This window comes from Metopolophium dirhodum, chromosome 1, assembly GCF_019925205.1.
Source record: "Metopolophium dirhodum isolate CAU chromosome 1, ASM1992520v1, whole genome shotgun sequence".
In the NCBI taxonomy this organism is placed as follows: domain Eukaryota; kingdom Metazoa; phylum Arthropoda; class Insecta; order Hemiptera; family Aphididae; genus Metopolophium; species Metopolophium dirhodum.
Genome location: NC_083560.1, coordinates 116,330,741 through 116,597,423, shown reverse-complemented (window position 1 = coordinate 116,597,423; position 266,683 = coordinate 116,330,741). Strand labels below are relative to the sequence as shown.

General features: G+C 32.8%; 9 protein-coding genes across 19 annotated transcripts; 6 read left to right on the top strand and 3 right to left on the bottom strand.

The window, feature by feature from the left end:
* Positions 1-6,113: 6,113 nt before the first annotated feature.
* Positions 6,114-16,718, bottom strand: LOC132933073 (dynamin-1-like protein). Its single transcript, XM_060999432.1, has 12 exons — positions 16,242-16,718; positions 11,464-11,608; positions 11,164-11,372; positions 10,884-11,094; positions 10,720-10,820; positions 10,503-10,649; positions 7,895-8,058; positions 7,468-7,834; positions 7,230-7,406; positions 6,838-7,063; positions 6,534-6,745; positions 6,114-6,467 (listed from the first exon to the last, which is right to left on the bottom strand). Exons 1-12 carry the CDS (start codon positions 16,341-16,343, stop codon positions 6,411-6,413), a joined length of 2,118 nt encoding a protein of 705 aa, XP_060855415.1. The 5' UTR covers positions 16,344-16,718; the 3' UTR covers positions 6,114-6,410.
* A 6,808-nt stretch (positions 16,719-23,526) lies between these two features.
* On the top strand, positions 23,527-32,133 carry LOC132933159 (mucolipin-3-like). Of its 3 annotated transcripts, none has more exons than XM_060999554.1 (13): positions 23,527-24,087; positions 25,878-26,071; positions 26,141-26,332; positions 27,909-28,059; positions 28,138-28,331; positions 28,717-28,813; positions 28,887-29,005; positions 29,075-29,224; positions 29,447-29,554; positions 29,635-29,757; positions 30,386-30,592; positions 31,173-31,330; positions 31,515-32,133. In XM_060999554.1, exons 1-13 carry the CDS (start codon positions 23,991-23,993, stop codon positions 31,579-31,581), a joined length of 1,857 nt encoding a protein of 618 aa, XP_060855537.1. In that variant the 5' UTR covers positions 23,527-23,990; the 3' UTR covers positions 31,582-32,133. The 3 variants fall into 3 exon arrangements, with proteins under 3 accessions (XP_060855537.1, XP_060855593.1, XP_060855484.1); XM_060999610.1 differs by having other exon boundaries at positions 26,124-26,332; XM_060999501.1 differs by having other exon boundaries at positions 25,832-26,071.
* Positions 32,134-45,085: 12,952 nt separating this feature from the next.
* LOC132936755 (trehalase-like) lies at positions 45,086-176,319 on the bottom strand. 9 transcript variants are annotated; one of them, XM_061003515.1, is made up of 8 exons: positions 176,304-176,319; positions 136,017-136,209; positions 74,839-74,952; positions 67,677-68,459; positions 67,258-67,391; positions 63,754-64,307; positions 63,087-63,361; positions 45,086-50,438 (listed from the first exon to the last, which is right to left on the bottom strand). In XM_061003515.1, exons 2-8 carry the CDS (start codon positions 136,052-136,054, stop codon positions 50,333-50,335), a joined length of 2,004 nt encoding a protein of 667 aa, XP_060859498.1. In that variant the 5' UTR covers positions 136,055-136,209; positions 176,304-176,319; the 3' UTR covers positions 45,086-50,332. The 9 variants fall into 9 exon arrangements, with proteins under 9 accessions (XP_060859498.1, XP_060859497.1, XP_060859502.1 ...); XM_061003514.1 differs by lacking the exon at positions 176,304-176,319 and adding an exon at positions 172,843-173,188; XM_061003519.1 differs by lacking the exons at positions 136,017-136,209; positions 176,304-176,319 and adding exons at positions 74,402-74,552; positions 85,307-85,570.
* LOC132952836 (general transcription factor II-I repeat domain-containing protein 2-like) lies at positions 163,948-164,709 on the top strand. The gene has a single exon (XM_061025299.1). The coding sequence runs from the start codon at positions 163,948-163,950 to the stop codon at positions 164,707-164,709; it is 762 nt and encodes a 253-aa protein (XP_060881282.1).
* Positions 176,320-194,586: 18,267 nt separating the features above from the next.
* On the bottom strand, positions 194,587-207,605 carry LOC132935673 (MOB kinase activator-like 2). Its single transcript, XM_061002283.1, has 5 exons — positions 206,969-207,605; positions 199,848-200,008; positions 199,685-199,781; positions 197,571-197,695; positions 194,587-197,483 (listed from the first exon to the last, which is right to left on the bottom strand). The coding sequence occupies exons 1-5, from the start codon at positions 206,971-206,973 to the stop codon at positions 197,083-197,085; spliced, it is 789 nt and encodes a 262-aa protein (XP_060858266.1). The 5' UTR covers positions 206,974-207,605; the 3' UTR covers positions 194,587-197,082.
* A 12,993-nt stretch (positions 207,606-220,598) lies between these two features.
* On the top strand, positions 220,599-221,363 carry LOC132952823 (uncharacterized). Its single transcript, XM_061025278.1, has one exon. The coding sequence runs from the start codon at positions 220,599-220,601 to the stop codon at positions 221,361-221,363; it is 765 nt and encodes a 254-aa protein (XP_060881261.1).
* A 14,975-nt stretch (positions 221,364-236,338) lies between these two features.
* On the top strand, positions 236,339-237,100 carry LOC132952801 (uncharacterized). Its single transcript, XM_061025241.1, has one exon. The coding sequence runs from the start codon at positions 236,339-236,341 to the stop codon at positions 237,098-237,100; it is 762 nt and encodes a 253-aa protein (XP_060881224.1).
* A 4,527-nt stretch (positions 237,101-241,627) lies between these two features.
* Positions 241,628-242,131, top strand: LOC132952785 (uncharacterized). Its single transcript, XM_061025216.1, has one exon. The coding sequence runs from the start codon at positions 241,628-241,630 to the stop codon at positions 242,129-242,131; it is 504 nt and encodes a 167-aa protein (XP_060881199.1).
* Positions 242,132-244,750: 2,619 nt separating this feature from the next.
* On the top strand, positions 244,751-245,461 carry LOC132952769 (uncharacterized). Its single transcript, XM_061025192.1, has one exon. The coding sequence runs from the start codon at positions 244,751-244,753 to the stop codon at positions 245,459-245,461; it is 711 nt and encodes a 236-aa protein (XP_060881175.1).
* The last annotated feature ends 21,222 nt before the right edge of the window (positions 245,462-266,683 follow it).

The window sequence follows — 266,683 nt, the reverse complement described above, 5'->3', positions numbered from 1 at the left end:
ACACATGGTTATTAAAGAAAATATATAATTTTGCATCTTTTCTTACTCGTAGTTATTATTTTAACACATAATATCTATCGCAACATTCGTATTTAATGTCAGTAAACGAAACTACCTCAAGAATGTTCATAACAATAGTTCAAAATGCATACAATTTTCTACATAACATGCCACTATACTATACAAAATTCTGTGTCACATGTCTGCATATTTGTGATAAATTAAACAATTTAAATTGTATTTATGATTAAAAAATCTCTGGACTTTTTAAGAAATTCCTATTTTTTTACAACCTTAATTTTAGAAAGATTTATTATATACCACCATTACTACTAATACCACAGTGTTCGGCATAGTTTGTACCTTACTACTTTGGGATTGTCCAATGAACAGATTTTCATTTTCTTTGTTGTCGACGGTTTTTTTTTTTAATGTAGATCTATTGAGGTATTGTTTGTATTATGTAAGGTCAGTGCAAGTTTTGTGTGCATATACATAAAACGTGTTGCCTAAACTTCTATTATTCGTTATGTTGAAGAATTTTTTTTTTTAACAATTTCAACAACCATTTTTTTTTTTATTCCAATTGCAATAAAGTTGTTGGGGCTTGGTAATTATCATTCTTTACCATATTGATACAACTATATTCAAAGCCCCGTTTTATAAACTAGTATATATAAAAACGAGTTGGTATTATATTTATTTTATGACTCTTTATTAGTTTTATTTTACATTTTAATGTTAAATGTCTACTTACTGTTTGTATACGATAATAATAAATTTGCACTTGTGTACTAACAAATTACTTGTCCGTATCAATTTTTTTTACTGTATAACTGAAGCACATTACAAAATTTAATACTTATACCAAGTTGCATGAACAATCACTAAACATTTAACGAATCAATAGTTAGCTAATGGTCCCTTAAACATGATTGGTCCATTACATTTTATTGAACTATTAAATTAATAAATTCTTCATGCAACCTGGTATTGTTCTATTTATTTTTTAAATACCTACTAGTTAAATAAACCTAATAACTAATAATACATCACGGTTAGTCCTTATTTATTTAAACTATTTTGTAATACGAATAAATCTTTCTAGTCCTCTTTTTTTTATCTACATTATTATAATATAAATAATGTACCTAATAAACTTATAACTATTTTTTTCCTTTTTTTTTTTCGTAACTGAAACTCCGTACGAAACCTTAACTTTTTTAAACTACTTTAAGTTTCTAGTCAATAAATTTGTTAGTACAATTTTTAATGTCGTTTCTTATGTTTGATAATATTGTACAAGCAAAGCTCAACGGCCGATATTTATTATTTTTTTGGTACTTAGTTTTGTATAATTCTAATGTGAAGTAGACTGATAGAATTTTTTTTAGTAAAGCTTGAATTATATTAAATTAAATAAATGGAAATATATTTTAAAAATACTTAGTGTTTTTTTTTTCACCTTATTTGTTATTCCGTTGGTTTGACAAGTGTACAAAAGTCTTGGATAAATGGGAAATGGTAAGTTCCTATGTAGCTATACATAGGTAGTAGCTGGGAAAAGTGCAAGAAATATATAAATTACTCTTAGTTTCTGAGCGGATTCTGATGAATGTACTGATTTTACAATGATGTGTGTTTTTTTATATTTTTATTTTTGTGTTTGTCACTACCGTTAAGGGCAGTAAAACGGCTTCTTCTTTTTTTTAACAGTATCTTGTTGATGAGAAAGTGAATCTAGTTGGTGGCATTTGGGAGGTCAACATTTAAAATTTCCATTAGTTTTCAAAAATGCCACGGAAACAACATAAAAATTAAGGAAAACGGTAATTTTTCCGGTATATACATGCAATTTTCAACGGTAGCTTATATTAGCATTTTCTATACATGATAACATTTTCAAAATATTTTGATTTGTTTTGAACTGTTTACGGATATTTTAAGTTCAATTCTATTTTGTCTTTTACAATTTTAATAAATATCCAACCAACTCCTGTACGACAGGTGCACGCAACAGCTTGGAGGGTCGCAAGAAGTTTTTTGAATTATATAGATTCTAGGGAAATTATTCATTGTATATTATATTATTATATTCATTATAATTTATAAATTAATAAAGTAATACATTATAATAATAATAATACCTACTCAAATTTTGTTTTTAGAATTAATTTTTAATCTTGTAAATAAACCATGTGGGTCGCGATAGATTTTCGGGGATAAAATTGGGTTACCGTCCTAAAAAGTTGAGAGCCCCTGCTTTAAAGAATTCACATCATGTTTATTTTATTATTACTTAGTTAATTAAGTTAAGTCTTAATTCTTAAGTAAACAACTGTTAATTCTAAAAAACTAAAAAAAAAAATGTACTGCCTGACCAATATAGCGGGAGGCACAAGTCCTATCGGTGAGCTTACACAACAATAATGATACTAAACTAGGTATTATTAGAGTTTATAGTTCACAAAAATATATAAGTATAAATGTAAAATGCTTTAAAAATAATAATTTTAGATTTGTAGCCCATACAATTAGAACATAGAAACAAAATATGTCCATAAATGATAGTATACAAATTGTTGAATCAGAGATAGAAAACTCGTATGTGGATAAATAGGGAGCAGACACCCTTCAAAAACTTTGTAATTATCGCTTTCAGATATGCATTTTCAGAAATGAGATGACGCGCTTCAAATATCCTCCAATTACATCAGTTGTTATGAAACGATAAATTGTTTAATAGTGTTAAAAATATTCTGAGACCTAATAGGTGACATTTAATATTATCAATATTTTAATGCAACACGTCAACACATCATTTGAGTAAAAAATAACCCAAAATTAAAGTTTTACGGTCGTAATTTTTATTTTTTTGTATTCATATTGATAGTTATAACTTTATATTTATTATTTAATGTATTTTCCATACATTTATTTTACTTTACTAAAATTGAAATTTTTTCCCATATATTTTGATGTTTTAGCACATATTTTATTAACTATACTCCCATATTTATCTATATATTTTGTATTTATATTAGATATAAATCCGTTCCTTATTCATGACTAATTTAGGTAAAAATCATATAACTATTGTAAAAAAGTACGTTAAGACCTCTAAATCACTAACATTTATATTGAACAATATAAAAAAAAATGTATACAATTGATTAACTTGCAGACCTTACTGCTGTGCGAATGTGAAATATCAATTATTATTTATTATATTTATAAGTACCATAAATAAACTAACAATTGTTTTAAATGTTGGATTTTTGATTAATAAGTAGGGCTCGGATTTTGTAGCAAATGCTTCTTTTGAGAGAAGTGAGATAGAAAGATAATTCTTTTATATAAATACGTTTAGAATCATTCTGATTTTAATGAAGTAAACTTTTTTTTGCTTTGTTTTGCTTTTTTCCATAAAATCTGCTTTTTATTGCTTTTCCCCTATTTGGTTATTTTTTCTTGATTTTTATATATTTTTCTTGAAAACTTAGCTTATTTCTATGTATATTATACATCTTGGACTATATTAGTATTACCAGAAATTATAAAACCAGTGAAAAAACCAATAATAAATATATGACTGATAAAATAACTGTCGTTATTGTGCCGAAATAGTTTTATCTACAATTATCTATAGTTGTATTTACGACTCAAGAAAAGAGAAAATTATCTGAATTATACCTACGTATTTTTATAGCACGTGCTAATACTTTAGTTGGCCGGTAAATATCAATCGACAATCAGTGAGGTATAAACGTATAGTGTTCTAAATAATTTCTTTAATCGTCAAAATGCCAAAAGTTAAAAATTTAAATTTAAAATTAAAAAAAAATAGGTATTGTGTTAGAAGCAAAACAAAAGTTAGAGGAAGCTAATGGCAAAGTAGCGAAATTGATTTTAGAAAAGTGTAATCGTGTTTTTTCAAAAAATAATGGATGGGCAGAACTTCAAAAAGTCAATAGTATTCATAATGGCACTGCACTAAACGTAAATGTGGAACAGTATGATTCAAATGATTTAGTATTTATATGAAATATGCACCGATTACATAGGTTGACGTGGAAAGGTCTTTTTCTATGTATAAAAATATATTAGCACCCAATAGAATAAGTTTCAATGAAAGTAACTTGACTAAATATATGGTTGTGAATTCCTTTTTTAATATTTAATTTTATGTGTAATTGAAATTTGCTTTTTTAGAATTAAATTAATAAATGCTTTTTTAAGGATTTATTTTGCTACAAAATCCGAGCCCTATTAATAAGTATTAATATAATATTATAGATAAATAATATAAATAAACAATTAAATTGTGTTAAAACATTTTTTTTTTACTGTGTTAGTACTTTTGGTTAAAAACCAATATAATAATATAAATGCAGTGAAGAAATCACCAAAAATTAAGCATAGATAAAAAAATACCAGGTTTCTTATAGTTTGTATATTTATAATTTCATTGATCTTTTGTCTTTGCACATGAAATAGGTAAGGATAATTTGTATCCATTATACAAAGTAATAACTTATGCATGTTAAGACTTATTTAAACGAATTGTCCTCCAAACAATTTTTGTTATTTTGTTATAATCAAAAAATATTATTTGTAGAAACTTAAAAAATTACACTACATATTACTTAAATTATCATTTTCTATGCACAATGACATTTTAAAAATATTTAAACCAATTAGGTACAAGTCATTGAAATTATAGTTGTTTAATTTTTATTTTGCTCAGTCAAAAAGCATAAAAATGTATTACAAGACCCCCACATATGTTTTTGCAGTAATATAAAAATATTAAAAATACAAAGGCACAATTTATATATGTTGATCCCACAGATGTTGTATAATTCAGCTACAAATAACTAATTTTAACTATAGGTGAATAAAAAGTTTCATAAAAATATTAGTTGAAGTTAAGCAACACTCGAACAGTCAAATATGTTATTTTATCCTACGAATTATAATTTTGTTTACCCAATGTTGATTAATATAAAAATTTCACCAGTGATATTATTAATTATAGGTTAGTTATTTTTAATTTATATAGAGGAAGTGTGTAGGGTTGTTCTGTTTTAAAATATTCTAGGAGTTGATGAAAATTATAGAAAACAGAGAAGTCTGATTTTGTATTTTAGTTTTGGACAACCAATTTAAGAGAATAAAGTGATATTTTATACAAAAATATTTTTGTACGTAATAAATAAATAATCAAGTTTTTCTACCTTTTCTTAGGCTTGCTAGTTTACAAAATAAATACAGCCGCATGATGTTTATTTTTACTATGGCCAGAGTAAAATGTTTATTTTATATACTTATATAATATGAAGTATATTATAGACTAACATTATTGTACTTACTATATAGCTTAAACAATTTAAAGAGTACATAAAAAGTATAACATTCATATATTACCTCATGTACAACAACCCCCAATTGTTTCAATGTTCCAGACATGTTGTTTTCACCATGACATTCTTCAATCTTTATCTTTTATGTTAAGATTAAATATCAGATTTGAAACCTCTCAATAATTTAAATTATACAACACAAAAAGTGTCATTGTAAGCTTAAGCAGAGGTTAATGGTCTAATAAAAAAATGTAACTAACTTGATAATTTAGATCAAAGTAACAAACAGACTTCCTACATACAGCTTGTCACATTTATTATAATAATCGCAAACATCAATCATTATTTTTGAATAACAGGTAGTTCGTATAACTATTATAAAAAAAAGTGTGTGAAGTTCTCTTAATCACTAACATTAAAGAACAGTTAAACTTGAACGATCTAAAAAAAAATTATACAATTGATTAACTAACAAACCACACTAATGTGTGAAATATCAAATAGTATTATATTACCTTATGTGAACAAATAATTGTTTTAAACATAAGTTTTTTTGTTTCATAATTATTAATATAGTATTATAGATGAAATATAAATTAAATAAGTGTTAAAAACTCTTTTTTATACTGTATTTGTAGGATAAAAACCATGTATAATGTTATAAATGCAATCTGTGTTGAAATCACCAACAAATAAAATAAAGCTGATAAAATTTTTATGGATAAAAAAAATCTTAGTTTCTAATAATAATAATAATTTCATCCCTAATGGGTTTTTATTGATCGTTCGTCATTGTATGCATGAAAAGAATGAGGATAATTTTTCCTTCATTTTACAAAGTAATAACTAACTTATGTACGTTAAGACATCATGGGAGTGATTGAAATAAACACTAATTGTACCCCATAGTATGTACTAGGTTATTTTGGTCCGTACATTACATTTAATAATAATAATAGTATAATAATAATGGCGGATTCGTAACAATGTACTGATTGAGGATTTAATTAAAAACTAAGTACTACACATCAAATCTTCTTTACATTTTTACCAGACATGCACTTCACGGATCTCACTAATGATGTTGTTAGCATTCTGTAAGGCCTGTTGAGAAAGAGAAAAATGTTCAAAACCAATTTTTACATGATGGTGGCATATATATTATAATACCTTAAGCATATCAATAGCTTCTTTTCTGCGATTGGATATATGTTCAGATTCATTAAGTAATTCTTCTACTTGTTCGGATTTGTATAAATGTGTGACTAGTTCTGATTGCAAGTAGTTCTTTACAAAATTTACTAAAAAGTGCATTATGGCCTTTGGAACGCTATCTTGAATAGATTTCCTCACAATGTAGAAATACGATTTGATCAATCTTTCTGTAAACCATCAAACAATGACAGATCAAAGTTAATAAGCATTTGACAAGTTAACAATGTTATAACAATCTTATGTGGAAACAAATATGTACCAATTACGTCACAATCACGCAGTTCTTTCTCAGATAGGTTCCTGTTGGATGGACTCTGCAAATCCATGCTGCTAAAACTGCTGGCTATAGTCGAAGGCATACATTCATTTTGCATTTGATGCACAGGAGTCGTTGCTGGAGACGATTCTACGGAATTCATTTCACTATTCATGTCCGCTTGATGCTGCTTTGGCGTTTTCTTTAATGATCCCGTACTGGCGACACTCTTAAAAACATTAAAATATATTACCAACAAATTCCTACTGTATAGGTAGGCCATTCCCACCACTACAACTTTACAACATGATATACATTTCTGCTGATGATTTAGTACACCAATAGTAATTTATCAACAATTAAAGTAAAGTTGGGAACTACACTCGCACACTTACATCTCTATCACATCCAGTCGTAGAGTTGTTCACATTGTATTTTCTCAACATGCGTTGCCTTGAATATTCATCTTCTTCAGCGCTTTTCATCATTAATGATACGAGTTCTGCGTCCCTATGAAAATCTGGATGTTTGGTGTTTATGTACGCCAGTTCAATGGCTACCAAGTTTTCAACCTTTTTGTATCAAAAAAATAAATATAAATTCCGTTATTCATCATACATACTCAAAATTTACCATTGCATTTGTTGTAGGTAAACGTCTACGCAATAACTGTGTCACAACATCTACAATGCTTTCATGGAGTTTAGGAAATCTGATCATTTCCTGCTGTGATTCAATGCCGCAGTGTTGGATCATACGTTGCATTTCTTCATGTACAAGTTCTACACACCGCAATGAGGGTTCTTCTAGTCGGCGTATTTGTCTTTTAACTAACAACTCGAAAGATACTTCTGGAACAAACAATGCTGGTCTAGGCCCCGTGGCATTTCTTATGGCGGTCAACACATCCATTTTGGATAAACCTGTCAGAGGATGAATAGAATCCAAAACCTTGCCAAATGTCTCGTGAAATATGTAACATATTCGGGCACCACCACATCTATAATTAAATAAAATAGTTATTTATGTAAAACCAAGATAAATCAATATTTTTAGTTACAGTTCGGTTGTTTCAATATTCTTTGAAGTACCATCAATTGTTGAACAATATGCCGCAGCAAATTTTGTAATGATTTGCAACAATGTTTGGCTCTTATCTGATACATCGTCACCAAATGAATACAATAGTGATTGGAATTGTGAAACCATAACGTTTACTCTTGTCTAAAATCATACAATTCACAAATCTTAAACTTATTCAAATTATTAATATATAGCAATACTATATAACATCAAGTGAAAACCATACAACTCAACGATTTAATTTTTTTTCATAAAGTACAATGGGCATTAAGGTTTTTGCAATTAATAAAGCTATATTAAGGGTAGATATTTTTTCCTATTCATAAATATAAACCCTTTAATGCAGATAAGGTACTAATAATCAAAAAATGAATTATAATATTTATTTAGGTAAATTTTTTTTTAAATTTATGAGGACATGATTCTGTATTTTTTTTTTATAATTAAAACATTTCTACTATTAGTAATTAAATAGTATACCTAATATATGAATTAAAATGAAAAAAAATCTTTTAATAATACCTATTCTTAAATATAATTATTTTATACTTATGGGCATTGGAGTCAGTGCATTTTTAGTATAAAAATATGCCTTACAGGAAAAACTCTCATACCCTGTAGAATAGAAGGATTTAGTTAATTTTATTTTTTATTTATAAGAAGATAACATTTCGCAGGTTAGATCTAAGCCCGATTTTAAAAATTATAATTACAGAAGCAAAAATATGAATTTAATAATGCACAATATTGGTTCTTTTTTTAACGTATTTTTCTACCACTATTTAAAGTAAAATGAAAATTTGCCCTTTATTCAGGCCTGAAAAGTGTGCTTTTAAATAAAAAAAATTTACGAAATCCAACTATTCTACAGGGCATGAGAGTTTTTCCTGTGAAATCAATTTTGTTTATATAATACACCACCAGGGACGGCGAACCTTTCTGTTCCCATGTGTCAAATAAAAATGTTGGTTGGATTTTATTTTCCCTGTGTGTTAGCTAATTTGATGACCTTTTTTTTAAACTTAAAAATTCCTTCATCCATACCTTAAACGATAAAAACGACAAGTTGAGTGTGTCACTAAAATAGCATGTGCGTGTCATAGATTAGCCATATCTGTAATACACCGTATCAACATCCCCACCCCCCCCCCCCCCTAATAAGGTATTGATCTGTAGATTAGTGGAAAAATATTACAATTAAGGTAGTAACTAAAATATAAAATGTAATTTTCAAACTTGATAGAATTTCAGAAAATTGAAAAAAACCGGCACAGACACCCTTAAGTCAATTTTTAGGCAATTAATTAAGTAGTTTTTAGGCTCATTATTTTTGTATAAGGCAACCCACAATTCTAAGTTAAGAGGACACTACACCCATATGTTTTGTTTCTGCCTTACAAACATAGAAACATAGAAAATGTGTGTTTGGTAGAATTAATTTTAATATTAGAGGGAATTGATCTATTATCAAGCTTAAAGGTAAGAACATTAAGGCCCCTGCAAATGTGTCATTTTTAAGGAGTTGTGTTTAGGAAATTATTTCGTTTCTGCGATTACTGATTGTCTTTGAGTGTGTAGTAAATGATCATTAGTGAGTGTAAACTCCCTTACCATCGCCCGCGACCTGTATCAATTTACAATTCATTGTTATTTATTATCTGGTTTATGGTTGCACGCACGCACATGCACAAGTCATTTTAAGTCATTAGATCAAAATATTCAAAACCAATTTATGAACATGAAATACCCGTCGCACTGACAAAAATTAAGGTACTTCTAGTGGTTCAATTTAAAAATGTAAAGATGTTTGTGTTGGTAAACAAGTTTATTTTGCATAGGTCGGAGCACTTTTTCAATTTTAGCAAATTCTTGACGAGAATAAATATTTTACATTTTATAAATTTATAAATTTTTAATATTGAATATATTCAAAAATATCTAAAATATAAAAAATATGCTCCGATTGATGCAAAGTAAACTTGTTAACCAATAAAAACATCTTTAAATTTTTTAAATCTAACCACTAGATGTACTTTAATTTTTGTCAGTTGCTAAGGTCGTTTTGATGAAAAATATATAGGGTTTGCAGGGGCCTTAACTGAGTTTTCTTGTTGGTTTTTTACGATATTTATCATACTTATAACTTGCTTGGCAATTAAAAAATATTATAAAACCAACAAGAGAACACAGATAATGTTCTAACCTTTAAGTTTGATAATAGGTTAATTTTCTCTAATATTTAAGATAACAACACAAAAATGGTTCCGCTAAACTCAAATTTGATATATTTTGAATTTGTAAGACGGAGGGTGTGACGTCATCTTAAAAATGAGAGTTTATAATTTATTATGTTATAAATTGATGACTTTCTTTCTGTCTGCCGTATAGTCTTAATATTTAAATTAATATAATAGATTGTATGATAATAATTTACATTTAAAGTATAACAATACCTAAATACTTTCATACACTTTTACAAGTAACTAACAAATAAATAACTAGCATAATTTCTTAACAGTCGATGACTATTGGTTAATAAGTGAAAAATTTTATAAAAGTAGTTGTAGGCTTTTCTTGATAATTACTTTTAGGTTTGGCAAACAATCTCGAATGTGATGCATTAAAAGTCTGTTAAGTGTCTTTGTTAAATATGGAGTTCCATTTCGGTTTGCCAATGAAGGGTATTTCCTTTGCAAGTAAGTAGATTCATCTTTTAGAGCATTAGCAATTGACTGCAAAAAATGTAAGGTAATAAACATGCTAATATTGTATTAATATTATAAGTTCTTCTTTCATACATACCTTATTGTCATTTATATCTTGCTGTGATCGATTAACAACACCAATTATTCCTAGTTTAACAGGAATCACTCGACCACATAAAATATCAACTGCATCAGTACCTGCAAAAAAAAGTAAGTTATAAAAAATTACAAAAAAATTGATTTAAGAAAATTAAATATTACCTGCATCCATTAGATCAAGTTTAGTGATTACAGCTAGAGTTCTCTTTCCTTCAGAATCTACTTCTTTAGCCAACTTTAAACTTTCACTATTTGTCATATCTGTATTAGCGGTACTTACTGCCAAAATAATTGAGTTTGGATTTTGAATATACTTGACAACTAAATTTTTCACTTGAGATTCAATATCATCGGGTTGGTCACCCACAGGAACCTAAAATTTTTTAATTTTATAAACACATTCAATTTCAAATATTTAATGCTAAATCATGAGTGTCCCTACTTTAGTTATTCCAGGCAGGTCCACAAGTGATAAATTCAATACATGTATGGAATATATTTTCAAGCTAATAGGGTCGGGGCATATTCCTTTATTGCTGCCAGCAACTTTGTTGGTCTCATATTGAATTTCATCACGTATTTCATTAAAATCTTTGAAAACTTTATTTTTACAATGCAGGAATTCACCCCATTCCTCCAAATTAACTGTACCTATAATATTATGTAATAAGAAGATTAAGATTATTTTATTACATCAATAATATAATGTACAATAATAATATGTAAAAATTAATACTATTACCATTTTCTGAACTTCTATGTTCTTTATCAGTGAAAGGACAATTGACAAGCTGAAGAATTAAAGGACATCTAGTAACAATTCCTATACCTCTGGGTAAAAATGATCTACCGACAATACTTTCTATTACTGAGCTTTTACCAGAACTCTGTAAAAAAAAATAATGTGTTTGTGATTTTGTTTCATTAAACCCCAAACAAACATAATACTATCTATTATTTAAAATGAAGAACCAAAAACTACATACAGTTTTATATTTTATTTGCAGTTAATTCTGTATTTTAAATTAAGAAAAAACTGCCACATTCTTAAGAAATAGATTACAATTTGTCAAAATAAATTCTAGATTTTAGTAATAATTAATGGTTGTAATATTATTATTTTTTTTTTTGTTTTTCAGTTTTGTTAGAATATTTTGTAATACACAACTAAAACCTTTTGAACATGTATAACTTAAACGAAGGAATGAATTTTAACTTTTTGTTGGTTTTATTATAATTAAAAAGTAGAAAAAGTAACAACATGCCAAGCCATTTTAATGTTATACAATTATTTTTATTATTTCTATTATTCAGTGGTATGTCTACAAATATATAACGGTAGGTCAGAGACATTTAAAGAAGGCCAACCTTACTGTTTTGAGGCCATAATTATTTGTTAAAATAGTTATATTTACTTTTCAAAATATAAGCCTCTGTTCCTGGACTTTTAGTCATAACTTTAAATGTTTTAAATAATATAATAAATATACATGTATGATACGTTGGTTGTGAAAAATAAGTTATCATCACTTTTAATAGCTAATTATAACTCTCTACAACTTTTTAATAGCAACTATTTTAAAGTCCTCCATAATAAACTAGGTAATTTTGAAAGTAATTACTGAAATATGAAAACATTAATGGCTAGTACCTAGCACATTTATTATATACAAAAAATAACAATTATATGAATATATTTTATTCTAAACAGTATATTTTGTATAAACACAAATTTCAATAATATTGCTATAAATTATAATCCATACCTTCTAAAATAATATTTTCTATTTTCAGTGTATTTTTTTTTATGGTGGTTGAATGAATCCCATTGTTTTAAGTTTTAATTTTAGTGTAGGCAAGTAGGTTACAGTTAGGTAACAAATTGATAGTACTGATAAACAACAAAGTAAAAAGTGATAATATATTACAGTCCAATTACACTTTACAGAGAGTAAACCGGTATGTTATTACTAACGCTTAGAGTTTGATGCATGAGCATCTTTTTTTCTAGACTGCTTGAAACGATGCTTTCCAAGATACAAATGTGTTTCAAGTATTTTACTTTCATTATTAACTTTATTTGAGGCATTTTTCAAAGTTTTTGACATAATAATAATAATAATAATGTTTAGTTTATTGTTATTTCAAAAATTACAATTTAAAAACATAATATATATAATGTGAAAAAATTTGTCTCCAAAAGCCGTAGCTTGTGGGGAGACAAGAGTTCATGCTTCTTAAGTTTATGAATTATCCTTAACAATACTATTTACTGATTTAAATACATTCAAGCATAAAAAACAAAAAATAAAGATAAAGATAAATAATAACATAGTGATATAAAGTAGTGTATTAAAAGACAAATTGTTAAAGTGTTAATATAAAAGTAACTAAAACTAATTTTATTAGTTTCTATTCAAATTGTGATATTGATACTTTATAGATAACATACTTTTTATAAAGGGTAAAATTATCAAAACTGTTAATATTGATACAAAGATAATTACAATAATATAAACTAATATAATATGGGTTTCTTTTACCGAATTCACTATTACATTTGAACATTTGAAAAGTATTGTTTATAATTTGGCGAGTATCATAATTGTGTTTAAAATTAAACTCTTTATGATTATATAAGTAAAAATTGCATAAAACTTCTTTAATATATAGTTGCTTAAGGTTGAGTAAGTTATAAGTTTTATATATAATATCAGTATTTGTGCGAAAGGGTAATTTAAAGGAAATTCTAAGTAGCGAATTTATTGTCGATGTAAGTTTTTTAAGATGTGTAATATAAGCTCCTCCCCAAGCTGAAATCCCATAACTAAAAATAGATTGAGCAAGTGCACAAAAAACCATTCGCATGGTAACTGGCAATAAGATATTCTTTAGAGACTTGAATTTATAGAAAAGACTTCTAATTTTTTTTACAGTAATACCAATATGAGTATCCCATTTTAAGTACTTATCAAGAGTTACACCTAGGTATTTAATTGAGTCAACAGATTTAATATTAGTACAATTACAACTAAAGTTATCATTATTTGGAGATTTCACTTTAAAACAATTTAAAAGGTGTATTTTTATACCGTCTAACATTTGAGAGCTTTTTTTTGAAATCGCGAAAGAAATGCAACAAGTTTTTTCATAGTTTATTTCAAGAGAATTTAAACTAAACCATTTATTAACATCGGACATAATTTGTGTCGCTTTAGAAACTAGAGCGTCTTTATTTTTATCATTGATTAATATAGTGGTATCATCAGCAAAACACGTAATCAATCCATCACAATTTAAATCTAGAAGATCATTAATATAAACAATGAATAGTAGAGGTACCAGCACGGTTCCTTGTGGAACTCCGTAATTTAAAATGTTATAGTTGCTAAATGTATTATTTATTTTAACCCTTTGGTTACGATTTGTTAAAAAGCTTTTGATGAGATTGTTTGCAACACCACGAATTCCATAATTTTCTAGTTTTTTTAATAATAAATTATGATCTACATTTAAGTGCATTTTTAAACATTTTTAGGGCATTATTTATTATTTTATGTAATTTCTAACCTATTTTCATTAATATTATGAAAAAAATAAAAATATAATATGTACCTAAATACATAAATTGTAATAAAACCAGGATTTTAAAACATTATTTATAATGTTTTAATCGAAAACCTGAAGATTACCTGATGTTATATACTTCAAAATAAAAATGATTTATATTACATGGAACTATGTTTATATTTCAATGTAAATTTTTTTATTCATAGGTAATGTGAAAAATGTGAAAAATGTCTTAAAAAATTAAAATATGCATTAAAAAACGTCAAAAATGCCATAAAAAACCTAAATAAAACTTTCAAATTGCAACACTTATTAGAAAGGTATTAATTAATAATTGATAGTGATATTGAATATTTCAAATTTATTAAGAGTCAAGGCATTAATTATTCAAATCTCTTTTAAATTAGAATCTATTAAACAAATTTTCTATCTTATTCAATTTGAATCTAAGCCATTTTTACTTATAAGTAGGACTGGAAATGTTTTGACCTTAACAAAAAAGAAAAAATACCATAAAATTGCTTTTATGCCCAAATATATCAATATTACCTAATTTTTTTATTAGAACTTGAACCATAAAATGTTTTTCTTAAATTTCAAAAAAAAATTGGAGGATTGCACAATTTCAAATCTTTTATGTAGACTTTTAATCAGAAAAAAAGATTTATTTTCATTTAATTTTCAATAATTTTCTGGTAATCTTAAGAGGATGTTAGATGTCAGCACATTATTTGTTTTCTCTCTCTCTGACCCACGCACAACATAGCAAATTTTACATTCAATCATAATGATTTCTAAAATTAGAGTGAAATTACATTTTATAAAATGTAAAGGTAAGAGGGCATCTTAAAGGCGTTTTATTATATTTTTATTTTAAAGTGAGTTAAGAGTATTTTAAAATTGTAAATTATTAATTAAATTATGATACTTTTTTTAGAATTACATACAATATCATATTAGGTATATAAATAGATTATCAAAAGACAATAATATAATTACTGTGTGGATTACACTATGTTTTTAAATCGGTAATTTTCATTTTGGGTTCAAAATTTGGTTTTGAAGGTAAATGCTCACTAATTCAATTGACCACAAAATCTCCTACTGGACCACACCACTACTATTAGTACTATTTTCTACCTTACTGAAATCAGTTAACTATTAAATACAGAACTTTATTACAGTATTACTAGTAGGATCTGATTTTATTTACAAACAAATACATATTGATTGATCTTTATTCTTTGGTATACCTATGTTTTAGGAAAATGTTGAAATGTTTATATAAATCTCGATATAAATAGTAGTCCATAATAATAAAAAAAAAAACTAAACTTGAATAAGATGGTAGGTACTCTTAATTGTTTGAATAATTTTAATACCCAATGTTTTTATTTAGTTGTATATGTACCTATCATAATTTAATTTTAGTTATAACAATTTTGATACATAACGATAAAATTATGAATGTAATATTTTTGTTCGAAGTGTTTAAGAATAAAATAGTAGTAGATAATGAAAAATGTAATTTAATCAAAATATCTAATAAATACCTAATTGGGTATGTAAAAGAAATATAAGTACCTATGTTTCCATTTTTCTATCACACAATGACTTAGAAATGATTTATAAATAATTTCCTTAATAGGAAATGCATTAAATCAAAGTTGTTTTCTGTAGATCAGGATAGTTAAAAAGATACATTGTAATTATTGACTGTGGTAAAGAATACAATTACATCCAAGTGACATTTTTTTCACACAGAATTATAATGTAAGAATTATAATTAAGTTATACATTAATAAAATTGAACTCGTGACATATAAAATATTGGATAATATGGGGAAAAGTAATATACCTCAGTAATATGAATTCATAAAATTATTAACTCTAACAATTAACAGATTTGGTGGAATGGCATAGTCTTACCATGAAAGAAAATTAACATACCTGTGATCCGACCACTACAATTTGAGGAAGCTGTATGGCATCGTAACCGACAGTGTTGAACACGTCCTGTAATCGGTTGATGACAGGAATCAATGCCTCCATTGTAAGAGCCGGTGGTCCACAAACGGACAGGCAGACACGTCTGCACTACACAGGCTAGTTCTTTCAGGCTCGTAGTAACTTTCCACCGACGCGTACTGTTCGTTGGCGGTGGCAGGAGGGCGGGCGACGATTATTTTTTTATTTTATTCTAAAGCGGCGTCTACAAATATTTGATCGGGCGTAGATATAGAATTCGAATATCAGTGGTGGTTGTTGGCAAATGCACTGAAATTCAAACGGCTACGTGACCAGTGACAATATCGAAATAATACCCAACAGACACAATCGGTGGTGGATGGGGATGCGCGCAATGGAAATATTATAATGGCAAATGGCAGTCGGCAATGTTCTCAGTATGTCGGGAATCGGGAGCGGTGATAACGATAACGATTTTCTGCCGCGACCCGACGACCAGCTGCAAAAGGCGCGTTGGTCGGACCGTGGTAACAGACGCCACTTCTGGTGGTACCGTAAAAACGGCTGTGGAGGTTCTGATTACCGAAAAAGTATACACTGACAATTACCGCTAAAATGCAAAATTTCAAATGTTTAAATTATTTAAGGAAATTTATAATAATATGTCCATGGTATGAAGTCGAGTGACCAAATTTTGAACAGTAATACATTAATAATAAGCGGAGAGTTAATTTAATTTTTTAACTGTTGATAAGTACCAAATGTTTGCAGGTAATTTTAAAATCATTACCCGGTCACCACAAATCATAATTTACTCAACATTGTTATAACTATAGGGCTCAGCCGTACACGATTTATTGAATTTCATATAAAATTTTAACTGAAGCTATGAATGAATAATTTTACAGAGATGTGTTTTTTCTGTCTGTCATCACTTTTTGGGCAGTAAAATTAAACAATACACTCAAAATAATTAGTTACATGCGATTGCACACACTGTAATTTAAGTATATTAATATGTATATTATAAAGGAAACAAAAATACTGAAATGACACATTACAATCTCGGGTGAGGCAGTTCATATTATAGGTATAGTATTATTATGAATAAGGTAGTCGGTATACGCAACATGTTGATACTGAATATACTGTATGTTAGCGGTGTATCATTATATTTATTATTATTATTGTTATTATTATTATTATTATTATTATTATTATTATTATTATTATTATTATTAATATTATTATCCATGTGGTATTAAAATTTGTTTATAAATTTAACTTATACGTGTATGGATGATTGAAATTACTATTAATCTATTCCATTCAACGAATATGCTTTAATTTAAAAAATTGATATTAATAAGGTGGTTTTTAGTAGAAAATTGGATCTAGTTGATACTTAAGTGGGAAGTCATAATCAAAAGATTCTTAATAATTTTTAAAATAACCAGGAAAAAAAATAAGAAAAAACGGAAATGTTGAAAAAATTGATTTTGGTTTTTTGATGTGAGTAACTTAAAAACGAATAACCGTATAGCTACATCACTATAATTATTACCAAATGTTTATATTAGAATTTTTATATATAATAAAATTGCAAAATATTTTCATTCTTATTTAACTACCTATGCATAGACATTTGACTTATTCAATTTTAAACTCTGGGTGGAGCGAGCGATAAATGTATTGATTAACAATGATGAGTGCTATTTAAAATTGTTTTTTGTCTGCATGAAATATCATCCTTTTCGGGACATTAAAAATGCTTAGTACCTAAAAGGTTCCTAATAAGTTGTTATTATAGATATTTAAAAATATTTAATCTATAAATATATATGCACGATTTTTTTTCATAAGCATTTTTATATAACACTTTTCAAAATCACGAACATTTGCAAATTATTTTGTTGTTGAAAATGTAAAAATGTTTAATTTTTAGAGCTAGTTCAAGAAAATGTAATACAAGTTTCTTCATACTCATTCTAACTCATAAGTCATAAGTAGTTCATATTGGTACCAAAAAATCTATGAAACATATGATCGAACATTTTTTTATGGAGAATATTTCAAGCTCAAATTCAGACAAAATAAAATATATCAAACAAGGATTTTAATATTTTAGATTCTGAGCGGAGTGAGGAAGCTAGTGGTTTTACAATGGTGTTTTTTTTTCTATCGTGTATACAAAATTTCTACCAGAAGGAGTGCTTTTATTTCAACATAATATAGTACCTTATCATTTAGAAAATTGGATCAATATGGTACTTTAAAGAGGTCATTTTTCGATTTTCTCAATAGTTATTTAATGCCACGGGAAAAACTACTGACAAATTACGAAAAACCGCTTAAAATGGGATTTTAATTTCTAACGCTTTGTCTATCACCGTAGCAACGAATAAAAAATTATAATATAATATTAATTTAACTTAAAGGCTATTATAAATAATAAAAATTTAAAAAATCCAGACTGATAAACCGTCTCCGCTCAGAATCGTTTTTTTTATACAATGATATTATATCATTGAATTTAAGTTTAATACAATTCATTATAAATTGACTCACTTGTAACCTTCTGTACAGCAAAGCGACATCCACTTACCTGCTTTTTTTTTTTGTTTATAAATGGTTGCTTTTGGTCTTAATGATAATAATAATTATTATTATTAAATATGAATGCAATAAGCCTGTGTACATAATACATCAAGTTCAAACTTCACGATCTTTGTGGACCAATTTTTCGCATTTTTGATACTTAAGTATCTAAATTTAGAGTTAAATTATACACTTACGTACGCATTACGCGGGGTCCACGATCTTTATTGTCTGCCTGATAATATTATACTGCTTGCATAATTATTATTTACAAGCAAATCTCACGGATAACGCTGTTGGGGATGGATATAAATTAAAATACAAAATAATTAACAATTTAAAAAGACATTACTTCCACAGCGTGTTACACACAAAAGGAGTTGAACAATCACAAAAACCTAGCATTGCCGTGTCAGCCATAGTATATGATATAATTAATATATAGGTATACTATTATAATAATTTAATTTAATTAATATTAACAATATAATAAATGCAATGTTTTCGGCAAAAATTAATTTAACCTACCGCATTTGGTATTATAAAACCATATTCTGTCCCCATATTTTGTTGGTACAAAATCATCCGCCTAATATTAGGTATTTTTGACGATAATTTTTTAAGACATCTATAATATTTTAGAATACCTTAGTAGAAGTGGTTCAACATGATCTACTCCATCCAACTACACTTCAAATACCTATACAGTTATACCTAAATAAGTTCATGTTTTTGTTAATTTTTAAGGACATTATTATGGTTAAAATACATTTTTTGCTATTTTTAGTTTTCTAGATTTAAGGGCATTTCAACTTCGGCTAAACCTACTTTAAACTCATATAAATTATAAGCTACTCATCCAAAATTTGATTTTAATAAATCAATATAGGTATTACAAAACTATACCTACTGCTTTAGATCACTAATTTAAAACTGTGTGTTCTCTTTCAGAAAAATTAAAAACTTGAAAAACAAAAGGAATAAAAATATCAGTTTTTAATTTTCTACGGCTTAAAAATATGTAAAAAAAAATATGGCTATAGCCAATGACGAGTGTTGGGTAGTAACGTAACTGTAACGGCGTTACTTAGCTTGTAACGCATTAAGTAATTTCATTAGAATTATTTCTACGTAACGAAAATGTAATGGAAATTACTTTTGATTTCTATAGAATAACACGTTACAGTTTCGAATTATTAAGTACCACCTACCTATTGCGAATTTAAAAAATAAATATGTATAATGCGGGTATTATTATGTTTAACAATCTAATATGACGTATATGTATATACATATTTAAATAGTTTTCAATGGTTTTGACATTTGACATGCCCAATTGGCAATTGCACCGTAAATCACAAGAACAGTTAATGCAATTTATTATTTAATTTGATTCCTCTAAATAGGTAGGTACCTAGTTAGGTTCGAACGTTTTCTATACAGGTTTTATAAAGAATTTAGTGTTGTAAAAAAACTGTTCAATTTGAAAATACTTATTAGTTATTACTAATGTAACAACATTATGTGTTTGATAATTAAATAAAATCGAAATATTTACAATGCAACGTTATAAATCTTAGGTAGCCATTTGGCATTTATAAGAAACAGTTTATTTATATAATTTTTTAAGTCTTATTGTGTTTTATATGTAATATGTATTATGATTTTAATTTCACATACCTATAAGGTTTATGTTGGGAGTTTGTGACATAAATACAATTTATAATATACTTAACTATATCAGATACGAGCTTAGCTCAGTTGGTATACGTATTAGCTCATAATATTATTATTGTTATTATTGTGTTATAATTGATTTACGCTGAAATAAAGAAATAAATAAATAAATAAATATAATGATAAATTACTATTGATAAGTAGGTACAAATGTACAATTAATTAGTACTATTTTTTAATAGTCATAAACTCATAAGTAATTATTATTGTTATGTAAATATGTTATATGAACTGTACATCTTTTTCAAATTATACCTTTTTACTATAGGTATTTGTATTTCTAGTTACCTACATTATTGCCTGAAGGATGAAAATTGCCAAGAAATAAAAAAAATTTTTTTTTTTTTGTAACGAGAAAGTAATGAGTTACCTCCTTTTTTTATTTGAAAAGTAAAGTTATTTCACTATAATTTTATTTGAGTAAGGAGTAAGGAGTATCTTCATTACTTTTCTAAAAGTAACTTACTTAACACTGCCAACGACCAATTAAGATTGTTCGCTTCAAGTTCAACCAAAGAAATAGTTATGTAAATAGGTCTACTATGAGTTACCTACTGTTTATTAAGCAATTAATAATTCCTTAAATATTATTATGTACCTACATCAATATAGTATGCTGTCAGTATTGAATATTGATATTAGAGAGAAATGTGAATTAAGTATACTATAGTATACTATCTAACGTTTAGCCTTTAGGTAAGAACATTATTAGAGTTCCTCGTTGGGTTTTTATGATATTTTAATTTATAAGTGACTTATGAGCATTTTTAAATATTAAAATTGTATATAGGTACCATAGGCGTGCGCACGGGGGCAGCAGAGGCAGCATATGCTGCCCTGGACTTCCTTTGAGGCTACTGGGGCCAGAAAATATTAAATAATGGGCCTCGGTAAAATTATATTTCCACAAATGATTTTTTTTTTTTTGGTCAAGTATAGATATGAATATTTTATGATTACAGAATTTATCAGTATAAAACTAATGAACCTGTCTACTATATAAAGAAACAGCCATGATTTTTAATTGTAAATATTATTATCATTTATGGTCAACAAATCTAAAAGTAAACTGGGTTTTTAACGTTATTGTAATATCGTCTTGTGCATCGTACACTAATATGCCATGACGATGCTGGGCAGCCACAACATTAGTGATAGACGATATTAAATAATCTTGTAATCTTGTGAATTAGGATATTAAAATAGAAAATTATAACACAGAATTTGACCTATTGAATAAATATTTCCATATCTCTAAAGTCTAAAGAATCATTAATTTCTGAGATAACCCTTTTGAAACAATTAGAAGATACTCATACTCCTAAAGGTACTTGCTCTGGTTCTGTTTATAAGTGGCTTGACTGGTTAAAAAAATGTGATTGATCAAATATTTTTAATAATTTTTTTCTATGTTTAAAAATGTTTTTGGTATTATCCCTGTCACGAGTTGTGGTTGTGAGAGAAGTTTTTCTAAACTTACCATTGTTAAAAGCAAACTTAGATCTACCATGACACAAGATAGACTAAATGCATTATTGTTTCTATTTGTCGAACAAGAATTAACTTCTTCTGTAAATATTGAGTGTAATTGATGAATTTAAAAATGTAATACCTGTAGAGCGTAGATTAGTATTATAAGTTTGTAAAAAAAGTTTATGAATGTTAATAAGAGGGTTTTATTGTTTTATTTACTACCAATTGTTATTACTTTAATTATTATTATTTTTAAAATATATACTTTATATTATTATTAATGTTTGTTTATTTTATCATATTTTAAATAATAATTATTAACTATAGGATTGTGGAAAAGTACACCTTAAGTGGCTTAGTACCTTACTGTACAACTGTTTATCCAAATAAACAAATAATCAATACAACTTTAATTTTGATACCCAATAGCAAAAAAAGTAAAACTATGGGCTGGGCTTAATGGTAAATTTGAAGAATGGGCCGAATTAATCTCTTGCTGCCCCTGAAACTGGAAACTGCGCACGCCTATGATTAGGTACTCATAAAACTTTAATTTATTATAGACATCGGCGATCTGTAAGTAATGAATAATAGTATATCAGATATCTCGACAGTGGCATATCTATGGGTGGGTGATATGGGGGTAATATCCCCCCCTCTGGAGACAAAATTTTGTTCACAATACAACATATATAATGTATAGGTATTTAATAATATGAAAACAATATGCGTATACTGAATGTTTAGTAAAACTTCAACTATAAACAATAAACAATAGAATTAATATTACCGTAAATAAATTTTTATTTTAAAAACATTTATCACTTATTTATTATGGTGAGTATCCAATAAAATTAAAAATTAAGTTCTAAAAGTTAATGTTGTACATTTTAATAGCACAATTGATGTATAACAAATAGTAGGTAATTACTATCGTATATAATAGCAGTATAAATTATATCATAAAATATTCTAGTTTATAGTAACAAAGGATAGGTACCTAACTATACTCAGAATCGTTTTTTGTATGCAATGATTTATCATTGAATTAAAATTGAACACATACATTACAATGACTTTCACTACGGTGTATACTCCCTTTTTTTAAATAGAATTGTCATTATGTCAAAGTTCCAAAATCAATCAATTCTAAGCGAACAATGAAAGTTATTTAAACAAAACCGACATCGTCTGATCGTCATATAATAATAATAACAGTAATGTTTAGTCTCTAGTGTTTACAATGATTATGTAATACCTCCATGCACTTACTCGCCGGCAGTCGGCTGTCAGCATAATTAAAATAATTATTACGATGATTATTGTAGGCAATGATGTTTATATTATAGTGCGCACCGCCAATATCGGTAATGTCATGTTGTTTTTTTTCTTCAATTTGATAACACGTTATCTCGCGTATTTCTGTAGTTATAGCATTATTTTTAATTTAACCTGTTAGATAACCCATTGTTCGATAATCGTAAATCGATATTCATGAACGCAGGCGTTGATCTTCTTCTCATCATTCTGTAACGATAATATTATAATTATTATATTTTTATCTTAGTCAAAACGTAGTAGTAAATCGACTGACGGATTAATATGTTAGAGAATCGCCCTGTACAACAATAACAATAAATAATAATCACAAACAATCTTTGGGCGATCAAGCCATTTTTTATCGCGATTCTTGTCATCTAACATTAATCGTTATTGACGACATTACACTGTGCATTTTCGTATTCGTTTTCGTTCAGACGGATCACACTCATAAGTGCACTACGAACAGGTTGATTGAGGGCCGCGCCTTATAGGTACTCGACGGCGACGATGTAATTACGTTCCAATTTTTTTGCAATTAACGCGACCAACAGTATTCTTCGGTGTTTGCTCCTACGATCGTTTTGACGGCAATCAAACACTATGAACGGTGCGCAGGATAATGCTAGATATGATGGACTCACTGACCAGTCCAATCTGTCAAGCGGACCTAACAATGTGGATCTATACAACGATTCCGGTATTGTTTTGAATTTTTATTGTGCATCCACGAAGAATGGTCTTTAGTATATTGTTTTCGTTTTATACTTAGTTAATGCCCACAGTTTGTCACTAGCCAGTTTTTATCCAAAATTGGTACATTGGTATATCTTTAATATCAGTGAATGGCATTGTGTAGTTAATGTGCTTATTTGTAAATTTCTTGAAGTCTTATAACTTATTCTGATATATTGATATTGATGCATTAATACAAATTATAAAAATGCATAGGTGAATAATTAATTATTTTTGACATAAGAAAAAAAACTAAGGATAAACTTGATATATTGATGTGTTTGTTAATTTAATATACATACATGCAGTATCCAATACAGACAGGCATCACACAAATATAGGTATTAGGTATAGCTGAAAAAATACAAATAATCAAAAATAGACTTGTTCAATTTATCTTGTTTATTAATATTGAGTTGTTCTTTAAACATATTATCTATATTTTTAGTATTTTCCTAAAAATGTAATAAGGTTGAGGGTGCCCTCAAAAAAAAGTTTAATTGCCCCCAACATGCAGGTCTGCAGCTCCCCCTAATAATGTCACAACTGCACAAAAATAGTTTTTATGTTATGTAGTTACCTAAAACCTACATTAAAGCATTTTGTAAGTAAAGAATTAACCTAAATATGTATCCGAGTAATAATCTAAAAATTAAAATTTGCAGAACAAAACATTAAAGATTATTTTTAAAAATAAAAAAACATAAATTCAGATTATTATGAAAGTAATATAATATTTGGATTGGGTTATTTCGATGGCCAAACAGCCGGGCGGTTGTCCGCAACAGAACGGTGTCGGTGTGTATTATAGTGGTGCAGTAGTGCACACAATCGCTGTGCACATTTGTACAGTGTAAAAATTAAAACAAGTAGAAACACGCAACTTGCGTTATAATGGAATTGATGTACATATTCGTTTCTGTGCACATAACCTATTGTTTTCAGCGAATTATTTGCGACGTAGCCGCGCTGTTGCTCGTCGGCATAGACATTATAATTTATTTTTACTCTCTTTCGTTTATTATATTCCGATTATCAGCTGATAAATAATGTTAGTCGATCATTGTAAGACATTCAAAGCAACAATCATGTTTCTGTTTATACATTTTAACAAAATAAAAGCCTCGATAAAAGCTAATTGGTGAATAACTAAAATTTGTAAATAATTATTTGATACAATTTATAATATAATATAATATTGGTTATATTTTTTTGGATGTGCACTACTTCATTAAAAACCCACTAGCCGCCACTGAATGCACTATTTACTGCACGTTTTAGTGGGCCCTGAAATTTTCAATTTTTCGTACTACACACTATACTTTAATTAAACATTTATAGCCAGAGCTGTACACAGATCATGAAGACCCTTCTACAAAATTAATAAGTAGTAATAATAGAAAAAAAACATTATATACTACACACTTTCAAATTCTGTAGTATACACTACTCTTTTTGTACTACACAAAGTGTGTCGTTGTATAACACAATTTTAGGGCCTGCTTTAAATGGTTTAATATTTTATCTTACAAAAAATAGGTACTTATCTAGTAATATCTATTGGGTTTAATTTACAATTTTTCAATTAATATGTGCCCTAAAAAGTGACAAAGTATATTTTATGACAAAAATAAAATAATATATCTTAAATATTTTTATTTCAATTTTTATTTGCTTAAGTTAGTGTGCATGTAAAAAATTGTCTGTAGGCTGTGGTTTTGAGATTCCTGGTTTACAATATTTGTCATTATCTAGAAGAAGATTTGTTATTGGACAATGAAGAAGAATACATTCATCCTTATTCAGATGAATATGTACTTTTGGAGAGGAAGATGCGTAATAGATTATCTTTTTTCTTTATGAATCCAATTGAAAAATGGAAAACAAGAAGGAGGTTTCCATACAAATTTGTAATCCAAATCATCAAAATAATATTGGTTACACTTCAAGTAATAGATGAGATAATAAATATTTTATTACTTTTGTAATAATTTAATATAGTTTTTTTTTTTTTTAAGCTTTCGTTATTTGCTCATACTCGTTACAGTCATGTAAACTATACATGGGGAAATAGAATTACATTTTCACATTTGTTTATTAAAGGATGGGATCCAGCTCGAGAAATAGTCTCTTATCCACCTGCACTGGGACCACTAGCTATTTATAATATTGAATCATTTTATTCAACAATTAACTATGCCGTGGTTGGTGTAAGTATAGAATTTACTTATTGTAAGTATTGTTTGCAAAATATTCTTACTCATCTACTTTTTTTGAAACAACAAATAAAATATAATATAGTTTTGTGTATCACTAAGACAATGATTATTTTGCTGACATTTTTAGAATTTTTTTTTTTACTAAAAATTTAAGTATATAGGTTTAATTGTTATTAAATAAGTAAATATTAATAATGTTAAAAAATATTTTGTTAAAACTGTGTAGCATCCAGAGATCATAAAAAATATGATGATCAGTATTTCATTATTGTAGACATATGCGGTACCTAATAACAAATTAATAATTATAATTCATAATATTTTATGTTATTAGTTCATAGTTACAACTTATTATTCGTTTTAGATTCTGAGCGGAGCGAAAGAATGTATTGATTTTACAATGATGAGTTTTATTTTTTTACTATAATTTTTCAAAAATTTGATTTTAATTTTTTGTTGTAAATTTAAAATTAATAACTAAAGACGTTTGAAATAGTCACAAAATATTTATATTGACATTTTCCATAAATACATGTTTAAAATTCTTTTTGAGCTAGTATTTGAGCTAGCCTTTAAATTTTTTTTTTTCAATTATTCTTGATAAAAACTTTTTCACTTAATACAAAAGCTTGAAAATTTAGTAAAAGATTATGTAAGTTAAAAAATATTAAAAATACATAGTCACAATTTTTTTACTATGTATTTAAAGATCAAATTTTGACATAATTCATCAAAATTTCGAAAATTTTCAAACTATTTTCAGTTAAAATTTTATAAAAAATTATTGTTTTATAGCTAACATTAGAAATATTGATAGAAGACAATAAAATAAAATAAGAACATAAAATAATGTTCCTACCTCAAAAAAAAACTAAGTAAAAATAATTTTTTGTGAGCGTTTGAATTTTTTAAAAATTTTACGATATTGGATTTTCATCAGTAAATTAACAAAGGACCATTTTCCATGTAGAGTAATATTTTCAAACAATTTTGAACTATTTATAGCTACAAGAAGTTTTATAAATTATAAAAAAAATGTTTAAACAACTTCTCCGCTCAGATTCGTTTTTCATGTACAATAAATAATAATTTATCATTGAATCCAAATATAACACATGCATTACAACCACATGCTCGATAACTACTGTACTAGAGCAATACTCACTTTTAGTAATAATTAATCTCACATTTTTTAACAGTTTTGAATGATTTTATTTTTATTATTTTGTAATTTTAGTTGACCAATGACCATGCTATAAAATATTATTATAATTTGAACAACAATCAAATTAATTTTTGATAACATTTGTTGTTTTTAAATATCTATCATTATATATTATTTTGAATTATTGACGGTAGTCTAAGTTTTTGAATTTCTGATTGTAGCTGCAGAATATTTCATTTTGTTTTTATCGTACATTTAATTTATCTTTATAATATATATTCTATTTTGTAGTATTTGAATGAATGAATACATTTTTATGAATATATTAGTATTATTTAACAATTATTGTAATGAAATAATGAAAGTTTGTATTTTATTGTAAACGCCTATATATTTATATAGTATGCCAACATCAGTAACGCAATTGGATCATACTCATATCTAAGCGAAGATAGTAAAGTTGTGCATCCAATATTTTGTACTGTTCATTATAAAGAAGGAAGTGTGTTTGGTTTCAACGAAAGTTATACCTTTGATGGAGAAATAATACAAGGTAATAGAAATACGTGCTATTATAAATTCCAAGATTTGGTTATTGTATAAATAAATTTAATTTATTTTTAATCTTTAGAATGCCTGAATGTCACTATAACAGATGATATAAAAACTAAAGGATTTTCAATCAAAGATTATCTAATTCAACAAAATAAGACAATCTATTTTTCATCTTTATTAAAAGCTAAATTAAAATTTGCATTAAAAACTGTTAACTTCAGAGTTGCTGGAAAGTATTCACCTCCTGATTGTTACAAATTCGAAATTCAAGTAAATATAATTTTGTGTAAATTTTTAAGAACGATATAATTTAACATTAATTAATGAATAGATAAGTTCATCCTTTAAAATCTTTCAAAATATGACATTTAAAATAAAGAATTTGTAAGAAATTTTGGGTAATTTTTATTTAAGGCTGTATTATTAAAAACAAATTATTTATAATTGATATTACAAAATATATATATTTTCTGACTTATAAAAAAAATAAAGATATTTTTGATCGGTAAAAATGTATATACTTTTCATGATTAATAAAAATATATTATGTTACAATAATATATTGTAATAAATTATTTATTTATATTAGATTTATCATATTATTATTTTAGATAAACAATCTATATCATTCTACATTTAATGGATTTCATTACAGATAACATTAAACAATGAAGATATGGATGGTCAAGTGTTGGTAGACTTGGATGTAAATCCTTTTAGGCTAAATTGTAAAGGGAACGTTGAATACATCAGTAAGTTAAAAAAATAGTTTTTATGGTATGTCAGACTGGTATTATTAATATTATTAATTTTCTTTTATTTAAGTCGATAACAAAGTCGAGTCATTTTTGAGAAGTGTATTAAATTATTTTGTTATCATAGTGTGTACTATTTCAATGATACTATGTACAAGAGCTATATTGAGAGCACAACTACTGAAATATGTAAGCATATAATTTTGTCTAGTATCAATGTCATTTGTAACTTTGTAAAATTTATTTTTTCAACCACAGGAGACAGTAAGGTATTTTGAAGACATGCTAAAGTCGACATTGAGTTATAGAGCACGGTGGGAGTTTTGGAATTTGTGGTATATAATGATAATCATCAATGACATACTGATTATATGTGGTTCAGGAATAAAGGAACGAATAGAAAAAAAGGTAATGTCATAAAATAGCGTACACGTGGTGTTGTGTGTTCAAATCCCTTGTGTTTTTTATCTATATTAAAATGTGAAAATGTTTTTATAAAACATACATTTATATGTATCCTTAAATTTCCTCCCTCCCACATTGACAATTTTCTTAAACACCACTGAATTATTATAATAATATAAAATATCAATAGTTATTAGGTATTGTTAAATAACTATGTGTTTGTAGCAATTTATTGGCGACCAATGGAATTTATGTAGTGTACTACTTGGAACTGGAAATTTGCTGGTCTGGTTTGGAGTTCTTAGATATCTAACATTCTTTAAAACTTACAATGTAAGTTTAAGTTATGCTTTATTGATTATAATTCATACTAAATTATATTATAGAGATATATTTAAATTGTTCATTTTCAGGGTGTAATATTAACATTAAGGCAAGCTTTTCCAAACACTTCTAGGTTCATTTTATGTGCAATTCTATTGTATGCTGGCTTCACATTTTGTGGTTGGTTGGTATTAGGACCTTATCATATGAAAGTAAGTGTTGATTTCAAATTCATAGGCTACATGTTATTAATTATTTTCTCAAATCTTCATAACTATTTAAGAAACTAATTTAATTTAAACATGCCTATTGTATCATTATCCATTATTTATTTCTTTATTTTTTATACTATAAATTATTATAACTACATAAAAAATTATTTTTATACATCAAACTTTTAAAATTATACTCGTAGGTATTACTATAATGGTTATATATTAAAATTTTAAAATCTTGAACTGTGAATATCTAAAATATAAAAACTAGTTGACAACTAGTTATGTTAAAAAAAATATTAAATATCTTGTCTTAAAATTGTAAAATTAATTTTTTTCAAATATTTAAAGTTGATAATTACTAAATATTAGTACATATTACAAAACACTATAATGCATTTATTTTGTATTAATAATGACAGATTTAATATTATGCGAACATAGGAGTTTTCTTAATTTATGAATGAATAAAAGGAATGTTTTAAAGTTTTTACTACTAAACAAATATAAATTTTTAACTCCAAGAATGGAAAGTAAAGTATTAAATAACCCTATTTTTAATCAAAGTTGAATAGTTACCTTTTTTAAAAACATTTTTTAATTTGTCATGTATTTGTATGCTTAGTTCCGGTCGTTGGCAAGTACATCTGAATGCTTATTCTCTTTAATCAACGGAGATGATATGTATGCCACATTTACAATCATGGCTACAAAATCCTCATTGCTGTGGTGGTTTAGTCGTTTGTACTTATATTGCTTTATAAGTCTGTTTATTTATGTGGTTATCAATCTCTTTCTATCGGTAATCATTGACTCCTATGAAACAATTAAGGTAAATTCTATTTAATTTAAAATTTTTAGTATTATATTATGTAGTTTAAAATTGTTGTATGCCTTTTTAGGTTTTGTTAAATTGTATTAAGTGTTTTCCCAAGTATAACAGTCTAATTTATTTAGTTTCATTTATATTTGTTTTTTTACTTTTAACGTTGCACTTATAAACAAGTGGAATGCATACCACTAGAGCAGTGATAACCAAATGATAGCTTGTAAACTGCATAAAGCTGTGGAAAAATGTGATGTGTTAAAAGGATAACAAATTGATTTTTTAAATTTTTTTTTTAAATTTAATTTTATTTTTTGATCTAATGTTTACCTATCTTCTTTGGTTAAATATGATTATTGAATTTTGATGGTTTCCGAACTTCCTGAATTCCTGATATGCGTCTTTGTAGTAAAAATTAGAATTATTGATAATATTAAAAATTATATACTTTCAAGTAATATGTGAATATTTTAAAATTAGATTGCTGACATTTTTATTAGCCTTCATAAATATCTTTAAAAAATAATGTATATTATACTTGATTGGTTATTTTATAATATTGTTTACAAAATGTGTTTGTTTTTAGAACCAACCACCTGATAATAAACCCACAACTGACCTGGAACAGTTTATGGTTGAAGGTACATTTCCTACATCATCATTTGATATAACAGAAGAGACTGATGATTGGGCACAAGTATCATTTGCCCAAACAATTAGGAAAATATTTTGTAGTTTTTGTATGTAAGTTCAAGTTTAATATAATTATATCTGAATTAATGGATAACAAAAACGAATTAAGATAATCGAATTTAATATATTAAACAATAATTGACATACGAGTGACGTTATTTTAATTTGACAATGAGAATAATGATGTACATTTTTCATGGTGACATATTTTTTATTTAACAAGTTTTATTTTCAGCGATTTCAAAAATTTACGCCAAACATGTTTGTTTATTAATCAAAGAAGCCGACATTTAATTATTTGATATGAAGATGGCTATCTATTTAATTTTATATTTTCGTTACCAATATTTATTATTATCTAAACTCTATATTTTATACACATATTATAGATGTTTATTATACTACATATATATTATAGACTGATTCACTGTGTATCCTTTCCTAACTGCACTTCACTAATTGAACTATAATTATTAAATTAATTTAGTCACATAAGATAGTGATCTGGTAGGGATATAAGATAAACTACTATCATAGGTACATTATGTTTAATACTTAATTTCACTCAATTTTTGTTAAAAATGTTTATGATTAAACACGTTTTTGTTTTTGTTTTGTTTGGTAAATAATGTGAGAGGACAGACATAATAATTAATATTACTTTCATGGCGTTCCTAAAAGTCAATTATTGTTAACCCATATTTAATTATGCATGCCGTTTTAATCTATCATATGAACTATGTTATAATGTTCAACTATTGTTTAGTAATGCATGTCATAATTTTTTTTTTTTAATTATGAATTACATTATATTATACATCTTTGATTTAAAATAAACATGAATTATTGTAACATTGTATTTTGTTTGTTGCCAGCTTTGGATTTTAAATATAATATGTCAATGTTGCATGAAATAATGTGTTCAAAATATAATTTTATTTTTGTATTAAATGTATTGTTTTAAATAGTTAATTATGATTATACATTTTTACCAATTACTCATAAATGTTTGTATTTTAAAATATGATTGAATTTACAAAATTGTTGGCTGTTTTTGAGTTATAGATACTTTATTATATGTTAATTTTAAAGCGAGTTATGAGTATTTTAAAATTGTAAATTGTTTGTACATCTTTAAATACTCATAACTCGATTTAAAATTAAAACATAATAAAACGCTTATATCATTGTCTCAATAATAATCTTACCTTTAAATTGTATAAGAGGTCAATTCGCCCTAATTTTTAAACTAACGAAGATAAACATGTTCTACTGAGCGTAAAATTTGGTATGTTACGCACTTGTAAGACGGAGACAACAAATGTCACTGTAACGTCCCCTTAAGTAAGTGCACATTTCTAGAGTAAAAGTCACAGTTACACTTAGCCCTTCTGCAGTATTATTGGAAAGAAAGTATTTTGGCTTTATTTTGTTATTAATAACACCCTGTTCCCATTCATTCAACCACTCCAGAGTATTTTGTAAAATCTGCAAAATAACATCAAAATAGTTAAATGCTATTAAATAAAAATATTTTAAGCTTTTTAGCTGATGCGAATCAGCACCAAACACCAATCAAAATAAATAATTTACTAAGATTGTATAAACTGTTGGTACTCAAGCAAGCAAACTACATATAGTTAAATTACCTATGGTTGTATAGAATATAGATCATGATTAAAATGCAACTCATTAATTGTTAAATAAATATAAGAACTTATTAAACTTATTTAATAATCAAACAATTAGATATTACCATAATAAACTCAAATAATTTTAAGAAAAAAATCCTTTATCAGAGGAAAATATGCTCTGAAACATTGGAATATGTAACATAGAATTATTAAATTTATATTAATTTTGCTTACACATTTTGTATGATATAAGGTAGAGCCATCAGTGAGGCTTAAAATTAAAATTAAATAGTTAAATGGACATCTAGAGTTTACTAACTTTTTAAATATTTAATAGTTACTTAAAAATTTAAAAATCAATGAAAATTTACACGAATGTCACTGGGATAAGTTGTTTTTGCTTATTTAAGATTATTTTATGGGTTATTTAATATTTAGATTATTTAGCATATTATAAGTGATTTATTTTAATTTTAAAATTATTAATATTAATTTAATTTAATAAAAATGTTCACGGTAAACATATTCACCAATTATTATCATTTTGATAGTAATTCTACTACTGGTCAGTTTACTTTAATGTTTGGAATTAAAAATCTATTTAAGTATTACTATGAATAAATTAAATTAAATTTCTAATATTAAACATAGACTGGCCAGAGAGATTAAACTATTGTCATTTTTAAGTATTTCAATGTAAATGCTAAATATTAAAATACATCAACAAAACAACAAAACTCTATTATTATAGAGCCTATTTCTGATATTCTTAAAAATATTTGGTGTATCAGAGAACACAAATATTTTACGGTTTTCATCTGTTGGGTGCTCAAACCAATTTTAACTTTATTAAATTTTCTACATGTTCCAATTTCCCTCCAAAATTATTGATTTGGTGCTGCTCCGTCATATACAATTCCATTAATAAACGCACCTATAGCCTTTTCAAGTACTGTGTTGGTTTATATTACTAACTGAGCTAGTACTACACCTTTAGCCAGTCCCTTTGATGCAAAAACACCAATTAGTTGGACATAATTATCTTCCAAGGGTGTGTATATAAATACTAATTCATGATTTGATTTTAAACAAACATAACTTTCAAAATCAACATATTATGAGCTTATAAAAAACTTTTCAGTATTAAATATTATAAAAAAACATTACCTATATTTAACAATACCATCAAAACTCACAACACATAAATAATTACAAATAACTTATGAGTTAGGTAAATTAATTCTTATTAATTACAAAAAATGGAATCAATATTGTCAATGACATACAATATACATAATATAGAAGTATAATAAATAACACTATAAAAATAGATATAAGAATTAAAATTATTTTATTTTTTTAAACTTTTTCAAAGAACTTTTGTTACTTTTAACTAACTTAAATATAGATAGTTATATTTTTTCTATGTTATTTAATAAATTATGTCTTATGAGTTACTTTATTTTATTGTCACGTTAAGTTAATTTTATTCCTAAACCACAGATCAAAATATATTACATTTTGTAAAAATGAATTTTAAAAAAAAAGTAATAATAATCCAAAATATTAAATATTATATTAATTACGTAATAAATAATAATTTGTAATAATAGTTATTATATCGAATATTCACAGAAATTAACAGAACATTAATCATATTACACCAATACTATTTTTACTAGTATTTATAACCAATGGTAATTTATTAAGTTATGCGTATCATATTATCAAAGTATATATATTTAATTTAGTATTTTTGTATTTTGTAATATATTATAACTATTGAAAATAGGTACTGTATTTAGTGTAAGTCCAAATATAAGATATTAGATTTTAAATTATTTTATATTTACCGAAAGTCGTCCTGTTGTCGTAATATCGTATGATGTATTACCTTGAAGACTTGAACGTTTAAACTGTTTAAAGGTTCAAAGTGAAATAATTATTTAGCTAATAGCTTGTAGGAACAAGGACTAAAATAAAATCAAAAACAATCAATTTGTAGATATTTGCCGGGACTACTTACGACCAGATAAAACATGTCGCATTGTTGCGTGCTGTGTGGAATAAATCACTTTTTTGAATTGTATTATTCTATGGATAAGTACTGCCTACGGGCTACGGTGAACGTATTATTCTATTATTCTATTCTCAATAATTATTTGTCAAACGAAATGATATACGTCATAAATAAATAACAAAATTAAACATAATAAATAATCAATAAATACAATTTTATAATAATTTCAAACGTCGATATTTTTACAAAAAATGGCTGTCGCCCAGTAATTAAATATATCATCTACTAGGCGACAAAAAGTTTTCTCTGACAGAAACGCCCAGTATATTAGTTAAAATATCCACTGTCTGTTACTGGTTTGACGAGAGTTAAACTGAATTAGTAGCATCTTTGTTTGCTTCATGTTTGACTCATATTATCGAAAAAACTTTAAAGAAAAGCTTAACACCATTTATTATTTACTCTGATGGTTATACAACACTGAACTGGGATTGTGTTATATCAAAATATGCTTTATTACATCTTAGCATAAAACATGACATAAATATAGCAAAAACATTTATAGAGAAGGGTGAAACTCAAATAGAGTGTGACAGTGTCACATTGAAAGGAAACTTAAGAAAACTGATTACTATTTACCAAGTTGGCTATCTCAGCTAACCATAGAAGCCAGAATTTACCCGTTTTTATACATCTCAAAAATTGTTATTTAGTTTTTTTTTTTTTGTTGATTAGAGCAATAAACAGCTATGAGTCAATAAGGCCAGGAAGAGTAGCTTCTGACCTAGTTGTTAGAGATTTAAGAATTATACAAGAGGTGTTATTTTATATAAAATTAACTACAATAATACTTTAAAAAAGTTGCCAAGAAGACCAAATAAAATTGATCATGAACATATTTTTAAGTTTCCCCAAACTTTATCAATCCTCCGAAATGCGGGTTTAGTTTAGACAAATGGAGTGATTTTCAGAGCTTAAAATCCACAATGCTTTATGATTATCGTAGGCTATAGTTTTTATGATTCATTCAGAATTGCCTCATATCTATTAGTGTTAGTGAAACCAAACGTGTTATTATTTTCATTTTTTTTAATTTATATGTTATTTGTTAGACTGTTTAAACATGTTATTATTTTTATTTACTAGTTGATTTATAATTAAATTTTATTATGTTTTATAGATACTAATTAAATAATGTTTTAATGCATTTTTTTTCAAATTAATATTTTATTTGTAATTATATAAAAGACTGTTGAAATATGTTATTATTTGTACATACAATATAGAAATATTTTATAATTTGCTATAGGTAGGTATTTTGATTAACAATTATTATGTTAAATTATTATGTTTATTCGTTGTAATGTATTGTTAATTTATATACCTAATAAGAAAATTAATTGTCATGGAACCTATCAATTTTAAAATATATTTTATTTTATTTGTTCTATAAGAAAACTATTACCATTGAGTATATATTGACAATATTATTATACTTAATGCTATTACCTATGTATTTTAAATACTCAACATTTTAAAAACCTTACAAAGAAATTTAATAAGACAGCCCATCTCAATAGTATTGTTTTATAACTAGGTACCTACATTGTATATTTTACACTAAATATAACATTTATGTTTTTAAAATACATTATTAGAACAAAATAATATTTTATACATTGATCAATTATACCAGTACTCATTTTACTGGGATTAAATCATTTAAATTAAGTTTTTTGATCATTTTAAAAAACTATGAAACCTGAGATACACACTGTTGCAGTATAATCGAAGATATCCATCGACCTACTAATTGATGATTGAATGGGTTCAAGGCAGTGGCAGCTCGTGATTTGGACGACGGGACGCACCCCCTATTAAAATTAATTAAATGAAGAAAATTAATTGCATAATATTCTTAATTTTACATTTTTCAAAAATATTGCAAATTTTTAAATAGTAAAATAGCTATAAATTACCTACTTTACATTTGTCTATTAGATTAATTGTCGTGTGCAAACATTTAATTTGTTTCTCAGTTATTTCTCTCAGATACCAGGAGCATATGGGTACGCCATACGCATGCACACACGAGCAGTGTTTGGACGACTGGCAGCGTCGTCCGAACAATATTCGTATTAAGCCGGATTCCCACGACTGGTGTACTTGTCAAATCTGCCAATAATTGTACATTTGACCAGTGGACGATTAGGGTGTTCACACAACTGGTGTACTTGACAAGTAGGCCAATACTTGAGCACTTGTACAAGTAGCCAAGTACACTGTTCCCACAGCTGGCTGTTATAGCAAATATTGGTGGCGGTGGCCACATTTTAATAATAGTTTAATATTTTATTTTTTATAATATTTTTACTTTTTTGTTTTTGTAAATTTTAAGTTAGAAATTTGTAGTCATGATCGTTGTGTGGTAAAGACTTACCTACTAAATAGTTAATTATTTAAATTTTAATTTAATCAATAATTTACCATGATAAGTAGTGCTCGAGTTGGGAGAGTCGGGGTACGTAGGGGGATGGAATATCCCAACTAATTTTTCAGAAATTTTAACTTACTCCTACTATTATTTTTAAGGGAAACGTAGGGGGCTTCAGGACACTTCATTATGCATTTTTATCAAAATGCGCAAGATACAATCAGAATTTTTCTTATGGAATATCGAATATGGATTATTTCATGACTACGGAATACGGATCTATAAATTAGTTAATATTAACTAATTATTAGTAAACTATTATCTATTAATCAATTTACTTTTATTATCCTTTTGAGTTTTTTATTATTTATACTATAATATAGTATATAGAGTGATATTACATATTTCTTATATTAACTTGTATTTTTTTTTTTTTTTAAATGATAATTTATAAATATTTTTTATATGATTTCAAAAGGGTATTACGGGTGTGTGGGGGCAATGGGGCATAGCCTCCGTGGCTCAATAACGTTTAACAAGTGATGGGGTCTTTCTTTTTTGAAAAGTAAACAGTCCTCCTACTTTAATTTTGCCAAGTCAAGCACTCGTGATAAGTGACAACGACAAAACACTAGTTTGTTCTTCGCATTTATTGTTATGTGTGGTAAATATTAAAAAAATGTCAGATGTCCAAAGAAGAGAAGGTTGTGGATGACGACAATACATCAAATTCGTATCAAGTAACTTCGTTGTGTTTTATATCTATTTATATCTATATAGCTACCTAAATATGTAATAGAACATTAAATAGCCAAATAGGTATTTATGTATTCCTTACTCAAAAAAAGTTGTACTATCCAGGTATATTATGAGTTAAAATGTTTACAGTTTTCATTCACCTATATTCTACATAGATACTATTAATTAATTAACTTATACTTATATTTTGTTTTTAATTATTTACAACATATGTCCATCTCCATTTAATACTTAAACATTATAACAGTATTATAGCAACCTTACAAATATAAACTATTGTGCATAGATGATTTACTCTTATTCGTGCATGTGAGTAGGTACTACGCGATCTACGGATCCACAATAATACATTGTACCTACAGTGTAGCTACTAAGTATTCAAGTTAAATAGGTACTTATATTATTAGTAATATGTAACTACATCCAAATTTGAACTTAAAATATCAATCAAAAAACTGTTTATATATTTTTTAGTTTTTTTAGTTACAGAATGAACTATATATACGTGGAGCCTATTGTTTAAAATTTCAATCCTTAAAGTTATAAAAATAAATTCAACTTTTGAAATTTAAATGCTTATAAACATTTTTTTTATGCATTTTTAACTCAAAATAATTGGTATATTTATTTGATTTTTACGAATTTTTACAAAATTCGAACTTCAGACGCTTATAAAAAATGACTGTAGGTATTTACGCTTTTTTTAAATTCTTAACTTACGAGAAACCTTGCATTACATTTTTAAGTTTTTTGACAGTGCAAACATTTTTTTATTGACATTATTTAAAAAAACTAATAATAAACAATAATTGAATATGCATAGGCATAATATGGAAATATTTCAACATGAGTCATTAATTTTGAAAGGTTTTTATGGATAATAATCTATGAAAATTTTATGTATCTACGGTTATTTTTTATAGAGTTACTCCAAAATCCAAAATCGATTTAAACTGATTTTGCGTAAAAATTCCCGTTTTTCCTTTTTTTTCCGGTGCTTTTGGAAACTAGATAGGTACTTGGAGTTATAAATGTTGACCTCACGAATGCACCAACTAGATTCAAGTTGAAAATAGAAGCATTATTTCGATCACTTATCATGTACACAGACTAGAAATATATTTTTTAAAAATCACCCACACATCATTATAAAATCATTACATTCATCGATTTGCTCAGAATCTAAAAATATATGGTCATATAAGACTTTCTCTTCAAAAATTCACCAAATGGGTTATTTGATATCAAATATAAGGGAGGACAGATTATTCCTAGTTGGTACGCAGGTGGTTAGCTAGGTACCTATATTATGATACCAAAATAATGTTATTATTTTTTATTCATTTAATTTGTATATTACCTATCATATATTATTTGCATATGATACATTGTACCCATTCATAATAAAACGTAAATAAGTATACGTAGGTCATATAAAATATGTAGTACCTACGTAAAATTCCAACAAAAAACGCTAATCGATCTCAAACATGTGCATTGTGCATAATATAAACATTGTCAGCTATACAAACAAAAAAAAATTCTAAAAATTGTCAATACATTAATGTACAATAAAAAAAAATATTATATTATAAAATTTGAATTATTTATACCTACTATAACTTTGGCGCCTCTGTAACAAAGTTATCATGCTACAGTTTTCACTGGTCTAAACGAACCAGTCGTGGGATCAGTAGTACAAGTATATTGGCTGTTCCTTTGACTTGTGTCACATTTACCGACAATCATCGGGAACGGCACCAGTGACAAATAATTGTACAAGTATGCCGATCCGACGGCATGGCAAGTAACCACCAGTACCAAATATTGGCCAAGTACACCAGTCGTGGGAATGCGGCTTAAGAAATTCGGCCAAACACAACACATACGTGTAAAAACCCTACCGTTACAAACCCCATTACCTACAATCATAAAAACCCCACAATCAGCTAATGGCTATAATCACCGGGCTTAAAGATCAATTAAAAAAAAAAGGTGGATAAGTGGATGTCGCTCTGCTGTACGGTAGGTTACAAGTGGGTCACTGTAATGGATGGTGTTAAATTTGAATTCAATGATATAATATCATTGTATAAAAAAAACGATTCTGAGCGAAAACGGTCAGTCAGCCTATGATTTTACCAAGTATATTTGATGATATTATTGTGAATAAAGTAATTTATATATAACCTATTTACGTGGAGCCTTGTTTTAAATTTTCAATCCTTAGCCATAAAAGTTAAAAATTTATAAATTTCTAACTACAAAATAATTAATAAATTATAAATTTGATAAATGTTGTCAAAATTTGAACTTTAAATGCTTATAAAAAAAAATTGTGCCTATGTATTTTTAATATTTTTCAACTGCTATTAGAATTTAGAACGATATATCAGGAGCCTTATATTAAATTTTCACGCTTTTTTACCCAACAAATAAAAATTTATTGATATTTATAGAAAAAAAAACTAAAAAAATTGAAAACTGACAATGTCCGTAAACAGCTCAAAAAGAGTTAAAATATTTTCAACATTTTATGGTGTATAGAAAATGCTAATATAAACATTCAGTGAAATTTTCAAGTATCTACAGTCATTCGTTTTTTAATTACAATAAAATAAGAAAATTGTTACATGAGAAATCGAGTAAATATCAAATGTTGTAAAAATATAAATTTCAGACGCTCATAAAAATTTAATTTAAGTTTCTTCTAGACATTTTTTTTTTGATAAAGGTAGACAAACTTATGAGTAATCTTATATTACATTTTCAAATCTTAGATTTAAAAAGAAAAATTTTTATGAATTCTCATCAAAATAATTTGCTATTTTTCGTGATTTTTCCGTATTTTGTCAAAATTTGAACTTTAAATGCTTATAATTAAAAACTGTGACTAAGGATTTTTAATTTTTTTCATCTGCCTTTGAAACAATAACCTAGGAGCCTTCTATTAAATTTTCAAGCTTTTTTACTCAACAGATAAAATTTTATTGATATTTATAGAAAAAAAAACTAAAAAAATTGAAAACTGACAATGGCCGTAAACAGCTCAAAAAGAGTCAAAATATTTTGTAAATTTTATGGTGTATAGAAAATGCTAATATAAACATTCAGTCAAAATTTCATGTCTCCACGGTCATTTGTTTTAGAGTTACACCAAAAACCAAAATCGATTTTCTCGAAAACAGATTTTGCGTAAAAATTCCCGTTTTTCCTTAATTTTTCTTTTGTTTTTCACGTCGCTTGTGAAAATTACTGAGAAATTTTTACTTTTGACCCCCCAAAGTACCAACTACATTCACTTTCCTATCAGAAAAGTTACTATTGAAGAAAATCCAAGCACTTTTACTGTCCTAAAAGGAAATGACAGACACAAAAATAAAAAAAAAAATAAAAAAATAAAAAAAATAAAAAAAAAACACACATCATTGTAGAATCAATACATTCATCGCTTCGCTCAGAATCTAAAAAAAACCTATCATCTAATAATTAATAAATATTACCATTGATTAAAAATTATTCATTCAATGATATTACGTAATAACAGTCTATAATATTATAACGCAAAACGTTGTAAATTGTAATGATACAAGTATACAACGTCTACAACAGAAACGTCAGAAACTGAATAATGATATTAATTATCAATAAGTAATAAGTACTAATAACAATAACTGTAATCAAAAAATCAACTTCCGTGGACAGTAAAATCTATAAATAATTGGGTATTCGGGTTGTCGTCGATCAGATGGACCGGCGGGTTGCGGGTAATGACGACGAATTTTGACGATACAAGTCGATGTGGGTCGTTAATATGAATACCTTATAAGAATATTTTTATTTGAAATTTATATTATTTATATTTAAATATCATTAAAAACCTCGATATCAGCACTCGGCAGTCAGCAGTACAGCACAATTTGGTTAATTTTACAATTCAATTACTAAGTACTTAACTAGGAATAATTCATAAAATATTTTATTTTACAATAGTTATGAATTATAAAATAAAATGGAAATGGATGGATCAGACTGTAGTAAAAAACAAAAAGGAGGAGCTGAAAAAATTCGAGACAAAAATAAAAAAATACTACTTTTAGAAGCCTTTGCTTCTAAAAGCATTAAATAATTTTTCAAGTCTCAGAATAGCGAAGTGAGTTTTAGCTGAACTTTGTCATTACAATAATAATATATTAATAATTAAAAATATTAAACTGTTACTGTACAAAGTACAATAATCTACAATTTATTTTATTGATGGAGAATGAGAGAAACAACATATTTTGCAAAATACTTAATTCAATAGGTACCTATTTTATTTTTTTAATATGAAAATACATTAAATTATTTTAGTGTGATATTCAACTGATACCTACTTCTAAAAATTATAGATAATATTTATCTATAAGTATAAATTATGATTTATCAATTTAATAACAAGGCTGGGAAAATTAATTTTTTTTTTTAACTCAGTTTTTAACTTAACTTAAACTTTTTAACTCATTAATACCCATCCTAGTATAATAATTATAGTTTTATTTTTAGAGTAATGATATTATTAATTAGGATGAAACTACTACAGATGTTGAAGTTGGAACATCTACTTTAGATGAAGTAGTCTTGTAATTTATTGTTTTTCTTATAAAAGTACTATTAAATTATTATATTTAACTATTCATATTTTTCTTATATAAGTAAATAATATTATTATAATTTATAATCATAGTAACATAATTGATATATCTTATACTATTACAAATACTAAAACTGAATGTATAATATTTTTTTTAAATTGTAATTAAATAGGTGACTGATAGTTGCATTAATAACGTTAGTTTGGAGAATGAAACTTTTGGTATTGGAAGTAAAAATAATGCAAATATTGGCTTGAATGTAATTGAATCTATTGATCATCAAAAAAGTGTTAAAAATGAAGTTGTACCTAGTAAGTTTTTTTATTAATTTTGGAAACAATTTTAGTTAACATACAAAGGCACAAAGACAAAAATAATAATAATTAAAATTCTGTGGCTCGGGTCTAAAATGGTCAATCTCACTTTTTGCAATTTTCGACAATAAAGGATTTATAATATTTTCAATTAAAAATATTTGTTAAAATATTATATTACAATTTAATAATTTGAGCATTTGGCTCATTATTACTTATTAGATACCTATAACCTATGTGTCTTTGTGTCTATTGCAGTTTGTAAATTATCAAACTGATCACTGTGTAATTTTTTTAATTTTGGCCCTCTAGATATATTCAAAAAACCTAAAATTACACAACTTAATCAATTTTTTAAATATCATCCTCAAAAACCAAAATTAAATGAAGAAACTCCATTTAATTTTCAAAAAGCTTTCTTTAGAAGTAATGGATCTGAATGAAAATGGTTAACCTACAATAAAAATCCAAAACAATTATTCTGCTATCTGTGTCTTGCATTTTCTTCAGAAAGTAATAATTTTACTAAAGGTTTAGATGTATGGAGTCATACTTTTATTCGAACTGATGAACATGATAAAAGCACAGTACATAAAAATTGTGTATCAGCTTTTTTTTCTCTCCATTCAAATAAATATGATATTGGTTCACTTCTTTTCTGTGAAACTAAGAAAGAGATAAAAAAAAAAATGCGAAATTGTTACAAGAGTAATTGAAGCTGTTAAACTTATAGGAAAACGTGGACTGAGTTATAGGGGAAATCAATTTGAAGCAGCATACACATTAGCTAATCCATTTTTTGACCACGGAAATTTTTTAGAAATCATATTGTTTTTAGCAAAATATGATTTTCAAATGAAAGATCACTTGGAAACCGCAATAAAGAAGAGCTGTAAAGCCCACGAAAGTGGTAGTAAAGGAAGAGGATCTTCAGTATGGTACACTTGCCAGTCGCCCCCAATCTCCCAACAAATAGTGGGCCGGTAAAAAAGTATTTTCCCGGGCTGATCCGAAATTCCAATCCGTCCCTGGATGCATGGCATGATCTATTTTGTCATGGTAAGATGTATATGTTCGTATATTTAAATAATTTGTTATACCTATGGCTACCGCTATTATAGTCGCACCACAACCACCAGCACCCACGAGCCGCCACTGGTTCAAGGTATATTCATATTCAAAAATACATTTTGAAATATACCAGTTTAATTTATTTTGAAATGTATAACAAGTAATAACTAATAAGTAAAGTGACAGTTTCGTAATATTTTCATATTTTCATACTTTTATAAACATTGTAAATGTGGTTCAATTTCTGTTTTGTAATTCTGGATGTGGTATTACTATTTTTAGTTCCAAATGAATTTTGGATCTCCCACTTTATATTTATTTGTATGTAGGGCACTATAGGGCATAATATACCTAATGGTATTCATGTAACTGTAAAAGTATTACCAAAGTATACTTTTTAAAAGTATTCAAGTAGGTACAGATAGAGAGCCTTTATATATTATCTTGGCTATCTAGGTATAGATACAGATATTTTTTATTTTATTTTTTAAAGTAACTAAAATATGTATTGGTACTCGGTAAAAAATGTATTCTAGTAAAAATACAAATACTTTAAAAAAACTATTTATACATAGGTACTTTTAAATACTTTCAAAATTGTTATAAATATTAACAGAACCTATTTTCATGTTATAACAGACATTTATAAGACTATACCTATAGTTACCTAGTTACCATATTCTGGCCTTTACTTTATAGGACAAAATATATTGGACTAAAATAGCATAGGACTAACATTTTTGCACTAAATATTATCACTTATCAGGACCTTATGAATTGGACAAAAATTCTGCAACAGTTACATTTGGATGTACCTAATTGTTCCAAAAAATAAAGAATTATACAACAAACCGAAGAATGAAAATATTAATGAGTTGGTAAATTGGTATCTAGCTAATAAACTAATAACTACAACAACTATAATGAGAACAATGAAATATTAAATTTTTTAAACTTTATTTTTATAAACAGCCACTAGACTTACGGTGAGGTACACCGGCTTATAATAATAGTAATTATAATACTATATATAAATCGTAATAATAATAATAAGTAATAACACTGTTGGCCTACCCGTCACGGCGTTTGTCAACACAATTAATATTATATATTTTAGGAATACATTAAATTTTTTCTAAAGACTCGGCCGGCCGATTACATATCGAGAGGGTAGACAACACATTACATCATTGCACTCGAGAACCTTACAAAAATCAACAAAACAAATTAACAATATATGTGCATAATATAATTATATAGCACACGTTTCTGTATCTATACAAACACGCAATTGACATTATACATTTATACACAATAAAGTACTGCCGATACGGTCATCGGGTCATCACGTTATAGGTAACGATTCACAAAATCACGTGTTAAAAATATAATATTATATTATTACAATTTACAAGAAACAGCGCGGTTCCTAATATTATATACCCTATATACAGGTATATATGCGGTCCTAATTATCTATCAGTCGTAATATACCTATCGTAAGAATTTAAGGAAAAGAGAAAAAATTCGCAAACGTCACAGCTATAATAATAATATATTATAATCATAACCATTATAGTATTAACTATAGGTATGTACATGCAATGTAAAAAGATTGTCTTACGAAAAAAAGTTATACAGCTACAACAGTAATACACAATATTTTATGTATCAAAATAATTTGTAAAGCGCATTATTACAAACAAAAAATATACCATATAAATGTATATATATATATATGTTTTATAGTTTATATTGTGTACGATATATTTCTGAGAGAATATAAGATTAGAGTAAAAATAATAACTTCGAAATGTCCTACCGTGGTCGAGCACGTGATATAGGTATATTATTATAGTTAAATTCTGTTTATTATAATAGGTAATAATATATAAACATGTTTTTTGTGCCTACGCGATAATTGCAGTTATTACAGTCACGTACTCACGCGACTATTATTATATTTTAGATAGTAAACATTCGCTATATATGCGTCCGAGTATATTATGATTTTTGTGTAGATATACATAGTTTCATACAATTTTCAAACATTAAAATACTGTTGAATAGCCTAACAATGGCGGATGTGGGCTTTAAAGTTATAATGTAGACTAATGTTAACTTTCGAACTTTAGCTGCTTTTATAGTATTTAAGAGTGGGGATTAAAATAGTCCCCCTTGTCAACACTTATTTATTCTATTACAGGGGGGGGGGGGGTCAAACAAGGGCTCCATTTGGGGGTGGTAAGGTGTACATTTCAGCACAGTTTTTATTTGCCTGTCTTACATTTTACAAACGACTATAGGCGTTTCAAGTCTTGGGCAACAAACATTTTTACCGGCCTATTTTTTTAGTACAATTAATAACCTATATATGACCTGAAGGACAGCGGAAATTAATTTAATATCATAGTGTCCCTACCCACTGGATCGTTATGATGGGACATGGGAAACCATAGATATTTTTAATTTCCAATCAATTATATTAGATATACGCCATATAAGTCTTTAATAAATGTTAATAATAATAATATTATAGTGTGGTCTATGTTAAAGATAGAGCTATATAAACATAGAGAAACATAGAAAATATTAGTAATTGAATTAGCTTCGTAATTCAATACACTTTATGGATAACTATAACTTATTTTCTATTGAGTATTATACGGTGGCCTAGCTTGGACAGTTGGGCCTGTTCGGCCCTTACAAATCTTATCAAACCGTTTTGGGGCAGCTAGAGCACACGAATATTTCCAACCTTCCAGATAATATATTGTTTTTGTTTTGTTAGCATAATAAAATTAACAATAATAATGATTGACTACCGCCAGGAGAAATGGAGAATACTCGATTACCGCTATAACATATATTGTTTAAAATGCTTGAATATGAAATGTAAATTTATCTCTATTCATTACTAATTCTAATTGATAAAAAAGCAGACGTATTAGTTAGAAAATTGATCAGTTTTGACATTAGAAGCGCATTTCAATAATATTTTTTATTAAAAACGTATTAATTGGTTATAATTATTGATTTTATATTTTCAAAGATTGAATCGTGCATTTTTATTAAACTATTTGAAAAATATATATATTTAAAAAAATAAAAACTGTATAACAGTAAACTTTACAAATACATTTTAGTTGCCAAAGTAAAATATACGTAAATATTTTTATACTTATATTACGCTTATCGAAATTATTTTGATCATTAACTTTCTCAATATAATTATTACTATATTTACTATTAGGAATGATTATAATATATATATTATATACCTATTCTAGGATTGACGGTATTTCAAATTTTGATTCCGGTATTTGGTATTTGTTTACTACCGGTATTTACGGTATTACCGGTTATGCGGTATTTTCGGTAATTATCGAAAATACCGTAGGTACGATTCGTGCTTCGGTAATTATCAAAAATACCATAACATCGGTAAGTTTATAAGTGTTTCCAAGTTTCCAACCTAGGATAGGGCTATTAAATATTATATTGTGTCATTACGATTATATAAAAGCAATGATTAATAAATGTAGGTATACGGTATTTTTGGCAACAACGGTAATTATCGATTCGCGGTATACCGTGGTATTCTAAAATACCGAAAATACTGGATATCGGTATTTTTTAGAAACCAGTAATTACCGGTAAATACCGAAAATACCACCAGCCCTAACCTATTCCTACTCGAGATAAAATAAGCATATTGTATACGAATATAATTTATTGAACTACATTATTATTATTATTTTTATTATTGTATTAAGAATACCCAAAAGAAAATGAATTATAATAACCTAGATAATTTTTGCTTTAGTTGGTAAGATAATTGCCTAATCACGACTTATGGATGATCGGTTTGCAGCTAAATCCGAAACGGTTATTATTATTACGGTAACACGGTATACATTTCCCGGTATACCTATAGTATAATATATTATAACTATTTAATAGAGACATACCAATATTGAAAACGACGATATTTCGTCTGCGGTGATAGTAGTTAATGGTAATAAAATTAATCAAGTTACCAAGGCTGGGCATTAACGAGATAAAAAGTTAATTTTATTTTAACTTTTTAACTTAACTAGTTACTTTTGGCTTTTCATTAACTTAACTGTTAACTTACTAAATTTATTTTTAATTAACATAAAATTAACGAATTAATTTTTCATTTTAAGAAGTAAGTTAAGTTCATTTATTTTGTTTTTAATTTTATTATATTTCATAATTTTAGTCTATTTCGTTTTCATGTCAAAAAATATTTACCGTGAGTTGTTTAAAAAGTTAAAAATGTATATCATTCGAATCTAACTTCTATAAAAATACTGTATAAAGTATAAACACTATAGTAGTATAGTCTATAATTTAATTTTGGGTTGGAAAAAATTAAGTACGCTAGCGTTGTATAAACAAATTAACTTTTTTTCAAATTAATAAAAAGTTAACGAAAAGCGTGTATTAACTTTTAACTTAACTGAGTTAACCTATAGTTAAATTAACTTTTAACTTTTTGTTATTGGTGCATATTAACTTAACTTAACTGAGTTAATTATTAAAAAATAATTAAAAATCATTAACTTGCTCAGCCTTGCATTTTACGACACAGCATCATCGTTATTGTTACTCGATTTACCTAATATTTTCACAATTAAAGTGTTCGCGGAAACCTCTTATTAATTGTATAAGAAAAATAGAGTGTTCAAATAAAAAATAATATATTTATGTCCAACTAACTTGGATATCTAATGGGGGTTGTTTCCTTACAATGCACTATTTTAAGTTATGTACATAATAAATATATTTATTTATTTAAATGTATTACACCAACGATCAGATCTATAAATAGGCTACATCACATACCTACCTATATTTCCAACATTAAATCACGTGTAGGCATTTGAATATGATTAATTTTTTTCGTGTTATAAACTATAACAATAAAACATTATTGTTGATCGGTCGTATAATACCTACGTAGATCTATATTCTACAAAAGAAATCTTCAAACGACATTAAACTCGATAGTTTTTATAAATAATAGGAAAACGCACGTTTGCGTGGAAAATGTTTAGTAAATAAAACCGAAATACCTATGACCTATCTAATATTATTACAGCGCAGGTTGTCCGACAGAATGTTCACTGTCGTCGCTTTCGGTTTGAGTCAACGACGAACAGTCGGAAAAATCCAAAATTTTACTCACGTCATTACCGAACAAATCAGTATATTATATACAAGGCAATAGTTATATTCGTGAGATACTCACATCGCAAGTCTGGAAATTTTTTAAACGTTTTTAAATAAATCACAAATCGCACGTTTGAAATACAAGCGCAATCAAAAAAATATATACCTAACCTCGTGGGCTTAAATATTCACCTATCTGATGCATATTATACGAATATTATGTACAATCGTATATTATAATATTAGCGATTATGTTATATTGGAGGTATAACAGAACGCGAAACGGACACGTGGCATTGTGGCAATCGTATTCAGGTGAATTCTGTCGAATAATGTTCGACATCGGTCCGAGTCTAAGTGGTGCGCGTTGCGTTTTGAAAATATAAAAAAAAAATCGACGATAAACATATTTCGTACATTCAGACCACGAGAATACTTTCAAACTATATTATATTATACACGAACGTCGTCATATCTACATTTATAATATGACTCGTGTCGTGTCCGTCGACCTTAATATATATTTTGTATGTTCTAACACAACGTTATCGTTAATAATAGTCCTACTACTTCACTACTACTAATAATAAATTAATAATGATAATATTAATACTAATAATAATAATAATATAACAACATCAAAAATACGTCGACCGGACGCCAAATACTACGGCGTACTGTAATTAACATAGGTACGTGGTTGTATTATAATAATACAATAATATCATCGCAACCTGCATCCTGGAGCCTGCCACAAGTGGTCTGTGATATTTGGATCATTTTGTATACAGGGTGTATTTGGGGGATGGGTAGCGGCGAAGTGGGTACGTGGCGTACGGGGTTGACGGAGGACGGGGACGATAATATCATATTATATAATATTATATTATTATGGAGGCGGGCAGGCGCCTGACGACTCCGTCGAGGAGTGGCTGCAGTGAATAGACGAAGAACGGACGACGGACGGTGTGGTAGGTCGTCAGCGTTTTTAGTCGCTCGTCAGGTCTTTGAGCTCCGTGTAGCCGCCGCACATTTTCTTGCACAGGGCTCGGTCGGACGCGTAAAGCTGGTACCGCTTCTTGTACACGGCGAACCTGAAAGATATAGACAAAAATACAAATTACCCATCGAGTATAATATTACACTCGTAATACATGTATTATAAGATTATTATTATTATTATTATTATTTTATGCATATTATGTGTATCACCGCACAGATTTTTCGATTATTTGCTTAGGTTTTATCGACGAGTGAATTTGATTGTGGCACATTATTCTCTTTGTATCATAAATCATTGAATAAAGAGTGGTTTTAACATTAATTTATTATGAATATTTTAGTTTATCGAAGAGTAGACCACCATAATATATTATAAATTATAATGTCACGATGTACCACTAGCTATTTTACTCCACTCCTATTTTCGTCGATATTTTTATAGCATATGTATATTAAATACTACGAACAAAAAATTCAAATTCTCAAAAAGATAAAACCTTCGCAGACAATTATTGCTGTCCGTGAAGTCGAACGATAGTCACCATAAAATGGTCAGGGATATATTATATATAACGATATGGCTCGGGTTTGTCTGGTTATCAATAAGTCGCAGTTGGTATTCTATGTATGCGAGGACGTGTATAATATTATTTTTGATAAAAAAAAAAACCCCCCACTGATACCACACTGATACCCCTGTAAAATATCACTAACGATTTGGGATTTTAACTATAGAGTCTCCCGAATTTTCCGATGATAACTAACAAACTAAGATTTAAAAATGATTATAGTAACATAAATTTTGGCTGCAAATAACAGTGAACAAAACACTTGGGAGTTTAAACGGCTACTATACACGTGGATAAGTAATAACAAGTATGACGAATGCTTTTTTATTTTGAAACTAATACTATCACAGCGTGAAATGCGCGACAGATAGAGATGAACGTATAAGTCCGTCAAGCCCCCTCCTTTTTTAGTTGTGTGGGATCGAAACCCGCTGGCATTGATGTTAAAAATGTTAGCCCCCCTGAAATTTTAATGGATTTCCACCTACTATATAGAACGGTGTATATAGTATATATATGTGGTGTAAAGTGATAATCGAATCGACTTGAGTGAATGCCACAAGAAAGTTCGAACTTTTTGTCTCTCCGGTTATTTTGAAAATAAAAACGTTCGTGAACAGATGGATAGTATTATATAAAGGTTTCTAGAGTGAAGATTTTATTCTCTGAGAATTACTCGAAAAAAAATCCTTTCAATGATCGCGTTATGTATGCTTCTCTCTACATAACAATATATTATATTATAATCGTTCAAGTCGTTTGGGACCAAAAAATCAACTAAAGCGAGAATGCGTGAAATGCACAGATATAACAAATCTTGGAGTGGCTATCATCTTTTATACGTAAGTATACTAATTAGTGCTGCCGGGTAGGACTTATTACCCTAGCCCCGTACGTACAACGATGTGTTTTTATACAGTTTCGCCACTATTATTGGAGTGAACCCATAATGTTTTGTTTTCGACAGGTCATGCGTCCTTGCGGGGTCAGTGGGTCGGTGGCGCTGTACTTAAAGCTGCAAGACGTAATCTTCGCCCAGAAAGTTGTTTATAGGGCTGTTATTGGTGTCGAGTAGTTTCTCTATATAACGTTGTTAGACCCCTCCCCCCACAGGCCACAGAAAAATCGCAGTAATATTTTATTTTAGGCAGTCTAACATGTGGACTGTACAAAACGCTCTGATTTAATCATAGACGACAATCGGCCCTACATAATGACGTCAACATAATAATTTAACGTCCACAACAATATAATTTGTGTAAACAATTTATCTAGAGAGCCAATTACTATATAAGAGAGTATTATATATACTATAGCAGCCATAAATCGTCCAAATTATTCCCGTGTTTTTTAAATTAAAAAAGCATAGACAAGTTATATACAGTATATACCAACCAATTTATAAAATATTAAACAAATATGCCTACTGAATCTCAACAACTTAGATATTTATATAATAGGATAATGAATATGGGTATCCTAATGGGTATACTAACTATGGGTAGGTAGGTAGGTAGGTAGGTACCTATATTATTTTTGTTCATAACACATAATATTAACTATAACTCAAAATATTAATACTGGTATTATATTATTATACAAAAAAAAACATGTAAATAATAAATAATAACAAATAAATTAATTTCCATAGTTAGGTACGATAATATATTATAATACATATAATATATTGTAATAATATAATATATTGTTCTATGATATTACCTACCTATATGTTTATTTAAATTAAATTATCGAGTAAAAACAATTGAACATAAGTAAATATAAAAATTTGGATGATCAATTATAACAGCCAACCAATAAAAAATGTTCACTGAGTTTACGACTCTCTTATACCTATATATTAAGGCTCTCTAAATTTGAATGAAACTTAGATCTGTTGGACGAAAAAAATAATTTATCGTTGTTCGCTATGAATCAGATTGTTAGTTATCTAAAATATCGTCGATCAATAACCACCAGAATGTTTTCATGGCTATACGAATTTAATCCCGATTTATTAAAAAGCATAATTATCTTTGTTAATCGATCGTTCGTCATAAACTAGCCCAAACAACTAATAATATATTATTATAGTATACACCGAAACCCCGTATCAGTATAGGGCTCCTCCACTATAATTGGGACTTGGGAGTCGTAATGCAGCGGAGTGTTTTATATTTTTGCTAATTCGTCATTCGGCATTGTGAAAAATTCTGCGGCGCCACCGATGATAACACAATTTTAATACCGTAATAATAATAATAATAATAAAAATACATAGACAACCCTCATGAAAATATTAAAAACTATTAAATAATATTATTTAGTAATAGGTTTATATCATAAATGAATTATTATTTTATTACCTGTAGATGATGTCGATAATGTATGTGTGCGTGTGTGAACAGCGAATGATTTAAGCCTGAATTACGCGAAACAACAACGGCGCTTGCCCACCAACAACTAAGCATGCACAAAACTAGGTAGGTATATATTATAATTATTAATAGGAGGTATAGGTATATTGTTATTGTTGTATACAATGTATTAGACTAAACTCAGTAGGTACACACGGCTGAATGAGTTTACACTCTGTAACTAGTAGGCATAATATTATGTTCTTGGGGTCGAAGCGCTAAATAATATTATAATATTATGAGTTCAAATTACTTCTACTTAGGTAAACGCAACACGATGATTGATTATTAATGCAAAACCCATGGTGAAAAACGTATATTATGATGTTAATCACTCTTCTTCCGATGTCCACATTCGTAGGTATAGTAAATATAACTGCGGGGCTGTGAATTTGAATGCTTTGTTTTTTGTCGGTACTTTGTAGAAGGAATTGAGTTCAATAAAATATGTTATACGAAAGTATACGAAATTATATTTTTCACACCACAGAATTAACAAAAAACTAAGACTTTTTTAAAAAAGTTGTTATTTGTATTGTACTTTTAAATTAATATTTTTATTTTAATTAAATTACTTTATGATTAAAACAAATACATTTTTTATGTTCTATTGCTGTTTTTGCATATTTTGGGTTTTTTGGAGCTTACCTATGAGGCCAATTTTCATTGTTTTAAAGTAGATACCTGGTACATGCTTATATTTAACATTTTTTTAGTGCATTCAATTCACAGCCCTGTACCTATATAACACAAGTCACAACATTCGGTAATATTTGTGCACATGAATAAATTCAACGCAACAATATTAATATAGAATTTATATGTAGGTACACACAAACGTAGGTATACATACCTATACGTTTATACCTATGTATAAACATGATAATATGTAATATTTTGAATTTGGATATGAGTTAGATGAAAAAAAAAATAAATGTACAAATAGGTAATAATACTATACGTATTTGTACAATGTACATACATATATTATTATATGATACAATACAAGTTATTTGGTAAACGTCACTGTGAGACTACAAACAAACGTCCGACAACGCGTACGAGGGATTCTCACAAAACAATATTATAATATTATATATCGCTACAGGCGACAACCCTTTCGTACAACGATTGCCGGACCAAACTACGCTATAAATTATGTATATGCATTGGTATTAATATAGGTAATGTAATATATTATAAACTATTATGTTATGGGTGAAAATGAAAAAAAAACACAACAAACTTTACTAGAAAAAAAAAATTGTTAACGGTAATATAATAATAAAAAAAAAAATGCGATGAGACGTACGGTTGGTTCGGTAGCCGGTTATTAGCTGTTAGTTTTTATAGTATATTACAATTGTAATAATAATACACTACACACACAGTATGCGTAATATTATGTATATGGATTTACCTAATGGTAAATGACGTACACGAATCATTATACGTAAATATCATTTGGATTTTTATATCACAATAATAATATGAATATAACGACCGCAATATACTGCGCGTGCGCAATACACATAATTAATATGTAATATATGAACGGGTAGGTAGCCGAACCAACGTGATCGCATCGCGTTTTGTACAACATTGTTAAATAAATAAGTATATCCATACTCTAATATATTATAACTATTAAATTAAATTATTTTATCATAATGGATACTGATAGTAGCGAAATAATAATAGTAATAATAATAAAAATAATAATAGTAATAATAATTATCATACAAGTATCGTAGAGAAACAAGAGGGGAAAAAAACAATCAAAAGCCAACTCTTACAAATACTAATCAAAACGTTATAAAATACAGGCTTTTGACAAAAATATAATAATATTAATAATAATAACTAACAGATTAGATTAGATAGGTACACTTTTAAAAGACGATTAATGAACATGTTTAGCATACAATTATTAAAAACAAAACTAAATATGTATGTAAGCCTATAACAGTGCAAATAAAACAATATATGTATATATGGATAATATATATTATATAATACATATATACATACAATTTTGATGCATATAATATTATTATTAAATTTAAAAGTAAAAATGGTAACAAAGCAAGCAGGTACAAATCGGTGCGCAAAATGTTTACTATTTCTTTTTTCTCTTTTTATAAATAAAAATTCTTATAACATATATACATATGATAGAATTAATTATTGAATAATTGCACATGATATAAAACTCCCGCTAATCGGTTTACGTTGCGATCGTATAATATTATTATATCGAATCGGCAAGATAAGTCATATTATGGTCAGATGCATTAAACAATATTTATGTCATGGTGACTTAAAAACGGTATTATTTTGTTTTTGAACTACGGACTAGACATACATATATTATATTGTGTGTGTGTGTTTTAAAAAATAATAATACTTGTAATGAAATAAACAAATGAACTGTGACGAAGAACATTTTGAACTAAATGTATTCAGTTTTAGTACTATAGATAAAAATATTTACTATAGCAAAATGTATGAACTTTCAACGTCAACTACATGAACGATTAAAAGAAATAATTGCATTATGATAACTAGAATTTAGCGAAAGGAGAGGGTTTTTTTATGGTCAAGCTGCTTTCTACAATCATGGATCGTTCTTGTTGCACGTGTATACAGGTGTGTGTGTGTGTGTGTGTGTGTGTGTGTGTGTGTGTGTGTGTGTGTGTGCGTGTGTGTACATAAAATGACTGCCTCTAAGGGGGGCATTATGAAATCGGTATGCGTGTTACAAAAAAAAATTTAACTTTTTTTCCTTCTTATAAAAAGTCCGAAATTTTAGATTATTTTTCCCTTTCCGCACAGCTGCACTCGAATTTTTAACAATTTCTTTCTCTCCCTCTCTCTATTTCGTACTGGTGAGCGGTGGTACTAGTATGTCTTACCGTACTCACATTATGTATACAGGTTTATTGGGTGATTGTTTAAATATTATACACTTAACTGAGTAATCGTGTCTGTACTGTTTTAATGTTCTTATAAATGATTGGCGATTGACTAGATTCGATTGCAGCGCGAAAGTGAAAAATAATCCATGAACTATATACACAATGCATATTATGTCTGTATATATTTTGTGTGAAATATATATATATATGTATGTTAACAACAGAGTTAAAATGTTAATGACGATATATTGGTTAATATTACTGTGTTAAAATTACTAGGATTCTACTATATAGGAACTACTTGGAAGCGGTATAATTATTTCGAAAAAAAACCTTATTTGCACTAGAACTGTTATGTTAAAAACAAAACAAAATAATTATATAACAATAAAAATAACTTGAGCCAACTATTTCGATATAGTCTTACACAGCACCGTTTTTTTTTAAACAAATATTTTATTGTTCACGCGGAAATCAAGAAACAGATATACCTTTATTATAATTTATATAATAAATTATCGAATGTGTGTAAAATTTTACGATGGCATTAACTTATGCTTATTACGAGTTTATACTTAATTATCACATTCGAAATAATTATAAATTTATCATTAAAAAAATATATATACATATATATATTATTATTATTGTCATGAAATAATTATGTAGTCTATTGTGACATTCATTGTGTAATGAATATGGTTTTATAATATGCGAAGTATGATATTTTTACATATAAACGAAGAACCTTATTTTATTTTAAACGTAATTAACATTACCATTCAATTTATGAAAATTTTACATTAATTTACGCCAAGTATATAATATAAAATAAATAAATAAATAATAAAATATGCCTAGTTATACATGCAATTATTATTACCAACTAAAGAATAAAAATTTAAAAAAAATATAGGTAGGTATAATATGCGATACCACATAATATTGATATTTAGTTAAATGTGTTTTTCTAAATGGGCGATCAGAACGAATTGACGATAGAAGTATACCTAAATATTTAATATATTATTTAAAGATGTATATCTTTAGAGGCAAATGTCATGGACACATTGGAAAAAAAAAATAATTTAAAAAAAATGATAAATTAAAGAAAAAAGAGAATGAAACACATAGACCGACTATACGAGGCATGTATACACATTTTATTACTCGTTAAACTGAATTAGGCGCGCAATTTGTTTTTTGTTTAAATCTCACTAAAACGTGTTAATCTATAATTTATAAAACCTTAAAGTATTACATCACTTTGCTTTATTTTTCAATTAAAATATCAAGCAAATATTATACTGTGCAAACAACTCTATAATCGATTTGGTTGAATTCACAGAAATACGATTGCTCGAAGGAACTTAAACTCCATTAATTAATAATAGTTAATATTTAATATATTATTATTATTATAATAAAAACACTAGTAAGTTCAGATTAAAACTTCAGATCTACTTTTGGATCTACTATCCATTCAAAGTTGGTCTTTCTGTATTTCTCGGTAATGTTTTTTTAGATGTAAATTATTTTCCTTTTTTTTGACCATATAAAACTTGCATGTGCCAATAAATTAAAGCATAACACTAACTCACATGTACAAAAAAAAAAAAAACAAAACAATAAAAACAATAATTAGGCTAATGTGATAGCACAAATAAAGAAACTAATGATCAACTAAGTAAACCTCTTTGTTAAATACGTCTGACCTGATAATTAAGAGATCCTTCCGATTTTTCATAAGGGAATGTTCTTATAATTTAACTACATAATTTAACTTGTAAACATCTGAAACAAAGAAAATACACAAAATATCAATTAGTTAGTTTAGTTTACAAAATGTCTGTAATAAATAAATAATAGTGCCTGAAAATTTGGCACAAATATTTTTTTCTTCTTCCGTATTACACAGTACCCACATATAAATACCTATTTATTCGCATTTCAAAAAAAAATACTTAATTTTAAAATTTATAATTTATTGTAAGTTTGAATTGTTTGTTTATTTATTCAAATATATTAATCACCTAATTGATATGAAAGTCCTAAAACTACTCGGGGTGCTACTCAACATAGTATATTATGGGTAATTATTGGGTATTTGTATAACCTATCTTCTATCGAATTTTTAAAAAATTATATTTTCACTGGGCTGCGTAAAATATGCTTGCACCCCCGATAATAAATATATAGTTGGGACTTGGAACATTGCATGACATATCATAATCGGTTCTGTATGCCATATATATAAAATATATATTCGTTTACGAATTAAAAATATTTCATAATATTTTAATATCACCGATGCAGCTATTATACAAATTTAATGAGTAATAATGGAGGTCTAGTGTTATAATATTCTACCGCAGAAATATCTACCATTATCATCAAACAACGATGTCGTAGTCAAATTAAATTGCATACATAATAATATAATAATATGTTTATCGGTCATACGCGAGCATGTCATACCGTGTTGTTCGTTATCGTTTTATTCATTATGAAATTACTTTTTCCCTTTCCACGTTTTAAACGGCGGCGGCGTGTGAAACAGTAAGTGCCTATGTATACCTATTAAAATTATAAAATATAAATTCAATTGCACAATGTGAAAAGTTCGATCCGGATATATTGTAATTTGTAAGCAAACCATATAGGTACAGTATTCTAGATATTTTTATATTTTTATATTATATACAGGGTGTCTTGTGTATGCCATCATGCATACTTGTTTGTATAGGTAAAATATATTATTATTTTTATACACTTATATACAGTCTACCTGCTATAAATGCTCTAAAACTTACCCAACTATGTTTAAATACTATTTTTATAACAAATTATAGATTTTTGCTGTTGCAATAACATATTTGCAGTAATCGTTCAATTGTATCAAGTGCTGAAAAAGCGAGTTGATAACGGGTCGATAGCGAGTCGATAGTGAGTGGTTACTCTAAGATAAATAATCATAAACAATAATATAAATTTATTTATTTCTAATAGTAGGTACTAGGTAGTACATAAAAACCTGTTACAGACCGATTTCAATACAATATAAATGTCACAAAACTTTTGAGTTAAACATACATTTTTATATTTTTTAAATAGAAAATTTTATGGACCGGTATCGAAGCTTTGAGTTATTCTCATGTAACTGTATAATATCTCTAATATTGATCGTAAGAAAATGTCATAGAAAAATGTAATTTACGTATTAACATATGTAATTTATAAGGCAGAATTTAATGTCTTTCGACGAGTGATTACATTAATACAATGTACGATATGGACAGATGAACGGTTACGTATTTAGACAATTAACATTACCGATTAGAGTTAACACGTCTACACGCCTACACATGCCTAGAGCTATACTATTGATAGGCTTTTTTTAGTGCCGAAATATAAGTTTTTTAAATGAGATAACTTTGCTTTATTTTGTCTTATATGGTATGTAAGAAATAATTAATTTTGCCATAATATTGAATATGATAAAAAACAGATGTACATCGTGCGGGTAATAAGAAACGAAAAACATACGAATTTTCTTATAATATGGTTCAAAATTTAAATTATAACTTTCCATGTACAAGTCTCGAGTGAATTATTTTATTTGTTTGTTTTAAATGTGTAGAAGGCGATTCACTAAGTATGCTCACCCCCTTTTTCATTTTTAATAATGTAGTTCTTCAAAATATGATTTTTGGAGTTTTTAAATATTCTTAAACACCATATTTTCAAATTCTTGAGATTTATTGTTCCTATTTCGTACTTAAGAAGTGTCCCGTGGAGATCCAAACTTCTGTTTTTTAAATAAGGATCCCCTCCTTTTCTACTATAAATTATTTAGCTGATAATTTGGAAATATGGTCTTTGATTATATTTAAAAATTCCAAAATTCCAAATTTGAACAAATTCGTTATTAAATTAAAAAATGGGGGGAGTATGGTTGGTGAATCACCCTGTATATACATATATTAGGTATTTGTGATTAATGTTTGTAGAAAGAATTTAATTTTAGTAAAATAGCATTAATTGTATCTAATGCTATAATATTAATATATTTTTATTTAAAGCACTAGGTAGAAAACATATCTATTCATGATCAATGAATGTTTTTTAAAAATTATATATTCTGAAAATAAACGTGTTTTATCATTATTTCTGACTGTCATTGTATTTATATATGGACATTGGGTATGCACCTATTGAATTGATAAAAAACAATTTTTTTAAGAGGTGAAATATATTTTCAAGGGCTATTATTCGGCGTAATTCTGCCCTGTATACGAAAATATCAATTATCAAGATTATTTAAAATAATAATATACAGCCATATAGGTGCTATTTAGATACTTATTGTTTGTATTTTGTCACGGAAACATCACAAAATTACGAAATCGAGCTACATTGGCAACGCTTACTATAGTAGGTACCCGAATAGCGGCTGCAGCGGAAAAACGTACTTCGACAATAATATTATAGTTTTATACCATTGCACGTGCTCATTTCGATAATGCACTATCTTACTGATGTATATTACGGACACGTTTTAATCACAGTATATATGCAAAAAAATATTTTTAGGTACATTAAGTACCTACTGCGTACAGGTGTAGCTATACTAGCTAATATCTAAAATATTGTCAGTTTATTATTATTATTTATTATGAATTATGATTGTTTAAACGTCGTACGAACTGTAGTAGAAACTGATTTTATATTAGGACAAATTCAATAGAACGCTATACCCGTAAGTGTTGTCGCTTGAATATGTCTTACAAACGTGCAACATATCAAGTTTACGTTGAACAGAGCTAGTTAGCCTTTAATATTTGAGCAATTGACGTATTATCGAACTCAAAAATAATAATATCAGAGCTTACGGTATGTGAAGGCCGGACAAATCGCGAATCGAAACGTTAATGAAGGCCCTGTGTTGCCACCCTTTATTACCATCTTATATATATTTATTACCTACTAGGTATAGCAAAATATGAAATAATACCTAACCTGTGGCTTGGTCAAAAAGAATATGGTTGGGAGATTCAATTTTAAACTAAACTAAATTTTTTAAATAAATTATATAAATTATGGGTTTTTGGGCGAAAAATCACAAGTATTATTCTTTGAAGTTATGATCCGTTTTATTTTCAAAACTTTTATTTATATTTTGTAAGTGTCCAAACTGTATTCAAAATATTGGTTTTAAAATCACCCATCTGATGTCAGTAGTTCAATCTGTGTGAAAAATGTGAACAATTCTTTATATATGCTAGTTTTGAAAATTAATGCCTCCTATAATAACTGGTGTGTAATGTGTATAACATAATACGAGTGAACAGTTAGTATTACAACAGCTGCCGATAGCGATAAGACATTGTTTCGTTTGTCGCAAAACGGGCAAGCGATCGTCATCGAAGAATAACTATGTAGAAAAAGAAAAACCATAGTGATCGTGCAGCACACAACCGCTTCTATAATCATTATTATAACATATAGTTGCGATGTCTATGTAATTATTGTATATTATAATATTATGCTGATGAAATAATATCCCGTAAAACGCATTAAATTGTATCGATGACATTTGACACACAAAGTATATCTAGCGAATACATTTATACTTATTATTATATAATACCTAATAATATAAATTATAAACCATTAATTTTAATTATTTTGCTAGCTGGCCCACGCATGTATAGTATATTTATCGTACGAAAACTGCCTACAAGTTTCACGAGAATTGAAGACTTTACACACTACTGAGCTACTTATAAAATATACTATAATCAAAATATTATAATCTCTTTGAAATAGCCCCTTTTGATTTTTTAAGCAAAGGCATAAATTCAACTGCCTATCCTCACATTAATGAATAGCTCGTCGTGAGACATTTTGTTTCTATTATTGATCCGTTTTAAGGTTTTGAGTTACAGCCAATTGTCAATAGTTTTATAAACAAATTATTAGAAATGTTTCTAAAAAAAATTTTTAATGTTATAGGCAATTAAAATGTCAATATGTATAATATTTAATAATATAATTAGTATATATAATATATGTACTATTAAACAATGTTTCATTATTAATGTTGAATTGTTAAAAGTTCGTTTTTTTACTTCTGTAATAGCTTGACCAGATGGGTAAAACAAAACCTGAGTCCTAGGGATCTATTCTCGACAAAAGAAGAAACCATTATCCCCTAGTGACGAGGTTGACAATTGCCGACCAACGTCAGCAGAATTATTTTATATACTGCTACCAGCATGATCAACAGAACGTCACATCTGCATGTGATTGGTGTTGTCTACTTTCCTCCGTCCCACATCATACAACATAGAAAATGTGCATTCAGCAAAAGCAATTTTGTGTTGTCAGCTTTAAATACTAGAGTAAATTAACACCTATTAACAAACTCAAAGGTAAAAATATAATCTGTGTTTGTACGTAAGTTTTATATTTTAATTTTTAAACGAGTTATGAGCATTTTACACTTGTAAATTTTGTTCTGCTGAACACTAAAATTTGTTGTACATTAGTAAGATGGAGATAAGTACAACACTAGCGGAAGTAACGTCCTCTTAAGCTATTTTTACAATGCATGTAGTTCAATGTAGTTCACATTACAATATTTTAACTGCAGAGCGATGGTGTAATTTTTTATGAAACAATTTTTACATTCTGAATGTAGCAAAATATTAGTTTGATGCTTTTTGTTATAACGATGATATGTTTTTCAAGCGTTTCTTCAACTTACACTTTTCAGTTAATTATATAAATAGACAGAAATAGGTTCCAAACACTAGAAACGACACTCACCTCACCCTATGCATCCGGCCGATATCGTGGCCAGTATCGCAAGCGTAGCAGTCATGACTTGCGTCGCCGAAGACACGGTCTTGGTGTTGTAGTCAGTGCTGCTTCTGCTGGAGTCTATGTTGGCGCTAGTCTGCGGCGCCTCAACGAACTTATCCTCGGCCGTGACCCTGGATCCGTACTTCTGCAGGAACTCCAAGATTATTCCGTTGGTCCAGCCGAAACCTAGCTGCACCTCGTATTCACCTCCACTGCCATGACCTCCGGGTACGGTCGCATCGTACTGTCAAAACAAGTGACGTATGAGTATACCGACAATCGACGAAAATATAATTCATTGAGAGGGCATAAACGAGTTTGCAGACGTAGTGGTGTGTATCAAAATACAAATTACTGTATCCGCATCTAACATGAGACCCATCCGACACCTATACCATTCACGATCGACTTGCAGACTAATCGATGTGTTTGTACAGAGTACAGACATATTTATAGCTACTTTAAAGATTTGTTTTAAATAATTATACCCACGAGGGTTACGATTGATGTGAATGATAATCAAAAAGGTTTTAATAAAATATAAATAATTACCTAATTAATAATATGTACACTGCACAGTGTCCCCTCAACCCGATAAATTGTTTTATTCCGCTCAAACCACTAAACCGGACTTACTTTTTCATACATGGCGTTGGTCTCGTTGTACGCTTTGTAGTTGGACCTCATCCATCGTTCAGCTATCTCGAACGCCAAGTCCTGGGCCCAGTTATCGCCCGAGCTGTCGAGTGACATGACCATTATGTACTGGAGCGGGGGCCACGCGTTCGGGTAGTCCCACTGTTCACCGGAGTGCTCCAGGGTGGTTGGTATGCCACCCAGGTTGTTCATTATTTGTGTCTTTTCCAAGTACTTAAGTGTTCGGGACACAAAGTCATCGGTCTTCTTCGGGTCATAACAGCCGGTCCATAGCGGTGATATATTGGTTGGGTAAAAGTAATCACGCTTGATTTCGTTCAGCATGTCATAGTCTAGCCACGCGCCTACTTCCTCGTGCCACAGGACCGCCGTCACTGCTTCTATCCATTTGTTGGCGATGTTTTCGTACTTCAGTGCCTTGTCGGACACATTCAGCTCCCGGTAGAAATCACTCAATATCTTAGCATTCCAATACACCAGAGCGTTCAAGTCCACCGGTATGATGAATCGTGTTTTCAGGTTGGTCAGGTTTCCTGCAATCATACGCAACGACATATTAGTTATCGTATGCAACGTAATTGCGCGCACTATGGCCTACGACAATATTATCCATTTATCCCATAAAGTGTAGCTTTTACTCACTCCCTAATCCACAGATGTTATTTCGGTATATAAGTCTATCCAATTTACGTATTTTTCACTATTACGTTTAAACATTTCTTTTTTTTAATTTGCTAAGTAGATCAAAATAATAGGCAATAAAATGCAATCATTTTCTAATCGATTTAAGGATTATAAAAATCATAAATTATCTCGACCAGACCTGGAGTAATTATATTTTATTCATTGAAACGTCGTACTATCAAACGCGAGGTCAACCTACAATTAAGTGTTTGATAGATAAAAATAAAATAAAAACAATCATGTCTCACATTAATTGTCGTTGACGTGTTTCTAGTAAAAAACGAATAAAATAATACGTGTATTAAGGGTATTGAAAATCAGTGGATCTATGCCAAAAGTATAATAATCAACGTGATGATACATTTTAGGTATGTAGTATAATGTATGTATGGTGACGTATTATCGTTATGAAAGTTTTTTAATCTCATTCACGAAACATTAATACATATTATTTTGTGGCATAGAACACGCGCAGTAATGGTTTAGAAACATTAACTTTATACTTTATAGACCCGACTCTAATTCGTATAAAAACGTCAGACCGATTTTAATAGTAGGTATATTAAACTATGTTGAAATCGCGTATAAGAAGAGAAAAATAATAGACATCGTTTGAAGTAAACTGGTAATAATTGTAAAAATGACCTATAACATTCTGACATTATAGACTTAAATGTCTAAGTAATTACGGCGGTTCTTAATTTTATTGAAATATTAATAACTCAAATGTAGTTCGCTGGACTAAACAATACATTCAACTTTTTTTGTAACTTAAAACAGTTTTAAAATAGTACAATATTTCTATAGTAGCAACACAAATAAATTAGATGTAATAAACTTACATACCTACCTACGTTAACAAAAATAATGCAACCGCCAACCGTGAACCTAGTCCTGATTTAATTGTTGACTAACAATACAAGCTTTAATTGAACATGTATACAGAGAAGCATATTTTCAAGGTCATGACAATTTACAAAATTTATTTGCTTTACTTTTTTTATGATGCGCACATTTAAAAAAATTATTTTCTATTAATTTTTACCCAAACTTAATTTGTCATCTAAACGAATTTACATAATTCACTCCCATTTTTTGGGTACTTCAATTAATCTTTTATAAATACAAATAGGTACCCACTACCTACCTATATGTATTTTATGATATACTAATAACTTATAAGTAATATATTTTATTTATTAATACTATGGCTCTGTGATATTTTAATATTTTTTGAAATAATATAAACTAAATTCTTGACGAACATTTGTATTTATATTTCCTTCACATAATACGCTTTGACAAAGTATGAAAAAGCATTTACACATCAAACGTTAAATGGTATATTATCTTTCTCGTGAAGACTGAAGAGTAAATATTTTGTTTCAAAATTCATAATATTCCAAGGTTTTTTTTATAATAGTGTAGGTATATATATAATTTATACCAGATGCGATAATACATATTTTATATAAAATATTTAAAGCGTTTTGACTATTTTTGAAGATATTATACCTAATATACCTAATAATATATAATGTCATGTGACATAAACTTACAATATATAAAAATAGTATACCAAAAATATTATCAAAAATTGGTTTAAGATTTCTATTTACAATACTCAACACTATATTTTTCCAATCGTTTTAATATTTACCTAATCAATTAGTTTAAATAGTTATGTATATATTTTCTATAAAATATTGAAATTATAAATTTAACGTATAAATATTTTAATTTATAATATTTGGTTTGCAAATATTTTGATTGGAATTGTAATATTTTAGTAAAATCAACTATATTTAAAATCATATTCAAACTTAAATATTTTTATGTCAACTGGCTTGGTTCAAATTCAGTATGTGGTAATAATTAAGTACTTAATATGTTTAAGGAGCTACGGAGGCTCAAATCGAATTTGTAATTCTATGAAAGAAATAACGAAAGAATATTATGATTTTTTAAGTGTTTAACACATTTTATGTTTATTCAGAAGTTATTCATTTAAATTATTTTATGTACGCAAAATATATTTGTTCAGAGTAATAAATTATTAGCGATTTTAGGAATGTTCGGAAGTTTTGTTTGTTAAGTGTTATTATGACCATATCAGGTAAGTCAAAACAAAACAAAACAAAACAAAACTGGGATTTTTCAAATTTAAACCACTATTTAATAATATAGCATTTATTTTTCAAACAATAGATTCTATGCTACAGGTATAATGTATTGTTATTTACTACATTTCCGGCACACGAGTGGTATCTACACGTTGCATAGGTTCTATAGGGCAAAATATGAACAAAAATTTCCTATAGAAACCTATATATTATATTATCATGGAAAAAATTGAAAACTATACTACATTTAATAGTAATAAATTAATAAAAGTAAAAGTCCCTAGATATGAATCTTAATGGAGACCACAGGTCATGGTTGACCAAGTCATGACTTTATAAAAAAAATTTACTTTGAAAAAAAATTAATGATGATAAATAAATAATCAGAAAAGAAAAACCATATACATAATAACCTTGAGCTATACAAGAAAAAATATCCGGTAGTGCTAAGTACAGATAGAGTCAGTACTCTGAGCCCAAAACTATTGTTTTAAAATAAATGTATGACTAGGCGCTTTTAATTCATTGTCTTCAATATAAATTTCGTTGTTACTATTACAGTAACAGAGGTATTTTTTTTTACCTATATTTAAGCAAACACGGAAAGCACATTATACACGATTTTAAGCGTTGTTGGAATTATAAATAATAAATAAAACACTAGCCAGTTATTTACCTTTATTTGTTCCATTTAGTATAAACCATCTACTGGAAAAATCCCACCCAGATTCCGCAGCGGCCTTTAGCTCAGAATAGTAGTTTTCTTTATCGTTATCGGTCTTCAGTGTTTGTGCGCTCATGATATCTTCCCTGTAAAAATACAAAATAATATTAAAACACAAATATTTTAAATGTAGGTACTAATAACTGCAAGAAAATATTTGTAATTTTTAGGCAAATAGATAATATAACAATGCACATTACACATAAAGCCACAGAAAAAACGAAATAAATTTGAAATTATAACAAATCAGGAATTATTAATTCCTCCTTGCTAGTTTTCAATTAGAAATAATCTGTAACCTCAGTAACCATAATTTCAAAAACATATATCTAATTTGTAATAACTTTTATGAAATTAAAAATTAAATTTACCTGTATGATTCGGGTCTAGGTCCTGTTGACGAATCCTTATATCTGGCCAATGTGTATACTTTTCCATCCTTTTCTATATCCACTGTATGATTTAACATCCAATAGCTGAATTCTTTTTCTAGTATATCGACATTTTCTTTTAGGAAAGTCGTGTCATTGGTAGCCTCGATATAACTTTTCATCATTGGTACCAGCATGGGGGGTTGAGACCGCATGGCGTAATAAACTCTTCCCCCGTTTGGAATATGACCATAGGTGTTAATAATCGACAAAAAGTTGCTAAGCATTCCTTTTACTGTAGTATACATCTCAGATAGTAGCAGACCTCTAATTATCCAGTAAGAATCCCAATAGTAAAATTCACGGAATCGACCACCGGGTACAATTACCGGATACGGAACATAGATAATTGAATAATGGTCAGGATGTAAACGTACGTCATCTTTGATTTTTTTTCCGAGAAGTTTCCATAATAAGTGTAAGCCTCTAGCCCATTCTTGGAAATTTGGGTCTTTAATATCACCAATAAATTTGGGCTCTGGCTTCCAATCGGAGGGATCCCAAATTTCGAATTCGCTGCCTTCCTTCTCGAATGTTTCGTTCAGGAAAACTTCAAGTTCTAATTTTGATGGCCTTTGTCCCGTTTTTTTCATCATTTCCAAGAATATGGTCATGGTCTCATTAGGTGAAAATTTCATTTTCATGTCAACAAACGTTTTCGAATCTGGGAATATGCTAGACATTTGAATCGCATGCAGCAATGGTCCATAACAGTAAATATTACTAAAATAAAAACATTAATTGTACACAAAATTAAATTCAAATTATTTTAATAAACCTATTATTCATTGTATATTAATAATATTCACTCTAACTAAATTTAAATGATCCTTTTTAAACTATTAACTACTTTTATTTCTTATAAAACATGTGTGATTTTTGAAGTTAATCCTTCTTAAAGTTTGATTTTAAAGGTAGGTACCAATCATAAACTATAAATACAAGGACATGTGTCATTGAAAGTATCGTCACACTTTTCAATTTAGTAGATGATTTCGACAACTGAGAAATGCGTGAAAATGTATAATACGTCCTTGTATAAAAGTAAGGAGAATTATTAAGATATCTAACGATGTTAATTAGATAATTAACGTGAAACCGCGTAAAATAAAGTACACTTTATCAAAAATATACTGCATTTGATGAACAAAAATGGTTAAAATACTATATACTTTGAAAGTTTAAGTAAAATGTACAATGTACATATAGTTCAAAATTCTACATCATTAAACTTAAGTATTTCAGTAAAATATTCTGTATTATAATTTAGAATACAATAAGGGATAATAATTAAAAACTAAAAGTTATGGGTAAAAATTTGTTTGTATCTACATGACTCGTTTATAGTAGTAAGTAGTTATTTTGATTATGCCTACAAAATCACATCCAATTTGTCAATAAAAATAAAGCCAATGTGTACTATAAAATCAATACATCATTCGGTAGAGTAAGTATTTGTGGCAAAAAATTCCAATAGTTTATGTAATTAAAATATAAACGATAAGAGAAATAAAGTTTTAGGCTAATTTCTATGTAAAAAAAGCTCGACATTTTATTATTATTGTACCTACCATGTAATGAAAATCAATGTTTAATTAGACGTAAATGGAAATATTTCATTACACAATATTTAAATGGATATCCATAGATAAATCATATAATCCAGTTTTAAACAATAATTTACTAGGTAATACAGATTAGCTTTGATGAAATAAAAGAAATTGCATGCAAAATAAAATATATTTACAAACTTGATCTAATTTCTTAAGTGATTTATTTTTTTAAATATTTATAATTAAAATGCATATACATAAAAACAACATAATAAAGTCGGATCAGACAACGCCTTGCCCAAAAAGCTATATTATCAGATAAATCCATTCAATTTCAAGCAAAACATCTGTGCCTACTACCTTGAGAAAAGCAATTCTTGAATCGTATTAAATGGACGCAATAATGCACTAACAGTTTCATACCCAAAGATTTAATGACTTATATCATTAAGAAAAAATAGAAGGGTAGGTAGGTAGTAATATAAAAAAAAATAGGTAACTAAGGCCAAAATAAAAGTAAGTACAATAAAGTACCGCTGAGAATAAATTAGCAAGAATTATTTAACTAAATACAAATTAAATGATGCTATTTTTATTAAAATTAAAGATGGCTAAGCTAACAGTTGAAAAAGTTATAATCATTTTCATGTGCATAATATAATAAAATAATAAATTCGAACATCGTAATGATTAATCTAAGTAGGGAAAAACGATTGTTGACTATAAAGGTAAGAATAAACTACTCCATTATTTCCATTCTGAAAATAATATTTCCGTTGGATATCTAGGCATAACTAAAAAAAATGTATTCATATCAAAATTCGTAACAAACTTTTCGTTTCTTAATTATCGTACTTTTGCTCACAATACTAAATGAGTAATATACAAATTATTTCCTTTTTTTCAGATGAATAAAAAAACTAAAATCAATTAGACAATGTGGATTTATGTGACATTATTCTATTGTCTTGGATATAATTACGTGTTTTCAATAACCACTAAAATATAACCCATTATTTATTTTTCTACGTACATCTCCTAGCCATGGGTCTGGAGTGACCTTGACACATCACTACTGATTTTCATGTAAATGGTCGATCGCGGTATATTTAACATTTTGATATCAACTGTCAATTATTATAAGAAGTTCGTCTTGGAAATTGTATGACCTTAATTTGGGTAACGATAACTGTACTACGTATATGTATAATACAAATGACAATTTACACTTCAAATTAGCACCTATACATTATGTACTTCTCATCTTGTACCGCTCGCTCGGCTGAATATACTTTAGTGACACTCTGGTGATGTTATATACACTCTGTTAATAAAGTAATAATAATAATAATAAGAAAAAACTAACAACAGCAAATTGGCACTAGGTGTGCTATTGCATAATGATATGGTTCGTCTGCTACGCGGGTTATGAGTATAGGATGTACGTAAGGTCACGTCACGCTCGCGATGGGGATGGTAATGACGTAATAATAATATTATATACTATTGAAATATAAACGACTGTGAGTGTGCACGCGTATCCAATAAAGCAATTTGTGCAGTTTAAGCATTGTAACGATTTTATAATTTACCACATAGCAACTTTGTACATTGTATACCTACGTACGTCGTACATATTATGTTATATAGCCATATAGGTAGGTACCTACTATATTATAATAGTAAGCACTCGCGATACGTATACTCCTTAGTATACGGTGGTAGCTCTATCTACGAAATGGATTATATAATTGCAATATTTGCATGTATTGTAACGGTTCGGAAACGTTTTAAAACGATTTTTCTATTTCTCATTATATTTCCACTAGTGCGTAAACACGATAACAGAAGAACAGGTAAATAAAAACGGATTTGATTGACATTGACACCGATTAGAACACTGTTGCCCATCGACGACGACAGCGGCGGCTAGCAGCCATATGTAACTCTGGTCTCTCTTTCTTTCTCTATCACACACACACACACACACACACACACACACACACACACACAGAGTAATTGACGGGTTGCCAATATACAGCTTACACAGCTATTTCGTTAGACACTACCTATGTCGCGCGCGCCACAAGACGAAACACATACAGACACAGGTACGAATAATAAATAACAGTACATACGAATATAATGTGTACACACGCAATTATTATTATGTTTTTTTTTTCATGACCTACATCCTAGGTCCGTGAAACGAAAATAACGTAAAATAACAAACGCCAGAGATTTAAAAAAAAATATATATATATATATATATATATTATGTATTATTATATTCTGGAAGAACGCATCGCAAAGCCAATGACAATTATTGTTATTATAACATAGGCATGTAGGTAATAACAATAATAATATGTAACGTGTACGGTGTACCTATGTAAATATACTAGGTATGTCGAACGATAACCGTGTGCAGATTTTAAAACGATTCGCTGGCACGCGCAGGTAAATAATGCATATAATATAGCCATAGGTAATGTAGTAGAATTTGTATTATACGATTAATAGTACCTAATAATAATAATAAGCCAGTCATAAACGTAACTTATTATGATCGCTGGAACTAATAGACCGAACACTAATCAATGGAACCGATTTCGAATAATTTGACCTACACAATTCACTTTCAAATAGTACTACGCTGTGCGACTATTCACCGGCATTAAATTGAATTTAGAGAATGATAGAGAGAGAGAAAAGGTAAAAATTATTATTATCCATAAAGCCATATCATTGTATTGATAAATACCACACGTATGGATGACTGGCGTAATAATAAATATTTTTGTTTTAGCTTACGCACCAGTATTCTGATATATTATGCTTTCATATTTTGTCGCACGTCCAAGACCCCGAAATTCGAGAATTCTTACATAGAAACTAAGCTCTGAAGAAAACGGTCGTTTTTTATTACTTTTTTTTTTGGTCAAAGTTTTCGATGATGGTCTTATTATTGCTATTTGCTGATAATAAGCAAATTCACATTATTGTCATCATCAAATAAGGACCACAAATGTACCGGATCGTATGGTTTTTTTTCAACGTAGCGGGGCGCGGGAAGTTTGAATGACATAAGATTGAAAGAAAAATCTACCGACACTAGGGTAAATCTTTGTAATCTTGCCAAAATATTTGTGAACACGAGTATAGGAAAAAAAAAGCAAAACGGTATAAATAGATGGGACCTGAAATCACGCCACAAAAACCGAACAATCTCGTAAAAGAAATAAGTAATTTTGTCACGAAATTCTTCATTAGGACTTTCAAAAGTTTAGTTTACTTGTTACGATTAATATTCGATGAATCGATATGACATTTAACTCAACGGGTATACCTACTACTTACCTAGTGGAATCAAACTTATAAAAATCCACCAAACTATGCACAAACTTCGACCCCATTTAAGTTATTTAACCACTTTTTTAATAAATAATTTCCATCAAGTACTATTAGCATCAGTTTACGAGATAACTAAAACACGATTAGATTTTTTTCTGATATTATGCACAGCAATTAAATAACTAAGATACCTAATACCTATAATATAATATATATATATTTTTTTCATTAATCATTTATTGAGACTTTATCTGGTAAGACTTGGGTAGAAATAATTCAATTTATGTTATGTAAGCTGTTGAGATAATAATAATACATTATATGAATAGAATTAATAATGTAAAAATAGCGCACATTGTAATTAAAAAAATTAAAACGTGGTACACACAATAATGGCAAAAATAGAAACTACGAAACAAAACACGGAGTAATAATAATTACTCTACATTTTACAGACATGAGATTAATTTTAGAGAATATATTGTCAAGCTTTGTACATTATGTGGTGACGTCAGGAGTAAAACGAGTTCTACGTACGTGATTTGACAACAAGGAAAGCAGATTAAGTACGAATTCATCTTAAACTAGGTATATTATAGGTACCACCAAAAAGTATCGGAAATTCTTTGAAGAAAAAAAAATTTTAATTATCTTCTCAAAACCGTGCATAAATATATAAAAAAAACGACCACATTGTATATAATTCTCTGAGAACGTGTTTGTAATACGTTTATGTATAATTTTCGAGTTTAAATTTCAATGGTTAGTACACTAAAAACAAGTGACGGCCAAGATAAATATCATACACAAACCTTGAATTAATATTTTAATTCAATGCGGGAGCTGGTTCGTATTAAACAAGTTATAATGTATAGGCAGAGATCGCCTAGAAAGGAGAAGTAAAAAAAAAAACAACTTAAAGTTACCAGACAGGGCGTCCCGGGATGTCCCGGAGGGGGTAAACAGGCCAACTCGTTGGTTATATACACAATTTATTCGGCGAGATTGGCTGGAATTTTTTTCGACCACTATTGCTAATTTAATATTAATTTTATCCCTATCAAAAAAAAAAAGAAAGAAATTATGCAACATGGCGTTTACCTGTTATATAGGTATAATAATATAATCTTAAAATAAAAATAAGCAATGAAACACCAGATATCAAATAAGTACGGAGAAAATGTATGATATGCAAATCATAGCATATAATATACCTATAGCATTATGTAGGATATAAATTGAGATTGACGAATTGGAAATTGTTAAATATTTTTATAATTCGTGTTAAATTTAGGAATTTTAGTTATGACTGTTATTTGCGACTATTATACCCATGTCCTATAGTATATTATTTTATTTTTATGCGTCTTGTGACCGTAAAAAACTCGTATGGATATTTATGAATCTAGAAAGATTAAATTTAAGAATTTGGAACGTTTAACTACAAAATTATTTTATAAATCTAGCATGGTTATGAAATAAAGTACAGCGAGAGTATAGGAGCACAAACGAGGTATGGAATTTTAAATAACTCGCGCAAGGAAGGCCAATCAACATTATTATCCTCCAAATTTATATACGGCGAGTTTTTTTTTACAGAATATTAAAATTAAGCTAAGAGATAATTTTGGTGTCATAATTTTTAAGTTTAATATGTTAGCAATTTACAGTATACAATAATCAAAGCAATAAATCATCTGTGCCAAATGGATGCAGTTAATGAAAGATAATAAAAATGCAATTTGAGACCTATCTTACCTGTCACATGTGGGAGACGAAGAAACATGTTGATCCGCATCAGAACTCCAACATCCACACAAGGAACTGATCAGTAGGATTAAAGTTATCATAACAGAATTTGTAAGTACGCCCGCACGTTGAGGCATTTTATTAGTTGTTTTCTCAATAACTTTACGAAGCGAAATAAAAAATAAAATAAAAACGATAAAAACGTAAACTATGTGTGATTGCAATAATAATGATACTTAAAAACAGTATTTAAATAAAAAATAACACTATCACAGATCAAGCTTATTTTCCCAGCAAAACGACGACTTTTAATTTTTATAAATTATTATTACTTATCATTATTTATTTATAATAAATTAAAATATAAATTTTTGGCCTCGATAAGTTATAGTTAGATTCTTGAAACCAACGGGGATGAAAATGTGTGTGTTTTGTCGAGAGCTTACTTCCTTGTAACAATCTTTGACGCTGCAGCTGATTTGCCACCTATCGTTCCAGTAGTGTTGACTAGTGTCTTCAGTTTGCTAACGCGCCGGTGGCTCAGTGGCTGTATTCGAGTCCTGGAAACAGAGCGGAGAGTTTTATATTGGACGTGTGTATTAAAACAAAATAAAATCATAAATAATATATTATATATACGAGTAAAAAAAAATTATTATATAAAAGTAATATAAACAGTACTATTATATATAATTGGGATATCTTCTCTGCGGTATGGTATTTTTTCGTCCGATCGTGACTTGATATATAGGTAGTGCAGGTACACGACGAATTTAATCTATGTATACGATGAACTCATACGTGGTATAAAAATATATGTGTCTATTTATAAATATACACATAAACGCGCGTATGTATTTCAAAAAACAAAAAAAAAATTACTATAAAATTAAATACAATGAAACGACAATATTATTAAAAATGCTCGATACTCGTGCGTCCGTCTGCTGCGGTCGTCCGCGGCCACCGAAACGGGTTGAGAAACAACGTACGCACACGACACCACACTTCGGAAACACGCACAGAAATCACACACAAACGGAGAGTAAAAAAAATAAATAACAATAATTTATATTATTATTATTATTCAATTTTCTGACACCCGCGCGCACAGGGACACGATCTCGGCGGCGTCGTCGTTGTCGTCGTCGCAGTAATGTGATGTAGCGTAGTGGCTAGTCGTCGTTGTCGTCGTCGTCGTCGTCAACCACTCGACGACACTCTCGCAAAAAATATTTTCGGTGTGTGAATGATTTTATTGAATTTTTTTTTTATAATTCGTATTTCTCGTCTGCGTGTGTGGACCTGTGCTTTTTTTTCGGTTGGCGCAGACACTCCACAGAATCGGCACTGACAGCCGAGTCCACCGCCACCGCCGTCGCCGCCGCCGCCGCGCCGTTCTGCCTTGGTTCACTAAATATCCCTACCACCGCCGCCAACGTCGCGAATTATTATTGCCATTGCATAAATTAGAGGGAGATTGTAATCGCGCGCGCACACACGCAAAAACGCACGGTCGCGCACGCAACACACTCGACACTCACTCACTCGCACGCACGCGGTATACTCTGCTGCAATGTGCGATTATTATTGAATTATAAATTATTGTTTATTATATTTTATTACGGTCAGTGTAGTAATATTAATATAATATATTGTTTTGTCAAAAATTAAGACTTACCGGCGATATGCAGATAATATTAATATCATCGTCGTCGACTAGAAAATAAGAGACGCGCGTTAAACTAGGTACATTCGTACATACATATTATAATATCACAGATTATATAATATACCTAGGTAGGTATAATATTATGACTTATAACACACACACACACACACACACACACACACACACACACGCACAATCGGACCCGAAACGCCACAGACCACGATGATTTCTTCAGCGCTGCAGCCGGACGACTATTACAAAGTCGAGTGGACGGTATCATATGTGCGGAAAATGTCAAAATTATAAGACGGCTATAATAATATGAGTTAATAACCATATTATCTCGATTTCCAAGACCCTAGATAACCTTTATTTAGTCAATTTACTAATTATTCATTTATCTGTACATTTGATATTTTATTGCCAGCGACAGACTCTATATAATAACTATTACAATTATTTACTTAAAACCGATCGCCATTTGTTGTTTTTTTTATGATTATATAATAGAATACATAACAGAATATAATAATTTGGATTCTACGTAAATCTCATTTCCGGAAAAATTTGTGAATTTGAAGACGTTCAAATTGTCTAGTTGTTGTGATTATTATAAATTATAATGCGGTAGAATTTTTATTCTGTATAAAAATTCATCGCTACAAAATAGTTTCTCGACCTCATAACAAATGTGAGAGGGTTTCTCGCGACTCTTCAAAACGTCTGTGCAGTATTATAGTTATATCATTAACAATATATATTACGCGATTTCACGCTATTAAATGGAAATTCCAACAGAAACCTAATGGATAAGTATTATAGTTAATGGTAATCGTTCGATTTATTAGAAACAGTAAAACCAGGAGTTCGTGATTTCACGAAAATGTATACCATTCAATATCCATTAATTCGACCTATTTTATTTGAGTAAATCGTAATATTCTTTTATACAAATAATTATAATTTGCGATATAAGGGACATAAACACTTTTACTTTGGTAAATGAAAAATAATTTAATTTTAAAAACTTAAAATATGTAGGAAGGTACTTCGATGTTTTTACATTTTTTTTTATAAATCTAATCTGCAGCTTGCTGATATATTTATTTAAGTTATCCACCATGGTGTCTGTACATACAAAAACATTTGAGACGATGGATAGAGTCTGAAGATACTAGAAAATACTTCTATTGCAGCATAGACACATGATGAAATTCGGTCACGTCTACCCAATACCCATATATGTATATATGTATCATCCATATTTATGATTAAATCTAATGAATTTCACATTATCAAAACCAATAGCCAACATAGGTAACACTTAGAATAATCGAGTTTAATAATATTTATTTAGGTAGTACTTATAATAAATTCCACTAAGTACAATATAATCACAACCAATACAAATTAAAAAAAACTGTTTTGTTTTATACATACAATAATTAATAATTCCACCTAAAATATATATTTTCTAAGTAACAATTTATCAATTGAGTGTATTGTAAAATATGACATAGCCATGAGTTTCTTACACGCCGTGCATACTTGAAACATATTTTGAGGTTTTTCGAATATGGCCTACAAAGTAATTGCTTTGAATTAACCTCAGATAAATTAAAAATCAATGGTCCAAGGACCAAATCTACGAACTTTAAACTGCATTTTCTCTAATTAATTAAACATTTTTTTTATTTGGAGAAACACCTACAATGTATGTATTCAACAACTATGCTTATTATAATAATTAATTACGCGTCTTACTATTATTTTATATCGTGTAAAATACAATTAATCAGTTCATTATTGACGCTAAGACAAACTTCGTAGGTATACTTCTTATAATAGATGACGGGTGTTTTAGAATAATTATTTGGAAAATGTTTACATATATAAATTATGTAACTGAAAACCATTAAATAGAAAATCTACGAAAGAAATAAATGAAGATAATACATAATTTGATGTATATAATAATGAATAACTAATAATCTTCATATTACATCTGAAACATCTTGTTAGTTTCTTAAGATAAGACTTCCAATTATTTAAGCATCAATATCACTGCAGGAAGTACATACTTATATAGGTACATATAATTAATATTTTTTATTAGGACAGCGGCTTGAAATAAGAGCCACCAGTGTTATGTTTTGGTAAAGTTTAGTTTATAAGCATTGTATACTTTCTCAGAAGATATTCTATATTTCTAGTCTTGGGACCCTTGATTTTGTGAAATCGTAACGGTCACCGATGGCCGAGATGGAGTGGACGAGTTATACATTAAGTCACATGCACAATATTATTAAATTTAAATAACTATATAAATACAAGTATATTATACATACATATATATTTGAACACTATACCAACATTGAATTATTTTCCATTAAAAATTAAAAATATGAATTTTGAGTGTTCATTACTAAAATTTTGTTTTTGTTATTATTTTTATTTAGTAATATATTATTAATGGATAAAAATTTTAAGAATTTTTCAAGTTTCATCACTTCATTAATTTTTAACCGAGCTGTCGTGTGACCTATAATGTTATGAAAGTTTTTTAGTATTCTGCTATACAGTAAAAATGTATAAATAATAATAAAATAAAATAAAATATTGAGACATAAGATATGTAGGTATTGTTTAATAATTTTCAATATATTATGTTCTACTTTTTTTTCGTTTAGAACCAACAACGATAGGAGAGCTGTTTTCATAGTGCTTCTTAAAAATATAGGTATATTATACCTATATGTGTATTGTGTATAATTAATAATCATATTATAATAGGTAACATTTTTTTTTCTAATAACTACAATTTACTAAAAATGTCTGTAATAAGTACGATGTTACTATAGATACTTATTTTTATTAATATATTGTGTGAGTAATTTATTTGTTGTATTTTTTGGAAAAAATGTTTAAATTAAAATAAGTTAGTTAGAATAATAATATTTATTTGTTGGTAATTAAGGTTAGATTTTGGTCCCTAATATTTGAATTATATTTTGAGCTATTTAATAAATAAATGTTATAATAAAAATAATAAAAATAATGTAAAAAATGCGCAATGATTCAATCACACTGTAATATTCGAATTTGTAAAATAAGCATACGTATAATTTCAAAACACGAGATTAAAAAAACATGAGTATTTAACCAACTAGACCTTGATATTTTTGCAGTCTTAGAGGCCTAAAGGAAATATTACCAAGGCTAATAGAAAATAATAAAAGCAATTTCGTTTACCGTAGAGTAATATACATACAAATAATTTTAAACCCGAAAGCATAAATTAAGAGTGACGTCACTTTAGGTATAACTCATAAAAACCAGGTTAGATTCTTATAGGTACCTATATTAGTAAACATACATTATTTATAACAATATATCTTGTGTAAGTTAATTTTAAAATATACATGTTAACTCGGTAAACTAAAATTAAATTTGATTCATCAACATAATCATACCGAGACAAAATTTACCTCAAAAACAGTTAATACTTTTTTACAGTACAATTTAGTGCCTATTTGTAGAAGGGAAACTATTGATTACGATTTTACAGTAACCTAGCACATAAATAATATGTAATAATATACTACCTAAGCAATAAAAGTTATAATTTTATATTACCCAAAGAAATATTTTTTTTTAAAAGATGATTTATTATTGAGGATGATCATAATAAAACCATATAATAAAACTTGAATGGCAAGACTTACTAAAAACGATTTAATTATTTAATTATTAAAAATAATTGAAAAAAAACCATCTATAGAAAATAACCTGATAAATTCAATGTCACAAAATGTGAACTTATTATTTACTTATTTATTTTTTGTAATTTTAGTTGAAAACGAATCGTGATTTAATAATGAAATAATTAAGTCTTTATAAAAACTGAGTAAATAAATTATTATTACACCACCGTTTCAGTCAGTTCAGATAAGAAAAATAAAATTTAATACATTTTATTGGTATTTTTGATTATTTAAAGATTAAGTTGATTTCAATGCACGTAGTTCATATATGATTAAAATATAGAAATAGAATAAATTTGTTTTTATTCTAAAATTCAATCACACTTTTCTATGTCATACAAGCAAATACAATACTTACCTATTTCGTATTGTTAGAAACTACACATTATAAAAATTGACAATTAATATAGTAAATTACTGCATTGAATACACAATATTTAAAAAGGCCAATAAATATTAAATAGTTGAATTTAATATCGATATACTAAGAAATTGTATTTATTAGAGATAGATAATATTATATTACACATTGTACACAAATATTTAAAGAACATAAGTTTAAAATAAATTTCACTTTAGTGTTGTACATGAAATACATTAGCAACTAATTAGGTTGTAAGATTTATATTGTTTCCATTTATTTTAGTATTTATTTAAAACAAATCAAGATTTGCATTATAATTGTATATACATTAAACATATTATGTAAAGCTATTAAAAAACAGGTATGTTATAACCTGTTGGATGTTTGTACTTATGAATATAAAAAAATACTTAAAAGCATATTGAGTTGATATAAATTACGTATAAATGCATTGGGATTTATTTTTTACGATTAATTTACCAGTTATTATTTAATTTATAACAATAATCTTAATTTATAATAACTAAAAATAAACCAATATCGTCAAATACTCAATAAGTATAATTTAACGTTAATAATTGTTTATTCGTAATATGTCTTTACTAATTGTACATAAATTACAAAGGAATGTTATTTTATTATTCTTATTCGATTAATGCTATCATAAAGTATGTGAAGAATAATGGAGATATAATATACTCTGTGCGAAAACATGGGGGAGAAAGCCTGGTGTAGAAAGTAAGGATTAGAATAGCTTCCAACTTCATTAGAGTGATATGAGTTGAAATAAAGAATATATTTAGATGCGCAATTCGTACAATCAATAAATGGTTAATTTATCTCTAAAAAGATTGTAATTAAAGTTTAAAAGGCATTTTTTATAAATATTTTTAATTAAATGTATTATTTTAAAAATGGCTATTGTTATATTATTAGCTTGTGATAATTGTTAAAAGAAATAATCAAGTTATTGAAAGTGAAAACTAATCAATATTTTGTGGTTTTCCTAAGATTTAGGAAGATTTATACAAACAATGTATAGGGCTACCTACTCCCATAAAATGTATAGCATTGATGTACAGATTAGTCTTAAATGGAGTTCTTAAACCTGTATGCAGTGGTTCAACCAGGAAGCTATTTATTTTTCTAACACAATGGAAACTGTAAAAAAAATTGAATATGTAATATCGAGAAAATTCTATATGCCTATGCATCATATATGCCATAAAAAAATGTATTCTCCTAACGCCAGAAGGTGAATGGAAAATGAAAATCGATAATCGAAGATGAGGCGAGAATCAATCATTCACGCGTTCGTATTTTAATAAGACGAGTATAACAATTTTTTATTCCATTCATATTTTTGATGCATTTAATGTATCTACATACGTTTGAAATATATACGTAAAAATTATTTTAACAACGAAAGAATTATACATGTTCATAGTGTACACTAATATACAGTATATAGTAAAATAGTAAGAACAAAGTGAACATAGGTATCAGGTAGGTATTGTACATTGTCAGAGTCCATTGAACGATAAAAACCAATAGAAGATAATCAGGCTAAAAGATGTGGTGAGGTCAACGAGAAGCAATTGGCACGGATCGTTATAAAATACTTGACTGATGACCCTGAAGGACGGTGTTCACTTGTCTTTCGTTTAACTTCCTAAATAATGGAAATCTAAACGCCAATACATTTAGAAAAGCAAATAACTTATAATACCACTAACAGAATAACAGCAGTTGTAACAGTTAACAATATTTAGGACTTACGAAAACATATACGTAACATGGATAATTGTAATTCGTTAAATGAATTTCATATTCTACTTAACATTTGGTTAAAATAATTTTAAATTTCTCTCAGACATATAAACTAGTTGAATAATACCTATGCCAATTTTATTTTTTAAAAAAAACAAGTGTTTTCAAAAACAAGACAATATGGTGCCAAAGTTATAATACTTCCGATCTTATTTAAAGTATTTTAAATCTAAATGAATCCTAACTTACGTCATTTTAGCGTCAGCCTGTAACTATATATATACTATATACTATAAATACCTATTTATGTATACAGTTCTAAGAATTATTGTTTTCAACAAAAAGTAATAATATTTCATGATACAAAAATTTAAAAAATATTATATAATAACAATCAGTGGCGCCCAACCCTATTACTAGGTGTAGCGGTCGCTACACATTAAAAATAAGGGGTGGGTAGGTATAATAACATAAAATAATTAACTTGAAATATGTTCATTATTAATCACAGATTATATTGGTTGATACCTTAATATTTACTAATATTGTCAATTAAAATATGATAATATGTAAAAATAATAAAATTTTGAGTTTGTAAGGGGGTGGGTGGGTGGGTAAAATTATTTCTTGCTACACCTGAAAAATATATCTTGGGCGCCACTGATAACAATCATTATTATAAACAGTCATGTCACATAAAGTTTCATTTTCGCTGCTATTATCCATGTTCCTAAGGCATGGAAAAAACAATTCAACTGGAAAATGAAATTATAATTATAGTGTTCTATATTTTAGCATTTAGCGGCTATTTCGAATTTCGGGAACATTTCACGTGCAGTGTTATCTTGTTGACAAACTTGGTTATTTAGTCATGAATCGTGATAAAAATAATACAAATGTTATTTAAATTACAGTTTAAGATAATAATATAATAAATATAAATGTTTTCTTTTATATCTGTAAGTATATAAGTATATATTTGATATACACCATATACATATACCATATATTGTGTTGGTACTTACTTAAAATACAAATACATTGTACATTTGTGCATACTTTTTAATTTTTATACGACAAAATCTCATAAGTTATAAGTGATAAAACATAATTAACCATGATTGTATCATTTTTATAATTATATAAATCGATGCATAATTATATCATTATAATCACGTCATCGACTTAAATAATAACCGACAGTCATGATATTGATATATATACAATCTACATACTATAAACATATAGGTAATATACAGAATGTATTATTACTTGTATTATATGGTTTAGAAGTGGTTTTTTTATAACTTTAATGGGATGGGGAAAATAGTAGGTACTGTGGCAAAAAAAATGTTTTTCCTTCCTCTTGAAAAGAGTTTTTATATTTTATTATTAGTATATTTTAAGACTTTCATAATATTTACCGTTTATAATTTTCATAAATGTTTATTTTTTCATAAAATAATATTTATATATTATTAAAGGCAAGATTAAAGGAATTTATTATCCAAATTACAATGTGGGTTAGCGATCACTTCCTCAAAACTATCACATGGGAGGCCAGATTTATTATTATTCGTTGTGTTTTTAAACATTTGAACATTTGAGTCAAATTGTAATGCCTGATCTTCTTTAAATACAAATATTTAATTAAAAACTTGAATTTAAATTTATTTTGAAAAAAACATGCTCACAAATATTTAAAAATTTTAATTAATACAAAAATTAAAATTATAAAAAATACTAAACTCAGATTTAAAAAAAAGTTTCTGATACGGATAGGCTTTAATAATCTAAGACCGCGTGGATAGGTGTGACACTATATTGTATATTATCGTACATTCGTTTATACGTACCTATATTGAGTCATATCATATAGTGGAACTTCCGTTAACTGCCACCTATATTATATTATAATATATTATATAAAAATTACTGTTATGTTAGATTTTAACAGTAATTATTTGTTGACATTACATTTTGGATAATTTAAGATTTAACAACTGCATGCATTTAATACTTATAAAACGTTTTTAACTTAAATATTTAAATTAAAATATTTTCTACTAGTATAGGTAGGTTAATTTGAAATTGTACCTACACCTATAATAATATTATCGATTAATTAAACTTGCAAAAATATTTAAATTTATAAATGATAATGTATTATATTATAATTATAATGTATACCTGATGAATTATACCTGATATATAACATAATAATATATCACGGAAAATTTGATAGAAAATTAAAAAAAAAATTTAAACAGTTTTCTTAATTTAAAGAATTTTAAACCTGAAAATAATAATCAAAAATGTAGGTAGGTACCTATCAGAATCTTATCAGAATATAATAAATAAAATAATTATTTTTCGTTATTGAAATAGTAACTTATATAGTATACACGATGGAAATAGATTATATTATTTTTATTCTATCTAGCTATATTTAAATTTAACATGATTAGAAATTAATAATTATAAACTATTTTTAAACATTTTAGTTATAAGAGATTTAATTAAACATCTAATTGGGCTTATCAATTAGCTCTGAGAAATTATCAGATTCAATCGATTCACTGAGGCGTCGATCGTTATTTAAGAAAACAAATACCGCAGGTATAAAACACACGATTGATCGTATGTAGGCATATTATATCAGTCTCATAGTAAATTTAAATTTAAAAATACAGACGGTAGTAGGAAAAAACCGTTTCTTAATTGGACAACTATTTTTGTACATGTAGGAATGAAAATAATAATTTATAGCCTTTTAAATGATAAAATAACTCACCATTCCTTCACAAACATAACTAGGTATTACGATTCGGTACGTTAAATATTCTTTCGGTTACTAGGTACTATTTTTCCTGTTAACGCGTAGAACTTTTAAGCGTTCAAATTATCTGAGGCATTAGAGCAATCGTAAATTCACAACTGTTAATAAATCGACCAAATTACTAGACTATTACTAGACATCACTTTCAAGGGCAAACCGTTTTTTTATTTTCGTCTTATCAGGTATCGCAACGATTCCGTTATCTTTGTCGCCCGGCACACACGGGACCCGCTAGACGCACAGCTGCTGCTGCAGACTACGAGTGGAGGAGAAAACGAATATTATTATTATTATTATTACCTATTTAAAATTCTATTTGGATTATTCTCGAATTTATTGACGAAACAGACGCATCCGAATATGTAACGTTTAAACTTTAAAGCATAATAATAATAGCGTTTGAAAATAATATATTTTACTTATATTATATTAGGTGTGTAGTTGCGTACTTTTGTACAATTAAATAAGAATTAAGATTATAATATTATTTATTATTAGTTATTACTAGGTACATATTGCAGACAATTTTCAGCAGCGGTTTCTTGAAGCCATTGGCGGATGACACCGAGGAGATCGAATGTGTTTGGCGGTGGTTTAACAAGACGAATTGGCCAGTAATCGGAGCGAGAGAAACGTGAAAAACTAAAATAAAAACCGAAACGTGAAGACGGGACTGCAAAAATTACGTTCGTGACGGCAATCGATGTTACTGTGCTGCTCAGTCGTATTATTTTCTTTGGCTACGGTCGCCGCGACTGCTGCCACCGCCGTCGTCGTCGTCGCTGCAATGCCGACTAAAGACGACGAATGGAAGGGGGGTTGGCGCATTAATATAATAATAATTTTAATGCTGATGATGATAATAATAATAGTCGTATGATGAATGATGATTGAACCATAGCTCTCATCATGAATGATCGAAGATATTAGACGAGAGTACAAACGTACAATACATATTATAATATTATACTATGATATAATTTAGTCGAGCATAACGTTATTTAATTTAATCGCGGGTTCATCGTCGTGCTATTTTAACGATTTGACACGGGCGTGGGATGACGATTTCCGTCTTAATTTAAGCAATTATTGTTTGCTGATGTAAGCCTGTCTGGTCGCCCGACTATATGATGGTCCTACCTATAAATATATGTATAGGTATAAAATATATTATAAATACACACGATTTCTCAACAACGCATACCGCACTAAATATCGTGGTAGGTAAGTGCGCGGTATCTCGTGAAAGAGCGACTACGAGAGATCAATTTTCCAACACTCCGTTTACGGTTTACGTCGTGCCAAATCGTTGCATTCTATCCCTAATAAGTTTTGACAGGCGTAATTAATTTCCATGCTGTATAGTTGTTATTTATACGAAACGTATAATATTGTTATTAAAGTAATGCGTGTTATAATCGAAGCATTAAAAATTAGAAACTTATAAATATAATTGTTATTTTTTCTTTTTTGCATCGATTGTGTTATTTAGACAATAATGTTTCAGCTTTTTCAAAGACAAACAGTATAAATGATGCTTTGGTAACCTATACCTAATGTTTAAATTATGTCATTGAAACTGACAAGTGACAAATAATCAGTCAGGATACTGGATAATGAGAAGATAAACCCGATTTCTTTGTCAATTGTGAAGGGACTTGTTGTAAAACTACGAATAAAATACATATTAATCTTCGATAACACATATTTAAATGTACGTACAAGTGTACAACGATGGTTTGTGTAAATTAAACAAACGCTGAGATTATTAAAACTATCTATAGCTATTGTACTAAGTACTAACCTATACTTAGGTACAGTGGCGCAACTACACCTTATGGTGCTCTAGTGACAAATATTTACTTATGGTGCCCTACAATAAATCATTTTCGTTATATAATTATATTTTATACTATGGATTAAAAAAAATATACAAATTATATCAAAAGTGGGTAGGTTCTTTAATTCATAAAAAAAAAATTGATACATGTTAACAAAACTTAACTTTTCTAACCTTTAAGTTGGAAAAATTGTCTATTATTTTACTTATATTTAATTTTTCAGTTTTATTTTTTTCGATATTCAAAATAGCAATGTATAGCCGGTCTTGTCTTATTGAATTTCTTAGGTAATTTTTAATAAGTTTCAGTTTGAAAAACGATCTTTCCGCTGATGCAACTGTTACAGGTAAATGGTAATGTGAGATAAATTAAGGTTGCAATTAAAATATCACTATACGATGTACTATAGTCATTTTTTTAAATGTATAATGTTAATTGTTCAATACTTTTGACTTAAGAAATATTAATTAATCCTCTTATTGACAGTAACTGCCTGGTTAAATCTGAGCTTATGTCATTTTTGCATAATTGAGTAAAACCATATGAAGCTTTTATTAAGTCATCTTCAGATAAACCAACTAATGTAGTTGGTTGTAAAAATCAAAGTTTTCAGTTAATTCTTTTAATCCTTGAAATCTATTGGAAAGTTGAAAAATAACTGTATCAATTACTGGTAAGAAAACTCGAACTTAAAAGTTCTCTTCCGTAACATTAATCTTCTATCGTCGTCAACTTCTTCAAAATTTTTAGTTGCAAGTCTTGGCAAGCGTTGTGTAAATTAGTATTTTTACGTTGAAAAGACTGTAATACTCCATTTAATGGTCTTAATATTTTTTCCCATAAGCATAACAACAAAACGAATTCAATTATTTCTAATTTTCTTTTAGAGCATTTGCAATATTTTTTTCTTCTTTTTTCTGACTTGTTAAGGAAATATTGTTTAAAGATTTCAAAACAAAAATAAATCTTACTTTTAAGACATAAATGGACACGTGTCACGTGACATAATTTTTTAAAGACTTTGTTTAATTTGATTTACACCTACTTCAATTTTTGTTCTAATTTTAGATGTTATAGGTACTCATTTTCCGTCTATTAACGTCTTCGTAACATACGACAAAATGTACAAACGACAATATTACGTAATGAAACCACAGTATTGTCAACCTCAAGCATTACCAACTGCGGCACTGCTAAACCAATCTTACGACTATACCTATAGCTAAACGAATGTTTCACGGAATAAGCAATGTAAACAAATTTTGGAATTTTTACAAGAAATACCTTCATACGGGCTCCATTAATCTTTATTACCTTAATTCAAATCTTGATATTTTAATATTTTATGTATGGAATTGATGTTATAATAAAAGAAATACCGACAACACAAACGAATCAAATGGTACCCCACTACCCCCTAAAATATCAGGTACTCAGGTGTAAGTATCACCCAACACTCCCGCTTGTTGCACCACTGCTTAGGTACATAAACTGTATCTGGTAAGTACCTACAAAGTACAAAGTTGGTATAGTATCATTGATGTTATAATATAATATATTATAAAATCAATGGTAGTATCTATGAACCTATGATGGCAATCAATTGATGCATTTGCTATTCAAAAAGCTAGAAAAAAAACTTTTACTTAAACAATACTTAATTTTATTTGTAAATATGTATTAAAAAAAAAATTATGTTTTTAATATTTTTATTCTCATTAATTATCATATATTATCATTTATTATTATTATTATTATCATATTTAAATAAAAAGGTTTAAATTTGTTTTATTGTATACCTACTTTTATAATTTTAAAGAATTGTTTTTATTGATTGGCCCCTGGGCCCCTGAAGGTGTTAATTTGGGCTTGATAAAAGTATATATTTTGGATTCGAAGCTTCAGCGTTTAAATAAATGAATTGTATTATGATCGTAATAATTTTCGTCCACGTCCGCGCGATGATAATATAATATATACAAATTACAGGATACGTGTAGTAATCAAATTATGTGACACGTCTACCGCGTCGTATAACATTAAAGCAGCGAGATAATCCATGATAATTGTTTTCAGTAATTAATCATTATTAACAATAACACAGCCAAAACGAGTAGGAATTTTTAAAAAAAACATGTTAATCTAATTAAGAATAATTATATTATATATTAATTATTTATTTTACTTCAATCTTATATTTTTATCTTATTTTACGGGTGACGATACTGAGGCTTGAATTTCGTTGTTAAAGAATAATTCAGTGGCACCAAAGTATATATTTACTAATGACAATTAATTGTCATAGGTATAAATCTAGACTAAATCAAAACAATTTGCATTAGTAGGTACTCAGTAGTATACTAGTATTTCAATATTTTATATATAGGTGTCTAATTTCATAGGTAAAATTTTGGACTCTGACGCCACTGGTACATTATATTATAAGAGTAAAAATATCCATAGCAAACAGGTGGTGTTTGCTATGGATATTTATCTTTTTATTCGCTAGCCTCTCAATGTTTTTACCCAAAAACATAACTACACATTTGTATACAATAAAATCTATCATATTAATAGTCAATGTATACATATAAGTATATAACATATATAATATATCATTATATACGTATAAATGTATATAGTTAAAGGTAGTAATATATAAAAGAACAAGTGTTGATGTTCCAGTTATCCTGCAGTGAAGCAATTGATAATTTTTCCAATTTTTTTCTCTGTTATTCTTGTTATTATCTTCAAGTCAATATTTTTTCTATTTTTGGAGAAAGCAGAAGAGTGGCGATGAACGTTCCACTTTTCCTGCAGTGAGGCAATATATAAATATTTTTGAGATTTTTTTATCAGAACTCAAAATACGCTTAGTCACGTCACTTTTTTTAAAATGTTGTTTCCAAATTCTGGACTTAATTTTTGTGTTAAAGTAGTTTTAGTTGATAGATCAATACACAGAGATATTATCTCCATAAATAAAACAGAAACCCGAGGGTGCTCCTCTGACGATTTTTTGAACTAGCGTAAGGGACTACCAATGAAAATATGATATAAAACAAAATACGCACCATATAGGTATAATGTAGGTACTCAGAGTAATTAATTAGAGCACTGTGGAACCTGGCCGTTTAATGTCCATACGTTAGAAAATAAAACTCATCAATGAGAGAGAATTACAATTTAATTTATAAATATAGTAAGGTTAAATTAAAGTTGAACTAAATAGTAGGTATCTATTATATGGCTGGCTGTATAACTAGTAAAAATATGTGAATAAATATATCACTCAAGCTAAGCCGGGAAACTCATCTAGTATATTATATTATAATATTTACATTATATGGACAAAAACCTTTGTTTTGTATAAAATTACAAATATGAAATACATAGTAGGTATAATGATATTAATTTGTTTCATTTTTTTCTTGCTGCTATACCCGCATGCGTTGTTTTCGTCTTACAAATGCAAAACATGGCAAAAACTGTGATGTGTGGGAAAGAACCGAGAAGGCTACAATCATAACTAAAAAACGATATTTTCACCAAATAAAAAGGAGAACTTTGGCTGTGTAACGTTGTTTTTATTTTTTTGATATCATTTATGTGAAAAAAGTTTTTCAAGTTTGAAAAACAAAAACAATAATGGTTTTTGAAACAGTAAGAACTTTTTTCATATAAGTGATATCAAAAAAATAAAAACAACGTTACACAGCCAAAGTTTTCCTTTTTATGTGACGACAATCTCGTTTTTCAGTTATGACTGTAGCCTTCTCGGTTCTTTCCCACGCAAAACAGTTTTTTCTATGTTGTACATTTGTAAGACGGAGACAACACATGCGGGTATAGCGTCATCTTGAGATTATAAGTTTTTCTTTTTTAGTAAAGGCGTCAATATGAAGGTAATTAGCCTGAAGGTTATTTACTTAGATTTTACTGTGGGGAAGGGTATGATTTGGAACACGTGTATATGTGGCGAGGATTTGTCACTAAAACCCCGGGTGGTCACCCATCCGGGAGCTAGCGGCACCGGCCAATGATTGACGTCGGAATACGTTAGTAACTGAGGCCAACCACCGTGCCACACCAGGCCACATTATAAAATGTATTTTAAATATAATACATTATGTATCGTTTGCCGACAGCAATTATTGAATGAGAAGCCCTTAAATAAGTACATATATCTACTGTTGACAAGAAGAACAAATAGCAAATTGAACATTATTTTTTTTACATATAATAGTAAAGTGGGGCGTATTTTATGGTTTAATATGGTTTCCTAAATCCTAATCTTAAATGTATAGCTCTAGCATTTGCCGCCGAGACGTCGGATGGCTGAAAAAGTCCTTGGTAGCTCAAATCCCTTTGATAATATTGCCTTCCACTAGAGTACTAGACCACAAGCTGTCGACCTTCAGAAAGGTAAGAAATAATAATATATTTTTGTTAGCATGTGCAGTGTGCCAGTGTGTTTAATTAGTTTTTGGATTTACAACTTCAGACCTTTCCGAATATCTAGAAAAAGGTGATTACGTACTACATAGTTTCTCTATCTAATTAGATCTTTAACCAATAATAAAGTGATTTTTACGTGAATACAACCTTAATATGTATATTATTTTTTTTTATTAATTAATCCGCGGCAACTTAGGCAATTGGGTGGTTTTTAAACTGTGGGGGAGGGAACAGTAGGTGTAAACACGTGTGTGTAGTTTTGGCAGATTTTCAAGTGCAGGGCACCCGTAGGTATCTGTCATGCCCGGGTGGAGGATGGCGGCACTGGTTCTCCGGACACCGTGATTTGCCCGAAGAAAAATGCAGCCCGTGAACCGAGGTTTGAACTAGTGCCGGTGTGCGTCACAACCGACGCCTTAGTCCGCTCAGCCACTCCGTCTCCCAGTATGTATATATATATATATAAATATATTACATTATGAACGTAATAATATATGTTGTTGTCTAATAATATTTTTCATAGTTAGACTGTATAGTAGGGGAACACAATAATTGGCTGTACCTATTGTCAGTTGATTATAAGTCATCATAACTTAAACTTGAATCTAATACTTTTGAAGATGATATGATAATAAATATTTACTTGACCTTTTAAATGTGTGTAAGCTTTGTACCTATGTAAATATGTAATAGATTTTGAATAACATACCATTCAATATGACACCTAATAGGTAACCTGTGCAGTACCTATGTATTTAAAACAAAGTTTTTGATACAATTCCTAAAAACAGTTCGCCCTTTTTTTTACCAACTTCGTAAAATAATCTTTCAATGCCTATCTTGTTCTGATGCCTGAAGATAATTGATTTTTTCGAAAATGTTATTAATTTCCATAGGTTGTTATGTTACCAGAACTACTGTTGGAAAAGTAAACCTATTACTGAGGTGTATAGCATAACTCATATGTTATTGAGACGTATTAAGAGATGTGCTGCACATGCGCGAGATGATGCCGTAGTTACAAATTGCCGATCCGGTGATGTGTTTCGCGGACGGAATGTCCGCACAGATTGGAGCTGCGGAAGCCTGCAGCGTGTAAAAGAGCACAAACAAAACGAAACGCATCGCGCACATTCGAAAGAAACCGTTGAACCTGCGGACGAGGACGACGACAGTCGAAAACAGAAATATTTCTCCCGCCATCCACACCGCCCCATCGGACGAATATCAATAATAATGTGTATATACCTATACCTAACCTACCTGTATAGGTAGTAGTAGTTACACCTAAATAATAATGCGACGCATATAAACGGCGAACAAGACAATATATAATAGTTATAATGTGGCTGCCAACTGGAAACGACACCTGGCAACCGGTCGAAATAAATAATAATAATTATACAACACATAATAAACAAACTGCAAACGTAATAATAACAGTACCTATACCTAATATTATTAATATTTAATAATAACAATAATATATTGTTGTTATCAAATATCAAGCAATGTGTACCTACTAGTTACTACCTACCTATTTATTATGGGGAACTATGGACAGTACGCAGGACGTATTTGTGCGAATGCGGTGGCGGCGGCGTTTGTCCGTTCGGTTTTAGTATTCAATACGAGGCACGCTTTAATGATACGCGATGATAGTGATTATATAATATAATTTATATACGACAATAATAATATAATATATATTATTAGTAGGGCAAAAGAGTTGTTGTGTATTTGCCACTTTTCACGCTTTGGCCACTATATAATACGTACCTTTATTGCTTATAAATTAGCAGCTTTATGCCAATAGTCTATTAAAATGGCGTGTTCCGTCAAACCGCAAGTAAAAAAACAATTTATTTTTAAAAAACATGCTACCTACTTTTTCACCGTATTTTTGTAACGAGGTTTCTTTTGCGATTGTTAGATAGTTTACGATTGAAAATATGTTTTTCTTAAACATAATATCATAGGTCTATACAATATTATATTATATTAATATTACGATATTACCTATGCAATACTGGATAGATTATGCGAATAGTTTTGTCTAGTACTTTATTAAAAACATTTTTCTGTATTACGTTTACTTATAGACTTAATATTAATGGTAGTATAGTAGGTGTATATTGTATATATTATTATATATTAATACTATATAATATTGTAAAACACCGATCCTGTACGACAGGTTCGTTTCGGACAGGGGGAATGGGATAAAGTAATAATAATAATAATAATAATAACTAAAAGAACTTGCGACAATAATAATAAAATGTAATATAACGATGCCACTTCCCAAGGTTCACGCAAGGTCAACGAAAATCGTCTCCCCACCGCAAGCCGTCATCGTCGATGACTATATAATGTACACGCACACACACGCACTTAAGTTAAATTATTTATTTATAAGTACCTATACAACGAATTATGCGGAATAATAGGTGTACAATGATATTATTTATTTATATATAAATTTAAGTACTGTGTTATGTACATAATATGTTATATTCGAGACACATATCATTATTATCTAATGCTGACTTTTCGATTGGCCAATTTCAGTATATATATAACTACATGTATTAAATTGTGTAGTAAATACACTAGCCTACCAACCAACCTAACTTACCTATATATATACACACAATGTGAGTGTGTGTGTTTTTTTTGCTTGCCTATATGTACCTCGCGAATATTGTTAAACGCGCACCATGCCAGCACGCAGTACATGTGCCTGTACGCGTGCATGTGAGCAGTGTTAATAAATCGATTTAGCCTTCGTCCAGTTCTTTTCCTGGTGAAAAAAAAAATCGTTTTGCCGTAATCACGAGAACGAGACGACGACGATGTAAATACCTACCCAAGTGTGTATAATACATATTATCTATACATAATGTTTAATAATAGGTATAATATAGGCACTTATAATAATATATAATATAATATACATAATAATATTAATTATTATCCTAGACAAATGACTTTCTGGAAGTCACTGCGCCATGGGCCATAAATTGGGCACTATATATATTATACCTATATTATTACAATATTATCATTATTCATTATAATTATAATTATTACAGTGAGCACAGTAAAATTTCACTTGCGATGACGACGACGAAATGCAATACCTCAACTATTATAGTATCTGTATTATATATATAGGTATTTCAATATTTATATATCTATATTTCACATTCACGACCATACGGCATACAGTATACACGCGTATTATATATTTATATGTAAGTATCAAGTATGTATCCATTATAAATAGTTGGGTACAACATAGGTATAGGTATAGGATATACCTACTGAACTCTGAGTGTACCGGTATAATATATTACAATATATGTTGCTACTTGATATTAGTATGTTACCAATAGCTGTGTAGGTATATCTCTGAAGTCTTAAAGTTGTAGCACCAGTATAGTACATGACATTATTGAACTGCACAGGGCTCGAGTTTGTATGCGATTGCATTCTTTCACGATTGAACGTAGGTTCTTTGTATGCTATAGCTTATAAGTTATAACTTATCAGTGCAAAGAACGTTTTAAACAAGAGATACTTACGTAGTTTTAGGATATAATAAATAATTTGTCAATTTTTATGAAATAACATGTAGTTTAATAAGCATTGACGCGTTTAACAATTCAAGGAAGAAAGCAAACCAAATATAGGTAAACAATAAGACATTCTCAAGAAAAAAATAGTTTAATGTATATATGTATTATATGTATATATATATATATATACGTTTTTCACTTTAATGCATTTTTATATTAATTAATATTGTCTAGATTTATAAATATGATAATTATTGATAGATTATAAAAAATAAATAAACAAAGGTACCAAACTTTTTTATATAAATTAACCACTACTTAAATTTTTTTTTTTACTTTTTAGAATTATTTTTTGTTGGAATAATTGGGACATGAGTACCTAAATATTTGTCGAGTTATTTTATGTTTTTTTTTTGCATTGAAGTCCAGCCCCTGTTATATAATACTATACTGTCTTTATACATACTCTATAATATTATAACCATAGATATACTAACTATATAGTAGGTATATTGATTTTGTTTGAATTTAATATGTTTAATACAACCCTTCCTATACTTATTCAAACTATAAACAAAATATAATATCAATAGGTAATTGCACACAAGAGAATTCAACACAAGTTATAAAATACAATTAATTAATTAAATTATTTATTCGGAATTTAAATTCACGATAAAACTTATTGGTATGTATAATGTATTAATGTATATAATATATGCGTATAGGTATATGTACCTACATGTATATACATATAAGGTAACTATATAAGTAATAATTACAAATTCTCATTTCGTATGAAAAAGTTTATATATATACCTATCTATATATCAAGGATATATTTCTTTAAAAACTAATATATTTTTATATTTATATATATATATTTTTTTTATATATATATATATTTCTTTTATATTTTATAATTTATCATAAAATATTACAACGAAATGAATGTAAGTATAGAAATTATAGACCACGAAAAAAATAAAATAATTACCATAATATATTTATACAAATAAATAGAAATGTAAATCCATCCCAACGGTCACATGCTATCGATGTTTAATTAAAAAAATATATATAGTAAATACTATGTGTAGGTATAGAATATTTAAATTAAGTCACGAATAGGTGTTTTAGCATATTATAGAAAATACAGTGGTTATTGGTTAATGATATACCTATTCAACGCGTATTAATATGGTAAGCGAAATCTTTTGTGTCGACTGATAATGTGAGCAGTCAACGGTTGGAAAAAAGAAAAATATAGTTCGGCAACTCGTAGATATTCGTAACTACGAAACCGAAAATGTTTGCCACTGATCGTGCGATCGTATTCTGCGGGCAATAGGAAGACAATAAAATTAAAACTCATATAATACTCAAATATATTATACTTGCCGAGATATCACCATAAACGGTTTCATTGAGTTGGTGTATACCTGACCTTATAATTTAGTATAAAAATGATAATTTAAAAACACTGGAATGTTTCAAGTTTCTACAATTACAACAAAAAAAACTAAAACCGTTAGATAAGACATCGTTATTTTACGTGTGAATATCCAATTTCGTCAAAATATAAGCTTTAGACGCTTATAAAAAATATTTATTTCAATTTTTTTTTCAGTATTATTGTAAGAAAACCTTATATAGGAGCTTATATAAATTTTTCAAATCTTAGATATGACATTCATAATATTTTTATGAATTGTATGCTACAAAAATTTGCAAATTTTACTGGTTTTAATGAATTTCGTAAAAATTTTAACTTTAAATAAGCTTTTAAAAAAATATTGTGATAATATTTCTTCAATATTATGTTTAATCGATATATGAACAACTAATGAGGATTCTTGTATTACATTTTTAAGCCATTTTACCAGAAAATCATACAAGTACCTACCTACATATAAATTGAAAAAAAAACTATAAAAAGTCAAAAATTTTAAATGCTTACAATAAAAGCTAAGATAGTTTGAAAATTATTTAATATTTATTAAATATTAATATGAATATTTGGTTTAAATTTATATTTTCTCCAGTTATTTATTTTTGAGTTAGAATAAAAAAAACACAATCTATTTTGTAGAAAACTAGTATTGTGATGTTTTTAACCAAATATTCATATTAATATTTAATAAATATTAAACATTTCAGTTTATTCGGGTTATTTTGGAAAATACTGGATTTATTTTATTTTTACCTTTAACTCAAAATACCAACTGGATCTAATTTGCTATCAGAAACCACCCTCAAAATTAAAAATTGAAGCATTTTTATTGCTCCTAAATGTGATGATAGACTGAAAAAACACATTATTGTAAATTAATTAATTCACCACTCCGCTCTGAATATAAATTTCAAATGCGATTAAATAAAACAAAGATTATTTGTGAAACAGAAGCTTCATAATATCCAGTTACAATCATAAACATTAATTAATTGATATATAGATTCGGTCTATAATTCATTATAGTTCTCTCATTATAATTTCAAAAAAAAATTTTTATTCACAGATGGTATACCTAATATTATAACAATATATTTTAGTACAGCCTCTTTAAAGTGGACTTCAATGAAATAAAAAGACAATATGACAACTCACCTGGCATCTTCATAGGAACGCGTATAGCAGAACCTATCAGCAAATAAAATGTTTCCGATATTAGGAAGTGTGTGCAAATACATTTATATGGCGTAAAATCATTAATCGCTAGCGATTAGGTACTCGTAAACATTTGTATGAAAAATAATAAATAAAACACAACAAAATATGATAAATAATAATACGAATTTTACATATCATAAATGTTGATGAATAGGTACCTCCTATAGCAAAGTTATTAATTAATTACTTTCTTAACACATTTTTATTGCTATACATACCTTCGTAGTTCGTACGCGTAAGCTGTTTAAGCTATTAACCTTCAAGAGTATTCATGAATTGCTAAAAATATATACCTACCAATTTATTCAATAGGTATGCTAATTTTTACATCTGTTACAACGCAAACTCTAAATAAAACATTAATTGTAGTAATTGTTCCAATACAGATGTAATGTACTTCAATATAGTTCAAGTATACCAAGTCATTGAACGCTAAACAAATGTTTATTATTTTATTATTGTCCTAGCAGTGAAACCGCATTGAGATCATATTTTAACCAAATATGAAACAACAATTAAAATGGATTTATTAAAATAATCGTAATTTTGAAAGTTATATAATTATGATATAGGTATAGTCTATTATAATATACTATAGCTAGTATCAGTCAAACTATGGTCATTCTATCTCGAAATTTGATAATTTGAATACTAATCTAGTTCTCTGCAAAGACTATCTAGTGATCTCAATGGTATTTTCATCTCGTTATCTCGCACAGTAAAACTAAGAAAATGTATAATATGATAAGATATAAAAAAGTTTAATACGATAAAATACGATATTTAATAGCACCCATTAAATAAATTGTATTATTTTATAGTTGATAATCTAAAATTGTTGACTATGATATAAACATTCATATTATAAGAAATAAATGGAGTGACTAATGAGTGATGACATTATATTATTTAAGTCACCTACGCTTATTACTTTGAATTATAGTTTATTATTACGTTTCGTATTATAATATTGATAACGTATAGGCACATTTTTTACATCGGTATATAAAAAATACAATAGTTTTATTTTAATTGATTAAATGTAATTTTTTTACTATGAAATATGAATTATATATATATTTATAAAACACTTAATTAAATATAGAATATATTCGATAAAAATAAACAAAAAATATTGTTAAATAAATAATAATATTTTTATTATAAAATCAACAATGATATTGTTTGCTAACCATCACCATGGCAATGAAAGTCACGATGGATGAATACGGGGACACTGTATAGTATATTATAATGTATTTAAGCCGTAGATTGTAGATAAATAAACCAATAAATTGATGAACATATATTGATCATATTAATATTATACTATAATTGTTATTATTCTTATTATTATAAGAAAGTGGGCGTTTTTCGCACATTGACCATTGGGGCGGTCGGGCGTGCGTTATCATATTATACACCAAATTCGAAAGTGGTTAAGTATAAATACAGATGATGTTGTATGGAGTTAGTTCTATAGGTAGGTACATAATAATTATATAACTATAGTGTATTAACAAAATTAAGAAATAATTATAATGCTTACAAGATATTAAAAAAAACTTGTTAAAATGATCGGCCAGTAGCAATGCATAAACGAGTAAAAAAGCTAAATTAATTTTACATTGTTACCTTAACTTCTTTGCAATTATTTTGGCTTATTTTATTGATTTTATTGGGATCGACATTAAAAAAGGTGGACAAGTAGATACCGCTCTGCTGATCAGTAGTTGTCAAACATGTCGTTGTATGGATGTGTTATATTTGAATTCAATGATAAATCATTGTAACGAAAAATGAGCCTGAGCAGACACGTTGTGTCGATTTAACATACTTGTATAAATAATCAAATTTAATAGTTTAAAAAAAATTAATAAAAATATCTCATGGCTATAGATATTAAATAGTGTAACTTTCCGGTGAACTTTTTCTTTTTGATAGAGGTAGTAAAACTTGTTGGAAACCTTTTATTAAAATTTCTTATGTTATCTATGAAAATATAAACTTTTATAAATTTCTAATTGAAAAATAATTTAAAACATTTTCTCATGGCTATAAATAGTACATAGAGAGTTAAAATTTTACCACGTATGGAAAATGATAATATAAATTCGCTCCGCTCAGAATCTAAAAAAACAAATTATTTTCAATCAAATCCAAGTTTCGTTTATTTATAAATAATTAAATAGGTACCTAAATATATACATTTTAATAAAATGATTATTCATGATGTCTGCTTAATAAGAAATCAAAATTAAAATCTTAAATTTACTTCTCATTGTCACTAGCCAGAATTGTTCAATAAAAATAACTTATTTTTTTACCATACGGGTATATATTTTTAATTTGTTTTTACATTTTATTCATTTTGTGATAACAAAGCGTGAGAAAAAAATCGGTATAAAATATCTGTATTCAGCCCAAAAATACATTTAAGTTAAAATAACTTAACTTAAGTATATAAGTTAATTGTTGGTTTCTAACTAAGTTAAAACAATTTAGTTAACTATTAACTCTAAACTTTTTTATTTTATCAACTTAATTCAGTTAAAAAAATATCAATAACTTGCCAAACCTTGAATCTAACATAGAATCATAATAGGTATTATTGTTACTATATCTATGGGCTATGGATATGTGTTTTGCGAGGAAAAAACCTATTATAATAAATTTATAAAACAAAATATTATGATAACTTCCACGTTCTGATTTAAACTTCAAAGAGTTGAAAAAAATTTTAAAAATCATTTTATTAACAAACATCAGATGTATGAATGAATGATACATTGGTAGGTAGAGAGTCAAGTTGATAAACTTCAGGCTGCAATCAGAATCAACTAGAAAATTAGATGTAGGCTACCTATATTAGGTACATTTATTGAAGCGTGAATACATTATAATATTAGTTAGTGTTAAGAGATCATTATAAATTTACTTATCTATATTTAAACAAAAACTATTAGAATTTTCAATCGTGTACAATGATTTAGTGATGTCTAGATTAACATAGTATTATGACTTATTAGAAAGCAGTGTATAAATAGAATCAATCTATGCTTATTTTATGAGTTATGTTTTATCTATTCTCACAAAACTATTTTTATCGAAATTAATTAGTATTTTTTTTTTGTTCTTAAAATAATCATATTTCATCATTATTCATTAATATAATTGATAATTATACGAGCTAAAAATAAAATGTTGATCAATTTACTAACAAAGACCAACATAATTTTTATTTTCTTGATAACAGAAATCATATTTATTTTATCTATAATGAATAATATAAATATATATTTTAAAACTATCGCAATTTAGTTTCGTGTTATTCGTCTTTAGTTGTATTTATAAGAAATGCCTACTACAGTTAATTTTTGTCATCAAACTTAGATTCTAAAGATTTATATTCACCATACTATTTTCAAAATAATTAATATATATAATATACTATATTAATAAATTATATAATAATTATACAATAAAAAAGGTCGATGGGGGAACAATCATATTTCAGCGACAGAACTCATAAGTCATAGGGACACTATTCACAAACATATTATATAAAGATATTATACCTAATGTTAAAAATTAAAATGTATGAATTGTATCAACCTATACTATTAATTCCTGTTAGCCAGTTAGGTAAATATAGTATAAAAATTATTAAAAATATATTTTATGACTAATAAAAATAAAACTCGACAAAATGAATATCATTAGACTATTAGAGCATAATTAATTTCACTATCTAGTTGTATGCATAGGCAAATTATTGTATTTATAATTTATTCTAACATAAATATTACATCATCTTAGTCCTTTAATATTAATAAATTCATTTATGAATGAATATTTATATTTTATTAAAATATAAAATATGTTAACACTGGAGGTGAGTGATTAAATATGTACCTATTTCATAATTTAATCATTTTTCATATATATAAAGCAATCGAAATATAAAAATAAATACGATAATAATACCTATGAAATAATAATAATAATACCTATTCCCATATCGGCTGTATATTTTAATAAAAGAAGAAAACGCTAAGAACTCGCGACTGTTTTACAGCATTTACGTAATTATACGTCGGTGATATACCAAGTCAGTAAGACCAAAAGTTCAAATAGTATCAGATGTGGAAAAAAATTAAATATCGTTAAATTTCTTCTTGAATGAAATTTATATAAGGCGATTAAATAAAAATGCATACTTAATAATTACTTAATACTTTAGGTCTTAACGCACAACCTATAAATAGTAAGATTCGATTTTGTACCTACACTTAGTATATACTTATTTAACCTTTAACGTTTTCGTCTATTGAATAACACAATATGATTATATTATTACGACAATACGACATTATGGATACCTAGTCTAAAAAATATCGTTTTAATTTTTAAATTATAAATTGATAATATTGTGAACCATTACGGTAATATACTTACTGAATAAATGTATTCGTTTAAAATCACAAATAATAGTATATATTTTTTATAATATTTATTTTATTAAATATTTACAATAAATTATTATTTCAATAATATTTGGCATTCGATAACTTTTGATTCTAAACATAGAAAATAATGTGTGATGTGTCCCTTCAGGGATGAATTTTATCTGGATTTACTTTAATAGAAAATAAGTTTCGTTTACGCGTAACTGAAACTCCACCATTTTTCAAATGTGGTGATTTATTATCCTTTTCTAATGTAAATACACCCTTCCAACCCTCACAAGTCTCAATGACCTATTTTTAACTTAAGTAACAGTACATTTTGTATTAGAATATTGTCTTAATATGAAGTTGTTAAAAGGTTAACGGAAATACAAAGTTTTAGACGTGTCCAGCATACAGTGTGATGTATTCACTAATGGAGTTTCATGGTCTGTTTTGTTGTAAATAAATTACTTAAAGGTTTTAATATTTGAAAATAAAATGCAAGTGAAAACATAGCCCTATACTACCAATCCACAACTCACTTATCAGCTCAGTAATAGATTATGGCTCAATATTTTACAGTACAGCACAAAAATCAACACTTATGACATAAGACATAAATACACAATGCATGTTAAAGATTAAGCTTAGGCGCATTCATAAATAGCCCAATAAAAAGTATGTACATAATTGCCGGTGACCTACCTTCTAAAATACAGACAAAACGAATTACTGCTCAAATTTGCCGCCCTAAACACAATGTATAAACAAAAAAAGGTGGGTAAGTGGATGTCGCTCTGCTGTACAGTAGGTTACAAGTGGGTCACTGTAATGGATGGTGTTAAATTTGAATTCAATGATATAATATCATTGTATAAGAAAAACGATTCTGAGCAAAAACGGTCAGTCAGCCTATGATATTACCAAGTATATTTGATGATATTATTGTGAATAAAGTAATTTATATATAACCTATTTACGTGGAGCCTTGTTTTAAATGTTCAATCCTTAGCCATAAAAGTTAACATTTTATACATTTTTAACTACAAAATAATTAATAAATTATAAATTTGATAAATGTTGTCAAAATTTGAACTTTAAATGCTTACAACTGCTATTAGAACGATATATCAGGAGCCTTATATTAAATTTTCACGCTTTTTTACCCAAAAAATAAAATTTTATTGATATTTATAGAAAAAAAAACTAAATAAATTGAAAACTGACAATGTCCGTAAACAGCTCAAAAAGAGTCAAAATATTTTCAAAATTTTATGGTGTATAGAAAATGCTAATATAAACATTCAGTGAAATTTTCAAGTATCTACAGTCATTCGTTTTTTAATTACAATAAAATAAGAAAATTGTTACATGAGAAATCGAGTGAATATCAAATTTTGTAAAAATATAATTTTCAGACGCTCATAAAAATTTTAATATAAGTTTCTTGTAGACGTTTTTTTTTTTTTGATAAAGGTAGACAAACTTATGAGTAATCTTATATTACATTTTCAAATCTTAGATTTAAAAAAAAAAATTTTTATGAATTCTCAACTTAAAATAATTTGCTAATTTTCGTGATTTTTCAGTATTTTGTCAAAATTTGAACTTAAAATGCTTATAAATAAAAACTGTGACTAAGGATTTTTAATTATTTTCATCTGCCTTTGAAACAATAACCTAGGAGCCTTCTATAAAATTTTCAAGCTTTTTTACTCAACAGATAAAATTTCATTGATATTTATAGAAAAAAAAACTAAAAAAATGGAAATTTACAATGTCCGTAAACAGCTCAAAATAAGTCAAAATATTTGGAAAATGTTATGGTGTATAGGAAATGCAATTATAAACATTCAGTCAAAATTTCATGTCCCTACGGTCATTTGTTTTAGAGTTACACCAAAAACCAAAATCGATTTTCTCGAAAACAGATTTTGCTTAAAAATTCCCGTTTTTCCTTAATTTTTCTTTTGTTTTTTTAACGTCGCTTTTGAAAACTACTGGGAAATTTTTACTTTTGACCCCCCAAAGTACCAACTAGATTCACTTTCCTATCAGAAAAGTTACTGTTGAAGAAAATCCAAGCACTTTTACTGACCTAAATGGTGATGACAGACACAAAAAAAAAAATTTAAAAAAAAATAAAAAAAAACACACATCATTGTAAAATGAATACATTCATCGCTTCGCTCATAATCTAATATTTTAAATTGAAATTATGTTTAAATTGTTTTGAGACAATATTTAAACAAATCGATATGTAATTCCTTCAAAAATATTATTCTCTATCTTTTTTCGTAACTCTAACATTACTTAAAAACATAGAAAAAATGATTCTGCGTAAATGAGTTTTGTCTATGTTACGCGTGGGCCAGAGAGAGAAAACAAATAGTGCGCTGACATTCTCTTAATAGAAAAGAAGAAGTATTATTAACACTGCTAAAGAGCATACTCGCTACACACACGGCTACCTAATGAACAGATAAGAACAATCCAAGTGCGCAACATGTGGAATCCATCTGACGATTAAACATATTGTCATTATATTATACTCGTCGAATGCAGTCAAACAGAAGCTGCTAGAGCTAAACACTACATTCCAGAATTTCTCTATCAGTCATTAGGTTCGAACGCGTCAACCATCAAACAGCTTAATAAAAGCTTCATAAAAGAAATAGAAATGTAAAACTTATTGTAAATAATTATTATATATGTAAAAATAAAAATGCAATAACTAATATTATGTAAAAAATAATGTAAAATGTCAGCCAATGGCCATCTCTGCCAGTCCTTATTTCTAATAAAAAAGTGTGCGTGTAACGAGTAGGTACGCGTGGATGAAGTGAAACTATATATGAAAGATATTTAAATAGAAGTGGTGAAAAAAAACCGAACGATGGCCGATGACTGATAATTGTTATAGTCAAAAGTATAAGTATAGTATTTATAGTAGGGTGAATAGCACAGATAAGTATAATAAACCATGTATCCACTGAAAGAGCAAATATTTTATTAAGTAAAGATGATATAAGGCATGTTTTAGTCGGAATAATTATTATTACGGATGCGAGCAACAAGGACATTAAATTTGGTATTTAGGTATGTATAGAATGCAAAAACGGGGATATTCCATGTTGGATGGGAAAGCATAAAGCTAAAGAGTACAATAAAAAAGGAGGAAAGTGGGTGTCGCTCTGCTGTACAGTACGTTACAAGTGGGTCATGGTGTTAAATTTTGAATTCAATGATATAATATCATTAAATAAGAAAAACGATTCTGAGCGAAGATGCGGTCATTCGGCCTATGATATTACTATAAGTATATTTTATGATATTATTGTGAATAAAGTAATTTATATAATATAACCTATTTACAAAAAACCTTGTTTTAAATTTTCGATCCTTAGATATAAAAGTTAAACATTTTATAAATTTTTAACTACAAAATAATTATTAAATTTGATACATTTTGTCAAAATTTGAACTTTAAATGCTTACAAAAAAAATTGTGCATATGTATTTTTAATACTTTTCAATTGATATTTTAACAGCATATTAAAGCTTTCTATTAATTTTCACGCTTTTTGACTCGACGAATAAAATTTTTATGTCATTTATAGAAAAAAAAACGAAAAATATTTTAATTAATTTAAAATGTCCGTAAACAGCCCAAAATAAGTTAAAATTATAGGAATTCATAAAATGAACATATGTTGTAAATTCTAAGTGTGCAGTTATTGGTTTTTGAAGTACAACAAAATCAAAAAATCGCTACATGAGAAGTCAAGTGAATACTAAATTCAGACGCTCATAAAAATTTGATTTGATTTTCCGGCTGACATTTTTTTTTTGATAAAGCTAGACATACTTATTAAGAATCTTGTATTAAGTTTAAACATTTTGGAAAATTTTTTATAAATTTCTAATTGAATTTGCACATTTTTAAGGTTTTTACGTATTTTGTCTTTATTATTATGCATATAAAAAAAAATGTGAGTATATATTTACAATATTTTTCAACTGCCATTGTAAAAATATATTAGGAGCCTTCTATTAAGCTTTTTGACCCAACGAATACAATTTTATTGACATTTATAGAAAAAAAAACTAAAAAAAATTAATAAAATGACATAAAAATGTCCGTCAACAGCTCAAAATAAGTGAAAATATTTTGAAAATTGAATAATTGTATAGCAAATGTTATTATAAACATTCAGTGAAAATGTCATGTATTTACAATTATTCGTTTTAGAGTTACACCAAAATCGATTATGCATAAAAAGTATCGTTTTTCCTTAAGGTGCCCGGTGCTGATGCCATTTTGTCCTCAAAAATAAACTCTGAGGAAATAACGATACCGTCTTGTAAAAATCAACCAAATTTAAAAATTTTTTTTTTTTAATTGCTAGAGGGAAATATTCTATATTCTATAGCTCGCATCGAACTTTGTTTTTCAATATTTTATTCTCAGACTTTAAAGTATGCCTAAAAAATACAAGATAAAAAGGAAATCAGAGATAGTCATCGAAATCCGACAATTCTACAAAGCTTGAGAGTTATTCCCGTAAAGTAATTTTTACTTATACCCCCCCCCCCCCTAAAAAAAAGGGGTATCAGGTAGTTGATTATTGGAAAAGTCTTATTATTGAGGTGGCAACTAAAATATAAAATTTAATTTTATAGAAATGTGGACAATTTGAAAAACTGGCACCGGGGCCCTTAATTTAATATTTTTGTTTTTCTCGGCGCTTTTGAAAACTACCTGTGATTTTTATTCTCCCGTAGTGCTAACTAGATTCACTTTCCTATCAGAAAAGATACTGTTAAAGAAAATCCAAGCACTTTTACTGCCCTAAAAAGTGATGATAGCAGACAGACGCAAATAAAATTTTTTTTTAAAAACACTACAATGTAAAACCAATACATTCATCGCTCCGCTCAGAACCTAAAACTTGTATCCTTATGATGTACTAAAAACCAACGTGTAACACACTAGTAGCGGCCAATGACCAATGCAGTGAAGGCCTTGTACCTATTTATAATAATAAAAAAAAGTATTATATACTATTGTTTTGGAATAAAAATACAAATTGTTCGGTATATTTATGCTTGTAAATTATGTGGAATACAATAGGTACCTTAGAATCATAACCAGTGTACCACATCATATTTAAATGCAGTGCTTTTATCTAAAGCCACTTTTATTAGTTCTATATATAGATGAAGTGGCTAGGTAGTTAAAATGTATGCCCTTTTAAAGGATAGAAAGGCGCTCAGAAAAATAGTGAGTAGCCTGCCCAAGGATGTAAAATAGTATTTTGTGGAACTCGGTGTTCAAATAAAGTAAAGATACATTAATAATGTTATCTCATAAATAAAATATTAATAATGTTAATAATGTTAGGTATTAGTTTTAAGTTTGGCTGTATTATTTATAACAATAAATTATACATTATTCATAAGTCATAACTCATAACACATTGCCACATTGGCTGAAACTATTTTTACTACTACCTAGTATACTTACTACCCGACTACCGGCTACCTACTGTATTTATTTGTAATTTTTGAAAAATTCTGCAATGTGGTACTTGGAACTACACTGGTAGATATTTTACGATCGTAGTAACATTTGCATTCTATTATAGTTTTCATTTTAAAACCTACCAAACAAATGGGTTTGAAAAAACAATGTAAATAGTTTAATAATTGCAATGTTTGACTTTAGTGAGATTAATCTGTACAGCTATCATAATAATATTATGCGCCCACAATTAATTGATAAATAGTAAAACTATTATTTTGTCAAGGCTTTTCACCGATGGTGTGCTGATAAACAACGATTAATTAAAATAAAATAATATATTGCAGGTCATATGTAGATGCATCACAATATTTACAGTATCACACAACATTCCTCTGTAAAAACTGTTTGATCTTTTTATGATAATTGCTTCTTACATGGTAATAACTAAAATGTACAATGAAAAAAAATGTTTTTTAAAATAAATTTTATTTTGCGTACAAAACTAATTAATTTTTAATCATTTTGTTTTTGCAAGACATCTACTTAGTTTACGATATGTAATATAATTGTTTTTCTTTGAATATTATTGTTCAGGAAACTACGAATACGAATAATCAAACGAGGAATTGATTTTCTCAATGCTGCGTGTGCAAATAATTTCATTTAAAGGCAATTAGAGGGATCTACGTCTTTAAAAAATATATTTTCGTACTTGTTTGTTATAAAACGTAAATACGAAAATAATGTATACATAATAGTTAATTGTGTCTCGAGAGAAACAAACAATATATCTAAATATCTTACAATGTATCAATATTAAGATGTTATGCCGTATATATGTAAGCGTGTATACAAATACGACTAGAATTAAAATGATTGAGGTACCAATCATTTTAATTCTAACCTACCTATCTAATGTGTTTAATAGTTATATTTAAAGTTTTTAAATTTAAATACTATAAAATATGTGATTATTCATGTTTTAATTCTTAAGTAATAAGTATATAATTATATATGTATAAATAAATATTATGAATTATGCTATAAATATGAATAAAATATATTTTGTACAAACAAATTAATAGCCGTGAACCGGGAAACACAAAAAAGGAGAAATGTATTTATTTAAAAAAATAGTTATGGATTATTATTTATATTATTTAAATCATAACTATAAAATAGTAAAAGCTAATACAAATGCTATAAAACTAGTTATCTTTAAAATTAAAAAATGTATTCTGGACTTTTGTATGGGACGAAGATATATAAAAAAATTATCAATGAAATAATGTCAAACTCTTGTCTCTGAGAGGAGGTTTTTTTATAAATAAAAAATAGCTTATATTGGAGTTAAGACGATTAAATAATTTAATGATTGTATCATTAATAAAAAAAAAATACCTAAATACTTGTAGGAAACTTTACAACGATTTTTAATAAGTAGATAACAACCCATTATTTTAAGCTTTATGAATGTTATCAATTTATCATGTTTTCTGTTTTAAGTTCTAGCATATAAGTTTCAAAGAGAATTATTGTACAAAATATAACATTAAATTGTTAATAGTAGACGAAACACATTATACATTATGATATTCACGGGAGCAATGAGCATAATCGAAAAAATGTAATCATAGTTGAACTATATATTTTGAGTAGTAAACATATTATGAAATATCATACCACAGTAGTCTAGCAAATATAATATTATTATGTTTATGATTCATCAAATGTATTATTTAAATAATTAGAATGAAATCCTATAAAAATAATTTATTATATTAAGTATAAGTTATAAAAGTCAATACGAATATTATCTCAGTTATTTGATTTAATTATTAATTATTATTATGCAATTGTTACTACTGATTGTAAATGTTATTAAACAATGCAATTAATAGTAATAAAAAGGACCAACCTACTTTTTTACTACCAATTTTACCATTTTAGAGTATGTACCTATCATAAAAAAGTTTTCTAGTTAGTATTCGGTATTAAACACGCAGTTCATATTGAGCAGGCTCTTAAAGGCACAGATATTTAATAATTGTGATAGTCAATATAATTGATTATGACTTGGAAAACTGAATAATAAATTTATCAATTAGAAAATATGTCAGAAAATAATTGACGACGAGCGCGAGGGCATGGATGTATATTGCATATTATTTATCATAACCTGGCCGTATTGTACTTTTTAAGTAGATAGCGGACTAATAAGCTTTTAAAAGCTTAAAAATATATTTTAATAAAAACCGGTAAAATATGCTGAAAGAATTCTGGAGCATTATAGAAGAATTCCGTAACCCTTAACATTATTCTTTGTATTTAAAAATGCATAGGTTAGGTTAGTACCTATATTGTGTTTAGCCATAATAGTAACGAGTATAATAATATTTAACTATATGTAAGTTACAAAAATATACTTAAGTTTCACAAAATACGTGAACAATTCTAAAAAATCTAATTGTTTGTTTCTTCTATTTGTTCAGTAAATAAAAAGAGTAATCTATAAAAGATATATTTCAAATTTCAATAATTGTATACAATAGAGATGTAACAAATGAGAAAATTATATTCGACAATTTAAATAACGAAGTAAAGGTCTAATAAAAAGTTTATGTGAAAGTCAATCCAATAGTACCAATGATATAATTAATAAAAATGAAATAAAAAATGAAATAAATAAAATAATTAGTGATCTTGATAATAATGTGTGTATCAATAAAATTATAAAAAGTCAATATGTCTAAACATAATATGTTATATGTAACGCTGATGTTAATTTTGTTTCTAAAGTATCTTTCTACTATGTTATGTTTAATTAGGTAGGTAATTAAATCGTATTTTTATTTGTATAAGTATTTTGCTATTTAATTATTTAATTGTAATTGATTTGGCTGAATAACAAATAAAAAAAACAAAAATATAAAAAAATTGTAGGTTAATAACTCATACTATTATCATAGACAAGGCTTATAATATCAAATCGCAAAAATTGATTAATTGTAAAATATGTTAAATATATATAGAGATAATTAGTACATTATATTTAAGTACCAGAATTTGAAATTCACTGCTGGTTTTTGTAACGTATCTATTGCATCTTATTGAACAATTATAAGTATGTTCTGAAATAACCTTTATTGATTTATGATATACCTGTACGTCAATTGTATCGTGATTTTATCATTTAAATTAAAATAAAAAATGTTCTGCAAATTTTCATGTAACTTTATTATCTACCTATATGTTCCCGCAATATAAATATAATGTAAAAGTCCAAAGAGTCAATATCAAAAACTGAGAAAGTCTCTCCTCTGCTGCCTAATTATTGAGTAGGTCACACTCACAATAATAGATATATATTAAATTTGAATTCAATGATAAACCAACGGTTACGATTTACGAAAAATGATTTTAGCGAAGATGGTTTGTTGTATTTTGAAAATTTAACTGTTTATACTTTATAGTAAAATATAAATAATAATAAACGTAATGGAAAATGCTCTAAGTTCTCATTATTTGTTGAATAATAAAAAAATAATTAAATTTGTTATTTTTAATTTAAATATCCAGTTTCGTAAAATTTTGAGCTTGAATATAGACTCTATAGCCTGTCTATAGAGAAAATAATTTTGAATATATATTTTCTATATTTTTAGGTTACTGTGTAATAAACTTATGGTGGAGTTTGTATTAAATTTCCGAGTCTTAAATCGCTATTGCCTCTAAAAACAAAGTGCCGTAATAAAATCACTATTAACTATCTTTAAAACATAAAATTTGTTACTAACACTCCTTAATATTATTCTATATGAGACATTTAATTTTATGGTAGAAAAAAATTGCTTTCCATTCATGCTTAGGTATAATACGTTTATTTTCTGTGGCGATTTTTATCTTCCTGATGCCACACCCGCATGTGTTGTCTCCAAACGCGTAACATACCAAATTTACGCTTAGAAATTCAAGTTTTATGCCGTTAGCTTAAAAATTAGAGTGAATCGACCTTTTATGAAACTTGATGGTAAGATTATTGTCTGTGTTTTGTTGGAAGTTTTTATACGATATTTCAGTTTTTAAGTGAGTTATAGCGTGTATAATAAATGTAAATTAAAAATGCTCATAACTCAGTTAAAAACTAAAATATCGTAAAAAAACTTCCAACAAAACACAGATAATATTCTCAACATCAAATTTCATAATAAGTCGATTCACTCTAATTTTTAAGCTAACGGCATAAAACTTGAATTTCTGAGCGTAAATTTGGTATGTTACGCGTTTGTAAGACGGAGACAACACATGCGGGTGTGGCGTCCTCTTAATTCAGAAACAGTATGTGAACTCTGGTCATTCTGTAACCACGGTTAACCTTATATTCTTAAGTTATGTTTTTGATGCTTTTCATGTGGCAATCAAATTGGTGTAATTTACACTTCTTGTGAACTATTATTTTCTAAGCTCAATATTATGGAAACCAAGTTCCGCAGAAAGAATCTATCATGAAATAGGACCAATTTGATGGTTTCCTAAAGTTTTTTCGTTAAGCATTCAAACGCTTTACTCCAATAGATTTGTAAATAGTTGAATAAATAAACATTTTTTAATCTACAATAATTTTTTTATCTGTATTCTTCTTCTTCTTTTATATTTCTTATTTTTATTTTATTTTTTATTAGTATTTATTTATTTGTTTTTTGTATAAATAATTAAATTATTATTCCATAACATTACAAAACCAGGCGTGTTGTGTATATAAAAAAGTATTTAATTATGCTGATAGTTAATTATTGGTACAGATATTTTTTATGTGGTCCCCTCTTTGCGGTCAAATTGCGCACACCTATATGCTCAGACGTCATTACAGAATAATTTTCTAACTAATTTTTGTTCAAACCTTTTCATATTTTCTTTTTATTATTCTAATTAATCATCTTATTGGACATTGGTGATTTGTATATATAAATGCACTTATATTATTTCAGGAAAAAAAAATCGGTAACATCAGAATGAGCGCTTGGAAATGTATACCTATTAAAATTATAAACTGTTAATTTGAATCAACTATGAGGAGTACGATATATATCCATTAGAATAAATCACAGTAAATGTATATAGGGTAATGTAGATTATATAATATTAAGTTCATGACATAAATGTAATTCCAACAAATGGCGATTTTTGTTATTCAATATTCAACGTACCTAAATACATACAGTTCATACATAACTAAATAACTAGCTGACGACTAGATATCATCTAAATGCATTATTACATTGCTATCAATAATTCCGTACAAAATTAAACCACCTGCTCCGCGCACTTCAATATATTATATTTCGTCAACTGTAATATTATATTGATTTAAAAATTGTTTTTAAATAGGTTATAGTTAGGTTAGGTCTTCGTTGAAACTGACACATTTATCATTGGGTACAGTGTGTGTGTGTGTGTGTGTGTGTGCAGTATATACCTATACATATAAAATGTTTTGAAACATGTGCCGTACTCATAATAATCAGAAACAATAATATTTGAAAGTGTATTTTAGCACGGTAGTATTATAGGTACAGTTAAGTAAAACAAAACAGAATATATTATATGATGTAAATAACAATTTATCAGACGAGGTCATCGTGACCCATGGAGCATCAACGAATCCACTAGGATACCTTCCAAAGCACATTACAAGACGTACCTATCCAGTGAACGCGACGAGAATATTAAGATGTCTTATCTAATGTTGTGTCTCCACGCATATACCAATCTCTATACCTACAACACCAATCGTCGATTGGAAAAGCACGGGATTCGTTTTTTCTTCCATCGACATCGAGAGAGTTTTGATTAACGGTGCTCGCAGGTAATCATTATTTTTTATTATCATCAGCCGCACTCGGAAACAATATAATATAATATACCTACAATTTAATTTTAATGCACACACACACAGATGCACACTCATGCATAATATATAATATATGTAGTTATTACTATATTACACAACGCGAATATCGCGAATACAGCTATTACCTACATACGAAACCGAAGGGCGTTCGTTGGTCGGTTCGAGGTACGCTGCGGCAGCACCTGCAGTGCGCGTATGCACGGCCCGACTAAAATAATATGACGTGTGTGTATTATAATTTATATATGTAAGTATGTAACCCACAAACGTCGATGAACGACACGATACGTAATTTATGAAACGTGTCGTTAAAACAAACAAAACGCGCATACCTAATAATAATACTGTATTATAGGTACTATATAGATGATTAACAGCCGTTTTTTTTTTTTATCCTGAATACCTGCAATTAAACGGAGTTGCGATAGCGGCAGCGTAGGTACTACATAAGACATAATATAATATACCGTCAGCATGTATGTACCCCATGTATGTGATATGTATATATGTATGTATGTATGTATATATGTATGTATGTATGTATGTGTGTATGTATGTATGTATGTATATACACAGTAAACACAATATAGTCAAGTGCTATTAAATTACCCGTAGCCTTACAGTCGCTTACGAACCGTATTTACTATAATGTCGCGTAAATTATACGATAAATATATTATTATGAATGTATCAGTGTCTGTAACTGCGTAAGCGATTGCGATTTCCCTTCCTAATATTTTTGTATTTCATTTATGGTATAAGTCCAAGTGTCTAAGTATTATATTGGGATGTTTTACTGTTTTATAGTAGGAGGTTAAGTGGACGGTGGTGTACTGGTGGGCTATGGGTGACTAACACATAAACGCAACTTTTAAATTTCGTATATTATTTGACGTCCGAAATTTTACGGTAGAAAACTACGTCGAATGGCGAATTGCATTTGAAACGGTACCCAATGACATGTACACGACGAATTTGTCCCACCGACAACAAAATAATACTATATAAATGATTTTAAATTGAGTTTCGCTAATCGCAAAGCATTGTCAGTATTTATTCACAATTTTCAAAATTTAACTATTAGGTACTCTGCAGTGATTGTTAAGACTTTGTTTCCTTTACATATTTTATTGTTTAGATATTTATAATAATTGTGATGACTTAAAAATGTACCGATCACCTATGGTCAATTTCATAATTATTGTTAAACGTTTTTGGTTTTTATACGTATATGCTAAATTGCTAAAACCGCCACTGAATTCCTAAGTGCGGATCAAGTAACACTATTATATACATTTTTTTTTAGTTAGGTGACATCATAAATTCCTATGCGTATTAAATATAAAATCAAATAAACTTCAAGTAATACACTTATATTATATATTTGTACAGCCAGTAGGTACTATAGCAACTCTTTTCTAATAATATTATGTATTGGAATTTTGTAGAGTAATTACTGATAATTGGCACAATATACAGATTTGAAGATTTAATTTAAGATTTTTATCTTTTGCAATTTGCACCTAAGATGACTCAGATATCTAGTTATTGTATACACGCTTTCACTGCCCACTGATATTCTATCCAGAATTCCAGTGAGATTGAAACCGATTTGTAACCATCAACCTAACTAACCTAAGGTAGGTATGTATATAAATGTTTTACTATGCAGTGTGCGTACACGCGTACATAATAGTAATATGTATAATATTATACGCTGTAGCTATAATATGCGTTACACCGCGATTTCTGGGATATTAACCGCAACGATAATAATCATTGGGTGTGGGTATGGTTGTTTTGGCGTTTGATACAGAAACCTTTATTGTGCCATCGCGTTAAACGGCGGTTAGGTATGGAGGTACGATTTTAATCATATACGTCATCGGGTCGGAGACGGACGAATTTAAACAATTATTTACTTCCGGTAACGCACGCAGACGACCACGCCGCCGCCACGCGAATGATGAACGGACTGCACGAATGGATATAGATACGCATATTGCCATGTTATATATACGGTACATGGTGACGCGGCGGCGGCCGTGTTATTTTTATTATTAGGGCACTGATTTTTGCGTGAATAAAAAATATTTAAAAAAAAATGTGTGTTTTCGGGCGATTGTTTAAATATTTAATTATTAAATCAGGTGATATAATTTTTTTTAAACGACCATTTATGAAACAGTGTTTTTATGAACTAGATAGGTAGGTACTATAACAAAGTCAACCAGTTGCAAAACGACACATGTCCATTCATGATTTTTATCGTTTGTTTGAACATTCATACAACGTTTTGCAAGTGGTCGACAAAATATCGACTCAATAATTCATCTTGGATTTTATGATCAATAAAATAATGAATTTTCAGCTACTTATGTGGCGTTGAAAATTTTCAAACTTAAAGCCTCTCCTAAACTCCATTTCAAACTCAACGACATGTATTACCTACAAATGTGATTATTTTCATATGTTTTAGTCGTATTTATATTATTTAAATTATTTTTTACTTCGAACCTCGTGGACTATATATTTACTTGATTTAATTTTGACAGAATGACATAACTTTTGACCGATAATTTTTAGGTTTTCGGTAGATACCTTCAAATACGTATACATATAAATTAACTAATACGTATATATTATGAACATTTTATTGTGATCGTTATATTAATATGTATTAATATCGTGTATCGTACGTCGCGCGATATCGTGCTGGAACAGATGTCCGGCCCTCGCGTGATCTGTTAACAATATTCGAAAAATAATGTCGTAAAAAATACTACTATAGTGGTAAAAAACAAAATCGAAACGGACAGCGAGGAGGCGGCGGCGCGGATCGACACCGATACAGAGAGATGCTGAATTGATCCGAAGGCCACAGTTGTTATTTTGACCCCTACAGGAAATAATTTATAACACAATATATCGCGCACGCACTCGCACACACATACAATCACGCACACGCATATAGGTACAATGCAACGAGCAAAATGACGAACCGTGCAGTGTCAAATTACGTACGACGCGTTGGTCCTTGATTCATCAAACCGTCGTAATGATGGCGATATCATGTGCATAATAAAATAATATTTATATGTTTGGTTTTGACGTTTTCGCACGGAAGACGCATCACAATATTATACGTTACCGGGAAAGCCGGTAGGGAATATGGTACCATCTCGGTCGCACACACCAGCTGTTTGTAACGTACTAACAATAATATAGGTACCGTTTAACGTGATAATTAATACAATAATATACCCACACTGCACGTCTGTCGGTGGACAGTGGCGCAATCGTTGCTAGTGAAGGGCGGTTGGATGTGGAGTCCGACGAGCAACCCTTAGCCTTTCTTCTTCTCTCCGTGTGGGTTAATACTGTTGTAATAGGATTTTAAAACGAAAAAAAAAAAACGGTTTTTTCAAATTTCAACTATATAGGTACCTATATATAATTATGTTATGCTAAATCTGTATGATAAAATCCGATTTCAAGGATATTCTCCACAGCGTGTGGATTCTGTAATTAAACACCGTAATTAGATCTGTTAATCTGCTTTTAAGATCAATAAGATTTATTATTTTTAAATTTAAAATGTTGCCATATGACACTATATGCGCACTGACGCACTGTATACCAAGCAGTATACAAGTTGGTCTTTTGATATGGCTTAGTAATATGCTGTGCACAAAATATGTTACTGTTGTAAGTTGCAACTCATATCTCATAAGTCATAACCTAATCTCGACGCTTAATAATAATATATTTAAATTTTTTTAATGTGGTAAATTAATCAATAAAATGTTTATTATATTATATTTAATTTATATAAAAATGTATTTTTAATATTGTATTTCATTTTATATAAATTGTATTCATCTAATAAAAATCTAAATAAGTCAAGAAAAGTGTAGAATTATTATTACAATACTTAATTAATATTTTTTTATCGTTAAATAATATTACTTTGTGATTGTTTTTGCTTGAATTATAGTATATAAAACGCATATAGGTTACATATTATATTATGTAGGTACTTAACAAAAAAAATTCAATATATTGTGTTTCTCATGACAAAATATTGACACCACCTTTCTCCATAACTATTATAACGCCATACTGCTAAGTGTTGTATTTCGTCAAAATTTGAACTTCAGATAAATCTAAAAAAAATTGTGTGCGTAATATATGTTTCAATATTTTTAAATTTCTATAAGAGCAATTTATGAGACACCTTCTCATACGTTTCTAAGATTTAATTTTGACTTTGAAATAGTTTTACCAACGTAAATTAAAAAAATATTAGAAGTAAAACATTTCAAATATTCATAAATAGCTTAACAATAGTCGAGATATTTTAAAAATTATGTCATTGAATTATAACAAAATTTATTTAATCAAAAACTGGTAGGTATTGCGTATAAATTCTCAGTTTTCCGTAATATATTTTTTAGTTTTATTTCAAATGTAGGTACCTACTGCGGAATTTTTTTACTTTTGACCCAAAGTTTCAATACTAGATCCGATTTGGTATCTACAGAAAACACTCTAAAAGTTTAAAATTGAAGCATTTTTACGGTTCTTGAGGTGATATCCGTCCCAATACAAATTTTAAAAAAATACATCATTGTAAAACCAATGTATATTTATTGCACCTACTCTTAATCTAAACAAAAATCGTTTCCTTATTTGCACATATAGCCATATAGGTACTATAAGAAGACTTAAATATATCTATAATAATATAATATATATGTAAGAAAGTGATAGAAAACTACGGTCATAATATATTAAAGTTGTATGAATTATAGTTATAATACCTAATTAAGTCTATTACTTTATATACATTCTCAAATAAGGATAAAATGGGAAGGGGATTCCATGACACGGGACTCCCCCAACACGCAACTTCGCCTCTCACTTACGTACGTAACAAAATCCACATAAAGTCCCCACGCACGCTGCAGTATCTCATTTGGAAGATAAAGTTGGAGAGTGTTACTGTGAAAATTATTGCGACGCTTTTTATACACATTGTACGCAATCTGTTACAGTAGGTGATGGATAGGTCGTTGTGAAAGAACTCGAATGCACATAAAATCCACATCGAGTGGACCTCAGGGCCTGAATCAAATATTGGGATAGGGTTCCGTGCGCGATTTAAGTTAAGACCCCTTAAAAAGTGATATGTACCTAACCGTAATATCATATATATTTACCAGAGATGAGCAACTCAAAGTTATTAGGGGGGCCAATTTTTAGAACTTTAAAATTTAGAGGGCCAGAGATAGAGCATAGAAAGCAAAAAGAGGTCATTAAAATTGAAATCTTACAAAACATGATTTAATGTGAGATTTGGGATGAGTTCATGTGTAGATGCGACAATTCAGCAAAATCGACTTCTATTTCTGTAGCTTAAAGCTGAAACACGAAATAGATTTCCTAAGGTTTCATCTGTTAGGCGACTTCTTTTCGTACATTTTATAATAAAATTCCATAGCTTATGTTGGAAAATACCTATAGTTCCAAATATGGATACAATTTTTAGTGCGAAATCTAGCTTACATGGATATCTTTCAACTGGTAATGTTATCCAAAATAATACATCAATCTCGTTTGTAGATAAAATTGGATCTGTTTGCAACTTGCATATTTCTAAATGAAGTGAAGTATCTTACTTTGGAATTTCAACTGTCATCGGATTATTAAATACATTTATTTGAGGACACATAAGTTGAACTTCTTCAAATCGTTTTTTGAATACTAAAATTAATTCATCTCAGTGGGTAATGCAATGTTAAAAATTAAACCCATCGTCAAGTTCTATTTTTTTAACTTCACAACATGGAAAATGTATTCATTTCTTTTCAACAAATACATTTTTAAACACTTCCAATTTTTTTCTGAATCCATTTAAAAACCCAATAATTTGAGAAATTGTTTAAAATTGGTAAAATTATATAAAGTAATTTGAAAATATAGCATGGGGCTAGATACAAAAGGGGAATCGTAATAAGTTCCTACTCCTACACGAGAGTAGCAGGTAAAAAATTACAAATCCAACAAATGAGATACGTAAATTCCTACACAAATATAAAAATGTGGTATGTAAGTTCCTACATTGTTAAAAAACATATTATATAAAAATATCATAACAGTTAGGCAGCAATTGGTAGGTTATAAGTACATTTAATTGTCATACACTTTATAATTCAATAATTATTATTAAAAAAATATACTATATTTTATATAATGTTTTAACTTATCAAATTGATGATACTGTCTTAAAAAAATAAAATTTCATAATGGTATCGTTTGATAACTTAGAATATTATATAAAATATCGTAGGTATATGTTTTAACAATTTGATTATTGAATTATAAAATGTATGAAATGTACATTTTTCTACTATATTGTTTACCAATTTAGTTACCAACGACGACACTATTCAGAGACAACTATAGGTACCTAATAACGATGTGATAATATTAATTTATTACACAATTATATGGATATTATATTATAATTAATAAAAACAATAATCGTAGTGAATTAGGGATTACACCATTGTGTCGTCCCGATCCGGTATCGAATGCTTGAGCTTACAACACAATATAAAACATATTATATTATTATATTCCCTTATGCTCTTTTAGAAAAATAACTATAATAATTAATAGGCGTTACAATACGTATAACTATGGATATGTCGCCACTTAGAAAGCTTCTAAAAACGTTAGGATTCGGTCTACGGAGTCCTAGAAACACGTTTAGAACTGCTACGGCCCACCATAACTACCTCAGTAGGTATATTAGGCAACGCATATTATACAGTTCAATTTTAAGATATTACATTTTGGAAACTATTGAGTTCAAGGTAAATAAAACAATGATTATTGTATAATTATTATACTAGGAATCGACTTGCATATTTAACTAACGACTTGAAGTTTGAGCACAATAAATATTTTATATTAGTACTCAACCAATAATGGTATATTTATATAGTTTATAAAATGTACACTAACTGTCTAACTAGATACTCATGAGTCATGACTAATTTTGATAATTAATAATTTGTAATTATTCACACCAAAATAATTGGACAAATAAAATAAAATCTTGATATAGAATATTACAATTAGGGAACCGAAATTGTTCATTACCCATTCAATCATTTATATAGATATTATTCAAATATTCAATATTTATATATCAGAACGATGACATACGCAGAACACTTCATAATTAATGACTTGCAATGATTGCTCGTTAAACAATTGATATAACTTAATTATATTTATTTCAGGTTTATATTGATAAACGCGATTTAACTACTGTACATTATAGGTATATCGTCAGCTGATTCATCATCCTTGAACGGGATCCAGTATTTGGACGATGAAATATTTATATTTAGGTGAACAAATTATTAACAGGGATGATGGGAGAGAGAGAGAAAGTTGATTATATGGTAAGAGCCACATTATTCAGCATATTGTGTTAAATTTCGAAATTCAAAAATAATTTCCAAGTCAATGCCTCTCATTATAACTGTACAATAGCACCATAGGTAACAAACCTTGTTTATTATTTAGTTATTACTTTGTAGGTACATAGGAATCAATTTTTAAGTAAAAGACACTGTATTATTTGATAATACTTGATTCATACGACGAAATAAGACTGAACAACTGAACAAGTAAACTAAATTTTTTAACTCTTACAGAAGCACACATCACAAAAAAAGTTTGGTTAAAATTATTATTGAATATAAAAATATTATAACTTAATATTTGAACTATTAAAATCAATTTAGTTGAAATTCAATGAAAAAAATATTATTTAAAGAGATATTTTAGGATATACATAGGTTTAAAATAGCTGTGTAACGTCATTGGGCCAGCCTCGATATAAATGCCTATCTTACACGTGAAAAAGTTGCTCAATTTACACAATGATTTACCGCCCTAAAATTTTATTTTTGCTGTTTGATTTATGATTTACGTATACATGTGTGATTTTTTGTGATGATTGAAGTCTAGAATTGCATAACGTTTAGTTTTTTTAAATATTAAAAATACTATATAGATAATGGATGGTTACACTACATTGTGTCGCGATAAAGGACTGCTGCTGCAGTTACAGAGGCAAATGTTACGAACATTTCTTTTATAATATTTTAAATATTTCAAAAAAAGTAAATACTTTAGACAAATTCTGGTTCCACCTATGTCTTAGGTGCATAAAAACACATCATATTCGTACAACAAAACTTCGAAAATGTACTAACCGATAGTAATATAGTGTATATAGTATAAATGTAGAAACTCTATAGTTAATATAAAAAAATTAAAGTTAAAAGTTAATTACATTTTTTCCTTATAAAAGTTACAAGTTAAATAGAGGAAAAATAAAAAAAGTTAACTTAGTTGTTAAAAGTAAATTACTTTTTTTTAACTGAACAGATTTTTATCTTTGCCGAAACACAGTAACCAAATTTGATAAAAGTACATTCATAAAAAAATAAATAACTATACATATTAGATTAATAAATTAATTTACCTTAATAACAGAAAATATTAATAAGATGTCAGCGCACTATATGTTTTCCCTCTCTGGCCCATGCGCAACATAGACAAAACGCATTGCGCAGAATCGTTTTTTCCATTATTTTAAGTAATCTTAGAGTAAAATCACTCTTACAAAAAGTCAAAAAAGATAGAGAATAATATTTTTGAGGGAATGACTTATCGATTTTCAAAACAATTTAAACATAATACACATTACAACACAATACATTAAACCATAAATTTACAAACTTTTTTTGTTTATTTCGAAAGTAGAATACAAAGTCAACTAGCAATAAAATATAAAATCGATATGTCATTCCCTCTAAAATATTATTTTCTATTTTTTTTTGTGATGGGTGATTTTACTCTAAGATTACTTAAAAACATGGAAAAAACGATTCTGCGCAAATACGTTTTGTCTATGATGCACGTGGGTCAGAGAGAGAAAACAAATAGTGCGCTGACATCCTCTTAATTATTAAGGTTAATTTTTGGTTAGATAATATTCAATAGTTCAGACTCAATATGTTCTAAAAACTCACATACATTCATTGTCTATAATTTGTTTGGCAAATGTTCACAAATTCAAATTACAATGTCATATTTCTATAATATTCCTATCACGCTATATAGTTAGGAAAGAACAATGCTTAGGTTTGCCTTATATAGATAGTAGATACATGTATTTATTGTCTTTAAGAGTTATGTTATTAATAATAAATAATAATATATATTAATTTAATACAATATAATAATTTATCGTATTCTAATAAATTAATTTAAAAAATGAATTATTAAAAAAGCATTATATAGAAACGATCCAAAGAGCATGTGTATCTATATATGTTTTCACATTGTTATCGCAGTAAAATAATAGTGATTCGATAATTAACAAATTAATTTATAATCACAATAATGCTTGTTATAACATGCTTGTTGATAAATTTGTTTTAGTTTAGATAAAAACATTCTATGGATACTAAATATAATATAATATATCAAGATTTGTTTTGTATGACTAAACATTATATAATTTTATCTTCCTACATCTAATCAAAAATATAAGCTTTATAGCTTGAAGAAAACTTTTACTTACTATTTTGACGAGTACCGCTTATTTAAAAAATCAATACATTAGAGAATATTAATAGTTCCACTTAAAAACAAAAACCATTAGTTGGAATTATAAAACAAACTTTTATACGAACTGATGTGGTTTTTATAGCACGTTATCAAGTAGATGACAACATAATTATCAATCAAACGTTTACTCTAAATTACATTTTCTTTATATTAATAAATGATAATTTTTTTTTCGCTATACTGTTTAATAATTAATTGTTGTGCAGTATCACACCAATAAGTTAAAAAAAGATAAGCCAATACGCGTATTGATTCGGAATCTAAATCTCTCTACAGAAACAGACACAGTTAAAGTCGAGCTAGTAACTAGTCTTTTTGAAGGTCACTAATTTATTATGGAAAGTCAGCAAAACCTCTCTGCCACTAAATTTTGTAGATCTTAAACCCACTGAAAAATCTACAGAAATTTATCAACTCCTGTCACTGTTACATACGAAAATCAAAGAACGTACAGCTCTAAAACGATAAATCCGTACCTAATATTAATTGCCAAGATTATGGCCACGCTCAAAATTACTGTGAACACACTTCTCACTGTGTCCGATGTGGATACAATCATCATTAAACTGCCTGCCCACATGCTTGTAATGTTCCACTGAAGTGTGCTATCTAATCTATATAAATACATATATGCCCAATACCAAAACCATATTCAAAAAAATGTCACTGCCACCGCCCAACCTTTTTCTAAAAACATCGTCCTTTTGCATTCCGGGAAATCTTTAAAGTCACTTAAAGCACCACTAGTTTCGTGATCCTCTTAATATCTAAAATAAAGCAATACTAAAAGTAAAACACTAATCCACTAAAAAATAATAACTGTTCAAAATAGATAGTGTCCACCGATGGATGGCCTCTATTCCATCAAAAGTTTACTTGTATATTTTTACCCATTTCACGTGTTCTTTACACAATAGATTGTAAATATCATATTATAAAATAAAAAATTGTCATTATACATTTATACGACGCGTTGGCTTGGGAACGGAACTTGGTGTATTCACAAATAAATGCAGTTATTGACCAATGCATATTACACCTTTATACAATTATGTATTGGATAATATTTTCTGGTACCTCAATAACCTAACCTGATCTAATAGTAATAATAATAATGCTATTTAGATTGATCGTATATTATAGAGTGAATTCTGCAGTTGAATGTAATATTACGATAAAAGAAATATAACACAAAAATAATATTAGTTTTGTAAAAAACTGTTAGGAATCCGTATATTAAAGACGTAATAAATGTAATATGCTTATCGCATTTAAACTGTTTATTTACCCACTAAATCAATACATATGGTCAAAAAAATGTTTGCTAAGGTTTTTTTTTAGAAATAATTAATTTTACATTTCGACAATTTATATTGTTAATACGAAAATATTGAAACCATATAATATGCAATATATCTTACATAATAATTATTATGGAACACGATGAAATTAATTAGTACGCAACGAATAAAATCATGTGCATTCAACAGAGTAAGAATAATATACTAAATATACTTCAATGGGTGTGTAATAATTGTATTAATTAATCGTGCACATTTTAGTTTTTAAACAAATTGGATCGGTCCTTATGTCCTATATATGTATATTATATTATTATAATGGTTCTATTCTGTAGAGCGAAAATTGTTGTACCGCAGTATTAATGCAAAATTCAGCAATTAAACTTGGGACATTATAAAAACACCTAGGTAACCTTGAATTGAATGTACATTATGTACTAGATGGAATAAGTTATATATAGGTATAGTGTTACAATAATTATAACGTACTGCACGTCATTTCTAATGATGTATAGTGTACACTGTACACTTACCGTCGTCGCTCAGTTTCATTCGACAATTTAAAGTTTTGAAACATAAGAAGATTGTATAAAAGCATAATTTATTTTTATACGGCGATATGAAGTCAATATAATAATTGTACCTACACGATTCAATGGTATACCAAACTGCACCGCAAAGTTCAAATATAATTAAATTAATTGCAAAAATTCATCGACGAATATTTATGAATTAATGCAGAAAAAATCTGTTGAGTATGGTCAAAAACAGTCAATATAAATAAATTACTATGAAGGTCAAAGCGAAAAATGAAATTGCTTTCGATAGAAATCGGCAGTACGTGAAAAAAAACCAACGACCTCCACGTTAACTGTGGTGGCCAATTAAAAAATAAAAACGGTGATTAGCGCACTTTCATCTAGATACCCATGAATAACACTATTAAAAAACCCCACAATAGTAGAAATATTTAGACAACAATCATTTTCATTATGATATATTATAAGAATTTGATTAAAATTATTGATCGAACGGAACAGGTATCACGAGTTGAACCACGGAAGCAATAATAATAATAGTAATAATATCAATAATAAAATTTTTATGGAATTTAATCTCGATCCATGCAGTTATAGTCTTGTGTACGCTGTATTTATTATATTCTATATAATCGAGGAAATAAAATAATGTTACAAAGTGCCTATTTTAACGGGATATTTATAATGTCGTTCTCGGCTCATGAATTAAAAATGCGGTTTCTGGATTAAGCAAAAAATCCCGACGGGAATCTAAAATTTTGTGACTAAAGCATATTAAATTTATACGTACCAAAAACAAATAGATGAACAAAATAATCGAACAAACACTAAGCATCTAATAGATGCGTACCTGTGTATTATACGAGTTTCCGAGCGTGTGACATGTTGTATACACATAAATATAATAAAAATATATTATTTTACTTAATTACATTATACAATAAAATTGTACATAGCTACCAGACAAATGTTCAACAAATTGTAATCGAAAAATTGATTTTTATTATTATTATTATTATTAATTCTAGTTGAAATAATTAAAACGAATAAATATTTAATATGGAATTAGCGTTTTTGTCGCCCAATTTTTATAATACTATAATACACTCAACCAGTCTCGACCAATCTAATAAGCCAAGTAAGCAGAATTAACTGAGCTGCAGTTCAATTTTAGCTACACAGTAAATAATATAATAATATAATATACACTCGGGATATATATTACCCGAATCGCACGTGTTTAATCAATATATTTTACATATTTCAATAAAGTACCTATTCAAAAGGTCAACGAGTAAGAATATTTTTATTTTACATAATTATTTGAGATTCTTTTTGGAGATTGAGTAATAGTTTAAAAACCTTGGTGATTTCATTATATTAATATAATTACGAATTTAAAAACTTAGTACTATATATTATTGACTATTGTAATAAAAGTGTACCTATAGGTACATTTTAAAATGAAACATATTTACATGTCAGTATGATTATTATACATTTTTTTTCTAAATGTTAAATTGTAAGTTAAAAATAACGACTTGAATAGATAAAGACTCAAGATGACACCACATTAACATTTGTAATATTTATCTTTCTGGCATGTAACACAGAAAAATATCTAAAACAATTTATTGTCTTAAATCTAAAACAATAGGTTCTAATATTTAATCACATTTTGTAGTATTGACCTTAACGACTTTTTACAAAAATTATTAACGTTATAGCCAAAGTAAAATTAAATTTTTACGATTTCTGATATTTAATAAACTAAAACTGTTATACATCTACAAGCTCGTAGAATTTGTAGGAATCATATAAATCATAGGAAATTAATTTTATCTTCCATTATACTAAGTACAAACTTGTCGACAGCCATGTATTAGAATAAACGTGCAATTGAAACAAAAGGTTTTCCTAAAATTGTTAAAAAATATACATCTACTATAGGTATGTTGATCCTCGGAAATTGCAAGTAATACAACTATAATCAGTAGATAGTAACACTAATTTTAATGACAAAAACAAAAATAACATTTCCAAGAACCATTTGCACACACAAAAAACGTAATGAAATCCAATGAATGTCATTATACTTATAGATTCAGAGGCGTCGCGACGGAGCTATTGATTTTACATTATGTGCTTTTACAATAACTGACAGTAAAAAAAGCACAAAAATAGTTTCATGAAACATCACTATATTATATTGATTGGAAATTTGGCATAGAAAAATGATACAATTTTCCAAATAATTTCAAAAATGAACAGAAAATGCATTATCTATATACCTATGTACATGAATAATAGATTATACACTAATTATACAATCAGCAAACAGCAAACGTATTTAATTAATACACCGAATGGATTGATTATATAAACCACTAATACTACAAAAGAAAAAAAACGTGATAAAAATTAATTTATATGTACAACGATAACCTTTAGGAAAAATAAAAAACGTCAGGCCAAAAATAAAATTAACCAATATTAATTCAGCCAAATTGAATATTATTTATCTAACGATTATAATTAAATTTAAGCAGTTTAAAATGATTGTGTTTTAAACAATAATAAATTAAATTGTATTAAATTGCAATGATTTAGATAAAAATCATGAAAATAAATAGGTTCAATTAAATCTTAACACCTTTGATAAAATCATCTAAAACATTAATTTTTTTTCAATTTAAAAATATATGGTTTGAATGTTTGATATACCTAATGGTTTATATATATATATGTATTATATTAATATGTATATAAAACGGGATAATATAATAGCTTCTATACAACCTATAAATATAATATATTATTATTATAATATTATATATAACTTTAAGATATTAGACATTTATTTTAGTTTAAGAAAAAATTGTACAGTAAGATAAGATAACTTCAAATGAAAAATCATATCCGACAAACGTTTTAAATGCTAATAAATAATGACCTTGTAATATGTTATGAATCTTAGAAAGGTATTGCATAAAATAAATCTATGTATTAAATAGGCGATAGTTGGTAAGTAAGTACTCGGTATTATAGGTATGCAATACGCGTTTAAAATTAAATAAATACCTAAAATAGTTTAACGATAAATTTTGTTTAGAATGTATTTTGTATTATCAGAAAACTGGAAAATAAAATTATAATTACCATACAATATGAAAACTTAAAATGCCAGTGTACGTACCTACTACAATCTATTTTATAAAAAGTTCACAAATAAATTTTATATCTTTATATTATGTGAATCATTTTCAGCCGCTTTGGAGTTAAGAAAAAATACTCAGGGAACACATTTCGTAATGGTAAAAACATACTAAAATGAGATTACAGTAGAAAAAAATAAAATATGGGGCAGACTAGCATGGCACTGTATCAAATTACATGTTTGACTCCAGGAAGCCTAATATATTCTAATTTTTCTGATGACGACAAATTATCACAATAATCGATCACCTGGCCAACATTACAAAATTCTTGGTACCTATGTTAATTTAGGTTCCACAAATAACACCTACCAATATTTACAGTTACACTTATCCAACTCAAGTCTTAAATGACGTTATATTTTAAAGCGCTGGATATATGTGATTCAAATGAGTCCAGTTTGATGACCAATCACCCCTACAGCCTGACGTTACCATATCGGATAAGCCACAAATGATTACACATTAAAAAAGTCACTATTTACATAGTTACTACATAAACACATAGTCTTGGCATTTGATAACAATAATTATTATGACATTTTAAAATCGATGTTTAACATAGTTAATTGACCATTGTTATACCATTTTTTTCCGATTTCTAACGATAACTGCAAGACTCACAAAAGATTTGAATAATTATTATTAGTAAGAAGATTTTGCACGAATTATAAAATATAAAATATAAAATAATTGGAAATTCAAACGGTTAATATAAATAGTACGACACCTAAAGAGTGGTGCGAGCGATAGGTGAAGAGGAGACGTTACAAATATTATATAGTTTATTTTATTGAGAATCATCCTACCTTAAACATTTGTTATTCAAATTTTATTAAATTACTATAATTTCTTGTTATACATTTTATATCCAATATTATATAATATAATATGAGATGTTGAATAATGATGCTAATTAGATATAATAATATCTTAACCTCATTAAAATTATTTTTCAATTCTAAAAAAAAGATAAGTACCTATTATACTCATGTGGCTCAGTTATTTATATTTGCTGTCTTATTGTGTGCCCGCAGTTCAAATATTAAATAATATTCAAACGTGAAAATGGCATACTAATTCTTAAACTAGATTTGAAATTCAGCAAAAGCTAATTATTGTATGAATATTTAAAAATAAGTGTGTTATTTTTCGTTTTGAATGTGTTCATTTGACTTTGAACGGTTTGGCTGTGTGTCAAAAACTCATTGGCAACACATTTATTGTACGACAACGCGATACATTAGATACTATAGCGATGCTAATAAATAAAAATTCAAATCGAAATATCTAAAAACTTTATAAATTTTTTATTTTCACGGAATTAAGTAACGCTTTTAATTCATATAAATTTGTTTTATCAAATATGATAAAATATGTTTCTGTAATTTTAGCATTTTTATTCGTATACTCATAGACAGCAAGTCATAACATGATATACCAAATTATGTATAATTTCATTTACCTACACTCGTACTCAGCAACGAAATATTTGTTATACGATTATCTAAATTATTACTAAACAATTTTTTTTACTGTTATCATCATGGTATCGAATAGAAATTAGAATACTTTTCGACTGTATAAAATACTAGCTGAACTAATGTTCAAAATTTTTAAGCAAGACATATTAAGTTTCATAGGTACTGTTGTCTGTTTTTAATCTATATTGTGTAACGTATAGGTACCAACCGGTTTTAATATGTTATATTTATCAGAACCCAAAAGTCACAACAAATTATATATTCAAAGACAGGCATAAGCCACAATGCATTAATTATGTAAGAAAATTTGAAACTTTTTAACTTAACGAGTAAATTACTACTGTAACTAACTACCTAAGCATTTTTCACTTAAGATAGGATGCCTGTTTTTAAGGGGTTTGATATAGGCAATTTTAGTGAAATTTTTAGACAAGTTTAAATTTTAAATTATTTTTAAGTAATATAGAAATAGTCCTACGTCAGTACCCCATTGTTGGTTTTTGTGTTAAAAGGTCACTCAGACTAAATCAAAGTTAAGAAAATAAAATGAATACGTCATACACAATAAAGTAGACAATGACTTGCTGTGTTATTTAAGCTCAAAAATTCATAACAAATTATGGATTATTGATGTTGATCAATGCGCATGATGACATGATATTAATGAACCAAAAATACTATGATACAGAAAATATTGTCTTCTGTACCATGTGTTAATCCAAAAAAGCTCGAGTGGTTCTTCTTTTTCACAAGAAACAGTTTTTACAATAATTATGGGTGAATAATTAAAAAAAAAAATGATGCATTAAATAAGAATCATGTTTTTATAGATCCACAAGAATATAACCATGGTTAAAATAAAAAATATGTTTTTTGTATTATCATCACGCTGTAGGTATACAATGATTTTTGATAAAAATAAATCAATACATATTTCTTGATTTAATAATTTAGTATAGGTACACAAACATGTTATTGACTAACCACTGCAGTGTGCATTAAGTAGGAAGAATGTTTAACAAAATGGTTAATTATTTTTTTTTAAATAATTAAAAGTTACACAATCATCACTATATACCCAGGTGCGGCAATTAAAAAAATCAACTGACATTTGTAACTGAGCTTAGTTAGTTACAAATGTACAATTATCTGTATCCAGTGACTTAGATTAACTATGAGTTAACTATTACTAGTTCATATAACTTGACGTTGACGTTGACTTAACTAACTCAATTAAATGTTTGCATTATTTTGATTACCTACCGTTTCCGTTCATTATTGTTTATCTTATGCACTGATTTGAATAAAAATTTAACACATATATCACAATAACCTACTCAATGACGAGGTACACTAAAAAAAAAAACTATGCAGCAGAGCAAAATCTGCAGTTTTTTTTATCAAATTTTATGTAAGTATATAATATTCGGTTAAATAGCACTGACGCCAGCAATTTTTTTAACTATATTCAGCATTTAAAACTTGGTACGTAAAGAAGATAGTATAATATAATATTGAGCATACTTCACTCAATTGGCCACTAAATCACGCGTTTTATACTTTTACCTAGGATCAGATAAACATAATATCTTTATAATTTCATTAAATGCGTTAATAATGTAAATTTAATTATTATGAATATAAAACCCATGTTATCCACTAATATACGCTCATCTAAACTTTAAATAGGTACTTGCAACTAATTTACTAAGTACCTATCACTAGTTCAAAATTGTTTTTTTGTACATCGAAATTCTCTGATAAATATTCAGCTTCAGAATATTAAATAAAATTGTATAAAAATGTAATAAAATGTCAAAATTATAATTTTTTCAAAATACATGAGTGCCCTACGTAAAACATACTATTCTGTATAATATATATTTGTATTATAATTAAATAATTATTCCAAATATAAGAATGCAATTAGACGATTGCACCCAATTATTAAATAATTTTGTAATTGCATAAAATTTAAAATAAAATTTAACGTTTCGCCTACCTTTGTAACATAAAACCGTACTTTATATATTAAATAATGTGTTGTATACTATTACGCAATATTACGATAAATTAAAATGAAAAAAATACCTAATTTTTATTAACTATTTTTAACCCCCTCCCACCCCCACCCTTATTTAACAATTCTGGGTACGCCACTATACATTCTACAGGACGCCACACGACAGCGTAAGATTTATATGTGAAGTGTTCATTCATTCGTCAGCAGCATCACTTCACCTGTCCTGTTTTTATTTTAGCTCTGATATTGCAGATTCATTCGATTAACCTTGATGAATTTAACGACAATTACCACTTAGTTTTATTGAGCTAAAAATAAACATCATCCAGTTAAAATAGGGATATAAAAGGGTCTTGTATGAAGGAAAGGTCATTTTTCTCCTACACACAATATAGAAAACAGTTTACGTGTCATAAATAATTGGTTTATAGGAAGCTTGCCCGCGGTACTTAATTTTAATAAAAATACATCAACGCAATATACATAGTATATACGTATGTGTTACAATAATTCAACATTTCAAATCTTAATTGAGTGAAAAATATGTTTTAATATTTAATCTATTAATAACATACGCAGCATTGTAACTACTATACAAGTCTACAAACCGTTTATAAGCGCGTTATAAACCGTATCCTCATTTCGATACACCAACGTGACTGTGTAGAATTAGGTACCTACTAAATATAATACATTATTACAATATATGGAGCTCGGTAGTTATTGCATTTGCAAATTTTTTTGTATCCTTTTTGGTATTTATCACTGAGTAGAGTAAACATCTATTGTATGACACAATGAGTAGAATTAAAATTCATAGTGTATATATTTGTGTAGATGCAATATTTTATTGTAAGTACCTACCATATTTTCAAATTTTTACAAATTTGTGTACATATATTTTCATAATTATTGACATAAAATTTCATAAAATAAAAAAAAACTAGGAATATTTAGAAATTTGTATTAATTAAATATTCTGTTCTAGAAATATTACTGAATCAACCTAAATAAAAAATTTTAAAATTATGAGTGATGAGTGTATTGGTATTTGGTTTTGCAATAATGTGTTAATGTTTCTCACGTCACTATATTAGAAGTAAAAAGGTTGACAAGTGATCTGCTGTTCAGTAGTTGTCAATATCGTTGTAATATAGGTAATATATGTTATATTTGAATTCAATGATAAATCATTGAATACGAAAAACGATTCTGAACGGAGACGTTATGTCATACTTGTATAATTAAACAAATTTAATAATTAAATTAATAAGTAAATACGATTATACGAAAATATCTCATGGTCATCAATAGCGTAACTTTTCGGTGAACCTTCTATACAAATTTCTTATCTTAGCTATAAAAAAAATCTTTTATGAATTTCTAACTGAAAAATAATTTACATTTGAAAAATTAGAAAAATTTTCTTTTGTTTATAAATAGCTCAAAAAGAGTCAAAATTGTTTAAAAATTTTACCATGTATTTGGTGAAAATTTCAAATATCTAGAATTATTCGTTTTTGAATTACAATAAAATATCAAAAATTGATGGATAAAACTTCGTTATTTTACCGATGAAAATCTTATATCGAAAAAAATTTAAATTCAAATGCTTGTAAAATATTATTTTTTCTTTCCGGTAAACATTTTTTATGTTTGAGGTAGGAACATTTTATGGAGAGTCTTCTATAAAAATTTCAAAATTTCAAAATAAAAAGAAAAATTTTTATGAATTTTGAACTGAAAATAGTTTGAAAATGTTCGAAATATTGATGATTTTTGTCAAAATTTGAACTTTAAATGCGTATAAAAAATAATCGTGAAAATATATCTTTAATATTTTTGAACTTATATTAATACTTATAAGTAACCTAGCATTAAATTTTCAAGTTTTTTTACTAGGTGGATTTGACCGAGAATAATTTTAAAAAAGTTTTAAAAATTTGAAGTTTCTCAAGAACTAGCTCAAAACGAGTTAAAATATTTCGAAAATGTTACCATTTATGGAAATTTTAATATAAATATTTGGTGGAAATTTCAAGGATATACGGTTATTAATTTTTGAGTTGAACCAAAAAAATAAAACCAATTTGTTTAAAAATTGGTTCTGCGTAAAAATTACCACTCTTTATCTCTTTTTTATTTTTCTTGACGCCTTCTAAAACACTACTTGGCATTTTCAATTTTGACCTCCTAAAAGGGCCAACTAGATCACTTTTCTATCAGAAAAGATTCAGATCTCGAAAATAGGAGCATTTTTACTACCCTAAATGTTGCTGACAAATAGAAAAAAAACAAACATCATTGTAAAATCAATCATTCTTTCGCTCCGCTTAGAATCTAAAAGTAAAAATCATAGGCACAAATTTCTTTGACAATATGTAGTTAAAATCATACAAATTCGAAAATTATTTTGTAGAAAAAAACTCAATTTAATTATTTTGTAGTAAAAATTCATAGCAATTTTCATTTGAATTCTTAACTAATAAGCTCGATAATTTAAGGAAATTTCCCTCAACCCTCACAAGTTGTTCTTACCTACAGAAATTTAAAAATATAAAAATGCATATTTTGTAGACGTTCAAAATTAAAAATGTGGGCCAGTGGGTGTCGCTTTGCTACACAGTAGGTTACAAATGGGTCACTGTAATGGATGGTATTAAATTTGAATTCAATTATATAAAATCAGTGTGCGCAAAAAGCTATTCTGCAGAATATCTCAAAATCAATTAATAAAATATTAATTACGATAGCAATAGGTTGGTGTTGTTTTAAAATGTTTGGCCATATCTTAAAATAAAACATGGAACACCCAATATAACAACAATCTTGTAGTTAATATAAAATGTGATGGTGTAGATTTGATAACTAATATGATAGTAAATCCAACTACATATGCAATTTAATATAACCAATAATTGTTGTTATTTTAACCTAATTTAGAAGTCAAGAGGACCAAAATAGCGGGATAATTTGAGAATCACGCTTAACAAACTACTGGTGTTGTTTTGACACCAAACCAACCTTAGTCGGAATATAACGTGCAAATGTGTATGAGATTAACTCAAATTGGGGTTGAATCTACAACAGTTTTCTATGTGTGTGAGGCGGTTTGTCAATCTAGAATATTTTATATTATATTTATATTGTTATTACTTATTATCAATACAGTTTACCGGCTACTGTAAAATTATAAAAATAACTAAAATCGTTATTCTTGGTTATTTAATATGTAATTTCGTCCAAATTTGAACTTAAAATAACTATAAAAAAAACTAAACAAACCTTGTTTTAAATGTTCAATCCTTAGCTATAAAAGTTAAACATTTTATAAATATTTAACTGTACTAAATAATTTGTAAATTTCCAATATCATAAATTTCGTCATCATTCAAAATTTATATGCTTATAAAATAAACGGGCTTATGTATTTTTAATATAATTTTTTAACTGTTGTTGTAACAATATATTAGAAGCCATGTCTATAAACAGCTCAAAACTAGTCAAAATATTTTCTAAGTTTTATGGTGTATAGAAAATGAAAATAAAAATATTCAATGAAATGTTCATCTATCTACAAATTACAGTAGTTATTTGTTTTTGAATTACAACAAAATATTACAACAAAATAAGAAAATCGCTACATGAGAAATCGAGTGAATATCCAATATTGTAAAAAATGAACTTCAAATACTCATAACATTTTATTTGGCTTTCTTGTCGACATTTTTTTTCAACAATGGTAGGCAAACTTATGGTTGATGAGGAATATTGTATTATATTTTCAAATCTTAGATTAAAAAAAAAATTATTATGAATTTCTAACTCAAAATAATTTGCACATTTTTGTGATTTTTACGTATTTGTGTTCAAAAGTTCAAATTTTATGTTATATAAAGTGAACAGTTTTGTCATTATTTAAATTAATAATATTTTTAATACAATAAATTCATTTTTTTACAGCATTTTTGTGCCATAAACGCATAACTGCCTTGTATTTTTAATACTTTTTTAGATCATTAAGTTCCAAGGCATAAATTACTATGGTCGGAACAAAACACCGATCAGATATAAAATAATAAATATTACATCATTATTAACACAGTCTTGATCTCAATAATGTACAATACATAAATAGATTTTGACTTTTGAAATAGATGATGACCATTTCAGATTTATTTAATAATAGGTTATAAGTTATAACTATTATAGTTCAACCAGTACCGATAACAGTAGACGGACAATATTCATGAATATACATAATCATAATATTATAATAAAAAATGTTTACACTTCACTGTCTCCACTCTCCACTGGTGACTGATAAAAACTTAAACGTTTGCAATACAGTATACACTATTACACTCTCTTATAATTAAAATACAACATATTATTATCATCTGTTTATACTATGTAATATAATTGCCGTAGCTCATAGTCGTAATTGTCGATGGAAACGTAATAAAATATATTATTAAATATAATATACTCACAACGCACTCTTCAGATTGGAATAAACGTGATGAACCATAGTTGAGAAGAGTTTGGAAAGTATTGATTGAAGAGTTCCGATGTTGGTAGGTAGGTAGGTGCCTCCGATTACTGTAATATACAGTCGGAAGATGTATAATAAACACTGGCAGTTACCTAGCTGCTACCAATCGATCGGTTTCACTAATAAAAAACCTGGAAGATAATATAGGTATGAAAAAGTGACTCATGAGATTATAGTTTTTTTCACAAAATATAGGTGCATGTTATAAATAAGTGTGCTCAAGGCCGTAATTGAAAAAAAATTTCGGGGGGGGGTCCGTATCCGTGGACCCCCTACCAGTTACAGCCATGACGTGCTCACGAGGGATAAACGAGGTTCAAATGTTTTAATCCCCCCCCCCTGGTGGATTTTTTAAACATTATTTATTATAATAATAGATGTGGTAATAATATTTTATGTTGATTATTATTATTGAAAATGTGATATTTAAATCCTAACGATTGCCGTGTGGTACGAACATCGGACTGCTTATAAAATAAAAATTACCACATAGAAATTATAACCACAAAATACAAATAATATCCTTTGTTCTTTGATAATCTTATAGATCGTAAATAATATATAAATTATTATCATTATTACTACATGTTATGTTTATTGCGTACCTAAATAAATATTTCAAATATTGCTTTATGATGACATTTTGATGCATAAAAATTCAACTTTAAACGAGTAGTTAATTAGTTATATTGATTATAAGTTATAACTTTATAAGTAAATATTCAAAGTATTGATGAGCGAAGTAGGGTGACATTAATTTTTAAATTAGGTATATTAATATTAAACATCAGGTATTGATAATAACTAGCTACGTACCTAATTAACTAATCGTTAAACATTTGATTTCTTCTCAACACAGTTATACCTACAACCAGGGACTGGAACCTTACCGAAAAAACAGGTTTTGGAACCGGATATTGGGAATATTGGGAACCGAAACCCTTATTTAAATTAATTTAAAAACCAGAACCAATACTTTTACTCAAAAAAATTTTTGCATAAGTATAAAACCAAAAAAGGTAACAAATTTTTTATTTTTTAAGAACTAAAAAAACCGAAATCAGTGAAATCTTAGTTTTACTTTTTCTGGAAACCGAACAGGAACCGGAACCATAAAAATCATCAAGGTTCCAGTCCCTGCCTACAACAAAGTTTTCAGAAAAATATTCTGTTTCAGATTAGGTAGGTAATTACAAAATATGTATGCTAATGCTATCATTCAAAAAAGTAAAACTTAAATATATTAATGATAAAAATATTAAAAGCGTTTAATTACTTTAATTTTTACACAAGTGTGACAATAAAGTATTTCTAAAAATGATAAATCGTATTATTATACTGATGCTACTGTGTGTACGGTGTATACATAATTACTATTAATAGTATAAAAATATAATTATTTACTGTCTAAAAATAATATTATGAGATAAGAAATGAAATAAAACCGGAAATGCCGTTCTGCTGATAAGTTGAGTATTGCTAGTCATTGAGTTGCAGCTAGCAGGTCACTGTAATGGATGAGTTAAATTTGAATTCAAAGATAAATCAATGCATATTGTGAAAAACAATTATTCCAAGCGCAGGCGGAATATTTCTTGGGATATTTTATTACCTATTTTGTATATAATATATAGTAATACATAGAATTTATTTTTCAATTAATGAAACTTATTATTGCCAAAAACCAATTTTGTATATTATAAAGTAATTTATACTATATTATTCCAAAAATAATATTACTTAACTTGCAGTGCCGTAGCTACGGGGGCGTCGTACAATCTACTTGCCTTTGGCATTGTTTTTTCATTCATTGGGTATTTAGATTACAATAATTTATATTAAGGCCTAAGGAGATTGCAAACGGACAATTATTTCAACCAAAATGTATCAATCTTTTGTCAATCATACCGATGGACCTGATAACGCGATAAAACTTCTGGAAACTGATTTGAATTCGTTAATATGTGTACTTGAGATCGATCACGTCACTTTTTGAAAATGTTGTTCTTAAGCTCTTATACATTTTGTTTAAATTTACGAAATTTTAAATGCTGATAATTCAAAAATTAAATTAATTATCTTAAAATGTAGCCTGATTGATCTTAACGAATCCAAATCAGTTTTTAGAATTCTCATCGCGTTATCTGGTCCATCGGTAGGATTGATTAAAAAAAGTACAAACAGATACAAATGAGCATAAATTGTTTACCGTTCACGTGCCTTAGCGATGACTTGTAAATACGCGTCCGCTATTTTATTACACACTTGCAAACACAATATAAAGATTACTATGCACAGTGCACACATTTACAAGACCCACATGCGTATACAATTTGAAAATTGCCTAGTTTGAACTCCTTAAAATCTGTCTGTTTGCAATCCTCTTAACATCATAATAACATTATCAAGTTTAATTATTATTATGCCATTAACCCCCCCCCCCCCCCCCTCAATTTCATAACCCTGGCTTCGCCACTGATTGGAACTTAAAAACACTGAGCTAATATTTTGTTATAATATTCTTAATGATGATTGTTGCACTTACTATTAGGGTTTCTATTTTTTAACCATATTTTGAAAGATTTAATAATCAAATACAGACATTTTAACTTTTTTTGAACAGTTTTTATTAAAGTACAATATGTATTTATGTATTTATATAGTACAATGAGTAAATTGGAGAGGGATTATTGGCGTGAAAGGTAAGAATCCCGTTAACTACACCCCGAGGTAATATTTACAAAATAAGAACTATAATTTATAACTATTGTCTATTATTAACATTAAAAAAGTTGGTATGTGAGTGTCATTCTGCTGTACAGTAGGTTACGAGTTGATCACTGTAATGGATGGTGTTAAATTTGAATTCAATGATAGGTATAATATCTTTGTATACGAAAAACGATTCTGAGCGAAGACGGTTTGGAAAGGATATTTTATATTAAATTTATATTACGGTAGCCGGTGAATTTAATTAATATTATTTGTATATAATAAAAAACGTGTTTATATATTTTTTAGATTATTTGGTTATATAAGTTATATTATGACTATACTTACGTGGAACCATATTTTAAATTTTTAATCTTTATAACTATATAAATTGAACATTTTATACATTTTTAACTGCAGAATAATTTGCAAATTTTCAATATGATAAATATTGTGAAAATTTGAACTTTAAATGTTAATAAAAAAAATTTGACTACCTATATATTATTAATATTTTTCAATTGCTGATGTAACAATATATCAAGAGCCTTGTATTAAATTTACCAGCTTTTTGACCCAAAATCTATTCATTTATCGCTCCGCTCAGAATCTAAAACAGGTATATTATACCATCATGGCATCATATTATAAATTACAATTTACAATAGGTATTTTATAAAACTTAAATTATTTCTATAATTATTAAAAGACTGCTATGATTCAAATTTATTACCAGCACAGTTCACAATGTAGTTTTTGTAGGAAAACATTTGTTAAAAAGATTTTGGGTCTCTTGTTCATCGAGGGAATTCATTTTGAAGCGGATAATAGAAAGTATTTCTGGACAATCAATAACACCTATAATATTAAATTATGTTAGGATCGAGAGAGCAAAAACGAATGTTTGTCATTAAGTGGATATAAATTAAGCAGATACCTACATTTTGGTAAGATCCATGAATGTTAAATGAGATAAAACGCAAATAATTATTTTGTACTGACTCAATGGCTTCGTCTTACTTAGGCGTACTATTAATCCAAATCGAAGGGCATTATTCAAGATTGGAGCAAACGAGAGAGCAGCTGTAGAGTGTTTTAAAATTGTCTTCCTAGTTACTTTCTAAATTACCTATGCAGTAAAACATTTGATGATGTTAAACCGGCTTATGATTTTTTTATAAAAATATAATTTAAATTAAATTGCATATACATACAAATTCAAAGGAGAATTTGATTTATAATAAATAAATAAAGACTATAAATAGAGTATAATACATATCTATATAATTAATATATAGGACGGAAAAAAACAGTATCAACTAGCCCACTGCATGCATCAACATATTAACACATGTTGCTTTAGAGATATATTTTTATAATGTATTAATGTTAAAACATTATTGAAAATGTACCTACTAATTTGAATCTGCGACAATAGTTTCAGCTAGAGAAACACGTCTAGTCTGAAACTTATATCAAAACGTATTTGAGAAATTATATTTTTGAAAATCGATAAAATGATTTAGCACTAGTTAATATTATATTCCAAGAGACATTAATTAATTAAAAAAAGGAAAAAGAAATGTATTTAGATTACAAAATAATACTTTAGTATTATTATTGTTATTAATTATTATTATCATCCTCGTCACTTATTCAATATAATTCTATAATTTGTGGTATTAGATAAGCAATACCAAGAGGAAATAAATGCACAAAAAAATGCCTACTTATATTAATATTTGGTAAAAAATTCAAGTCTTGTATTTTGGATTACAACAAAAAAATAAATCGGTTTTTCAAAAGTGATTTTGTATACAAATATCTGCTTTACCCTAGTTTTTAGAAAAATACTGGGAATTTGTACTTTTACCTACCTAAGTAGTAAATACCAACTATCTAAGTACCAGAAACCACTCTAAAAGTTGAAGATTAGAACATTTTAATTTTTATTGCGCTCCAATATGCATACACATCTTTGTAAACAGTAAGCTAATACATTCATCTTTCTACTCAGAATCTATTATCTTATATATAAATGTGAAAATGAAAACCTTTGAGTGATATGTTCTCGGAAACTACTGAACCGATCGTTATGGTTTTTTTTTTAAATTGAAAAGCTCATTGCGGAGAAGGTTTAAGGCTTTTGATCGATTCTCTAACTTTAAAAACAAAGGAGTTATGAATTATCATAAATAATGGCCTGTTACGTAATAATAAATCAGTATTATTCTCAACTCTTATAACCCATAGCAACCATTAATAAACAACAATTTCTATCGTAAATCTCAAAATTATTGAGATTATAATTATAATTATAATTACAACTTCGTTGCCCGTTAAATGTATCAACTCTATATGACTCAAACTTTGTTCAATTCGTTTTTTAATATTCGGTGTATAGTATTCAAAATTTATTTTAACTTTTCCGTTTCACGGAATAAAAATTCTGATATACGCAGCAGTATATTATCAGGTAGGAAATCTACCTACGGTAGATCGCGGACACCATGCTGTTTGTACGTATGATTTAACTCTAAAGTATCAAAGTTATACCAAGTTTGTTGTTTTTACTTAATATAATCAATTTATACAAAATCCTATCCTAACCTAACTGACTGAAATCCGATGAATGAAATAAAAAACAAATTTAACCCTTTGTAAATATTAACCTATCTTCTTCCCAGAGGTCTAGTCTACCAACTAACTATATAAATACACAGACTATATAACTATACAGACTAAACACTGGAACTACTTATCAGATCTTATATGTATATTGACAAAAGACACTAATACAAATCAACAAATATGCCCGATTAACCAATAGCAACAAATATATTATACACAGGTGGATTTTCCTAAAATTTTCTTTTATATAAACCTTCTCTGTGAAATACTCTTTCGTTTAAAAAAAAAAATCAAGACATTTATAATATATACAAGAAGATCTGATAAGTAGTTCCAATGTTTAGTCTGTATAGTTATAGTCTGTGTATTTATATAGTTAGATATATATATAAATTAATGTTTGTGGGTAGATTGGACCTCTGAGAAGAAGATATAGGTTAATTTACAAAGGGTTAAATTTGTTTTCTTTTTTATTCATCGGATTTTAGTACGGTTAGGTTAGAATAGGATTTTGTATAAATTGATTATATTAATCCACTGTAGGTGGAATTAAGTAAAAACGACAAACTTGGTATAATTTTAATACTTTGGAGCAGTGGTTCTCAATCATTTTTGTACCTCGACCCAAATCTTTCACGACCCACGTGATTTAACTTTCCAAGAAGTAGTTATATAAGAACAAAATTTGTTTATTACTTTTATTAGGTATTTATTATTTTATAGGTTTATAATCAATATATTTTTAAAAGATAATGTACTTTTAATAATGAGGCGTATTAGTACCCGTCGTAATAAATAAATATACGGCAAATTATTATTTATTATCCACGTTATTTTTGGTACTATATTACTATAATAATATAAGTATATTTAATATTAATTTAACATAAATTTCTTGAAATCTATATAATTCAAAACATTTTTCACGACCCACCAAAAATTGACTGACGACCCACCAATGGGTCGTGACCCACAGTTTTAGAAACGCTGCTTTAGAGTTATACACTATAATCATACACTTACGCACAAACAGCACGGGGTCCGCGATCTACCACAGGTAGATTGCCTACCTGATAATGTACTGCTGTGAATCAGAATTTTTATTCCGGGCAACGGAAAAGTTAAGATAAATTTTGAACACCATACACCGAATATTAAATAACAAATTGAACAAAGTTTGAGTCATATAGAGTTGATACATTTAACGGGCAACGAAATGCTCGGGATCAGCTAGTATATATATATATTTATTTTTCAAAACTAGTGTATTGTAATTAGGTACAACGCATCTAAAAAAAATATTTCCAAAAACGTGAAAAATTGTATTAATAGTTCCACATCAACTAAGAAATTGATACTTAAAAATTTAGACAGCCCTTTTAGAATTGTGAAATTGAAAATTCGCAGTAATTTTGAAAAACAAAAAATATTCAAATTTAAATTTCAAATTAATTATCAATTTAATCACTAGTGTTGGGAAATATCTAGATAAATTTATCTAAATACAAAAAGATTTATATATTTATTACAAATTATTATAGTTATCTAAATAATTTATTTTAGTACATTAAACAAATTTTAATATTATGAAATTATAAATATTTTTTATTATTTTATGTTTATTTTAAAATGTTTTAAATTATGTATTTTTTTTTTATTACCTGAATCACCAAATATTATGAAAATAAAACATGCAATTATCTGGAATTTATCTATATAAAAATGTATTAATATTTGTATGTTTATCTAGATACAATTTAGTACAAATATTATCTTTATCTTATAGATAAATCATTAGTTTTTTATTCCCAACACTGTTAATCACTGAATATTTGAGTCCTAATTTATTTTATAGTAAATAAAATTTCTGTATTTTAGATGTAGATGTTGAAAATGAAAATACTCAATATGTTAAAGGCAGTGCAAATGCAGCTCCTACATACACTGTTCTTGAATGTAAATCAAATAATGATAATCCTAGTTATACAAATGTATCCAATCATTCTTTTATAAACCATCCAGCCACAACACATATAAACGTTCTAGGGAATAGAAGTTGTAGAAGAAGTTGTAGAAAATGTAAATGTAAATGAAATAGGATTACCAGAAGTTATAGAAAATGTAAATGTAAATGTAAATGAAATAGAATTGCAAAATGATAATAGTTCAAACTCTCGTCAAAATAGACGACAAAAATGAACATTTAAAGATACAAGATAAATGAGACAAGAGAGACGGCTCAAAAAAATATCTGGCCACTCATACATTAATACTACAGGGAAACTTATACTAGAGAAAACATTGTCACCATATTAACCAAATACCGTAAGATGTGTGCTAATATAATCTTTTGAAAAACAAAAGGAAACGTTTGAAAACTATTGGTCAGTTAAAAATATATTCAGCGTGAAACATATATAAGCAGTTTAATTGATGTGAGCAATAAAAGTACTCAAAGACGTCGACTAATAACCAGTTCCAAAAATCGGGAAACAACTACTTTTTATCACATAGTTCTGGAAGGAACTAGAATAAATATATGTAAACAATGTTTTCAGAAAATATTTTCAATAACCAACCAGTTTTTAGATTTATGATTAAAAAAAAAATATAATCCTTTAGGACTAGCACCACTAGATAAGAGAGGCCTTTCTAGTCCAAAATCGAAAGTTACTGAAGATGTAAAAGAAGGAGTTAAAGCTCATTTATTGTCAATTCCTAGTTATGAAAGCCATTGTACCCGAAAAGATTCTTCTAGGAAATACCTGCCATCTCATTGGTCTTTAGCTGACTTATATATAGACTATACATTAAAAAATCCAAATAAAAAAGCCAATAGAAAATTCTATGAAAAACAGTTCCATGACTTAAACTTGTCGATAAAACAGCCAAATAAAGATACATGTATGACGTGTGACAGATTGACAATGGCGAACAAAATCAATTTTCAAGAGAATATTTCCAATGAACTTAAAGAACATCAGAATCAAGCTGATTTAGCTTATGCCATGAAATCCAAAGACAAAGAATTGTCAAAAAATGATGAGAAGTTACATACAATAACCTTTGATATGCAGCAAATTTGGCAACTCCAGTAATATACAGTTCTTTAGCATTTTACAAGCGTCAACTCTGGACGTACAACTTGACAATTCACGATAGTTGAATATTTTTCAAATATTATATTTTATAAAGGAATAAACATTTATTTTGTAAAACAAATACCAAGTCGGTTACTTAGTTTTTATTTTTTTTTTATTGTTATATTCAATATACTCATATGGTTAATTATTTTGTATTTGCATTTGCATGTTGTTAAGAGTTAATACATTATTTTATACTTCAACATTCTGTTTTTGGTGACATAACCCTTTTATCACGTTTATAATCACATCGTAAAATCAGTGCAAAAAGAGTTAAGTCAGTTTTTTTTAAGTTTGTACAATATTAGGACTTAAAACAAATTTTAAGCAATACAAAAGCTCATTCATTTTGTAGTATAGAACTTATAGATTTTAATAGTGTCATGAACTACGTTAACTGTTGAATACCTGATCTTCCATATTTAATTTAACTTTGTTTTTGCTCTCCTGAAAAATTTGATTTTAATGACTTAACCCCTTTTTCACGCGCAACCGTGAATTATAATTTTGAAAATCATTTAAAGTATAAGTTAGAATTTGTCAATAGTTATATATATATATATTATAATAATTATTATAATATTTTAAAATTTTATGCAACTTATATTTGTAACAATTTTACAAATATTATATATTACTTTATTATTTCATATATTATACACAAATACATTACTATTATATTTGATAATTATTGACAACAATTTTATATTATCCTACATTAAAATATTTGTTTACACAACGTAGGTACCTATAATCAATGGTATAATATATAGGTATTTAAAAAGTAGGTCTACTATTTTTATTCGTTTCTATGTTGATAAACAAAGCATTGGAAATTAAAATCCTATTTTTAGCGGTTTTTCGTAATTTGTAGGTGGTTTTTCACGTGGCATTAAATAACTATTGAGAAAATCGAAAAATGACATCTCGATTCTTGATCCAATTTTCTAAAAGCTAAGATACTTGAAGAAATTGAAGCACTTCTTCTGGAAGAAATTTTGTATACAGGATATAAAAATAAAAAATAAATACCATTATAAAATCACTAGCTTCCTCAGAATCTAAAATACATACTATATAATAAAATAATAATATTATATCAGGTACTTTAGTGCTTACCTAGTTAATTAATATGCACTTATTTACAACATGAGTATTTAGATACTTGACATGACATTTCACACGTGTTTAATTAGAAATACGGCTTTAATTGATTAAATTATATTGTTAGGTAGCCACTTAGGTAGTTTTAATTAATATATTATTAAATTATTTGAAATATTATTTTTTCTAGTCAAAGAATACTTATTGTAAATAATTAAAAAATATCTACAGAATACTCAAAGGTAATACAAATTAAAAAAAAAGGTGGATAAGTGGATGTCGCTCTGCTGAACAGTAGGTTACAAGTGGGTCACTGTAATGGATGGTGTTAAATTTGAATTCAATGATATAATATCATTGTATAAAAAAACGATTCTGAGCGAAAACAGTCAGTCAGCCTATGATATTACCAAGTATATTTGATGATATTATTGTGAATAAAGTAATTTATATATAACCTATTTACGCGAAGCCTTGTTTTAAATTTTAAATCCTTAGCCATAAAAGTTAAACATTTCATACATTTTTAACTACAAAATAATTAATAAATTATAAATTTGATAAAAGTTTTGAAAATTTGAACTTTAAATGTTTATAAAGAAAAACTGTGACTAAGGATTTTTAATTCTTTTCATCTGCCTTTGAAACAATAACCTAGAAGCCTTCTATTAAATTTTCAAGCTTTTTTACTCAACAGATAACATTTTATTGATATTTTTAGAAAAAAAAACTAAAAAAATTGAAAACTGACAATGTCCGTAAACAGCTCAAAAAGAGACAAAATATTTTCAAAATTTTATGGTGTATAGAAAATGCTAATATAAACATTCAGTCAAAATTTCATGTCCCTACGGTCATTTGTTTTAGAGTTACACCGAAAACCAAAATCGATTTTTTCGAAAACAGATTTTGCGTAAAAATTCCCGTTTTTCCTTAATTTTTCTTTTGTTTTTCACGTCGCTTTTGAAAACTACTGGGAAGTTTTTACTTTTGACCCCCCCAAAGTACCAACTAGATTCACTTTCCTATCAGAAAAGTTACTGTTGAAGAAAATCCAAGCACTTTTACTGTCCTAAAAGGTGATGACAGACACAAAAATAAAAAATTAAAATAAAACACACATCATTGTAAAATCAATACATTCATCGCTTCGCTCAGAATCTAATAAATATTTTAGCATTTCTATGTTTTTATCCATATAATACATACGCGTTGATTAAGTTGGTCTGCTCACCCCCTATTTTCAATCAAGGCGTACCTATTCAAACGTCGGGCGCTTGTAAATTGCGCCCACACTAAGCCGGTAATAAAAATACTATAGTAAATTGCGCCCGGGATTTTTTTGGTTCTAAAATAGTGTAACAGGACATAAATTATAATCACTACAAAAAAGGCTCTTAACAGAGCCAACAACTATTATTTACGACAGCCAATCACAGCGTAGGACGAGTACAACCAATCACAGGACAGAACGAGAGTGAAACACCACATTTTGGACTTAAAAAGGAATTACAAGTATTTCCATTCATCATATGAACATCAAAAGCACATCAACGGATAGGGGAAGTCAAGACGAAGACATCAATACCTTCCCCATGGTCGTAACCCCCAAAACGTCGGAGATATCATCAAATCCATCACGAGAGAAAACACAACAGACAACCGGATTGTAGACACGTTTACTAGTTGGTACGGATAATAGTACTTATACTAGCAAGATTCGGCATAGCATCAACATCATCATCATTCTCCAGCCAACAGTTATCCTGTTAAGACGTCCTCTGCCATCTATACTCTGCAGCCAGCCGTTCTCAACACTTCAACAGGGCAACAGCGCCCATGGTTCACACCACGAACCTACAACCACAAAACAGCCGTTCTCACTGCTTCAACAGGGCTCCAGCGCCCACGGTTCACACCACGAACCTTCAACTCAAAACAGCCGTTTTCACCGCTCTTCAACAGGGCACCAGCGCCCACAAGTAAGCCGTTGCGAAAGCGACGTCCCTCCGTTTTAGCTGTCGTGGGGCCGCGCCCTCACATAGCCACAGCATCCCCACCCTATAAACACACCCACGCCCATCACTCATGGGCAAAAAACGCAAAGGGGGTAACCCCCCTACCAACCACTTACTTAAAATATCACGACAACGTTCTGCTCTTCCCTCTCCCACGCCATCGAAAAGTTCCGACTCCAAAACTTTGGACTCTCTCTCTGACTGGAGCCTTTCTACAAACCACTCGCTGTCCTCTGCGTCCTCTGAGACATCTATTAAATCAACTTCCGTACTTAAACCAAACCAAACAAATATTTCCGCACAAAATCAGACCACCTCCGTACAAAACCAAACCTCCTCCACACTAAACCAAATAACCTCCACACTAAATCAAACCAACTCCGCATCTAAACAATCTACTTCCGCACCAAACACACCAAAAACTCCGACTAAACCTACATCCGCCAGACCACCACCAATCATGCTAAGCTCCGGCTCCTGGCGGAAGATCGCTCCCGTGATCTACGCCCTCCCAAACCTTGCCCCTACCTCTCTAACCGCCAAATCGTCCTCCAACGGCCAAGTCACCGTCCAAACTTCTGATGCGACCCTTTTCCGGCTAATCCAAAAAACTCTACTGCATCATGGTATCGAATTCCACACCTTTTCACTCCCCGAAGAACGATCCATCAAGGTAGTTCTGAAGGGAATACCTAATGACATAACTTCTGACGAACTTGAGTCCCTGGGTTATTCCGTAAAATTCGTCCGCCGCTTTGGCACCCCAGATAAACCAATGCCTTTATGTCTCGTGCATATCGCTGCCAACCCGACTGCCAAGGATATATTTCTCCTTACCAACTTATTCTACTTGGAAATCTCAGTTGAACCCCTCAAACCCTCCGGCCCAGCCCAATGCTTTTCGTGCCAACGCTTCGGCCACGGTTCACGCAACTGCGGTCACCCACCTAGATGTGTGAAATGTGCAGGTAACCACTTGGCTAGCGACTGCCAAAAAACCCGCGAACAAGCCCCCACATGCTGCAACTGCGGCGGATCACATACCGCAAATTTCCGAGGTTGCCCCCACTTACTGGCTCAAAACCAACCAAAACCACAAACTCAGGCCCAAACCATCCCAAAACCAAACAAAACCCTTCCTATTCAAAAAACACCACCTCCCCCACCTGCACCTAGGCCCACCCTGTCCTACGCTACTGCAACTGCCGGAGCAGCTCCCCCCTCCCCCACTCCCCAAGCACCACAAATCAACCTGTCCCTGATTCTAAACCTCCTGACCAACCTACTGACTGCACTGGCAACCAACCAGGACCCCAAAACACTGATGGAAACGACCATAAAAGCATTCCTGACAATTCTCACGCCTCCCAATGAATAACTTAAAAATCCTGTTTTGGAACTCCAACGGTATTACACACAAACTTAATGAACTAACAGCTCTCGCGCTCCAACTACAAACCGACATAATCTTACTTAACGAAACTCGTCTATCTCCCTCCACCAACCTTCACATTCCAAATTACTTCACGTACAGGAACGACCTACCGACTACCCGGGGCTCGCCCCCTCACGGCGGCACGGCCGTCCTTATTCACCGTCGCATCGTCCACCAACCTATGACTCTTAACACAACCATTCAAACCTCTTCAGTCCTTATCAAACTTAACAACCATGAAATACTTGTATCAGCGGTATACAAACCACCTGGCGCCACTCTCTCGACACTTGACTTAGACTTACTTACCCAAAGCGCGGAATGGCAAATATCGGCAGGCGATTTCAACGCCAAACACCCACTGTGGTACAGTCACTCAACAAACGCAGCCGGCCGTGTTCTCTTTGATCACGTTCAACAATCGGACTATGTCATTACTGCCCCCTATTCCCCCACACATTTTCCCACTTACACCCGTCACAGACCCGACGTACTCGACATCGCCCTCGCACGTCTACCATACCCGACCCAAATCGAAAACCTCAACGAACTATCTTCCGACCATAACCCTATACTTCTTGAGACTCTATGTACTCCGATCTCATCGTCTCCTCCTACTACTAACCGCTTCATTAACTGGACAAAATACAAAACGATCCTTACCAACTTACCAAACTCTCCCGTACCACCGACAAATGACAAACATTCAATTGACCTAGCAGTCGATTGTCTGACCAAAAACCGGCAACACGCTATCGAAGCTAGCGTATTTACTCCTAAACTCAAAAACTCGTCCCTCTTACTTCCCGACTACATAAAACTAGAAATAACTGGAAAAAACCAACTACGCCGTCTATGGCAGAGAAACCGTGACCCAACCGTTAAACGCCAAAATCGCACTAATTCGTACCTTACTTCTAACTCACAAAACTGACCAATGGGACACCTTCCTAAACTCTCTTGACCAACAAGACAACTCCATTTACAAACTCAACAAATGCCTCCTTCATAAACGTCCAGCTTCTCACCCTATGACCGGGCCAAACGGTTTTGTCTTTCCGGCCAAAGACCGAGCCGAGCTGATAGCGGACTCTCTCGAACAACAATTCCAAACCAACCCCGGTCCCGACATACCAGAAGTGACCGTGTACTACCATTCACTACAAAACCACAATACTATAAAATCTAACCTGTTCACCACCCCCGGCACCGTTCAAAAAATCATAAGCGACCTTCGCAAGAAGAAAGCCCCAGGCGATGATCTCATCACCAACACGGCTCTTAAATTTCTTCCCAACAATATCTTACTATCCCTAACGCAAATTATAAACAGCTCCTTCAGAATCTGCTACTTTCCATTTGCCTGGAAAAAAGCAGTCATAATTTCCATTCCCAAACCAGGCAAAGACCACAAACTACCCGTAAACTATCGCCCAATCGCTCTACTTTCCTCCCTATCAAAAATCTACGAACGACTCATACTCACTCACCTGCAAAACATACTCCGTGACAAAATCCGCCCAGAACAGTTTGCCTTCAGACCCGAACACTCTACTACCCACCAACTGACCAAACTCACTCACCAACTCAGCCAGAACTTTAACAACAACATAAACACCGCTTCTATATTTCTTGATGTGGAGAAAGCTTTCGACAGAGTCTGGCACGCCGGACTCCTTTACAAACTTTCTCAACTCAACATCCCGACCGAAATCATTAAAATCATCGAATCCTTTCTCACCGACCGCACTTTTATCGCTAAAATCGAAGACTCTTTCTCGTCCACCAGACACATTCTCGCAGGCGTCCCTCAAGGATCCTGCCTATCACCAACTCTCTACTTGACCTACATAAACGACATTCCGACGACTTCAAAAGCTCATCTCTCGTTATTCGCCGACGACACGATGTTCTTTACTTATGACCACAACCAAAAACGAGCAGCCATACAGTTACAACACCAACTTAACCTTGCAACCACATGGTTTCACCGATGGCGAATCAAAATAAACGCGACCAAAACTGTAGGTATCATTTTCGGACACTCAAATACCACCCACGTACCACCACTACTACTCGACAACCACTCCATTAACTGGTCCGACAAAGCAAAATACCTCGGTGTCACCATTGGGCGCAAACTCACTTTCGGCAAACATATTCAAAACATCACCAAAAAGGCTACCCGCATCCGAGGTTTGCTTTACCCCATACTAAATCGCACTAGCCCCGTTCCAACGACAACGAAACTTAACATACTAAAACTTTACGTCTCACCAATCCTAACGTACGCTGGCTCTTCTTGGGCACCCTTTATAGGACCCTCTTAATGGAACCGCATCGAATCCGTCCAAAACATCGGCATACGCACCATAACGCGTATGCCCACTATCGTTAGAAATTCGGTCCTTCTAAAATCGACAAATTTCAAATCTATTCAAACCTCCATTCGTTCCCAAACCAAATCAATGTTCTACAAAAATTCTTTCTCGAATCATACTCACATCCGACTTCTAGGTAAAACACACCCTCCCCCAAATACTAAACGTAAATTGAAACCCTACCCACTCTCTTGGGCAGACCAATAAATCTAACCGTTTCTTCTTAATTTCCATCCACTAGTAGAGGCATAAGCCTGGAATAGTAAACGGCATAGCCATCCCTTTCAAAGCAAAGCAAAGCATAGCATCAACAGTCCACATTATCACTCATCCAGCCAACAGTATCCTGTTAAGACGTCTTCTGCAAACTATACTCTGCAGCCAGCGTTTATTAGCAGCTCCTTCAGTCAGCCGTTCTCACCGCTCTCAACAGGGCATCAGCGCCCACTGGATCACTCCAGGGAACCCGTCCACTTAAACAGCCGTTCTCACCGCTTCAACAGGGCAACAGCGCCCACGGTTCACACCACGAACCTACAACCTCAAAACAGCCGTTCTCACTGCTTCAACAGGGCTCCAGCGCCCACGGTTCACACCACGAACCTTCAACTCAAACAGCCGTTTTCACCGCTCTCCAACAGGGCACCAGCGCCCATAAGTAAGTCGTCGCGGAAGCGACGTACCTCCGTTTTAGCTGTCGTGGGGCCGCGCCCTCACATAGCCACAGCATCCCCCCCTATATAAACACACCCATCACACATGGGCAAAAAACGCAAAGGGGGTAACCCCGCTACCAACCACCTACTCAAAATCGCACGTCAACGTTCTGCTCCCCCCTCTCCAACACCATCGAAAACTTCCGACTCTGAAACTTTAAACTCCTTCTCTGACTCGAGCGCTTCGACTCAACATTCACGATCCTCACTAACTTCCGTACAATCTACAGATACATTACTTCCTGCAATAACCAACACCGCCCCAACAACCCAATCTCCGTATAAATCTCCAACAATCCCCAGACCACCACCCATAATCCTGAGCTCCGTTTCCTGGCGTAAGGTCGCGCCCACCATATACTCACTCCCCAACTTACAACCCGGCTCCTTATCAGCCAAGTCCTCTGGCGAACGTGTAACCTTAAAGGCCGCCAATGCGACCCAATTCCGGCTAATCCAAAGCACCCTGCTGAAACATGGGACCGAGTTCCACACTTTCTCTCTCCCCGAAGAACGATCCCTCAAGGTAGTTCTGAAGGGAATACCTAATGACATAACTTCTGACGAACTCAAGGATGAACTTGAGTCCCTGGGTTGTTCCGTAAAATTCGTCCACTGCTTTGGCACCCCAGACAAACCAATGCCTATATGTCTTGTGCATATCGCTGCCAACCCGACTGCCAAGGATATATTTCTCCTTACCAACTTATTCTACTTGGAAATCTCGGTTGAACCTCTTAAACCCTCCGACCCAGCCCAGTGCTTCTCGTTCCAACGCTTTGGCCATGGTTCCCGTAACTGTGGTCACCCGCCGCGGTGTGTTAAATGCGCTGGAAACCACACTGCCAACGTCTGCCCCAAAACCCCTGAACAAGCTCTGACTTGCTGCAACTGTGGCGGTCCACACACGGCAAACTTTCGAGGCTGCCCCCAATTCTTGGCCCAAAAACAGCAGGTATCTCCATCACCGAACCAAAACTCCGCCCAACAACAAGTCTCACAACCAATCCCAACCTCTCCACCACCACCACCTCCCCATCAACAAAACTCTTCAAAGACTTACTCCGCAGCAATATCTAAATCAGCGCACACTTCTTTAGTTTCTCCAGTCCCACAATTTAACTTACCAATGATTCTCAATCTGCTCACCAACTTATTGACTGCACTATCCAACAATCAAGATCCTAAAACACTTATAGAAACTACAATTAAAACTTTCCTGTCCATACTCTCACCCCAAAATGGATAACTTAAAAATACTATTTTGGAACTCCAACGGTATTAAACACAAACTCAACGAACTACGTTCCCTCGCACTTCTACTTAAATCCGACATAATCTTACTTAACGAAACCCATCTATCCCCATCTACCAAACTTCATATTCCTAACTATTTCACTTACAGGAACGATCTGCCACCCATCCGCGGCTCGCCTGCTCACGGTGGCACGGCAGTTCTAATTCACCGACGCATCGTTCACCAACCTACCACCCTTAACACACTCATTCAAACCTCTTCCGTCCTTATCCAAATAAATGGCCACGAAGTACTTATATCAGCGGTATACAAACCACCCGGCGCCACACTCACGACTCGCGACTTAGACTTGCTAACCCAAAGTGCTGAATGGCAAATTTCGGCAGGTGACTTCAACGCCAAACACCCTCTGTGGTTTAGCCACTCGACAAACGCTGCCGGCCGCGTCCTCTTTGACCACGTTCAACAATCAGACTATACCATTACAGCTCTCTCATCCCCCCACACACTTCCCGACAAACTCTCGATACATACTCGACATCGCTCTCGTTCGTTTACCATACCCTACCCAAATCGACAACCTCAACGAACTATCTTCTGACCACAACCCTATTCTTCTGGAGACCATGTGTACTCCGGTATCATTGTCCCCTCCAATTACTAACCGCTTCATAAACTGGACGAAATACAAAACAATCCTCTCCAACTTGCCTAACCTAACCGAACGTCCGACCAACAACAGTCAGTCAATCGATTCGGCAATCGACAGTCTGACTAAAAACCTACAACACGCGATCGCAGCTAGCGTATTTACCCCCAGACATAAAAACTCATCCTTCCAATTACCCGACTACATAAAACTAATAATAACGGAAAAAAATCACCTATGTTGTCAATGGCAGAGAAACCGTGACCCGACTACCAAACGTCAACTTAACGCCAAAATCTCGCTAATCAGAACTTTACTCGAAACTCACAAAACTGACCAGTGGGACATTTTTCTTAACTCACTTGACCACCAAGACGGTTCCATATACAAACTAAACAAATGTCTCCTTCACAAACGTCCAGCATCCCACCCGCTGTCTGGCCCAAATGGTTTAGTCTTCTCGACCACCGATCGAGCCGAGTTAATAGGCGACTCTCTTGAACTTCAATACCAACCAAACCCTGGCCCCGACCTCCCTGAAGTAACTGCACATTTCAACTCACTACAAAACATTAAAATCACTAAGTCCAACCTATTTACCACTCCTGGCACAATCCAAAATATCATCAACAACCTCCACAAAAAGAAAGCCTCTGGTGATGACCTCATCACCAACACTGCTCTCAAATTTCTACCCAATAACATTCTACTATCCCTAACTCAAATTATCAACTGCTCCCTCAGAATTTGTTACTTTCCACGTGCTTGGAAAAAAGCAATAATAATTTCCATTCCCAAGCCAGGCAAAGGCCACAAACTACCTGAAAGTTACCGACCAATTGCTTTGCTCTCCTCCTTATCCAAAATTTACGAACGAATCATCCTCCCTCACCTGCAAAACAATCTCCGTGACAAAATCCGCCCAGAACAATTTGCCTTCAGGCCAGAACACTCTACCATTCTTCAACTGACCAAACTTACTCACCAACTCAGCCAGAACTTTAACAACAACGTAAACACCGCTTCCATCTTTCTTGACGTAGAGAAAGCCTTCGACCGAGTCTGGCACGTAGATCTCCTCTACAAACTATCTCAACTCAACATCCCGACTGAAATCGTTAAAATCATCGAATCCTTTCTCACTGACCGCACTTTCATCACAAAAATCGAAGACTCTTTCTCGTCCACCAGACACATACTCGCAGGTGTCCCTCAAGGATCCTGCCTCTCTCCTACTCTCTACTTGATTTACATAAACGATATTCCAACAACTCCAAAAGCTCATCTCTCACTATTCGCTGACGACACAATGTTCTATACTTTCGACAATAACCCAAAACGCACAGCCATACAATTACAACACCAACTCAACCTAGCTACTACATGGTTTCATCGCTGGAGAATCAAAATAAACCCGACCAAAACCGTAGGTATCCTTTTCGGACGTTCAAATACTTCCCCCATCCCACCATTAATACTCGAAAATCATCCAGTGAACTGGTCGAATCACGCAAAATACCTTGGCGTCACAATCGGCCGCAGACTCACCTTCGATAAACACGTCCAAAACATCACCAAAAAGGCCACTCGCGTTCGCGGAATGCTCTACCCCATACATAACCGTTCTAGCCCCGTCCCAAAGACTTTGAAACTCAACATTCTAAAACTCTACGTCTCTCCAATTCTCTCTTATGCAGGCTCCTCTTGGGCACCCTTTATCGGTCCCTCACACTAGAAACGCATCGAATCTGTCCAAAACATCGGTATTCACACGGTAACAAGTATGCCCTCTATCGTCAAAAACTCGGTCCTTTTAAAATCTGCCAATTTCAAGTCTATAAAAACTCTATCCGTACCCAATCTAAATCGATGTTCTACAAAAACTCCTTCTCTGCTCATGCCCACATCCGACTCTTAGGTAAAACTCACCCCCCTCCAACCACTAAAAATAGGATCAAACCCTACCCACTATCATGGGTAGGCCAACAATTTTAAATAATCACCCTCACCAACTTTCATCCACTAGTAGAGGCAAAAGCCTGGTATAGTTAACGGCATAGCCGCCCCTTCAAAGCAAAGCAAAGCATAGCATCAACACACTCTCATTTTTCATTCAAGCTTCGACCAAACTACAACGAAGACTGAAGACTCCGATCCACGGCGTTCAAGTGCCACGACCGACGAACGACGACCAGTACGATCCCGTGTGCAACTCTTACAGAGTATCGCCACAAATCGATCGTACGGTCCAACGACGACACCAGATACGGCCCACGGCGTGCAAGAGCCACGACCAGCGAACGACGACCGGTACGATCCCGTGTGCAACTCTCTAGAGCATCGCCAATTCCAGAACATTGCCGGTTGCCTATATATCTTTGTCCACGGAGTTAACTAAGTGGTAACCTCTCGTTATATCCGACGTCGGAGAATGGCTTAGACCGGAACTCCGATGCGCCACACTAAGCTTCGTGCGACATAGATTTGGCCCAACGTGAAGGACAGCGACGGAGGGTCTTACAAATAAAGACAATAACAACCAGTCAGACACGGGGATTCGACACCTGGGTAAACGACCAAAAGACGGTTCAAATTGTGAAACAAATTGTCCTTTTCAGGACACCTCTGATAAAACAAGTCCCCCCAAGCGCGCCTGCCTAAGCCTCGCTCAATCCGAACAGCGATTGTAATTAGACGCCACTTATTTGAGCGGGCCTAATTCAATTATCTGTTCCATCCATTATTTTGTAATAACGACTAAATACTTTTGTATTATATAACTATTAACGGGAAAAAGGTATTTCCCATCCCCAAATATTGTAATTTGTAAAATTTTATAAATAAAGAACTAATTATATGAATAAAACAAATGTATTAATATTCATGGTAAATGACAATATAACTGAATAGTTAAATTAACAAGCAACGTTTCAATAGGTATAGTAAATTGTGCCCATAGTATCTACTATCTAAGTGACCTTGAATTCATCGTTACCTATTATGTGTATTTTAAAAATACTGTTGTTCATTTATTGGTGGAGCCGAACGCTTATCGCTATAATCGATATGATATTAGCGATATCAATGCGTATACAACGACTTCACGTATAGGTAATATTTTGGTAAGCCGTTTGCACGCAACAGTGAAGCATTATATAAATATTATGGATATTATACATACTGAAAGCCAGAAAGAAAATTACGTTATAAGATTCCAAACATTTAAATTTTCAAAATTAAAACGTGAGTTGTCTTCGGGTGAAACAAAGTGGCGATGTGCTGTAAAAACGTGTAAAGCATTTTTGAAAACGATAGAAAAAAAAAATAACATGAAAATAACGGAAAAAAAAGTGAATCACAGTCATAAAATATATATTCAAAAATTACAACGACAAATTGTGTCCGCTAGTGCAAAGAGAAAAGCAACCGAAGATATCTGTGAAAGACCAGCAAAAATACTCCATAGTATAGCAACTTTACTGTTCAAGATACGAGTTTAATCAAGGTTAGTGATGTTAAATATATCAAAAGAAATATGTATAATGCAAGAAGAAATGTACTACCTCCATTACCAAATACAACTCAATCTGTTCAGGAAGCTTTAAACTCTATGCAATACAAAAGCTCGAAAGGAGAGGATATGCTTCTGTATAATGATTTTAATAGTGAACTCGTAATCATATGTTGTAAATCAAATTTAGAAATATATGTAAAGCAGAAATGTTATATGTAGATGGTACATTTGAGTATTGTGCCAAGCACTTCCTTCAACTATTTAGTGTTCATGGATATTTTAACGGGCACTATATACCATTGGTGTTTGGTTTATTAAAAAATAAATCTACTAACACTTATATCAATTTTTTTCAAACATTGAACGAAAAATGTACTGAAAACGGCTATATATTGAAACCCAAATCTATGGTTATTGACTTTGAAAAAGCTATTCATTTGCTTACCTAAACGTTTGGCCTGAAGTCGTAATTATAAGATGTCGATTTCACTTAACACAGGCCTGGTAGAGACGAATTCAAAAAGTTGGTTTAAGTTCAGAGTATAAATCAAATGGATCTATAATTAGAGAATGATTATTACATGTGTTTGGAATGGTATTTTTAGAGCCAGAAAATGTTTTCAATTATTTCAACTATGAATTGATGCCTACGATGCCTGAAGATGATCGACTTAGACAATTTTCTTGCTATATTTTAAACACGTGTATTTTATTCGCTGACTTTCATCCGAATACTTGGGCATCAGCTTCCGCAACATTAACTCGGACAACTAATGCCTGGGATTCTTTCCACAGTCATTTTAATAAAAGCTTTTATACACCTCATCCTCAGATTTATGGATAAAATATTAGAGTTACAATCTGAAATTTATATAAAAATGAATAGTATAAATGAACCTTACAAATTTCAAAACACCAAATCAAAAAAAAAAATTTTAAAAATGGAAAAAATTATTCAACAAAACAATGCAAACACTATTACGAAGGCTGAATATGTGAATATGATGTCTCATTACTATGCAGATAACTTATAACTGTATTTTTTATTATTAACATTTTTAACCTAACAAAAAATATTTAAAAAATTATAGTTAATAACCTATTTAAAAAAAATAAATACATTTTCCTATTTTTATGTGAATTATGAATAATGAATATGTGAATATGATGTCTCATTACTATACAGATAACTCATAACTAGATTTAGGATGTTGATGACCTAAAAAACACACAAAAATGCCCTAAAAAAATGCAAAAAAGCCCTAAAAAAGTGCAAAAATGCCCTAAAAACTTTAAAAAATGACCTTAAAAATTATCTAAAATACTAATTAAGTAAGTGATAAATCACTACTGACAATAGTTCCTTTTACTGCAATATTATAAGCACGTCAGTCAATAGGTCTAATGTCTATGTCAATTTAATCTTGTTTATCGGATTTATTCCATACAATTTATAAATATAATACTCGATAAGCGTGTATGATCGGCGTATGTCTGAAAGAGCACTTGTTTCATCAATATATAACACTCAAAGACTAAATCTTATCGGAACGCGATAAATGTAAGCACAACAAAAACCCACGGGAGGCGTTCAAAATCCCGACAATGATAATCCCGAATGGTCAAAAACCCCAAACCAAAATCCCGACAGTCTAAAATACCGACAGTTCAAAATACCGACCATTTGAAATATCGTCAAAATAAAATAATTTTATCTTATCTTATAAAAGTTTAATTTAGTACCTATATTATCTAAAACGCTCAATTATTTGTCCCAAGTCTCAGTGAACGATTGAACATTTCAAATGAACAAACGTATTTTTGCGTAAAAATTACGCCACTGGTTTGGGAACCTATTTAAAAAACTTTTTATTTATTTAATTATACAACAAATATATTTTATATTATGTTTCAAATTATTAAATTATTCGTTCAATATATCAATTAATTGATTTAAACCATTTACCGTCAAACCAAACTATTTAATAGAATTAGATACTTCAATTGGCAATAATGTATATTGTACGGGCTTAGAAGATACGTAATTGTTTAATTTGAATAATAAAGATTGAAAATTATTCGAATAAATCTGGAAGTTTGCACAACTTGGAGCTTGTATCTGTGTGTGGTTTATCTCCAAATTGTTATCACTCAAAAAATAATCAACTTGCAGGAGTAATATAACTTTGTAAGATTTAGTATAGGCATTAGGCACTAAGTTGGGTGGACTTAGTTCATAAATCTAAAAGCTTCTACTCGCTAGAAAGTCATGTCACGTACATTTTAATATGAAAATTAATACGAAAAATATGTGGGTGTCTCTCTGCTGTACAGTAGGTTACAAGTGGGCCACTGTAATGGATGGTGTTAAATTTTAATTTAATTTAATATTCGAAAAACGATTCTGAGCGAAGACGGTCAGTCAGTCTATGATTTATTACTAAGAGCCGTTCTTACAATGTTAGGTAAAGTGTCGGTTAACTTAAACGGACATTATAGGAACGGCTCTAAGTATATTTGATGATATAATTGTGAATAAAGTAATTTATTTACCTATTTACGAGGAACCTTGGTTTACATTTTTAATCCTTATCTAGTTATCTATAAAAGTTGAACATTTTATGAATTTTTAACTACAAAATCTTTTAGATTCTGAATGGAACGATGAATGTATTGATTTTACAATGATGTGTGTTTTTTATGTTTGTGTCTGTCATCACGGTTTGGGGCAGTAAAACTGCATCGATTTTCTTCAACAGTATCTTGTTCGATGGGAAGTCAAATTTTAAAATTCTCAAAAGTTTTCAAAAGCGCAGGGAAAAACAACATAAAAATTAAGGAAAAACGGGAATTTTTACGCAAAATTGGTTTTTGGTGTAATTTTAAAACAAATGAACTACATGACATTTTCACTGGTCGTTTATATTTGCTTTTTCTATACACGATTCAATTTTCAAAATATTTTGATTTCTTTTGAATGGTTTAGGAACATTTTGTTTCCAATTTTATTAGTCTTTTTTTCTATGAATGTCAATAAAACTTTATTTGGTGGTTAAAAAAGCTTGAAAATTGAATACAAGGCTCCAACTATATTGTTACATTGACATTTAAAAAATATTAAAAATCCTTAGTCACAGTTTTTATTTAAAAACATTTAAAGTTCAAATATTGACAAAATACGAAAAATCATGAAAATTAACAAATTATTTTGAGTTGAGAATCCATAAAAATTTTTCTTTTTGAATCTAAGATTTGAAAATGTAATACAAGATTCCTCATAAGTTTGTCTACCTTTATCAAAAAAAAAATGTCTACAAGCAAATCAAATTACATTTTTATGAGCGTTTGAAATTCATATTTTTACAATATTGGATATTCACTCGATTTCTCGTGTAGCGGTTTTATTATTTTATTGTTATTTAAGAACGAATAACTGTAGATACTTTAAAAGTTCAAATTTTGACAAAATTTATCAAACTTAAAATTTAATAATTATGTTGTAGTTAAAAATTTATAAAATGTTCAACTTTTATAGCTAAGGATTTAAAATTTAAAACAAGGTTCCGCGTAAAAAGGTAAATATACGGAATATTACTTTATTCACCGTTTTCGCTCAGAATCGTTTTTCTTATACAATGATACTACCTCATTGAATTCAAATTTAACACCATCCATTAAAGTAACCAACTTGTAACCTACTGTACAGCAAAACGACATCCACTTACCCATCTTTTTTTAGATTTTAAATTTGATATATTTTGTCAAATTTCAAACTTTAAATGCCTATGAAAAAAAATTGGGCCTATGTATTTTTAATATTTTTAAACTGCTATAATAACAATATATCAGGAGCCTTGTATTAAAAGTGTTCATGATTTTTCCAACCAATAACATTTTCTTAACATATATAGAAAAAAATTTAAAAAATTGGAAACTGAATGTATCCGTAAACAGTTCAAAACAATTAAAAATATTTTGAAAATCTTATCGTAAATAGAAAATGATAATAAAAACAACCAGTGAAAATGTCATATACACTCGTACATACTCGTATATACGGTTATTTGATTTACAGTTATACCAAAAACCAAAATCAATACTGTCGAAAACCGATTTTGCGTAAAAATTCCGGTTTTTCCTTGACCTCCGGAATTTCCACTCGTCCGAAGATTCACTTTCTCGTCTAACAAGATACTGTTGAAGAATATCGAAGCATTTTACTGCCCCAAACGATGATAACAGACACAAAAAGAGAATTTTGCCTAATGAAATGTAACTATACAAACAAAAATATATATAAGTGTATTATAGAATGAGTTAAACTTATTATTTATATCAGTATATTTTTTGTTAAAGAATTTTAATACATTCCTATTTATTTAATGTTAGATATGGGGCTGGTAGTACAACTCAATTGAATGACAAATACGTGGCTAATGCTGATATGTAAGTAAATACCTAATTATTGATAAATAAATAAATAACTAAATTTTAAAATTTTAAAAACATCATTGTAAAATGAATTAATCGTTTCAATCAGAATCTAAAATTTATTTAGTTCAACGACAACTTTAACTTCTCCTATACAACACATAATAAAGGGACTAAGGCATCTAAATGAAAACTACGCAACCCAAATTGCAGAATAAATTTAATTTCTGTTCAATATTTTATACCTGCCTAGTTCTTACACAGGCACACAGCCATTCGTTGTCTTCGCCTTACAAGTGCGTAACATAGCAAATTTACACTGAGGGGCGTTAGTTTAAAAATTTGAGCGAATCGACCTTTTATGAAACTTGATGGTAAAAACATTATCTGTGTTTGTATGTGGTTTTTCACGATGGTTCAATTTTTTAGCAAGTTGTGCGTATATAATATAGCGTAAATTAAAAATGCTCATAACTCACATAAAAACTGAACTATCGTAAAAAACCCACATACAAACACAGATAATGTTTTTATTATCAAGTTTCATAATAGATCGATTTACTCTAATTTTTAAACTAACTGAGTTAAACGTGATCTGCTGACCGTACATTTGCTATGTTATTCACTTATAAGACGGAGACAACACATATCGGTGTAGCGTCCTCTTAATGATTTTAATCACGATTGTGTTAACATAATCAGCTTGTATTTTTAATATCTATGTAATATATACATATTACCTATATAATATATTATATGTACCTATATTTAAGAAATTTTAAATATTTTTGACATACTTATGTACCTACCTAACTAATGAATTTATAGTTTATTTGGATTTTATGAGGGGGGAAGCTCTGACTCTGCACGCAACAACCCTTAAATCTTTTTTTGTGAGCTGAAAGTTTATAACTAATATAAAAATAATATAATACCTATTCTTTTTTTCTAATATCGGAAGCTTTACTTTATCCATTTTAAAATGTAAAAAAGAACTTTAATATTGGTTGTCTAACTATTAAGTAATAACTAACCATGGTAATTATTTGACGAAACTATTTTTCAAAATAATTTGGTTGTGTAATAGAAAGATTTTAGATTGTTTGTATTGAATGTGAATAATATTATGATATTTAAGAGTTCGTTAATTTTTATCATCAATGAAAAGTGATAATATGACAGCGAGTAATTTGATAAAACTTATTTTTAATTTTTAACAAAATATGTATTATATTTTTTGCACTTTTGTTAAAAACTCCTACTTTATTTCTATACACTGATTGTGTGTTGTGTACCTATACTGTATTGATGTATAGCGGGGGTGGCCAGCGAGAAGAGACTCGCGAGCCACCAAATATATTAATAAATATGGAAGAGCCAAAATGTAAAGAAAAAGGTCATATTATTATATAATTTTTATATATATGTGATATTGTAAATAAGATAAGATAAGGTATCGTATTTAATAAAATGTGAAGAATACGATAACAATAATTGTACAATAATCTAAAATTAAATTTTATCTTCATAAATACCATAATTATAAAAATATCATACAGACATAGACACACATGGATAATGGATATTATGTCTTCATAGTGCTCTTTGACGTCGTGCGTGTAACAACACAACATTAATAAAATAATTATTATGTCTAAGAAACGGAAGTATGAAGAAGAACACAGAGAATTCAATTACAATGGGAAGAAGAGTTCTTTTTCATAGAACGAAACAGTAAACCATTTTGTCTCATCTGTCAATCCCAACCATCACAATTTAAGGTTAGTAACTTAAAACGCCATTATGAAACAAATCACAGTTCGTTTAGTAACGAATTTCCTACTGGTTCTGATTTGAGAAAAAATAAATTAAGCACAATGAAATCAAAATTAAATAATCAAACCAATGTTATGGCGGTATTTTCCAAAGAAACCGATATAACTACTGAAGCGAGTTTTTGTATGGCGTTTAATATTGCTCGAGCAAAGCGCCCATACACAGATGGGGTATATTTAACAAAAAACATTATAGATGTTATTTCCATTTTAAAACCGGAAGATAAAAAATTACTAAATATGGTTGAAAATATTTCGAATAGTAGACATACTATGGAAAGACGTATTTCAATGATAAGTTCAGATATTTTCTCTAATTTACAAAATGAAATTGCTAATTGTTCTGATGAATCTACTGACATTCAGAATAAACCACAGTTAGCTATTTTTATACGTTATGTGACGATGAATATGGAAGTGAAAGAAAAATTATTAGATCTTATAGCTCTTAAAGAAACTACTAGAGGTTGTAATATTAAGGATGCTCTTGACGTAGTACTTCGTAAAGCAGAAGTACCTATTGCAAAAATTGTTAGCGTCTCAACTGATGGTGCACCCAGTATGACAGGTTGTAAAAATGGATTGATAGGTATTTTAAAAAGTGATACTGATTTTCCAGACTTTATTCCAATTTACTGCATTATTCATAGAGAACACCTAACGGCTAAATATTTTAAATATGAACATGTGATGAGTTTTGTTCTTAAAATTGTAAATTACATACGTTCAGGTTCAAAGATACATCGCCAATTTAAAAACTTTGTTGAAAGTTTAGAGGATGATATTCCAAATGATGTTCCGTAGTATTGTTTAGTTCGATGGTTATCGGTAAATAACGTTTTAATAAAATTTTTCGATTTATTAGAACCTATTAAAACATTTTTAAAAGAAAAAGATAAAAACTTTCCACAACTTTCAGACCCACAATGGTTAAGAGATATGTCATTTTGTACTGACGTTGTGCATCACTTAGCCACATTAAATATGTCTCTTCAAGGTAAAAATAAATTCATAAATAACCTAGTACAAGACATTTTCAGTTTCCAAAATAAGCTTAAACTTTTTCAAAGAGATTTAAGAATAAATAATTTAAACCATTTTCCGTACTTAAAAAAAAATGAGGATTATTTGGTTGGAATAGCAACAAAATTGAATTGTGAAGATTATGTACAAAAATTAGAGTGTTTATCAACTCACTTTGAAGATCGATTTAAAGACTTGAAATTACTTAAACCTTCGATTGCATTTTTTTTTTTTTATGAAGGACTGAAGCAGTTCAAATACAGTTGTCATTCTTTGTTGGAATTTTGGAAACATGTGCCTGTTATTAAATATCCAAAAGTTACTCTTTGCGCTCAAAAGTTAATATCGATTTTTGGAACAACATATTCTTGCAAGTCTTTATACTCAACCATGAAAATGATTAAATCTAAACATCGATCAACATTAACGGATGATCATTTAACTGAATTGTTAAGGACTGCGTTAACAACATTTAGTCCTAATTTTAAAAAGCTTGCAATCAAAATAAACTCGCAACAAATAAGAAAATAGTCTATAAAGAAAAATGATATCAAGAACACTTTATTTTTACAAATTTTTTTCTATTCACTGTAATTTAATAAAATATTATACTTTTTCAAATACATAAATTCATGTTTTCAAATTTTTTTTAAAAATGTTACGATAAGATGCGAGCCGCAAAAGTCTATGACACAAGCCGCGGTTTGGCCACCCCTGATGTATAGTCGGTGGAGCAACTTGGGCTCAAATATTGATATTACATGAAAAGTATTAAGTAACCTGTTGGAGCATTGCTCCCACATGCCCATATATATTCACTTAAAAATATAAAAAAAAATATTTATTTACTTAATTTTCATATTTCACAATAATAATATATACTGTAAAATTGTTTATAATTGTTCATTGTTTACTGTCCATATTTATCAAAAGAAATATAAAATAATTATAATCTTGAAATAAAAATTAAATAATTACATTTTTTCCAAAAAATATTAATAATTACAGTTGAATTTTAAATTAATATTTAAGAAAACAATTGAATAATTTATTTTTTTTTTGGGGGGGGGGGGCTAAGCCACCACCACTAGTGGCGCTTATATATAGTACTATATTGTACTTTAACTTTTACATTACTTGCACAATTACTTTTGAAATTGCGGCAATAGGCTTTATTAAAATGAGCAGCTGATTGTAGGTACCTATATATGTATATTTAAACAATATAATGCTAATATAAGTAAAATAAAATACAACTCAATTAAAAAGTACAATAATATGCACTAATCATAATGGTGTAGTTAAATTTTAGGAATAAAAAACGTACAATATAATACAATTACCTTTTGGCTTCATTCAGTTTAATCGATGCTATTTAGTATTTAGGTGCTAAACAATTTGCGTCAAATAATATTATATTCATACTCATTTTTCATAAATATTAGGTTAAAAACTGCAAAGTAGGTACCTACTTTCTTGATGTTTACCATGTTAATAATACAATTTTTATATCTAAGAAATTAAAAATTATACCGTTATTTTAGTAATTTTTCTTCCGTTAAATAAACCATTGCTACAGAAGTTTAAGCATAGGTGCCGTCCAAATTATAATAATTTGTTACTAAAAGTTATTGCAGGTTGTTTTTTTTTAAAACAACTAGTCTTGTTTTATTTTAACTTAGCCTTATATTATATGGCTATAAAGTTCAGCACAAATTATTACTGAAAATTCAAAAAATGTTTATTTTGTAAATACAAATTGTATTCCCATTATCCACAGCTCCAGTGATGAGATAGAACAAGTTCATTTTGTGTGAACTGCATATGAATTTGTTCAATTTTCAAGAAATTAACTTATTAAACTAAGTTTTTAAGAAAGAGAACATTTTTGGTACATACTTAGTGTATTGACAAGTTAACTTGCATAGATGTACAAAAAAATAATATATAAATAATGTATAATAATAATTGACTTTTCATAGTAAAAGTTCTTCATTTTTTGTATTAAAAATTTGATTTTTTTATACTTCTTGGTCTTTTTATAAAAGAATATTTTTTTAACATACATATGTTTTTGGACTGGGTATATTTTTTCTTATCAAACGGATTTTGCGTAATGTTTTGTATATCACCATAGAAACTAATAAAATGTAAAAAATACCTAATTCCCACAAGGTATAATGGTATTTATACAATTAATGGTTACTTATTAATACATATTTAGATTCATAAATTTTCTTTGAAAATAAATATTGAGCAGCGTGCTACTTTTGTCAATTTAAATATATACTGATTATATATCATGTGCAGACGCTTGCATTACACGTATAGTATAGTTTTATGTATGGTCCTTCCAATGTATAACAATTATATATATAATTTTTGTCATTATGAAACAACCAACAATAATACTGACATGGAACCACTTATTTTAAATCAAGATGAACAGTTGGTCGGTATTAAGAAAACAGTTTTAAATTACGTTACACATTTTATTTTAATACATGATTTGTACAGAAATCCAAATAAGTAACACACTTTGCAACTAAATTTTTTTAGGTGTGGCAAAAACAATAGCTTGTACCCACCCACCCCCATAAGATATTAGAAATAAGTCGTGGGGCAACCACCCATCCCCACCAATTTTTAATCTAAAAAATATTTTCATAAGTTTTAATATTTACTGCATTATGTTTACATTTTAGCATTATTTAATATTTTAACACATTATAATTAGGTTCATCTACAGAACCTGCCTTCTCAAAATTAAAACCAAGTTATTATCATCTTAAAATGATATTCACAGTCACTGATTTAGTTACCTATTTAAGCTTTTAGCTACATCATACACCATTCAGTAATAATTAGAACTATTACATTTTTTTCTTATACCCATGTAGTTATATGTATATTATTTGGTTAATGGTTAGCATAATATTTTTTTTAGTACCTACTGTACTATAATAATATATTAAGTAAAAGTATTAATAATTACTTTAATTTCAAAGCCAATATAATTTTCGCATGATACTTACATCATCCTATACATATAATAGTATAATATAGGTAAATAGATAATATTTTATTTATATTGCAGCTATTTAAGTAATTTATTTTACTAATAGTATAACAATGTGTTGAATTAAATTTTGCTTAAAACATTGCAATATAAAACTTCATTGTATGTTGGTATACAATATAATAATAAAAGTTATAAGTCACCATGAATAATGTTTTTGAATTAGATACAACAAAATAATAAATATTGTTATTTATTGTTATAACATTTATGATCGTCATCATTTTGAATGAAACAAAAATAATTTTTTACAACTTTTTGGTCTATGAGCAGGTTGTCTGTTAGTTTTCTTTAAATTGTGTTGTATTATTATTTACTATTATTTTAGAATTTCATAAATATAACATTTTCGCTTAGAATGTTTTTGTATGTTGAACTAACCTAGATATTTAACAGGTTTTTATTTTTATTTTGTACAATATTTTTACATTGTTTTTGTTGTTCTTTACAGAATGTGTTATCTATCTTCGAGAGTCGTTTCTTTTTACTGTCCAACAGAGTTATCAATCAAATAGTCTTATAAGTAATAAGACTTATTACTACCTATATAACTATATTAAATCATAACGTAAGTAATTACAGGTGTTGACTATTTGTATAACAACATACAAATGGATTACATATCTAATACATTAATTATTACAAATGAAAATAATAATATATGTTCTCTAATTATACCTAGGTTATTAACTAAACCCTATTTAAAATGTGATATTCATTATTACATTATATTATATATAAGTACTTACAACTAATGACATAAAACCCAGGTTGCAGTAAATTTCATGAAACCGCAAGAAAAAAAATTAATTTAATTGTGTAGCATGTTAGAAATATGTTTAATTAACTCAATATAGCAATGGCTTACAGCATACCTATAATAAAAGAATTGTTTGAGAATATTAAAACACTATAATATATTATATTCAGATGTTAACCTTTTCACTGCTACACTATTTATGCACTGCAACGTGTGTATGCTACATGAAACAAATTTTTTTTAAATTTAAATTTTGAGATCTATATGATCTAATTATTTAAGTTTAAAATAATGCGATCCAGGGTTTCCTAAAATTGTACGGTTAGCAGAAAATTATAATATTATAAAATACAGGAACGTAATAGTAAGTCTAGAGCAGTGAATGGATCAAGTTACTAATTTATATTTTTAAAAATCTTACTTTTCATAATATGTATGATATTAAAAAAAGTAATTCAAGTCTTTCCAAAAAGAATTTACAAATTATTGCAAATGAAGACAATAAATTACAATTCATTGTCTTACATAATAATTGCAATAACTATATAAAATAAATAAAACCAATCAATTAGGTATAAAAAAGTAATAAACAGAAAAACAGTATAACAGTTTTGATATTTTTTTGAAATGTAAAATTGTATTTCTTTTGTTATAAATTTTTGCGCATGACATGCAATTGCATCCCAGTATTCTTTTCCTGACTGCCACTTTTTATGTACAACTAAACGATAAATTCACGGTGCCTTACTTTATCATTTAGGTACCCGTTTAATAAAAAACGGTCAAGTTAGACATTTGTCTCTACTAATATTAAATTAAAAGCTATTAACTATAATTACATAAACTCAATAGCGTATAAACTACTAGAAAAATAGAATTTTATTACATATATTTTTGAAATATTTTAAGTAACTCTTTTATTTTATTGTTAACCATAATCTTTATATCTTTGGAGTTGAGGAATAATTTTATAGCTATACTATCTTTAATGGATTCATTTTATTTATATCGGTCAGGATTTAATGATTTACATTTATTAAATTAAATCTGTGCAATTTATCTAGACAACAATAGTTTTAATAATGAAATATATTAAAATAATGTGATAAAGTATGTTTATAATAATATATTATTGGGATAAATTTTGTACTTTGAGTAATTTTAAATTAACTTCATTAACTATGCGATTATCATGGAACTAAACTCTTAGTGTTCCCAAACCTATTCAACATTATAACACACAACTAAAAATGTAAGACTTGGAATGCTTAGCAATTGGCATAAATAAGCACAGATTATATTAAATTGCATACTGAATCACTAAAATCTTGAGTACATACATTTTATCATAAATTCAGTAGGTGTATATTTTTATTATTATCAAAACCTAAAGAAAATAAATAGTACAATAATATAGATGTATTTATACAATTTATATTTAATAAATTCCAAGAATATATTTCAATTATGTAGATAACATATATTAGATGTGGGTGTACAGACAACTAATAGAAAGATACAAATATAATATTAAAGTTAATAAAGTTTTTGAATAAAAGTATTAAAATAGTTTCCTTAAGTTGAATACTATTATACATTCAGTAATTCAGAAATATTCAATAAGTTATTCTCAATATAAATATTCAGTAATTCTTAATAGGTTCTAAGTACATATTTAAAATTGATTTTGAGTAGAATATTTTAAAATGTAATACCTACTTAAAATGCATAAAATAATTATACCGCAAAATGGGGTAACTCCGGACTTACCTACAAGGTTAATTTGGACAAAAGATTTTTTCATTTTTATTGGATCTTTCTGATAAGGGAATTGATAAATTCAGAACATAGTTACAAAATATTAAAGGTAAATATTTCAAACGAAAAAACTACATTGGTTCACATTATCTGCCTCCAATTTATATTATCAAGGTAAACAATTTATATTCAAAAAACTTCAAACATTTTTATGATTCAAAACTGATAATAGTCACAAAACATTGTGTGTCAATGTTATTGAAGCATGGTTTTTTTCAATGAATTTGTAATTTTGTACACCATAAATGAGTATCAATACGTACAAGTTATTTAAAAAAAATCTAGGTAATAACTAATAGCATTGATAAGTTTAAAAAAGTGGTGTTTGTGGACTTAGGACACCATCATTTAGTACATAATAATAAATACAAATTGTATTTAGTTCTTTTGTTACATAATATTAATTAGTATTTCTTAACTTTTTTAAATTATTTATTTCAAATCTTTTTTTAAAAAAATTGGGATCAATAAACCTACTTTTATTTAATTAGAATTTGTAAATGTCTCTTATTAAAATATGTTTAACAAAGTTTAACAAAAAATTGTATTTTCAACATCAACAGTTTTTTGAAAAAGTGAAATATAATCCGCCGATAACTGCTATAATAATAAAATTGTTTTCCTAAAATTGTATATGGGCTTTTATATTTTACCTAACCCCATTTTGCAGGTAACTCTGGACAATCTATAACTTTATATAAAAGCTCAAATATGACCAATATAATTTCAAGGAGTTCATAGTTATCCTCTAACAGAACATTCTTAAGATAATTTTAGATTCATTATTTTCAGAAATATTCGAGAAAAAATAATAGTTTAATTCTGTACCTACTTACATCCTACATCTATACATTATGCTTATTCTAAAATATATATGCTAAAAAAACTTAATAATAATAAGGTAATATTTAGATAATAATGTTTATATATTTAGAACTTATTAATTTTAATATTAGAAACTGAACTTAAATGTGTTAAAAAAAAATTCAAAATACCTATACAACTGGGTACTCAGAAATAAATGATAAAATAATTAATTTTGTTTCTATTTTTTAAAGTGAGTACCTTACCTATACTTTTTTTCAATGTTTTTTTTCTATGCTATGACAATTTTTTAATTTTAATAATAACAGATAGTTACTAAACGTTGTATAAAACTGATAACTTACAAAATATTAACAATAAAATGTATGGGTTTAATCATTTATCAATACTTAACCTAAGTTTAAATGTCTATAAAAATGTTAATCAATCACTTAGAATAAAAAGCACATAATTCACAATGTAAACAAAAATTAATACAAATAATAAATATTGTTAAGTTCTCAAACTAAATGTTTTTTTATGCTTTAAATAGGTAAATAAGCTTTATTAAAATATTATAATATGAACTATTTTTGTTTAAAGAATAGTTAGAAATTTAGCACCAAATTTATACTTGAAATAGATGACATACCCTACAAATGATCCCTTTAAGCATGATCTACTTATTAATTATTGTAGGTAGTTAAGTATTGTAAGTAATATTATTTAGTTATATAAAGCTTGGATCTTAATGCACTTGTTCAGAAAGAGCATTAATATTCAAAAAAAGATTTGGTACTAATTAAAAATATATATTTTGATGAAAACTTAAATATAATTCAAAACATTGATGTTTTGACCAGTGGAAAGCGGATGTGGAATATGTAATAGTGTTTATTAACAAATTCAATCTAAACTAACACGGAATACTACTGGTTTTGAAAATTGTCCCTAAACCCTATCAAAGAACATTACCGTGTCAACAATATCAATGATAAAATACCACAAACAAACCTGACTGCTTAACACAAAATGGTAAACACGCATAAAAATAATATTTTCTGTCTACGGTTACAGACTAGCAGGACAACATATTATACATGGCGTATTTTTGGTGAATTTTCAATGTCATCGAATTAATAGACTGGTCTTAATCATAATACGTATGATGTGATTATGGCTAGACTTGTGTAATATTACTATTGTAGATACTGGGAAGGTCATCGATGACGTTTGATAGCAAATCTTTATTCTCTCCAAACAGACAGAGTTCAGCTCGAAACAACTACATGAAGTGGCATAATGATAGTCACCGATAGGTCGCATACTTCCCGGTAAGACAAAACCAAAAAAACAAACAAAACAAACAAAAACAAAAACAAAACCAAGAAAACATCTACTTCCCACAAAGACGTGACGAGGCCCCGTTCTGGGTCCAGTCGGGCATAGGTACCTGAATTTCGGCATTTTCATGTCCACGCCGACCACGCCAGCGTCGGAATCGGCAGCAGTTCAGTAGGAACGGTCCCGGAACGGCACCGCGACGGCGGAGGTCGACGAGAAGAGGGCGGCGGGAAAATTACAATACCTACGCCACGACGGGGCGCGTCGAAGACCGTACGCGGTGCGCGCGCGAATAGCGTATAATAACGCGTATTCGAAGCGGCGCGACGGTGGCGGCGGCGTGCAAAGGTTTGGCCCGCGGGTAAGGACGCTGTCACGCGAGCGCGCAGAGTGTCTGTGCGTGCGACGTGCACGCCGCCCCGACCCATTTGATGGGTTTGCGGGCGGGCGGGGGATGCGGAAAAGTTGCAAGAAAATTGCCAACGGCGGGTCCAGGACGACGTCCAGCGACGACGGGCGGTAAGTCGCGGTTCGGCGGCACATGCCCGCGAACGTGATAACAGAGCGGCGCGTGATAACTGCACGTGATAACTGCACGTGATAACCGCGATCGAAACCACCACGGCCGTCGGGGCGTGAATTGTGGATGCGGCTGGTGCTCAGTTTAACAAAATATTATTTTATTAAAATAAATAAACACGGTAGTATTATACGTAAGTTACCAAATTAGTATGTTTAGTTAGGGGCATATTTGTACCGCCTATAATAATTAAATTAATTATATTATACGTATCGTATTACTGTGTAATATTATTATCGAATATGAAATAGGTTGAATTCATTTTTGCAATAATTTTTTGGTAAAAGTATGAAAGACCTTGTATTAAATTTTCTAGCCTTAGGTATACAAATTTAATATTTTATAAATTTTTAACTACGAATTAACTGTGTTTATGTCAAAATTTGAACTTTAAATGCTTATAAAAATAATCGTGCCTTTGTATCGTTAATATTTTCTAAAAGCTATAATAGAAACTTTTGAGGAACCTGTATTATAATTTTAAGCTTTTTGACCGAACGAATAATTTTTAGCAAAAAAACTAAAATTAATCAAACACAATCCAAGCGAAGACGGTCTAACTAAAGTTACCAAACAATTTTAACAAATTTTCATTTATTTATTTTTGTTTTTCCCGATTTTATTGAGAATTTTCAATTTTAACATCCCAAAAGTACCTACTAGGTCCAATTTCCTTCCAAAAACCTCCAACAAAGTTTATGAGCTTAGCATATTTTCTACTAGAAAAGTTGAGAAGTTGAAGTTGTATAAACATTTTTCAATACCTACCTCACCTAAACGTCGAAAATGACTGGACAAAATAAAAATAAAAATGTAATTAATTTACAAGCCCCCCCCCCCCATTGAAAAATCCTGCGTACGCCTTTGTCTGTAACTAAAAATGTGGATGGTTTGGTAATCGAACATATTAGTGTAGGTACCATGAATATATAAATCACGGAAAAAAGACCACGGAAAAAAAACCAAAAGAAAAAAAAACCATGAAAATAAAAACCAAATTTTTATATTTTGCTATATTATGTCATATTTCATTAGACATAAGTTTTAATTTTCTAATTAAAAATGTTGATCAATAATCCAACTGCCCAAGTGTTATATTATATTATACTATTGTCAGTGGCGTATATAGGGGGTGGGCCTAGTGGGCTAGTTTAGGTCACCTATTTTTTCACCAAATGTATGGAACGTACACGACTCAACTTTAAATGATGAAGAACGTACAAATAATTCGACGGAATGATGGAATCATAGGTTTAGTAAATTAGTAGGACAAACACATCCAAATTTGGAGTACTATAGCTAAAATAAGATTAGAAGTGGCAGCTGATGAAACAAAGCTAGGTAGCCCAAGCTCAACTAAGAGTACCACAACAGAGACGACAAAAAACGACAAAAAAATACAAATCCAATTAAAAAAATTATGTGAAGATTATGATAATGGTATACATGATATTGAAAACTTTTGAACTGCCATCTCTTATGCAATAATATATCGATAACTTATGATTTTTTTATTATTATTTTTACTTTATTTGACTGTTCACATTTTTATCGGTTATTTTTATTATTTTTACTTAATTTAACTGAACAAATTATCAATCTTTATTATTTTTTTTATTTATTATTATTATAACTGTAGACTATAGTAATTAATGTTTGTATTGACAATTTTTTAAAACGTGAAATTTATTTTAAATTATTATTCTTATTATTGTATTGTGACAAATTTTTAAAAATTATAAAATGTTCAATTTTCATAGCTAAGGATTGAAAATTTAAAACAACGATATATAAAATATAAACAATATATAAATACACAGTTATTTTTTACAGACATTTTAAGTTCAAATTTAGAAGAAACAATACTTACATTACCTATATTATTATTATTATTATTATTATTGTAGTGATCGTTGTTTGAATTAAAAAATTAAAACTCATGTCTAATGAAATATGACATAATATAGCAAAATGTAAAAATTTGGTTTTTATTTTCACGGGTTTTTTTTTTTGGTTTTTTTTTGTCTACCAGGTACCATAGACCAGGTAGGTACTGTCAGTTGTCACCGAAAATTAATTGATTGTATCTATATAGTAGCCTGTATACTTACTTATACGATGTGTTACGTACCTACCGATTTAATCGCAACTGACGCCAATTGCTAGATTTTGTAAAAATTATAGTTGAATTACAATTTTAAAGAGATTTTAATTTTAATTTTTTTTTATGTACCTACTATGTTAGATTTTTAGAACTTAAAATTAGTAATTAGAAGTTATTAGAGTTATTAGAATAAGTAGGAAATAAATTATTACGTTTATCGTTGTAATATTTTTGCTCATTGTTAATCATTTTTTCTGTCTATAATCTACATATTATTATCACGTATCATTATTTTATCGACTTTTAAAAAAGGAAAAAAATATTTGGGGAGAGTTTAAAACCCCAACTATGTATCAAAATCATAATTGAACTATGTACAAATATGTTTAAAAATTAACTTTATTTAAAATCAAACAGATCAACCCGGTGCCTACTACGACACTTCCTCAACCCCAAATACTGAAATACGCCATGTTAGTGCGTAATACTATACAACTATAGAGTAGCTATACATTTTATCGTGAGAAAAATTGAGAATATATGATTGTATTGAACGTTTCATAGGTACTACGTGGGTCTTACTCGTCTTAGGTGGTATACCTACTAAGGTCAAAATTGAACCACCTATTTTAATCAAACTCGATGCCACTGCCTACATACCTACTAGGTACATCAGTTAAATATTAAAATAAGACCTAACGGCATTAACAGTGGACACCAAAAAATTAAATAAACGTTAAACGATTGGTTTTTTTTAATACTAGTATATTGACAATATAATTTATTTAATCATATAACATCGACGATTTAACTATATTACCGATGTCCCGACAAAAGCTTACCCATATTATATATATTAAGTATGGTAATAAATTACTATAGTTACCTATTTGGAGAACATTTGCAGCAGAACAGCAGATTTTGTTGTAAACGTCATCGTCATTGGTACAAAAGTAGGTACCTATTTTTGGTATAATATTGTACTTATTACGTATACGGGCATACGGTACCTATAATACACTGTTATTAAAATTGTCAATTGATAACGTATTAACGTATATGGTATATCGGTATATTTGAAAGTAAAAATGAAGGTATAATAGGTATATTTTATTCGCGTACGTGTTTTTAAAAAGTTCACAAATGCTAAGAAACCGAAACAATTGTTATTTCAGAATGCGTACCTATTATTATTATTTGGTTTGATGTTTCGAAAAAATATTTTGTTAATTATAATGTTAGAATTGATAAAATAATACTGTATTAAAAAATGTTATTAGTAATATAGGACGCGTGCTAAACTGGCCGCAATAGACTAGATTATAAGCTATAGGTGGTACCTACGCGCGCGTATTATTAACTGTTGGGATTTTTCCAACCGCTCCTATCTGAAGTTTTTTTTATTATTTGACATTATATTATTACCTATAGGTACGGAAAACGATGAGTAACCGCCACACCGGCGCGTAGAAATCAAACAATATCATGAAACATGTTGTTGCTTGTATTAATTAATTATTTTGACGAGACGTCCAGACCGTACTGTATACCTACCTAATGTAATATAATGGGTATATTATATTACAATGTGTCGTAACTCGTAACCGTATAGTACAAAGTAAACGGTTAGGTTAACTATATTTGATTTATCTAAAACTATTTTTGCATCGGCTGCACATACTTTGTACACCAAGCTTAGCAGTGCGGAAAAGTCCAACGGGCGCGCCCGAGACCACACCCCGCCCCCATCTATCCCCCGCACTAGGGTCAACCGCGGCGGCCGGGTAATCCGCTTCTTCTATACGCATTACACTCGGCGGGGGTGACCGAATACGCGCCAGTGTAATATTATGCTTTTCCTCGTCCATGGCGGCGGCTATTATCCTTACCACCCATCCCGCCCCATCGATCCACGCGCTTGTGAAAACATTCACCTTGACCTGATACGATCGTTTTAAAAAAAACGGTCTGGTGTTTTGTTTTGTTTTTGACAAATTGGATGTAATTACTTAAAATAACGAACACATTTTGATATCGTATCGATGGTCAAACGCGTAGGTAGATATATACCGAATGAAATAAATACCTAAAACGATTAAAATAATGAAATTATATATAATAACTAAAACTATAGATTACACAATGTCATAAAATCTACACTTATTATAATTATATAAATACATTACACAATTTATACATATATATAATATAGCAGTTACCACTTTCCACAGGCGTTGTGACTTGTGGATAAGGAAAATCACTCAAGCGTTCAATTAATACAAAAACTATAGAATGAACTACCTATAATAATGGGTACTACTCTCATATGCGGACTAAAATGTAAACTTAATTTTTTTGGACATCGAAACGCAACGCATAATATAGATATAGCCTGCAAGATGAATTATTGTTGTGTGGACTTTTGTGCTGTGATGTGAAACACATTTGTAGTTTTATATATAGTGATTATAGTGATTAGTGGCCCGCAAAAGAGAAACAATGGTCTGTACTCTGTAATGAATTTGGCACATTTTTAGAATACATTCAACATTGTCCTTGAATTCAATCACAAATTGATCTTAAATTGTTTACTCATACTTTGCAAAATTTAAATAAAAACAATTCATAATAAATGATAAATGGACTACATGCGTACAAGACATAGACCATATTATTATATACCTAGCCTAGGACTATAATATCGAGAAGTACCTACCTATCGGCCATCGGGTTAAAATTATAATTATACGCCAGCTTACGCATGGCTTCTTCGTGGTAAAATATAATACTCCTATACGTTTAAAACATAAACACAGAATTTAAATTCTAACTCATATTTAAGGTCACCTACTATATACATTATACCTATACTTGACACGGAATATATAAATCTATATAATGGAAGGATCAAACCCTGCAATGTGTAGGGGCAATAAGAATATGATTTAGGAACTAATAAAGTAGGCAATACATATTATGTAGGTACTAGGTACTTATTCAACCAATAAGACGTCTTCTCAAAATGCATCGTCAAACAGACGATCTATAGCTACATTAATAAATTTGTCTATTAAAAATATATTTGCACTCAATTATATATAGGTAATAATTAAATGTATTCATTTACTATAATCTTGCAACAACCACTGCTGGGGTACCCCAGATCCAATATTCGAAACAAGGATGGATAATTTTACAGTATACAGCAGCTTTTATTAAACACTTCGATTTTCTTTAAGTTAACCGAGATTCACTAAAATTGCAGATATCATTTCAGAATCCAATTATTCATCATCGTTTTCAAAATTTAAAACGACAATTTATTTACCTAGGTATTAGGCACTGAGACGTGCTTATACTTCAGTAAAGCTAAGGTAGTGCACATATCACACGTTCACACAACCGTCGACCGTCACCAGATCAGTCTTTTTCTGTAGTCGTAGACTCGTAGTGTCGTACTATATTTTAAAAATGAAAAATAGGTACTTAAATTATATTCGACAATAGTCGACATTCGAAAACACAATAATATACGGCAATAATATAGGTAATAATTGTTAATTTTAATAAGTAATAATATAATAATTAAATTTGTTACTTGAGATATTGTTAAAATGACTTGTGCTTACTATGTTTTGGGTTCCACTACCCGTTTTCTAATTGAAAAATAAAAAATAAAATAATGATTTGCATGCTAGCTAGTATGCGACTAATATTTCGTAAACACATTCATTCAGTAACAAAAATTAATGACTTAGATGTAGTTAATTTATATTCACTGCTGAAATCTGAAATTACCAAAAAAAGTAACTCGTAAAATAGAATCAACGTCACGCAACGAATATAAATATAAATATATACAAATGTTCATAACACCGTGTAAAATCTAATACCAATAATACCTTACCGGAAACACAATGTAATCATATAGCGAACAGAAATAGGATGTATTGTTGGCGTTTATTTTGTATTCTATTTTTTGGTTTACTCGATTACGCCTAAATACCAGATCAGCTATAACAGACAGTTATTATTAGTTAGTTTTTAGAACACGGCACAATATTTTGTTTTAATAAAAATAGGAATACTTTTAATGTTTGACTATTTTTAATATGATAAGATATTTTAGTATTATTATAACTAGATAGGTACCTACATATACATATATATAATATATATATATATAAATTTTCTTTGTTAAAAGATTCTTATGAAAACTAAAACCGTACCGTATCAATACCTACTATTGTACAATACCTATATTTTAAAAGAGATTATATCTATTTTACTTTTTAACAAGGAAATATATTCGAATCAATTAATTAAATAATAGTACATTATATATAGTAGCAATCAAAAAATGTATATTAATTCAAAAAAAATAATTTCTTATCGTATTATAATAATGACTAATATTATTTTTGTATATCATGAATTATGATTTAATAATGTAAAGTCATATATACTAATATTTATTGAAAAATGTACAATCCCAAAGAACTTATTTTTAATGCTAGTGAAACGTTTGTTAGATCGATAAATAAAATATAGACTGTAGCACCGCGGCCGTGTAGGTACGGGCGTGGTGGTGTGGTACACAGAAATAGATACCTAGTTATTTCTGACATTTTTGTAATTAAACGATCATTGGACACTGACGAGCGATAGAAGTATAACACGACACACGTTACATACAACTTACTTTTTTGGGAACACGGTTGAGTATATTTGTCGAATTGGTAACAAAGGATTTTCAATACAACACAATTATATACCTTCTAAATAAGCTCCTATATAACGTTTGTAAAATTTATAATATTATTCAATTTTATCAATTTCAAAAAAAATCTATATTTAACAATGTTTTAAGAGTAAAAATAAAAATAAATTGTCATTTTGCTAAATTTTTTAGATATAGGTATATTGCTTGATAATAATTTTATTTTATATTTACATTTTACGTAGCAAAATTACAGTGGTCTGTCGGTTATAGCCATGTGGGCGTGCAAATAGCAACCATTACGCCTTTTATCGTAAATTTAACTACTAAATTTATATTATAATTTGTCATCAACATTTTTTAGTTAATCATGCTGCAATGACTGAATATTTTAAAGGTGTGCAGAAAATGATAAGGGAAACTCATCCAGGCACCCAGCTGCACGCTTTATATATGCTCATCCACAGTGGCGCCGAACTAAATTTTTTTAGATGTGGTAATGAACAATAACTTATACCCACCTACCCCCGTAGAATATTAGAAGTCGTGGGGGCACCCCCCCCCCCCCATCACACATATTTTTAAACTACAAAATATTTTTACAAGTTATAATATTTACTGCATTATGTTTACATTATAGAATTTTTTCATATTCTAACACATTACAATTAGGTTCATCTCCAGAACAAGCCTCCTAAAAATGAAAACCAAGTTATTATCATCTTAAAACGATAATCACAGTCACTGATTTAGTTAAATAAGATTTTAGCTAGGTGCATCATACCATTCAGTAAAAATTAGAACTATGACATTTTTTTCTTATACCCACGTAAATATATGTATATTATTTGGTTAATGATTATACAATATCTTTAATATAATCATAATATCTTTTTTAGTACTGTACTATAGTAATATGTTGAGTAAAAATATTAATAATTGCTTTAGTTTCAATACCAATATCATTTTCATATGATACTTACAATATTCTAATATAGGTAAATAGATAATATTATATTTATATTTCCACTACCTATTTAAGTAATTTATTTTACTGATAATAAAACAATGTGTTGAATTAAATTTTGCTTAAAACATTGCATTATAGAACTTTTTTGTATGTATAAAATATAATAATATAGTTAAAAGTTATAAGTTATCACGTATAATGTTTTTGAATTATAACGAAATAATGAATATCGTTAATCTTTGTCCAAACATCTAATTTCGTCCAAGATTCAACTTAAAATTAGGTACTATGAAAAAAACTGTGATTATATATTTTTAGATTTTTTTGTTACAGTCCCAGATAGCAAAATCATAATATAATAATGTAATTATGACATTTCACTTGTAATGAGTATTATTATTAGAGTTACCCACTTATGATAAATCTGGTTTTAAATTTCCAATCCTTAGCTATAAAAATTTAACATTTTATACATTTTCAACGAAAAAAATATTTGCAAATATTCGATATTGACTAATTTTGTAAAAATCTGTACCTACTTAAAATGCTTAAATCTTCATTATTTCAAAATTGCTATTATAACAACTTATGAGGAACCTTGTTCAAGCTTTTAGACCTGGCAAAAATTGTTTGATCAATAATAAGACATTTTTTTTTTCAAAATTTCAAATATCTATAAATAATTCAAAAAGAGTCGAAATATTTTGAACATTTCATTATGTAGGCACTTACAGAAAATTATAATATTTTATTATAATCATTTGGTGAAAATTCAAAGTATCTATTTATAGTTAATTGTTGGATTTGCAACAAAATATCAAAAATCGTTTGAGGAGAAATAATTAATTAACAGTTAAATATCCATCGTAAAAAATTGAATTTCAAATGAATGAATGTGATGTTTGGTAAACTTTTCTTTTAACTTTTCTTGTTTAGACGGCCAACATTTTTAAATTTTTGCAATTTTGATAGATTTTGTTAAAGTTTTAACTTTAGACGCGTATTAAAAAAAAATTTATTGTGGATCCGTGTTCAACTTGACCGAGAGAGAAAATTATTCATCGACGAAATTTAAAAATAAAAATTTTTAAAGCTCAAAAAGAGTAAATATATTTTGAATCTCTTGTAGGAAATATCTTGTAAAGAAAATGCTCATGTATTATATAAAAATGTAGTTAAAATATAAAGTTTGTACGGTTATTCATTTATGAGTTACAACAGAAAAACATGATCGATTTTTTCAATAGCTGGTTTTGTGTAAAAATTACTTTTATTTGTTAATTCTCTTTTGTTTTTCACGAAGCTTTTGAAAACTTCTGGGAATTTTTTACTTTTGAGTTTTGACCTAAAAAGTACCAACTAGATTTACTTTCCCATCAGAAAAGTTGCCGAAGTAGAAATTAAAGTAATAGGTGATTGCAGACACAAAATAAAAATTAAATATAAAAGCACGAATCGTTGTTAAATAAATTCAATCATGTGTGCCGGCGGCCCATCACCCCGGCTATTTCAGTTAATACTAATTGTTTTATCACTTGTAAAATAAAAATAGTAAATGTACTGTATTATCAAAGGTTTTTGACTTTTTAAGAATACCATTGTTTATAAATACTAGAATTTATTTATTAATGAAAACACTATTAATTAAATTATTAGTTAGTTATTGGTTATTTCTAAAGTCACCACACAGTACACACTGCACGCTACAACACACTAGGAAGTCATCTTTTTTTAAATTTGTATATTTGTACAATATATTATTGTACTTAGGATTACGATTACCCACCAATTTTAGGGGGTACACTAACCCCCTAAAATAGGTGTGGCAGTCGCCACACCTAATCCATGGTTTCGACACCACTGCTCATCCATGTAGTGTTTAACATATTATAAAACAAATATATAGAATAAAATCTGTAGGAAACTTTTATTAAAGGTTCAGCTATTTGGACAAAGGTCAAATTTATTGACATACGATATTAAAAATTTGTCCTTAGTACTAAATGGTCCAAATTGACTTAAATGATTTAAACACGTTGGATTGAAACATATGATAAAGTTAAATATATTGAAACTTGAAAAAACTTTTAATGGACTGGTCGATTTACGCATATCAGGGATCATATATTTAAAGACATTTTGAGAAAGCAGACATCTATCGATGACCATGACAAATTAGAAATGGTACCCAGTATACTCAATACAGTAAGTATTAAAGTACAGCTCGTCAAAAAGATCGTATACATAAATTAACGTAAGCATATTACATAATATTTGAATACTGATTGTCCTGAAGACCTGAACATATACCAGTTAATATTTTATTTCATTTCGATAATTTTTGTAATTTATAAAGTTTCACCCACTACAAAAATATAGTTTCAACATGTAATATTGTACTTATTTTCTGAGTAAAATCTCAAACGGATCAATAGATTTCGATTTTTTATTAAGATTTTCTTGTACATTTTTAATTTAAGCTAAAATGGTTCTAATTTAAAATTTATTATTTAGTTTTTTTATAGTTTTGCCATAGGTTTTAATTTCTCAACCACTTCCTATGACATTTGTTTCTTGGTCCAGCTTTAGTAACAATGGGATAATGGTCAAATAAAGTTTATAACATAGTAAAGTAAGTTAAGTCCATCAGACCATGTATTTGATTATTTTAAATGATACAAATTAAAATAAATACTATAAATCCATAGTTATTAACATATTTTTGTTTGTATTATTATAATTAGTAATATTTAATATCCTCGTCCGGAGGGGCTTTGGGGCTTAAGCCCCCCCCAAATTAAATTATACATTATTATAGCAAATATAATTTATTTATTCCATGGGTCGATTCATTTCTTAATAGTCTTTCTGATCGATTTTTGAAACATAAAAATCTCCTTACAAGTTTTAAATGTCTTTTACCAACCGGACAAAATTTAACAGATGAACAAATTTCAAGTTTTAAAAATCTTTTTGACTTTTATGAAAAATATATGCAACAAATTAGTTTTTCTGTCGCTAAGGTCGAATTCGAATGGTGGTATGAAAAATTCAAAAACTGTGGCTATACTTTACCGCTAAACGCAACTGATGGTTTAAATTTATGTGATGTTAAAATATTTGAATCAGTATACTTTATAGTATACTTTTGAAAATATTTGCAACGTTACCAGTAAGTACAAGTACGGCCGAGAGATCGTTTTCCACACGACGGCGAATTAAATCCTATCTCCGAAACACAATGGGACAGTCACGTTGAAATGGTCTGGCAAATCTTCACATGCATCGAGAAATAAAAATTAAAGAATCCGAAGTATTAAAAGTTCTTTCTGAAAAGGGACCCAGGAAACTTAAATTTTAAATTGATTTAGTAATAAATATAATTATAAATATTAAATAAATAATAATATAACATTATATGGTGATAATAAATAAAAGTGATTATTTAAAAATTAGTTTAAATTGTTTACTTGTGTGTAATTATTAAGCCCCTCCCCCCCCCCAAACAAAAATTCTAGGTGCGCGCCTGTATATACGTATGGTAGCGACCATATTAGTACTTAGTAGTTAGTGTCTACCATTTGCATGTAAAGCACGAGAAAGAGAGGATTTTCCTTGTAAAATAATAAGTTTGTGAAGTTAAAACTTAAAAAGTGTTATATATAATTCAATGTGTTCGTTGAATAAGAACTATATTCAGTAATTAAAATAAAGGAATAGCTGCTGTTTACATTTTACTAATAATTATATTTAAGACTTTGCAATCAGTCAGTCAGGAGTCATTCCTTTATATTATTTATTGTAGAGTTAAGTAATATTAAAATACATAAATAACTAATTAACTAATGAATTAACATTTTTTTACATTCCTTGAATAATTACTATTTTTAATAATTGAAATAATAAAAAAAACCATCAATTAAGTAAGTATAAATAATTATTTAAAAATGAAATCATAATAACTACTAAGTATGTATTATATAGTATTATAAAACTAAATTTTTTTTAATAGTGAGGTATTGGTATTAGGTATTAGGTAGGTATCTGGTATAGTCATAATTTTACTGCTGGTATTTCAAGAATGAATTCAAAAATGAATGTGTGTGCGTTTTGTGTGTGTGTGTGTGTGTGTGATATAAAAAAAAGAAATTATAATCAGTGCGACAGACACAAAAATAAATAAAAAACACACATTATTGTAAATTTAATACATTCATCCATTTCATCTCAGAATCTAAAAACCTAAAAAAATTGAAAACTGAAAATGTCCGTAAACAGTTCAAAACAAATCATTATATTTTGAACATTTTATCGTGTATATTAAATGATAATATAAGCAACCAGTGAAAATTTAATTTACCTACGGTCATTTGTTTTACAGTTATACCAAAAACCAAAGAAGATACTGTTGAAGAAAATCCAAGCAGTTTTACTGCCCCAAAGGGTAATAAGTGATAGTGCAACTCATTTGAATGATAAATACGTTGCTTATGCTGATATGTAAGTAAATAGCTATTGATAGCTACAATTATTGGCAGTATAAAAATTATATCCAAATTATCTATATCATTTTTCATTTACAATTATATTTTGATTATTTTTAAATCTTTAACTTTTTTTTTCATTTTTTCATTCATTATTAATTAATTCAAGGATAACTAACCAAATCTTGTCACAGTTCTTCCTTCAAATAAATATTATGTAAATCATATAATTAATGGGAAAAAAGATACTCCACTAAAACTGCAGTTCCATGGATCTCAAATTGTGTCATTCACATTTGTGGTAGCGGTAAAAATCTTTTATAAATATCAGATATTATATAAATAATTGAAGTTTTAACAGTCAATATCTTCAAAATAAGGAGCTTTTTAAACTTTTTATACATTTATTTATTTAATTTAAATATGTTGATTGTAAATAATTTAAAACATACAAACCATATTCTAATTAATAGTAAAGGTAATTGAAATATAGGTACCTATCATATCTACAGGCAAGTATAAGTAGGTACCTACATCCATAATACCTTATATTTTTTTTTAATGTTATTTAAATTTCTACAATTAGCTCAATTGGCTAATGTCTTCATTATACAATTATCTTTGTAAAGATGATTAATGGCATAGGAAATAGGTGGCCAGCGGGCCAAATCCAGGGAAATAACTGGAACACCAAGAATATTTTTTTTAATGATGAATTTCCGCAAAAAATAGATATTTGATCTATTTTAATGTTCTATTTGTATTTTGGCTCCACATATATGTACATATGGGGAACATCGTTTTCCCAAATGACGTTTCTAAAGAATAAATATCAATCGAGATTAACTGATTTCCACCTTGAAAACACTCGGCACATTAGTTGTTCTCCAAGAGTACCAAATTTTAAAAAACTGGCTGATATCGAGCAAGAATTGGCAAGAAGTATAAACTTTGATGATGTCATTAATGCTGGGTTGCATAAACAATTTATTAAATTTAATGGTTCACTAAAAATTTAATGGACCAATCGTGGGCCACTAAATCTTGTTTAAGGTACTATTAGCTCACTATTGATTCATTAAATGTTTTGTGCAACCCGGCATAAGTCTTTTAAAGTATTGAAATTATATATGAGAGAAAAATGGATTTATAAACACTTTATTTTTATCAACAATTTACTATATTGTATGTATGTGTTTTTATTTTAGTTTTAAAAGTATTTTTATTGTTATGACACGCTCCAATTGTTATACTTTTTGGTCATAATTAAAAAATATTCCTATCACTACAAGTTTTTTAACATGAAAAATAAATGTCTAAAAAAATAGATCTCACGATTTAAAAATTTGTTATGCCTCTCGGGCCTGTAAAGTAATATTTACTTAATAATATTTGAACATAAAATATCGTGTATTTCTGTTAGTGGTTTCGTCTTAGGCTCTAAAAATATTTTTTGATAATCACCCGATATGTACTATAAGTACCATCTGAGAATTTTAAATTTGCAAGTAGATATACTTAGTTATAGAATATTTTGTTTACGTCACAGAAAATTCCAATGGGTATCATCATAAATTTAGTGAGTATACGTATACGTAGGTACGCTAAAAATATAGAATTGAGTTTACGCCGTACCTACTTTCGTATACCTCCCAATTACCAAATAGTTAATATATCACAGATTAGATAGGTACCTACAACCTACCTAGGTACTTGCTTATTTTAGTTAGGTATAATCAGTATACCTATAGGTAACCATTCGTTAAATTCCTTATACGCCTAGATTCTTCATATATATGACGTAATTATACGCTTTTAATGTTTAAGTGTTTAAATAAAATCAATACTTACCTAGTACCAAGCAGATAAAATGTTTTTATTTTTTATTCAACAATAGATACTATACTAGACTAAAAGTACTAACCTAAACTGAATTTTTTGTTCGTCAGCCGAACAATTTGTTTTTGTGGTGATTTCTTTACCTATTTTGTAGGTATATATACTAATATATTACTTATAATAGGATGTCTATATACATTTCTTCGTTGTATGTTGGTAGGTACCTATTTTGTTTTCTATATTGTGTAGTAAAAGTAGGTATGTACCTACTCACGTAATGCGTAGATTAAGTTTCATAAATAAAATGTAGGTTTTATAAATGATTCATAAATGATTAATACCCAGGTGATCAGGTGGCTAGGTGTAACACAAAATGAAAGTATACATTATGTTATACCATTGATACTATTGATACCATTTAATACTAATTATACAATGTATAATGAATGATTATACACTTATACCTATAATATTATTACAATATTATATATAGGTACTTTAGTACTTACATTAAATATAAAATACCTACGGCATTTAAATAATAATGCTTTGCGTAGGTACTTCAATATATTCTCAGTTCCATTGCCTATAAATAATTTATCATATAAGCTTTAGAAACAAATAATTTTAGATTCTGAGCGAAGCGATGAATGTATTGATTTTATAATGATGTGTGTTTTTTTTATATACATATCGTTCTAATAGCAGTTGATAAATATTAAAAATACATAGACACAATTTTTTTTTTTATAAGTATTTAAAGTTCAAATTTTGACAAAATTTATCAAATTTAAAATGTAATAATTATTTTTTAGTTAAAAATTTATAAAATGTTCAACTTTTGTAGCTAAGGATTGAAAATTTAAAACAAGGTTCCACGTAAATAAGTAAATATATAAATTACTTTATTCAAAATAATATCATCAACTATACTTAGTAATATCATAGGCTGACTGACCGTTTTCGCTCAGAATCGTTTTTCTAATACAATGATATTATATCATTGATTCAAATTTAACACCATTCATTACAGTGACCCACTTGTAACCTACTGTACAGCAGACCGACATCCACTTACCCACCTTTTTTTTAGTTTTTATAAATATCAATAATATTTTATTTGTTGGGTAAAAAAGTGTGAACATTTAATGCAAGGCTCCTGATATATTGTTACCATAGCAGTTTAAAAATATTAAAAATACAGGGACAGTTCTTAGGCACAATTTTTTTGATAATAAGACGTTAAGGTTGGAATTTTGACAAAGTTTATCGTAGGGTTCCACGCAAATAGGTTATATATAAATAACTTTATTGACAATAATATCATCAAATATACTTGGTAATATCATAGCCTATGATCAGTGTTGAGATCTTTTATCTTATCTAGATGAAAATGTGGATAGGTTTTCTAAGGGTTATCTAATATAAAAAAATCGTTATCTTTTTAGTAATTATCTAGATAATGTATGTAAACCGAAGATTTTTTTTTTGATCGCCCTGTATGCATGCAAGTTAATATTATGGTCTATGGAGTCCATTTTTTAAATGTCAAATAGTCATAATGTAAAATATTATAATGAAAACAGGATCAACAAAAATAATCTATGAACGTCATAATATAGAACTATCAAGCTTATAACGGGAAAAAATTAAGTCCCATCTATAAATATACCAAAATTAAATTAAATCATTATGTCAATGATAATAATATCACGTTACATGCGGGCACTGGGTATTTTATACTATGCGCGGAAAAACATAAGTAATATTATAATTTATCATAATTGATTGTGGTTTGCTATAAGTCGGTACTAATCAGTAATCAGATATATTATAGTCTATACGATTATTAGTCATTGTCGCTCTCTGGTTGTGTGTATGCAATATTAAAAAATCTACCTTTATTCATATTTCTACGTATTTTCATTTGTGATATCCGTCGATATTTCAGTCATTCAATTAAATTATAAAAATGAAACAGTTCTTGACTTAATCCGCGGATTTATGTGCGGATACTTCAATGAAAAAAGTGCGAAATACTCCGTCACTGGAATGCGAATACGTGGATGATCATTCTACAGTACAGCACTACGGCATGCAAATTAAAATACTTATACTGAATCCGCTGATGAACAATTGTCCAATATGTCATACTTGTTTGACAGTGAATTATGTAAAATAGTTTCACTCGATGGCATTAAAGTTTCTGCTAAATGTACTACATGTTCCAAATTAATTAATGGTCATACAACATCTACTGGAAATTTCCTCAGTCACATAAAGGTACCTATTTTTTTATTGTTAGGTATTTATTTATTTATTTATTATTTTAATATTTCTAATTAATATTATCTATTTCATTTTACAGATTAAACATAGTTAAACATAGTACAAGCCAAAAAAGATGCTAAAAAGAAAAGAGCAAATGATGAACTCAGTACTAGTAATTTATTTGGAAAAAAACAATCAAAGTTTTCGTTTAATCAATCTGAAATTTCAAAAAAATATGCAAGTTAACCACACTACCATGTGTATAATATACAACAATTTGTATCATTGTATACATATATTTATATTTATTTGACTTAATCAAGAATGATACTATAGCCATGAAGGTACACTTGTTCTGTGGATGCAGTGACGTAATTGCGGGGGGCAAGGGGGGAGGGCACTTGCCCCCCCAGAAATGTTTGTGGTGGGGCAAAAGTATCATTTTGCCCCCCCCCCCAAATATACCACATTTAAAAAGTATTCTTAACAAGACTGTTAACATAATATTATAATATTAAAATATTTTTTTCCTTAAATTACTTTATAAAAGTTTATATTTATTTTAAGTTTCTCTTGTTGAACAATATTATAATGTTGACGTAGTGTCAGTGTTACTGTTATCGCAATAATCGCATTATTCGTGACTATTATTATCCGTGATTCGTGAACACGTTATTATCTTGAAACTAATTTAGATATTATAATAAAAGAAATACAAGACAGATTTGACAGAAGAACATGATCGTAATATACTACAAGCTAAAACAAATCAGTGAAAAACCTGAAAATAATTCAATAAAATTGTGAACCATATAACTTAGATATCAATGAAGTCACTATTGAGTTTGCTATGTTTAATCGAATGTTCAAGACAAAGTATGATGAGTTTAACATAAATAATAAAATAGCATATTTGTTATGTGATGATATACAAATAGGATTTACAAACTACACAAAAATTATAAAAATATTTTTGACTATACTAACAAATACTTCCGCATGTGAACGAACATTTTCCTGATTAAAACGCTTAAAAAGTTACTTAAGAACCAGCATGGGACAAGAGCGTTTAAGCGGGTTAGCCTTATTACAAATTCAAAGAGAAGTGCCAATTAATTTTGACAAAGTAATTAATGAATTTGTTTCGAATGGAGTAGGAGGTAACAGAAAACTAACACTAAAATAACAAAAAATACAATACCTATTCTTTCTTTTATTTGTCAATAAAGTAATAAAATTATTCGTTGGTTATTTATTTATTATTTATTGTTCCCCAAACATAAAATATGTGTATATAATATTTATACTACTTACCTACTTTTTAAACAACTTATAGGCTATAGCACCTTTTATAAATGACCTCTCTAGGTACTAATAATATTTAACAATATGGATACCTGCTACCTACAGTTTGTTTCTAAACCATAACATGAGTTTTAAGACTAAATCAGGGTGGGGGTCGGGGTTTTTATTATGGTGAATAAATTATATTGCCCCCTCTAGATTTGTATCCAGTTACGCCACCGTGTGAATGGGTTAAGTAGGTTAATTAGGTAGTAGGTCGGTAAATATATTATTTCAAATAAGAATGATGGTAGTCATAGATTTTGTAAATATTGACCAATTTATTATAAACTATATTATGAGATGAAGTAGCTTTATATGTTGATACTTTTTTATTGATTAGTAAATAATAATAAGTAGAAAGAAGTATATTCAGTTTAAATTATTTTTATTACAAATTTTTGATATGATTCAAGAAAACGAAGGACATTGATTATTTTTGTGTTTATGATGATAAGGACGCGTGCGATAAGCGATTATTAAATGATAAATTTGCACTCTTTTATTTACCGGCACCGGTTAATGATATTTAAGTCTCCATCAATCAAAAAATTAACATGGTATGGCAAAATTATTGGGATTCTACAAATTAAAAAGGGTTGAAAATGGCACATTCATCAACACTTCAAAAGATGACAAAAAATCGTTTTATGGGTGCCAGGTGCTAGGTTTTCAAATTTTCCACAATTCTATAATATTTGAAAATTAAATCTTATATTTTAGTTGCCACCTCAGTTATAAGACTTTTCCACTAATCTACTAACCGATACCTATTTAGGGGGGGTTGATAGGGGGTATTATATCGAAAAATATGACTACGGGAATAACTCTCAAGGTTTATAGAATTGTTGGATTTTAATGGCTATTTTTTTATCTAAAAGATGAAGACTTCCTACAGCCCGCATCAATCTCTGATTTTGTATTTAATTTCAAATAATTGTATTAAAAATTTGTAAAAAAAATGCTTTTTATCTTGTATTTTTTTAGACATACCTATTATAAAGTTTGAGAATAAAATATTGAAAAACAGAGATCGATGCGGACTGTAGAATATTTCCATATAGCAGTAAGAAAAAAAAAATTATGAAATTTGGTTGATTCTACAGGGCGGTGTCGTTTATTCCCGCAGTGTATTTTTGAGGACAAAATGGCATCGGCACCGGGCGCCTTAAACAAGAGCGAGAATCGGTCTATCTTTTATAACTCACGCATTCCTGATAACTCATAAGTAAAGATCCAGCGTCCATATGCAAAAGCCTAGTCGACTTAAAATAAAATCTAACTCTTGTAAGTAGTTTCTGAGTTATTAAAATGTTCATACTAAGGATAATAATCATTAAATATGGTTTTAAAAAAATATAAACTATATGTAGGTAATAATATTCATTATACTTAAATTGTTTTACAAATTATTTATATTGATAGATCAATAATAATAACTAACATTTTCAAATCATCTAAGCCCCCAAATCAATTTAAGCTATTATCATACGGCATAGACATATTATCCTTAGTAGGTATACATTGACCCTGTTCTATCGTAGCTATTTTTAATATTGTTTTTGCTTTAGTTTCAATTAGAATTTTAATAACAACATATTATATTGCTGGATGATTTCAATATCAACAGATTATTGTGCTCAAATAATCGTCCGATTAAATTTTGCAACGTTGGAAAAAAAATAAAACATCGAGCGTTCTTAATCGTGTTACCAAAAATAACGTTCTCAATCGTATTTTACCGTATAACGTTGAACACTCAATAATACAAATACAAACAACTCGCATTACGTAGGTAGGTAAGTAGGCGAAATTCGGGCTTGAGTGTGCTTAGCACCCCCTATTTTGAAACTAGCACACCTAAATTTGTTCATGTTAATTTGCATTGTAATAGTGTCATTATGTATCCATAAGACCATAACCATAATATAATATGAAAAAATAGAGACTTCAGCACCCCTAGTTTTTTCATTGAATTTGCTCCCCTGGATAGGTCATAAAAGCATTAGGTATAGATATAAAAGAATTTTAAAGTATTTGAAAGGTATGTTAGGTATATTATTGACAGATATTATTTATAAGTACCATTTGGTATAATTAGGTAGGTATTTCGGAATTTTTTGTACGTGCTATTTTACACATTACGATACTAAATATGTAAGAAATAACATAGGTATTTCTTTATTTGTTAAACGATTTTTTGAAAGTAAATGTTCTAAACCTACATTGCCGTACTTATAGTGTTTTAATTGTTATTGGCCCCATCGATAACACATTATGTTTTAACGCTAACAACTTAACAACACGTCTTTTAGATTGAATAGTGTTCAATTTTAACCGCCGCCGAGATAAGTGAAATGCGTAGGTATCTACATCATTATTGCAGATTTGTAGCAATATACTATAAATAGGTACGTAATATACACATAAATTAAAAAATATTGGCGTTTACTTAAGAGTTAAGATTAATAAAACTTGAAATGTCATAGACCATAAAAAGTTATCATAGTTTCCAATTGTTGTACATTTTTTTACTGTAATAAGTTTTTCTTTTTTTGATCCTGATTCCTGACACCTAAGTAATTCGTTAATTGTAGGCCATACCCAACTATCTCTTGATATGTACCCAAGTAGAAATAAAACTTTTATTTAATATTGAATTAATTTTCTTAATGCCTAATAATTTAGTAGTCAATGCTGTGGATATGTACCTACCAAAGGCTGTGATTATTTGTTTTTAAAGTCCTTAGGTAGGTACTTATACTCGACAGGCCACTTAGTATGGACCATTGTAATATATTATCATTATTCGCTATACAAGTTTCAATGTTGGCTTACTTAGCCTAAATACTCAATTACAATGTAATTTATTTTGTACCTATACAAATAGTAATAACAAAAATATTGATTACCTACCTTATAATCTACATTTTATCAATTAATAATTAGAAATTTAGTTAGATATGGTTTATTAAAGAAGTCTTGAAAAAGATACCAATTTAGAGAATTTTATTTAAACTAGGAATATAGAACATTGAGTATAACTTAGTAAATTTGTTAAGAGGACACAGATATTTGTCATCCTTGTCTTACAAGGTCAGTTAACATTTTACGCTCAGCAGATCACGTTTAGCTCCGTTAGTTTAAAAATTTGAGTGAATCGACCTATTATGAAACTTGATGGTAAGAACATTATCTGTGTTTGTATGCGAGTTTTTTACAATAATTTAATTTTTAAGTTAGTTATTAGCATTTTTAATGTTTGCTGTATTATATAGGCACAATTTGCTAAAAAATTGAACTATCGTAAAAAACCCACTTACAAAAAAACAGAAAATGTTCTTACCATTAAATTTCGTAAAAGGTTGATTCGCTCAAATTTTTAAACTACCGGAGCTAAACGTGATCTGCTGAGCATACATTTGTTATGTTATGCACTTGTAAGATGGAGACAACAAATGTCTGTGAGTATCCTCTTACAACTTAAAAATATTGGTGTTAAGCAGTTAACATTTTTAAGGGATCATATTATTATAGACAGTTTCAATGAAACAATAAGAAAAATTATATTCTTCAATAATCATTTATCATATTACACAGAACAGTCGACAAGAGAATTTAGATAGTTTTAAATCATATTTGTTACATATATATTTTAAATTTAAACAACAAGTATAACATAGTTAACAAATTACTATCCTTAATATTACAACACTGTTTTAATTTCGCTTAATTCTAAAATAAAAACATAATTTTTTTTCCACCATGAACATTAATATATAAGATCTATTCAGATACTTAAAAAAGGAACTCGCTAGTTACACCAACTCAAATTTGCTTTAATACATCTATTAGAAACCTCCAGTAAAATATATTCTAATTAGGTAAACAAATTATTAGTAACTAATGGGTAGTTATTTACCAAATGTTTTATCATTTAGATTTGTCCTACTAAAAAAAAGCAAAAACAAAAAAGGGATCCAATTGTCATAAACTTTATACTCATAAACCAGCCCTACCGACATTAATAAAATTAGGCGTCTTGAGTCGAGATCGATGGCACCATTAAATGGTTGATACTGTGGTTATAAATATATTGCCATAGTATATAGTTATAGTTTATACTACCACCAGTACCTTCTATCATGGATCCAATATGAATTCACAGAGCTGGCCTATGAGTATAAAGTCTATGCCAATAGTAAATCGACATACAAATATATTAAGATAATCTAATAAAGCATTTAAGCATTAAATTACATACAATATAACAGTGCTCTCAAACATAATATATTTAAATAAATCAACATTTCATTAATACCTTAATTCATTCACTCAGCCTTATAATAATTAAAATAATATATTATATGAATATTTATGTATACCTATTTGTATATTTTACATTTTTTTGTTTTTTTTTAAAAATATTTTTGTACAAAAATATATTTTATCTTTATAACACATACATAAACTTTTCACCCAAAACAGTAAGTGATACATATATAAACTACTCACATAATATTATTTTTGTATATTGAATAAATCATTAAATACAATTATAATAACTAATAATAAATAGTAGGGTAATCTAAAAAAAAAAAACTCACAATCGTCTTATTAACATAGTATAACATTTGACATACCTATTTTCTTTAGGATTCTAAGAAATAAGGTTAATGACATTTAAATAAATTAGGTAGGTAACTCAAATGTTGTATTAACAAAAGTGCTATTTGTTTTTGGTTAGAAATACAATAAAACGTCCTGAAAACATATTAAGTTTCTCAGTGTGATAAAAAGGTAGTATAACATGAAATTTAACATGAAACATCAATAACAAAGTTTACTTTATGGTTTTATAATAGAAAGAAAAACAACAAAATTAATAATAATATAACAGAACCCCATAAAGTTTACTAAAAAAAACATTCTAAAAGGAAAAAAATTGGACGGTTGTATAATTTGCCATCATAAACACATTTTGGAAATTTTCTATCCGAACAAGCATATTAAATAATTTAGTATTTTTTCATTTCTAAAAGCAACCAAAAACATTAAGTTAATTATATTTCTATAATTTGAATATTTAATTACCATCACATGTGTTATTGTCATAATACACACATGTGGTTTGACTATTTTTTAATTTATAGCTTGAAATAAGCAATTAAAACAATAATTACAGATAAGTAAAATTCCCAAAAATGAATAATGTTTTTAAAAGGGCATTTTTTTGCTATCACAATATTTAAATACATCACAAAAAATAGACAAGATAAAAATTACAAATGTTCACAAATTGTCCAGAGTGGACTATATATAAATAAAATTATTATAATAAATTATTATACGTTATTATTAATACGTATAACATATAATCAAAAATCATATTAAAATTGTATAGATCTGAAAATATAAATATTTGAGCTGAAAGAAGTTGTTTAAACATTGTTATATAAATTTAAATAACAGTGCACAAGAATTATGATGTATACAGTTCAAAATAAAAAGGGATTAAAATAACTTTAATTTAGATGTTCAACCAATATTTTAGTTAGTTAACAATCTAAACCTGTGAATTAGTAAATTGGACAATATTTTCTAAACACTTAAAAACAATTTTAGGAATAGTGGCAAACAATGTCTATAAATTACAATTCTTAGATTATATAACTTGTAATTATTTTAAATATGAAAGATAATATTTGAATATAAGAACCGATGGATTAAATGTGATTAAATTTATTTAAATCCAACCAAAAAAAATTATGAATTATTGCAAGAAATGAATATAAAAACATTTTTAATGATTAAAAATGTATTATTTATTTCAAAGATAAATATATTTAATTAGATTGGTATTTTAGTATAATAAAGTTGATTTAAAAGCTTTGATGTTAGTTTATTGTCTGCCAACTGGTATTTACTAAATTATCTAACAAGAAATTCTATATACAGAATAATTTTACATATTTAATATGTATTACAAGTACCTATATAAATATACTTAATGCATTATAACATTTTATTTACTAGACTAGAAATTATCAATTTGAGTAGTTAAAGTCTGTGTATTAATAGGAGAAGGATTAGGGAACATGTTAATAGGTTGATCTGCAAAAGACATGGTTGGTTCTTTGTTTATAACGTCCTTATAGTCATCAATAGATTCATTGACTTCGGTAGCTGTTTCTTCATCATCACCTAAAATTTTTAGAGCTACCACTAGATCTTGTAGGATTTCAGTTTCACGTAGCTCAATTAATTGATAACGATGGTTAAATACTGATAGATGAGCAAACACACAGTTTAAATGTGTATGCAAATTTAGTAGTACTAACTCACGAAAGTGACTATGGTAAAGATGTGCTATAACGTGAAACAACAATCTTAAAATTTTTTTTACTACAATCTCTAAGCCAACTGGAAATTCATTAGCTGTAACAATAAACATAATTAATGCATAAGGAAATTTACAAATTTAAAAAATGTAACATTATATACTGTTAAAAATATATTATGTACCATATTTAGTTGGAAAAATTGTCTCATCATTAATAGTTTTTTGAACATACGTCATAACATAGTCAATGTATAATGGAGCAGCAACTCGAGATTTTTTTCCTTTTTCGTCAAACCACAAATAGGTTCTAATAAAACAAAATTTAAAATGGAACACATTAAACAGTGATAATAGAGTATAATTTTAGCTGAAAAGCATACATATCATTTTTTAATAATAGATAATAATTATCAAAATGTTAAATCAAAATTGAAAAAAAAAAAATTGAATTCAAAATCACTAGAAATGTACCAAAAGTTTGTAAAGTTTGATATGAATGAACTATTATTTCTACTATATATTTTAAAGGAAATATTATTTCCCATTTCTTATCGTTAATTACGTTATTAATCAGACATGACCATGTGTCTCAGCAGTATTGTTATACATCGTCTAAATATAAATTATTTTATCAAATTTATTGTTTGGGAGTTTTAAAAGAATAAAACATAGAACAACACCATGAAACTAAACATAAAGACAAATTTAAAAATCTAGTGGGAACAGAACAGGTATAAATTTTTTTCTCATTTAAATAATCAATACATAATAAACAGGGCTTGGGACTTTATGCATTTGTATATTTGTTCAGGAAATAGATAGGAGAAATTGGATTTGATACATATATATTTTTGGATATAAGGATTTAAAATTAAAAATGTTTATTGCATATTCTATATCTTTTTAAATTTCATTAAATTAACCAACGATTAATAAGAAAATGAAAAATATTAATGTAAAATTTTAATTTTCAACGCTTTATAAATATGTTATTTAGAAAACAAATGTGTAGATGGTACATTGTTTATTCTAAATTAATTTTGTCTATATGATTTAATTTCAATAAAGCCAGCCAATAGCGTGACTGTGACCAATAGCATTTCATTTGGAGAACCCATTTTATTTTTAGCTCTGAAAACAATATTATTTTTATTTATCTGATCGTTATTATTTTGTTTGCCAGTACTCAGTGATCGTTATCGTGTCAATGTGTTTATGCATATTTTGTCGTGTTTGTATAGAAATATACCTGTGTGCGAAAATGAATTGAATTAATTTTAATTGCTACATGTAGAAGAAGATGTCGAATGTTAAAAAAATCCAGACATCAACAGTTTGGACCTATTTTTTTATATAGTCTATATAAGATTTCTTTTAAAATTTAATTTGTCTAAGTACTTCTAAAATTTATAATCCATATTTAAGTGCATATTTTGATATTATATTATGCATATGTATGAGCATATTTTCATGATTTTAAGTGCATAAAGTCCAGAGCCCTGATAATAAATAAGTACATTTATCACTGTACCTACAATAAAATATAATATTCTATTAACTTAAGAGGAAGTCACACCCATATGTGTTGTCTCCGTCTTACACACTGACGACATACCAAAATTTTGTTCGAAAGTTTTAATAGGGTGCTGTCAGTTTTGACATTGGAGTGAATTAACCTATTACCAAACTTTGAAGTAACAACATTATCTGAGTTCCCTCATTGGATTTTTACGATATTTGAATTTTTAAGCGAGTTATGAGTATGTACAACATTAATATTTGGAAATACTCATAATTCACTTAAAAATTAAAATATTGTAAAAAACCAACGAGAGAACACAGATAATGTTGTTACTTAAAAGTTTGATAATAGGTCAATTTCTCTCTAATATCAAAACTAAAAGCAACTTGTTGAAACAAGCGAACGAAAATTTGGTATGTCGTCAGTGTGTAAAATGGAGACAACACTTTTGGGTGTAATGTCCTTTTAAAAAAAAAGCCTCATTAAAAAAATGGTTGGTGAACAGTGGTTTAAATAATATACATAATTATTTTAACAATACAAAATGATTAATATAACAAAACTTCCATATTACAGTCTCCTGCACAACCAAAAAAAAATTTTATCATTGAGAATATTTATAAATAGAATTAAATAAATACAGTTCAAATTTTGTTTTGCTATCAAAAAATTTTAGTTAAACAGAAAATGTTGTTAAATGGAAAAGTTTGTATAATGGAAGTTTTGCCTATATTATTATTAGTTATATTTTTAAATTTATAGTTCATGAAATACCTATAACTTGGCCCAACCATATCAGGACATCCCGAAATTGTACAGAATTCTGACACAGTTCCATAAATCAAGTTGGTGTTGTCAAAAATTGAAATTGCTAGGATAATTAATATTGAAATTAAAATTAAGAAACAGATGTTGGCAAAATATTATAACTACTTACTATGAGAAGCAAGCCACTCATTAAAATCTATTCCATTTGGCATTTCAACTAATATCCTAAGATCAATGTCAGGTAACTTTTTTTCTAATACGGCTTCTTCCAAGTACAATTTGTTATCATCATTACATAATGATTCCTTGTCTTTGGCCTTTCGACCTTTCCTATAAACAAACAAATATATAATTTAAAATTAAAATTAATTGTACCTAAATGTTTAAATATTTATTACAATCTATCATTATTTCTGTCTTTCTGTTACCACTTTATATACCTAATTTTTTTATATAGTCATACAAATACTAACTAGACCCGAGGTTTGCAAAATTTTCACTGAACGACCCATTTTGGAAAATATTTACATTTTGGAGAGCTACAATGACTTTATTTTTTATTCATTGATGATCACTATATTTACAATAACTTTTAGTCTATCAGAGTTCTGATACATCTCAGGTGTACTTGATGATTGATCAATAATAAAACTAAATTCATTTTAAAATGTACAATATAGTTACACAGAAAATACTTTATCATATTTATTTAAATTTATACTCATATTAATACATAAAATATTTTATATTATAAAAAAATGTATAAATATTTCAAAACTTAACACAATTCAGTTTGAGAATCTCTGAATTAGACAAATAGTCAAAATTATAATAAATTATTTATTTAAATAAATAAAAATATATTAATGAGTTCAAAGTTTAAACCTTGCATAAAAAGTTGTTTGGCTTGCAAGTTGTAATAAATATTTCGTAAAAAGCTTGACTATTTAACTTAAATTGTATTATCAATAAGTACATTTGTATTAAAACTATAAGTATTTGTCTAGGTATAAAAAAAAATTCCCCATTTGACTATAATATGAGTGTTGACTAAAACACAATAATAGATGTTACAAATAATTACAAATTAATATAAATATATATTTTATAACATGGAACTATAATACATATTAATTATTTTTAAAAACTCAATTGAATGAATAGTATAATACCAATAATTATTAATACAATCTAGACAAGGCTGATATAAGGGCATAGAAGCTATTAGATATAAAATATAAAATAAATTTACAAAAAGGTATACACATAATGGTATCTAACAGTACCAACTACCATCAATACTTAACATGTTTATTGTTGATATTTTATAGATTTTTAATTTATATTTCTATAGGTACCTAAATAATTTATTTTCTAGTCCACCATTCTTATGGTTTATAGATCCGCCCATGGACATAGATAATATAATATTTACTAGTATATATTATTTTATATTGGTGTATTTCCTGTATTACTGTCTTAATTAAACATAATATATTCACAGATTGGTTCAAATATCAATCTTCAATATATTTAATATGTATTTCTAGCTCCAAACCAGGAAACTTATTTTTTAAACTTAATTAGATACAATTATTTACACTAAGATTATCTATACTAAATGTTATCAATTACTATAATTTTTATAATGTATTCTTACTTTTGACTATAATAGAACTATAAAGGTTGCCACACACTGCAGCGGCGGCGGTAAAATTGTCTTGGCGGTGAATTTTGTCCAGACTCATTTTGCCGTAACCGCTATCACCACAGTGTGTGAAGACCTTGATACTTGTATATAAATTAAATAAAAAATTTAAGAGGATATGCGGGTAGCATGTGGTGATCTGTCTTACAAATGTACAACATAGCCAAAAACTGTTTTGTAACAACTTTACTGCCTCTGTATTAATAGTAGAATTACCAAAATTTCACATCACATAGGGAAGAACTTTGTCTGTAACGTAGCGTTTTTATTGTTTGGACAACATAAATACAATTAAAGTTATCAGTTTATGAACATTATGTTTTTTTCTTCGTTTTCATTTAATTAATAATAACGATTGGTTAGTGTTATCAAAAATATTAAAACGCTACGTCAAGTTCTCCCCTATGACATGTGTTGTGTTATGCTACTATAAGTACAAAGAGTTTAAAGTTGTTACCAGCAAAACAGTTTATGGCTAAGTTCTACATTTGTAAGACAAAAACAACACTTGCGGGGAACATGTCCTTCTAATAATATTATAAATATTTAAAGGGTTATTTAAAATGAATCATACGATGCTTTTCACCCGACTTTCTAGATCATGTTATCTAAAACGATAACCTATCTATGTCATGTGACTTCTTCTTTTGGGGATACTATAGATATTAGAAGTCTTATATTATCTATGGGGGGTACCATATATGATATCTTAAAGATACAGAGTATATCAGTGACATATTAATGGGGGGAGGGGGGCAGAGGCATTTCCCCGCATCAAGATGTTTTTTTAAAATCTTTTGCTAAATGCAAGTTTATTTTAGATTATAATATAAATTTACATTTTAATGATTTTAAAGTTAGGTATTAAGTATTTCCACCCCACCTCAAAAAAAAAAGTCACAGCTATGCCAGTGGTGTATATAGCACCATTATCATAATTACAGATAAGCTAAAAACTAATAGTCAATTACACAGATATGCATAGAATGAATTTGAGTTCTGAACTTCCAATAGAAGTTGTTAAAGTGTGTAAACCATATTAGAACATAGGTAATTTTATTCTTTTATTTAATGTATCATAATATTATATTACTTTAAAGTATAAACCTAACAACTAAAAATAAACAAGCAATTGAAATCGGATGAATCATTTTGAATAACCTAACCCTGTATTATAAACAATTTTCTATAGCATTATATCATTTAAACTCAAAATATATAAATTGTGTTAGTTTTATGTTCTTAGTGATGTAAATGTAATTTTTTCTAGGATATACGCTCAGCACATATGTGTATACAAGGGAGGAGCATTGGAACTTCGCCTCCTCTCAATAACAAAATAAAATTTGGGTTAATCCCCACCTATACGTGTGTTAATTGATATATCCCTAAGATTTTTAACCATGATTACATTTATGTATCAGATTGAAATTACTTTCATTACATAGTTCTGTCCTGTTTGCTATGTATGGGGTAAAAAGAAAATAAATCTCTATGTACTATACTTGCTAAAATTATAACTATTATTATAATAAAACAATAATTGATAATCCTTTGAATTGGAAAATTTAAAAATGCATGTTATTAATTGTAATCAATATAATTAGATAAATATACATTTTTTATTATATTTTATTATATTATTAATATTATTTTTGATAATACATATTTTGAATTCTTTAGCACATATTTTTGTTGTAATACATACTTTTGTTAAATAAATACATATAAATCCGAGCCTTAGTGATAATATAAAATTCTGTCTTTTATAAAATCTGCAATTAACTTTTTTTTTCATCTTCATTAGTGCCCATGGGTTTAGAGTGGAACCCTGTGGCTGTCCTTAAACTATAAAATTATAGTGTCCATAACCGTGTTTATAATATTGTAAAATTATTGATATCGGTATGATGGTTGATTATCATTAGACAAATGATAATTTTCTACCGGACAACTAAACTAATTTGTCAAAAATAAAGATAAAAATATTTTTTTGAAAGTAATTTATGTTTTATTTCAATTTTGTCTTTAGTTAATTTTGAAGGTGTACCCGTGTATCTCTAGATATTATATAGAGTATACGCTATATGAGTAAACCAGTGCTAGGGTATACCCTCCAATATTTCAATATTTTATAAATTAATTCATTAACCTATTTCTGTTTTATAAACCAGTATTTATATTACAATTTATAACACTATAGGTTTTTTTGAATTACTATTGAATAAAATAGGTTCACCAGTCACCATAATAAAACATTTAACATTAAGTATTAAAACACAGTTTTTTTTTGTAACTGTATAAGTTAGTATGTCACAGACATGTAACACATATGGCAATGTGTACAATGTGTACATACTACATTACCCAGGCAATTTAAACTGCAAATATAAATACAATAGTTTTTTGTGCAATATTTGTGTTAAATTTTTTATTAGATTTATTATTTGTAATAACTATACAATACATATTAGTATTAATGAAAAAAAAAAATAATAATAATAAACCATTTAAATTTTACCTATTTATTATATTCTGCATATTTTCAACCAATGATAATTAATATTATTAAATGTTATTATATGTATTATGGATACTTAAAAAATTATAATAATGATAGTAATTATTTACCTAATATTGATGGCACAATGCCTTACAAAATAAATAAATAAGTTATTATTTATTATTATATTAAGATTATTTATAATTTTATTATTACTTATTTATTTGTACACGATTCATTAGAATGGCACTTAGAATTGCAAAATGTGCCCAGGCCCGGCTCAAGGGGTAGGCGACATAGGCCCAAGCCTAGGGCGGCACATAAGCTGCACATTAGTAAGAGGACGGCATTTTCAAAATACTGATAATATTCTATTGTTAAGGGCGGCAAAATTTGAATTTGCCTAGTTCACTTTTTTCCCTTGAGCCGGTCCTGAGTGTGCCTGCTTTCCTACACTTTTATCAATCTAATATGGCCATATGGAAAAACTATAATTGTAAAATTGTATAATAATAAAAATAATAAAAAGTTTATACATTGTATGTTTTGAAACAGACAGACAGCCATTCTAAGTGTCATTCAAGTAAATCATGTACAGATAAATTGTAATAATAAAATTATAATTAATAATATATATTAATTCATTATTTTTGTTTTTTCTATCAATGTTATATTATAATATTATTACCTAGTAATAAAACATTTGACAAAAAATAGTTTGTTTGTATTTACGGTTCAAACTGCCCAGGTAATGTACACATTTGTCGTAACAAAATTACCACTTAGTCTTTTATTACAATATTTACAAGCAACAGTAATTAAATTATCTTTAACTATTTTTTCTAAATAATAAAACGTCAAATTATATAATAGATAATTACCCATCTTTTATCATTATGACACGGTATAATAATTTTATTGAAAAATTACTGATTGTTATGTTTATACAGCAATATACAAACAAATAATTTTCAACTTTTTAAAGTATTAAGTACTAAGTTTTTTTTAATAAATTTAAATTTTTTAAATAATAACATTTTTACAAAATTCAAATCTTAACAAAAACATACTTTACACCTAACTTACTTAAAAAGGCACAACTGCAATTTGTACTTTTAGAATAATTTATTCTTATAATGTTAATAATAATAATAATAAATAATTCAACAATTATCAAATTTAAAGATAATTTAAAGACTATTTTCTATGGCAACACTTTTTTTTTGTAATTTTGATGATATAGGAAGTTATGAGCATTTTAAACCATGAAAAAGATTTACATTTTAAAATACATATAACTTATATTAAAATTATTTAAATATTTTTATGACATTTTTGATTTAAGTGTAATTTGAAAAATTGATGTTTTTTATAAGTTTTATCATAAATTAATTTTGAACTTACATTATTCACATGTTATATTGTTAAACCTAAACATTTAAGGAGTTATGAGTATGTAAAAACCCATGTACTAACATAGATAATATTCTTACTTTTAAGTTTCGTAACTAAGTAGTATAATTAATACTGCATGTTACATACAATGGCTATAAACTTCAACATATTAGGTAGGTATGACTGTATGAGGTCAGCTTATCTAAGAATCAGTCATTCAATATTGCCTTGAATTATATCTAACAAACTCAACAATGAATATATTATAAAAGTTTAAATTAACAGGAAACTGTAGTCAAGCGATTGATAATAAAAAAACCTAGTGAACTCTTGCATTGTAACGAAAACAAATATATAATATTTCAGATAACATTGATTTTGTGCTTAATATAATTTAAAGGTTCTACAAAGACTGGTATAATTTTTTAAGCCATTAAATATCATGTTTAATATAGTAATTTAATGGTACGGCATTTTAGGAGATTATCTGATCTATCTTAGTGGTATAAGAAAATGTTAAACTTTATAAAAGAAATAAATTTGATAATAGTTTAATATTTAGTACTTAAAAAATTTAAAATATTTTATACTTAACAGTACCATCAGGTGTAACCTAGTAATCATTAATACTAAAATTTTTAACTTAACATAAACTAATGAAAAACTAAATCTGTTTTAAAATATTTTTATAATATTTTATTAACACGTTGACTGCCATGCAGCTGATGCAGCCGCCGGCGTCCGCAAAGTACTAAGATACAACAGTATTTTTATGGACAGCAGCGGTTGCACTTTGTTATTATTTATACACCATATGACCTCCGGCGGCTGTAAATAAATATGGTTTTATATTGTTAACTTTTCCATGGCGCTACAATAATGTACTAAAAAAAGTGCCTTGGCGTAGCGGGACACATATTTTTTTATTTTTTTTTTCAAATACAATAGTATATACAAATTTGTAATGACACTGAAAAATATACTATATTGTGTGACCACCAGCGGCCGCATGGCAGTCAACATATTAAATAATATAACACCAACACCTATAACAATGAATCGAAAAAATACTCAACGTAATAATCATAGTAGGTAAGTACTAGTACTGGGCAATATTTTGAACAATCTGTAATATGGATTACAATGACATAATTCAAAATTTGGATTTGATTTGTTTTTTCTAGATTAAAAATATAAATGTCTACATCTAGTCCTTTTAACACTAGAAACTTGTTACTGAATATGTTAAGTTTAAAATATTTAATTAACGAACTGTATGTAATACATGCAAGTATGCACATTATACATATATTAATATATTATAGAATATAAAAATTAAGAAAATAATGGGAAAATACTCTTTTTGAAGGTATATTATTAAAATAAAAATAAATAGTTAAAAACTAATCGTATAATTAATATAATAGTATTAAAATACCCATGATTCGTATATATATCATCATAATCCAGATGAAAGGAATTATAATGCTTGTTTTAATCCAGATAGGTAATCTAAATATGGATTTATCCGGATTTGGTGCTCAGCACTAGACTAGGTACACACAAATCAAACGATAGTGCAACAGATTTATTAAAACGGATAAAGCAGTACGCGCAGAGCCGTCCAATGGGTTTAAGCCCGCACAACGTAACCATTCGATGCACGACCGACTGACAGACTTACCCCATAAACCAGTCCACGGTGTCGCGGAGATACTCAGGTAACTTGTCCAGTTTGTCGGATTGTCTACGCGTCCACCATTCGAATATTAACAGGCGGAATGCCGCACTAACAACACCCCGGTGTTGTCGATCGGAAGCCCAGGGACGGTCGTCAGGTGTCCATGTCCCGCGTTCAACAACGGACACGGGAACGGGTCGTAGTGTTTTTGATGCGGCGTATTATTGTTGTGACGACGACGACAGCGGCTGCGGCGGCGGCGGCAGCAGCGACGACGACAGCAGCGGCAGTGGCGGCGGCGGCGATCGTACTATGGTAGACGACCAAATGCACATCGCAATCAATTCAATCGGTGCTGAAACGACGACGGAATAAACCGACATTTATGAGCGAAAAGAAAAATATGTCCAGACATTCGTTCGTTGAGTATGGCGGCGATATTATAATGTAATTATTGCAGTTGTTGTTGTATTTTACTGTTGTTGTTGTCGCGGTCGTAAGTTTTGACTAGGAAAAAAAAATAACAAGCTGGAGGGAACGACGTAAAAAAATCCTTATCATTACGTTGCTCTTGTGATAAGCATTAAGCGCACACCGTCGTACTATAGTGTACTACCACAGACTGTTACCACACCATGGACTACGGCCTGTGGCTATTTAGTATTGGCTACAGCTGCTGCAAGCTATGTATGCGCGCGATGTTGCTGATGATTATAAAGTTGATAATAATAATAATAATAATAATAATAATAATAAATGGAATAATTAATAATTTGGAGTACGCACTACGCACTGGTGCACAGCGCCGTCTTGTTGTGTGACGTGCGGCAATGATATTAGTATGCAGTACTCGTACAGTGTACACTTCAGCTATGGCTGTGGCGTGTTAATAATACATATTTTAACTTTAGAGATATAAATATACATTGTAGTTTGTACACCTACGACAGTTTTTTTTGTTTTGCATGTTTGCAGAGCAGGTGTTACTCATGTGCGATATGTCAATGGGTGAGGATGGTGGTGGACACACCTACGCTGAATATGCGACAAGCCTCCGAAATTGCGAAATGTCTGATAAATAATAATATATTATTATTTTTTTAATTCCTATTAATATTCAGGGCTGTGAAATATGGTAGTATGATGCATTTGGGTATTTTGTCTTTTGCGACCAAGTAAAATGAATTGAGTTCAATCAAAATGTATTTTAATATATTACAACGTAATATCTACATATCATATAGAAAACAAACGTCTAAACTATATATTACATAATGCATACATCAAATTTTAAATAGTTAGTAGTAGCATATTTTTGCTTATTTGAGGGTTTGAGCATATTTTTTTTCAAAATGTTGACCAAGATTGACGAATAATTAAATTACTTATTTATTATTATCTTATAAAAGTTGTATTTTATAATTTATATTATATTAAATAAATATAATAAATAAAGGTTATTTTATTAAAAAAAAAAAATATTTATTACCAAATATTATAGATTCTGAGCAGTGCGATGTATTGATTTTACAATGATATGTGTTTTTTAAATTTTTTATTTGTACACGATAAGCAGTGAAAATAATACTTCGATTTCAACTTCAGTATCTTGTTCGATGGGAAAGTGAATCTAGTTGATGTATTGGAGAGGTCAAAATTTAAAATTCACAGTAGTTTTGACCTTTGAAGAAAGCCGAGATAAACAAAAAATTAAGAAAATACTGGAATTTTTACGCAAATTTGAGTTTAACATAAAAAATGTTCACTGAATGTTTATATTTGCATTTTCTATACACCATAATAATTTCAAACTAATTTTACTTGTTTTAAGCTGTTAACGGACATTTTCAATTTACAATTATTTTAGTTTTTTTTTTATACAAATGTCAATAAAATGTTATTCGTTGGGTCAAAAAGCTTAAACATTGAATACAAGGATCCTAATATAATAATACGATAGTAGTTGAAAAATATTAAAATTACAGTCACAATTTTTTTTTTATTTTTTTATCATATTTTGTATACAAAGTTTCTACCAGAAAGAGTGCTTCGATTTCAACATATAGTACCTTATCTTTTACCCACTCTTAACCTACTTAATAGCGACATCCACTTACCTGATTTTTTTTAAAGTTCGAATTTTGACAAAATACGTAAAATTCACAAAAATGTGCAAATTACTTTGAGTTAGAAATTTATGAAAAATTTCCTTTTGAAATCTAAGATTTGAAAATGTAATACATGATTCAGTGGCGTTCTTAGGAATTTTTTATAAGGTGGACTCTGAAAATTTACTAGATTTCAATAGTGGGGGGCTCTGCCCCACACCCCCCATAGTCATAATATTTGGTAATTTTGTGTTATTATGTATTTTACCATTTTAGTAGTCAGTACCTAGTGAGCTGTATTTTGTATAATTTTTACAAAATTGAATTTATTTTAAACCTGTGGCTTAGGAAAAAATTTACTTAACGTGGCAATAAAATTAATTAATTCGTAAAGTCGTAAGTTACTGAATAACATAAGAAAAAAAGTAACTCGTTAATTAACTTTGTTATAAGTAACTTAACTTTAACTTGTTAACTTTTTAATGCCTTGCTTTTTGGACTAAAAATAAAATTTTATTGATTTTTATAGAAAAAACAACTAAAAAATTTGAAATTTGAAATTTGAAATTGTCTGTAAACAGCTCAAAATAAGTCAAAATATTTTGAAAATGTTATCAAGTATAGCCTTATAGGAATTGATAAAATAAACATGATACATTGTGCCTATGGATTTTTAATATTTTTCAAATGTCATTGTAACAATATATTAAGAGCCATGTATTAAATTTTCAAGCTTTTTTATAGAACAAAAATTTTATTGACATTCGTAGAAAAAAATATTAAACAAAATTGTAAACCGAAAATGTCCGTAAACAGTTCAAAATAAATCCAAATAATATTAATAATACATTTTATCGTGCACGGAAAAAAATAATTACAATAATATTTTAGTTAAGTAAAATACAGTTGAAACAACTATATTTATAAATAAACCAACTATCATCTAGATTTGATCAACTCGAAATAGGTTCAACCATTAGAGTATCGATACCAGATGTAGATCGTGCTCGAGGAGCTCCGCGTAATTTATTAGCAGTCGTTATACATGTCTAAAATGATCTTTACAAATTAGGTGACTAAGGTTACCCATTTATAAATTAAATATTTACAAAAAATGAATGTTATACTTTTAATATAGGTACTGAACATGGACACTTAAAACATCAATACACAAGATCTGAGCTAGTATATCTTCATTGAAAAAAAAGTCGTCCGTAATATGAATGAACTTGTCGTTATTGACCATAATCTTTGACACAACGTACATTTTTTATAATTCAATAAAATATCGTTCATCGACTAATAATATTATAAACAATATTATAAACTTGTGTTTATTAACTCAATAACTGGTCTTTATAAATCCCTTGCGAATTTTTTTTTTATATAATACAATTGTTTTGTTAGAACAAAAAATAGTTATTTTTAATCTTATAGCGAGTTAAATTGTTACACCAACGTAAAGATTTGTTATAATAACCACAATTTTTTTTGTTATAATGTAATAACAGTGTTTTTAAACCTATAAAGACGACTATTTACTTATTGTTGTATTAAACATCAATTTTCATTAATAATATGATGATTAGGTTAAGAAGAATAATAAACTATAGTTCTTTATATTGATAAATTCTTTTTGTTGATATTTGTAATTTCTTATTCATTGATAATTAGAACTTATTTATAGAAATGATAATCTGGGTGATAAAATGAATAACTGTGTACGTTGTACCACGTTGTTCTGTGGTTGTACAGATGTATTTAAAAGCTAACGATTGAGTTTATGTCAACAACAATATTTGTTATTATAAACAAAATAGTGGTTATCGATTTTTATTTACATTTGACATATAATGACCATTGACCGTCACTAATCTCGTGTTTGATGATATTATGTTTACTTAATTAATTGTTTAATTAATTGCTCAAGAAGACAAAAATGTTTAAAAAACACCGAGGTAAGTATCTAACATATATTATTAATCTTATTAATCTTTTTTTTTATTATTATTTTTAATATAAGTGATTTTTAGACCAAAAAGCTAGACAAAACTGAAGGAATTTTGTTTGACGGATTTCAATTTTTAAAACCGATTTTCATTGATTACCAAGTTAACTAGGTTTCGGTTGAGACGATTTTGAATTACTATTTTTTAGCTGTGATATCCAAAAATATTAAATTTTTGTATTTGTATTATTCATTATGACACTAACAATAATTGGAATATTAAAAATTGTCTCGGGTCAAACCTATAGTAAAATTGTTAATCGATCATAATCCATTTTCAAAATTTAAATACGACAAACTAAATTCCTCCAGTTTTGTCTGGCTTTTTGGTATAAAAGTCACTATTTGATCATCGACTGATCGACTGAAGCCCTCTTAAGAGGATGTCACACCCGCATGTGTTGTCTCCGTCTTACAAATGTACAACATACCAAAAACTGAAATTGCGCGGGACAACTTTTCTCACACCATATTTGTTGTAGAACTACCAAATTTTCACAACACGTAAAGAATAACTTTATCTGTGCAACAGCGTGCTTTTTTTTTTAATAGCACTATCCAATCATTTTTTATAAGCAAATGAAAAAAAACAAAAAAACCAAATGTTTAGAAGCAAATAAATTGTATTGTATTTATGTAATCTAAAATATAGGCACGCTGTTGCTAGATCATTTTCTACCCTATATGTTCAGAAATTTTGGAGCCACTACTACAAACACAGAAACATAAAAGTTTTCCCGAGCAAAACAGTTTTTTCTATGTTGTACATTTATAAGACAGAGACAACACATGCGAGTATCACGTCTTAATTTTTAAAACATTTTTTTTACTAAGTTTTACTTATAATAAATTATTATATTTTTAGATGGACGAGATGCCACTCTTATTTGGGCCCTACACTCTTATTTAGTGCCAACCAACAGAATTGTTCGGGTTGACCCAGTGACAGGCAAAAAAAGTACTGTTAAATTTACAATCAAAGACTCTCAGGAATCTGTGCTTTATATTGGTGAAACACAACAAGTCGTTGAAGATTACATTGAACACATTAAAAAAACTAAAGTTTCAATCCAGCCTTCAGTCTTCTGTGTGGGAAAAGATATTTTTTCAATAAAAGACATCTTCCTATACATAGAAGGAGTTCGCTTCAAGTTTAATAGTGTTCTAAAAGCATTGGACCTATGTTTTAAATGTATATATTTATTTGATTTTAAGTTTCCTGAAGAATCTATCATGTTTTATTCATTTATAGATTGTTTTTTACAGTTTTAATTTAACAAAAAGTTTTGCTAAGGTACATATTATGTTACAATACTTAGAATACAATATTATTCATTAATAATACCTGCAGGTACATTATACATTTTATAAAATCATTATGAATTTCTTATTATATATATTTTTTAAATTAAATGTATAGTACCTAATAATAATTAATTAAAATGTATATAAGACTACACTTTTAATATTAATACATTTGTTTTTACCTATTTATTTTACATGTTGTATTCTTTTACAGTTTTAATTTAACAAAAAGTTTTGCTAAGGTACATATTATTATGTTACAATATCTATAAAATAATATTATATATGTTATAGCAAGTATGTTATGCATATTTTTATAAAGTCATTATTATTATTATTATATTATATAATATTATAATATTTTTTATTTTTAAATTAAATGTATAGTTATAATAATTAATTAAAATGTCTATAACACTCAACTTTTAATATATTTTATACATTTGTTTTTTAGATGTGTATTATTTATTTATAGTTTTATTCTATCAGTCAACAAAATAAATTAAAATTGTAAAAATTACCATAAGGTCATTCTGTCTACTAACAATATTGCTCAAGTTAATTTGGTTTGTGTTTTTTTAATACTGTTACAAATAATACAAGTAACATTTGACTATTTTTTAATTATTTTTAAGATTGATTGAAATTTTATACTTCAAAATTTTTCAAAAATGCCAATACATAGTTTCTTTAAAATGGAATATTTCTTTGGATATAATTTCATTATAGTAATATTACATTAAATTCTGGGTACTTAATGTTGGTTAGTTTTAGAATTACCTATATTAATGTTGTATTTGGCCTGTAACAATGTATTTTATTATTTTCTATTAAATATAGTAAAATACATAAATTGAACTGATAATTCTAATCCATTTCTACAACAAAATGAATTAATTCAAATAAATAAGAATGGTTCATTGATTTATATAATCTATACTTTGAATTGATAATCCGTAAACATTAATAAATAAAATAAGTTCATTGATATAATTGTATATATTATATGATATATCATTGAATTAATTATTGCTATACATTGAACACATGATAAATATTAATTATTCAAATAATCCATGTCTTAGAATTAACAATGGGTGAACATTGAATAAATAACATGTATTTATTGTGATAAAAGGTTTACATTACTGCATCTATAACCTCATACATTATACTAATAATTATAAATTGTACGAATTATAAAATAAGTTGTTGATATAATTAAGTAAAATTCATTAGCTTAATGTACATGTGTACATTAAATATGCAAATGACAAACACTCATTCATTCAGTCAACAAATGGCTTTATCGGAGACATTTTAATGTCAACTTATTATTAATTTAACGAACTTTTTTTTTATTCTTATGTAACTATTATTTTCAGTGTTGTAAAGAAAAACTTCTCGACATACATAAATCCATCAAAGAAAAAGAGCTTACTCTTCGAGAGGCAGCTGGTTTGAGCAGTATTTCGGGCACTCAAGGGTACCAACGATGTCACTGCAAAACTAAATGTAAAAATAATAAATGTGCTTGTCATTCTTCCGGCAAACTATGTAATTCAAAATGTCATGGATCATTACCATGTGAAAACAAAAGTTAATAATATATTATGATATAAATACAACAATAACCATTTGTAGAAATCATTGTAGAATATCGTAAATTCCCGATAATTGATGTAAAAATCTACTCATATAAATTAAAAATGGATATTAACGCTATTTACCGGTAAATTACGTAAATTATTATTTTTCGTAATTTACCGCAGTAAATCATAATATGATAGGTACTTTATATGGATTTACATAATTTTTTGTTTCTCCGACAGAATGATTGGCATTATTAGATATTGCTTAAGAGGACGTCCACCATTCACAAACTGTTTGTAAAAACCGTTTCACGCAAGTAAGGTAAGTAAATAAATAAGTGTATAAGCAAAGACATCGCCCAATCGCCGATTTTAATTAATTTTTGCATTATTAGGTATTTGTTATAACTTATAAATAATTTATAATTCATTAATTTAATTATGTTGCATAAGTGTTGCAATATGAGAAAAATAATAAAAATAATGATACAAATGTGCAAATATCTTGGTTTTGTAAATTAAATTATTTTTGTTTGTTTTTGAAACGTTCTGAAATAAAATTAGAATCTATTTTATATAATTTATAATAGTTTATAATACGCATCCGGTATCCGGCATAAGTATATTCTTGTACAATAAATTGAATTAAATATATTAACTAAAAATATAATTTGTTAATTACCTATTTTACAATAAACCCTTATGGTTATTATTCATTTTTAAGTCTGTAATTTAACCTACTACCTGCATTTCAACGTTCAACCGCATTTGTCTACTATTCGTCGTGTCATTCACATTATATCCTTTTGTATAGTTCTCATTTTGAGATTTTTCCATTTTCAGCAGTTGCTTTTAAACATAACTTTTTATTTTATAATTAAAATGAAGCAAGAAGATGGACATACATATAAAAACAATGGTAAGAAGAATGGTGTTATGTAAGCATAATAACTGTGAAATACTCGATTGTTAGATTTAATCGATTGTTTCGATTGTTTTGAAAACTCTCGAGTGATTCTCTCGGTATCGAAATCAGTTGAAATAATCGAATTATAAAAATTACTGGGCGAGTGATTCATTCGAAATTAAATCGACTATGTCTACAACATAAATTAGTTGGATTAAAATTAGTAATTACTAGGTTATTAATTTATTATTTATTATAATAAAGTATAAGATTTATATTTACTAATGCCTATCCTATTCGATTAAATTTAGCGTACTTTTCGCTCACTTTTTAAATAATTATTATTATTATAGAATAATTCAAAATCATTCATTAAGTACATCAATTTATAATTTTTCCTATTCAGTTTTTTATGGTATTGAATGATTTTTAATATCTCGAAATGAAACACAACACACCATGTATTAACTATTAAGTATTAGCAGTAAATAGTATGGAGAAGGAGAACTAACATATTACATTATAACTAATTATATTATTTATATTTTATACAAATTACACACTATACTATTTATTAGTCTATGAATAAAGATATTCCTTACAATATACATGGGGCATGGGTACACGCGTTTATAATAATAGAATATACGCATTGAATAATGAAATAATAATATTATGTAGATACTATAAAATATAAATAATATACTATATGTACATACATAATATCTTTTATCTAGATTGTGGATATTAATTGTTTATTTTTATTTTCTTTCCTTCATTTGGTCTGATATGCACGTGCCAGTTGCTAGTTTCTACATTCTATATAGTATCAGAGTACTGAGTAGTGAGTCTAATGAAATACTAAATTGACCGAGAGATTTTTTCGAGTGAATCTCTCGATTGTTATAACCTCTCGATTACTAACTTCTCGATTGTCGAAATCACTCGATTGTTCCCATCACTACCCGGAACCAATACGGCTTCAGGAAAGGCGTCAGCACGGAATCTGCTGTCGCAAGGGTCCTGGAGCAAGCCGCCCTCGACGCCACCAGCCCAGGGCAGAAAGACCTCTGCGTGCTCGTGACACTGGACGTGAAGAACGCTTTTAACACCCTGAGGTGGCCAGTAATCGACGAGGCACTGAGGGCAAAGAATACGCCGGAATACCTGGTGGAAATGCTCCGTTCCTGGCTATCCAACAGGACTTTGTTAACCGGAGCCGAAATGGCTGATAGGTCCGTGACATGCGGCGTTCTGTAGGGATCCGTCCTCGGCCCCGCACTATAGAACGTGTCCTACGACGGACTCTTAGACCTGCAAGTCCCGCCCAGCGTCCACCATAATAGGCGTGGCCAGGACTGGTCCGCTGCTAGAAGACGCTCTGAACCCCGCGCTGGCCGATATCGACGCATGGATGCTGCAGAGGGGACACCACAAAAGCGAAGCCGTTCTCCTGACGAACGTTCGAGCCACCCCGCCTGGTGGTCGTCGGACACCTGATCAACATCGAGAAGAGCCTAAGGTACCTCGGGGTCATCCTGGACCAGCGGCTGACCTTTGCGCCGCACATAGCCACAGTAGCCAAGAAAGCCACCCTGCTCCTCGCGGACATGCCGCCTGCCGATCTCATCGGCCTGGAGAGAAGCCGGATCAGGGACCAGCTGAGTGTCGCTCCTACCCCGGCGAGCCTCGGGTATCCAAGTCGTCTATCAAGCGGGAAGAAAGGCAGGCGACCATCGATCTGTGGCAGGTGAGATGGGACTCGACAGAGAAAGGAGCCTGGACGCGTCGAGCCCTGCCTAGCGTGAGAAGGTTAGGTTAGGTTAGGTCCAGTTAGCGCGCCGGTCGTTCTCAGTTAGCGCGCCGGTCGTACACCACTCACACGTGTGTTCACGACCAACGCTCCCAGGCCCGCTCCCAGTGGCAATTTCGTTTTTTCGGTCTTAACGCCCGACTAAACCCGCTAAGCTGTGTTTCTTTTCCGAATTAGCCATATAACAAGTTCGCGTACAGGTTGGTGTAGTTTTTGAGTTGGCCTGATAAATTAAACCCCCGTGGGTCCTCCGGCAAGGTACCGCCATAAGGTCTTGCTGGCCGCTCGACTCTGGTGAGTACATAACCTATAATATCTAGACCACGCGCTTTCCGCACGACCGTGCATCCCGAACACGCGCCGCCCGGAACCGGCAGCCACGTGCGCCACGCACACCCGCGCGTGCGGGCATTTACGTAAGTGCCTTAATCTCTGCGAGTACCCGTCCAAGAAAAGCGCGGACGACACAGCCTTGTAGTGCGGACCACCCCGCACTACATACTGAAAGTCACCCCCCCGGCTTCACCTTTTTGGTTTAAGTATGACTCCGCGGCCCATCGTGCTAGAGACCTCGTTCCTTCACGAAGGATTTTTGTTTTCGAACCCCTACAAGTCCCCCTCCGCCGCCCGCGTCGGACGACCCTTCCAAGGGACCTGAAGGGATCTCCGGAACTGACAGACCGATCCCGCCGAAACTCGGTGAACCCGCCTGGGACCCCCCTATGATCCCGCGTGCCAAATTTCGTGGGATTCGGGAGCACCCGCGAACAGGGTCAACACCCCCCTTCCGGGGCTGTGGCCCGGAACCATGTCGGTACCCAGCCAAATCCCCTCCGACGATGACTAGAATACCAGATGGAGTTCCAGTGCGGTCAGAGCAGCCCCCAGCCCCAAACGACCGTCTTCGAGGTCATGTCCAGGAGTCTGCAGGCAGCCCAGCAGAATGCAGCCGCCCAGCAGCTAAAGAGAAAAAATGACACCTCAGGAGACTCAGCATCCGGCGAGACGGAAGCCTCGCTCCAGCTCGTTCGATCGAACCTCCAGACGGCCGTCAGGAATATCAGGGACGCCAGGTCCGACCCCGTAAACAAGGGGCTCAACGCAGACAGGATGCTCGAACTGATAGAATGCAGCCTGGAATGCCTCAGCAAGGTGCTGACAAAGAAGGGACGCCTGCTCTCCCCCTCTCCCCCCAGCATCGCCATCGTCGAAGCAACCCAGGGCCGAACCGACTAGCCAGCCAGTCAGAACCACGGTCGACGCTTCCACCGATACTATTCTAACGCCGAGCTGGTGGGACATCGAAAAAACCATGGCGGCGAAGGCGGTCTCCAGGTGGAGACCCGCCCGGAACCCCGCCGTCCCCGCCCAGCGCAATGTCAACATCACCGAGACCGAGGACGAAACCGCCATGGAAACGGACGCCGTGGGCACTTGGGCCAACGCAGCAAGAAGACGGAGAAGAACGAGGAAAACCACGGAACCTGAACCCAGCCCGCCCGCCCCCAAGACGCCTCCGAGGCTCACCAGCGTCGCCAAGAAACCGCCTGCTAACCTGATCAATCCCGGAGACGGAAGGACCTTCGTAGACACCGTGCGCTTGGTCCGCTTCTGCGGGCTCACCGCACAAGAGTTGAGCGCGAGCGTCACGATGAGCGAAACCCGCGACGGCGCCCTGCTGCTGGAACTGCCCAAGGGGGCGAAATCCGCTGCGGCTGCCAGGACGATTGCCGAGGCACTCGGCACCAAGCTCGGGGACTCTGTTGGGAAAGTTTCCCAACTTGGCGTCCAGGTCGAGGTGGAGGTCCTGGATCTGGACGCTGTGTCCACCGCAGCCGAGGTGCTCAAAGCCCTCCGCGCTGCTATCCCTGGTGAGAACGACCCAGCGGCGGCAGCCGAACGCGAGGCCATCTGCGAAGCCGAAGCGCTGTGCCGGTACTTCAACACCAGTCGCCCGGAGTCAGTCGCTGGCCCAGCGGGAACCGACAGAGCCCTAGCCTCGGCAGGATCCCTGCGAGGCGTCGATGTCGAGGAGGAGAACGGGTCCTCCGCGGAAGCGACAAGTCCACTGGTGGACCACCGAGATCGACGAGCTCCGTCGAAGCTGTCGAAACTCCGAAGGACATACCAGAGTCGCCTGAAGAACGCCAGGCAGCCCGGAGCCCTGGCAGCCAGAACCCAGTACACGGCCGCCAGGAGCAACCTCCGGTGTAAGATCGGGGAGGTGAAAGCAAAGTGCTGGTCCAACCTCTGAAACCAAGTCAACACCGACCCGTGGGGCAAGCATCGGTCATTGGAAAACTCGGCACCCGAAACCCGGGAACGGCCTCCAGGGGCAGAGAGACCGAAATAGCAGACCACCTATTCCCCGCGGCCCCATTAACGAACTGGGACGAGGCCCCCAGTGCAGCAGTCCACAACATGTTCGAGAGGTTCGACCCCGCGCGGGACCCGCTGGAGGTCACCAGGACCATCCCTCGATTCACCAGGGACGACATGACCAAGGCAGCCAAGAGGCTCTCTCTGGGAAAAGCTCCCGGACCCACGGGCATTCCGAACGAGATATTGAAAACGTTCGTCACAACGAACATGAACAGCGCCTTAAGGGTGTATAACGACTGCCTGCCGATCTGCATACTCGACACGCTGGGGAAGCTCCTGGAGAGACTGCTCTTGCAGAGGCTGGAATTCCACCTCGACGCCAACGGGAGGGGGAGGAGAGCCCCGAGCCAGTACGGGTTCTGCAGGGTAGTCTCAACCGAGACCGCCGTAAAAAAGGTCCTCGACATCGCTGCGGGCACCGCCGCGGGAAGAGGCACAAAGGACCTGTGCGTACTGGTAACGCTCGATGTCAGAAACGCCTTCAACTCCCTGCGGTGGCCCGTGATCGACGAGGCGCTCTGGGGAAAGAACACCCCTGAATACCTCGTAGAGATGCTTCGGTCCTGGCTCTCTGACAGGGAGCTGCTAACAGGTGACGAAATGACCCCGAGACGAGTCACGTGTGGCGTCCCACAGGGATCGGTCTTGGGCCCCGCTCTGTGGAACGTCGCGTACGACTACCTCCTGGACATGGAAGTCCCCAACGGCGTCCACCTGGTTGGATTCGCCGACGATCTGGCGGTGGTCGGAGTGGCCAGGACCGGACAGCTTCTGGAAGATTCCGTCAACCCCACCCTGGTGGCGATCGACAGGTGGATGGCTAACAGGGGCCTGGAGCTCGCCAGGAGGTTCATCCCTCCTCACCTCGTGGTGGGTGGACACCACATAGCTCTGACCAGGAAACTGAGGTATGACGGCGTGATACTAGACCAGCGTCTGACCTTTGCACCTCACGTCGATACCGCGGCCGAGAAGGCCTCCCGTACGGTCGCGTCCTTGGCCAGGATTATGCCGAATGTAAGGGGCCCGTGCCAGTGGAAGCGGCGACTGCTCTCCTCGGTGGTTGAGAGCCAACTCATGTACGCGGCTCCAGTGTGGGCCAGCCAGGTGTCAAAGACCGCTAGGACCCAGGCGAATCGCATCCGGCCCCAGAGGGCTGCCGCCCTGAGGGTCATAAGGGCCTACCGCACGGTTTCTGATGATGCGGATATACGTCAATTCATCGCGAGTCAATTCATCGTGTGTCATTTCATCGTGGTCAATTTATTGCGGCGTCAATTTATCGCGACACTAATTCATCGTGTGTCAATTTATATATATTATATTTTTAAATAACTACTCCAGAAAAACCTAGAATGACGTTATATTATTACTGTGGCTGATTATAATCTCCATTACGATAACGATGAGTGTTAACTAGGCCAGTTTATGCCCCAGTCGATCGACAACTGTTGAACTTTATTTATATTGCCACGTCGCCGTTTTTGTGTTAGTGCGTTTTCCTTCTTTTATACAATTATGGCTTTTGAAATGTTAAAAACTGAAAGAGGAAAAAGTATGCTTTCATTCAATGGTTATATTTTCGTAAAAGAAAAAGAAAGTGACGTTAAATCAATATGGAAATGTAACCAATATTTTAAAAACAAATGTCGAGGACGCGTTCATTTAAGTGATGGAAAAATATTAAAAAGTACTGACCATAACCACGTTCCGAATTCAACAGACACTAATGTTAAAAAAACTCTAAATTTACTAAAAGCAATAGCTACCAATAACGTTGATGCAAGTTCTCATTCTGTAGTAGCTACAGCATTATCTCAAATCCCTACAGAATGTGCGGCTCAGTTACCTAATATTCATAGACTCAAGCGTACTATACAACGACTACGTAAACAACAACTTCAATTACCAAAAGAGCCAACCGATTTCAATTTTAGTATACCTGACGAGATGACAAAAACCACTGACGGTAATCTTTTTTTACAATATGACAGTGGTATTAATACAGACAGAATTTTAATTTTTTCAACAACAAATTTATTAAAACTTATGACGCAATGCAACAATTGGTTTTGTGATGGCACATTTTCAAGTGCTCCAACAGTATTTTATCAAGTTTATACTATTCATGCAGTACAATATTCAAATGTTTTACCATCAGCTTACGTCTTATTACCCGATAAAAAAGAAAAAACGTATAGACGTATGTTTCAAGCATTAAAAAGTATTACTACTGGATTATGTCCTAAAACTATCATGGTTGTTTTGAAAAAGCTGCGATGAACGCGATAAATTATGAATTTCCAGAAACAGAAGTAAAAGGATGCTTTTTTCATTTTTCACAGTGTATATGGCGACAAATTCAAGATGCAGGTCTTCAAACGAGATATAAGGATGATGTAATATTCGCACTACAAGTACGAAAGTTACCAAGTTTAGCTTACGTACCTGAAAATGAGGTAATTAATGCTTATAATAATCTTTTGGAGACAACATATTTTACCAAACATGATGAATTATTATCACCGATCCTCAACTATTTTGAAGAAACTTGGATAGGATGCATGGACAGACGACAAAAAAGAAGAGCACCTAAATTTGACATTTCAATTTGGAATTGTTATTCATTGGTTTCGCAAGATTTACCTAGAACTAATAATGCAGTAGAAGGATGGCATAATTGTTTTACTTCAATTTTAAATCAATGCCATCCAAGTATTTGGAAATTTATATTCGCGTTGAAAAAAGAAGAAAATATAAATAAAGTAAAACTTGAACAATATATAGGTGGCGAACGTCCACCCGCAAAAAAAAAATACTTTGACAAAGCACAGCGTTTGAAAAATATTTGTTATGATTTCAAAAATAGAACGACTGATGAATATTTACAAGGAATAGCACACAATTTCCAATTCCAAGTATAAGTGTATTATACATTGTTTTATACATTTTAATTCACAATTTATACATTATACAATTTTTACAATTTTATTCTATTTATAACTTTTAATAATGACAGACCTTTCTAAAAAAAAGACAACATTTTTAACCATACCTACATAAAAAAGTAAATGTGTAGACAGTCCTAAGTCTGTATTAAAATGGGAAGGAAAATGTTGGATTCAAAAATATTACATAATATATATACCTATATGCGATAAATTAACTCTCGATGAATTGACGTCGCGATGAGTTGACGTCGCGATAAATTGATTACGATAAATTGACGCGCGATGAATTGACTCGCGACGAATTTACGTGCCACCTGATGATGCATCCCTGTTGCTGGCGCGCTGGCCACCGCGGACCTAGTCGCTCTAGAAAGGACCAGGATCAGGGACCGGCTATCCGCAGCTGTCGACCCCGGGGCAGCGCGTCTGTCAGAATCAACCGTCAAGCGCGAGGAGAGACGGGCGACCCTCGTGCTCTGGCAGACGAGATGGGAGACCAGTGAGAAACGTGCTTGGACCCGTCAAGCGATCCCCAGCGTGAAGTGGTGGATCGAGGGAACAGTGGTGAGGGCGCTACTCACCTACCACATGTCCCAAGCGCTGACCAACCACGGTTGCTTTCAAGAGTACCTGGCAAAAAGAGGCAGGGCCCCCAGCGCCGCGTGCAAACACTGCCCAGGGGACTCGGACACGGCCGAACACACTCTGTTCGAGTGTGAGTGCTGGACCGGGCATCGCGCCGACCTGGAAGCCCGACTCGGCCACCAGCCGTCCACCGCTGACTTCCCGGAAATACTCTGCCGGCCGGACTTCGACGAACTGCCCGTCGACCCCGAGGAGAGAGCCACGCTCCTGGACGAGGCGAACGAGCGACTCCGCCTGCTATACAGGATGGTAGAGTCCATCATGGGACTGAAAGAGGAGGAAGAGCGAGGCAGACAGGCGCAGGAATGAGTCCGATGAAGGAGGCCACCCGAACGGGACCCCCAGGCCGGCGGGCCGTAGCGCCGGCCGCGAAGAACAGGAGCGATGCACGGGATACGAGACCGGCGGGATGAAGCCGGGTCGCGAAGAAGGACATGAACGCGACTTCGAGGCCGGTGGGCGAAACGCCGGGCCGCGAAGACAGCTAACACACAAACAACGCCATACACAAATTTATATTTTTTGATTGTAAGCTCTACAAACAACCCAGCCCGGCAGCCATATATTAGACTAGCATTCGCTAAGGAAAGGTTGTCAGGTTCGGGTTGCGGGAGCGCGCCCAGGATGCAGTTATTGTATAATAAATAATTTATTTTGTGCAATAAACGATGGGGGCCGGAGGGGAAGTAATGCTAACGCGGTTCCTCCTCCGGCTCTCGATTCAAACAGGAAAAAAAAAAAAGGTTAGGTTAGGTTAGGTTCTGGCCGCGGTGACGGGTTTACCAAGGGAGGATGTACAGGTTATCGGTCTCCGCAGGGACTTCGGTGGATCCCAGGTGGCGGTTGCGGTACTCCCGGCGGTAGCAGCACACAAACTAGTGTAGAAAGGTAGATCGAGAATCAGACTAGTGAACTGCAGAGTCCGCCCCGGGCAGACCCGCACTCGCTGCTTTAGATGCCTTGCCATGGGACATGTCTCCAAGAGCTGCACGGGGCCGGACCGATCGACCTGCTGCCGTAAATGTGGAGCTCTGGGCCACCAGGCGAAGGACTGTTGCAGAACGAGGAGTCGTGGTGACGTTCAGCAAGGTCCTCAACCTAAAAGAGACTACGGGCACCCTGCAAGACGACACGGAGGGAATGATCAATAAATGATCAACTTCCTGCAGATCAACATTGGTGTTAGTCCGGTGGCGCGGAACCTAATGTTGAAGACGGCGAGGGAGATGGACGTCGACGTCATAATCATCTCCAAAACTTGTAGAAACCAGGGCGAAGACCACGGCTGGTTCGACGACTTCTCTGGTCGATGTACACTGTACGTAGACGATAGCGTACCTATAGAAGTTATTGGACCGCCAGAGAATGACTTCCGTTGGCTGCAGGTTGCTGGACTGTGAGTGTACAGTGTATATTGGCCGCCAGCATCGAGTGTCTCATTGTCAAGTTTCACGGACTTCTTGACGAGGCTGGAGGGTAGCATCCGCACTTTGGACGTCCCCGTTGTGTTGGCAAACTTCAACGCGAAGTCACCTGTGTGGTGCTCCCCGATCACTGATCCACGTGGTGAACTCCTCGCAGATATGGCGGATTCGGTAAATCTGCACGCCGCAAATACAGAGAGTCCCACATTCGTCAGGGGGGCTCAGAGACCCATATAGATATCTCGTTCGTCTCCGACGCGATTGTTCAAAGACTTACAGGCTGGATGGCTGTGGAAAGTGCCTGCTACCACAAATACATCACATACTCTATACAGACAGCAGCGCCTATACCTAAGGGCGTAACTCCAGATGGTTGGAACTGGAGAAAGATGGACTGTGACAAATTGAAGTCCTTTTTGACGAACACGTCGATTTGTGAGACATACGATGGCGAACTCCACGAGTCAATAGACAATTACGTTAAAAGGGCCTGTGATGTGTCGATGCCGAAAAAGAAGCCGCGAGGAACCAGGAAGCCCGTGTACTGGTGGTCAGACGAGATAGCCGAGCTCCGTAAGTCGCCACTCAGGGCTAGGAGGAGATTCCAAAGGGATCGTAAAAGAATGGGTCCCGAGGAGTGCCGGGAGGAGCAGCAGACAGCAAGGGAAGCAATGAAAGCACTCAGATTGGCGGTCAGGAGGAGTCAGGATAACGCGTGGAAGGCACTTTGTGACTCAGTAGATCAAGACCCGTGGGGCCTACCCTACAGATTGTTCACAAAGAAGCTTCTGGGAAGGCGGCCCATTCCAGAGCTAACCGCTCCGGGTCGATTACCCGCCATACTAGCGGGCCTCTTCCCGTCTGGACCAGCAGCGGAACACTTCACCCCGCAGGCGAAGGCCGCTTTTACGAGTATAACTGAAGACGACATTGTGACGATAGCCCACACCTTACCAACAGGTAAGGCGCCAGGCCCAGACGGTGTACCAGATGCCGTAATCAGAGCAGTGGCCTTGGCTAGGCCCAGGAAGGTGGCCATGGTCTTCAACCAGTGCCTGGAGAAGGGACTATTCCCTGGCGCATGGAAGTCAGCCAGACTGGTGCTCATCAGGAAACCGGGTAAGCCGCTGAACTTACCATCGTCATACCGACCGCTGAGCCTGATCAACACGGTGGCGAAACTATTTGAGCGGGTGGCTCACCTCGATGCCATACCAGAGGGGCTCTCTTGCCACCAGTACGGCTTCCGAAAAGGACGCTCAACGCTGGATGCTTTTGAGGCGGTCAGCGGAATGGTACAACGTGCCGGGTCGGGCGCCCTCGCTCGCCGTGACCTCTGCGCTCTGGTTGCGATTGACGTAGCGAACGCGTTCAACACTGCGCCAGGGTGGAAGATCGAGGAAGTTCTGTACAGGAAAAGCGTGCCCGGATATCTGATGAATATCGTCCGAAGCTACCTTAACGACCGCCAGCTGCTGACGGTGACAGGGAGTGTGGCGGTAACTTGCGGTGTTCCACAGGGATCCGTCATCGGCCCCCTACTGTGAAACATCTACGACGACCTACTGCGATTAGAACAGCCGAACGGAGTGCAACTAGTCGGCTTCGCAGATGATATCGCCATTGTGGGCACGGCACACACAACCAACCTGATAGAGGAAGCCATGAATCCGGCGCTGGCGATAGTAGCAGAGTGGGTCAACAACAACGGGCTAAGCATATCGGTCGCCAAGACCCAGGCCATTATGCTGACCAACAAGAGGGCGTACTGAAAACTGGATTTCTGGCTACAGGGGACTTTGCTAGAGCTAAACGACCATGTGCGGTATCTCGGTATGGAGCTCAGCTCTACACTGGGCTACAAGACGCATCTGTCCCTGGCGAGCGGCAAAGCCGACAAGACGGCAACTGCGCTGTCTAGAATAATGCCGAACGTTGGTGGCCCGAAACGGTGCAGGAGGAAACTCCTTGCAACAGTAGTGGAAAATCAATTACTGTACGCCGCACCAATTTGGAGCGCGTCATTGATTTTCCACAATCACCGTCAGATGATACTCGGCCCCCAGAGGAGAATGGCCGTCCGGGTGACAAGTGCTTACTGAACAGCGCCAACAGATTCGTTACTTGTGGTAGCGGGCTTAACCCCAATACACGTGCTAGGGCCGATGCGAGGAGACTCACCAATAACACATACAGCATGGACAAGAAGGAGGCAAAGCGGCTCGCTGAAGAGTGGATAGTCTATTGGTGGCAGACAGAATGGGAAGATAACACCAAGACCGGTGAATGGACCAGAAGACTGATTCCCAATGTGAACAAATGGGTTAAGTAAAAACACGGTAGGATTGGATACCACCTAACACAATTTCTAATTGGTCATGGGTGTTTCCAATCCTACCTACATAGGTTCGCAAGCGTAGAAAGTTCCGAGTGCGTCTCGTGTGGGTATGAAGAAGATGACGCCGAGCACACATTCTTCAACTGCGGAAGATGGGCAGCCAAGAAGTGGGATCTCGAGTTCATGCTGGGGGAAGAAATCTCACCAGGCACGGCGGTCCAGTTGGTGCTCAAAGACATGGCCAGTTGGACGAGAATAGAGAGCTATATTGTCAGTATCCTAAGGATTAAAGAGGAGGAAGAGACTGCACGGCAGCGACACCCTCAAAATTAGTTAAGTTGAAAAAAGTTTTGTAGCTGGAATGGCGCATTGGAGGTAGAACCCTTCATATTGTATTATTAGATGTAAATACTATTGTAAGAGCTATGGTCCGGGGATAAGCCGGGCCATACTCAACCGTAAGTTGTAAATTTTTGTTGAATAAATGATAGTGGCCGGGAGGAAGTAATGCGCAAGCAGTTCCCTCCCGGTTTCCCGATATCACACAAAAAAAAAAGGTTAGGTTAGGTTAGGTTAGGTTAGTTCAGCGGTGGCTGTCGTGGCGATCACACGTGTCCGTGCGTCGCTCCCACTTGTTTCTGAGTTTTCTCCGGGATCAGTGCACCGTTTTTTACGCGTCAAGTGCCAATCGACGCGGAATTCAATTCTTGAGCGACCGGTACAACTCGCGTGCGATAAGGTTAACCTTTTCGCCGAGAAAACCCTATTCTTGTGTTAAACGCGCGCTTTGCGCTACCGTGTTACACAGAACTCGGTTTTCGGCTAAAAAGTGCGCGTTCGGGCTGGTGTCGGTTTTGAGTCGGCCCGATTAAAAATCGAGTAAGTACCCAGGGGTACTGCTTAATTTTCCCTCATCGGGAACATAAGCCCCCATCCCCCCTCCACGGTTTTTCGCTCGGCCGGGTTTGGGCCTAGAGCCTCGGGAGTTGAAAATTTGCCCTCCCGAAACCCCTGACTTGCCACGGTCACACCGAATAGGACGCCACAAACCCGACCCCTCTAGCCCCCACAGGGGCGAAGATATCGGGTAAACAGTTTTTCGGTCACTTAGGGCGCACTGGGAACTGATACCTTCAGATTTGGTTCCCACCCCGCGTCATGGACACCCTTGGTAACAAATCCGCAGCTACCAGTGAAGCACAGATACCGTGGGAACCAGCGTACCCACTGGTGAAGGAACTGGGAAGGCACATATCAACACAGAACGGTGGGTTGAAGATGTTATTTGAGAATGCCCTGGCCCTGGAAGGGGTCTGGGATAAACTCCGCAGCGACCCCGCCAAGGTTGCGATCCAAGAGCTCCTTTCGGTAGTCAAGGGCCTGAAACGCAGCGAGGAAGAAGTATCTAAGGCCTTTAACGCAGCGGCAGCTGGCGTTAAGAACATGGAAATAGTTCTAGAAGCAAAACGGCAGTCGGCCGAAAATGCCCAAGACGACGGGATGAAAACACGAGCATTGACGAATGATACTTTAAGCGCGGATGAAAGCGTGCTGGCGGGAATACGAGCGATTGGCTCCACTCTCACCGAGCATATCGAAAAGATTGAAGGCATCGCCGCCAAGTGGGCGGGCGTTCTAGAGCCCCCAACAGCCGAGTATTTTGGGCCTTCTGCCCCCACCTGGACATCGGTAGTCAAAAGGAGCACACCACAAGGCGGTCACAAGCCAAGGACCGACAAACCGAGACTTAGAACGCGCCCCACAGCAATAGTGGTAAACCTCGGGAGCCAGGAGGACTTCCCGGAGCTTACAAAGTGCATTAAAAGCGACATGGGGAACGCTATCACGGGGATGAGAAAAACTAAAAGCGGCGGCCTACTGCTCGAGATACGTGGTGACGAAAACGAGGTTGATAAAATTAAGGCAGAGGTGAGCAGAACTGCTGGGGACGACGCCAGAGTTACGATACTGCAGCAGAGGACGCTGTTGGAAATAAGGGATATAGACGCCTGGGCAGTCAAGGAGGACATTGTCGACGCTATTACCCGGGTGACACCCACTGCCCGAGATGCAATCAGCGTCATCAACCTGAGATTGACCTACGGCAGCACACAGACAGTGTTCGTGCTCATGCCGATGTGCCAGACACGTGAAATCGTTGATAAAGGGCGGCTGAGAGTCAGCTTGGTCAGTTGTCACGTACGGGTGGCAGAACGACGGAGTACTAGGTGCTTCAAATGCCTGGCATTCGACTACCTAGCCAAGGAATGCAAGGGAGAGTGCTGCAGACGATGTGGCGTACATGTCCACTACCAGAGGACTGCACCGCTAGTGACTCGGAAGCTTCCAGCTTTGGTGAAGCTATCAGGAAGGAGACACTCGGTAATCGGCGGAGATCTCCGAACGACACGACAACCTCGATGACAGACAATACGGATTCAGAAAGGGAAGGTCGACAGTCGATGCCATTAAACGCGTCCTCAGTGTCGTTAAAGCAGTTGGTTCCGGGCCGCTCTACAACAGGAAATTATGCGCAGTAGTCGCGTTGGACGTGGCTAACGCATTTAACTCGGCAAAGTGGACGATAATTGTTAAATCTCTGAGTGACAAGGGAATGCCCCCATATCTCGTCGGGATAATTCAGAGTTATCTGTGTGACCGGATGGTGGAGTACGGAGGAAAGACAAGTCCTAGCACGTGCGGTGTTCCACAAGGTTCCGTGCTCGGGCCGCTCTTGTGGAACATCATGTACGATGAACTCCTACAAGTGGACACAGGAGGGAACGAACGCGGAATGTCGTCCACCGAATTAGTGGCCTTCGCTGACGATGTGGCGGTAGTGGCAACGGGCCACACAACATGGCTGCTCGAGTCGGCAACGAACGAGGCTTTGAGCAGAGTTGCAGAATGGATGATGAACGCCGGCCTAACCCTGTCTGTGAGGAAGACGGAGGCGGTGATGCTAACCACAAAGAGAGGGTATAGCTTGCCGGAGTTTAAAATTATGGGCAACCGTATAGAGCTAAAGGAAAATATTACATACCTAGGAGCGGTACTCCAAAAAGTGCTCGGCTTCAAGGCGCACGTGAAGGCGGCGGCGGGCAAAGCACAGGCAACGTCAACTGCCTTATCTAGACTCATGCCTAATGTTGGAGGTTCGCACCAGAGAAAGAGGGCTTTACTTTCCACGGTGGTGACGAGCAAGCTCCTATACGCTTCACCAATATGGGCCGAGGCGCTGGTGTTTAGAGGTAATGTAGAAACTTTGGAAAGGCCTCAGAGGGCGATAGCCTTAAGGGTCGCAATGGCATATCGCACAGTATCAACGTCTGCGGTATTGGTGATAGCGGGACTGATACCGGCCCACCTGCTAGCATGGGAGAGGATGGAGACGTACAGGCGCAGGCACGAACCGGACGGGAGACGCGTGTCAACCGAGACCCGAGCAGCAGTAATGGAAAAATGGCAGATCGAATGGACAAGTGGAGGAAGCGGAAGATAGACGCAAAGACTCATCAAAGACGTCAACGCATGGAGGAGCAGGAAGCACGGAGCGGTGGACTCCCATTTGACCCAGTTCTTGTCTAACCATGGGTGCTTCGGGGAGTACCTTAAACGGTTCGGGAAGATTAAAGCCTCGACATGTGTGGATTGCCAAGACTATTAATATAAAATTAAATAAGACAGTAAAAAATAAAGTTTATAATCATTATCACAATGGTTATACTGTAGCAGTCTTTGCAGTTACATAAAACGATAAAACAATTAAAAAACATCCTTCTAAGTAGTTATAACATTAGGTAAATAAATATAAAATAAAAGATCATCTGTTACATTGTTAATAATTATATATATAAACTTAGGTACATAATTATAATAAGATTTAAATATTTAATTACGATAATCAAAAAAACAATTCCTTGTCTTAGTAATACATAAATGGACATTGCATTTTTTGCATGCCATATGGGTTCTTTTTTTACACCCCTCTAATTTACAGAATGTGGCATCTCTCAAGTTATCTATCATAATGGCCAATGTTATCTTTTCTTATCACATCAGTAGGGCATCTATCAATTAAACGATTTTTTGTGCGAGGTTTAGGTTGATCTATAATTTTGTTAGATGACGACGGGCGCCATCGTTTTCTGGAAGGTGTTACTACAGAACTCCCTATAGAAATTAATGTTGAAGCTAAATTTTGCTTAAAGCCTAATAAGTACATTACTTTTTTTTTGGTAAATTTATTGCTTCAGCATCATTTCTATATTCTAACCATGAATTACAAGTAGCCATATCAAAGGAATGAAAGAGCATACGCTAAGTCCATTTTATAGATTTTATAAATACTCTGTAGTAGCTAATGAGTTGGTCATGCAAATCCACCCCACCCATTGAATCATTATACAATTTCACAATTTCAAGGCGACATACTTCAACATAAGATTTATTTTTTTTATCAAATCGTTTAATAATATCTGGGCTGCCTGAAGTCACATAGTTAGAAGCGAGAGTAACAGATTTGTTATCCAACCATTTAATCAGACCAACTTTTCCATCTGTTGAGGTAACTTCATATGAGGCTACTCTTCCTAATGTATTTAGCTCTTTATCGCTCACAACTGGAGGATTATCAAAACGATTAAGTCTAATTGTCCTAGCTGCTTTAATTCCCAAATAATCAAGTGATGTAAATAGATTGTAAGAACTAAAAAAAAACACTTTTTAACTATGTGTTCAACTAATTGTAAAACTATGGAACCCCCAAGGCCATATTTTTTTTGTATTTCATGATTTATTTCAGTTGAACTGCCCTGGTGTAAAATCATATTGTAAACCATACCATTAGCAGAGCAGAGTAAAAATTTTTTAATACCCCAAGGGCAGGGTTTACCTTTCATATATTGTTTGACACCTAATTTCCCTTTAAATTTGACCATTTGCTCATCTACAGCTAGATTAGTTTCTACTGGCAATTCTTTACAACGTTTTAAAAAAGAATTATAAAGTGGTCTAACTTTTATAAATTTATCAACATTGTTTTCAGGAATGTCATCATTATTCATTACATGAAAACAAGACCTCAACTGAAAAAAAACGATTTCGAGACATATTATCAGCAATTATATTTACTCTGTCGTCATTAGTTCAACATAATCTTATTCTACTGACAACCAATTTTCAAATGTATACCCAAAAACACCTTCATTTCTGAAGGTGTAGTATCTACATAATTTATGAAATTATTTTGTTTGGCATAAATATTTGTGTACTTGGCCATATTTTCAAACTCTTTCTCAGGAAAGTATTTACTGAAATATTCTATTGGTGATAGAGTCCTATAAGTAGTTGATAATTCTGGAGCTGGTGGCGAAATCTTTAAGAAACTACTGACAAATGGTCTATTTGAACATTTAATTTCATTATTTGTGTAATATGGTAGGTTATTGAGGTGTAGTCCGTGTTCAACTACAGGTCTTATTGCTATATGATGTGGTGGTATTGCAGGTGTACTTGGCCTAGCTATTAAAAAAATTAAAATTTATAAAGAAACCAAATAAAAATAACTCAAAATAATATTTTCTATACCATAAGCATTGTTATCTGATTGCTGTTCAACTTGTTGCAGTGGTTCATATTCATCTTCAACTGTTTCTAAAATATTTAGTGTAATTTATTGTTTCATAAGAAAAATTAAAATTACTAGAAACAAAAAAATAAATAATATAAAATAATATTTTACATACAATTAACATTATTATCTGATTGCTGTTCAACTTGTTGCAGTGGTTCATATTCATCTTCAACTGTTTCTAAAATATTTAGTGTAATTTATTGTTTCATAAGAAAAATTTAAATAATTAGAAACAAAAAAATAAATAATATAAAATAATATTTTACATACCATTATTTATGCCAAAAACGTTGAAATCTTCATCATCTTCGAAATCAAACAGTTCAAAATCATCAAGTTGTAAGAGTGCAGAACGCAGTTTGTTTTGTGTGATCGAATGATGGTTCTTTATTCTTACGTAAAATAGTCAAAACAGTTTATTTATGTTATACAGTTTTTCTTTTAGTTTGACATGTGCTCTTCGAGCTACAGATATTTCGGTATAGAATTTTAAATGGTTTTTACAATATTTTCTTTTGATATAATTTGCTCGTTGAGCTACAAATATTTGATACGTTGGTTATTGACGAGTGGTATGACTCACGTGGGTGCCGTAGGGTTGATGGATCGGGCAGTTGACTACCCCAGACCAAAACAGCCGACTCGGTTGGTGGTGTGTGGCTATCGGGCGTTGACTCGTCCTCGATGCACAACACATGACAGCGCGTCCTACAGCGGCGGCAATAGCAGTTGGAGATGACTGGTTCGACGGTGGCGCGTGCGGGTGACGGCGACGGTCGGCGGTTGCGGACAACGACCACTGCTGTTTGGAATCGGTAGCTTGAACAGTACGCTGCTAAGACGTACCACTACCGACTCCGCACAGAGAGTGTTGTGGGGAAGCTCTCTCCAGTGCTTTAGGCGTGAGTAGCTTGATCAGTACGCTGCCAGGGCGTACCACTACTCACACTGTCAAGGCTGGAAGAGAGGTGTGGAGGGAAATTACTTTACGTTAAAATTGAACTGGTAATATTAGAGAATGAGAACGATGACGGGAATGAACGAACGATCGAACGATACTGTAGGCTCTGATCTGGCCTGTATAAATGTAGTGTGACACCTATTGCCGCTGGTTGGGGTGCTGAATTATATTGACCACATTTCCTTAGGTTTCTGCGTGATGCGTGTTGGTTCTCACGTGGGCGGCTAAGTTATATCGATGTAGTTTTTGATGATCTTGTTTACTTTCGTATTGTTGACCTCAACTCGTGCTTTTCCGTGTCGGAAAGTCCTGTAAGGTTGTCCGGTCTTAGAGCGCGTGTGCTGCCGCGCGCTCTGTACGGCGTCAGTGCGTTTTTATAGTTCGACGCACTTTTGTCTTTATTCTACATACGTGTTGTTTTACGGGTAGGAAAAGTAATGGAGAGTATAGTATATCAAGTTATTAAGTACCACAACACTTTACGCGATCATTAGTTGCATTACCGATGAGTAAAATGTTGGAAAGTCATGATTAGGTCGGCTCGGTACCGTTTCATTTGACACTTGTTATGTCCGGTAGATGGCGCGGGTTGTTTCGTTTATTCCTATTAATTCTGTCTCGTTACATAGTCCCCTTTTATATTTTTTTTTTTTTTTTTTTTTTTTTTTTTAAATAAATAAATAAAAAAGGGAAATAAAATAAATATTAACTTTTTGCTTTTAAAAATGAAATAAAAATGGAGACAAATAAAATAAATTTAACCTCTTGGTATATCTGCGGAGACCTTATCCGAGATATTCTTCTTCTTTTCCTTAAGTTACATGATTATATTAATCATCCAACATGCCTTAATATTACGTTGATTTTCTCTTCTGGAGCCATAGCCTCTTTTTTCGCGCTCGATTACTCACGATCTGTTCCTCGGGTAGGTCGCTTTCGTCCTCTTCTATATTCCTCTGTTCGACTGGGTTGAGTGTTATTTCTATTTCCGGTACTTCAATCGTTTCTTCCCCCGTTGATACTGATATGCTGGTTTCAGTTATAGTTGGCAAGCCCTCGCAATCATCGCTAGTCTCCTGAACTGGTACCAATTGTATGGTATCCGGCATTGTGAACCCTGGTTCTAAGCTGTACCGGGTCCTTCGTGCGCAACGTCTTCTCTCATACTGTGCTTCTTCCTTGAGCTGTTGTCTGGTCTTCGGTGATTGGCTAATTTGTAGTCTCTGCACATGATAATTTCCCTGAGTAACTTCTTTGTCAACTGCCTTATGTGGGGTCTGTACTTCTAATAAATCTCTTTCAAGATTGTTGGACTCAAACAATCTCTTATATTTATCACTTAATTGTCTTAATAACATCTGTTTTTCGTGAGGGTCAGTGGGCCATGGGTGTGTCATTGTATTTCTTTTTGCGTCAAACCACCTAAAATAATACAAGAAGAATTATTATTATTTTATTGACACTGGTGGTTCGACGTCCTGGATGGAATTTTATTGGTTGTTGGTGGTTCGGCCTTCTCCTGGATCCGGCGGAACGTATAGTTTGATGTTTTTCATATTATGGGTTTGTGTTTGGCCGGAATCGATTTCAATAGTAACGGTGTTGTTGCCTCGTACTTCAGTGATAGTATATGGTCCGCGATACAACACGAAGAATTTGTGTATAGTCTTATCCTCTGCCGAGGACAGACGATGCTCTTTAATCAAGACTTGCTGCCCGGGTTGGTATGTGATGAATTTGATGATGTCTCCGTAGGGCAGCTGCTGCTGCTTTTTTAACATTTCAAACTAGAGTTTATAACATAAATTAAATTGAATCAACTGATTAAAACTATCTACCTATGTGGTTTAATTAAAAGAATACTTACTAATATAGTTGATATTCTTCACTAAGCAACAGAAACAGAATTCGTAACGTAACAACGAGTAACTCGTTCGAGTACCGGACGAGATTTGGAGAATAACGATAAATGATAACGAATTACAGCGGCAAAATGCACGTGCACATGAATAATAATATTATCGGTTATCACAAAATGTTGTAAACGCCCAAGGCCCAACTGCCATTATAATGGCATATTACTTAAGACGATACCACTCACTGATAAAATACAATAACCACATTTTAATACCAGCATAATACAATAACATCAGTGTTAATATTTATTACAAGAAAAAAAAAAATCCCGGCAATTTTTTTTTTCTTTTACAACATTTATTTTGACTATCGTTTAGTTATAAAATATATAACCATAATTCTTATTATTATCTATAAATATTCGTTGACAAAATAAACCAATTTCCCTCCAGTTATTCACACAATTATAATTTCTACATTTATTTTTATTGTAATGCCATTACAATGACATTGGGGACTGAAAGGGTTATCTTAGGTTAGGTTAGGTTCCCGGCAGAAGAAGAGGGACAATTATTAACGACCTCCGCAATCAAGAAGGAGGAAAGAGCGATCTCCACATCATCGTGGCAATCCAGATGGGACCGGTCAGCAGCAGGCCCGGACGCCGCCGGACGCCGATGGACTCACCGGCTACTGCCCGACATCGCACGTTGGCTGGCGAAGCCCACGATGAGCCTCCCCTCCCGGCTGACTCAGGCCCTGTCTGCGCACGGTTGTTGCCGCAGCTACCTGCTGCGGTTCAACCGTGCCGAAGACAGCTACTGCACCTACTGTATGGACCCCGAGGACACTGCGGAGCACACGTTCTTAGCGTGCTCCAGGTGGGAGGACGAACGATCTGTCCTGTCCAGGATTCTCCGACGCCCACCAGATCCCGGGGACGTGCAGGAAATCCTGTGTGGCCCTCGGCTCGACGAACTACCCGATGAACCGACAGCCCGGGGAAGGATCGTAGAACAGGCCATGACGAACAGACGTGAGTTCACAGTTATGGTGGAATCAATCATGAAGAGAAAAGAAGCCGACGAGCGGGAGGATCAGCTGCACGATCAGGTTGAGTGACCTAACGTCAGCGGCAGGATGAAGAACGGCTCGCGTACACATTTTGACTTCGCAACAGCGATACGTCGGAGGTGTCACCGACCACCGTTCTTCATGCCCCACGATGACACCATGGGAGGGATCTAGACCATACCGGAAGTCTGCATAGGACGAACGAGACGACCAGGGCGGTGGACTCCGGGCGTTGGCCTCCCGCTAAACTTACCATCGTCATACCGACCGCTGAGCCTGATCAACACGGTGTCGAAACTATTTGAGCGGGTGATACCCTTGATCACAAGCCGCAGCAAAGGCCGTAAGGACGGCAAATTTATTAGCGCGGTTAATGCCTAATATTGGCGGGCCGAAACAGCTCCGAAGAAAATTGTACGTGGCTGTAACGCAGTCCGTCCTGCTGTGCGGTTCCCTTTCATGGGCTCATACTCTGGAGTATGTCCCGGACAACGTGTCGCACATAAATAGGGTCCAGAGGAAGGCCCTACTCAGAAGCATATGCGCGTACCACACTGTCTCAGAAACGGCAGCAAACATCCTTTCCGGGGTGCCCCCTTCGGACCTTCTCGCTCGAGAACGCAGCATGTTGTTCCAGGGAAGGAGGTCTGGTCGAATTCCCGATACTGCACCACGGGCAAAGACGGTCGCAACGTGGAGTACACGCATAGTGGAGTCTCTAACTGGAAGCTGGACGAAGCAATTAATCAGAGACATTAAGTCATGGTGTAATCAAAATCACGGATGCCTCGATTACCACACCACGCAATTATTGTCCGGGCACGGGTTATTTGGTCAGTACCTTTGCAAAATCGGCAAAGAACCTTCCGCCAAATGCCACCACTGTCTTGCAGAAAACGACACGGCAGAGCACACGCTTTTTGAATGCCCGGCGTGGGAAGAAGACAGGTGGGAGATGAACAGCGTGAACGAGTCTACGCTGGATTCGGAGAATATCATCTCGTCCATGCTGTCAAGCCCGAGGAGGGGGGAAGCTGTGATGAAGTTCGCGGGGAAGGTTATGACTGCCAAGGAAGTAGCGGAAAGGGAAAGGGAGAAACGTGGCCATAATCAGAGAGGCAGAAGACCTGACTAGTCAAGAGTAAAAGTTATTAAGGAATTACATTGTAGGCCGAAGGCCAACTACAGGGTGGTTAGAGGCCCCCAGATAAATGTTAAAATTATTGTATATTTATGTTTGTAAATTAATTTGTTTTTGTAAAATAAACGATGCAATTAAGGGAGAAATACTGTGATAAACAACACCTCCCCTTTTTTGCGATTCAAACAAAAAAAAAAAGGTTAGGTCCCCCCCCAGTGGGACCCACCTTATCGTGGTGGGGAGGCTCACCGGTCATTCACTTGGTCGGTGCTAAGAGGTTCCACCCATAGCGCCGGCACCCTCCTTAAGTGGCCGGTGTTGGAAGGACTTGTCCCCCTGCTACCTCCAGCAAACGGACACGGAAGGAAATCGCAAACCACCACCGGAGGTGCGATCGACCTCTGGTGCTCACAAGATCAGAACCAACGACTGGAAACAGGACAGACGACACAAGGCAGGTTTCGTCGGTGGAGGCCAGGCCACAATAAACAACAATGATTAGCACAACTAAACATTTTGATGGTACTGCTACAGGGGCCTTGGAAACCCCAGAGTCAGCGAGTGGGAGTGGTTCGTCCCACAAGTCGTCATCAACAACCACGGTAAATGCGCAACTGAATCTGGACATCGGAAAACTTGGAGAAAACGGAACACCTACGGAAGCTAGACAAACCGAAAACCTGCTAAAGGGAACCAACAGCCCAAAGTTACAGGCAATGTTGTCCTCGAGTGCCCAGAGTATAATAAAGAGTATAATAAAGAGTATAATGAAACAGCAATACAAGGCACTAAATGTCCTGATGACGAACGTGGAACACCTGAAAACCACTAAGGAGAAAACCAAATCTCCGGTCATGAATGCCATGGATGCGGTCATAGACTCCTCGGAAGTACTTAACTCAACCACCACCAGCGTTTATAGTGCAAATTATGATGTAGAGAAGGCTGCAATCAGAGCAAAAAATATTGACCAATACACGACGAGCCGCACCATTCAAGAGACTATCCTCAAGGTCTGTGAGGACCTCAAGGACCGAATGGACAAACAACAGGAGGATATCAAAGATCTAAAAAGCTCCCAGGCCGCACCTGTACCAAGTTATGTCTCAAAAGCGGGACCGCTGAGCAGGTTCCCACCGATCGTAGCTGATCCCACGGCCGGACCATCAACACCAGAACAAAGTACACAGGCCTGAACGAAGGTAAATAGGGCTAAATCAAAGTACAATGAGGAAAAAACCAAAACCAAGGAGAAGAAGTCAAAAGCGGACAACGAATTCAATACAAGACGGAAAAATACCCCCATCCCAGATGCGATTGCTGTCAAGCCGGGGGATGGCGAAACAGTAGCCAACATACTCAAGTCAATGAGGAAAGATGTTGATGTAGAAGCGACTGGTGCGCAAATATCGTCCATATCAGAGAACCGAAATGGAGAAATATTAATTATAATCAAGGCTAAGGACAAGGAGAGAACTGCCCTAGAAGAACAGCTAAGATCAAAACTGTGAACACGGGCTACGGTACGCGGGCTAGTGAATTTCGTAGATGTTGAAATACAAGACCTCGACTGCGTGACTTCGGAATCTGAGGTGGAAAACAGTATTCGATGCGCGTTGGGCCTACATGCGGATGACCAATCAATCAAAGTCAGAAACATCCGACCGTCGTTCATGGGTACGCAGAGAGCCACTGTCCGGCTGAAAGGCGTGGATGCCCAAAAAATTGTTGGTAAAGGTCGCATAAAAGTAGGGTAGGTAAACGCCAGAGTAAGGCTTAAACCTAAAGCCACAAAGTGTTTTAGATGCTTAGGGTATGGGCATATAAGACATGCATGTAAAGGGCAATACCGCTCGGAGGTCTGCTGCCTATGCGCCAAGGAAGGACACAAGGCGACGAATTGCAACGCCTCACCAAAATGCGTGGCCTGTCAAGAAGAATCATCAAAGAAGCTACTGACCACTTTCCGGGCAGCAGCAAGTGTGTGGCCTACAGACTGGTCTTGTCCAGACAAAATCCTGAGTCAAAAACCGAGGATAGGGATACAGCTATAACTGGCAGTACCCTAGAAAACAAGAAGAATGATAAAATGCATCCAAATCAACCTGAACTGCTGCAAAGCTGCTCAGGTTCTGTTACACCAAGTAGCAGCTGAGAAGTCATCCAACTTCATATTCGCAAGTGAACCAAACCAAGATGAAGGTCCAAACTGGCACATGGACACAATGGGCAAAGCCGCAATCGTAAACATTAAACGATCAAGACTTGATGATGAAGGTAACGGGGAAGCGGGTTTTAGGTGGATCTCAGCGCACGGAATAAGACTTTATTCGTGCTACTGGTCACCCAACTCCACGTTCCCGGAATACCTCGACTTCCTGACCAGACTAGAATACAGTCTAAGAAGTGAGCGAACCGAGGTTATTATAACAGGTGACTTCAACGCTAAACATATAGACTGGGTATCCCCGAGAAGCGAGAGGAGAAGCTCTGACTGACCTGATAAACGCCCTTGGGCTGGTTTTCTGCAATAAGGGCAACAGATGCACTTTCCATAGAGGGAGTATATTAGACCTGACATTAGCAACTCCCAATTTAGCCCATAAGGTTTCAGGATGGAGAGTGTTAGACGAAGAGTCGCTCAGTGACCACTTCTACATCGTCTTCGATGTACATCTTGGCGCTGCAAAAAATGATGCACAGAATTCTAGATTCCCGAAAATAGACTTCAAAATACTGGAATCAGCACTCACCACCGAAAGTTTTAACCAAGTTTTATCCTGTAACCAAGCTGAAGAAAGTGCCCGGGTCCTCACAGAAGCAATCCACGCCTGCCGTAACGTAACTCCAGCCGGTAAGAGACCTAGAAAATCAGTCCACTGGTGGACCCCTGAAATCGGCATACTCCGAAAAACAACCAACCATCTGCGCAGGGTCTTCCAAAGAAAGAGGAAACGGGCCGGACCCAGAAACAGCACAGCTGAAGGAGAGAATGCGATGACAGCGAGGAGGAACTTAGTACACGCTATAAAGAGGGCGAAGGAAGACGCATGGAGGAAGCTCTGTGACCTAGTAGAACACTTGGGGATTACCCTATAAGCTAGTAATGGGTAAGTTGTCGAGACCGCCCCCCATTCCGCAACTCAACGTCGCAGGACGTATAGAGCACATCGTCAACGGATTATTACCGCAACACCCAAGAAGGGAGAGCACTACGGGGTACCTTAACCCGCTACCGGAAGAAGCCCATTGGAGAATAAATCTCACGGAGCTAAAAGCCGCAGCAAGCCGGCTGAGGAACAAGATTGCGCCAGGAATCGACGGTATCCCGAACGAAGTAGTGAAAGTAATTGTTGCCCTCAACCCCAATGTATTACTCAGCGTCTCCAACTCCTGCCTGGCGGAGGGGATTTCCCCTCATAAATGGAAGATAGCCAGGCTGGTACTCCTACGAAAAGGTGACAAACCCCTTAGCAAACCATCCTCCTACAGGCCTCTATGCCTACTGGACTGCCTGGGAAAGCTGTTTGAAAAATCCTGGACACACGATTGCGGTTCCATTTAAAGGATACTGGATGCCTGGACGATATGCAATTCGGTTTCCGCAAGGTCCGATCGACAACGGACGCACTGAGCGCGTTGAGGGCTACTATCAAGCCATCAAGGTCAAAAATAGGTATCCTCACGATGGATATCAAAAATGCATTCAATTCCGCCCCCTGGGATGCGATTATGAGGGCAATACACGAGAGAGACGTTCCTGAGTACCTGAAGCAAATGATCAGCAGTTACCTCGAAAACCGCAGACTACTAATCGAAACAGGAGGTGAGGGTACCACAGAGATTGAAGTAACATGCGGAGTCCCACAAGGTTCGGTCCTCGGACCAACCTTGTGGAACATATTGTACGATGGGCTCCTGCGGACTATACTCCCTACTGGGGTCAAGTTCCTTGCATTTGCGGACGACGTCGCCCTGATGGCCGAAGGCAGAGACGATATCCAGCTGGAACAACTGCTAACCATTACAGCCAATAGAGTCAAGGTCTGGCTAAACAAGGCGGGACTGCAACTCGCACTTCAGGAATGTGAAGCAATGATAGTCACAAACACCAGAACGAATAACGACATGCGCATCACCATCGGTGGTCACCAACTTGCGAGAGCTTGAGATACCTTGGGCTGCAGCTCGACAGCAAGTGGTCGTTTACAGCACATGCTGAAACAGTTGCAGCAAAAGCTAGTAAAGTCGCCCAAAACCAGGCGAAAATAATGCCGAATATAAGCGCCGTGAAATCATGAAAGAGGAAGCTACTCAGCAACGTTGTGCACTCTATCCTGCTGTACGGCGCCCCAATATGGGCACAGGATATGAGTAAAACAGGTTGGACTACTGTAAATTGGTTTGTGTTTTTTCCAATAAACGATGGTATATGGGGGTGAAGTGACCGAGAGGTCTGTTCCACCCCATATATTGATACCATGGAAAAAAAAATGTTAGGTTAGTTTATGTTAGGTAAGCATGGTGACGAAGAAGCATAAGTATCGGGATCCAGCACTGCAAGTAGATGGGTGCCCGGTACCTGTAAGAGGAGCGGTAAAATACTTGGGCGTGCAGCTGGACACTCGTCTTTCCTTCGGCGAACACGTGGCATCGGTGTCGTCGGGAGCTAGTAAAGTCGCTTCCGCAATTGGCAGGCTCATGCCCAATGTCGGTGGCCCAGCGCAGTGCAAACGTAGCTTGCTGATGAGCGTGGTCCACAGCCGCCTTCGCTACGGCGCTGCGGTCTGGGCAGACGAGGTGCGTCACGTGGCGAAGTACAGCAACCTGATGCTCCAGAGCCAGAGGTGCGCAGCCCTGAGGGTGGCGAGATGCTTCAGGTCGGTTTCGGACATGGCTGCACTTGTGCTGGCGAGGATGCCTCCGGCCACTTTGCAGGCAACTGCACGGAAGCGCGCCACTGCACTGAAGTCGGAAGGCGCTGTCCTGACAGCACGGCAGAAAACTGAGGAAATGATTGTATAGTGGCAGTGGTACTCAGTGTTGAAACCAGAAGCACCCAGACCAGCGGCTGAGCACAGAGTGGCACGCCCTGCAGGATGGTCTACGAAGAAGCTGTCCCTGGAAGCCATCAACGCCCACTAGGACCACACGGGCCCACCACCACCCCTCCCGGAGGACGCTACTGCTGAGGAGCATTCGAGTCGAGTCCAGGACTTCCTGACACGGGCCTGACAATGGCAATCAGATCGGTGTTTCAGGGCAGGGGGGCGTTCCATTGGTGGAATGTAGACATTGCTGATAGGAGGAAGGCCGCTATTGCTGCTCGCGAGATGTACCAACGCGCGGGACGCAGAGCCGGCACACCTGGCCGCGAGCAGCTTTTGAGGCTTACAACCGAGCAAGGAAGGAGCTGAGACCGGCCATAAGGAAGGCGCAAGAAAGATCTTGGCAAGAACTATGCAACACCGTGGAAAGTGACCCCTGGGGTGTCCCGTACAGGATAGTCACAAAGCGGCTAGGGTGCCGCCAAATCTGCTATTGATGAACAGGTGACGTTACAGATTGCTCTGACGACCAGCCGTCTAGTTACCGGCCCATCAGCCTACTGGACAGCGCTGGTAAACTCTTGGAGAGGATGTTGCTGAATCGTCTAGTGTCGCACATTGAAAAGACCGGAGCCCTCAGTTATCTTCAATTCGGCTTTAGACGCTCTAGGTCTACCGTGGACGCTATCCAAGAGGTCTTGAGGATGGCGCGCGTGGCGGGTGAAGGTGCGGCGCAGAACAGACACCTCTGCGCAGTGGTGACGCTTGATGTAAAAAATGCGTTCAACACCGCACCTTGGTTGCTGATAGATGCAGCTCTGCACAGGTCCGAAACACCTGAATACCTGATAGACATTCTTAGATCATACATGACGGAGCGAGTAATCGAGTTCGGTGCTGGGTCTAGGCTGCCAGTCACTTGCGGTGTACCGCAGGGTTCCGTCTTGGGACCGACAATGTGGAACCTTTTCTACGACGGCATCCTACGACTACCGATTCCAGAGGGCGTTAAGCTCGTAGCATTCGCTGACGACGTGGCGTTAGTGGCCATTGCTCACAATTCTGAACTGTTGGAACAACTGGTCAATCCAGTACTGTCAGACGTCGCTCAGTGGATATCGGAAAACGGGCTAACTCTAGCCCCCGAGAAGTCGGAATACGTGATCATCAGCAAGAAACACACCTTCGGCTCACCTCGGCTACACGTACATGGTTAGGTTAGGTTAGGTTAGGTTAACCTAACCTAACCTAACCTAACCTTTTAGCCGCAGAGAGGAGCAACAAAACTGCCCAGAAAAAGTCTGGGACAGTTGTCTCCAAAAGTGCAGTTAGGGACGAGACGATCAGGCAGTGGCAAATAGCATGGGAAAGTACCGAAAAGGCCAGCTGGACCAGAAGGATAATCCCATGGCCCAGGTCCTCACAGGGCATGGATGCTTCCAAAAGTACCTCTGGAAAAGGGGCAGAGCGCAGATCACGGCCTGTCATCACTGCCCGGAGCACACCGTCTTCTCATGTCCGTTCTGGAATGAAAAAAGGCTGAACCTTTCGCAGAGTCTTGGCAGACCCCCACGCCCAGAAGACATAGCAGACCTGCTTTGCAAACCGAGTTAGGACGAGCTACCTGCAGATCCAGCCCAGCGAGACAGAATACTCGAAGCCACCTCCAGGAATGAATTACTCTTCTCAGAGATGGTGGAGTCTATCATAGGGCAGAAGGGAGACCTCGAGAGGACAAGGCAAGAGGAAAAAGTCGGCGTACAGCAGATTTGAAGAACAGTGTAATACCTTTCTTAGTTAAGTTTACTTATGTGGGCTGAACGACCAAGCCAGGGTGGATAGAAGCCCCCAATTTGTGTACACAATTTAGCAAAATAACTATCTTTAACTTGTAATTTGTAATTTATTGTTTAATTGCTAATAAACGATGTGGACAGGGAGGCAGCAATGGGAGACCCATTCCCTCCCTGGTCACGATTCTAAAACAAAAAAAAAAAGGTTAGGTTAGGTTAGGTTAGGTTATGTTAGTCGAGGCGCACCAGGGCCGGTGGCATCCTCCTCGAGGTGGAGGGGGAGGATAAGGCTGCCATCCTGGAGGGGAAGATCCGGGAGGTAACTGCGGACGCCGCCAGGGTTCGCCGGCCGGAGAGGAGGACTCCCGTCCTCCTGCTCGATGTTCCGGAGTGGGCTGGGGCGGAAGACGTGGTCCACGGCCTGGCTAGGGCAGGGGTCGTCGTGCCCGCCGATGGAGAATCGGTGTCCATCAGGAAGAACGGCGGCCAGCACGGAGACCTCGATCGCGTCGCGAGGGTAGACCTCCCCTTCCGCGATGCCATCGCCCTGGCAGAGGCCAAAGCAGTTGAGGTCGGATGGACAAGGTGCCGTGTGAACCACGGTCCTGCTTCGGGTGCGGCGCCACGGACCACCTCGCACGGGACTGTCGAGGACGGAAGAGGAGCGGCGGCGTCGTCGACAGCGGCGCAGCAGGAACTGCAGAAGGAAGTGCTGGGACTAAGGAGCAGCCAACCGCAGAGGGACCGTCGAGGCTGGTGGGCGGGCCTGCCCCGCCGAAGACGCCGACGCCTGATCCATCGCCATGACGGAACTAAGGTACGTGCAGACGAACCTGAACCACTGCCGAGCTGCCCAGGATCTGCTGGATGAGTTCGCTAGGCCGGAAGACATTGCGGTGGCGCTGGTCAGCGAACCGCAAGGTGGCGGACGAGCTGACTGGCACTACGACTCCTCGGGTCGAGCCGCCGTAGCTGTCTTCCGTTCCGGGCTCACGCTCGGCGACGTACAGACGGGCGATGGGTTCGTGGCAGCCACCGTGGGAGGCGCAGTCCGCGCCTTTAGCTGCTACGCTTCCCCTGCCTTGTCCGCCGCTGAGTTTCAGCAGTTTCTGGGTCGTCTCGAGGCCTCCGTGAGGTCGCACCACGGCGTTGGTCTCGACCTCATCGTAGGTGGGGACTTTAACGCCCGGTCGGCGTCCTGGGGGGACCGCCTCACGGAGGCCCGCGGGGACGACCTGGCAGCGTTCGCGGGCTCCTTGGGACTGATCGTCCTGAACAGGGGGCGGGAGCTGACCTTTTTCGGGAGAGGGCAGGGGTCGTGCGTCGACGTCACTCTCGCCTCCGAATCGGCCGCAGGGAAGATTCGGGGGTGGACCGTACGGACGGACGTAGAGAACATGAGTGATCACCATCACTTGTGTTTCTCATACAGCACCAGCCGCACGTGCTCCTCTGGCAGCGGCGGCGGTTGGTCGGTGGCACCCGGGTTGGATCACAACTCGGCTGGACGCTGATCTTCTGGCCGCGGCCGTGATCACCGCGGAGTGGACGGGGGCGACTCTGTTCACGGGGGCTCCAGTCGCTTCCGGAGGCGCCGAAGCCAAAGCCGAGAGGCTGGTCGGCAGCGTCGCCGCGGCCTGTAACACGGCTCTCCCCCGGAGGAACCCCAATCCTCGGGGGAGACCACCAGTTTACTGGTGGAACGGCATCGTCGCGGCGGCGCGCGCCGAATGCGTGCGACAGAAGCGGCTGTGGATCAGGCAGCGCGGACGTGTCCGCGACGGGGATGCGTCCACGGCTGACGCTGAGTGAGCCTACCGTGAGGCTTGTAGCGAACTGAAGCACCGGATTCGCGAGTCGAAGACCCGGTGCTGGGCAGAGTTGGTTAAGACCGTCGACGACGACCCATGGGGGAAACCCTATAAGGTCGTTATGAAGAAGATCCGTGGGCCCCCGGCGACGGCAACGATGGGACCGCAAACAGTCCGCGACATCGCTGCCGTACTCTTCCCCCAAGGGGAAAGAGACGGGGAGCCCGCCTACGTCACGGGGGACCAGCCCGAGGACGTTGCGGAGTTCACTCAGGAGGAGGTTAGCGCCGCGGTCAGACGCTTCGGGAGTCGCGTCAGGGCGCCTGGACCGGACGGCATTCCAAGCCGGGTCTGGAGCGTCGTGCACGCGGCAAATCCCGGGCGTCTTGCTGGGGTGTTTAACCGCTGCCTGAGGGAGGGCATCTTCCCCGGACGGTGGAAGCGCGCTCGGCTAGCGCTTCTCGCCAAACCAGGGAAGCCGGAGGGGATGCCGTCTTCGTACCGCCCGCTGTGTCTGCTGGACGACGTAGGGAAGATCTTCGAGTTCCTGCTGGCGACCCGAATGAACAGCCACATGTCGACTTCCGGGGCCGGGCTGTCCGAGCGGCAGTTCGGTTTCCGGACCGGCTTGTGCACGGACGACGCGTTGCGGCTGCTTCGCGAGCGTCTCAACCTTCGTTAGGTTAGGTTAACCGTGAACGCCCGTCGTCGTGAGCCTGGACTTTCGGAACGCCTTCAACTCCGTCGGGTGGGGTGTAGTGCGCGCGGCGTTGGTGCGTATGGGCTTTCCGCCATACGTCCGACGGGTGCTCGACTCGTACCTCAGCGACCGGGTCCTGCTCGTGTGCGATGACAACGGGGGCGATCCAGTGACGGTGGGGGTCACTTGCGGAGTCCCCCAGGGCTCCGTACTCGGACCGCTCCTGTGGAACGTCGCATACGACACCGTGTTCCGCTTGCCGCTGCCCAATGGTGTCACCATCATCGGGTATGCGGACGACACGCTTGTCGTGTCGGAGGGGAACACGCTGTCGGCGTTGCAGGACCGGGCGAACGCGGCCTTGTCTGTGGTCGCCGGACACATAGGGGACTTGGGACTGAAACTTACCGTCGACAAGACGGAGGCGGTGGTCTTTAAGTCCCAGTATGGTCCGGCTGACCTGAGGTTACGGATCGGGGACCAGGCCGTCCAGCTGTGCGCGACCCTCAAATACTTGGGGATCGTGCACGAAGCCAAGGGGACGCTTTACGGGGCGCACTATCGTTACGCGGCCGACAAGGCACGGCGAGTGATGGCGGCCCTGCGCGGGCTGATGCCAAACATCGGCGGCCCCCGCGAAATCAGGAGGCGCCTACTGGTGAGTGTCGTGCATTCAGTGATGTCGTACGGCGCTCCGACGTGGGGCGTTGACCTGCGTCTCAGCCGGACGGGTCCCAAAGCGTTGGCAGCGGTCCAGCGCTTGGCCGCCATCGGCAGCGTTAGTGCGTACCGGACGGTGTCCCTCGAGGCAGCGACAGTCGTCGCGCGCATCATCCCCATCGTTCTGATGGCCGAAGAACGATACGCGTCGTTCGAGGCCAGAAGGGAAAGGCGGCTGGCAGGGATTGGCGACGGAGGCCCTCTCCCCCCCGGCGAGCACGCCGAGCCGGCAGACACCCCTCAGTCGCTGAGGGCTCGTGTGCTGGCGGTGTGGGCCCGGGAGATGCGGGGTGCGGCGCCACCTGCGGACAGCGGACGCGAGTGGATCCGAACCCTGATCCCCCCGGACCTGCTCGTCGGGTGGATGACTAGAAGGAACGGCGAGATGTCCTTTCACCTCACCCAGCTGATGACGGGGCATGGTTGTTTCAACTGGTTTCTCCGGAGGATCAACCGTGCGCCGTCGGCCGGGTGCTCCCATTGCGGTCCACCCGACGGCTACGGGGAGGCAGTCGACCACGCCCTTCACACCCTCGTTCACTGCGAAGCGTTCGAGGTGGAGAGGCGGCGCTTGGTCGACGCGATAGGACCCCTTGATCCGAGTCATCTGGTCCCCAGAATTCTGGAGAGTCCTGCAAACTGGGAGGCGGTGGCCCGCTTCGCGAGGGATGTGATGGTCCTTAAGGAGGGCGCTGAGCGGGACAGGCAGTTCCGGCAGGGGGTGGCTCCGTCAAGGCGTCGGAGATGACGGCTACGCGGCGCTCCGGTGAGTTTCGTCGGCCCGTTACCGGCGGCTCCTTTGAGAAAGGCCGCGAGGACCAATCATATTATTTTTATATTTGATTGTTGCTGTTACTTGTGTGAGGGGTTGGGTTCTGGGGATTGTCCCGACCCCGCCCCACTATAACAAGACACGTGATTGCCGGGGGTCAGGGCACTGGGTGGGGTATTGTCCCATTCATGCTCGCCTCTGGTTATCACGGTCAATGTACGTGTAAATCGTTGTTTTGTTTGTTTAATAAACGATGGCGACTCACCACCCGAAGTATTGCTTTACGGCGTTTCCGGGTGGTGGGTGTATTGCCGATTCCAAAAAAAAAAAAAAAAGGTTATGTTAGTCGAGACGAGTCCTCAGAGTGTCGGACAACCTCATCCCGGCTTCCAAAGAAAACTGGGACATAGTGTCTGAAATGATCGTGGGAATCATGAGGAAAAAAGAAGCAGAGGAGAGAAGACGGCAGGCAACCGGAACCACCTAAAGAGGATGAAGAAGACCTGATTGACACCTCAGCTACTGCCAGACACAACCACGCAGGACCAAGCACGAACGCGACTCGAGGGCGGCGGACTCCCGATCGGCCCGCCAAGAGGACGTGACAAGCAGCGCTGGTCAACAATACAAACGGAATTATAACCGATTAGCATGTAAGATGGTAAACTGGGGGATTGTCCCGGCAAGCCATCGTATGTAATTTGTAATCAAATTGTGAGGGATCAAACAGGGAGATTGGCTCTGTGCAATCCCAAAAATCGTGTACGTATCCAACACGCATTCTAGTCCCGTGTCTGCAGAGGCAGCTCCACCACCGGAAGCCTACAGTAGCCACGCGCACGCTTCGTAGCGCCAGCTACCGCTCGCGTTTTTCCGTGGCACCCCGTTTTGTCGGTTTTTCCTGGATATCTCGGCCGGAAGTGGTCTGAGAGCTTCGGGAAAAAAGTTTTGCCCCTTCGACTATAAACTGGCAGTTCTAGGCGACGCCGACCAGACCCCGCAAACCCGGACCCCCTATCCCCACAGGGACGGAGATAGAGGCACCCCAAAATCGCGGTTTCTGGCCTCGTAGAAAATAAAGGAGTGAAATCGCCTTCCTCACAAGGCGCCCGGGGCCCGCCCCCAGGTGACACCATGCCGAATACTCCCACCATCATGGAGATAAACCTGACCGACCCGACCCCGTCATCGGGGTCCAGCCGCTCAACCATGAGCGCTTCGGAAGCCTTCGACTTGGTCACCAACGCTTTGACCGATCCGATGACAAAAAAACAGAAGGTGGCGGACGACCGCTAGGCCAGCTCCGCATCAGTGCAGGCACCCAGTGGCAGCGACTGGAGTGTCAGGCTAAGGGAAAAGTTGAGTAAGGCTAGGTCAGCTGACACAAAAAAGTTAATGCAGAGGACCTCGGACGCAGACCTGCGCAACCACATTGAAAAGATTCTGAACCGCACCAGCGACGCCTACAGCACGGTCGACTCTCTGGAGAAGAACGGCGACGTCGCGGAGCTGTCCGGACCCACCACCGGAAAGTCCACGTCTGACGCCTTCACGGACATGGAGCTTACCCAAGGGCACTGGGACAGTCTGGCAAAGAGATCAGCTGCGGCCAACCGTCAAAAGCGTCCACCGAAACCATCCGCCCACCTTCCCCTCCCCCAGACACCGAGGCCGACACCGTGGAAGGTCGCTGGAAGGCGCTCAAGAAGACCGAAAACAACGACGGCTGTGGCCAACCGTCCTCCGGCCGCGCCACCAAAGCCGTCGGGGTTTTCGAAGAAGGCCCCAGCCATCCTCGTCAGGAACGCCGAGGGCAAGAGTTTCCGCGACACGGTGCTGGCGGTCCGCAACTGTGGCCTATCTAGGGAGGAACTCGGGACCAGTATAACGATGAGGCAGACGCGGGACGGCAGCTTACTCTTCTAACTTAACCTAACCTAACCGATTCCAGGGGTAGATAGGCGCAGATAGCAGACCCCTTGTTTCCGGCGGCTCCCGCCACGGACTGGAGCCTGGAGCCGTCGTCGGTCGTCTGCGACCTATTCCGGATGTTCGACCCAGAAACCGGCGCACCGGAATTCCAGAGGAGCGTCCCCGAGTTCACAGCCGAAGAACTCCGAGTAGCTGCCCGCAGACTATCGCCAGGGAAGGCTACCGGACCGTCGGGCGTCCCGAACGAGATCATCAGGGCCCTCGTCACCATGCAGACACAAGCGGTACTGGGGAAAATGAATGACTGCCTAGGCGCCCTCACGTTTCTTCCACGTTGGAAAAGAGCCCGTCTCGTGTTGATAAGGAAAGGCGCAGACAAGCCCCCGGAAGCCCCATCGAGCTACAGACCGATCTGCATGTTGGACTCGACCGGAAAACTCCTCGAACGACTCCTGCTCAAACGCCTGGAGACGCACCTGGACGAGCACGGAGGCTGCAGGAGAGTGGCCAACCAGTTTGGTTTCCGCAAGGGCATCAGTACCGAGTCTGCGGTCAACAGCGTCCTGAACATGGCAGCCCAGGCAGCCACCACCCCCCGCTAGAAGAGCCTGTGCGTCCTGGTCACCCTGGACGTGAAGAACGCCTTCAACTCCTTGAGGTGGCCAGTGATCGACGCTGCTCTCAGACTCGTGCGGACGCCCGAGTACCTGGTGGAGATGCTTAGGTCATGGCTGTCCGACAGGACGCTGTTGACCGGGGCCGAGATGACATCAAGGACAGTGTCGTGTGGCGTACCACAGGGATCCGTGCTCGGGCCGGCTCTGTGGAACGTCGCCTACAGCTTCCTGCTGAGAATGGAGGTGCCCCCGGGGGTCTTACTCATCGGGTTTTTCGACGATCTGGCAGTCGTCGGAACGGCGGTGACGGGCGAGCGGTTGAAGGACCTGATCAAGCCCGTCCTCGCGAAAATAGACAAGTGGATGACGCGTCACGGGTTGGAGCTGGCCCACCAGAAAACTGAAGCGGTGATCCTGTCAAAGAGACGGGCGTTTGTCCCCCCCGAGGCTATCGATCGGCAGTCACCCGATCACACTGTACGGTAAAATCAGATACCTCGGGGTGATCCTGACAAAAACCTGACCTTCAAGGCCCACGTGGACACGGTGGCTAAGAAAGCCTCACGTACGGCGGCCGCGCTGGCCAGGCTCATTCCGAACATCGGAGGCCCCTGCGGATGGAAAGGCAAGCTTCTCGGCACCGTGGTGGACAGTCAGCTGCTGTACGCCACAAACTTCGCGGCCAGGACCAGAGCGAACCTGATCCGCCCGCAGAGAGCGGTCGCGTTGAGGACCATCCGCGCTTACCGCTCAGTCTCGGACGAAGCCGCCCTGGTACAGGCCTCGACGGTTCCTGCGGACCTACTCGGCCTCGAGCGGAAGAGGATCCAGTCCCGCCTCGCCACCGAAACGGATCCTGGGGCGCTACAACCCTCCAAAGCGTCCTTGAGAAGGGAAGAAAGAGCCCGAACTATAGAGGCATGGTAGCACAGATGGGAGGCCACCAGGAAGACGTTCTGGACCAGACGGTGCATCCCATCAGTGAGACACTGGCTTGAAAGAACGGTCCCGATAGTGCCTCTGACGTACCACATGTCACAAGCACTGTCGGGACACGGCTGCTTCCAAGAATACCTGCACAGGCGAGCCAGGGCCACCAACCCAATTTGTCTCCAGTGCCTGAGCAACGAGGACACTGCCGAGCATACCCTCAAAGAGTGCCCCTACTGGAGCACGTTCCTGGTCCCTCTGGCCACTCAGCTGGGCCACAGTCCAACCGCAGCCGACATCTGCGACATCGTGTGCGGCCCCCCTTCGACCAGCTCCCTGCGGACCAAGAAGAAAAGCGGGCGATCCTAATGAGCGCAGAGGAAACGTTCTGGCTGTGTTATCGGATGGTCGAAGACATCATGACAGCGAAGGAGGACGAGGAGAGAGCCCGCCAAGCCGCAGAGCTAGTCGACGGCCTAGACGTATAACCCGTAGTTTGATAACATGTAGTTAAGATAGCTAACGGACATAGGTGAAGGCAACACTGACTTTAAATCCCCCTGGCGGCAGGGCTAAAACGCAAGGGAGTCGAAGAAGGGGTCGAAGAAGGCCCGCCTTGCCATGGTGACCCCGCCCGACCGAGCTCGCTCGGCGCTAAGAGGCCTTCACGGCTCCAACCACGGATGCAACTCGCGGAAGGGCCCGCCGCGAGCCAGAGGGACCAGGGCCCGCAACCAGCACCTGGCCGAAGGTAAAAAACGCAAAGGGAGTAAACCCATAAATCAGAAATGAACAGCACAACACAAAACACAACCGTTACCGGCCCAGTGGCAGTAGGAAGCCACAGGGCTAGTTGGATCGGCGCTAGTAGCCCCGCCGTCCCCATCTCCACCATGCAAGGGCGAGCGAAGTGGAAGCCCCACACTCTTGACAAAGGTTTTAAACCTGATTATAGAACGACGGCTAAGCCGGAATATCACGACAAACTTCAAATAAGGGCTCCACTTAGTCACTGTTTTCCCCTCCGTCTTCGCGGGGGAAACGGTGACCGGACAGACGACATAGAGAAAGACAACGGCCTAGATGGTCAACTTTTAATCACGCCCACGAACGTAAAAAAGAGGAAAGCCGGTGCTTCCCTTCCGGGCGCCATCCCAGAGAGCATCTCTTCCGAAACCCTCGCAATGATAACCACATTAAGGATTGCAAAATGTTCCTCCAGGACATGCAAGTAGCTACCAAGGTAGGGAAGAAGTGGATGCAAGGTATTGAGGACTACCTTGCAAAAATACAGACATGTAGTTACAACATTGCCCTTGAAGCCGCTGTCATTGCTGGCAGATACCAAGAGGCTAAAGTGGTAGCCTCAGAGGCAAATCGTCTCCTTGAGTATTGCATAGGTGATGCAAAGCGCAAGGATAACACCCAGTCAAAAAGAATGTACGTATCAGCGGTGAAAGGACACGAAAACGCCTATAATCCGGAAGTTGAAGAGGACGATTTCATGATAGTTGAAATCCCCTCTCCAACTACGAATCCTACTCAAAATGTAAAGGACAGACTCGGGGAGTTCCCTCCACTTGCGCGGCAAACCTCCAAGAATCAAAGGAGGCGCCAGAACCGTACCAAGGGCAAAGTAAACCCGGAAAAACTTAAAGCTGCCAAAATGAAGCCAGTCAAACCTGCGTTTGTCATCGATGGCAAAGACGGTAATATAAAAATTTCTGACATCTGGAAGGTAGTTTCCCAGAAGACAAAGAACCCTAGGTTTGACGGGTGTCGCAGAACAGCCTAGGGCAATTTCGTATTGGTCAGTTCGGATGCTACAACAGCGGAAGCCATGAGAACGATTAACGAAGACTTAGCGATTAGGAAATTAGGTCCTAGGAGACCTAGGGTCAAAATAAGAGGTATCCCGGTTGACTATTACCCGGAAGACATTGTTGACATGTTTTTGAGCCAGAACCAGGAACTTGCGGGATGCTCAGCAGAGGACATAAGACCGTTATTCAAATGCGGTAAAAGAGATGAACACATAACCGATTGGGTGATTGAAGTCTCGTCGAAGCTATATAAACTCGTCAACGGCAAAAGGATATACGTAGGCATGATATCCACGTTCCCGAGGCCTTATGCAGTCCCCCCACACTGCAGAAGATGTCTGCAAACGGACCATAAGACCTCTGCCAGCAAAGCTGAATCAGGCACCTGTTTCCATTGCGCAAAACCTGGTCACAGTAAAAATGAATGCCCAAATAAACAGGATAAATCGACATGTGCGCATTGCCAAGGCCAGCATGCAACAATGGCCAAAGAATGTCCGAAGTGGGTGGCAACTGTTTTAGCCCTGCAACGGAGAACGGATTACGGTCTTCCAGATAATGAAGCATAAGTTACTAAAAATCGCCCAGCTTAATATGGCTAGATCGAGAGTAGTCTCTGATGAACTACTCCACTATTGCATGAATGACAAGATAGACGTTGCTCTAGTACAGGGACCGTACGCACCCAGAGGCGTACTACACGGCCTAAAATACATAGAAACCCGCATAGTCAGTACTATACCCAATGAACACCATGGCATATGGGCTACTATTGTAGTGTTTAATAGCCAACTAGATATAGTGGCCAAACCTCAACTGTCCACGACCCATACAGTCGTCCTAGGCGTCGCTCATCCCGGCCAGGAACCAATAGATCTGGTATCAAGCTACTTTCAGTTCCGCAAGCCAACAGAAACCTTCATAGACGAAATAAAACGTATTCATGCATCTCTCCAAGCCAGGACAATTCTGTGTATGGATGTTAATGCAATTTCGACCAAATGGTATGATCATAGAACCAACGGTAAAGGGAGACTTGTTGAGAACATGATCAGAGACCTAGGCCTGATCATCATCAACAAAGACGGAAATGAATATACATTCCAAGGCGCCAGGGGTCGTAGCAACGTCGACCTAACTCTGGCTTCCCCAGGAATCATGAACAATGTCATGGACTGGCGAGTATCTAAGGGTACCACCACAAGTGACCACCTGACCATCTCCTTCGCTATCTCGGACCAGGTTATTGATTTACAACCACCTCCGAATATTAGATACTTAGACAGGAAAATAAATAAATCTAAATTGGTTGAAGCAGTCAATAGTGCCCTGACATTGACGCAATTTGATGGCACAATCAACGGTTCAGCAGAGTACATCTCAAACTGTCTGAAGTCGGCTTGCGACCGGGTGCTACCGAAGTCTTCTTCAGACACAAAGCAGCGTCCACCATGGTGGAACGTTGATGTAACGTTCTCGAGACGAGAACTCAAACTTGCACACAGAACCATGATACGGCTTAATACCCCAGAGACCAGAAATACTTTCAAGATTGCAAGAAACAAACACGTATGCGCTATAAGGAAAGCCAAGAAAACAATATGGCAGAAATTCGCAGACAATCCCATAACGGGTAACACTTGGGGTAAGCTCACAAAGTGGCTTATAAAAGGGGCGAATGAGAAACCCATTCCGTCAGTTCTACGGAAAAGTGATGGAACATACACGACCTGCATTACTGACACAGTAGACTATATGATGGACGAGCTGATCCCCTCATCAGAACACGATCCGGTCATGGATCCCGTCACCCTGACTGACCCCAATCCCCCTAGGATCACGCTGGATGAACTTACGAGGGTTGTAAAAAAGCAAAAAAAACAGCGCCCCAGGAGCGGATGGGCTTTCAGCAAGGATAGTCAAGGCGGCCTGGCCAGCGATCAACATGCACATGCTGCGCCTAGTAAACGATTGTCTAAAGTCCGCTAAGTTTCCGGGCCCATGGAAAGAAGCGAAAATAGACGTCCTCCTCAAAAATAAGGATAAAGATCCACTAACCCCAAAGAGCTATCGTACAGTTAGCCTCCTCCCGGTGCTGGGAAAGATTCTAGAGGAAGTAATCTGCGACATTCTCGAGCAAGAGGTCGGTAATGTCCTCAGTACCGATCAACACGTCTTCAGACCGGGCAAGTCCTCATCAACTGCACTAAACGAGGTCCTTCGATAATGTCCGCTGGCCAATGCTCATTAACGATATGCAGTCACTTCAATGTAGCTCAACCATCGTCTCTATTACAATGAGCTACCTGACAGGCAGATCAGCGGTCTATAGGATCGGCGGTTCAGAGCGAACCGTCAAACTTACAAGAGGCTGCCCGCAAGGATCGAAATTCGGTCCAAGACTTTGGAACGTCACCATGAATCCGTTGTTCGGGGAATCATACCCTGAGGACACAATGCTAGTGGCATATTATGCTGACGACATTGCCTTATTGGTAGATCTAGCGAAACCACAGCCAAGCAGGTGGGGCCTGTGTGTTTCGCTGGGCGCCGCGAGGCTGACGGACCTCGGCGCTTGCCGAAGGCCAGGGCGTCCACGTCGCCGGTGGATGGATACTGACTTAGAAAGTTTGCTCACACAAGTTTACTAACTTGAGCCAATCGTCCCATTTACAGTTGATTACGCGAATCAACCGGTGACACGAGATCCAATCACGGCGTCTCTGACGAACGTCTCGCTGAAGTGTGTGAGATGAGAATCACAGAAGGCCGACGCTAGCTCCTATATGCTTAAGGCGTCGCGCCGGGTGATTACTTCTCCGAACATCCCTCATGAGTACCTTGACCGATAGATGGTTCGCATTAGCTATGAGCAAAGATGCGTCCCTGGCGGGAGAGATCAAACCGAGTGGATGGGAAGGCGCACTGGCGACCTGGTCGGCGGAGGGGCGGTGATTTGGATTCAGTCAATCGTTTACAAATGACCCAGCTTTGGGGGGAGGACTCCGATGTTGTGCGCTGGAACCAACCTCGATGGCTGGGTGCCACCAGTGGCAAAACCTTGAACGCACCAGCCCGCGGGCCGGCAAACACAGTTTGTCGTCAAAATAAGCACAATTTGTTACCGTAAGACTGAAATCACCGAAGAGTGCGCGGAGTCAGGAACCACATACCTGACCTACGGGCAGGTAACATCTTAGTAACGTTAGGCGGAAGCGAGGAGACGGTGGCTGGGGCCCATCGTTGCCGTAAGAACGGCTAAAGAAACTGCGGTGACGACGACGACGGCGGGCTCGGGGCCCCCGTTGCAGAGTGGAAACCGACCGCTACAAACAACACGAGGCCACCAGAACTCTGAAGGCGGCAGAGCGGGGGCAGGTCTTTGGGACTGCTGGCTACACCGGAACGGTGTTCCCGCGCCCTTACGGGTGAAGCGCCCGCCGGTCGGGGAGGGGCTGGCGGGCCCCCGGAGCGGTCTGACCTAGGTTGCTGAAGGGGCATCGAGGTAACCCCGTGAAGACTTACTGGCGTTCACCCGCCTGGCAAGGAAGGCCAAAGCAGGTCACGACGAGCCAGGCGGATAGACTGACCAGTACAAGTACACACCAACTACCGACCGCGCCAAGACGAGTCACGTTGAGAAACTGGCTGACTAATCTGGTCCATGAAAGGGGCAGGCGGGGTACGGTCTTAACGAAGCTAGCCTTAGAGCTTCGAGTTAACTGAACTGTAATCACAAGGGCTCGGGGCAGGCCATGCTTGGTGCTAGCAAAATGACCAAGGACCTCCGAGTTCCCTGGGCCACCTGTACCTTCCAGGGTGGCAACCCGGTGGTTTAGAACACGCTAAGCCACAAAAGGTTTGAAATGGGTAGGAAGGCGGGGGGCCGCTCGAACAAGGCTACACCCTCGAGCGCCCTGACGTAAAGCTCACTCATGATTGTGCAGAATCGTGCGGAGCAAAAAAGAGCCGCGGGATTGAGACCACGACTGACGATGTCCTGCCTGGGTACAGGACTGGGCGGATGAGAACGGCCGGAAGGCGTCTTCGCACCCCCGGGCCGCTTGAGGACCCCGTTCCGACCTCAACGCCAGTGGAGGGCGCATCTCCAAACCGAGCTTCCTGGGGTAATAGGAAGCACCTGGAGGTGGTCTCAGAGACTTACCGGTGGCAACGGGGAAGGGTCATTAATGAAGGAAAAGAGGACTGGCTAGGCAGTTTTCAGCAGACCAGCCATTCCAACAGTATACCCCAGAGATGGGCAGCTTGCCATATGCAGGTCCTCAAGGATCGCAGAGCATCTGCTTACACATACGACTGCCCGAACCGTCAGCTACGAAAAAGTTCCGTGCTCAAGGTGCAGGCGATCGGAGCGGACCGAAACGCAGAGCGCGGACTCATGGGAAAAACCAATAACCGTGTTCCAGGCGTATCAACGCACTGAGGAAGGGAAGACCTAATAGGCACGTCAAAAGCCCCCGACGTGGGTCCCCATATAAGGACGACCGAGGTGATGGAGGGCACCTTCCTTTTCCGCACGGGAACCATCTACCCAAGTGGGGGAATCATACCACCTGCGACAAACCGGTGGGCTTGGGCGAGAGAAGCAGACGCGGACCTCCGTTAGCGTGCTGGTGCTTCTAGCACGAACCTGACTGAGAGCACACGGGCCCGACCAACTCGTGTGCGAACACGTGCAAGGTGGAAGTCTGGCTGGGGGACACTCACCGACAAGCACTCAAACCCGAGCATTCGGTACGGACACGGCACCCGGCAAAAGAAAACCGTACCACTCAAAAAGTCGCATCGCGTCAGCGTAAGAACTGCCCCGGTGTCGATGCTAGTGGGAAAAGAGTCGTTGTGAGTACTCTGGATAACGGATCCTTCAATCTCATCCCGTGGGCGACGAGGACAGCCCCACTGAAAACCCGACCTAGCTCACGCCCGAACGGTAACAGTGCCCTTCGAGCTGTGTGGCGTGCGTCGGGCCGACGCACGCGTGCTCGCGCTCGCCGGCCGCGCGTTCGTGACATATGTGGATGGCCTCGCGGGGGCTGTCGGGAGTAGCGCCTTAGTAGAAGGGGAGCTATTTGACTGGGTCGAATCCAGCGCTCGCCGACGCGGTTCAGCCGGCGCGAGACCGCCAGCCTGGCGCCAGGGCGCCCTGACGTAACCCGTCGGAGGGATGTTTCCGCGTCACCCAAAGGCGTGAAGGAGCCGCCCTCGCAACATATGGCTAAAGGTGTAAAAACCCCCGAGGGAATGGTCTTATAACTCCCCGTCACACAGTGGTTAGTAATGCCTTATTTGTAGCTGGTGACAGCAGACAAGACGTCATATGGAAGTCTGAGACAGCACTAAAAACGATCGCGGCCTGGGCTAGCTTAAGAGGCCTGAAATTCTCGAAGGAAAAATCGGTGATGATCCCTCTCAAAGGCGGCCTCGTTCCAGGATTCACGGCGTCCTTCGACGATGGACGAATAAGATCGGTGCAGGAGTCGAAATATCTCGGACTACACCTTAGCGAAGGCTTCAATTTTCGAAATCATGCGGTGAAGCTTCTGGATTCAAGCTCGGATGTATTCTCCTGGCTCAAATCTATCAGAAAGTCTAAGTGGGGTGCGTCATCAGCGCTCTCACTTCTACTTTACAAAAGAGTCTACATTCCAAGAATATTATACGGTTCAAAAACCTGGTACCCGTCAATAAAAGGCGCAAACAACATCAAAAAGTTGGAGTCTTCACAGAGAAGGGTGCTCCATGCCGTCACCGGGGCCTACAACACGGTGTCGACGAGAGCTCTCCAGGTTCTAGCGGGCACACCTCCGAAACACTTACACATAGAATCTGCGATTAGAACCGCAAACGGCATGGCAAGAACGGACTCTGAGGAAATCCTAATAGAGCAGTAGCAAAATCTCTGGAATGCATCACCCAAAGGACGCTGGACGCACAAGTTCCTTCCGTCCATCATGGAAAGAATTCATATACCCTTATCCTTCAACCACTACACGTCCCAGATCGTCACAGGCCACGGAGACTTTAATGGGAAGTTAAACGAGTTCAATCTGACAGAATCACCTGAATGCAGTTGTGTTCACGCACACGAATCGGCTGAACACATTCTGTATCACTGCACGATATTTGATGATCTTAGACAAAGGCTACAGGAATCACTGTAAAGAAATGGGATTGACTGGCCGTGCGAACCCGCAGTTTTCAGTAACTCAAGATCTTCATGGTCAGCCTTGGAAAAACTCGCGAGGGAAGCACTTATCAGGAAGGAGAACACCAGAACAGAAGAAAGGATTCGGCTTCGAGAAGAAGCTGAACAGGACATGCAACAGCACTCACCGTAGGACCACTCCGTCCTACACCAGCACAGGGCCTAGCTTTGGCTGGGATGGGCCTGACGACCCCATGCCGCCTGAGTCAACCACCGACCGGGGGTGGGGTCGTGACAGGTTTAAATATCAGTCACGACCGTAAACCCGTACAGCGGGACCGGGGAGCCCCACTGCCGCAAGGTCAGTGCCCCGGTACTGAGGCCCAACAACACCCGGGCCTTTGGAGTCGGACTCGCTGGGGCTGTGGTTGAGCTAGTTATGACCACTAGCGGAAACGCTAAGTCAGAAAGTAGATAATCAAGATCTCACTTAAAATCCCCCTGACGGCAAGGCTAAAACGCAAGGGAGAGCCACCCTTCAAAAAACTACAAATGGAAGTCGATAACAGAAATTTGGTTACTTCTCCAGGGCATCAGGAAACCCAGGAGGCGGCAGCAGTGAGTGGTCCCGGTGTAACAGCTGGGTCCAACGTAGCGGGCTCACTGCGGTCGTCATCATGCGACCGTGAGAGTGCGGGGGTGGCCAGCCAGGCCCCTGCCACTCTTCCCAATACTAGCGCTGAGACAGCCGTGTCCCAGGCGGGCACGCACCAACCATCGTCCGCTGGCAGCATAGAATCTTTGGCCTCAGCAATGAGTTCCCTTAAGAACCAGATAGTTAGACAGCAAAGTGCGCTGAACTTCGTGCTGGAGAAAGCCAGCGCCCTCCAAGCTTTGAGTGCCAAAACAAAGAGCCTACAAGTGCAGACGGCAATCGAAGAAGTCCTGAACTTGATCGACACAATGAGGAGCTCTCATGAGAAGACCGTGAAGGCTTTCAAAACCTCCACACGCCTCGCACAAGATCATGCTGTCGTATGTGCCCAGTTGTCCATAACCACGAGCAAAACACCTATGAAAGCAGCAGCTTCCCAAACAGAATCTCCAGAACAGGTGAGCGCATGCTACGTGGCGTCCAGGGACGCCTCAACTAACACCTCTTCGCCATCCTGAGAACCCGTCTCGCCAGAGAGGCCCAAACGGCAACAACAGCATCATCCCCAAAGACAGCGGAAACAGCCTACCCAGAACCCACAGCAGCCCCAGAAGCGGCGGCAGAAGCAACAGCAGCTCCTGACCACAGTCATCCCTGAGCCAATCCATGAGGGCTCTGCCATCGAGGAATGGTCAGTGGTCAACAGAAAATCACGCAAGCCGAAAACAACGAGACCTCCCAACGCAGAGAGTGGTATACAGACCACCAGCAAACGTCCCAGACGCCCTCCGCCAGATGCCATCGCCATCAAGACTGGCACGGAGCAAACGTTTGCGGATATCCTGAAGGTAGTGAGGAAAGAAGTCGACGTGGAGAAGACGGGGGCCCACATCACTTCTATCGCCGAGAGCAAGGGTGGGGAAGTCCTGATAAGGGTTACCAAAGATGAAACCAAGAGAAGCGGACTCGAGGCAGCTATTAGGGACGCTTTAGGATATCGTGCAACCATCAGAGGGTCGGTTAGCTACGTTGACCTGGATATCACTGGTTTGGACGGTGTGACCACAGACATAGAGGTCTCCGACGCCCTTAAGAAAGCTGCTGGCCTACCACCCACGGACAGTTCAGTCAGAGTGAAGAATGTCAGGCCGGCTCCCAATGGCACAAGGAAAGCCACTGCATCTATGAAACGCATTGACGTCCCAATGATTACTAAGGCGGGCAAAGTGCGCATCGGGTTGGTCTGGGCCAAGGTCCGTCTAAGGTTACGAGGTGCTTCAATTGCCTTGGCTTTGGCCACACGAGGTCCAAGTGCACCGGTATAGATCGCCGTGACGCCTGCAGCCTGTGCGCAATAGCTGGGCACAGGGCGGCAGAGCGCAACAACCCACCTAGATGTGTGGCCTGCGAGGACCACAAAGCACCCACGGATCATTACCCTGGCAGTAGCAAGTGTACATCCTACAAGAAGGCTCAGTCACGCAGCAATCATGCGTCCCTTAGCCTCCCCAGAGCTACACCGCAACAATGATAACTGTACTGCAGATAAACTTAAACTGCTGCAAAGCAGCTCAAGCACTCATGCATCAAATGGCGGTTGAGAAATCAGCCGACTTTCTCATAGTATCTGAATATAACAAAGCAGACTCCAGCTGGCACGTCGACGTCAATAACAGAGCAGCAATCGTCAACCCAAAAAACGCAGTCATCACCAGCACTGGGTCCAGCGAGGCTGGATTCAGGTGGATATCAACAGCTGGGATAAGGATTTATTTCTGCTACTGGTCCCCTAATACCTCCCACGCCGACTTCCAAGACTTCCTCCTCAGACTAGGAAAAAGTATCAGGCTTGCTACGGAGGGTGTCCTGCTCGCAGGCGACTTCAATGCAATGCATTCAGACTGCGGCTCAAAGACTAACGATCGCAGAGGCGATGCACTATCCGACACGATTCACGCACTTGGCCTTCTTGTCTGCAACAAGGGTAATGATCCCACATTCAAGTCCGGCTCGATCATTGACGTCACCTTCTGTTCCCCTGGGATGGCAGGCGCTATCTCCAGTTGGGGCGTTTTGGATGTAGAATCCTTGAGCGACCATAGCTACATTCATTACAATATCCACACGGACCAAGCCCCCTTTCCAGCGTCCCTCCATCATCGATCAAGTGGAAGTTTAATCGCAAGAAGCTGGAAGAAGCACTCTCCTCGGAACTACTGCCCGTGGCCCCGATATCAACGAGTGCTGAGGAGTGTGCTGTCCTCCTGACCTCTAAGATACATGAGGCCAGTATGAAAAAGTTAGTTGTCGGGACTGGTAGAAAATCCGTTTATTGGTGGTCACCCGAAATCAACGCTCTTAGAAGAACGGCCAACCATGCGCGCAGGGTGTTTCAAAGGAAGAAGAAACACACGGGTCCCCTAGCAGCATCGACGGAAGAAACAGCCACCGTTGAAAACGATCCCCGGGGCACTCCCTATAAACTAGTCATGGGTAAACTCAAGAGGCACCAGCCAATCCCCGGTCTGGAATCTCCTGAAGTTGCCAGTCGCATAGTCAACGCACTCTTCCCAGCCCATCCACCCCGGTCACACGGCTACTGGCCAAATATATCCGAATCAGACCTCTCAGATGCTTCCATCACGGCTTCCAGCACGAGGTGCAGCTAGCAGCAAAGCTTACCAAGAATAATATCGCCCCCGGACCGGATGGTATCCCGAATGAGGCGTTGAAGCTCTTGGCCGCCAAACGCCCGGAGGTACTAACCAGCGTTTACAATAAATGCATCAAAGAGGGTCTCTTCCCTGCCACCTGGAAGAGGGCTCGGCTCGTGCTGCTAAGAGGAAGGGAGACAAACCACTACAAGACCCAGCATCCTACCGACCACTCTGTCTGCAGGATAGCGCGGCAAAACTATTTGAGAAGATCCCCGACCACCGGATTAGAAGCCACTTAGACAACACCAATGGTCTCAGCGACCGCCAGTTTGGTTTTCGCAGTGGCAGATCCACCACCGATGCCGTTAGTCTGCTTATGTCCATCGCGCAGGGTAGCGGTCCAAAGAGCATGACAGGGGTTCTCACCCTAGACATAAAAAATGCGTTCAACTCAGCACCCTGGGCCAGGATACTGGATGCACTCCGCGATAAGGACACGCCCGGGTACCTATGCAGAATGGTCGATAGCTATTTGTCTGAGCGTTCCATCACATACACCACCACAGGAGGTCAGATGATCAGTGGCGTTCCGCAGGGATCGGTTCTCGGACCCACCTTGTGGAACGTTCTCTACGACGATCTTCTGAACGTCAGTCTCCCGCGCTCCGTCACTCCCATTGCATTCGCCGACGACATCACCCTAGTGGCCAAGGCCAGCGAAAACTTCACTATCGAGAGTGACCTGACGGAAGCAGACAAACGGTCCTGCGACTGGCTGAAGGAAGCAGGACTTCAGATCGCGTCTCAGAAGTCCGAAGCTCTGGTCATCACGACCAGAAGAACTCACACCGATGTGAACATCGTCGTGGAAGGCTCCATCGTCCAAGCCAGCAAGAACATTAGATATCTGGGTGTTCAAATCGACACTAAGCTTGGCTTTACTGACCACGCAATGAACGCCACAGCAAAAGCCAGCAGTGCATGCCAGAAGCTCAGCAGGATCATGCCGAACATAAGTGCTGCCACGGCCAGAAAGAGGAGGCTACTTGGGAACGTAGTTCACTCGCTTCTACTGTTCGGCGCCCCAATCTGGGCTGATCACATGAGCGCCAAAGGCACAGCGGAGATGGCTAAGGTTCAGCGGAAAACGGCGCTCAGGGTAGTGTCTGCATACTGCACCGTCTCGACGAACGCGGCACTCGTAGTTGCATCCATGCCGCCGATCGACCTACTAGCCAAAGAACGCCTCTTCGTTTATTCAAACAAGGACGACCCAGAAGCCAGAGTGAATGCCAGAGACGTCACCCTCGAGTCATGGCAAACACGGTGGGACAAGCCCGGCACAGGTAGATGGACACATCGCCTAATCCCGTCCATCGCCCAATGGCTGAACAGGAAGCACGGGGACGCCAACTTTCACCTCACACAATTTTTAACCGGTCACGGGTGTTTCCCGGAATACCTGCACAGGTTTGGAAAGCTAGGCTCTCCAGAGTGCTGGTACTGTGGTCATGCTGAAATGATGCACTGCACACCTTTTTTGAACGCGACGCGTGGGAAACGATACGAGCCAGAGCCAACATCATATGCGGAGCCACGATGACCCCAGATACCATCATCCGAATCATGCTGTCAAGCAAGAGCTCCTGGAACACAGTCACAGCCTTCATACATGAAGTCCTGAAAAAGAAGGAGGATGAAGAGAGACGAAGACAAGTGGCACAAGTCAACTAACCAACTAAGTTAAGTTTTATCTGCTGTAGGCCGATTACATAGCCATTGTGTTACACATTAATTTATTGTTTGTCAATGTTGATTTTAATACACAATAAACGATGGAGGCTAAGGGGTGAAATGACTAACGTCGGTGCCACCCTTTAGTCTCCGATACCACATGTAAAAAAAAAAAAAAAGGTTAGGTTAGGTTGACGGAGGCAAGTATTGTCTAGCCGTTAGCATTGACATCAGGAACGCGTTCAACTCCATCAAGTGGTCGGACATCTTGGATGCCCTGCCGGGATGGAGTGTCCCACAGTACCTGCAGAACATGTTCCGGTCGTACTTCTCCGGGAGAACGGGAACGGTGTACGCAAACTGCGTGGAGAGCAGTACGCTGGAGATCAAGATTTCCGGAGGCGTGCCCCAGGGCTCCGTCGTAGGCCCTCTCCTATGGAACGCTACATTCGATGCCGTCATGAGAACCGAGCTGCACAGCGGAGCCAAGCTGCTGGGATTCGCGGACGACACGATGCTGGTAACCAGGGCCAAGTCGTCCCAGGAGTTGGAAGCCGTGACCAATGAAGCACTGTCCTAAGGAGATAGCTGTTGTAGACATTCAGCAAAAGGCTGGGATCAAACTTGTGGACTGCCCCTATGATGTTGGTTGTGATCCCGTCAGGCCCTGGGGCCTTCTTCCTGCACTTAAATCTAGCTATCGCGCTGTCCACTTCACTCTGCGTGAATACTTCTTCCTAACCTAACCAATTCCTCTCTCAGCTGCTCCTGTCTGTGATCGTGGCTGGGGAATAGTGTACTGATGACTGCCTTAAGTGTTTCGGGCTCCATTGTGCTAAGTGCAGGGGGCCCTCTTAGCTTACGCATGACTATTTTGTATGGTTTACCGAACGGGTCGTTGTCCACGGACTGGATGAGCTCCGTCCAGCAGGCTTTTTTGCTGCGAAGAATTTCATGCTTTAGCTGGCGCTTTGCTTCACGATAAGCGTCGTTCGTACTAGTCAGCTCTGCCTCTGCGCGCTCGTTATCAAAGTCGACTGATGCCTGCCTTCGTAGACGAGCGATCTGAGCTACCATCCTCGTTCTGCTGCGTTTGGTCCTCACACAGTTTGACCGGAGGAGGGAAATCTCGGCGTTCCACCAGTGGGCGGGGGGTTTCCCATGCCTGGGGGCCGTCGTTTCGGAATCGCGAAGTCACAAGCCGCGGTGATTCTCATCTCCAACTGTTGGGCTTCGGACGCTACATCGAGAGTTCCTTGGCAATCTTCCAACCATTTTGCAACCAGCAAGCCACAGTGGAGGTTGTCTATATCGATGCCGCCCGACGTATTCCAGCCGCCATCTCTCTTGGGGGAGAAAGGCTGATTTCTGTTTCGAGATGCATCCACGGAAATCTGTATATAGTTATGGTCACTATAATTGAACACGCCGTCCATGACCATCCAATTACCAAATCGGCACGCCAGCTGCTCTGACATTGCCGTTACGTCCTTTATAGATCCGGCTCCCCTAGGTGAACGTAGGAGTCGACCCCTCGTTGGTTATGATGAGACCCAGGGAATCCAGTAGGGAGCTTAGGTCTTCTCCTCTTCAGTTGTCCACCCAGTCTCCCCACGCAGCTGATCTTGCATTAAAATCTCCCGTCACCAGCACAGGAATACTGGGCGGGATCGCTCTGATGCTGTCTTCCAGTCTTTGTAAAAAGTTGTAGAATTGGTCTAGTGGTCTGTTTGGGGAGGCATAGCAGCTGTATACCTGCACCCCGTTCAATGTTCGTGTATTCCCGCCCTCTTTAGTCCGATATCGGTATACTATGCGCTTGAGGAACCGTCTACTCAGTATGGGTCGCTAATGAGGGCGACGTCTACCTTCTGCTCCACCATGTACTGATCGAGCAGGTCCTGAGCCACCTTGCAGTGGTTCAGGTTGCATTGAATGTATTTAATCATTTGGAGGGGGGTTCCTCTCAGGTTCCTCGCATTGTAGCGACGGAGTCCTGCTTCGCGTCGGTTTGGTTTTCTCCCTTGGTGGAGGAACACATTCTCGAGCCAGGTGTTCCAGAGATTTACACGTGAAACACGGTTTCGGCTTCGCCTCTGAGTTGCAAGCCACGGCTACGTGCCCTGTCCCTTGGCATTTATAGCACACCCTATCCTTCCTCTCCAACAGTTTGGCTCTGCACATCGCCCAGCCTATGTGGATTCTACAAGCGTCTGCCA

Excerpts from the sequence above, each read along its gene's own strand:
- LOC132933073 (XM_060999432.1), bottom strand. The coding sequence starts at position 16,343 with ATGGAGGCATTGATTCCTGTCATCAACCGATTACAGGACGTGTTCAAC. Across the intron at positions 11,095-11,163 it reads ACCTGCCTGGAATAACTAAA|GTTCCTGTGGGTGACCAACC; the intron begins GTAGGGACACTC and ends AAAAAATTTTAG. Across the intron at positions 6,468-6,533 it reads AAGCTATTGATATGCTTAAG|GCCTTACAGAATGCTAACAA; the intron begins GTATTATAATAT and ends CTTTCTCAACAG.
- LOC132933159 (XM_060999501.1), top strand. The coding sequence starts at position 24,010 with ATGCTAGATATGATGGACTCACTGACCAGTCCAATCTGTCAAGCGGAC. Across the intron at positions 26,333-27,908 it reads TTAACTATGCCGTGGTTGGT|TATGCCAACATCAGTAACGC; the intron begins GTAAGTATAGAA and ends ATATTTATATAG. Across the intron at positions 28,332-28,716 it reads GTTACAAATTCGAAATTCAA|ATAACATTAAACAATGAAGA; the intron begins GTAAATATAATT and ends ATTTCATTACAG.
- LOC132936755 (XM_061003515.1), bottom strand. The coding sequence starts at position 136,054 with ATGGTTCATCACGTTTATTCCAATCTGAAGAGTGCGTT. Across the intron at positions 68,460-74,838 it reads TCAAAGATTGTTACAAGGAA|TAATATTTACTGTTATGGAC; the intron begins GTAAGCTCTCGA and ends TTTTTATTTTAG. Across the intron at positions 63,362-63,753 it reads CCAACGCCATGTATGAAAAA|TACGATGCGACCGTACCCGG; the intron begins GTAAGTCCGGTT and ends TTGTTTTGACAG.
- LOC132952836 (XM_061025299.1), top strand. The coding sequence starts at position 163,948 with ATGAAATCAAAATTAAATAATCAAACCAATGTTATGGCGGTATTTTCC.
- LOC132935673 (XM_061002283.1), bottom strand. Across the intron at positions 197,696-199,684 it reads ATGGTTGGGCCAAGTTATAG|AACCTATTTGTGGTTTGACG; the intron begins GTATTTCATGAA and ends TTGTTTTATTAG. Across the intron at positions 197,484-197,570 it reads AATTTTTCCAACTAAATATG|CTAATGAATTTCCAGTTGGC; the intron begins GTACATAATATA and ends TTATTGTTACAG.
- LOC132952823 (XM_061025278.1), top strand. The coding sequence starts at position 220,599 with ATGGCTTTTGAAATGTTAAAAACTGAAAGAGGAAAAAGTATGCTTTCA.
- LOC132952801 (XM_061025241.1), top strand. The coding sequence starts at position 236,339 with ATGCCTAATATTGGCGGGCCGAAACAGCTCCGAAGAAAATTGTACGTG.
- LOC132952785 (XM_061025216.1), top strand. The coding sequence starts at position 241,628 with ATGGTGACGAAGAAGCATAAGTATCGGGATCCAGCACTGCAAGTAGAT.
- LOC132952769 (XM_061025192.1), top strand. The coding sequence starts at position 244,751 with ATGACGGAACTAAGGTACGTGCAGACGAACCTGAACCACTGCCGAGCT.